The sequence below is a fragment of the Ziziphus jujuba genome, chromosome 4, assembly GCF_031755915.1.
Source record: "Ziziphus jujuba cultivar Dongzao chromosome 4, ASM3175591v1".
NCBI classification, from domain to species: domain Eukaryota; kingdom Viridiplantae; phylum Streptophyta; class Magnoliopsida; order Rosales; family Rhamnaceae; genus Ziziphus; species Ziziphus jujuba.
In genome coordinates this window covers 32,752,752-33,041,109 of record NC_083382.1, presented here as the reverse complement: position 1 = coordinate 33,041,109, position 288,358 = coordinate 32,752,752, and the positions used below count along the sequence as shown (strand labels likewise).

At 32.9% G+C, this 288,358-nt stretch overlaps 16 protein-coding genes, 1 long non-coding RNA gene and 2 other non-coding genes across 26 annotated transcripts; 12 read left to right on the top strand and 7 right to left on the bottom strand.

Annotated features, from left to right (window-relative positions):
• Positions 1-67,041: 67,041 nt before the first annotated feature.
• On the bottom strand, positions 67,042-71,530 carry LOC132803493 (uncharacterized). The gene is made up of 3 exons (XR_009638791.1): positions 71,383-71,530; positions 68,699-68,789; positions 67,042-67,721 (listed from the first exon to the last, which is right to left on the bottom strand). It is a non-coding gene; the product is annotated as an uncharacterized LOC132803493 (long non-coding RNA).
• A 114,103-nt stretch (positions 71,531-185,633) lies between these two features.
• LOC132803624 (uncharacterized) lies at positions 185,634-187,194 on the top strand. The gene is made up of 3 exons (XM_060816888.1): positions 185,634-185,929; positions 186,166-186,337; positions 186,441-187,194. The coding sequence occupies exons 1-3, from the start codon at positions 185,822-185,824 to the stop codon at positions 186,518-186,520; spliced, it is 360 nt and encodes a 119-aa protein (XP_060672871.1). The 5' UTR covers positions 185,634-185,821; the 3' UTR covers positions 186,521-187,194.
• Positions 187,195-201,467: 14,273 nt separating this feature from the next.
• On the top strand, positions 201,468-202,514 carry LOC132803374 (multiple organellar RNA editing factor 1, mitochondrial-like). Its single transcript, XM_060816158.1, has 2 exons — positions 201,468-202,123; positions 202,246-202,514. Exons 1-2 carry the CDS (start codon positions 201,729-201,731, stop codon positions 202,283-202,285), a joined length of 435 nt encoding a protein of 144 aa, XP_060672141.1. The 5' UTR covers positions 201,468-201,728; the 3' UTR covers positions 202,286-202,514.
• Positions 202,358-204,095, top strand: LOC107415164 (multiple organellar RNA editing factor 1, mitochondrial; the record flags this gene model as incomplete). Its single annotated transcript, XM_060816160.1, is given in 5 exon segments — positions 202,358-202,404; positions 202,406-202,431; positions 202,525-202,590; positions 202,716-203,377; positions 203,824-204,095. Coding segments are annotated over 4 exon segments (753 nt in total), but the record flags the coding sequence as incomplete, so codon positions are not given.
• Positions 204,096-204,793: 698 nt separating this feature from the next.
• Positions 204,794-216,578, bottom strand: LOC107415198 (DNA-directed RNA polymerase I subunit 2). Its single transcript, XM_016023484.4, has 27 exons — positions 216,238-216,578; positions 215,974-216,047; positions 215,734-215,853; positions 215,396-215,472; positions 214,968-215,031; positions 214,577-214,647; positions 213,870-213,947; positions 213,726-213,771; positions 212,629-212,809; positions 212,499-212,551; positions 212,309-212,382; positions 212,048-212,165; positions 211,352-211,439; positions 211,022-211,137; positions 210,178-210,305; positions 210,002-210,081; positions 209,059-209,300; positions 208,785-208,949; positions 208,493-208,657; positions 208,310-208,384; positions 208,076-208,179; positions 207,908-207,983; positions 207,040-207,168; positions 206,771-206,911; positions 206,453-206,665; positions 205,695-205,991; positions 204,794-205,422 (listed from the first exon to the last, which is right to left on the bottom strand). The coding sequence occupies exons 1-27, from the start codon at positions 216,401-216,403 to the stop codon at positions 205,018-205,020; spliced, it is 3,546 nt and encodes a 1,181-aa protein (XP_015878970.3). The 5' UTR covers positions 216,404-216,578; the 3' UTR covers positions 204,794-205,017.
• Positions 216,579-218,852: 2,274 nt separating this feature from the next.
• Positions 218,853-224,566, top strand: LOC107415162 (phospholipase D delta). Its single transcript, XM_016023448.4, has 10 exons — positions 218,853-220,352; positions 220,712-220,828; positions 220,988-221,182; positions 221,597-221,866; positions 221,953-222,021; positions 222,352-222,499; positions 222,659-222,807; positions 223,453-223,653; positions 223,784-223,984; positions 224,076-224,566. Exons 1-10 carry the CDS (start codon positions 219,420-219,422, stop codon positions 224,373-224,375), a joined length of 2,583 nt encoding a protein of 860 aa, XP_015878934.3. The 5' UTR covers positions 218,853-219,419; the 3' UTR covers positions 224,376-224,566.
• A 309-nt stretch (positions 224,567-224,875) lies between these two features.
• On the top strand, positions 224,876-224,949 carry TRNAR-UCG (transfer RNA arginine (anticodon UCG)). The gene has a single exon. It is a non-coding gene; the product is annotated as a tRNA-Arg (tRNA).
• Positions 224,950-225,013: 64 nt separating this feature from the next.
• On the top strand, positions 225,014-230,464 carry LOC107415200 (cleavage and polyadenylation specificity factor subunit 3-I). Of its 2 annotated transcripts, none has more exons than XM_016023488.4 (6): positions 225,014-225,283; positions 227,422-227,574; positions 227,677-227,774; positions 227,912-227,957; positions 228,040-228,189; positions 228,629-230,464. In XM_016023488.4, exons 2-6 carry the CDS (start codon positions 227,425-227,427, stop codon positions 230,261-230,263), a joined length of 2,079 nt encoding a protein of 692 aa, XP_015878974.1. In that variant the 5' UTR covers positions 225,014-225,283; positions 227,422-227,424; the 3' UTR covers positions 230,264-230,464. The 2 variants fall into 2 exon arrangements, with proteins under 2 accessions (XP_015878974.1, XP_015878973.1); XM_016023487.4 differs by having other exon boundaries at positions 225,014-225,287.
• Positions 230,465-231,604: 1,140 nt separating this feature from the next.
• Positions 231,605-231,677, top strand: TRNAK-UUU (transfer RNA lysine (anticodon UUU)). Its single transcript has one exon. It is a non-coding gene; the product is annotated as a tRNA-Lys (tRNA).
• A 245-nt stretch (positions 231,678-231,922) lies between these two features.
• LOC107415174 (magnesium transporter MRS2-4) lies at positions 231,923-235,456 on the top strand. Of its 3 annotated transcripts, none has more exons than XM_016023461.4 (4): positions 231,923-232,561; positions 233,366-233,826; positions 234,490-234,834; positions 234,995-235,133. In XM_016023461.4, the coding sequence occupies exons 1-3, from the start codon at positions 232,177-232,179 to the stop codon at positions 234,826-234,828; spliced, it is 1,185 nt and encodes a 394-aa protein (XP_015878947.3). In that variant the 5' UTR covers positions 231,923-232,176; the 3' UTR covers positions 234,829-234,834; positions 234,995-235,133. The 3 variants fall into 3 exon arrangements, with proteins under 3 accessions (XP_015878947.3, XP_015878945.3, XP_015878946.3); XM_016023459.4 differs by having other exon boundaries at positions 231,928-232,561; positions 234,490-234,768; positions 234,995-235,456; XM_016023460.4 differs by having other exon boundaries at positions 231,931-232,561; positions 233,384-233,826; positions 234,490-234,768; positions 234,995-235,456.
• Positions 235,457-237,272: 1,816 nt separating this feature from the next.
• Positions 237,273-241,302, top strand: LOC107415177 (uncharacterized protein At4g06598). 2 transcript variants are annotated; one of them, XM_060816410.1, is made up of 5 exons: positions 237,273-237,520; positions 238,518-239,238; positions 240,085-240,164; positions 240,255-240,377; positions 240,761-241,302. In XM_060816410.1, exons 2-5 carry the CDS (start codon positions 238,520-238,522, stop codon positions 240,958-240,960), a joined length of 1,122 nt encoding a protein of 373 aa, XP_060672393.1. In that variant the 5' UTR covers positions 237,273-237,520; positions 238,518-238,519; the 3' UTR covers positions 240,961-241,302. The 2 variants fall into 2 exon arrangements, with proteins under 2 accessions (XP_060672393.1, XP_060672392.1); XM_060816409.1 differs by having other exon boundaries at positions 237,277-237,520; positions 238,500-239,238.
• Positions 241,303-241,534: 232 nt separating this feature from the next.
• On the bottom strand, positions 241,535-245,132 carry LOC112488775 (COBRA-like protein 6). Of its 2 annotated transcripts, XM_025073077.3 has the most exons (6): positions 244,834-245,132; positions 244,561-244,640; positions 243,251-243,710; positions 242,910-243,063; positions 242,231-242,511; positions 241,535-242,077 (listed from the first exon to the last, which is right to left on the bottom strand). In XM_025073077.3, exons 1-6 carry the CDS (start codon positions 244,883-244,885, stop codon positions 241,794-241,796), a joined length of 1,311 nt encoding a protein of 436 aa, XP_024928845.3. In that variant the 5' UTR covers positions 244,886-245,132; the 3' UTR covers positions 241,535-241,793. The 2 variants fall into 2 exon arrangements, with proteins under 2 accessions (XP_024928845.3, XP_048327570.2); XM_048471613.2 differs by lacking the exons at positions 244,561-244,640; positions 244,834-245,132 and adding an exon at positions 243,888-244,095.
• Positions 245,133-247,448: 2,316 nt separating this feature from the next.
• Positions 247,449-250,458, bottom strand: LOC107415176 (ubiquitin-like domain-containing CTD phosphatase). Its single transcript, XM_016023463.4, has 6 exons — positions 250,082-250,458; positions 249,775-249,919; positions 249,135-249,249; positions 248,992-249,055; positions 248,421-248,586; positions 247,449-248,109 (listed from the first exon to the last, which is right to left on the bottom strand). The coding sequence occupies exons 1-6, from the start codon at positions 250,351-250,353 to the stop codon at positions 247,864-247,866; spliced, it is 1,008 nt and encodes a 335-aa protein (XP_015878949.3). The 5' UTR covers positions 250,354-250,458; the 3' UTR covers positions 247,449-247,863.
• Positions 250,459-254,007: 3,549 nt separating this feature from the next.
• LOC107415181 (MLO-like protein 4) lies at positions 254,008-259,516 on the top strand. 2 transcript variants are annotated; one of them, XM_016023468.4, is made up of 15 exons: positions 254,009-254,503; positions 255,281-255,338; positions 255,447-255,676; positions 255,757-255,873; positions 256,168-256,228; positions 256,426-256,517; positions 256,985-257,059; positions 257,282-257,367; positions 257,450-257,499; positions 257,590-257,630; positions 257,731-257,901; positions 258,016-258,051; positions 258,141-258,211; positions 258,368-258,428; positions 258,549-259,516. In XM_016023468.4, the coding sequence occupies exons 1-15, from the start codon at positions 254,366-254,368 to the stop codon at positions 258,963-258,965; spliced, it is 1,704 nt and encodes a 567-aa protein (XP_015878954.3). In that variant the 5' UTR covers positions 254,009-254,365; the 3' UTR covers positions 258,966-259,516. The 2 variants fall into 2 exon arrangements, with proteins under 2 accessions (XP_060672193.1, XP_015878954.3); XM_060816210.1 differs by lacking the exon at positions 256,985-257,059 and having other exon boundaries at positions 254,008-254,503.
• On the bottom strand, positions 259,503-260,291 carry LOC107415178 (ferredoxin). The gene has a single exon (XM_016023465.4). The coding sequence runs from the start codon at positions 260,182-260,184 to the stop codon at positions 259,744-259,746; it is 441 nt and encodes a 146-aa protein (XP_015878951.1). The 5' UTR covers positions 260,185-260,291; the 3' UTR covers positions 259,503-259,743.
• A 1,075-nt stretch (positions 260,292-261,366) lies between these two features.
• LOC107415197 (transmembrane 9 superfamily member 1) lies at positions 261,367-266,969 on the bottom strand. The gene is made up of 12 exons (XM_016023483.4): positions 266,694-266,969; positions 265,788-265,983; positions 265,606-265,710; positions 265,206-265,223; positions 265,004-265,101; positions 264,756-264,908; positions 264,383-264,517; positions 264,125-264,291; positions 263,710-263,804; positions 263,177-263,550; positions 262,340-262,613; positions 261,367-261,912 (listed from the first exon to the last, which is right to left on the bottom strand). The coding sequence occupies exons 1-12, from the start codon at positions 266,778-266,780 to the stop codon at positions 261,845-261,847; spliced, it is 1,770 nt and encodes a 589-aa protein (XP_015878969.2). The 5' UTR covers positions 266,781-266,969; the 3' UTR covers positions 261,367-261,844.
• A 1,810-nt stretch (positions 266,970-268,779) lies between these two features.
• On the top strand, positions 268,780-272,777 carry LOC107415192 (serine/threonine-protein kinase SRK2A). The gene is made up of 9 exons (XM_016023480.4): positions 268,780-269,325; positions 269,868-269,942; positions 270,028-270,129; positions 270,348-270,401; positions 270,503-270,595; positions 270,687-270,779; positions 271,389-271,493; positions 271,574-271,672; positions 272,176-272,777. The coding sequence occupies exons 1-9, from the start codon at positions 269,206-269,208 to the stop codon at positions 272,497-272,499; spliced, it is 1,065 nt and encodes a 354-aa protein (XP_015878966.1). The 5' UTR covers positions 268,780-269,205; the 3' UTR covers positions 272,500-272,777.
• Positions 272,778-273,571: 794 nt separating this feature from the next.
• Positions 273,572-277,912, bottom strand: LOC107415191 (thiamine biosynthetic bifunctional enzyme TH1, chloroplastic). Its single transcript, XM_016023479.4, has 10 exons — positions 277,757-277,912; positions 276,900-277,139; positions 276,728-276,802; positions 276,519-276,594; positions 276,357-276,432; positions 275,855-275,989; positions 275,706-275,770; positions 275,489-275,616; positions 274,670-274,926; positions 273,572-274,327 (listed from the first exon to the last, which is right to left on the bottom strand). The coding sequence occupies exons 1-10, from the start codon at positions 277,805-277,807 to the stop codon at positions 273,793-273,795; spliced, it is 1,638 nt and encodes a 545-aa protein (XP_015878965.3). The 5' UTR covers positions 277,808-277,912; the 3' UTR covers positions 273,572-273,792.
• Positions 277,913-279,104: 1,192 nt separating this feature from the next.
• LOC107415180 (ATP-dependent DNA helicase Q-like 4A) lies at positions 279,105-287,744 on the top strand. 2 transcript variants are annotated; one of them, XM_016023467.4, is made up of 25 exons: positions 279,105-279,419; positions 279,555-279,710; positions 280,047-280,089; positions 280,241-280,657; positions 280,915-281,085; positions 281,174-281,304; positions 281,446-281,824; positions 281,905-282,036; positions 282,332-282,418; positions 282,530-282,657; positions 283,216-283,336; positions 283,420-283,571; positions 283,667-283,802; positions 283,926-284,049; positions 284,125-284,195; positions 284,356-284,424; positions 284,566-284,694; positions 284,790-284,948; positions 285,104-285,184; positions 285,298-285,459; positions 285,578-285,633; positions 285,923-286,058; positions 286,394-286,488; positions 286,945-287,022; positions 287,096-287,744. In XM_016023467.4, exons 1-25 carry the CDS (start codon positions 279,415-279,417, stop codon positions 287,460-287,462), a joined length of 3,585 nt encoding a protein of 1,194 aa, XP_015878953.3. In that variant the 5' UTR covers positions 279,105-279,414; the 3' UTR covers positions 287,463-287,744. The 2 variants fall into 2 exon arrangements, with proteins under 2 accessions (XP_015878953.3, XP_024928206.3); XM_025072438.3 differs by lacking the exon at positions 279,555-279,710.
• Positions 287,745-288,358: the final 614 nt, after the last annotated feature.

Here is a 288,358-nt window from a genome sequence, read left to right as displayed (position 1 = left end):
TTAAAGAGAGAAACTTGCATATGGCACTTCGACGTCCCGACAGTACCACTGCTGAAACCGTCATCCCGGCCAAGAAGGGGGCGGCTATGTGCACTATAAAATTTGCCTGCCCTCGATCCAATGGCAACTCACGAGAGATACAATAACTTGCGCGCTAACCACATATACACCGGAACACCAATACTGTATGAGTGCGTCTAAAATAATTATTAAATTAATTATTAGCGTACCGATTTTCCAAAATCACCGTGGGAAATATACCAGTTTTCAAATTTACCATCCCACATATTTTCCTTTAACATACCCGGTACGAAACCATCGATAACAATATAAAAATAATTTTTCACGAATCACAAAATCCATCAAATAATATTCCACAGGCATAATTATAAAATTTAAACCACCAATTAAACAAATATTTTTCTTAAAATATTTAAACTAATTATGCCCAAAAATAATATAAAAACCACACACAATTAATTAATGAAAATATCTTGCTCATGCGTAATAAATACAATTAAATCAGAATAAAATAATAATCGAGATTTCTTAATGACCCAAAATTCCGTTTAGCATCAATGGGTAAATATATATATAAAATAATTTTTTTTCCCAATTATATTTAAATTCTACCACATGAGCATAATTCCAGATACCAATTTAACACCAAATAAATATAATTAAATACCCCAAAACATTTTTAAGGGTGGGTCACTCACCTGGAACACGCAATTAACCTAAGATCCTCCATAGGATCGATTCCACAATGCACACGTGTTCCTAGAACATAATTCACACACAGTCAAATAAATTAATATTTTATTCGAATAAATAATACCCGGTACCCGGGGGGTCTAACACAAACGTTAACCAAAATTGACAAATTATATGTCTATGGAAAGCTTGTGAGATGAGGATCACATTACCAATCTCCATTGAGCTCAACTCGACCGGCAGTGGCCGGAATTTGGCCGGAAAGCTTCGGCCGGTCTTGATCTCTTTGTATCTCACGAACCACTTCGAATTTAAACAATTGGAGACCATAATTGAACTCAGAGGACCCAAAATAGGGGGAAAGGGGTGGCAATTTGGACTGGGTTGGCCGAAAACGGCGAGAATTGCCGGAAAAATTCAACCCGCCGCCGTCGACTTCACCGCCCGATCTGGGCACGTCGCCGGCCAGTCGGCAGCCAAATTTGGCTGGTGAGCTCACCGGCGTGTGGTCTTGGACAGTGGCCGGTGCGTGTGGCTTGTGGTGGCCGGAGAAAGATGAACATGGGAGAGAGATAGAGACGGCCGATGGGAAGGAAGAAAGAAGGAAAGAAAGAAGAAGAAGAAGAAGAAGAAGAAGGGGAAGGGGAAGGGGCCCGTGGCCCTTTTTTCCCAGGTGGGGAAAAGAAAAAAAAAAGAAAAAAGAAAAGAAATAAAAATACAATAATTAAATAATATTAAAAATAATATTATTATATAAAATAACAATAATAAAATAATATGGTATTAAGCATGGTTGACATGTGGCATCTCACCATGGTGACACATGGTCACATTTATTAAGTCACACGTGGCACATTGTTACAAGTTTAAAAATAATATTAAAATAGTACAGTATTTGAAAAACTCTACAGGTCCATAACTTTCAAACCACATGTCCAAATCGGACGTGCCGCTAGTCTACGGACTCGTATCGACGAGTACTTCACAACCATGCATGAGTCAAAGCTCAACTTAGCATGAATAAAAAAGTCAACTCCGGCATCCCTTGGACAGTTTGGACCTCAAGTTGTTTTGCTCATAACTTTCAAACCGTAGCTCCGTTTTCGACGTGCTACTAGTCTACGAACTCGTGCCAACGTGTACTTCGTAACGGTGCCTCAATCAACCTAGAATTCCATCCGAGTCAAAAGTCAACTTTTGACCCTTTCGGTCAACGATCAAAGTCAAAGTTAACGGTCAACCTCGATCAAAGATGGAAAATTTTCGGTGTACTTCGGGACGGGGTGTTACATATTTGGTCATCTTGTGTGTAATTGGGTATATGTACATTGAGTGATAATAATATAAACAATTTCATGTATCTTTTTTATTTTTTTTGGGTTTACACAAAGATTCAACCTTCATCCTTCAATAGATATTTTAGAAATTATGCATGTCTTAAAGTATCCATAATTTTTATTGTTTATGCTATAATGTTGGACGTACCCATTTAGGGCTTAAGAAAATTATCAAAAATTCTTTGTCAAATATAAATAGTTATATGTAGGATATTCTAATAAGTAGTACGAGTTGTTGGCTGCTGTTATATTTTTAAATTACTTTGCAACTGGTAACATTCTTTTCTCTACTATCAATTTAAATGTCTTTTTTCTTTATAAGTACTTCATATATAACATGGTGCTATTTTTTGTGTTCTACAAATTTTCAATAAAAAAAAAAATTGTTTATTTTCACTAATTGGTTTATATGAAAAGCGGCCAACATATCCAATTATCCGTACGGAAATGAGACATGAGATTCCTATGGGGCCCAAACAACAAAAATCAAAGATCCAATAAGGAGTTCTTTTCTTTTATGCTAAGAGCCTAAAACCAACTCAAATCAAGGTTGTAATTATTTCATAATGAAAATGCAGTCAAACAGATTAAGGTAGGTCCACAAGTAGAAAAATTATGACCAAATAAATGATGAAGAATCACTTTATCTCCCAAAAAGAGAAAAAAAAAAAACAAAGAAATTTAAAAGCTGTAAACCATCCTGTCAGGATCCGTCCAAAATTCCTCACCGGAACTCTAGACAAGCCCTGATCTCAGGGAAAACCTACCGGACCCTGCAATGGAAAATTCGGCAGAACCTCCCCTAAGGGATGGACTTACCACAAATTACCTGCACTGAAAACACACTTCTATATTCATCCCCTTATTCCTCCCACAATACTACAAATTGATTCCACAAATTTACAGCACTTCAAAGAACAACAGTAATCCAGTGCATAATTAATACACAAGTGTCCAATACAGTATACAGAGCATTATACAAATAAATATGAAATTAATACAATGACTGACAAGGAAGTAATACAGGATGGAGAGGAAAAAGGAAAGGAGATGCTTCTTGGACTTTCGACAATGAACTAAGACATCGAGCTCGTCCCGGATGATCGACGTCACCCAACCTGGACCTAGGGGAACGGAATTTAAAAATATGAAATGCTAATCATCTCAGTGAGTGACTCTATCTACTATACAATTATAATGCTACGATAATTAAGTAGATAAATAATAATTAATTGGAAATAATAATTTCTCTCAAAACCCTTACAATTCTCTCGGTTGGAAAAGTTCCTCTTTTAAAACATTTTCACAAAACCCTTTATTCGTATTCCCCGAAAACCAAGACATCAATTTATTCAACTAAATATCAAATAAAATATAATAAGTCAAGCATCCAAAATTTATAATTAAAAGAAATTAATTTATTGAATAATTAAGTAAAAGGAAAATTAAACCAATTTAAAATCCCCATTCAATTAAATAATAAAAACAGCATTAATCATATTCTTAATTCCAATGCAATTTCAAAATATTTATTTTAAAATTGCAGTTCTGAAAATCACTTGATGCACCCACTATATACCAGTGGCACCAACAGTACCCAGCGTCCCAAGGTACCACCAGACAGGAGATTATAGAGAGAAACCGGCATATGGTCGCGTGGCGTCCCACCGCGCCGCTGCAAACAGGTGTCCCAGCCATGGAGGGGCGGCCTACCCTCATTCGATGGCAAACACAGGACAACCCCACAAAATCACCTGCGCGCTACTCACACCCACCTGCGCGCTAATCACATCCGTGTGCACACTAACCATATCACATATAAACAGAACACCAGTACGTGTATGGTGCATCTAAAAATCATAAAATCCACATATTTATTTTATATCTCAAAATCTCAAATTTTCCATAACATAGCGGGTTTATTCCATCCAATTAAACCCGTAAATTTCCCACAATTCCTTTATAATCATCGTCATAAATTCATCGCATAAATTCCATAATTTTCAAATCCACCAATTTAAATATTCAATTTTCCCAATAGCATAAATATTTTTGAAATATAATAAATTAAATCACATAATATTCCAGGGGCATACTTATAAAAAATTGAAGTCACCAACATAAACAAATATTTTTCTTGAAATATTTGAAAATCAAATCATGCCCAAAATAATGTTAAAACCACAAGAATTTCATATATAATTAAATTCCACAATTCTCAATACCATAAAATAATTTTCACATGGCATAAATTTATATCATGCATATTTTCTTTAATCAAAATAAATCCACCAATAATTTTCACAGTAAATCAATTAAATATTTGACACATAGAATATAAATTTCAAATATTCAATCCACACCAAATATTCACAAATTTAATTCCCAAAATTAATTTGAAGGTCGGTCACTCACCTAGAGCACGCAATTAAACCCCGATCCACCATAGGATCGATTCCACAATTTACATGCGCTCCTAAAACACAATTCACACACAGTCAAATAAAATAATATTTTATTCGGGTAAATAATACTCGGTACCTGGGGGGTTAAAGACAAACGTTAACCAAAGTTGACGAGTAATATACCGAATTAAAGCTTGTGGAACGAGGATCGCATTACCGGTCTCCATTGACCCCAATTTCGCCGGTGGTGGTCGGAATTTGGCCGGAAAGCTTCGGCTGGTCTTGATCTCCTCGTATCTTGCAAACCGCTTCGAATTTTGGAAATTGGAGGCCATATTTGAACTCAGAGGACCCAAAATAGGGGGAGAGGGGTGGCAATTTGGACTGGACTGGCCGGAAAACACAAGAAAAGAGGAGAGAGAAAATTTTCGACCGGCGTCTTCTCTGGCCCGATCTGGGCGCGTCTGGCGGCTGGTGACGGTGAGATTTTACGGCCGAGCTCGCCTGCTCCCTCCACTCATCATGGCCGGCGCGTGTAGCAAGGTGGTGGCCGGAAACGAAGAAACGGCGACGGCCCGAGAGGAAGAAGGAAAGGAAAGGAAGAAGAAGGAGGAAGAAGAAGAAAGAAGAAGAAGAAGAACGGCCCATGGCCCTTTTTTTCCCACATGGGGGAAAAGAAAAAAAAGAAAAAAGAAAAGAAAAAGAAAGAGAAAGAAAATAAAAAGAAAATTAAATTAAATAATTAAATAATATTAAAAATAATATTATTATATAAAATAACAATAAAATAATATGATATTAAACATGGTTGACATATGGCATCTCAACATGGTGACACATGGTCACATTTATTAAGTCACAGGTGGCACATCGTTACACGTTTAAAAATAGTATTAAAATAATACAGTATTTGAAAAATTCTACAGGTCCATAACTTTCAAACCACATGTCCAAATCGGACGTACCGCTAGTCTACGGACTCGTATCAATGAGTACTTCACAACCATGCATGAGTCAAAGCTCAGCTTTGCATGAATAAAAATTCAACTCCGGCACCCCTTGGACATTTTGGACCTCAACTTGTTTTGCTCATATCTTTCAAACCGTAGCTCCGGAACAAAAAGTCAACTTTTGACCCTTTGGGTCAACGGTCAACGATCAAAGTCAACAGTCAACCGACAACCTCGGTCAAAGTTGGAAAATTTCCGTTGTACTTTGGGACGGAGTGTTTCAAATCGAGCTACCACTTCAAGGTAAAAGGTTGTCTTCTTCTAACTCTTTTTCTCTTATATGCTACAATGCAATATAACAAAAGCATGTGAAATATTCAATGCACCAAACTTTTGAACGAAAAGGCTTTAGATAAAAGTGAAAGGCCTTTAGATACACTTTTCAAGTACTATTGTATATATTGTTTAAAGTTTCTTAGTCTCTTAACAGTCAAATGTTATCATTTTGAACATGTCAGTATTTGTTCACCAGTACTTTATATTAAAAAAAAAAAAAAAAAAAGAAGAAGAAGAAGAAGAAGAAAGAAGACATGTTATTTAAATTATATTATATAATATCTTGTGTTCAGAAGAGCAAGAAGAGGGTTATAAGGCTGCAATATATAATTCACGCACATAACAACGCGAACAAATATCAATCCCAACCAGGTCAACTAATAAATTAAATTTGATGACATATATTAGGAACTACCTGCAATTATTATATAAGTAAGCAATAAAAAAATTATATGTTTAAATCTTTTTTTTTTTGGTTTTGGGGGATAAAAAACGTGGAGAATAAATTGTTACCTCTAGATTTAGATTATTATTATTATTAATAATACAGACTAGTCATGTGTAATCAAGACATATTGAATTTGAATAATGTTAGTCATCATTTCCTCAAAACCTTAGAAACTAGTACCGGTTCAATATTATGCGCATAGATATTAGTATTGAGATTGTTTTAACAACTTAATTATGATATGATTTATTCTAAAATACAAAACATAAACTTTATTAAATCTATACAACCTTATTTTCTTATGTGTACACATTAGTTCACTATCTAATTTATTTTATGTTGTTAACTTGGATGACTTATAATTTATAATGAAAACAAAAAAATAGAATTCACTCATGGATATATACTTCATGAAAAAGGCATTGTTAAATTTGTATAAAAATTATTTTAGAAATCGTGATTGATTAGTCAAATCAGCAAGCAGCGAGCAAAATGAATATATTTCAAAATATTTTATGGGCTCAGTACGTCCTGCTCTCTATCATTTTGACATTCACTCGCCGTCTCTGTGATATGCTATGCTGGTATTTCTGATGACTTGATCAGAATGTACCTACCATGTGTAGGTTATCTCACTCTTTTTCTTCTAGTATTATTGTCTTAGTTGGAAAGCTATAATCATACCTGCATACAAGATTTTTGGTGGGACAGCCGGACAAGATCTTCTTTTAAAAAAAAAAATAAAAAAAATGGAATGTTATAGGCCAGGCGTGTTCTGAACACTTGATCAGACTGTCTCCAATGATGTGGACATTATCTCACTCTCTTTTTCTTCTAGTATTGTCTTAATCATGGAGATTCTAGCTGTATAATTGGCTAGAAGACCAATAAAACTGACTAGGAGACCAATAATTATTAAAAAAAATTAATAACTCATCTTTTATAAACTTAAATTTTTGAAAAAAAAGAAAAAAAAAGAAGTTACTTCACCGCCAGCAACTATAATAGAAAATAAAAAAATATTGAAAAAGGTTTTGACAAAATGCATAGTGCTTGCCATCCGTCATATAATAAGTCAAGGACTTATACTTGTAAGAACGCGATTATGCATCCGTACTTATCACTTATTAGTAGGGACAACGAAGTGCATAACAAACGACAAGGCATTTAAATTAATAACGACAAACTAACGGACGGCGATTATGTATCCGTACTTATCACTAGGGACTACTAGAGTGCATAACAAACAAAGAGCACGTGCTTTCCGAAGAATCTTTTAGTTAAATAAAAAACGACAAACCAGTTTTCTTTGCTTTTGGACAGTGGGGAGTTGAGTGGGTCCCACAATTGAATATCTTTCCCGATCTGTCTTTATGTGAATAAAAAATAACGTTTTTTTAATTATTATTGTTTAAAAAGAGAACAAATAAAAGTTCTTCAATCATTTACTTTTACTTGGAAAAATGTAAACTACTTTTACTTCAATCATTAAAACGCTAATTTTCTTATGAGTTTTACTTACTCTTTAATTTGATATATATGATTCAATCAAATTATCAAAATTTGTTAAAAAATGGACTCTAATATAAATTGCCTTATCATAAAAGTTGATTCAAAAAATATGGAGAAACTTATTCCATCAAAAAGTAACTATAAACAAGTATAAAATAAATAAAAAAAAAAAAAAACACAGCCCTTAATTCATGAAATCATATTCTTTACATGTCCTCCGTTTATCATAGAGTTTGTACAGTATCATAAAAATGGAGACCAACTGTCAATAACAACCATACATCTTGGTTTTGATTAATAATGGGTATTTTGTTTTAATTAAAGGCGTTCATTGCAATCATTATTCGTACTTTAGTTTATTGGTTATGCAGTGGTTGGCATTTTAATTTGCAGGAGATAAATGTCTTGTCCTGTAATTTACCTTATCGACTAGCTGGTCTAAAGTATATTAAGATAATTTTGAAATGTTAATTGGAAATATATATATATATATATATATATATATGTATATATTTTTTATTCATGATTGGAACAAATAGCAATATGTTGCCATCATGAAAAAATAATTAAAAACAACATACCATATATTCCCCGCTGTCTTATTTTCAAACTCATCGATATGAAACCATATGTAAACAAATTAAATTACCAGCGTTCAAACTTATATATGTTGAAGATTCGACCATACAGGATAAAATAAAAATAAAATAAATAAAATTATGTTTAAGTTTGCAAGGGTTCAAGCACCTTTGGACTTAAAACTTAGCCAATTCTCAGTTACTATTTATGGGAAACATGTTTTTTTTTTTTTTTTGAATGGAGCAATAAGCATGTAACTTATTCTCACTAGCTACAAAAATAATAATAAAAATAAAAATTAAAAGACCATTAACCATGGATTAAAAAGCCAAATATTTTGGTCAAAAATCATTAACCATGGAGTTATTGGTCACAACAAAGAAACATCATTTATTGTGGCTTAAAATATTTACCCATAAAATTTAGATTTTTAACCACTACATTTATTGTGGCTAATACCTTCTATTTTCATAGTGGCTCCTTCAAATCAAATAATTAGATCCTTGTAGTTCATGTCTATTTCCTGCATTAAATTTAAGATTCGTCACCATTAACTCTGAAATTTAACATATATAAAAGAAGATCATTAAGTTTGCACAATGATCATAAAAATAAATTTACATTTTTGTAAACTCTAGCATCTATATATATAAGTGCAACTAGCATTAACTTGCAACTTTAGTTAATACAAGGCCTATTGACTAGAAGAGCTTATAAAATGCAAGTTACAGCCTATAAAATAGAATAGGCTCAATAGCTATATAAAAAATATAAATGAACTTATATGCAAACGTCATATATACCATTACCAATCACTTGATGCATGGAAAGAGAGTTAGCTTGGCTGGAAAAAGTAATTATAGAAGGACCCCACTATGCGCATTATAGATATAAAATCTAGTGAAAGATATTGTGTGGGAAGTCAAAGGAATTAAGAATTTGTCTAGTTTATAGTAGACAATCAGCAGCAAAATATTGAATTATTGATGGAGAAGATGGATGTTTGAAGAGGATTAATAATAAGTGGTTAAGATAGAAGGTTATTCTCAATCTTGGACCCTACCATGAGGCTTTCTAAAACTCTGGAAAGCCCGACAAAATCAAAGCGGTCTCTCTCTCTTCTGCAGCAATCATTCTGGAATTGAATAGCAGTTTGTGGGGGGTTTGCATGCACGCATCTCTTTTTCTATATAAAGGGAAAGAATTTAAGAATTGGAGCTGTAGGCAAGTAATAGCTAGTAGCAACCACTAAGCATTGCTGAAAATCAAAGGAAGGAACCAAAAAGAAATTAATTTCATGGCAGTTCTTTCTAAGCCACTGACAGCAAGTGACTGCCGCTATAAGTTTGATGTTCCCAAAGATTTTCATCATCTTATAAACGGTTGCTGTGGTGGCGCAGAGCTTAGTGTTAGGGATGCTGACACCAACAAAATGTATATGTTTGTCCTAGCAGTTCGTGAACCGCCATACCAAAAGCCCGTGTTTCAAGCAGCGGGATGGCTTGATTTTGTCAGGAGCAGACATTTGAAAGCTGGGGATATCATCTTTTTCTCTAAAGACGAAAAGAATGCGGGAGGTTTCAGAATCGAAGCTCACTGTTATTTCGAAGTCACCGACCCTCACTATGCTTTCGAAGTCACCGAACCTCTTTCGAAGCGACTGACACCACCTGACTGCAACTCTGCGTTTTCAGTTACTACTGATTTTCTTGCTCTTATAAAGGGTCTTCGTCCCCGTGGTGCAGAGCTTAGTGTTAGGGATGTTCAGACCAATCAAGTGTATAACTTTGTCTTGAAATTTCTTCGTGAAATGGATAACCCTTGGCCGAAGCCTGTGTTTCAGGCCGAGGCATGGCTCGACTTTGTCAACACGACGGGACTGGAAGCTGGGGATGAAATCTATTTCTCCACTGACGAAACCAATGCCGGAGCTTTCACAATCCGACCTTTCTTTGATTTCTTGGGGCGCTCGGACCGCGCCGCCGCCAGCACTTCTATGACCTGATGATCACAGCTACGTGTTTATAAATGTTGGTTTAATATCAAATTATCTGTATTTTCAATATTTGCTTTCCTTCCCAGTTTATTTGCTTTGATTATGTTTGGCTAGTTTGTTAGTCAGCTTGCTTTTTATGTTGTATTTTATTTGTTTGAATATTTCGGTTGTCTCCTGTTGTTTGTTTCTACATTAATATTAAATGTGTTGCTTTTGTTTAGTATACATTTGTAGTCGCGCTTTCAATTATTTCAACTTCTTTTTATTTTATTTTTCTAATTTTTGAAGCTTTGCAATCATTTCAACATAAACCTATAGACAAGCATTTCTTTAATTTTTTACTAAAAACCATGAGTAGCCAATAAAACAACAAAATTAAAAATAAAAATCTCTGAAGGTCAAACTGGGACACGTCTCTTTCTATCAGCATTTATATCATATCTAAATCATTTTTTCTGGACCAGGGTGTTTTTGTTTAAATTAATATCTTTCCCAGTCAGAATAACAAAAAGTGAAAAATAAGATAAAAGTTTAAACCCAACACATCCACATGCTGTACTGTATATATAAATAGACAAGCACTAAGATACTAGATATGGGATTTACCAAAATAAATAAATAAATAAATAGATAAATAATGCTAGATTTGGAGATAACTTACGCTGCACGCATTGTATTCAAACCGCACTTGCTTAATCCAAAGAAACAAAATCAAAAACCAATAGAGAGACAGCTGTATATAATAGTACTACTGATTTCTTTAAATGTTCACAAAATTATACCAACTCTTTCGGGTTTTTCTCTATTCAAACTCTTAATTTAATTTCTCAATCAATTTATCTCATTCAGCATGTATATATACTTTAATATGATAATAGACAATTTAGGAAAGTTATACTTCGGCTCAAAAGCGAAAATGTTTAGCATACCATGCGATTTTCCAATGATTTAACATTTTATTAGTTCATTAATTAGTTATATAAAACACAGAAATTAATAACCTGTATTTTAGTGAGTTTTTATGCTTAACTAGTAATGGACATGACTTAAAATAAAAAAAAATAAAAAAGAAAAAAAGAAAAGCAAAAACTAGTAATGGACGTGATTCCTTTTTTTTTTTTTGGTAAACTAGCAAGTGACATGATTGACAGTAACTAAAAGCAACATCGTCTAAAATAATGTTTTCAGGAAGTCAGTTTAGTCAACTACGGAAATTAAGGCACATGACCGCTGGTTGTTGGCCCTACATTCTTTTTCCTACTTTTAGTACTTGATACTTATAGCAATGTTTTAGTACTTGTATCAGGAGATTAGATATGACAAGAAAAAGGCGGATCAAAGACTCTTTTATCTATTGATAAAACCTTAATTGACCACCCCACGTTGATCAATAATGACTAGGATCCCTTATTTATTCCAAAAAGGTCCAAAAGAATTATGTGACTGACATTCTGTCTCTATATTATTTATTATAAAAGAAAATGAAAAAGAAAGTTATGTTGGCCTTGGATTGGACCCACAATTGAACGATTTCTATATTTATTTCAAACTCACCTATCATCAGGTAATTAGTTTCAAATTTGAAAAAGTCTTCAAGTGCAATATTTTTTTTTACCACAGTACTAATAGTTAAGAATAGATATTTCTATGTTCAATGGAGTTGCGTGGTAGATTATATATCTAGATTCTGTCTAGCTTTTGGAAGAAAATTGAAGTATAATCCACTTTTCATAGCCCTTAGGCGAATTAAAGCATGCCTATACATGTACTTTTAAAAATTACAAATAATAATATAAAAAACTCATAACACGCACTAAGTATATATATATACACATATATTGTCGCTCAATTCTCTTGTTCTATCATTCGGTTTTGATAATTTATCTCATTTTTATATTATTAATCCATCTTGAACTAATATTTTGCAACTAACGTGATTATCCCTATTAGTCAATTTAATATTAATTTCTTGATGTGGATGATGTATTTTCAGTCATACCACTATGACTTGGTCTGTTATGATAGGCATCATTTTCTACCCTGTCTACTTCAGTATAGGCATGACAAATATTAGAACAAAAAGCGATAAAAGTTAAAAAAAAACCAATGCAAATGTAACACCCCCGTTCCGAACCATGTCGAAAATTTTGCACGTTGACTGAGGTTGACTGTTGACCATTGACTTTGACTTTGACACAAAAGGTCAAAAGTTGACTTTTTGACTCGATTGGAATTCTAGGTTGATTGAGGTACCGTTACGAAATACACATTGGCACGAGTTCGTAGACTAGTAGCGCGTTGAAAACAGAGCTACGGTTTGAAAGTTATGAGCAAAACAAGTTGAGGTCCAAACTGTCCAAGGGGTGCCCGAGTTGACTTTTTATTCATGCAAAGTTGAGCTTTGACTTATGCATGGTTGTAAAGTGTTCGTCGATACGAGTCCGTAGACTAGCGGTACGTTCGATTTGGACATGTGGTTTGAAAGTTATGGACCTGTAGAGTTTTTCAAATACCGTATTATTTTAATATTATTTTTGAACGTGTAACGATGTGCCACGTGTGACTTAATGAAGGTGACCATGTGTCACCATGTTGAGAAGCCACATGTCAACCATGTGTAATATCATATTATTTTATTATTATTTTAAATAATAATATTATTTAATTAATTTTAAATTATTTCTTTTTATTTCTTTTTTTCTTTTTCTTTTTCTTTTTCTTTTCTTCTCCCCACATGAAAAAAAAAAGGCCACGGGGCCCGATCCTTCTTCTTCTTCTTCTTCTTCTTCTTTTTTTCTTTCTTTCTTCCTTCCCATCGGCCGTCTCTCTCTCTCCCTGCTGCACATTTTCCGGTCACCGGAACCACTCACGCGCCTGCCGATGTGAAAACCCGTAGCTAGGTGACACTGGCGGCCAAATCTCCGGCCGAATGGCCAGCGGACGCGCCGGGATCGGCCTCCAACGCCGGCGGCTGGTGTGTCGCTGGTTTGCCCATTTTCCGGCAGCCACCGGTCGTGCAACCGGTCCTTTCCCACTAATTTGGATCCTCTGATTCCAATTCTGAGCTCCAATTAACTCAAATCCCGTCGATTTGCAAGATACGAAGGGATCAAAACCGGCCGAATCTTTCCGGCCACCGCCGGTCGAATTGAACTCAATGGAGGTCGGTAATGTGATCCTCATCTCACAAGCTTTCCATAGACATATAATTTGTCAATTTTGGATGACGTTTGTGTTTGACCCCCGGGTACAGGGTATTATTTACCCGAATAAAATATTAATTTATTTGACTGTGTGTGAATTGTGATCTAGGAGCACCGGTGAGTCGTGGAATTGATCCCACGGTGGATCTTAGGTTAATTGCGTGCTCCAGGTGAATGACCCACCTTTAATAAATATTTTGGGATAATTAATTATATTTAATTGCTGTTAAATTGGTATCTGAAATTATGCTCATGTGGTGGAATTTAAATATAGTCGGAAAAAAATATTATTTTATATATATATTTTTACCCATTGATACTAAACGGAATTTTGGGTTACTAAGAATTTCCCGAGTATTATTTTATTGTGGTTTAATTTATTTATTGTGCATGAGCAAAGTATATTTCAGTAATAATCGTACGTGGTTTTAAGTGTTATTTTTTTTGGGCATAATTGGTTTGAATATTTTAAGAAAATTATTTGTTCAAATTGGTGGTTTAATTTTATAAATTATGCCCGCGGTATTTTAATTGTTGAACCTCGTACTACGAGAAAATTATGGTTTTGTTTGTTATCGATGTTTTCGTACCGGTTTGTTAAATAAAAATATGTGGGATGGTAAGTGTGAAAATTTAATATATTTCCCACGGTAATTTTGAAAAACGGTACGGTTGGTTTAATAATTATTTTAGACGCATTCACACAGTATTGGTGTTCTGGTATATGTATATATGGTTCAGCGCGCAAGTATTATTATTTCTCCCGTGAGTTGCCATTGGACCGTGGGCAGGCAAGTCTTATATAGTGCACACAGCCGCCCCCCTCCTTGGCCGGGATGATGGTTTCAGCAGCGGTACTGTCGGGACGCCGAAGTGCCGTTTGCAAGTTTCTCTCTTTAATCTCCCTGCCAGACGGTGCTTAGAACGCTGGGTATCGGAAGGCATCACCGGTATATGGTGTGATGCGTCAAGTGAAATTTTCAAGTAAAGTTTCAAACCCCAAAGGTGTTCAAAAATTATTTATTATAACTTATTACATTTTAATTATATATATTGGGGTATTTATTATTCATTGTCTGTTTACCAAATGTTTGATCCCTTGGTTTTCGGGAAGTACAAATATCGGATTTTGTGAAAATGTTTTAAAATGGAAACATTTCCAACAGAGTGAATAGTGAGAGTTTTGAGAGAAATTGTTACTTCAATTGTTTATTTATTTAATTGTTCGGTATTGATTTATTAAATCTCTTTATCTGGTATGTTATTAATATTAAAGGTGTACAGTAGATAGGGTCACTCACTGAGATGATTAGCATCTCACATTTTAAAATTCCGTTCCCCTAGGTCCAGGTTGGGAGACGTTGATTGTCCGGGGCGAGCCCAACGTCTCAGTTCGTTGCAGAAAGTCCAAAAAGTATTTCTTCCCTTTTTCCTCTCCATCCTGTATTACTTCTTATATGCCATTGTATAAATTCCACATTATCTATATAATACTCTGCATACTGTATTGGACGTGTATTTATTATTTATGTACTGGGTTGCTGCTGTTATTATTTGAAGTGTTGAAATTTGTGGAATCAATTTGTAGTATTGTGGGAGGAATAAGGGATGTTCATAGAAGTGTGTTTTCAGTGCAGGTAATTTTTAGTTAGTCCTACCCTTAGGGGAGGTGCTGCCGGATTTTCCGTTGGAAGGTTCGGTAGTATTTCCCTGGGATCAGGGCTTGTCTAGGATTCCGGAGAGGAATTCTGGACGGGTCCTGACACAAATCTATTACTAAATGAAGACAAACATAACAAGGCCAGTTAGTGAAAAATACTGGATAGATCTAGATATGTTCATGCTCTCACCATCGCTAAATCGTGAAAAAGTACAATAATTCCAATTTGCCAAAAGTAGTGAAAGAACACATGATGAAGAGTTTATAATTGCATTATCAAGTTTGGATAAATAATTTGAATAAAGTCACAACAAATAAAGCAGAAAGTCCACCTAATAAAATATACTCCACTTAAAAGAAGAAAAAGAAATAAATAAAAAGATTGCCAGTCATAGAAAGAAAGAAATATAAAGACAAAAGAATTAAAGAGCTAGCTAGCTGCTTACCTAGCCGTTGAAAGCAGAAAACTTAGCCTACATAAAATTTGAATTTTATCAAATTTTATATAATTTAAATTGTAAAACCCAAAAATAAAAACAAATAAATAATTTGTTAAAGCGACACCTTTGTTTCATTGTTTTTTAGTTTTATAGCGCCGACAATAGATACCCAAGGGGCCCAACAAAAGAAAAGGCGTAGCAAAGCTTTCTTTATCATCTTTGTCTTGGTATTTTATTTTATATATTATTACTATATATATATATTTTTTTGGGCTAAGAAAGGATTTCTTTTTATCATTATATATTATTAGCAAAAAAAATTGACGTTGATAGGATCCGCTTATATATTAGTTACAGAAGGTCCAACAGATTATCTGCATAATCAGCTAACATGCCCTCTCTAGCTGTGAAGCTATTACAAAAATAATAAAAGAACATGGAAAAAGAAAAAAATAAGAGATTGGACTTTGGATATTGTTTGATTTCTAATATATTTTAAATTTCTAATTCTCTTATCATTTGGTGATTTGCAATTTGAGAAGTTTTTCGAGTACATTAATAATATGATTTTATCAATAAATATTTCTCTGTTCAGTAGAGTTAGGTGAGAGATTTTATGTCTAGAATCTGTTGCCATCGAGCTTTGGAAGAAAATCAAAGGACAATGTTGACAACCTTTATTAAAGCATGCTTTATTGCATGTGCTTTTAAAAATACTAACATTATTATATATTGTCGTTCAATTTCTTATTCTATCATTAGCTGTCAATAATTAATCTCACAACACATGATTGATCCATCTTAAAACAAATATTTTCCTAACAATGTCGTTATCCATAATATTAGTCAATATATGACATCTTGATGCACGTGGGTGATGAATTTTCAATCTTTTTTTTTTTTTTGGGTGAATTTTCGATTTTCAAGGCTACCACTATATATAAGTTTGTTATGAATTTAGTAGACGTCTTTTACTTCTCGATCTGTCTATTTCAGTAAAACATGAGAAATTTTAAGCCAGCAAAAAAGAAGAAAAAGTTAGGAGAAAAGAAAAAAGAAAAAATAAAAAATAAAAAAAAGGAGAAAAGCAAGGCAAAGCCATTATTAAGTGAAGACAAACATGATAGGACAGTTAAAAAAAAATATTCGTCAGTTATGTTTGTTTGCACATGTTCCGACCACGCGTAGCTAAATGATGACGTAGTACAATAATTCCAACTTGTCGAAAACAGTGAAAGTAACCTGAAGAATTTAATTTTATAGATATACAAATTAAATTTGCAGACAAATCATTTGATTTGAAAGCAGACAACAAATAAACTAGAACGGAAGTGCATCCAAAAACGTCAGCAAAAAGATCTATCTGCCTAAAAAGGAGAAATAAGAAAAAGATTGTCATAGCAGGCTTTGTATGGCCTATATATATAAATTGGAGGAAGAACTAGAAAAGTACAAAGGTGAGGAGAGGAGAGATATGTTATGGCTTCATTTAAGAAAATCCTTACAGAAAGTGATTTCAACTTCAAAATTTCAGTTCCATGTACATTGGTTCCACATGTGAACAGTGGTAAAGGTGGAGAACTTATGGCCGTGGATGATCACACCGGCAGAGTCTACCAATTTTTCTTATCGTTCTGCCAAGAAAAAATGGACCAAGACGACAAGATAAAGCCTGTGTTGCATTCTCATGGATGGCTTATGTTTGTGGATGACAAAAAATTGCAAGTTGGGGACACCGTCTATTTTTGGCAGGACGAAGAGGGCAATTTCAGAGTTGAAGCATAAAATTTTGGAGAGTAGAAGTAGATTTTTTTGCGTTCTTTCTTCTATATTAATGCACAAAAAATTCGACTTCTTTTGGGAAACATATCCAATCCAATCAAATCCTGGTACCAGAAATTCTGCTTCTTAATTTTGGATGCAAGAAGATGTGGCGTACTTGGTACCAGAAATTCGACTTCTTAATTTTGAGTCTCTGTCAACATACTATTTATCGATCTCAGTTTTTGTACTCTTAACTTTTTGATCAATGAAAATCTTAATTAACTATTGGCGCTATCGAAATTATTATCAGTGGGAGCAGAGAACTGCTATATATATGCGTATATATTTATATAGTTGTCTGTACACATATATATGTATATCCTTAATGTTAACAGAACTCAAGAGAGAAAGTTGACCATGCGTATTTTAAAGAAAATTGCAAGAAATTGTTGTAAAGAGAGAGTTCTCAGAGAAAGGACACGAAAGAACAAGGAGAGCAAAGTTGCATTAACTATTAAAAGAACTTCCAACCTTTGCGCTTTTAAGGAATTAATTAAAGTGTTTCTCTCTATCTTTGAGAGCTGGAAAAAGCCATCAACCAGAAAAAAAAAAAAAAAAAAATGGAGGCCTTTCGATTTCAGAGCTCGAGAGTAATTTTGGTCATAAATGGCTGTTTATTTTTGGGGTATTGGTTATGCTCTGTTTTTGAGCTCATGCGGCCTTGTAAGTCGCAAGTAGTTTTTCTTGTGGGCAAAATTGTAAGTGTGAGTGTTTGTAAAAAACTAGTGCCCCTCTTTTTTTTTTTTTTAATTGCCTGCTTGTTCTCCTAATAGTGATCAATCTCTCCTGAAGAAAAGCCATATTTGATGCTACAGCTTTTGCAATATCACTTTTTCTTAAACTCAATGATATTAATTTTCTTTTTTCTGTCTGCTTTCTTCCCTTTATTGTTATTATTATTATTATTCTATGAAGTATAAACCATGATGCACGTGATCACTTTCATATATAATTTGCTTTCGTCTCTCAGCACAAAGATAAGTAATACTATTTTCATTCTCTCCTTTTGAAATGAACATCGCAAATTATCATTGCATAGTTTGCTTCTAAATTATTATTAGGCAGTCTTAATTTAATATTTAAACTTTTAATTTTAATATGAACATATTTATATATTTATTTAAAAGTAATCCCATCCTTAGTTGTAACGAAAAGACCTATCAACAAATTAAAGTTTAGGTACATATTCAAACTTGTTTTTCTTCTTTCAATTGAATATATATATATATATATATATATTTCTTTTAAGTTTCAGGTGCCTTTACGCCCAAAATTTCTGCCAATGACGTATGTACCATGACACCCTACCTAGAATATCTCAGTTTAACCATTAATATATATATATATATATATATATATATATGTGTGTGTGTGTGTGTGTAAGTTTAGATATCAATTCTTTTACAATGAAAAAAAAAAAAAATTTTAATTTGATTTTTATTAATAAATAGGTGAATAATAGGTGAATAATATCTCCATGATCATCATACACTGCTAGAATCGCATTGATAAATAAAGCAATAAATGCATCGGAAAAAATAAACAACGACGTATTCCAATGAGTTGCCTTACATCCTGTCGCGAAATGCAAAGATATTTAGCGACCCATTATCAGAATTGCCTATACTTCCATTTTTAACGACAATTTATACTTTTAGCGATAGATTATTTGAGTTACCGAATTAGAGTTTTTAGCGACATAGATCGACTTTTAGCGACTCTTTATGAGAGTCTTCTTATTTGGGTTTTTAACGACACATATTTATTTTAGTGATGCATTATATAAGTCACTTATATATGAGTTTTTAGCAACGCATATAAACTTTTAGCGACTCATTATTTCGATTCACTTATAACGACATATTTTCTAACAGCGACTTATAAGTAGAGTCGCCTTTTTAGCGACTATGGAGGATTTTAGCGATATAGTCTTCATTACTTATAGCAACTCTTTATTTATCTTTAGAAAAGTCGCTAAAGATGATATTAGCGACTTTGTTTTAAGCATCACTAGATTTGTTAGTCGCTAAAGATAGGCAAGTAAAGGTCGCCAAATATGTTAGGTGACCTTGTTTCTTGTTGATGCGTCGCCCATTTGTTTTTTTAATTTTTAATTTTGTGAATATTATTAAAATAGTAAAAATATAAAAATAATTAAAATATAAAAAAACTAAAACCAGCTTCATCCAGAATAATTAGAATACAAAAATTTAAAATACATATTTTTTTCATGACAAATTAATTATCAAATAAATTAAATATTAACTCATTGACATATTTTAACATAATTTGTAAACTATTGTATTTTTTTATAATAAATTTAATATTAATTAAACTTCCATAAATGCATACTCAATGAGATGGAAGTTGACGTCCTCTTATTGACTAGATTACACCCTCATACTGCATATGGAAAAATTAAAAAAGTTATTAACACTTATGCAAAATAAATAAAATAATAATCATTATTAAATTTATAATTTAGTAAATGAAATTTTAAAGAATATTACCATCGCTCTTAAGATTTGGCGAGGCGCATTTCTCCTAATTAAAAGTGGAAAACATATAACAAAGCGGATCAAAAAAATAATTAAATGAATAATAATAAATGTTATAAATATTACTTAAAATATAAGTTAATAAATATACATACTAATTTATTTAGAAGATATTGTTTATCCATATCCTCTTACAGTCATTACAAACATAGTTACTCTCACATTCATCCTCATTATCATTTTCATTAATACTTGGCAACTATATGACAAATGGATTGTGAGCTATCGTAGTATCTCCAAGAATATCTTCTTCAACAAAAGTACGATATTGTGGTGAAGTTAAAACAATAGACCATCTCGAATCAAGTTGATCTTCAACATAAAATACTTGTTGAACTTAGCCAAACAATGTCAAGCAATATCACAAACAAAATTTCTATAAAAGTAAGATTAATAAAACCCAACAAACCTAACCTGCGGTTAAAATTAAAAAAAAAAAAAACCCAACCCATCACATGTCTCCGCCAACCACAAAGAAAAAAGAAATTCACCTAAACGATGGAGACGAAGAAAAAAGAAACCCAGAAAATCACGCAACACAGAGAAATCTAGCTTCCCTGCCAATGACAACATAGGCAAATGAAAAATGAAACCCGAAATATCCCACTCTTCAAGTCTTTCTTAGATTACTTCCAAATCTAATATCTATTAGATAGTGTACTTAATGTAGTTTAAAAAAGAAAAAAGATTCAAAAATGCGCGTAAAAATTTTAAAACGTGCCAAAAATTTTCAAAAAATAGCAAAAACGTGCATTTTATCTCAATTTCATTTTTTTTCTTTGATTAATTTTTTAGTTTTCATCTACAAATAAAAACTGAAAATATTTCTTAAAAATGTGAAGCAAAATATCGAAGATTACTGTTTATTTTTCTGTTTTCAAGTACACCTTTATTCTTTATAAAATTTGCATGTCTTTTAAAATTTTTATTTTTTTAATTGAGAGAACAGGCGACGCATTCTCTTCAAGAAGGGTCGCCTGTTCTTGAGTTGTGGGATCAAGCGATGCATTATGATCGAAAAGTGTTGTCTATTCCAATTTTTATATTTTCTTTGTAATCTTTAAATAATTTTTTGATTGTTCATCTATAAATATATTCATGTAACAATCCAATGAATATAAATTCCATTGATCTAAAAACAGAAAATAGTTTTGTCAATACTCTTCTCAATTATTCACATATATGTGTATAAACGAAACATAAAATATCTCAAGACCTAATTTGAGATAGGGTATCGAATATAGAATTTTAATTCAACAAGCATTTATTGACCAATTTCTCTACATAAGTATGTGAAATGAGCTTAGCTTTCATGTGTTTATGGTCAATGATAGCTTCCTTGTTTTTAAAAATTGAAAATCTATTAAATTGTTTTTTCTTAAAAAAAAATTTAAAAAAATTGAAGGAACAAGCGACACAATTCCATTAAAACGCATCACTTATTCCATGTTTTATTATTATTTTTTTAATCTTTAATTAATTTTGTTGATTGCTCATCTACAAATTAAAAAAAAAAGCATATTTGCAATATTAAAAAAATTATTTTTTTTTGATTTTTTTAGTCAATATAATTTTATTTCAACTACAAATAACCAATGAAAATATTAGAGTAACATAACTGAGGTGTTTTTTTTTTTTTTTAAGATTCTGGTAACAGGAGAATCACAGGCTCCATTGTGCGTTGCCTTTTTTTTTTTTTTAATCAATCTAATTTTATTTTAACTACAAATAACAAGTGAAAATATTAAAGCAACATGACTAAGCTGATTTTTTTTATTTTTTTATTATTTTTTTTAGATTTTGGTAACAAGTGACGCACAATGAAGATTGTGCATTACCTGTTCTCTTTTTTTTTTTGGTTCTTTTAGTCAATTTAATTTTATTTCAATTACTAGTGAAAATATTAAAGTAACATAACTGAGCTGGTTTTTTTTAAAAAAAAAAATTTTGTTAACAGGTGACGCACAATGAAGATTGTGCATTGCCTATTCTTTTTCTTTTTTTTTTTTTGGTTTTTTTAGTCAATCTAATTTTATTTCAACTACAAATAACCAGTGAAAATATCATAGCAACATAACTGAGCTTTTTTTTTTTTTTAAATATTTTGTTAACAGGCGACGCACAATGAAGATTCTGAGTCGCCTGTTCTTGTTTTTTTTTTTTTTTTGATCTTTTAGTTAATCTAATTTTATTTCAACTACAAATAACCAGTGAAAATATTAGAGCAACATAACTGAGCTGTTTTTTTTTTTTTTTAATTTTGTTAACAGGCAACACACAATTTTCATTGTGCGTTGCTTGTTCTCCCTTTTTTTGTTTTTTTGTTTTTTTTTTTTATTTTAGTTAATCCAATTTTATTTCAACTACAAATAATTGGTGAAAATATTATAGTAATATAACTGAGCTCCTTTTTTTTTTTTGTTTTAGATATTGGTAACTGGTGACGCACAATGTGTGTCGCCTATTACTAACTGGAGATGCACATTGTGCATCGCCTATTAGCAAAACCTTTAAAAAAAAAAAAACCAACTCATTTATGTTACTCTAATATTTTCACTGATTATTTATAGTTGAAATAAAATTAAATTGATTAAAAGAATAAAAAAAAAATCAGCTCAGTTATGTTGCTCTAATATTTGATGTTGAAATAACATTAGATTGATTAAAAGAACTCAAAAAAAAAAAAGAGAGAACAAGCGACGCATAAAGAAAACTGTGCGTCACCTGTTACCTATATTTATAATAAAAATAAAAAATAAAAACCAATTCAATTATGTTGCTTAAATATTTTCACTGGTTATTTGAAGTTTTCAAGAAAATCAGGTTGATTTAAAAAAAAAAAAAAAGAACACTATTTAAGAGATTTGCAAGAATAAACTGTACATGAAAAATTATATAATTGAACAACAATCCCGTATAATTAAATTTTGTTATTATGCAAACATAGATAAGTTGATGGTTAATCATTTTTCATAAGTCTAGCATTTAAACAATATAATTTAGATAAAATATACGCACAGTATTAAAAGCGACTCTGTTCAGCCGCATATTCAGTGACTCTTAAGAGATGTGTCGCGTGTTATTGTTTTTAGCGGCTGTTTGATATCGACTATTTTGGGATGCATCATTAATTTATTAAATTTTTACTCACGCATTAACCTTAAAGTCACGATTTTATTTTTTCAGACGCATTTGTTTCGTAGCATCGCTAAATGAATGTCATTAGATATCAATTTTTGCATAGTGATGTATTTATAATTTGCTACTTATCTTTTGGCACCAAAAAGTTTATATTAATATCATTGACTAGATTTGTAATTAGCATGACAAATTTTTATTATGCATATTTACTTCTGAATTATAATTACTAGCAGCAATAATATACTATTTAAGCTTTTAAATCTGATTTTTTTTATGTAAATTAATCACATCCTTAGTTAAAAAGAAAACACCTTGTTCAAGAAAATTTAGTTTTTTTTATTTTTTTAAAATTTTTTTTTAACCTGGTAAATATTCAAAACTCTTTTTAAAAAATTTTCCAATAAAAAAAAATATAATACTTTTTTCCCTTAGTTTTAGGTTTCCTTGATAATGGGCCAAAGAAAACTTCATAAGCCATAGTGCCCAACTCAGTAAGGTCCCAAGTCAGTTTAAAACTTTAAATAATACATAAGAAGGTTAGTAGGCTAATTAATATTTTATTTGACTCATGATTAGCCATTTTTTATTTATTTATTTATTTATTTAAGGGAGGGCTACGGCAGCGCTCTTTGAAAAATTAAAATAACCAACTAAAAATCGCATTTCAACCATTAATGTATTAGTCAAGTTTAGACATTAATCTTTTACAATGACATAGTTTTTCTCTAAATTTTTTATCAATAAAAGTCAAAAATAGACAAAAGGAAAAGGCCAAACCGGTTCCAAAGTCCTAAAACATTATGGCCGATCGCAATCAATTTGACCATCTACAATTATTGCACTAAAAGCTACTGTAATACGTGAAGACATGATACGAGGATTTAGAAAGGCCAAAAAAAAAAATAATAATAATAATAATAATGAAGAAGAAAGTTGGTCTCTTTATTATTGTCAAAGTGTTTCAAGCTGCTGTCTATATAGCTATGTCATTTCAAATTTTATCATTAAATTTTTCTTAACATCTTCTTTTAATGTTCCCATTTGCTGTTTCACTATTATAAATCTTGATCAATTAATTAAGAAGGATGTTATCTCGAATAGTTTTGCCTTATTTCTAATTTTGTAAAGACGTTGATTTTTTTATTTTCTTTTTACAACCATTAATGATAGAGAAAAGCATGCATTCTTTTTACTTATTTTAGAAGTCTATATACGAGTCAGGTATAAGATCTTCTCTAGTTTTGACTGAATGCTTATTGATTTGCGGAAAGTTTTTTTTCGTTTTTCTTAATCTCAGTGTGAGTGTGAAAAATTCGCGATAGATCAACTTTACTTCACTTTATAGGATACAGAATTTTAAATCACAGGTGGGGTCATCATAATGTCCGTACAAATTAGTTATGTGCAGTTGCAGGCAGTACAAAGACTAAACCACACGTCTACTTTTCAAAGAATCTTTAATTAAAACAACGACAATTTTTTTTTTTTTTTTTTTTTGGTTGGAATGCGCAGTAGATATAGGGATAGGGCCCGCAATAAGTCAACTGCCTTTCTTCTTTCGTTCTCTTTTGCAGCTCCAAAACTTCGGATGCATGTGCACCGTCACTCACATGCTTCCAATGTATGTAAAGAAGATTTTTGCCTTTTAGAAGACCATATTGAATCTTTTGATGTGTACTTCTCTTTTCTAATTCAAGAACCACTTATCTTAGTTAGCTTTTTAATTAAGAAAAAACAACAATGATTAGCATCGTTCTAGAAACCAAGCATACACAAAAATATCTTAGCCTTTTAGTAAGCTTTATTTAAATGTTAGCATGTCCTTCCAATCAGCCAACCTTTTAAGACTTTAAAAATGAAAGGCAGCATATAATTAAAGGTTTCCAAGATTTAATCAAAAGGAACTTTTATGGGTTTATTGGAATTCATTGGGTACTCAGCATCCATTTCCAATATTTAAAATAATTCATCACTAAAAACATATAAAAATATTTCATGATTAATGGAGGAAGATTTATGGACCATTTTATATACTTTTCATTTTCTCTTGCAACCCCTCAAATTCAACGACCTAGATGAACAAGGAAAATAGAAGCAGAGATCCTCTGGCAGTAGGAAATTAGACAATAAAAGTTCAATCACCATATATACTTGAACGTGACAACAAATACTTTTAATTAACGAAAGTTCTATTTCAATTCAAAAGAGGAATGTGAATGTGGTATCAAGGTATAATGTGTTTAGTTTTATTAGTATTATTATTTCTATTTAAATTGTGTCTAATTTCTTTTTATCTCAAGTGTGTGTTAGTTGATTGTAATTATAATTTGTAAGACATCTTAAATAATTATTTTTTTTTAAAAAAATAAAAGTTAAAAATAAAAAACAATCTGAAATTGTAAAAAACAATCTGAAATTGCGTTCAATTTGGTGTTTATGTCTTTATTTTTCCTACAAATTGCAAACATTTGGATTAAAAAAAATACAAAAAATAAAACCACCCACATTAACCAACCTCACATAAATTTATCATTCAATATTTTTGCTATCTAAGCTAAAGAAACCGTCACATTTTTAATGAAATCCTTCAACTAATTGTATATTCATAACTAAATGACCATAAAAAAAATCATAATACTAACGCAAGGTTCTGACCTCCATCTCTGTACTGATGGCAAACTGGGAATATTTTCTTTCCAAATCAATCATGCTCATGCTTGCTTTGCCTTTGAAAAAGATGTATGCTTCCTTTTTGGACCTCAACTTTGACTTTTGTTAATTTGTCCATGTGCCCATCTTAATTATCATACTCTGCTCATATTTCAGCCCGACAGGAGGATTCACTGTCTTATCATTGAAATGTTTTCATACTCATGAACGGATCATTATAAAAAGGTCTTAATTTAATTTACATATGCAATCAAACCCGAGAATTAAACATGAAATTCTTTATTTCTATCAGAATATATATATATTGAATCCTTTATTGGTCAGATGACAATTTAGTTGGGATTTTTTTTCCTCTAATTTAATGCTTTTTCTTTAAAATGGGTACATTTATGTAAATAAAAAAGAGTTGGTTATGATTTAACCATTTATTAGTTCATTAATTATATAAATAAACTTTTTTTTTTTTTTGGCTCATGAAGATATAAACGCACATGTTAATTAATTAATATCCTCTGTTTTTTATAGTCAGTCAATAATTCTCCTCGAAAAGTCTCTTAGGAGATGACATTGGTTGCGATTAAAGTAACATCATAAATCAATGCGATTAAAGTAACATCATATATACTTGTTTGTTGGTCTGGGAGCGCACCAATGGCCCCCAGAAGGAGAATGTTGGCCCTCGCTCATAGATCCTATTTCTTGCATCCCTATATATATGTAGGAACCGCCATACTCTTTAAGTGTTTTGAAGAATTGGTTCATATAAAAAGCGGCCAACATATTAAATCATATATCCATTAGGAGACGAGACATGAGATATCCGCAAACAGCAAAAAGCAAAAATGAGACAATGATTTATTTATCTTTTTCTATTTTGCTAAGAGTGTGATATCAATATATATATATATATTGTATCTATAATATACAAAAGAATTTATATCCATAGGATTTAATTAGTATAAACTCGTCATGTGCATGTACTTGCTCAAGGATATTTGATAAATTGGTATTATTCTTTTTTGTCATCACTTTGCTTTGATGGGAACATGCGTATATACCATATTTACCAACTTTCTTGTCGTGTTTGTCCAACTCATTTAATAATTAATTTTCCGGTACATAATTTTCTAACTTTTTTTGCCTTGAAGTTTGTCATGTTTGACTGAAGTAGACCGGGAAGAAAAATTTGTCATTATAACAAAACTAAAGTGTGGATGTGACCATTGAAAATACATCACCAACATAAACAATTGAAAATAATCATCAAATTTTATATGATTCTGCATTTTTAATTTGCTCTGCAAACTAAGGAAACCGTGAAATTTTATTATCAAAATAATCACCAACTGGTAACGTTTTTTTTTTTTATTATCAAAAAATTAAAAAAAAAAACTGTCTTTTTCTTTATAACTACTTCATGTATCCTGTGGGGCCCAAACAACAAAAATCAAAGATCCAATATAGATTTCTTTTTCTTTTATGCTAAGAGCCTTAAACCAACTCAAATCAAGGTTGTAATTGTTTCATAATGAAATAAGGTCAAACAGAGTAAGGTAGGTCCACAAGTAGAAAAATTATGACCAACTAAATGACGAAGGTTCACTTTATCTCCCAAAAAAAAAAAAAAAATTAAAAAACTGTAAACCAATCGATCTACCACTTCAAGATAAAAAGCGCTGTCTTCTTCCAACTCTTTTTCTCTTATCTGCTGCAACCCTATCCAACACCAAACTCTTGAAAGAAAAGGCTTTAGATAGAAGTGAAGGCTGTTAGATACACTTTTCAACTACTGTTGTATATATATCGTTTAAAGTTTCTTACTCTCTCGATTATAAAGCTGACAATTGAAACTCTTAATATCAAGAGTCAAATGTTATCATTTTGAATATATCTGAATTTGTTCACTAGCACTTTATATTAAAAAAACAAAAAAAAAAAAAAAAAGAAGAAGAAGAAAAAAAAAAACATGTTATTTAAATTATATTATATAATATCTTGTGTTCAGAAGACTGAAAAGAGAGTTATAAGGCTGCGATATGATTCACGCACATAACGATGCGGACAAGTATCAATTCCAACCAGATCAACTAATAAATTAATTTTGATGATATTAGGAACTACCTGCAAATATTATATAAATAAAAGATATCTAATACAGACTAGATACAGTATATGGCCTAAATCAGGTTCAGATAGAAAATATCCTTTTAATTGATGACTTAGCAATACAACCCAAAATTTAAGGAACGTTTGATTAATAAAAATATTTGATAGAAATAAAGCAAAATATATTCAATATATAGTAAAAAGCAAATAAAAAATTAACAGGATAGCAAAAAAAAAAAAAAGAAAAAAAAAAAAAACCTATGAGCCAAACATATAATAGTCTTAAGTTCAAGTTAGAGAAGTACCAATCACTTGCATAATTGATAAAACATACTTCCAAAACTCAAGTGGTATGAAGAATAAAGGTAGGCCCAAAAAAATCTAAGGGAAAAAACAGAGAGCATAAAGTATAATTGAGACCTCCTTCACTTAATTTTGTCTATTTTTCTCCTTAAGGCAATTAAAAGGAGGCTGTAACTCAAAAGATACCTTTACAGTCAAAATATTACAAGCAGAGACCTCCTTTGCGTTTCTCTTATTCACCAAGTCCAGTACAGGACATCTGAAAATCCTCTGTTTTTTGCTCTGTTTTGGGCTTTCGTCACCCTCACACCAAAGGCAAGGCAAGTAAATTTCAACATATGAGGCCTACACTTAATCTCACACTACATACCGGTTCTTTCTAACATTAGTGCTACTATTACACAAACAATTAAATATGTATCAATTGCAGCACTAGCACCTAAATTTTCATTTTAGTTAATTTGGTGTTGTGCTGCTGCTTCTATATTTTGCTTTCAAAAAACCTTAGGCTCTCTCACCCTCTCAATTTTTTTTTTTTTTTACATGGTTGATTTTTTGATAAAACTAATATTAATTATATTTTAAATTATAATTATAATATTATTTTTTTTTCCCAATAAACTGGTGTAATATACCACTGTTCACATGAGGAACCAGTGTCCATGGAACTGAAAGTTTGTGGTTGAAATCACTTTCTGTCAGGATTTTTCACAAGTGAAGCCATAACAACTCTCTCCTTTTCTCCCCTTTGCACTTTTCTAATTCTCCCCCCGGTTTATATGCATAGGCCAAACAAAGCCTGTCTATGACAATCTTTTTTTATTTTTATTTCTTCTCTTTAGGTAGGTATATCTTTTTGTTGAATTCATTGGATAGACTTTCATTCTACTTTATTTGTTGTCTGCTTTCGAATGAAAGGATTTGTCTGCAAATTTAAGTAATATATATATAAAATTAAATTCTTCAGGTTACTTTCAGTGTTTTGGACAAGTTGGAATTATTATACTGCGTCATCATTTAGCTACCCGCGGTTGGAACATGTGCAAACAAACATAGTCAACGAATAATCTTTTAACTGTCCCATCATGTTTGTCTTCACTTAATGATACTTTTAGATTGCTTTTCTCTCTCTCTCTCTCTCTCTCACTCTCCTAACTTTTTCTTCTTTCTTTGCTGACATAAAATTTCTCATGTTTTACTGAAATACACAGATCGAGAAGTCAAAGGCGTCTATCGAAATTCATAACAAACTTATATATTGGTAGCATTGAAATTTGAAAAATCACCCCCAAAAAAATTGAAAATTCATCACCCACATGCATCAAGAATTCATACATTGACTAATATTATGGATAACGACATTGGTAAGAAAATATTTGTTTAAGATGGATTAATCATGTGCTGTGAGATTAATTATTGAAAGCGAAAGATAGAATAAAAGAATTGAGCGACAATATATAAAAATGTTATATAATGATGTTATTGTTTTTAAATGTACATGTAATAACGCATGCTTTAATTTGCTAAAAGCTATATAACGGTTGTCAACATTGTCCTTTGATTTTCTTCCAAGGCTTGATGGCAACAGATTCTAGACATAAAATCTAGCACCTAACTCTACCGAACAGAGAAATATTTATTAATAATATCATATTAATTAATGCAGTCGAAGAACTTCTCAAATTAAAAATCACCTAATGATAAGAGAAATAGTAATTCAAAATGATATTAAAAATCATAAAATTGTCCGTCCAAAGTCCTATCTTATGCCAACATTACTTCTTCTCTTATATTTTTTTCCATTTTCTTTATTATTTATCTTTGTAATAGTAATAATATATTATAATAAAATAACCAAGATATAGGAGATAAAGAAAGCTTTGCTACGCCTTTTCTTTTGTTTGGCCCCTTTTGTAATCTCATGTCAGATATAATTGTGCAAATTAGTCAAAAACTAGAAAACAAAGAACCAAAGTTGTCGTTTTAACGAGTTATGTATTTGTTTTTATTTTTAATTTTTACAATTGTATATAATATGCTTATTTCAAATTTTATGTAGGCCAAATTGCCTACTTTCAATGGCTAGCTAAGTAGCTAGCTAGTTCCTTACTTTATTTCTTTCTCTGATTGTCAATCTTTTTACTTTTTTTTTCTTCTTTCTTTTGTCTTTATCTTTCTTTCTTTATCTGATTGTCAATCTTTTTACTTTTCTTTTTCTTCTTTCTTTCTTTCCATGACTAGCAATCTTTTTACTTATTTCTTTTTCTTCTTTTAAGTGAATATAGTTTATTAGATGCACTTTCTATTTTATTTGTTCTGACTTTATTCAAATTATTTGTCCAAAACTTGATAATGCAATTATAAACTCTTCATCATGTGTTCTTTCACTAGTTTTGGCAAATTGGAATTATTGTACTTTTTCATCATTTAGCGATGGTGAAATCATGAACATATCTAGATCTAACCAACATTTTTCACTAAGTGGCCCTGTTATGTTTGTCTTCATTTAATAATAGTTTTGCATGGGTTTTTTCCAACCTTTTTGTCGCTTTTTGTTTTAATATTTTATAATAAAGTCATAGTGGTATGAGTGAAAGTACACCATCCATAGCATGGAATTGTTATTAATTTGACTAATGTGGATAGTCACGTTAGGAGCAAAATATTAGTTTAACATGGATTAGTCATGTGTGAATGAGATAAATTATTGAAATCGAATGATAGAGTAAGAGAATTGAGCGACAGTACGTATATATATATATATATACATACTTGATGTTATGAGTTTTTTATTATTATTATTTGTAATTTTTAAAAACAAGAACTAGATAGTCAAATGATAACATATGAGTATTCTTATTGACTTAAATTGATCAATAAATGTGCAGATCATTAAGAGTCTCAATTGTAAGTTTTATGAGTTGAGACTAATTAAAAAAACTTAATTTAAACATTAATAGAAAACTTCTAAAATGTATCAAACTTTTAAATTTTGTTATCTTTCTTTATTCAAACTTTTATTCCTGTTATTATTATTATTATCTTTTTTTACAGGCAGTTTAATAGATTGAATTCAAATATATGCTTTTGCTATTACATTTTCTTAAAAAAAATTATTTATGAGAAAATGTTAAATTCTGGATTGTTGCTGTCCAATATAATGATAGCAAAAGCTTTTCTTTTTCTTTTTCTTTTTTTATTCTATTTGAATGTTAAATTAAACCACGGTTGGAGTTATATGACTGCCACATCAGCTTATGAGTTTTTTATTATTATTTGTAATTTTTAAAAGTACATGTATAGGCATGCTTTAATTCGTCCAAAGGCTATGAAAAGTGAATTATCCTTTAATTTTCTTGTAAAAGCTTGACGGCAGCAAAATCTAGATATAAAATCTAGCACGCAACTCCATTGAACATAGAAATATCATTAGTAATGTTACAAAAAATATTGTACTTGAAAACTTTTCATATTTGAAATTAATCACCTCATGACAGGTGAGATAAAAATTTGAAATAAATATAGAAATCGTTCAATTGTCTGTCCAACCCAAGGCCAACATAACTTCCTTTTTCATTTTATTTTATAATAAATAATGTAGTGACAGCATGGTCATTATTCTTTTGGACCTTAATTATTCTTTTACCAATAGATGAAGAATCTATCTCCAGATACAAGTACTAAAGCATTAAATAAGTACCGAAAGTAATAAAAGTAGGAAAAATAATGTACGGCCAACAACCAGCAATCATGTACCTTAATTTCCGAAAGGAACTAAAACTAACTCCTGAAAACATTATTTTAGATATTGTTGCTTTAGTTACTGTCAATCACGTCCATTACTAGTTTACCAAGAAAGAAAAAAAAAAAAAATCATGATCATTACTGGTTTTTTTTTTTTTTTTTTAAGTCATGCCCATTACTAATTAACTAGAATAATTATTCACTAAAATACAGATTATTAATTTCTGTATTTGATATAACTAATTAATGAACTAATAAATTGTTAAATCATTGAAAAATCACATGGTACGCTCAACACTCTTGCACTTGAGCCGAAATATGATCTTTAACTGTCTATTATCACGTTAAATTTTATATATATATATATATATATGGGGTAACTGAGATAAATTAATTTAAAAATTAAATTAAAAATTTAATTTAATTTAGACAAAAATTGGATAGAAATATCATTAGCAATTAACAATGTTATAAAAAGATATTGTATTTGAAGACTTTTTCAAATTTGAAATTAATTACCTGATGATAGGTGAGATAAAAATTTGAAATAAATATAGAAATAGTTCAATTGTGGGTCCAATCCAAGGCCAACATAACTTTCTTTTTCATTTTCTTTTATAATAAATAATATAGAGACAGACTGTCAGTACATAATTCTTTTGGACCTTTTTAGAATAAAGAAGCGATCCTAATACTTATTGACCAACATGGCATGTTCAATTATTGTTTTATCAATAGATAAAGAGTCTTTGATCTGTCTTTTTCTTGCCATATCTAATCTCTGCATACAAGTACCAAAACATTAAACATGACGGCTGCATGTAAGTACCAACTACTAAAAGTAGGAAAAAGAAAGGGTGTTTGTCGTACCTGAAAAGATTATTTTAGACGTTGTCGCTTTAGTTGCTGGCAATCATGTCCATTACTATTTTGACCCAAAAAAAAAACAAAAAGAAAAAGAAAAAAGAAATCATGTCCATTACTAGTTACCTAAAGAAACTAAGACAATTATCGACTAAAATATAGGTTATTAATTTCTGTGCTTTATATAATGAATTAATAAACTAATAAATTGTTAGATCATTGAAAAATCACATGGTACATTCAGCACTATATCTATTGAGCCAAAGTATAACTTTCTTTAATTATTTATTATCACGTTAAATTATATTTGCATGGTGAATAGGGTAAATTAACATAAAGCTTAAATTAAGAGTTTTCTATATAGGAAAATCCAAAAGAATAGATATAATTTGTGAACATTTAAAAAAATCAACTGTATAACTATATACAGTTGTCTCTTTATTACTTTCTGATTTTGTTTCTTGAGATTAAACATATGTGGCTTTAATACTATGCATGCGAGCAGCGTAGTTTTATCAAAACCTATTATTTTTTTAGAGCATTGACCAAATCTAGTATTACTTATCTATTTATTTATTTGTTCTGGTAAATTCCATATCAAGTATCTTAGTGGTTGTATATATATATATATATATATGGTACATCACGTGGATGTGATAGGTTTAAACTTTTATTTTATTTTTTATTTTTTATTATTCTAACTAAATATATTTATTTAAACAAAAACACATTTATTGTAGAGTTGTTAAATTTTAAACTCAGATATTCTTTTATTGTTAATTTTAATACCAAGTTAAATTATAAATTTTTTCCAAAAAATTTAAAGTTATGGTTAAGGGAGGAGAATTTATGGCAGTGGATGATCACACTGACAAAGTCTTACCAGTTTTTCTTATCGTTTTGCCATTAAAAAATGGACCAGATAAAAAGAAGAAGCCTGTTGTGTGACATCCCGTTCCAAAATATATTGGAATTTTCTTCACGTTGACCAAGGTTAACCGGGTTTGATCGCCATTAATTGAGGAGGGGTAATTTTTTTTTTGACTTTTTATTTCGGGTGGAATTTTAATTTGATTAAGACACTATTGCGAAGTACGTGTCATCCCAAATTCGTAGACTAGTAGCACATTGAAATTAGAGCTACCGTTTGAAAGTTAGGAACAAGAAAAGTTGCGGCCCGAATTGTTCGAGGGTGTCAAGTTTGACTTTTTATTTTTGTGGAATTTTGATTTGACTTTAGTATAGTTGTAAAGTACTCATCGATATGAGTTCATGGACTAGCAGCATGCTTGATTTGGACATTTGGTAGGAAAGTTATGGATCTGCAAAATTTTTCCAATAGCTCATTATTTTATAATATTTTAAATGTATGTTAAACGTGTGAACAGTATATGTCATGTGTCATGTTCTTATCTAGTCCCGTGAGTGCACGGTGGCACCCACGGGTGAGTTTTTTATTGGGTAAATGGGCGTGTGTGGGGTTGAGAGAAGAGAGAGAAGGAGAGAATAGAGAGAGGTGAGAGAAACCACCACCACTAGCCACCATCGTTGACTGTCGTCCGGTCAGCCCCCATCCGCACGTGTCAGACACCCACAACCACCCTTCTATTTTCAGCCAACCTCCAAAATCTCACTGCCACTTGACCGTTGACACACCCAGATCGAAACAATTTTCGGCGAGTGACTGAAATTCTTCCAACCTCGATTTCTCCCAAATCCGACCTCTGTTTGCCTCACCGTCGATCCCACTGATAATATTTTCCATATATTTAAATATATTATATATTGAATGTATGTTAATATGTGTATAATTATTATGTATTTAAAATTAATATTCTATTTAATATAGAAATGTAATATATTATTATTTCTATATTATTATAGAAAATAATTATTACAAAAAACAAAAACTTTTATATTTTATATTTTGTTTTAAAATATTAAATATGACATGTCATGATATGTATAGTAGCGGGGGATTATGGGACAAAATATAAATCCACTTGGTTTCAGACTTGGCGAAACCCAAGGTCATCATTCTCTTTGGTTTGCACAATCAAAAAATTATTCGGAGGATCTACAATTCCTTCGATCTATCACCCCACCAAAATCACGGCCAGTATGCTTTCTTTCCTTTATAATTATTAATATTCTAAAAAGTATAAACCATGATGCACGTGATCGCTTTCATTTATAATTTGCTCCATCTCTCAGCACCAAGGAAATTACTACTATTATCATTCCTCTCATTTTGAAATTAACATCACAAATTATTATTGCATAATTTGCTTCTAAATTATTATTACGTAGTCTTAATTTAATATTTAAATTTTTAAATTTAATATGAACATATATATATATATATATATATGTAAAAATATTTCCATCCTTAGTTGCAAAGAAAACACCCATCAACAAACTAAAGTTTAGGTATATTCAAACTTGTTTTCTTCTTCCATATATATATATATATATATATATATTATATTTCTTTAAGTTTTAGGTGCCTTTATGCCCAAAATTTCTCCCAATGACTTATGTACTATGAACTAAATAAAAAAAAAATCACAAAATAACAATAACATTTGTAATAAGAAGTAAATAGTTTATGTATCTAAAAAGAAAAAAAAAAAAAAAGTTTATGACTGCACAAATTACATCTTTTTTTCTTTTTCTTTTTTCTTTCTTTTTGGGACAATTACACAAAGGGATTCCTGACACCCATTGTCGAATGGAGAAAGTTGCAAACCCATGACACCCTACCTAGAATATCTCAGTTTAACCATTACAATATATATATATATATATATATATATATTATATTCTCTTACAATGAAAAAAAGTTTTAATTTGATTTTTATTAATAAATAGGTAAATGATATTAAGGTATATTAAGAATGATTTGTTCAGAGCTCGGCATTTTTCTAATTAACTTTGTTCCCTACTTTTATTTTTCTGAAATTGTTTCTAATTTCTAAACTAGGATTTTTTTAAAATAAAACCATGACTTAATAAAATAATTAGATTGATAAAAATTAACATATTCAAAATTATATGTCAATATCTTATATTTAGTAGTCATTTACCATCAATAAATTTTTGTTCATATCTTATATTTAGTAGTCATTTACCATCTATAAATTTTTATTTATATATTTTCTTTTCCAATAACCATTTCTCATTTATTATACAGATAACGTAGAGAATGCATTAACACATTATGCACATTTTTGCTCCTTATCTTTTATAAAAAAATCATTGACTAGAGATATTCATGAAAAACTTAATAAAAAAATAAAAATAAAAATAAAAATAAAAAACAGAGTGCATTTTTTGCACAACAAAAAATTTCTACTCAGACTGCATTTCTATTTCAAATTACTTAAAAACCTTTTTATTTTAATAATTTTTCTTTTACTTTATAAATTATTCCCACAAATTAAAATATATATATATATATATATATATTTTTAATAAATAAAGGAAGGAAATAAAATTATAATAAATAATTTTTATATATTTTAAAATTTTTATCTGGCTCAAAATATTTCAAAAGATAAACACTTTTTCAATTTTATTTTTATAAATTATATTAAAAAAATATTTTAAAAATATTTTTTAATTAAAAAAGATTTGTTTTATTAAAGAATATATTTAATAGTATTATTTAGGTTTTTTCTTATTGTTTTTGTAATATTTACAACTATATTAAAATTTCATTTTGATCCTTCACAATAACATAATTTTAGTTGAAAAATTAATTAGTAATTAACAATGTAACAGACAAAATTGATAGCTCCTGTGGTTAAACATAACAACTAACAAATCAGAAAGTTTAGGAAATATTTTTTTTAAAGAAATAATTAAGAAACTAAGTGCCACAAACAAAATAATTTCAAGACTTATGATGTTATTCTCCCTAATATAATTTTTATTCCCTGAGCTACTGGCCCTAAGTTCATGTAATTAGGCCTTAAAGAAAATTTTTGGGGAATTTGGCCCAATATCCTCTTTAGAAGGGCCATGACGATATATACCTTTACACTGGTGAACTTTTTTGTTTTGCCTTTTAATATCCATTACACCCTTAAAAATTTTTTAAAAAACTTGGATGTCCTTTATTTTATATCTAGTACAAGAAAACCTTTTATGGCTCCTCCGATTCGGCTTCTGGATTTTCATCCAAAACCAATAATGAGATTAGAAAGAGGACCAAATCCAAGGACAACAAGTTTGAGTTCGATGAAAGCAATGCTAAGATCTTCAGGCTAATGCTCGACGATGCCCATCTTCAATCTCGCTTTTATTTTTACGAGTATCAGAATGCTTTTACCTTCTTGCTTGTGGTTATTTCTTCTTTGCTGCTTCAGAAATACTTGAATGGTGGATCGGAAGAATCTGGGTCTTTAGCAAATGACGGTTTTGTTCCGATTCTACTAGGATTTATGGGTGTTTTTAAGTTTTTGACATCGCTCGCCAATGTTTCTTTTGAAAAATTTGTATCGAGGAGGTCGGAGAAGCAATTGAATGTTCTCTTTGGGGCTTTGGGAGCCATAGCTGGGAATATGGTTTGCTTCCTAATTAGTCCTTTGGTTTTGGATTTCAATTTTGGTCCACTTGATGGTTTTGGTAGATCTTCAATTGCTGTTTTAATGGCGAGCAGCGTCCTTTGGTTTTGGATTACCGTAGGATCTTCGGTAATTACTGATGAAACCTACGGTAATCAATTTGTAGTTGCTGAAAAAATTATGGTAGGTTTCATTGGTAATTACCGAAACCCCTATGGTTATTACATTTTACCAAGTTTTTGGCCCCCATAAGTCCCCTAATGTTTGTTAAATGCAAAAACATGCAAAATATACATTCTCTAATGATCCTAAGGAGAAAAAACCCAAAACATTTGATTACCATAGGGCCTTCGGAAATTACTGATGAAACCTATGGTAATCAGTTTATACTTACTGGAAAAATTACCGAATGTTTCATTGGTAATTACCGAAGACCCTACGGTAATCAAATTTTTTTGCCAATTTGAGAACTTTTTCAGAAATTTTGGGATTTTTCTCCTTAGGATCATTGAAGAATGTATATTTTGCATGTTTTTGCATTTAACACACATTAGGGGACTTGTCGGGGCCAAAAATTGGTAAAATATGATTACCACAAAGGTTTCGGTAATAACCGATGAAACCTTCGATAATTTTTCCAGCAAGTATAAATTGATTATCGTAGGTTTCATCGGTAATTACTGAAGGCCCTATGGTAATCAAATTTTTGTGCCAATTTGAGAACTTTTTTAGAACTTTTGGAATTTTTTCTCCTTAAGATCATTGAAGAATGTATATTTTGCATGTTTTTGCATTTAACACACATTAAGGGACTTTTGGGGGCAAAAAAATGGGTAAAACGTGATTACCAAAGGCATTTCGATAATTACCGATGAAACCTTCGATAATTTTTCCAGCAAGTATAAATTGATTACCTTAGGTTTCATCGATAATTACCGAAGGCCCTTTGATAATCAATTTTTTGTGCCAATTTGAGAACTTATTCAGAACTTTTAGGGTTTTTTCTCCTTAGGATCATTGAAGAATGTATATTTTTCATGTTGTTGCATTTAACACATATTAGGGGACATGTGGGGGCCAAAAAAATTGTCGAATGTGATTACCATAGGGATTTTAGTAAGTACTGATGATTTCTACGGTAATTGTTCCAGCAAGTATAAATTGATTACCGTAGGTTTCATCGGTAATTACCGAAGGCCCTATGGTAATCAAATTTTTATGCCAATTTGAGAGATATTTTAGAACTTTTGGGGTGTTTTCTCCTTAGGATCATTAAAGAATGTATATGTTGCATGTTGTTGCATTTAACACACATTAGAGGACTTATGGGGGCCAAAAAATTGGTAAAATGTGATTACCACAGGGGTTTCAGTAATTACCAATGAAACCTACGGTAATCAAATATTTTTCCAATTTAGGAACTTTTTCCAAACTTTTGGGGTTTTTTCTGTTTATGGTCATTGATATTTTATCAACACAATATGACAGAAGACTTTTCCAACAAAACAACACATAAAACCAACGTCTATTATGCCAAAACACATGTTATGCGGTTAAGCTACTAATTGCATTTCTTACTACATTGCATAACACACGCATACCACATAACATGTCCCCATTGTCTTAATATAGCATAGAGCGATTTATGGTCCTTCAGTTGAATGGTGCTGTTGGTTGGTAGTGCTATTAAAAGGTATGGTGGCTGATCATGATCTGCTGCTGTGACCAATCTGTTTGCACCCCCCACATCTATATTGATGATACTCCTCTCCTTGAGATTGAATCTTCTTCTTTCTTGGTCTTCCTGACTGTTTGCCAATCTTAGGTGGAAGTACAAGCTGGTTTATAACATCATCTGGAGCATGCCACTGACATTTATTTCTAAGTAGATATATGGTTTCTGAATATGCGTCACGGAGTAAGTCAACTGAGTAATGCGCCGAGCAAAGAATATATGGAGAAATATATTGATGCTTATATGTTGCAATTGCATGGACACAAGGAAAGCCAGGTTTCTCTATACGGCATGTGCATTATCTGTCAAATTTAAATGAATAATATGCTTCAGTGACTACCAAATAAGGGTGCTTATGAAATGAATAATGCAATCTAGAGAAAATCAACTCTAATAAATTGAAAAGTGTGCAAAGAATTTTAGACAGAAATTTTACCAACCTAATCAAGTACACTCCTTATTCCCAACACTATGATAAAGAAAGGTTGTAAACATGTACCCAAAGAAAAAGGTTGTATCCATGTTCCCAAAGAAAAGTTTATCCAAAAAGGTTAGACAACATAAAAGAAAAGCTCTTTAGGTAAACAAATCAAACACGGATAACATACAAAACTACATGGTAATAATTTAGAGAAGGTCATATAAAAGAATAAAGCAAAAGGTCATCAAGTTATTTTCTCTCATGGACATAATAAAATCCATTTCCTCCAAGTCATAGTTAACATAAGAAAGCTGCATTAGGAGGATAAAATGCTTTAATTTTTTTTTTAAAAAAAAAAATTAAACAACCAAGATATAGTAGTGTATCTAGACTTTGAATATATGAAACAACTTACATAATATATTAAACAATATGTGAACAAAACTATGATGCACATTATGTGTGAGTCTACATAAATAAGAATTTTGGGGAGAAAGATATTGCACACTTGATATACATTATGAGCTAATTCACTTAGAATTTTGCTTTAGCTAGTTGATGGAGAATATGTCAATATCACCATTCATATGACCTTGTAACGCGAATAAACAAAATAAAACTTCAAGTCAAATAGAATATACAATTAAGAAACCAAACAAAACATACAATTCTTCCAAAACTTCAATTTCTATTCTCCACAATTCAATCTTCAATCTCCATACTTCTAGCATACAAAAAAACACATAACATATAATTCTTCCAGCATACAAAATCCACATTCCTTAGCATAAAAAATTCATATTCTTCCATACTTCATAAAAAATAAAGACAAAATTAGGGAGAAAAATTTAGGCTATGTACCTTTGAAAATTTATGCCATTGGTCAAATTTAGTCAATCCTTCAATTAACTGGTTCTTCCTTTCTTCATATGTGAGCTTCTTTAGGTTGAACCTGTCAAATAAAGAAAGAGAGCAACTATCGTCATATTCTTTGTTTATAAAAGGAAATACAAACAAAGAAAGTCATTCATGTAACCAAGTAACTAACTTTTTTTTTTTTTCCTAACGTTATATGATCAAACCTAGCTACAAAGAGAAACTAAAGGTAGTTTAATCTCAAATTAGAACAAAATAGAATAGTTATAATATACATAGTATATATAATCACAATTGCATATTATCAGCATAACTCAACATTTAGCATATATAACCAAATTCTCTCTAACATGCTCGTTATCTACATGTTAAGTTATACACAAAATGCATTTATTAAAGATATTGTATTAATTGCAAGTTCACAGATATTGGCACAAAAAAGTAAGTTGGACCTCATTGTTTCTATACCAAAGAAAGAAGAATAAAATGAGGGGGATTAGACCCCCATAATCATTCATCACACCATCAACACATGTAACAAATCTAATATTGATGTTGAACATCACCAGTAACAAAAAAACATGCATGGCATTCTCCATTGGCCTTCCATGCCCATGTTCAATAAGAATTTGAATTTCAAAGGAGACAATTCCATTTCTTTGATCAAGAAACACATATTGTCTCCTATCTATACATACATATATATATATATATATATAAATAAACATGATAGATAAAAATAAGAATATCTAGGATTTGACTGTAAGGCATTTGAAGGTAAGCCTTTTAAGTAGTAATTTTAGTAAAAAGTTCTCTACTTGTCGTATATATTCTACTAGCATCTAAATAACAGTAAATTTCCAAGCACATCAAAGATAGATACACAGCTAATAAAACATGGTTAATGAGATTATGATTAAAACATGGTCAAAGATATTATGATAAGATAATATTAGAATGAGTATCCATTATTGGCATAGAAACTTAATCAAATTGGACAATAGAGTTAATATATACATATATGCCTAGTTACTTCAAGTGTGTGTATAGATATATACGCATATGATATGGTAATCTAATGTAAGAAAATGTATAGTTGAACCAACTCACATGTATAGAATAAAAACAAGGTAATATGTACATGTTTTGTTTTGCCAAGGTTTGAGAGGGAAAAAAAAAATCATAGCTTGTCCTAGCCAGATATAATAGTATATTTTAGCTGAGAGATGAAGCTCTTTACGGAAAGCAAGATGCATTGAACAAGTAACAATTGTAACGTAAACACATTTACTCCTACATACATCTATATATTAATATTTAAAAGATATGTAAGGATGTGGAGCGTGAAAGTTGGACCATACAAGAGTCTCTCATGTCCCATATGCATCTGGTGAGGTTTACATCCTGCACATATCTATATATTATTCTTTTCGCAAAAAGAGAACAAAGATCGATCTAGAAAACTTTGACTATGCAGCTACATGGTAGCTTAACAGACACAAGTAATTTTGACTCACTAGTTCACAATTGATCAAGATATTGGCAAATACCACATACGATCAAGAAAAGGGTACCTCTAATCACATGAAAACCATGAAAACCAGTTGCTACGAAAAAGGTAAAACCATAAATACTATTCGAAATATTGAAGGGTGCTTGATAATATTCCATTCCTTGAAAGCCAGTGAATACTAGAGCCAGTGAAACCGTAGCTACGAAATACCCCAGAAGGGAATTTTGCTCTACTTCCCTCAATCTTCACTTTACACCACGCCGACTCCCCTTTCATCATAAGGCATGGAATAAGACCGGGGGGGATCTCCATGGGAATCCAAAATTGCATCTATCATGGTACAATGAGGATGAGTTTTATCTCCAACAGAAAATCCATGAACTCTATCGTTAAGCTCGATCCAACTGTGCCCAGGACCCTATTTCACTTCTAAGTCTCTCAGTCTCTTCCTCACTTCCATCTTCTCACTCCACTTCCAACATATATGTTAGGCAAAATTAAATATGCAGGTATTTGCTTAGGATTTAAACTAAACATCTTCTCTGCTAGACAGCATTATATAATGTTAAGACATTCAAACACAAGACAAGATAACATTCAATAATTATCAACCTCACAAAAATTTAAACTTTAAGAACACATATATGCTTTAGCAAGAATGAAATAGTAAATGGGATGCTTGTTGTTTATTTTTATCATTTCTCTATTCACTACCATTGTTATGGTTCTTTTAGTCTTTGCTCACAAAAAAAAAAAAAAAAGGAGGGGGGGGGGGGGACTGACATAAAATGGGTCTGCAATCAAAAAATGAAATAGTAATAAAAGATTGAAACAAAAATTGTAAAGCCTTAAGAAAATGTTCCACCAATAAGTGGTGGGTTTTGAATTCTTGATCAAAAAAGTGCAAGGAGGTGTACCATAAACTAGGGCTGGGCAAAACCCGACCCAAACCGACCAACCCGCCCGAACCGAACTATTTGGGTCGGTTTGGGTTGGTTTTTAACTGTTAAACGGGTCGGTTCGGTTACATATGTATTGAACCCGTGGTTTTCGGTTCGGGTTACGGGTGGGTAGAAAATTTACCCAACCCAAACCGAACCGACCCATAATAATCCAAAGGTGAAGGTTTAGTCATGAAATATGCATGAGGTCCAAACTGGCCCAAACCAAAAATACAAAAAATTGGGCTGAAAGTGAAGTTCATCATAAGGCCCAAACCGGCCTAAACCAAAAATAAAAAAATTTGGGCCGAAGCCCATCAGAAAGCCCAACCCAGCCCAACCCGTGAACCCAACCCAAACCGAAAAATATTCATTCGGTTCGGTTCGGTTTGGGTTGAATGTAACGGTCGGTTCGGTTCAGTTTTGTACCCAACCCAAACCGAACCGGTCGGTTCGGTTTAAAAAAGATCACAAAACCGAACCGAACCGAACCGAGCCCACCCCTACCATAAACGTTTATAGTGTCCTGGGGTGGTTCCTTATCAGATTTATTCACTGTGAGATCAGCATAGACGATAGCATAAATTATTTTATGCAATTCTTCAAGGTTATTTGCCTTAATTCCTCTTTCTATGTACTCACCAAAGGATTTCACTAAAAAAAAAAATTAAAAAAAAAAGAGAAACCCAGTAAGAACTTCAAATCTGAATTTGACATATGCATACAAACAAACAATAGGTGGGTTTGAAAAGAGAAATAGAGAAATGATTACCAAAAGAAGAATTAAAAATAGAGAAGGATTACTAGGAGAAGGATCAAAGTTTGTGATAAATAAAAAATGAAGAATGTGAACAAACCCAACAAATAATCTCGAATAAACCTAACCCTTGAACTAAAACCCAAAAATTTCAACAAGATAAAGTTACCAATGATTGAGAGAGAGAGAGACGGAAGCGCACCCAGAGAGAGAGAGAGAGAGAGAACAGATCTTAGAGTTGTTTTGTCTTCCCCTTTTCTTCATAGTTCACTCTGGTTCAAGGGTAAAGTAGACCATTTTCCTTCTATTTTTCTTTTGACATTTGAAAAGAATACTTTAGGAATATTGAAAAATGAGAGGGCAAAAGAAAAAGATTGAGAACCGAGTGGGTAAATTTCCTTAAGAGTCTTCCAATAGGGGTATTGGACCAAATTCCCCAATAGATTTATAGTTTTACCTAAAAACTTTAAGATGGGCAATATGAATGCATCATCAAATGTATAGCCCAACTTATAATAGCCCAAGCGGGAAACAAAGTATGGGCTAGAGGATTATTGGGTTGAGAATTATCAAGCTTTAGATCCAAGTTAGCCCAAGGGAGGCTTTTCGGTTTTAGAGGTTTGTGCGATGGCTGCAGCAGGGTCGGCTACGACATCGTCTTTCTCGGAGGAGGAAACTCACACGGTCACACTCACAGTGAAATGGAGCAGGAAGGAATACATAGTCCGAGTTTGCGGGGACGACTCGGTGGGAGAGTTGAAACGGTGAATCTGCCCACTTACCAACAATATATCGTCCTCTCTTGCCCTATAGCTATGTATAATCACATTGTCAGGATCCCAAACAGTCCAACAAATATAAAGAAAAAGCTCCTTTTGCCAATTGGTATAAGATTGTAAACAAGACAACCAAAAATTAGCAAAAGACAAGAATTGTGTTCTCCTTAACTCCACAGCAAAATCCACTTTTGCCCACATACTCTTAGTATTCTTACACTTCAACAAAGCATGAAGAATAGTTTCATCCCACCCATTACATATAGTACAAATACCAGATTCAAAAACACTCTTTTATGCAACAAAGTGGCACAAGGCAAAGCACGAACACAAGCTCTCCAAATACAAATTTCAATTTTATCTTTAAGAGCTCGAAAAACCAAACAACAAGAACTTAATAAAAAAACTTAATAAAAAAATAAAAAACAGAGTGCATCTTTTTACAAAACAAAAAATTTCTACTCATACTGCATTTCTATGTCAAATTACTTAAAAACCTTTTCATTTTAATACTTTTTTTTTTTTTACTTTATAAATTATTCCCACAAATTAAAATATATATATATATATATATATATATATATTTTAATAAATAAATGAAGGAAATAAAATGAAACTTTACTAAATGACATTTGATTTTAAAAATAAAATTATTAATAAATAATTTTTGTATATTTTAAATTTTTTATCTCTTTCGAAATATTTCAAAAGATAAAACACTTTTTCAATTTTATTTTTATAATTTTTATTAAAAAATATTTTAAATATATTTTTTAATTATTTATTAATAAAAAATATTTGTTTTATTAAAGAATATATTTAATAGTTTTTTATTATTATTCTATTTGTAGTATTTACAACTATATCAAAATTTTATTTTGATCTTTCATGGTAGTGTAATTTTTGTTGAAAAATTAATTAGTAAATAACAATGTAACAGATAAAGTGGATAGTTCCAGTAGTTGAACACTTCTATTTGTGTCTAACAATGTAACAAATCAGCACAAATCAGCACGTTCAGGAAATAATTAAAAAGAAAATTAAGAAACTAAGTTAGGAAACTAAGTGCCACTAACAAAATAATTTCAAGACTTATGATGATATTCTCCCTAATATAATTGTTATTCCCGGAGCAAGGGGCCCCAAGTTTGTGTAATTAGGCCTTACGAAGGTTATTGGAAAATTGCCATCTCCAAAGTGGAACGTGGCGGGAAAGAAAATCTTTTCCTGATGTCATGGATATAGGCCAAGGTGAAGAAGATGATAAGAAACCTTAATGGGATGGATTTGATATTTGGGCCGTTGAGTTACGCCCGTTTTGGATTCATCTCATTTTAAATGTATAGCCTGCTGGACCCACCTATACTAAATGAATGGTTAGTGTCTAGAAATAAATTTTTTTTTTTTTTGGATAAAAAATAAAGCGTTCTTAAATAAATATAATTGCATAAACATGGATACCATGAAAAATTAATAATAAATTTTGAAAAAAATAATAATGCAAAAAAAGTTATTTACTTAAGTAATAATCACTTTATCTTTATAGATGTGTTTGTCAATTTTAGCTATAAATGGTCAACTAATGTTATAAATAATTTAAGCAGTGATAATAATTTCTCTTTATTAAAAATAATTTAAACGCTTTAAATTAAAAATATTAATGGTAACAAGAACATGAACAACAATATATATATATATATATATATATATATAGTATTATATAAATAATGAATCTTACAAAAATAAATTAACGAGCAAATTTAATAATTTGTCATTTAATAAACTTTTCAACTTCTTGTATCTGAAATTTTTAAAATAATTGTTCTGAATAGTAAACATGATAGTTAAATTTTTTTTTTTTTAATTCTTTCAATTATACTAATAATTGATATGGCAATAATATATTCATCTTATATATTATAGATTTATTATTTGCTTGCTATTTTAGAAAGTTTGATCATTATAAATGATGCATTATTAATAGATTTAACATTTTTAAATGGTTTGAATGAAAATTGTTAAATTTTTAATAAAATATAAAATGTTTCTATAATGATATTGAAATTCTTGTGTTATCGATATTTTCATCGATATTTTTATAAAATTGGATCCTCTACATCTTTATTGATATCGACATTTTCTTTTTGAGTGTATCTTTTATTTAGATGCTCAAATCTTTGACATATTAGGTTAAAAAACCCAAAATTTATGGAAAATTTGGATCCAACCTATAAAGCAATTGAACTAAACCCAACACAATCCGCAATTGCCGAATAATTTCAAAAGATTGTGAAATGAAAAAGAGAAGTGTTTAGGTAAGAGCTAATGGTGTCATGCTGCATCATCCAATTCTTGTTAGAATAGAGATGACAATTTACCTTGTATTCCTCGATCTCCGTGGAAATCTACCTTTAACGAGTTAGAGACGGGACAAAACCTCATATTCGGATTGGGTTTAGGGCGGAGACAAGGATTATATTCTCTGCCCCATACCAGCCCATTTATACATATATATTATTAATAAAATATATTTTTTATTTTTTATACTTAAATATAATTATGTTAATAATTGTGAATAAATTCTATGAATGTATAACATAGTTTTAAAAACACTTATAGTTTTTGTTAAAAATATTTTTATTAATTTTTACTTATTTTTTTTTATAATGGGGAAATGGGGAATTGCCGTTTCACCATATTGAAAAAAACTGAGTTATAGGGCAGATATAAGAGTAGTTTTAGGGGGTGGGACAGGACATGGAAATGGCCGCTCCATCCTCAACCAGCCTCGTTGGCATCCCTATGTTAGAACCAATTACGTCATCATCACGTATCATGCAACATCATCCATATCATACAAATATCTCTATTTATTATTTTTATTTTTAGGATTTTTTAGTTTAATTAATGCTCTTTATTTATTTATTTATTTATTTTTATTTTTACTTGAAAGGGGGTGTTATATTAATAATAATAATAATAATAAGGCAATCATACAACAGCATGTTGCCAAAATGATCAAGTTGTAATAAAGGAACTACAATCCTGTTTCATAGTGTTTACAAAAGTTGTCGAGTTTAACAAAGAGGAAATAGGAAGAAAATAGTTACTAGTGGTACCCCATCGCGCAATTAAATGAGCTAGCTGGTTGCAATATCTTCGTATCCAAGCAAAAGAAATAGATTGGAACCGAACCGAGGGCAAAGATCTTAAATCTGGTTGATCTAAATTCTTTAATTTTTAAACAAATTGCTTTCAGCAATATGATAAAAGTTAATGCATTGTCTAGGAACCTCAAAGATTTTTGACTCCGCAATAATATTTTTAACTTTTGTTACATGTTTTTTTTTTTTTTTTTTTTCCCTCCCTCTTTTAATCTCCTTGTGTGTGTGAAAAATTCGCACTAGATCAACTTCACTTTATAGGATATAGAATTTTAAATCATAGGTGGGTCATGATAATGTCCGTACAAATAATTATGTGCAGTTGCACGCAGTACAAAGACTAAACCGCACGTCTGCTCATCAAAGAATCTTTAATTAAAACAACCACAAAATTTTTTCAATTTTCTTTTTGTTTTGGAGTGCGCAGTAGACATAGAGCTGGGGCCCGAAATAATTCAACTGCCTTTCTTGTTTTGTTCTCTTTTGCACCCTTAGAACTTCGGATGCATGTGCACCATCGCTCACATGCTTCGATGCATGTATAGAACAATTTTGCCTTTTAGTAGACCATATTGAATCTTTTGATGCGATTAGAAGTACTTCTCTTTTCTAACTCAGAACTACTTATCTTAATTAGCTTATTAATTAACAAAAAACAACAATGATTATCATGCATACACAAAAATATCTTAGCCTTTTAGTAAGCTGTATTTAAATGTTAGCATGTCCTTCCAATCAGCGAACCTTTTTAGACTTTAAAAAATGAAAGGCATATGATTAAAGGTTTCCAAGATTTAATCAAAAGGAACTTTTATGGGTTCATTGGAATTCATTGGGTACTCAGCATCCATTTCCAACATTTAAAATAATTCATGATTAATGGATGAAGATTTATGGACCATTTTATATACTTTTAATCATTGTTCTTTTATGCCTCCGACAGTTGGATCCATTGTCTTTTAAAAATCACATGGAAAGAATTTCATTTTCTCTTCCAACCCTCAAATTCAACAACCTAGATGAACAAGGAAAAAAGAAGCAGAGATCCTCTGGCTGCATCAAACAAATAATTGTATGCATCAAATCGCGAGAGGATATATTATACATAAAAGTGATCAGCAACAAATAATTTCATTTTACTTTTGCAAACATGAGTAGCAAATAAGACAACAAAAGTTCAATCACCATATATACTTCAATGTGATAACATATACTTTTAATTAACGAAAGTTCTATTTCAGTTCAAAAGAGGAATGTGAATGTGGTATATAGGTATAATGTGGTTAGTTTTATTATTATTATTATTATTACTATTATTATTATTTTTTCTATTTAAATTGTGTCTAATTTTCTTATCTCATGTGTTAGTTGATCATGATTATAATTTGTCGGACATTTTAAACAATTACAAATTTTTAAAGAAAAACAAATATTAAAAATAAAAAACAATTTGAAATTATGTTCAATTTGGTGTTTATGTTTTTATTTTTCCTTCTTAACTTTATAGTTTGCTTTTATAGTCTAAAAAACTTTAACTAATACTTGAAATAAACAAATTACAAACATTTAGAATTAAAAAAAAATAAAACAAAAAATAAAACCAACCACATTAACGAACCTCACATAGATATATCATTCAAATATTCTTGCTATCTAAGCTAAAGAAACCGTCACATTTTTAATGAAGTCCTTCAACTAACTGTATATTCATGACTAAATGACCATATATAAAAAAATTATAATAATAATGCAAGGTTCTGACCTCCATCTCTGCACTGATGGCAAACTGGGAAGATTAATAATTGTTTACTATTTTTTAGCAAAAAAGGATGTTAATTTAAGGGAAAAATGTTTAAAAAAAAAATGTTTTCTTTCCAAATCAGTCATGCTCATGCTTGCTCAGCCTTTGAAAAAGATGTGCTTCCTTTTTGGATCTCAACTTTGACTTTTGTTAATTTGTCCATGTGCCCATCTTAATTATCATACCTCAACTCATATTTCAAGCCCGATAGGAGGATTCACTGTCTAATCATTGAAATTTTTTCATACTCATGAACGGATCATTATAGAAAGGTCTTAATTTAATTTACATATGCAATCAAACCCGAGAATCAAACATGAATTTCTTTGTTTCTATCAGTGTGTATATATATATATATATATAGATGTATATATTGAATCCTTTATTGTTTAGATGACAATTTAGTGGGGATTTTTTTTCCCTCAAATCTAATGCTTTTTCTTTAAAATGGGTACATTTATGTAAATAAAAGAGTTCGTTATGAGTTAACCATTTATTATTCCATTACTTATATAAATAAACATTTTTTTTGGGGCTCATTTTTGAAGTCAGAGTCAATAATTCTCCTTTAAAAGTTTCTTTGGCTTAATTAGGAAATTACATTGATTGCGAATAGAGTAACATCATATATACTCGTTTGTCTGGGAGTCCACAAATTGCTCCCAGAAGGAGAATGTCGGCCTCGCTCATAGATTCTATTTCGTGCAGCCGTACGTAGGACCCGCCGTACCGTTAAGTGTTTTGACAAATTGGTTCATATATAAAGCGGCCAACGTGTCCAATCATATGTATATCCATTAAGAGACGAGACATGAGATATCCGCAAACAAACGAAAAGCAACAATGAGACAATGATTTCTTTTATCTTTTTCTATTTTGCTAAGAGACAAAAGAATTGATATCCGTGGGATTCAATTAGTATAAACTCTTCATGTGCATCTACTTGTTCAAGGTTATTTGACATATTGGTATTATTGTTTTTTGTCATCACTTTGCTTTGATGGGAACATCCGCACATACCATATTACCAACTGTCCTCTCGTGTTTGTCCAACTCATTTAATAATTAATTTTCCGGTACATAACTTTCTAACTAACTTTTTCTGCCTTGTCATGTTTGACCGAAGTAGACCAGGAAGAAAAATTTATCATTATAACAAAACTAAAGTGTGGATGTGATCATCGAAAATTAATCACCAACATAAACAATTGAAAACAATCATCAAATTTTATGTGATTCTGCATTTTTAATTTGCTCTGCAAACTAGGGAAACCGTGAAATTTTTAAGTACTTCAACTTATTCATTTCTAGATGACCATAAAAAATTAACTAACAGCAAATTGTAAATCAACATTACAATTATTTGATTAGAATGTAATGCTCTGCTTGTCCTCGAATTCGTATTATTAATTAAAGATAACTTGGGAATATTAATAATGTTTATTTTCTAAATCTGCAATGCTCCTGCATGACTTTGAGAAAAATCTCAGCTTGCTACAATGGCAAAGATTTGATGCCATGGAGTAGCTAGTAAAAATTTCAAATTCAAAAGTAGAAATTAGTTTGATCCAAATAAATATTGCCTCTTTCATAAACTTAAAAAAAAAAAGTTGTTAATTGAGAAGCCAACAGATAATCTTAAATTATTCATTATTAAGAAACGAAAACATGGGAAGTGATAGTGATTTGAGTCGCTTTTTACTTTTCATTTGGGACATTTGACCAAATTTTACTTTTGCACTTCCATGGCCCATTTTAAGGTCACCCCTGCCATCCTCAGCTCATATTTCAGTCGATAGATAAAGATTTAATAATCATATAAATGAATTTTTGAAAATGTCATAATTTAATGTAATTTTACATTCAAATCCATATATTTCAGTAAATATATTAATTTGATTTGACCATTTATCAGTTCACTAGTTCCATAAACACACACATTAATATCCTTAATTTACATATTTTAGTCTGTAATTGTCTTTAATTTATAGTTGGCATAGTTAATTATATAGTAGCAGTGGGCAACGACAGTAATTAAAGTAACATCGCAGTCTAATAGAACATGAGTGCCCTTTGTTCTTTCCAGAATGGAAGAGAAGGCAGTCCAAAGTACATGTACGAAAGCAACAATCTTGGAAGGTTGTTGGCCTTTGTTTCATTCTTAATCATGTGAAGCCATCATGTCCCCTCAGATTAATATTGTTTTTTGAAGTGTCTTTATCATAGACTTTTCTTCTCCATGTCGGCAGTCTTTCACGCACTCGTTTGGCGACAATTACGGCCCTTAGAATAATATTGCTATTCCCTCATTATGCTATGCGTATGCGATATTGAATCTATAAATATGGATAATCTGTGAAGTGCTCCCTCATTGTCTAAAAACAAGCCGTGTTACCCAAAAAAAGAAAAAAACCTTAGAGAACCAATATGGAGCAAAACCCAATGATAGCTTCCTCATTTGTGAAAGTACTGCAGCCTACTGATATCAACGATAGGTTAAGTTTTCCAGCCAAGTTTTTAAGAGACAATGAGAATGAGCTTCGTGCATATGCTGAGTCTGGTTTACCACTACGTGTTAATGATTTTGACACGGGAAAGGTTCATGAATTTATACTTAGTACTAGACCTGAGGGGAGTCGAAATCTCTCGAAGCCTGTCTTTAACCGCAGGGAATGGGGCGAATTCATCAGGGGCAGGGATCTCCAACCTGGGAACAAGGTACTTTTTTGGAAAAATGCGATGGATGAAAACTTCTACATTCGAGTTGTTGATCCCATTAGAATATTATTTAAAGAAGCCTAATTAAGGCTAGAGGGAGTTATTAATTCCATATATAATATATAAGTTACTTTGGGCATCATATATATTTCTAATTTCGTTATTGCACGCGCCACATGCATGCACAAATAAAGAAATATGTATGAATGTATATATATATATGGCTATATGCTTACAACTCCCTCATCAATCAGTAGTTTTGTTGTTAAAAGGTGTGGCAGTGTGTGCAATAATATGCCGAGCTAGAGGCATGGTCTGTACTCGTCTTCTTATTTAATTTGTTGTGCCTGCTTTGGCTATATATATATATATATATATAGATACAGATATGTATCTGTTTCACTTATGTTTTGGTGGCCTTAGAGCCTGCTCTACTTATGTACTCTTTGTTCCAGTACTATTGTCATGATCTTTATATTAATTAAAATGAAAGTTGCAGCTCCGATGCTTTCCCAAAATATTATGCCCTCTCTCTCTCTCTCTCTCTCTCTCTCTCTCTCTCTCTCTCTCTTTCACTCTCTAATTAATTATTAACCGCTTATAAGGCAAAAATTCATTTATTCATTTGTTCATTTGAGACTAGAAATTATGAGTGTCTTAAAGTATCCATAATTAAGTATCCATAATTTCTATTGTTTATACAATAATGTGGATGTACCCATTTAAGGCTTAAGAAAATTATCAAAAATTCTTTGTCAAATATAAATATATAATATAATATTCTAATAAGTAGTACGGGTTGTTGTTGATTAGTCAAATCAGAAAGCAGCAAGCAAAATGAATATCTTTGAAAATACGTCCTGCTCTCTATCCTTTTGACATTCACTCGCCGACTCTGTGATAGGACATCCAATAATTCAGGGGAACCAACTAGTATAAATAACACTAAGCTACTAAACCATTCAGATGCTTTCCCAAAATCTTATGCTTGCTACTAAACCATTCAGATGCTTTCCCAAAATCTTATGCTTTCTCTCTCTTTTTTCCTCTCTCTAATTAATTATTAACCTATTATAAAGCAAGAATTCATTGGTTCATTTGGGAAGACTCAAATTAGCAATTCACAATCTGTTAATTATAACTTAATATATGTGAGATTTCAAAATCTCTATACTTATTTGGTCATCTTGTGTGTAATTGGTTATATATACATTGAGTGATAATAATATAAAAAACTTCATGTATCTTTTTGTTGTGTGCCTTCGAATGGTTGAGGGACAGACATCTGTTTTGGTGGTGCAAAACAGAGCAAAACAGAGAGGGGAACGACAGAGAGAAAGAGTGGAAGAGATAATTTGCTACTTTTTCCTTACTTACTCACTAGCCTCCTTGGCTACATTTTATAGCCTACAACTGATAACAAATTGACATAAAAATAGGGAAACGTCGCTCCACTCAAATCAAGTGGTAACAATATAAATAACAAATAAAGGAACTAACAAACACATGGGCAATGCAAGAGGGAACGTAACACTTTTGTTTTTATTTTATTTTTTTGTTTGCTAATACAAAGAATCAACCTTCATGCTTCAATAGATACTGTAGAAATTATGCAGGTCTTAAGTATCCATAATAGTTATTGTTTATGGAAGATTGTTTGATGTACCAATTTAAGGATAAAGATAATTATAAAAAATTCTTTGTCAAATATAAATATTTATATATTTAATATTCTAATAAGTAGTACGAGTTGTTGACTGCTGTGATATTATTAAATTAATTTGCAATTGGTAACTTTCTTTTTCCTATTATCAAAAGATTAAAAAAAAAAAAAAAAAAAACATAAGATGGTACAATTTTTTGTGTTCTAAATCCTATGACAAATTTTCAGCCAAAAAAAACAAAAAGGTTAATTTTGACTAATCGGTTTATATGAAAAGCTGCCATATCCAATTATCCATACGGAGATGACAAATGAGATTCCTATGGGGCCCAAATAACAAAATCAAAGATCCAACAAAAATTTCTTTTTCTTTTATGCTAGGTCCACAAGTAGAAAAATTATGACCAAATAAATGATGAAGATTCACTTATCTCCCAAATAAATAAATAAAAGTAATTAAAAAGCTGTAAACCAATCTATCTACCACTTCAAGATTAAAGCATCGTCTTCTTCTAACTCTTTTTCTCTTATATGCTGCAATGCAATTTATTATTACATTCAATTTTCTTTTCTTTTTTTTTTTTTGGGTAAATGCTGCAACGCAATTATATATATTCTTTAATTTATTCCTTTTAATAAAGCAAACAACCATATCTCCATGATCATTATAATGTATAGATAATTTTCTCCTTATATTTCGGCACCAAAAAGCTTATATTAGTATCATTGACTGGATTTGGATTTAGCATGACAATTTTTTATCATGCATAATTTACTTCTCCAATTATAATTACTAGCAGGAATGATTTACAATTTAATCTGAATTTTGAATGTTAATTAATCACATCCTTATTCTATAAAGAAAACACCTTATTCAAGAAAATTTAGTTTTTTTTTAGGTGACCGGTTAAATATTCAAACCTTTTTTTTTTAAATATTCCAGTAAAAAACATAATCCTTTAATTTTAGGTTGGCCAAAGAAAATTTCATAAGAATAATGCCCAACTCAGTAAGGTCCCAAGTTAGTTTAAAACTTAAATAATACATCGGGGTATCAGGCTAATTAATATTTAATTTGGCTCATGATTAGCGAAAATGTTTTTTTTTTTTTCTTTTTCTGAAGGGAGGGCTGCGGCAATGCTCTTCAAAAAATTAATTTAGACAACGTTATAAAAAAGTTTAATTTAATTTAGACAAAAATTGGATAGAAATATCATTAGCAATTAACAACGTTATAAAAAAATATTGTACCTGAAGACTTTTTCAAATTTGAAATTAATTACCTGATGATAGGTGAGATAAAAATTTGAAATAAATATAGAAATAGTTCAATTGTGGGTTCAATCCAAGGCCAACATAACTTTCTTTTTCATTTTCTTTTATAATAAATAATATAGAGACAGACTGTCAGTACATAATTCTTTTGGACCTTTTTAGAATAAAGAAGCGATCCTAATACTTATTGACCAACATGGCATGGTCAATTATTGTTTTATCAATAGATAAAGAATCTTTGATCTGTCTTTTTCTTGCCATATCTAATCTCTGCGTACAAGTACCAAAACATTAAACATGACGGCTGCATGTAAGTACCAACTACTAAAAAAAGTAGGAAAAAGAAAGGGTGTTTGTCGTACCTGAAAAGATTATTTTAGACGTTGTCGCTTTAGTTACTGGCAATCATGTCCATTACTATTTTGACCCAAAAAAAAAAAAGAAAAAAAAAGAAAAAAGAAATCATGTCCATTACTAGTTACCTAAAGAAACTAAGACAATTATCGACTAAAATATAGGTTATTAATTTCTGTGCTTTATATAATTAATTAATAAACTAATAAATTGTTAGATCATTGAAAAATCACATGGTACATTCAGCACTATATCTTTTGAGCCAAAGTATAACTTTCTTTAATTATTTATTATCACGTTAAATTATATTTACATGGTGAATAGGATAAATTAATATAGAGCTTAAATTAAGAGTTTTGTATATAGGAAAATCCAAAAGAATAGATATAATTTTGTGAACATTTAAAAAAATCAGCTGTATAACTATATACAGCTGTCTCTTTATTACTTTCTGATTTTGTTTCTTGAGATTAAACATATGTGGCTTTAATACTATGCATGCGAGCAGCGTAATTTTATCAAAACCTATTATTTTTTTAGAGCGTTGACCAAATCTAGTATTACTTATCTATTTATTTATTTGTTCTGGTAAATTCCATATCAAGTATCTTAGTGGTTGTATATATATATATCTATACTATAAGTCTATACTATAAAGGAGAAGAGAAGTGGTTTTTGGTCACTTTTTTATTGTTTATTTTGGTCCAAAACGGCACTCCTCCCATTTGTGTTTTGCCAACTTGTTTTTGGTTCCTTTTTACTGTTTATTTTTTTCTCATATTGTTATTTATTTTAGTTTAACTTTTTTTTTTTTGGGAGGAATAACTTGTATGGCCCTAGCTTGGTTTCAATGTTTACTCTTACTATTAAATTTGTTTAATTCAGGTCAATAATGCCTATGTCATTTATTTTATTTACAATATTAAACATAATTACAAGTAAGATGATAGTATTGTCTATTTCAAATTTTGTCTAATTTTGTCAAAATAAAAAGAAAGTGTGTAATTTTCACTTTTTGATATATGGAAAGGAATTTGAACTTTAATAACTTAGCAAGTTTTTTAGTTGCACTCAATTAAACACTAATTCATCAAAAGATGTTTAAATCATTATTTTAATATAATAGTGGTGCTAAAATGATAAAAAACAAATAGTTGTGGTAAAATACAGTGGATATGCACATAATATGATAATAGTCATACATAAGAGTTAGACATTATTTCAACATTAATACAAAATTAGATTCAAATATCCATTTTATGGTTTGGGTGAAAAGAGTAATATATAATAGGAGTGTTATTAGTAATGCAAAAAAATAGAAATAAATAAAAAGAGTAAAAACAAATCATTTTTTGTTTTTCAATTATGGTTGAATTAAATTTTCTTCGGGAGGTTGTAACATGTTGTATGGCATGGTATTTTTATATATAAATAAACATAACCTTAGAATAAATAGAAGTCAATACACATCATTTTTTGTTTTTCAACATATTTTTTTATATAAATATTAAATTTATCACTTATAAAAGATTTATTATATTGATGTTTTTACTTGATAAGGTTTTTAGATGTCCATTATATATATATATATGTATTTTTTTTTTCAATACAAAAATGTAACAAAAATTCTCCTGCATATATCTTTTAATTAAAATAACAAGTTAATACCATTTACACAGATTAAAATAATATCATGACTAAAAAAGCATGGTATATTAGATAATATATAATATTAAATTAATCTAATAAAAAAATCAACATGTAAAGAGCTATTGAAAAAAAGGTAAGGACAGCTACAAGTTTACAATATCCCATTAAGAAATATGTTATGGTTTCATGTGTATGCATATAAATTGAATTTTAAAATAAATTAAAAAAATCAAATATTTTTACTAAATATTTTATCAAATATACCAGCATGTATATATATATATATATAATATGATACTGATTTGATCCAATATGTATAAAAAAAATAAATGTAAAATGAAGAAATAATTTATGTTTTGATGTGTATATAAATATGTGCATACAATATATATATATATATGATTTTCAAAGTAAATTAAAAAAAATAAATATTTTTGTTGAATATTTTATCATATGTGAGATGTAGTAAATTTTTTCACTTTAAATATTAAATAAATTTCTGTTAAATGGGCTGGATTTTTTTGTTAATAAATAATGGATTGGACTTACTCCAACTATTGCTTTGTATTAGCCTTTTATCTTTTATCGATTATGTTAATTAAAATCCTTCAATGTTCCATCACATATTTGATCTTCAACAGTTGCCATACAGGTGAGATCCACATTTTATGCTTCTTTTTTTATTTTGTCATATAGGTGTCAAGGGTTGTGGCATGGCATGCATTATGGTTACGATGACTTACAGTATGGTAAGGATAGAGTTGGTGTACTTTATACAAAATTCTGGACTTCATTATTGTACTTCAAAAAGGACTTTGACTTACCATGTAAGTAAAGATTTTGATTTATAATATTTTAAAGCCTATTTCCTTGGTTTTCAGTATTTAAATGTCATTGGCTTTTTTTCTTTTCTATTTTTTTTTTTTTGTTTTCAGCTTTTCTCTCCCCCTACTCTCTTTATCAGTGACGATAAAGAACCTGAGGATTGTGTTATTCACTACAAAATTGGTAACTTTAATTTTTTCCATTCCTTTGTCTTATTACTTAATTTCCTCGTGCATTTCAATTCTTTTGTGAGTTCATGAATTTCATTGTGCATGGATCTTTGCATTTTTCATTGCTTTTGTGTGCACATGCATATGATTTATATTTAAGCTCTTCACCCAATATCACATATTGATATATGAAAAACCAACATGTATTTATGTTAACAAAAGGACTAGCTTGTCTGCGTAAATTATCTCAAACATCCATTTTTTGAGAGCTCTAACAACTGCCAGAGCATCCTTGTTCCTCATTCTATAGTCTTCCCTTATTTCATTATTTGTTTTAGAAATTGCAAAATGAAATGTAGCATATTCAACAACCAACCAAAATCTAAATAAAAAAACTTTTTATGAACACCATGTAAAAAACAACTCAATATAAATTCTAATGCATATATATTACAACTTTCAAAATCAGATATATCTGGAAGTGTTGACAATGCTAAGATAGAGCAAATGAGCAATGAAGATAAAGTCCTAGCTGATTTGGTTTCAAAGCCTACTGCAAGAAACAATGCAACAAAGAAACTAAAGCTGATGATTTCCAAAAGTGCAGGTGAGGCAAATCCAATAGCGCTGAATCTTGAAAGTTCTCATTTAGAATTTGGTGAAGGGAGTAGGAAGCAGTTTGCCGAGCTTAAAGACAATGCTTAATTTATTATCATGGGAACCATCTTTTTGTTAATGTGGATATGATAGATTACTATCAGTTCATAAGTAGATTATTATCAGTCTTTTGTGAACTTATAGCATATTTAGACTATACTATGATAGTAACACTAATATTATTATTTTGTACATTGCAAGATGTAATAGAAAATTGATTTAGGTATAACCTAATACATTTCTATTAAATCTTGTAATTTATCTTAGGAAGATAGCAATGATGCTAAGATAGATTCATCTATGACACAAGTATTTTATGACAACTTTTTGTTTAACGAAAGTAAAATAGTAATTATGAGTTTTTATGATTGTACTTATATTTCCTATAATCATTTTTTATTTTTTGTGTTTCTTTTAGTTAATATATAAATCCATGAATAAATTAAATTTCATGATAATGGACTAGAATCAAAATAAATTGTTTATGTTTTAATTAGTTTTAAAATTAATTTATTCTCACTAAATATCTAAAACATCTCAATATTGATTGGTGTATAAAAAAAAAAATTGAAAGGATGAAGCTAGAATCTAATTACGAACAATAATGGTTTTTGCTTTTTCAGATTTTCTGCTTTTCTAGATTTTCTGTTCATCTAAGAGTTGGTGATGCAAACCCGCCCGAGCTCGCACCATCGACAACTCGCTGGGGTACTGATCCGATACAGATGAAGACTGGACCGATCACTAGGGCTCAAGCTAAAAGGTTTAAGGACAACCTTGCTGCCTTTATCCAGAAAGTAATTCATTCTCAAAAGGGCGTGTCCATACCTGAAGATAAAAGACCTGTTTTAAGTATTCAAGTGGTGGAGGATGATACATCAGACACTCATACATCGGATATTTTATATCGGACACCCATGTCTCGGACATCTGATCTCGGACTTCGGATATCGGAGCCTTGCCTTGGACATCTGATCTCTGACGAGTCTTGCCTCAGACATCGGATGTAACTTAGCTCGGCCAGACACAACTTAGCTCGGACAGACATCAGTTAGTTCGGCCAGACACAACTTAGCTCGGACAGACATCAGTTACCTCAGCCAGACACAACTTAGTTTGGACAAACATCAGTTAGCTCGGCCAAACACAAGTTAGGTCAGACAGACATCAGTTAGCTCGGATAGGCCATAAGTTAGCTCGAACATCAGCAGACATCAACACTATCCTCGGATATTTTATATCGGACACCCATGTCTAGGACATCTGATCTTGGACTTCGGATATCGGAGTCTTGCCTTGGACATCTGATCTCTGACGAGTCTTGCCTCAGACATCGGATGTAACTTAGCTCGGCCAGACACAACTTAGCTCGGACAGACATCAGTTAGTTCGGCCAGACACAACTTAGCTCGGACAGACATCAGTTACCTCAGCCAGACACAACTTAGTTTGGACAAACATCAGTTAGCTCGGCCAAACACAAGTTAGGTCAGACAGACATCAGTTAGCTCGGATAGGCCATAAGTTAGCTCGAACATCAGCAGACATCAACACTATCCTCGGATATTTTATATCGGACACCCATGTCTAGGACATCTGATCTTGGACTTCGGATATCGGAGTCTTGCCTCGGACATCTGATCTCGGACGAGTCTTGCCTCGGACATCGGATGTAACTTAGCTCGGCCAGACACAACTTAGCTCGGACAGACATCAGTTAGTTTGGCCAGACACAACTTAGCTCGGACAGACATCAGTTAAACTTAGCTCGGACAAACATCAGTTAGCTCGGCCAGACACAACTTAGTTCGGACAGACATCAGTTAGCTCGGCCAAACACAAGTTAGCTCAGACAGACATCAGTTAGCTCGGATAGGCCATAAGTTAACTCGGACATCAGGCAGACGTCAACACTATCCTTGGATATTTTATATCGGACACCCATGTCTCGGACATCTGATCTCGGACTTCGGATATCGGAGCCTTGCCTCGGACATCTGATCTCGGACGAGTCTTGCCTCGGACATCGGATGTAACTTAGCTCGGCCAGACACAACTTAGCTCGGACAGATATCAGTTAGTTCGGCCAGACAGAACTTAGCTTGGACAAACATCAGTTACCTCGGCCAGACACAACTTAGTTCGGACAGACATCAATTAGCTCAGCCAAACACAAGTTAGCTCAAACAGACATCAGTTAGCTCAGATAGGCCATAAGTTAGCTGGGACATCAGGCAGACATAAGTTAGCTCGGTTGAAGAAATAATTCCGCCTAAATGTCAAAGTTAACTCGTTACCTAATTTGCGATTGACTTTCTTTCTTTTTGGGTTTTTATTTATTTATTTTCTGGACAAATAACTTTAGGAAGGTTTTTATTTTATTGTAAATTAATTAATTCCTAATTTAAAATAAAGGAATTAATTAATCAAACTTAGATTAGGAAAGGAAGTATAGTTGCGGCCAACTAGGATTCTTTATGTGTGTGGCCGGTTTTACCTAGGGTTTTTAGGGTTTATTTTGTTTCTTTCAAAGCCTATTTAAAGGCTTAGTTATTAGTAAGAGCTAACTTTGATTTGATTGAAAAATACTTGTGAGATTAATTATCTCTTTGTTCTTTGAGAACACCTAAAACACCATTAGAGAATTGGTTGTTTTAGCTTGACTTATCAATAGGTTTTCCATCCCCTATTGTGGCGTCTACATTATACCAAGTTTTCTAACCACAGGTTGGTTAGGGGTTGAGGTCAATTCCATTAGAACTTGAACTTAATTAAGATCCGGGCTAATATAATACAGGTTTAGGAGCAGATCGTCCTAGGTTCGTATCAGTTGGAAGTGTTCTTACTTCAAAATTATATGATGCGATTTGGATATTAAATTTATGAAAAACTTGGGATAAAATGATTAATTTATTTATGTTTGTTAATAATTTAAGATTAAATCCTTCTAAACAAATTGAAAAATGGTAATTAAAAAAACTAATTTAACAACTTTTTAATTCAAACTTTTCCATATTACTTAAAAGCTATTAAACATTCAAATTTTAATCCAAACCAAGTGCATCGCATGTGACCATACCTAGTATATATATATATATGGTACACCACGTGGATGTGATAGGTTTAAACTTTTATTTTTATTTTTTATTTTTTATTATTCTAACTAAATATATTTATTTAAACAAAAACACATTTATTGTAGAGTTGTTAAATTTTAAACTCAGATATTCTTTTATTGTTAATTTTAATACCAAGTTAAATTATCATTTTTTCCAAAAAATTTAAAGTTATGGTTAAGGGAGGAGAGTTTATGGCCGTGGATGATCACACCGACAAAGTCTTACCAGTTTTTCTTATCGTTTTGCCATTAAAAAATGGACCAGATAAAAAGAAGAAGCCTGTTGTGTGACATCCCGCTCCAAAGTATATTGGAATTTTTTTCACGTTGACCAAGGTTAACCGGGTTTGATCGCCATTGATTGAGGAGGGGTAATTTTTTTTTTGACTTTTTGTTTCGGGTGGAATTTTAATTTGATTAAGGCACTATTACGAAGTATGTGTCATCCCAAGTTCGTAGACTAGTAGCACATCAAAATTAGAGCTACCGTTTGAAAGTTAGGAGCAAGAAAAGTTGCGGTCCGAATTGTTCGAGGGTGTCAAGTTTGACTTTTTATTTTTGTGGAATTTTGATTTGACTTTAGTATAGTTGTAAAGTACTCGTCGATACGAGTTCATGGACTAGCAGCATGCTTGATTTGGACATTTGGTAGGAAAATTATGGACCTGCAAAATTTTTCCAATAGCTCATTATTTTATAATATTTTAAATGTGTGTTAAACGTGTGAACAGTATATACCATGTGTCATGTTCTTATCTAGTCCCGTGAGTGCACGGTGGCACCCACGGGTGAGTTTTTTATTGGGTAAATGGGCGTGTGTGGGGTTGAGAGAAGAGAGAGAAGGAGAGAATAGAGAGAGGTGAGAGAAACCACCACCACTAGCCACCATCGTTGACTGTCGTCCGGTCAGCCCCCATCCGCACGTGTCAGACACCCACAACCACCCTTCTATTTTAGGCCAACCCCCAAAATCTCACTGCCACTTGACCGTCGACGCACCCAGATCGAAACAATTTTCGACGAGTGGCTGAAATTCTTCCAACCTCGATTTCTCCCAAATCCGACCTCTGTTTGCCTGACCGCCGATCCCACTGATTATATTTTCCATATATTTAAATATATTATATATTGAATGTATGTTAATATGTGTATAATTATTATGTATTTAAAATTAATATTCTATTTAATATAGAAATGTAATATATTATTATTTCTATATTATTATAGAAAATAATTATTACAAAAAACAAAAACTTTTATATTTTATATTTTGTTTTAAAATATTAAATATGACATGTCATGATATGTATAGTAGCGGGGGATTATGGGACAAAAAATAAATCCACTTGGTTTCAGACTTGGCGAAACCCAAGGTCATCATTCTCTTTGGTTTGCACAATCAAAAAATTATTCGTAGGATCTACAATTCCTTCGATTTATCACCCCATCAAAAATCACGACCAGTATGCTTTCTTTCCTTTATAATTATTAATATTCTACAAAGTATAAACCATGATGCACGTGATCGCTTTCATTTATAATTTGCTCCATCTCTCAGCACCAAGGAAATTACTACTATTATCATTCCTCTCATTTTGAAATTAACATCACAAATTATTATTGCATAATTTGCTTCTAAATTATTATTACGTAGTCTTAATTTAATATTTAAATTTTTAAATTTAATATGAACATATATATATATATATGTAAAAATATTTCCATCCTTTGTAAAGAAAACACCCATCAACAAACTAAAGTTTAGGTGCATATTCAAACTTGTTTTCTTCTTCCAATTATATATATATATATATATTATATTTCTTTAAGTTTTAGGTGCCTTTATGCCCAAAATTTCTCCCAATGACGTATGTACTTACCGTAATTATGAACTAAATAAATAAAAAAAATCACAAAATAACAATAACATTTGTAATAAGAAGTAAATAGTTAATGTATCTAAAAAGAAAAAAAAAAGTTTATGACTGCACAAATTACATCTTTTTTTTCTTTTTCTTTTTTCTTTCTTTTTGGGACAATTACACAAAGGGATTCCTTAATAAGGACCACCATGATGGTTTGGACAAAACTACTAATGGGCCGAAGTAAACATCATAGGCAGTAGAGCCGAACTCAGTAAGCCCCAATTTAGTCCAAACTTCAATGATTGGTCAGAGAATTATTGGACTGTCAATCTAGAACCTTGTTATCGTTTCTGTAGACAATGTGGCCCATTAGCCCAATCGTTGTTCACGCAGAGCTTTCGGCCGGAGTAGGGTCCTTTACGACGAAGCTATTCTCGAAAGAGCACCTGACACCCATTGTCGAATGGAGAAAGTTGCAAAACCATGACACACTACCTAGAATATCTCAGTTTAACCATTACAATATATATATATATATATATATATATATATATATATATATATATATATTATATTCTCTTACAATGAAAAAAAATTTTAATTTGATTTTTATTAATAAATAGGTAAATGATATTAAGGTATATTAAGAATGATTTGTTCAGAGCTCGGCATTTTTCTAATTAACTTTGTTCCCTAGTTTTATTTTTCTGAAATTGTTTCTAATTTCTAAACTAGGATTTTTTTAAAATAAAACCATGACTTAAAAAATAATTAGATTGATAAAAATTAACATATTCAAAATTATATGTCAATATCTTATATTTAGTAGTCATTTGCCATCAATAAATTTTTGTTCATATCTTATATTTAGTAGTCATTTACCATCTATAAATTTTTATTTATATATTTTCTTTCCCAATAACCATTTCTCATTTATTATACAGATAACGTAGAGAATGCATTAACACATTATGCACATTTTTGCTCCTTATCTTTTATAAAAAAATCATTGACTAGAGATATTCATGAAAAACTTAATAAAAATAAAAAACAGAGTGCAGTTTTTGCACAACAAAAAATTTCTACTCAGACTGCATTTCTATTTCAAATTACTTAAAAACCTTTTTATTTTAATACTTTTTCTTTTACTCTATAAATTATTCCCACAAATTAAAAAAAAAAAATATATATATATATATATATTTAATAAATAAAGGAAGGAAATAAAATTATTAATAAATAATTTTTATATATTTTAAAATTTTTATCTGGCTCAAAATATTTCAAAAGATAAACACTTTTTCAATTTTATTTTTATAAATTATATTAAAAAAATATTTTAAAAATATTTTTTAATAAAAAAGATTTGTTTTATTAAAGAATATATTTAATAGTATTATTTAGGTTTTTTCTTATTGTTTTTGTAATATTTACAACTATATTAAAATTTCATTTTGATCCTTCACAATAACGTAATTTTAGTTGAAAAATTAATTAGTAATTAACAATGTAACAGACAAAATTGATAGCTCCTGTGGTTAAACATAACAACTAACAAATCAGAAAGTTTAGAAAATAATTTTTTTAAAGAAATAATTAAGAAACTAAGTGCCACAAACAAAATAATTTCAAGACTTATGATGGTATTCTCCCTAATATAATTTTTATTCCCTGAGCTACTGGCCCTAAGTTCATGTAATTAGGCCTTAAAGAAAATTTTTGGGGAATTTGGCCCAATGTCCTCTTTAGAAGGGCCATGACGATATATACCTTTACACTGGTGAACTTTTTTGTTTTGCCTTTTAATATTCATTACACCTTTAAAAAATTTTTAAAAAACTTGGATGTCCTTTATTTTATATCTAATACAAGAAAACCTTTTATGGCTCCTCCGATTCGGCTTCTGGATTTTCATCCAAAACTAATACTGAGATTAGAAAGAGGACCAAATCCAAGGACAACAAGTTTGAGTTCGATGAAAGCAATGCTCAGATCTTCAGGCTAATGCTCGACGATGCCCATCTTCAATCTCGCTTTTATTTTTACGAGTATCAGAATGCTTTTACCTTCTTGCTTGTGGTTATTTCTTCTTTGCTGCTTCAGAAATACTTGAATGGTGGATCGGAAGAATCTGGGTCTTTAGCAAATGACGATTTTGTTCCGATTCTACTAGGATTTATGGGTGTTTTTAAGTTTTTGACGTTGCTCGCCAATGTTTCTTTTGAAAAATTTGTATCGAGGAGGTCGGAGAAGCAATTGAATGTTCTCTTTGGGGCTTTGGGAGCCATAGCTGGGAATATGGTTTGCTTCCTAATTAGTCCTTTGGTTATGGATTTCAATTTTGGTCCACTTGATGGTTTTGGTAGATCTTCAATTGCTGTTTTAATGGCGAGCAACGTCCTTTGGTTTTGGATTACCGTAGGACCTTCGGTAATTACCGATGAAACCTACGGTAATCAATTTGTAGTTGCTGAAAAAATTATGGTAGGTTTCATTGGTAATTACCGAAACCCCTATGGTTATTACATTTTACCAATTTTTTGGCCCCCATAAGTCCCCTAATGTTTGTTAAATGCAAAAACATGCAAAATATACATTCTCTAATGATCCTAAGGAGAAAAAATCCTAAAAATTTGATTACCATAGGACCTTCGGTAATTACTGATGAAACCTATGGTAATCAGTTTATACTTACTAGAAAAATTACCGAATGTTTCATCGGTAATTACCGAAGGCCCTACGGTAATAAAATATTTTTGCCAATTTGAGAACTTTTTCAGAAATTTTGGGATTTTTCTCCTTAGGATCATTGAAGAATGTATATTTTGCATGTTTTTGCATTTAACACACATTAGGGGACTTGTGGGGGCCAAAAAATTGGTAAAATATGATTACCACAGAGGTTTCGGTAATAACCGATGAAACCTTCGATAATTTTTCCAGCAAGTATAAATTGATTATCGTAGGTTTCATCGGTAATTACTGAAGGCCCTACGGTAATCAAATTTTTGTGCCAATTTGAGAATTTTTTCAGAACTTTTGGAATTTTTTCTCCTTAAGATCATTGAAGAATGTATATTTTGCATGTTTTTGCATTTAACACACATTAAGGGACTTTTGGGGGCCAAAAATGGGTAAAATGTGATTACCAAAGGCATTTCGATAATTACCGATGAAACCTTCGATAATTTTTCCAGCAAGTATAAATTGATTACCGTAGGTTTCATCGATAATTACCGAAGGCCCTACGGTAATCAAATTTTTATGCCAATTTGAGAAAATTTTCAGAACTTTTGGGGTGTTTTCGCCTTAGGATCATTAAAGAATGTATATGTTGCATGTTGTTGCATTTAACACACATTAGAGGACTTATGGGGACCAAAAAATTGGTAAAATGTGATTACCACAGGGGTTTCGGTATATACCAATGAAACCTACGATAATCAAATATTTTTGCCAATTTGGAAACTTTTTCCAAACTTTTGGGGTTTTTTCTGTTTATGGTCATTGATATTTTATCAACACAATATGACAGAAGACTTTTCCAACAAAACAACACATAAAACCAACGTCTATTATGCCAAAACACATGTTATGCGGTTAAGCTACTAATTGCATTTCTTACTACATTGCATAACACACGCATACCACATAACATGTCCCCATTGTCTTAATATAGCATAGAGCGATTTATGGTCCTTCAGTTGAATGGTGCTGTTGGTTGGTAGTGCTATCAAAAGGTATGGTGGCTGAGCATGATTTGCTGCTGTGACCAATCTGTTTGCACCCCCCACATCTATATTGATGATACTCCTCTCCTTGAGATTGAATCTTCTTCTTTCTTGGTCTTCCTGACTGTTTTCCAATCTTAGATGGAAGTACAAGCTGGTTTATAACATCATCTGGAGCATGCCACTGACATTTATTTCTAAGTGGATATATGGTTTCCGAATATGCGTCACGGAGTAAGTCAACTGAGTAATGCACCGAGCAAAGAATATATGGAGAAATATATCGATGCTTATATGCTGCAATTGCATGGACACAAGGAAAGCCAGGTTTCTCTATATGGCATGTGCATTATCTGTCAAATTTAAATGAATAATATGCTTCAGTGACTACCAAATAAGGGTGCTTATGAAATGAATAATGCAATCTAGAGAAAATCAACTCTAATAAATTGAAAAGTGTGCAAAGAATTTTAGACAGAAATTTTACCAGCCTAATCAAGTACACTCCTCATTCCCAACACTATGATAAAGAAAGGTTGTAAACATGTACCCAAAGAAAAAGGTTGTATCCATGTTCCCAAAGAAAAGTTTATCCAAAAAGGTTAGACAACATAAAAGAAAAGCTCTTTAGGTAAACAAATCAAACACGGATAACATACAAAACTACATGGTAATAATTTAGAGAAGGTCATATAAAAGAATAAAGCAAAAGGTCATCAAGTTATTTTCTCTCATGGACATAATAAAATCCATTTCCTCCAAATCATAGTTAACATAAGAAAGCTGCATTAGGAGGATAAAATGCTTTAATTTTTTTTTTTTTAAAAAGTAAACAACCAAGATATAGTAGTGTATTTAGACTTTGAATATATGAAACAACTTACATAATATATTAAACAATATGTGAACAAAACTATGATGCACATTATCTGTGAGTCTACATAAATATGAATTTTGGGGAGAAAGATATTGCACACTTGATATACATTATGAGCTAATTCACTTAGAATTTTGCTTTAGGTAGTTGATGGAGAATATGTCAATGTCACCATTCATATGACCTTGTAATGCAAATAAACAAAATAAAACTTCAAGTCAAATAGAATATACAATTAAGAAACCAAACAAAACATACAATTCTTCCAAAACTTCAATTTCTATTCTCCACAATTCAATCTTCAATCTCCATACTTCTAGCATACAAAAAAACACATAATATATAATTCTTCAAGCATACAAAATCCACATTCCTTAGCATAAAAAATTCATATTCTTCCATACTTCATAAAAAATAAAGACAAAATTAGGGAGAAAAATTTAGGCTATGTACCTTTGAAAATTTATGCCATTGGCCAAATTTAGTCAATCCTTCAATTAACTGGTTCTTCCTTTCTTCCTATGTGAGCTTCTTTAAGTTGAACCTGTCAAATAAAGAAAGAGAGCAACTATCGTCATATTCTTTGTTTATAAAAGGAAATACAAAGAAAGAAAGTCATTCATGTAACCAAGTAACTAACTTTTTTTTTTTTTCCTAACATTATATGATCAAACCTAGCTACAAAGAGAAACTAAAGGTAGTTTAATCTCAAACTAGAACAAAATAGAATAGTTATAATATACATAGTATATATAATCACAATTGCATATTATCAGTATAACTCAACATTTAGCATATATAACCAAATTCTCTCTAACATGCTCGTTATCTACATGTTAAGTTATACACAAAATGCATTTATTAAAGATATTGTATTAATTGCAAGTTCATAGATATTGGCACAAAAAAGTAAGTTGGACCTCATTGTTTCTATACCAAAGAAAGAAGAATAAAATGAGGGGGATTAGACCCCCATAATCATTCATCAAACCATCAACACATGTAACAAATCTAATATTGATGTTGAACTTCACAGTAACAAAAAAACATGCATGGCATTCTCCATTGGCCTTCCATGCCCATGTTCAATAAGAATTTGAATTTCAAAGGAGACAATTCCATTTCTTTGATCAAGAAACACATATTGTCTCCTATCTATGCATACATATATATATATATATATAAATAAACATGACAGATAAAAATAAGAATATCTAGGATTTGACTGTAAGGCATTTGAAGGTAAGCCTTTTAAGTAGTAATTTTAGTAAAAAGTTCTCTACTTGTCGTATATATTCTACTAGCATCTAAATAACAGTAAATTTCCAAGCACATCAAAGATAGATACACAGCTAATAAAACATGGTTAATGAGATTATGATTAAAACATGGTCAAAGAGATTATGATAAGATAATATTAGAATAAGTATCCATTATTGGCATAGAAACTTAATCAGATTGGACAATAGAGTTAATATATACATATATGCCTAGCTACTTCAAGTGTGTGTATAGATATATATGCATATGATATGGTAATCTAATGTAAGAAAATGTATAGTTGAACCAACTCACATGTATAGAATAAAAACAAGGTAATATGTACATGTTTTGTTTTGCCAAGGTTTGAGAGGGAAAAATAAAAATAAAAATCATAGCTTGTCCTAGCCAGACATAACAGTATATTTTAGCTGAGAGATGAAGCTCTTTACGGAAAGCAAGATGCATTGAACAAGCAACAATTGTAACGTAAACACATTTACTCCTACATACATCTATATATTAATATTTAAAAGATATGTAAGGATGTGGAGCGAGAAAGTTTGACCATACAAGAGTCTCTCATATCCCATATGCATTTGGTGAGGTTTACATCCTGCAGATATCTATATATTATTCTTTTCGCAAAAAGAGAACAAAGATCGATCTAGAAAACTTTGACAATGCAGCTACATGGTAGCTTAACAGACACAAGTAATTTTGACTCACTAGTTCACAGTTGATCAAGATATTGGCAAATACCACATACGATCAAGAAAAGAGTACCTCTAATCACATGAAAACCATGAAATCCAGTTGCTACGAAAAAGGTAAAACCATAAATACTAATCGAAATAGTGAAGGGTGCTTGATAATATTCCATTCCTTGAAAGCCAGTGAATACTAGAGCCAGTGAAACCGTAGCTACGAAATACCCCAGAAGGGAATTTTGCTCTACTTCCCTCAATCTTCACTTTACACCACGCCGACTCCCCTTTCATCATAAGGCATGGAATAAGACCGGGGGGGATCTCCATGGGAATCCAAAATTGCATCTATCATGGTACAATGAGGATGAGTTTCATCTCCAACAGAAAATCCATGAACTCTATTGTTAAGCTCGATCCAACTGTGCCCAGGACCCTATTTCACTTCTAAGTCTCTCAGTCTCTTCCTCACTTCCATCTTCTCACTCCACTTCCAACATATATGTTAGGCAAAATTAAATATGCAGGTATTTGCTTAGGATTTAAACTAAATATCTTCTCTGCTAGACAACATTCTTTGCTCACAAAAAAAAAAAAAGGAGGGGGGGGGGGAATGACATAAAATGGGTCTGCAATCAAAAAATGAAATAGTAATAAAAGATTGAAACAAAAATTGTAAAGCCTTAAGAAAATGTTCCACCAATAAGTGGTGGGTTTTGAATTCTTGATCAAAAAAGTGCAAGGAGGTGGACCATAAACATTTATAGTGTCTTGGGGTGGTTCCTTATCAGATTTCTTCACTGTGAGAACAGCACAGACGATAGCATAAATTATTTTATGCAATTCTTCAAGGTTATTTGCCTTAATTCCTCTTTCTATGTACGCACCAAAGGATTTCACTAAAAAATAAAAATAAAAAAAAAGAGAAACCCAGTAAGAACTTCAAATCTGAATTTGACATATGCATACAAACAAACAATAGGTGGGTTTGAAAAGAGAAATAGAGAAATGATTACCAAAAGAAGAATTAAAAATAGAGAAGGATTACTAGGAGAAGGATCAAAGTTTGTGATAAATGAAAAATGAAGAACGTGAACAAACCCAACAAATAATCTCGAATAAACCTAACCCTTGAACTAAAACCCAAAAATTTCAACAAGATAAACTTACCAATGATTGAGAGAGAGAGAGACGGAAGCGCACCCAGAGAGAGAGAGAGAGAAGAGATCTTAGAGTTGTTTTGTCTTCCCCTTTTCTTCATAGTTCATTCTGGTTCAAGGGTAAAGTAGACCATTTTCCTTCTATTTTTCTTTTCATATTTGAAAAGAATACTCTAGGAATATTGAAAAATGAGAGGGCAAAAGAAAAAGATTGAGAACCGAGTGGATAAATTTCCTTAAGAGTCTTCCAATAGGGGTATTGGACCAAATTCCCCAATAGATTTATAGTTTTACCTAAAAACTTTAAGATGGGCAATATGAATGCATCATCAAATGTATAGCCCAACTTATAATAGCCCAAGCGGGAAACAAAGTATGGGCTAGAGGATTATTGGGTTGAGAATTATCAAGCTTTAGATCCAAGTTAGCCCAAGGGAGGCTTTTCGGTTTTAGAGGTTTGTGCAATGGCTGCAGCAGGGTCGGCTACGACATCGTCTTTCTCGGAGGAGGAAACTCACACGGTTACACTCACAGTGAAATGGAGCAGGAAGGAATACATATTCCGAGTTTGCGGGGATGACTCGGTGGGAGAGTTGAAACAGTGAATCTGCCCACATACCAACAATATATCGTCCTCTCTCGCCCTATAGCCATGTATAATCACATTGTCAGGATCCCAAACAGTCCAACAAATATAAAGAAAAAGCTCTTTTTGCCAATTGGTATAAGATTGTAAACAAGACAACCAAAAATTAGCAAAAGACAAGAATTGTGTTCTCCTTAACTCCACAGCAAAATCCACTTTTGCCCACATACTCTTAGTATTCTTACACTTCAACAAAGCATGAAGAATAGTTTCATCCCACCCATTACATATAGTACAAATACCAGATTCAAAAACACTCTTTTATGCAACAAAGTGGCACAAGGCAAAGCACGAACACAAGCTCTCCAAATACAAATTTCAATTTTATCTTTAAGAGCTCGAAAAACCAAACAACAAGAACTTAATAAAAAAACTCAATAAAAAAATAAAAAACAGAGTGCATCTTTTTACACAACAAAAAATTTCTACTCATACTGCATTTCTATGTCAAATTACTTAAAAACCTTTTCATTTTAATACTTTTTTTTTACTTTATAAATTATTCCCACAAATTAAAAAAAATATATATATATATATATATATATATTTTAATAAATAAATGAAGGAAATAAAATGAAACTTTACTAAATGACATTTGATTTTAAAAATAAAATTATTAATAAATAATTTTTATATATTTTAAATTTTTTATCTCTTTCGAAATATTCCAAAAGATAAAACACTTTTTCAATTTTATTTTTATAATTTTTATTAAAAAATATTTTAAATATATTTTTAAATTATTTATTAATAAAAAATATTTGTTTTATTAAAGAATATATTTAATAGTTTTTTTTTATTCTATTTGTAGTATTTACAACTATATCAAAATTTTATTTTGATCTTTCATGGTAGCGTAATTTTTGTTGAAAAATTAATTAGTAAATAACAACGTAACAGATAAAGTGGATAGTTCCAGTAGTTGAACACTTTTATTTGTGTCTAACAATGTAACAAATCAGCACAAATCAGCACGTTCAGGATATAATTAAAAAAAAAATAGGAAACTAAGTGCCACTAACAAAATAATTTCAAGACTTATGATGATATTCTCCCTAATATAATTGTTATTCCCGGAGCAAGGGGCCCCAAGTTTGTGTAATTAGGCCTTACGAAGGTTATTGGAAAATTGCCATCTCCAACGTGGAACGTGGCGGGAAAGAAAATCTTTTCCTGATGTCATGGATATAGGCTAAGGTGAAGAAGATGATAAGAAACCTTAATGGGATGGATTTGATATTTGGGCCGTTGAGTTACGCCCGTTTTGGATTCATCTCATTTTAAATGTATAGCCTGCTAACTCACCTATACTAAATGAATGGTTAGTGTCTAGAAATAAAAGTTTTTTTTTTTTTTTTTTTTGGATAAAAAATAAAGCGTTCTTAAATAAATATAATTGCATAAACATGGATACCATGAAAAATTAATAATAAATTTTGAAAAAAATAATAATGCAAAAAAAGTTATTTACTTAAGTAATAATCACTTTATCTTTATAGATGTGTTTGTCAATTTTAGCTATAAATGGTCAACTAATGTTATAAATAATTTAAGCAGTGATAATAATTTCTCTTTATTAAAAATAATTTAAACGCTTTAAATTAAAAATATTAATGGTAACAAGAACATGAACAACAATATATATATATATATATATATAGTATTATATAAATAATGAATCTTACAAAAATAAATTAACGAGCAAATTTAATAATTTGTCATTTAATAAACTTTTCAACTTCTTGTATCTGAAATTTTTAAAATAATTGTTCTGAATAGTAAACATGATAGTTAAATTTTTTTTTTTAATTCTTTCAATTATACTAATAATTGATATGGCAATAATATATTCATCTTATATATTATAGATTTATTATTTGCTTGCTATTTTAGAAAGTTTGATCATTATAAATGATGCATTATTAATAGATTTAACATTTTTAAATGGTTTGAATGAAAATTGTTAAATTTTTAATAAAATATAAAATGTTTCTATAATGATACTGAAATTCTTGTGTTATCGATATTTTCATCGATATTTTTATAAAATTGGATCCTCTACATCTTTATTGATATCGACATTTTCTTTTTGAGTGTATCTTTTATTTAGATGCTCAAATCTTTGACATATTAGGTTAAAAAACCCAAAATTTATGGAAAATTTGGATCCAACCTATAAAGCAATTGAACTAAACCCAACACAATCCGCAATTGCCGAATAATTTCAAAAGATTGTGAAATGAAAAAGAGAAGTGTTTAGGTAAGAGCTAATGGTGTCATGCTGCATCATCCAATTCTTGTTAGAATAGAGATGACAATTTACCTTGTATTCCTCGATCTCCGTGGAAATCTACCTTTAACGAGTTAGAGACGGGACAAAACCTCATATTCGGATTGGGTTTAGGGCGGAGACAAGGATTATATTCTCTGCCCCATACCAGCCCATTTATACATATATATTATTAATAAAATATATTTTTTATTTTTTATACTTAAATATAATTATGTTAATAATTGTGAATAAATTCTATGAATGTATAACATAGTTTTAAAAACACTTATAGTTTTTGTTAAAAATATTTTTATTAATTTTTACTTATTTTTTTTTATAATGGGGAAATGGGGAATTGCCGTTTCACCATATTGAAAAAAACTGAGTTATAGGGCAGATATAAGAGTAGTTTTAGGGGGTGGGACAGGACATGGAAATGGCCGCTCCATCCTCAACCAGCCTCGTTGGCATCCCTATGTTAGAACCAATTACGTCATCATCACGTATCATGCAACATCATCCATATCATACAAATATCTCTATTTATTATTTTTATTTTTAGGATTTTTTAGTTTAATTAATGCTCTTTATTTATTTATTTATTTATTTTTATTTTTACTTGAAAGGGGGTGTTATATTAATAATAATAATAATAATAAGGCAATCATACAACAGCATGTTGCCAAAATGATCAAGTTGTAATAAAGGAACTACAATCCTGTTTCATAGTGTTTACAAAAGTTGTCGAGTTTAACAAAGAGGAAATAGGAAGAAAATAGTTACTAGTGGTACCCCATCGCGCAATTAAATGAGCTAGCTGGTTGCAATATCTTCGTATCCAAGCAAAAGAAATAGATTGGAACCGAACCGAGGGCAAAGATCTTAAATCTGGTTGATCTAAATTCTTTAATTTTTAAACAAATTGCTTTCAGCAATATGATAAAAGTTAATGCATTGTCTAGGAACCTCAAAGATTTTTGACTCCGCAATAATATTTTTAACTTTTGTTACATGTTTTTTTTTTTTTTTTTTTTTTTCCCTCCCTCTTTTAATCTCCTTGTGTGTGTGAAAAATTCGCACTAGATCAACTTCACTTTATAGGATATAGAATTTTAAATCATAGGTGGGTCATGATAATGTCCGTACAAATAATTATGTGCAGTTGCACGCAGTACAAAGACTAAACCGCACGTCTGCTCATCAAAGAATCTTTAATTAAAACAACCACAAAATTTTTTCAATTTTCTTTTTGTTTTGGAGTGCGCAGTAGACATAGAGCTGGGGCCCGAAATAATTCAACTGCCTTTCTTGTTTTGTTCTCTTTTGCACCCTTAGAACTTCGGATGCATGTGCACCATCGCTCACATGCTTCGATGCATGTATAGAACAATTTTGCCTTTTAGTAGACCATATTGAATCTTTTGATGCGATTAGAAGTACTTCTCTTTTCTAACTCAGAACTACTTATCTTAATTAGCTTATTAATTAACAAAAAACAACAATGATTATCATGCATACACAAAAATATCTTAGCCTTTTAGTAAGCTGTATTTAAATGTTAGCATGTCCTTCCAATCAGCGAACCTTTTTAGACTTTAAAAAATGAAAGGCATATGATTAAAGGTTTCCAAGATTTAATCAAAAGGAACTTTTATGGGTTCATTGGAATTCATTGGGTACTCAGCATCCATTTCCAACATTTAAAATAATTCATGATTAATGGATGAAGATTTATGGACCATTTTATATACTTTTAATCATTGTTCTTTTATGCCTCCGACAGTTGGATCCATTGTCTTTTAAAAATCACATGGAAAGAATTTCATTTTCTCTTCCAACCCTCAAATTCAACAACCTAGATGAACAAGGAAAAAAGAAGCAGAGATCCTCTGGCTGCATCAAACAAATAATTGTATGCATCAAATCGCGAGAGGATATATTATACATAAAAGTGATCAGCAACAAATAATTTCATTTTACTTTTGCAAACATGAGTAGCAAATAAGACAACAAAAGTTCAATCACCATATATACTTCAATGTGATAACATATACTTTTAATTAACGAAAGTTCTATTTCAGTTCAAAAGAGGAATGTGAATGTGGTATATAGGTATAATGTGGTTAGTTTTATTATTATTATTATTATTACTATTATTATTATTTTTTCTATTTAAATTGTGTCTAATTTTCTTATCTCATGTGTTAGTTGATCATGATTATAATTTGTCGGACATTTTAAACAATTACAAATTTTTAAAGAAAAACAAATATTAAAAATAAAAAACAATTTGAAATTATGTTCAATTTGGTGTTTATGTTTTTATTTTTCCTTCTTAACTTTATAGTTTGCTTTTATAGTCTAAAAAACTTTAACTAATACTTGAAATAAACAAATTACAAACATTTAGAATTAAAAAAAAATAAAACAAAAAATAAAACCAACCACATTAACGAACCTCACATAGATATATCATTCAAATATTCTTGCTATCTAAGCTAAAGAAACCGTCACATTTTTAATGAAGTCCTTCAACTAACTGTATATTCATGACTAAATGACCATATATAAAAAAATTATAATAATAATGCAAGGTTCTGACCTCCATCTCTGCACTGATGGCAAACTGGGAAGATTAATAATTGTTTACTATTTTTTAGCAAAAAAGGATGTTAATTTAAGGGAAAAATGTTAAAAAAAAAAATGTTTTCTTTCCAAATCAGTCATGCTCATGCTTGCTCAGCCTTTGAAAAAGATGTGCTTCCTTTTTGGATCTCAACTTTGACTTTTGTTAATTTGTCCATGTGCCCATCTTAATTATCATACCTCAACTCATATTTCAAGCCCGATAGGAGGATTCACTGTCTAATCATTGAAATTTTTTCATACTCATGAACGGATCATTATAGAAAGGTCTTAATTTAATTTACATATGCAATCAAACCCGAGAATCAAACATGAATTTCTTTGTTTCTATCAGTGTGTATATATATATATATATATAGATGTATATATTGAATCCTTTATTGTTTAGATGACAATTTAGTGGGGATTTTTTTTCCCTCAAATCTAATGCTTTTTCTTTAAAATGGGTACATTTATGTAAATAAAAGAGTTCGTTATGAGTTAACCATTTATTATTCCATTACTTATATAAATAAACATTTTTTTTGGGGCTCATTTTTGAAGTCAGAGTCAATAATTCTCCTTTAAAAGTTTCTTTGGCTTAATTAGGAAATTACATTGATTGCGAATAGAGTAACATCATATATACTCGTTTGTCTGGGAGTCCACAAATTGCTCCCAGAAGGAGAATGTCGGCCTCGCTCATAGATTCTATAAAACTAGCAGTAGTGCTTGTATATGTGGATGATTTAATTATCACAGGAGATCATGAAGATGAAATCTCTCAAACAAAGAGAAATTTATCAGTTCGCTTCCAGATGAAGGAACTTGGGGAGCTCAAGCACTTCCTTGGACTCGAAGTTGACCGAACAGAGAAAGGTTTATTTCTTGGTCAACAAAAGTATGCAAAGAATCTATTACAAAAATTTGGAATGTTGGACTGCAAGCCAATATCAACTCCAATGGAGGTGAATGCTAAGCTATCTGCATATGAAGGAAAAGACTTGGAGGATGCTACTATGTACCAACAATTGGTAGGAAGTCTTATCTATTTAACACTGACGCGGCCAGATATTTCATTTGCAGTTGGAGTTGTAAGTCGGTATATGCAAAGTCCAAAGAAACCTCACTTGGAAGCAGTCCGACGAATATTAAGGTACGTTAAAGGCACTATAAACTTGGGGCTTCTATATAAAAGAGGAGAGGAATGCAAGTTGGTTGGTTACTGTGATGCCGACTATGCTGGAGATCATGATACACGACGATCGACTACTGGATATATATTCAGCCTTGGTTCAGGAGCAGTATCTTGGTGCAGTAAAAGACAACCAACTGTGTCTCTGTCAACTACAGAAGCAGAATATAGAGCAGCTGCAATGGCAGGCCAAGAAGGTATGTGGTTAAGACAACTACTTAAAGATTTACATCAACAAGTTGACTATGCAGTTTCTCTCCATTGTGATAACCAATCAGCAATACAATTGGCGGAGAATCCGGTATTTCATGCAAGGACAAAACATGTGGAGATACATTATCATTTTATCAGAGAAAAAGTACTGCTAGAAGAAATTAAAATGCAACACGTTAAAACAGAAGATCAAGCGGCAGACTTATTCACTAAAGCACTCAATATTACCAAGCTTACAAAGTTAAGAGAAATGCTCAACATGGTGAATAGAGAATCAATCAAGAGAGTCGACATTGAGGGGGAGTATTGATAAATATCAATGCCGACTTAGCTCCCTAGAAGAATCTAGAGTTATCTTATTTTCTCTTCCGACTTAGCTCCCTAGAAGAATCTAGAGTTATCTTGTTTTCTCTTTAAAAATGGAGAACAACTAGTGCCTTGGAAGTGGTGAGAAAAATATCTATAATTAAATATTTCTAGAAGTATCTACAACCTACTTTCTCTTCTATAAATAGGTGATGATGTATGAGTTAGGTGTCATGTCCATAGCAATAGAAAAAAGAGAGAGTGTTGTACGTGTGAGTGTGAGTGTGTGTCCTTTGAGTGAGAAAGTGTGAAAAGGTGTTTTGTGTCCTAGTGTAAGTCAAAAATAAAGTGAGTGTGAGTGTGTTAGTGTGTGTTGCTCATTTGTGTGAGTGAGTGTGTTGCTCTCTTTATACGTGAGAGTGTACCAATTGTTTTATATTAATAAAAATCAATTTTCTTGGTTTCTCCTTTAGTCCTCTGTCTCCAACATTTTTGGTATCAGAGCGTGGTTGGTCCAAGTTCGACTTTGTGGGAGCTTCTTGTTCGTGGTCACGCAGTCAAGACTAAGTTTACGTAGTGCTGCGGGAATTTTCAGCAACCATAATGGGAGACCTTCAAGTTGGTGGAGGTATTAAGAAGCTCAATAGTCAGAATTACGGCACGTGGTCAACGTGCATGAAGTCATATTTGAAGGGCCAAGATCTCTGGGAGATCATAGCTGGCAGTGAAGTCGAGCAACCACAGGATGCTGAGGCTTTGAAGAAGTGGAATGTCAAAGCTGGTAAGGCAATGTTTGCCCTTAAATCTACAGTTGAAGAAGAGATGTTGGAGTACATACGGGATACTGAAGTGCCAAAAGAGGCCTGGGACACGTTTGCAAGACTCTTCTCAAGGAAGAACGACACAAGGTTGCAGCTTCTCGAGAGTGAATTACTGTCAACAACACAACACGACATGACAATCCAGAAATATTTCAACAAGGTAAAAACTCTTAGTCGCGAAATTACTGAGTTAGATCCTAGTTCTCCTATTACAGAATCTAGAATGAGGAGAATAATTTTACATGGGTTGAGACCCGAATTTAAAGGATTTATTTCAGCCATTCAAGGTTGGCCAGTCCAACCTTCATTGATTGAATTAGAAAATTTACTTATTGATCAAGAAAATATGATCAAACAAATGGCTGGGGTCTCACTAAAGAGCGATGAAGAAGCGCTCTTTAGCGGCAGAAGAAAAGGCCGACCCAAACAACAAAAATTTAATAAGGTAAATCAACATGGAGAAGATTTTAGAGGAGAACAACGGAATAATAGAAATAGACAACAATTTTTAGAAAATAAAAGAAATAATGGACGATTTTTTGAAAATAAAAGAGATGATGGAAGATGCTTCAACTGTGGAAGAAAAGGACATTATATTAAAAACTGTAGACTAAGGAAGAAATTTACAGAAAGTAATATAGTTATCCCAGAGCCTCAAAATAATATAAGTGAAGATGAATGGGATGTTGAAGCATCTTTGGCTACTGCTGAGCTCATGGATGGCTCAAGTTCAATGCAAGAAAGGGAAACGGCACTCGCAGTGGTTATCCCTAGACGCATTGATTATAAAAATGATTGGATTATAGACTCTGGAAGTTCAAATCATATGACGGGAGATAAAGAGAAGCTGCAAAGCATGACAGAGTATAAAGGAGGGCGTATGGTGGTAACGGCAAATGACTCAAGATTGCCGATAGCTCACGTTGGTAAGGCAGCAATCATGCCTCGTTTTAGTTGCCATCAAGTTCAACTGCAAGATGTCTATCATGTGCCAGGAATGAAGAAGAATTTGCTGTCAGTAGCTCAACTAACATCTTCAGGAAATTATGTATTGTTTGGACCTGAGGATGTTAAGGTGTATCGAGACCTTAAAATCTCTGGTACACCAACAATGAAGGGGCGGCGATTGGAATCTATCTATGTGATGTCAGCAGAGTCTGCCTACGTAAACAAGACAAGAAGGAACGAGACATTAGACCTTTGGCACGCACGGTTAGGACATGTCAGTTACAAAAAGTTGAAGGTGATGATGAAAAAGTCAATGCTCAAGGGTCTTCCCCAACTCGATGTCGGTGTCGACACAATCTGTGCAGGGTGTCAATACGGCAAAGCACATCAACTACCATTTAAAGATTCAAAGTTCCAAGCAAAAGAGCCTCTGCAACTCATTCACTCTGATGTCTTCGGGCGTATCAAGCAGTCATCAGTTGGAGGCATGCATTATATGGTGACATTCATTGACGATTTTTCAAGGTACGTCTGGGTTTTCTTTATGAAAGAAAAATCTGAGACCTTTTCAAAATTTAAGCAATTTAAGGAAAAGGTAGAAAGAGAATTAGGCAAAAGGATACAATGCCTACGCACAGATAATGGGGGAGAATATACCTCAAGAGAATTTATACAATATTTAAGAGAATACAAAATAAGACATCAATTGACGTGTCCAAATACTCCGCAACAAAATGGTATTGCGGAAAGAAAGAACCGACATCTTGCAGAAACATGTCGGAGCATGCTACATGCGAAAAATGTTCCAGGAAGATTTTGGGCTGAGTGCATGAATACAGCAGCTCATGTGATTAATAGGCTCTCTCAAGCAAAGTTAGAATTCCTCTCACCCTTTGAAAAACTGTGGAACATAAAACCCACAGTAAGCCACTTTCGAATCTTTGGCTGTGTTTGCTATGTGTTTGTGCCTTCTCACTTACGCATGAAGTTTGATAAGAAGGCAATAAGATGCATTTTTGTCGGATATGATAGCCAAAGAAAAGGGTGGAGATGTTGTGACCCTAATACTGGACGATGTTATACTTCACGAAATGTGGTGTTCGATGAAGCATCTTCTTGGTGGGCACCTCAAAATACAGAGTTGCCAAATTCAAAGGAAATTGAGGTCAAGCTGCAACAAAATATGGGGGAACAATAATATGAAGCATGCCAGCCAACAAATGAAGGAGAAGACGAGCCGACTGTAGCAGACGAGCCTACGATATCATCTCAAAGTCCCTGGCGGTCTGGTGTACATCAAGGAATGCCAGAGAACATCGGGTCGAATCTTCAACAAAATGACGAAGAGACAACTCCACAACCAAGAAGATCGAGTAGACAACGAAGACCAAATCCCAGGTACGCTAATGTAGTAATAACAGAAATGGAGGATATAAAAGAACCTACATCATATGAAGAAGCATCTAAATATCATGAATGGAGAAAGGCTATGGAAGAAGAAATTTCTGCATTAAATCAAAATCAAACTTGGGATTTGGTGCCTAAACCTAAAACTGTCAAACCCATATCCTGTAAATGGGTTTACAAGATAAAAACTCATCATGATGGATCAATTGAAAGATATAAAGCTCGTTTAGTCGCACGAGGATTCTCACAGTAATATGGACTAGACTATGATGAGACGTTTAGTCCAGTAGCAAAGATCACTACCGTACGTGTTCTACTAGCACTTGCAGCAAGTAAAGACTGGAAGCTGTGGCAGATGGACGTGAAGAATGCCTTCTTGAATGGAGATCTAGACAGAGAAATTTATATGATACAGCCAAAGGGTTTTGAAAGCAAAACTAATCCAGAGTACGTGTGCAAGCTAAGGAAGGCACTTTATGGTCTAAAACAAGCTCCGCGGGCATGGTACGGTAAGATTGCAGAGTTCCTTCTTCAAAGTGGATATATAGTATCTTCTGCAGATTCTAGTTTATTTGTGAAGACTGAAGGAACAAAACTAGCAGTAGTGCTTGTATATGTGGATGATTTAATTATCACAGGAGATCATGAAGATGAAATCTCTCAAACAAAGAGAAATTTATCAGTTCGCTTCCAGATGAAGGAACTTGGGGAGCTCAAGCACTTCCTTGGACTCGAAGTTGACCGAACAGAGAAAGGTTTATTTCTTGGTCAACAAAAGTATGCAAAGAATCTATTACAAAAATTTGGAATGTTGGACTGCAAGCCAATATCAACTCCAATGGAGGTGAATGCTAAGCTATCTGCATATGAAGGAAAAGACTTGGAGGATGCTACTATGTACCAACAATTGGTAGGAAGTCTTATCTATTTAACACTGACGCGGCCAGATATTTCATTTGCAGTTGGAGTTGTAAGTCGGTATATGCAAAGTCCAAAGAAACCTCACTTGGAAGCAGTCCGACGAATATTAAGGTACGTTAAAGGCACTATAAACTTGGGGCTTCTATATAAAAGAGGAGAGGAATGCAAGTTGGTTGGTTACTGTGATGCCGACTATGCTGGAGATCATGATACACGACGATCGACTACTGGATATATATTCAGCCTTGGTTCAGGAGCAGTATCTTGGTGCAGTAAAAGACAACCAACTGTGTCTCTGTCAACTACAGAAGCAGAATATAGAGCAGCTGCAATGGCAGGCCAAGAAGGTATGTGGTTAAGACAACTACTTAAAGATTTACATCAACAAGTTGACTATGCAGTTTCTCTCCATTGTGATAACCAATCAGCAATACAATTGGCGGAGAATCCGGTATTTCATGCAAGGACAAAACATGTGGAGATACATTATCATTTTATCAGAGAAAAAGTACTGCTAGAAGAAATTAAAATGCAACACGTTAAAACAGAAGATCAAGCGGCAGACTTATTCACTAAAGCACTCAATATTACCAAGCTTACAAAGTTAAGAGAAATGCTCAACATGGTGAATAGAGAATCAATCAAGAGAGTCGACATTGAGGGGGAGTATTGATAAATATCAATGCCGACTTAGCTCCCTAGAAGAATCTAGAGTTATCTTATTTTCTCTTCCGACTTAGCTCCCTAGAAGAATCTAGAGTTATCTTGTTTTCTCTTTAAAAATGGAGAACAACTAGTGCCTTGGAAGTGGTGAGAAAAATATCTATAATTAAATATTTCTAGAAGTATCTACAACCTACTTTCTCTTCTATAAATAGGTGATGATGTATGAGTTAGGTGTCATGTCCATAGCAATAGAAAAAAGAGAGAGTGTTGTACGTGTGAGTGTGAGTGTGTGTCCTTTGAGTGAGAAAGTGTGAAAAGGTGTTTTGTGTCCTAGTGTAAGTCAAAAATAAAGTGAGTGTGAGTGTGTTAGTGTGTGTTGCTCATTTGTGTGAGTGAGTGTGTTGCTCTCTTTATACGTGAGAGTGTACCAATTGTTTTATATTAATAAAAATCAATTTTCTTGGTTTCTCCTTTAGTCCTCTGTCTCCAACATTTTTGGTATCAGAGCGTGGTTGGTCCAAGTTCGACTTTGTGGGAGCTTCTTGTTCGTGGTCACGCAGTCAAGACTAAGTTTACGTAGTGCTGCGGGAATTTTCAGCAACCATAATGGGAGACCTTCAAGTTGGTGGAGGTATTAAGAAGCTCAATAGTCAGAATTACGGCACGTGGTCAACGTGCATGAAGTCATATTTGAAGGGCCAAGATCTCTGGGAGATCATAGCTGGCAGTGAAGTCGAGCAACCACAGGATGCTGAGGCTTTGAAGAAGTGGAATGTCAAAGCTGGTAAGGCAATGTTTGCCCTTAAATCTACAGTTGAAGAAGAGATGTTGGAGTACATACGGGATACTGAAGTGCCAAAAGAGGCCTGGGACACGTTTGCAAGACTCTTCTCAAGGAAGAACGACACAAGGTTGCAGCTTCTCGAGAGTGAATTACTGTCAACAACACAACACGACATGACAATCCAGAAATATTTCAACAAGGTAAAAACTCTTAGTCGCGAAATTACTGAGTTAGATCCTAGTTCTCCTATTACAGAATCTAGAATGAGGAGAATAATTTTACATGGGTTGAGACCCGAATTTAAAGGATTTATTTCAGCCATTCAAGGTTGGCCAGTCCAACCTTCATTGATTGAATTAGAAAATTTACTTATTGATCAAGAAAATATGATCAAACAAATGGCTGGGGTCTCACTAAAGAGCGATGAAGAAGCGCTCTTTAGCGGCAGAAGAAAAGGCCGACCCAAACAACAAAAATTTAATAAGGTAAATCAACATGGAGAAGATTTTAGAGGAGAACAACGGAATAATAGAAATAGACAACAATTTTTAGAAAATAAAAGAAATAATGGACGATTTTTTGAAAATAAAAGAGATGATGGAAGATGCTTCAACTGTGGAAGAAAAGGACATTATATTAAAAACTGTAGACTAAGGAAGAAATTTACAGAAAGTAATATAGTTATCCCAGAGCCTCAAAATAATATAAGTGAAGATGAATGGGATGTTGAAGCATCTTTGGCTACTGCTGAGCTCATGGATGGCTCAAGTTCAATGCAAGAAAGGGAAACGGCACTCGCAGTGGTTATCCCTAGACGCATTGATTATAAAAATGATTGGATTATAGACTCTGGAAGTTCAAATCATATGACGGGAGATAAAGAGAAGCTGCAAAGCATGACAGAGTATAAAGGAGGGCGTATGGTGGTAACGGCAAATGACTCAAGATTGCCGATAGCTCACGTTGGTAAGGCAGCAATCATGCCTCGTTTTAGTTGCCATCAAGTTCAACTGCAAGATGTCTATCATGTGCCAGGAATGAAGAAGAATTTGCTGTCAGTAGCTCAACTAACATCTTCAGGAAATTATGTATTGTTTGGACCTGAGGATGTTAAGGTGTATCGAGACCTTAAAATCTCTGGTACACCAACAATGAAGGGGCGGCGATTGGAATCTATCTATGTGATGTCAGCAGAGTCTGCCTACGTAAACAAGACAAGAAGGAACGAGACATTAGACCTTTGGCACGCACGGTTAGGACATGTCAGTTACAAAAAGTTGAAGGTGATGATGAAAAAGTCAATGCTCAAGGGTCTTCCCCAACTCGATGTCGGTGTCGACACAATCTGTGCAGGGTGTCAATACGGCAAAGCACATCAACTACCATTTAAAGATTCAAAGTTCCAAGCAAAAGAGCCTCTGCAACTCATTCACTCTGATGTCTTCGGGCGTATCAAGCAGTCATCAGTTGGAGGCATGCATTATATGGTGACATTCATTGACGATTTTTCAAGGTACGTCTGGGTTTTCTTTATGAAAGAAAAATCTGAGACCTTTTCAAAATTTAAGCAATTTAAGGAAAAGGTAGAAAGAGAATTAGGCAAAAGGATACAATGCCTACGCACAGATAATGGGGGAGAATATACCTCAAGAGAATTTATACAATATTTAAGAGAATACAAAATAAGACATCAATTGACGTGTCCAAATACTCCGCAACAAAATGGTATTGCGGAAAGAAAGAACCGACATCTTGCAGAAACATGTCGGAGCATGCTACATGCGAAAAATGTTCCAGGAAGATTTTGGGCTGAGTGCATGAATACAGCAGCTCATGTGATTAATAGGCTCTCTCAAGCAAAGTTAGAATTCCTCTCACCCTTTGAAAAACTGTGGAACATAAAACCCACAGTAAGCCACTTTCGAATCTTTGGCTGTGTTTGCTATGTGTTTGTGCCTTCTCACTTACGCATGAAGTTTGATAAGAAGGCAATAAGATGCATTTTTGTCGGATATGATAGCCAAAGAAAAGGGTGGAGATGTTGTGACCCTAATACTGGACGATGTTATACTTCACGAAATGTGGTGTTCGATGAAGCATCTTCTTGGTGGGCACCTCAAAATACAGAGTTGCCAAATTCAAAGGAAATTGAGGTCAAGCTGCAACAAAATATGGGGGAACAATAATATGAAGCATGCCAGCCAACAAATGAAGGAGAAGACGAGCCGACTGTAGCAGACGAGCCTACGATATCATCTCAAAGTCCCTGGCGGTCTGGTGTACATCAAGGAATGCCAGAGAACATCGGGTCGAATCTTCAACAAAATGACGAAGAGACAACTCCACAACCAAGAAGATCGAGTAGACAACGAAGACCAAATCCCAGGTACGCTAATGTAGTAATAACAGAAATGGAGGATATAAAAGAACCTACATCATATGAAGAAGCATCTAAATATCATGAATGGAGAAAGGCTATGGAAGAAGAAATTTCTGCATTAAATCAAAATCAAACTTGGGATTTGGTGCCTAAACCTAAAACTGTCAAACCCATATCCTGTAAATGGGTTTACAAGATAAAAACTCATCATGATGGATCAATTGAAAGATATAAAGCTCGTTTAGTCGCACGAGGATTCTCACAGTAATATGGACTAGACTATGATGAGACGTTTAGTCCAGTAGCAAAGATCACTACCGTACGTGTTCTACTAGCACTTGCAGCAAGTAAAGACTGGAAGCTGTGGCAGATGGACGTGAAGAATGCCTTCTTGAATGGAGATCTAGACAGAGAAATTTATATGATACAGCCAAAGGGTTTTGAAAGCAAAACTAATCCAGAGTACGTGTGCAAGCTAAGGAAGGCACTTTATGGTCTAAAACAAGCTCCGCGGGCATGGTACGGTAAGATTGCAGAGTTCCTTCTTCAAAGTGGATATATAGTATCTTCTGCAGATTCTAGTTTATTTGTGAAGACTGAAGGAACAAAACTAGCAGTAGTGCTTGTATATGTGGATGATTTAATTATCACAGGAGATCATGAAGATGAAATCTCTCAAACAAAGAGAAATTTATCAGTTCGCTTCCAGATGAAGGAACTTGGGGAGCTCAAGCACTTCCTTGGACTCGAAGTTGACCGAACAGAGAAAGGTTTATTTCTTGGTCAACAAAAGTATGCAAAGAATCTATTACAAAAATTTGGAATGTTGGACTGCAAGCCAATATCAACTCCAATGGAGGTGAATGCTAAGCTATCTGCATATGAAGGAAAAGACTTGGAGGATGCTACTATGTACCAACAATTGGTAGGAAGTCTTATCTATTTAACACTGACGCGGCCAGATATTTCATTTGCAGTTGGAGTTGTAAGTCGGTATATGCAAAGTCCAAAGAAACCTCACTTGGAAGCAGTCCGACGAATATTAAGGTACGTTAAAGGCACTATAAACTTGGGGCTTCTATATAAAAGAGGAGAGGAATGCAAGTTGGTTGGTTACTGTGATGCCGACTATGCTGGAGATCATGATACACGACGATCGACTACTGGATATATATTCAGCCTTGGTTCAGGAGCAGTATCTTGGTGCAGTAAAAGACAACCAACTGTGTCTCTGTCAACTACAGAAGCAGAATATAGAGCAGCTGCAATGGCAGGCCAAGAAGGTATGTGGTTAAGACAACTACTTAAAGATTTACATCAACAAGTTGACTATGCAGTTTCTCTCCATTGTGATAACCAATCAGCAATACAATTGGCGGAGAATCCGGTATTTCATGCAAGGACAAAACATGTGGAGATACATTATCATTTTATCAGAGAAAAAGTACTGCTAGAAGAAATTAAAATGCAACACGTTAAAACAGAAGATCAAGCGGCAGACTTATTCACTAAAGCACTCAATATTACCAAGCTTACAAAGTTAAGAGAAATGCTCAACATGGTGAATAGAGAATCAATCAAGAGAGTCGACATTGAGGGGGAGTATTGATAAATATCAATGCCGACTTAGCTCCCTAGAAGAATCTAGAGTTATCTTGTTTTCTCTTCCGACTTAGCTCCCTAGAAGAATCTAGAGTTATCTTGTTTTCTCTTTAAAAATGGAGAACAACTAGTGCCTTGGAAGTGGTGAGAAAAATATCTATAATTAAATATTTCTAGAAGTATCTACAACCTACTTTCTCTTCTATAAATAGGTGATGATGTATGAGTTAGGTGTCATGTCCATAGCAATAGAAAAAAGAGAGAGTGTTGTACGTGTGAGTGTGAGTGTGTGTCCTTTGAGTGAGAAGAGTGTGAAAAGGTGTTTTGTGTCCTAGTGTAAGTCAAAAATAAAGTGAGTGTGAGTGTGTTAGTGTGTGTTGCTCATTTGTGTGAGTGAGTGTGTTGCTCTCTTTATACGTGAGAGTGTACCAATTGTTTTATATTAATAAAAATCAATTTTCTTGGTTTCTCCTTTAGTCCTCTGTCTCCAACATTTAGTCCTCTGTCTCCAACAACAACTGATAACAAATTAACATAAAAATAGGGAAATGTCGCTCCACTCAAATCAAGTGGTAACAATATAAATAACAAATAAAGAACTAACAAACACATGGGCAATGCAAGAGGGAACGTAACACTTTTGTTTTTATTTTATTTTTTTGTTAGCTAATACAAAGAATCAACCTTCATGCCTCAATAGATACTGTAGAAATTATGCAGGTCTTAAGTATCCATAATAGTTATTGTTTATGGAAGATTGTTTGATGTACCAATTTAAGGATAAAGATAATTATAAAAAATTCTTTGTCAAATATAAATATTTATATATTTAATATTCTAATAAGTAGTACGAGTTGTTGACTGCTGTGATATTATTAAATTAATTTGCAATTGGTAACTTTCTTTTTCCTATTATCAAAAGATTAAAAAAAAAAAAAAAAAAAACATAAGATGGTACAATTTTTTGTGTTCTAAATCCTATGACAAATTTTCAGCCAAAAAAAACAAAAAGGTTAATTTTGACTAATCGGTTTATATGAAAAGCTGCCATATCCAATTATCCATACGGAGATGACAAATGAGATTCCTATGGGGCCCAAATAACAAAATCAAAGATCCAACAAAAATTTCTTTTTCCTTTATGCTAGGTCCACAAGTAGAAAAATTATGACCAAATAAATGATGAAGATTCACTTATCTCCCAAATAAATAAATAAATAAATAAAAGTAATTAAAAAGCTGTAAACCAATCTATCTACCACTTCAAGATTAAAGCATTGTCTTCTTCTAACTCTTTTTCTCTTATATGCTGCAATGCAATTTATTATTACATTCAATTTTTTTTTTTTGGGTAAATGCTGCAACGCAATTATATATATTCTTTAATTTATTCCTTTTAATAAAGCAAACAACCATATCTCCATGATCATTATAATGTATAGATAATTTTCTCCTTATATTTCGGCACCAAAAAGCTTATATTAGTATCATTGACTGGATTTGGATTTAGCATGACAATTTTTTATCATGCATAATTTACTTCTCCAATTATAATTACTAGCAGGAATGATTTACAATTTAATCTGAATTTTTAATGTAAATTAATCACATCCTTATTCTATTAAGAAAACACCTTATTCAAGAAAATTTAGTTTTTTTTTTTAGGTAACCGGTTAAATGTTCAAACCTTTTTTTTTTTAAATTTTCCAGTAAAAAACATAATCCTTTAATTTTAGGTTGGCCAAAGAAAATTTCATAAGAATAATGCCCAACTCAATAAGGTCCCAAGTTAGTTTAAAACTTAAATAATACATCAGAGGGGTATCAGGCTAATTAATATTTAATTTGGCTCATGATTAGCGAAAATGTTGTTTTTTTTTTCTTTTTTTGAAGGGAGGGCTGCGGCAATGCTCTTCAAAAAATTAAAATGACAACTAGAAAATCACATTTTAAACACCAATGCACTAGTTTAGATATTAATCTTTTACAAAGAAAATATTTTTTCTCTAAATTTTTTATCAATAAAAGTCAAAATAGAGAAAAGGGAAAGGCCAAATTGGTATTTCAAAGTCCTAAACATTACCGTGATTTCGACCATCTACAATTATTGCACTAAAAGAAATTATAATACATGAATACATGTGATGAACAGTGTGGACGAGTGCAGGACATTGGTAGACTATCTGATAACCAATCCCATATATTCTGGGTATAGATCAAGTGATGATTAAAATGTAATAATATTTACTCTCATAACGACGAGGCTTTTTCAGAGCAGTTTGTCACGTCCCGCGAAAAAGGAGTAAAACCCTTGAGGTTTAACCGGAAGGTTCTACACTCTCCTTGAAGATTCATGAGAAGCCCGGAATATTCTAGAGGATTCAAGAGAAACCTAGACTAAAGTAGATGAGAATCTCTCTAGAATACTCCATGTAAATATCTTGTACATAACCCTAGAATAATCTAGAACCCTAACTAGATAGGTGACATGTGTACATATCTAGAATCTTCCTACATGCCAAGCCCTTTATATAAAGGGTTGGACTCTCTCATTTGTAACACATCTAAGAACATCCAAGCATATCCAAGCACATCAAGTATTCTAGCAATACAAGTATTCTCCACATTCTCTCAAACTCTCCTACTTCCTACTCTCTCACTCTTAGCTTCCGCATTTTCATAGCTTGTGGGCAAGGCTTACTTAGCAAGGGAGGTGCTAAGTGCCGCACGGGAGTGTTGGAAAACTTAGGCCCGTGACAGTTGGTATCAGAGCCAATTGCTGCTCAAGCATATCGTTGGTGTAACGTGGAAGTAGGAAGATGGCTAGCTCGGATGTTACCATCAATGTGGAGGGAGCTACAGAAGTGCGAGGTCGTGAAGTGCAACGCAACCCCAATGCGGGGAAGCAGAGGCATAAGTCCAAGTCCAAGGATGTGATGACCGGCGTAGAGTTGCGCTTGGAGGAGCATGCATCCCGAGTACAAGAACGGTTTGAGGCACTGGAGGGTCGCCTAGATGGGCTAGAGTCGGAGGACATTGCCATCAACCAAGCCGTGAGAGGGTTACTCAATGGGCTAGACGATGCCTTAAGGAGGGAGCTCCGTGCGACGCGACCAATGCATGGGGGAGGTAGCGGACCTTCGTGCAATGTTGGAGAGAGAATTGGATGCCATTCGCACCCAAATGGAGGATATGCGGGGTGATTGGGCTCTTTGCAAGAGGGCGGTGGCGTCGGGGACGACCACCATACGCGAGGGGCCACATATCGATGTGCCAAAGCCCAAGTCCTACTCCGGGGCAAGGAATGCGAGGGAGCTCGAGAATTTCCTTTGGGGCTTGGAGCAATACTTTGAAGCAATGGGCATTGCGGACGATGCTTCAAAGATTAGGACTGCCACTCTCTACCTTAGCGACACGGCAATGTTGTGGTGGAGAAGGAGGCATAGCGACATCGAGCGAGGTACGTGCACTTTTCATACTTTTGATGATTTTAAAAAGGATCTCAAAAGACAATTCTATCCGGAGAATGTCGAAGATGAGGCAAGGAGTCGCCTTCGACGACTCAAGCAAGTAGGCCATATCCGGGAATACATCAAGGAGTTCACCAACTTGGTGTTGGAGATCCCGGACCTATCGGATAAAGACTCCCTTTTCTACTTCATGGATGGTCTACAACCTTGGGCCAAGACGGAGTTGAAGAGGCGTGGAGTACAAGATTTGGCTAGTGCCATTGCATATGCCGAGGGCTTCATTGACTACTCCAACCAAAGAGACTCTCCAAAGCCAAAGGAATGGAAAGACAACCATGGAAAAGGTGGGGGAGAACCTAGTAGATCCAAAGAGGATGAAAGGGAAGAAAGTGCACATAAGCCAAAAAGCTCAAGGTGGAGGCCGCCTAGAGAAGGTAAGGATGCTTCCAAACCCAAAAACTCTTGTTTCTTATGTGATGGACCGCATTGGGTTAGGGATTGTCCGAAAAGGAAGGCTTTGAATGCCATGACTGCCCAATACGAGGAGAAGCAAGAGGAAGGAACTAGTATAGGTTCCTTACAATTGCTGAATGCTATCAAGGCTGCTCCTAAGGAGACCAAGAAGAGTGGCCTAATGTTCGTGGAGGCAAAACTCAATGGAGTGCCCACCAAGGCGTTGGTGGACACGGGTGCCTCACATAACTTCCTATCGGTGGAGGAGGCACAAAGGCTTGGGATCGAGGCAACCAAAGAAAGGGGCTTCGTCAAGGCGGTAAATTCTGACGCGAAGCCGCTCCAAGGAGTTGCTCGAGGTGTGAAAACCACCATCGGCGATTGGGAGGGCCAATTGAATCTAACGGTTGTGTCCATGGATGACTACAAGGTTGTCCTTGGCATGGACTTCTTCAACCAAGTAAAGGCTTTCCCACTCCCATTTGCAAACAAGTTATGCATCATGGATGGGGGAATGACGTGCATGGTGCCTATGGAACAAGCTAGCAAGCTGGAGGCTAAAGTCTTGTCGGCACTGCAGGTTGAGAAGGAGGAGCAACTCAACCTGGTTGCTACCCAAAAGCCTAGTGAGGATACCCCAAACCATGTCAAGACACCTCCTAAGGTACAAGATGTGCCAAAGGAGTTGCACCAAGGGAGCTTGCGTGCATTGACTTCAAGTCGTGGAGACGACAAGAGAAAGCACGTAGAGGCTAAGGAAGGGAACTTAGCCAAACCATCACCTCGACAAAATGAGGTGCATGACGGGAAGGCACGACGCTATGAAGAGTCACTTCCCATTGTAAGGAAAGGGGGCACGGAGGCCCTAGCGAAAGGTAAGTCAAAAAGGGCACCCTCAACAATAGTGACTTCACCCGCCAAGAGTGTTGAAGCCACACCTGCGGATCGAGTCGGTCAACATAGAGGCATGCCCAACTACACCAAATACTTGGTGAAGGGGAAGAACCTGTTGGATGGTGAAGTAAGTGGGGAGCACAAAGATACACAACGGCAACTTAAAGATCACATTCGGCGGGCAAGGAAGAAGGCGCGACGAGGGCGTCGCGAGTTTAGGTGGGGGAGAGTGTCACGTCCCGCGAAAAAGGAGTAAAACCCTTGAGGTTTAACCGGAAGGTTCTACACTCTCCTTGAAGATTCATGAGAAGCCCGGAATATTCTAGAGGATTCAAGAGAAACCTAGACTAAAGTAGATGAGAATCTCTCTAGAATACTCCATGTAAATATCTTGTACATAACCCTAGAATAATCTAGAACCCTAACTAGATAGGTGACATGTGTACATATCTAGAATCTTCCTACATGCCAAGCCCTCTATATAAAGGGTTGGACTCTCTCATTTGTAACACATCTAAGAACATCCAAGCATATCCAAGCACATCAAGTATTCTAGCAATACAAGTATTCTCCACATTCTCTCAAATTCTCCTACTTCCTACTCTCTCACTCTTAGCTTCCGCATTTTCATAGCTTGTGGGCAAGGCTTACTTAGCAAGGGAGGTGCTAAGTGCCGCACGGGAGTGTTGGAAAACTTAGGCCCGTGACAAGTTGCCTTCAATATTCGAAAGAATTCCGATTTTAAGTGTGATCAGGCATGATAGGTCCACCTTTGGAGGCAACACGGGACATTGTAACACCCCGATCCAAGAAAACGCTTCGAATTTGAACTTTTGACTAGGGTTGATCGAGTTTGATCAAGTGAATCCTATGGTTGACTTTATACTGCGAGAGAAGGCGGGATATTATAACATCTTGACTCTAGAAAATACTCTAAATTTGAACTTTTGACCAAGATTGACTAGGGTTGACCAAGTGGATTCTATGATTGACTTTTTATTGTGAGAAGAATTTTGCTTTGACTGAGGCACCGTGGTGAAGTACGCAACGAGTTCATAGACTAGTAGTATGCCAAAATATTATATTAGATTAGAAATGCAACACCCCGTCCCAAACCACATCGGAATTCGTGCATGTTGATCGAGGTTGACCGTTGACTGAGTAGGTCGAAAGTTGACTTTTTGTTCCAGTCAAAATTTCTAGTTGACCATGGTACCGTGGCGAAGTGCATGATGCCTCGAGTTCGTAGACTAGTAGCACGTCGAAAACGAAGCTACGGTTTGAAAGTTATGGGCAAAACAAGTCGAGGTGCAAACTGTCCAGAGGTGCCGGGAGTTGAATTTTTATCATTGTATAATTTTGTTTTGACTTTTGTATGGTTGTAAAGTACTCGTTGATACGAGTTCATAGACTAGCGGCACGCTTAAATTAGACATCTGGTTAAAAAGTTATGGACGTGTGAAGTTCGCCGGATACTATAATATTTTATTATATCTAGCTAAGTGCACAGTAACGCCATATGTCGACACTTGATTGGTCCACGTGGGTGAACAGTGTCACCCACGGTGGCTTTTATTTGGTAAAAACGATGGGGAGGAGAGAGAGAGAGAAAGAGAGAGAGGAGAGAGAGAGAAACGACTGGCTACCGGAGTTGTCAAATTTTTCGGCCTCCTCATTCCAGGCCGAACCCCGAAATTTCATGGCTAAGCGACAGGCGACGCTCCCGGATTGAGGCTTTTTCCGGCGGCGGCGCCGAATCCTTCAACCGCCGAGATCTCCACATTCCGGCCTCCGTTCTTGTCACCGCCGGTACCGTTGGAACCCTCTCCCTTCAAGCTTCAAAACCTCCAAAAATCACGATCATCAACCGCCGCACGCGCCGTCGGTGGCGACGGTTGCCGGTGACCGCGACGGCTCGCCGGAGAACTCCCTGTTCCGGCGAGTATCCAGTCCCGTCTCCGGTCCCTTTCTACTAATTCTGACCCCCTGAATCCAAATACGGCGTCCTTTTCCTCCAATTCGTGATGATTTGGAAGAATCAAAGAGTTGAATCCTGAAAGCTTTCGGCGAGATTACGGCCACCTTGGGTCCGATCTCCGGGAAGTGAGACCGGATTTGTAATCCTCGTCACTCAAGCTTTGATTCGGTATATTACTCGTCAATTTTAGTTGTCGTTTGTGTTTGCTTCCCGAGTACCCATTTGGGAGTTATCCGATTAAAATAGTAATATATTTGGTTGGTGTACTGTGGATGTTTTAGGTGCACGTGTGAGTAATGGAGTTGATCCTGTGGAGGATCTTGGCTTATATACGTGCTTAAGGTGAGTGACCCACCTTTAAAAATATTTTGGGATAATTAATTATATTTATTTGGTGTTTAATTGATATCTGCAATTATGCTCATGTGGTGAAATTTAATTATAATTATGGAAAATATTGTTTTACAAGTACGTATATGTTTGTTGTGCTAAACGGAATTTGGGTTATCCAAAAACCCCGATTTTTATTATTGTGATTTAATTTTATTTATTATGCATGAGTAAAGTATTTTCAGTAATAAATCGTATGTGGTTTTAATATTATTTTTGGGCATAATTGGTTTAAATATTTTAAGGAAATTATTTGCTTAAATTGGTGGTTTAAATTTTATAATTATGCCCATGGAATATTATTTGTTGGACCTCGTGTTACGAGAAAAATTATTTTTATATTGTTATCGATGGTTTTGTACCGGGTATGTTAAAGGAAAATATGTGGGATGGTGAAATTGAAAACTAGTACATTTTCCATGGTAATTTTTGGAAAATCGGTACGGTAATAATTAATTTAATAATTATTTTAGATGCACTCATACAGTATTGGTGTTCCGGTGTATATGTGGTTAGCGCACAGGTTATTATATCTCCCGTGAGTTGCCATTGGACCGAAGGCAGGCAAGTTTGATATTGGCCACAGCCGCCCCCCTCCTTGGCCGGGATGAAGGTTTCAGCAGTGGTATTGTCGGGACGCCAAAGTACCGTATGCAAGTTTCTCTCTTTAATCTCCCGCCAGTCGATGCTCGGGACGCTGGGTATCAAAGGGCATCACTGGTATATGGTGTGGTGTGTCAAGTATAAATTTTTGGATGAAAATTTCAAACCCCAAAGTGTTCAAAATTATTGATCATATTTTATTACATTTTATTTATATTTGGGGTATTTATTTATTATTTATTAAATTATTGGATCCCTTGTTTTTTGGGAAATACGAATATCGAGTTTTGTGAAAATGTTTTAAAAATGGAACATTTCCAACGGAGTGAATAGTGAGGGTTTTGAGAGAAATTATTACTTTCAATTGTTTATTATTTATTTATCTATTTAATTGTCGGTATTAAATTAAACTCCCTTATTTGTTATATTATTAATATTCAAAATGTTCAGTAGATAGGATCACTCACTGAGATGATTAGCATCTCACATTTTTAAATTCCATTCCTTTAGGTGCAAGGGGTGGTAGACATTCTTTCGGAGCGAACCAAATCTCCGGCACTATCGTAGTTCGAGAAGTTACCTTTGTCTTCATTTATTTCAATTGTATTACTCTTTCATCCCTGTTGTATTCTATGCTTAATAGTACTTCATGAAACTCTGTATACTGTTCTGGACACTTATGTATTATTTATGCACTGGATTACTGTTATTCCTGTGAAGTGCTGTAAAATTGTGGAATCAATTTGTAGTATGGTGGGAGGAATAAGGGGATGAATATAGAAGTGTGTTTTCAGTACAGGAACTTTGTGGTAAGTCCAACCCTTAGGGGAGGTTCTGCCGGATTTTCCATTGGAGGGTCCGGTAGGGTTTCCCTGGGATCAGGGCTTGTCTAGGGTTCCGGTGAGGAATTTTGGACGGGTCCTGACAAGAAAGTTATGCATTATAATGTATGCTTCAAATTTGAACTTTTGACCAAGTTTGACCAGGATTGATCGGGATTGACCAAATGAGTCTCACGGTTGATTTTTTATTGTGAGGAGAATTTCGTTTTGACCAAGACACCATGGTAAAGTATGCATTGATCTGAATTCATACACTAGTAGTATGCCAAAATCAAAATTAAAATTAGAAAGTTATGGTGATAACAAGGTATTGTTCGAACTGATTGAGGAAGTCTGATGTTGACTTTTTATTTATAAGAATTTATTTTGACTTATGTACCATGTTGTAACACTTCGACACGAGAAAACATTCCGGGTTTAAACTTTTAACCAAATTTGACCTAAGTTGATTAAGGTTGACCAGGTAGATCTCATAGTTAACTTTTAGTTGCGAGGAAATTTATTTATTTATTTTTTTTGACCGAGCCACTGTGCCAAAGTATGCATCGAATCAAGTTTGTAAACTAGTACCATGCCAAAATCAAAGCTAAGATTAGAAAGTTATGGTCATAACAAGATATGCTCCGAATTTAAACTTTTGGTTAAGTTTGGTCAAGGTAAACCAGAGTTAATCAAGTGGATCTCACAGTTGTTTGTTTTGTTGCTAGGAGAATTTTGTTTTGATTGAAACATCATGGTAAAGTATATATCAATCAGAGTTCATAGACTAGCAGTACGTCAAAATCATTGTTAGGACCCGTCCAGAATTCCTCCCCGGAACCCTAGACAAGCCCTGATCCCAGGGAAATACCACCGAACCTTCCAACGGAAAATCCGGCAGCACCTCCCCTAAGGGTAGGACTTACCAAAAATTTACCTGCACTAAAAACACACTTCTATAATCACCCCCTTATTCCTCCCGCAACACTACAAGTTGTTTCACAATTTACAGCACTTCACAACAATAACAGCAGCCTAGTGCATAAATAAAACATAAGTGTCCAAATATTATACAGAGCTTTATGAAGTACTAGTCAACAGAAATACAACAAAGATAAAAGAAATAATACACTGAAATGAATGAGTACAAAGGTACTTCTCGAAACACGATAGCAGCGGAAAATTGGTTCGCTCCAGAAGAACATCTACCACCTCTTGCACCTAAGGGAACGGAACTTAAAAACGTGAGATGCTAATCATCTCAATGAGTGACCCTAACTACTGAACACTTTTAAGTGATAATAATAATAAAAATATAACAATAAGGGAATTGAATTAATACCAACAATTAATAAATAAATAATAACAGTTGGAAATGATAATTTTTCCCTCAAAACTCTCACTAATCACTTCGTTGGAAATGTTCCCTTTTTAAAACAATTTCACAAAACCCAATGTTTGTACTTCCCGAAAACCAAGGGATCAAACCATTTGAGAAACAGTAAATAAATAAATATCCCAATATATAATTAAAATGCAATAAATTATAATAAATAATTTTTGAACACCTTTGGGGTTTGAAACTTTATTTGAAAATTACACTTGACGCATCACACCATATACCGGTGATGCCCTCTGATACCCAGCGTCCTGAGCACCGACTGGCGGGGAGATTAAAGAGAGAAACTTGCAAACGGCACTTCGGCGTCCCGACAGTACCGCTGCTGAACCATCATCCCGGCCAAGGAGGGGGACGGCTGTGGCCAATAACAAACTTGCCTGCCCACGGTCCAATGGCAATTCACGGGTGAAATAATAATACTTGCGCGCTGAACCACATATACACATACCAGAACACCAATACTGTATGAATGCGTCTAAAATAATTATTAAACCAACTTTACCGTTTTCCAAAATCACCGTGGAAAATATACCAAAATTCTCAATCACCATCCCACATATTTTTATTTAACAAACAGTACAGAAATATCAATAACAAATAAACCATAATTTTCTCGTAACACGAGGTTCAACAATTAAAATACCGCGGGCATAATTTATACAATTTAAACAAATATTTTCATAAAATATTTAACCCAATTATCCCCGAAAATAATACTTAAAACCACGTACGATTATTACCGAAATACACTTTGCTCATGCATAAATAATAAATTAAACCATAATAAAATAATAATTAAATCGTACCACATGAGCATGATTCAAATACCAATTAAACATAATTAATTGCCCAAAATATTTTTGAAGGTGGGTCACTCACCTTAAGCGCGTAACTCAGCTAAGATCCTCTGCGGGATCAACTCCACTACTCGTACGCGCACCTAAAAACATCCACAGTATACCAACCAAATATATTAATATTTTAATCGGGTAATTCCCAAATGGGTACCCGGTGAGCGAACACCAAACGACATCTAAAATTTACGAGTTATATACCGAATCGAAGCTCGAGTGATGAGGATCACGGATTCGGTCTTAATTTCCGGTGATCGGACCCGAGGTGGTCGGAATCTCGCCGGAAAGCTTTTGGGTTTCGACTTTGCAATTCTCCCAAACCATCGCGAATTGGTGGAAATGGATGCCGAATTCGGGTTCAGGAGGTTGAACACAGTCGGGAGGGATCGGCAGGGTGACTGGGTACTCGCCGGAACAGTAACTTCCGGCGAGCCGCCGCGGTCACCGGCAACCGTCGCCGGCGGCGGCGCGTGCGGTGGCTGTTGGCTGAGATTTTTTGTAGATTTGTAGATCAAGGGGAGAGGAATCCAACGGGACCGGCAGTGAGGCAAACGGAGGCCGGACGGCGGAGAAATCGGGGTTTGAAGAATTTCGGCCCTTCGCCGAAAAAAGCTCCGATCCCAGCGCGTCGGAGGTCCGGTGGCCGTGAAATTTGGTGGGTAGGCCGGACTTGAGGAGGTGGTGAGGGGTGGCTGGCGTGTGTGGCCGAAAAATGGCCGGAAAGGGGTCAATCGGCGGTGGCCGAAGGTGGAGGGAAAAATCACCGCTGATCTTTGCCGCCTCGATCCGGGCGCGTCCGGCAGCCAACGGCCGTGAAATTTTGGGGTTTTGCCTGAAATGGGGAGAGGATTCCATCTGGCTGGCATGTGTAAGGTGAATCGGCCGGAAAATTTGAAAATTTCGACGGCCGGTAGGTTTCTCTCTCTCTCTCTTTCTCTCTCTTCCCCGAGGTTTTTGTCAAATAAAAGCCACCGTATGACACTGTTCATTCCACGTGGACCAATCAGGTGATGACACGTGGTGTCACTGTGCACTTAAGCCAGATATAATAAAATATTACGGTATCCGGTGAATTTCAAACGTCCATAACTTTTTAACCAAATGTCCGATTTAAGCGTGCCGCTAGTCTATGAACTCATATCGACGAGTACTTTACAACCATACAAGAGTCAAAACAAAATTACACCACAAGAAAAAGTCAACTCACGGCACCGTTTGGACTGTTTGTACCTCAACTTGTTTTGCCTATAACTTTCAAACCGTAGCTCCGTTTTCAACGTGCTACTAGTCTACGAACTCGAGGCATCATGCACTTCGCCACGGTACCCTGGTCAACTGGAAATTCCAACTTGAACAAAAAGTCAACTTTTGACCCGCTCGGTCAACGATCAACCTCAGTCAACGTGCACGGATTCCGGTGCGATTTGGGACGGGGTGTTACAACCTCCCCCCTTATAAAAATTTCGTTCTCGAAATTCTGCATGTCACCGGAACAGATAAGGGTACTGATCATGCATCTGCGCTTCGGGCTCCCACGTTGCTTCCTCGACTAAATGGTTCCGCCATAAGACTTTAACTAGAGGAATAGTCTTGTTGCGTAGCACCCGTTCCTCGCGATCCAAAATCTATTCTGGCTGCTCCACATACGAAAGATCTTTCCTTAATTCTATGTCCGGACTCTCGAGTACGTGCGAAGGGTCTGCAATATACGTCCGTAGCATCGAAACATGAAACACGTTGTGCACTTGGGCTAGCTCTTCCGGTAACGCCAACCTATAAGCCACAGGGCCAATCCTCTCCGTAATCTCGTAAGGCCCAATATAACGAGGACCTAACTTACCTCGTCGACCAAAGCATACCACTCCTTTCCATGGAGACAACTTTAGGAATACCCAATCTCCTACTTTGAATTCCAAATCCTTCCTACGCACATCGGCATAACTCTTTTGTCGATCTTGGGCAACCTTCAATCGGTCCTTAATGATTTTCACCTTGTCCAAAGTCATCCTTAAATACTCAGATCCAACAGCATTATTCGTTGCAAGGAGTTGCTCTTCTCCTACCTCACTCCAACATAAAGGTGTCCGACACTGCCTCCCATATAAAGCTTCATATGGGGACATCCCAATGCTCGCCTGATAACTGTTGTTGTAGACAAATTCTATCAATGGCAATTGTTCATCCTAGCTACCGCGAAATTGCATAATGCAAGACCTTAGCATGTCTTCTAATGTCTGAATTGTGCGCTCAGCTTGTCCATCAGATTGCGGGTGAAAAGCGATGCTGCAGTTAAGTCTTGCTCCTAGTGCATCAGCCAACTTCCGCCATAGTCGTGAAGTAAAGCATGGATCTCGATCGGAGACGATGGATAACGGCACTCCATGAAGACTTACAATGCGTTGCACGAACAATTGGGCTAACTTCTCGGGTAAAAAACGTTCTCGTACCGGTAGGAAGTGTGCCGACTTGGTAAGACGATCGATGATTACCCAAATGCCGTCGTACCTTTTAGGTGTGGGAGGAAGCTTGAATACGAAGTCCATGTTGAGTTCTTCCCACTTCCACACGGGAATCGGTAATGATTGGAGTAGTCCCGAAGGCTTCTGTCTTTCTGCCTTTACTTGTTGACAAATTAAACACCTTGATACAAAATCCGCCACTTCTCTCTTCATGCCAATCCACCAATAATACTTAACAAGTGTTCGGTACATTTTGGTACTTCCAGGATGCATCGCATACATCGAGCTATGCGCCTCTTCTAAAATCTCCTTCTTGAGTTCTGAGATATCAGGAACGCAAAGTCGTCCTTTATACACGAGGGCTCCATCCCTCCTTATGGAAAACTCCGGATCAAGACCTTCTTGTACCTTGCCCTTAATCGTTCTCAATTTAGGATCTTCCATTTGAGTCTCCAATATACGATCCACCAACACCGGTCGCACCTGAAAACTAGCCATAAGAACTCCTGAAGGATGCATATGCATTAACACCCCCATCTTCTTCAACTCCACCATGAGAGGTAGTTGGATGACTTGGATGTGAGCAAGAGATCCAATAGCCTTCCTACTCAAAGCATCTGCCACTACATTCGCCTTGCCTGGGTGATAATCAATCACACAGTCATAATCCTTCAACAACTCCATCCATCTCTTTTGCCTCATATTTAACTCCTTCTGAGTGAAAATGTACTTGAGGCTTTTGTGGTCGGTATAAATTTGGCATGTGGCCCCATACAAGTAGTGTCTCCACTTCTTTAAAGCAAAGACTACCGCCGCCAATTCTAAGTCATGCGTAGGGTAATTCTGTTCGTGCTGCTTCAATTGCCGTGATGTGTACGCTACCACCCTTTGATTCTGCATTAACACGCAACCCAACCCTTGATGGGATGCATCACAATCGACTTCAAAACCTTCATTCCCATCAGGTAAAGTTAAGACAGGCGCGGATGTTAACCTTTGCTTCAGCTTCTGAAAACTCTGTTCACACCTATCCGTCCAACTAAATTCAACATTCTTTCGGGTTAAATTATGAAGCGGCCCAGCGATCTTCAAAAACCCTTCTATAAAACGACGGTAGTATCCCGCTAATCCAAGAAAACTTCATACTTGCCTCACAGTGGTAGGGCACTCCCAACTCAACATTGCCTTCACCTTATCGGGGTCCACATAGATGCCTTCGGCTGACACGATATGTCCGAGAAAACCCACTTGATTCAACCAGAATTCACACTTGTCGAACTTAGCATATAGCTGATGCTGCCTTAGAGTTTGGAGCACTCTCATCAAATTCCTCACGTGCTCTTCTTGGCCCTTGAATAGATCAGGATGTCATCTATAAATACAATGACAAAACGATCTAAGAATGGACGAAACACCCTATTCATCAAATCCATAAAAGCTGCTGGGGCATTGGTGAGTCCGAACGACATCACTAGGAATTCATAATGTCCGTACCTCGTCCTAAAGGCAGTCTTAGGAATGTCCAACTCTCGGATCCTTAACTGATGGTATCCAGATCTCAAGTCAATCTTGGAGAACACTTTGGCACCCTGGAGTTGGTCAAAGAGATCATCTATCCTTGGCAACGGATAGTGATTAGGGATGGTGACCTTATTTAGTTGTCGGTAGTCGATGCACAGTCTTAGACTACCATCCTTCTTCTTTACAAACAAAACTGGAGCTCCCCACGGCGATATACTTGGTCTAATAAACCCTTTATCTACCAAATCTTGCAATTGGACATTTAGCTCCCTTAGCTCCGCTGGAGCCATCCGATACGGCGGTAGAGAAATGGGCACAGTACTCGGAATTAATTCAATGGGAAAGTCAACTTCCCTTTCCGGAGGCAATCCTGGTAATTCCTCAGGAAACACATCCGGAAAATCCCGCACAACGGGCATGTCTTCCAACCTGACCCCACTTACTCGGGTATCTATCACGTGAGACAAATACCCTTGACAACCTTTATTCAATAGCTTCTTAGCGGTGAGAGTAGATATCAACCTCGGTAAAGGCCTTCCAACTTCCCCACGGAATACCACTTCTGGCAACCCTGGCCTCCTAAATGTAACTTCTTTGTTAAAGAAATCTACAGATGCATGGTTCCTTGCCAACCAATCCATGCCCAAGATTACATCAAGTCCGGATAGATCCAACAGGATCAAGTCCGCTTCTATCACTTGATCTTCGATGCAGAAGAAACATTCCTTGATTAACTGGCTAGGCCACAAGGATTCTCCTGCAGAAGTGGCTATTTCTAGCAAACATTCTAAAGGGGTAGGGGTCATACCGACCTGAACGACAAATTCTCTTAAGATAAACGAATGTGTTGCTCCCGGGTCTATACGCACATGTGCATCATTACCAAAAATATTCAAAGTACCTGTGATATCGTCAGGTGTAGTCCTGGCCTCCTGCTGCGTCATAGCAAACACCCGACCTTGACCTGTCTGTTGGGGTTTCCTTCCTCTACCTCGACTCGATCCTGCAGACGGTTGGGCTGATCCCGAAGAAGCTCCTACTGCCTGACTCCCCTGGGAACTCTGATCTGGAAATATACTAATATGCTGTGCTCGCCGACCTGCTCCTAGCACACTGCCACTACCATAAGGGCAATCCCTCCTTATGTGGCCTGGCTGCCTACACTGAAAGCATAAACCATCCATCTGACACTGCCCAGAGTGCTTCCTCCTACAAATTTGGCAAATCCGCGGAGAACCAAAGTGTGACTGTTGATACGAGCTTATATCCCCACTGATCGAATGGCGAGCTGGCTGGGGCATACGATAATTGCCTCTCCTCTGAAATCTGCCTCGTGGGCTTAACCCATCACTATCTGAGCCTGAACTATGGCTTTTCTTAGCTGCCCCCTGTCGAGGTACCCTACTATATGAACCTTCGAATGATCTGCGCCTCGAGGGTCTGCGCATCTCCGCCTATCTCTCTAGCTCGAGCGCTGCATCCCTGGCGGACTGATAATTGGGATGTCCTGATCCAGAAAGGGTGAAGCCGATGTTCTCGTTCAAGCCGTCTATGAACCTCACCTTCTTCGCATGATCATCGGGAATCAGGTGCATGCAGAATTCTGATAGTTCCCGAAATCGTCTCTCGTACTCAGACACTGTCATGTTCCCCTGTCGCATTTCCTGGAACTCTCTCCTTCTTGCTTCATGGTAGGCAGGAGGAATATACTCAGTAGAGAAGGCAACCTTAAACTGATCCCACGTATGCCTTCTGCGAGTCTTTTCTATTTGCCACCATTTCCGGGCGTCTCCTTCTAACATGAAACCAGAAATCCTCACCATGTCCTCGTCGAGGCACTGCATCCCCTCTTCCAAGACTTTCTCCATGTTGGATAGCCACTTCATGGCTCCAGCTGGGCCTTGGCTTCCATCGAAATCCATGGCTCCTAAACATCGAGCCTGATCCATGGATCGATTACTAGAGCTTGAACCTCCTAAGGCTCTAGTTAGTTGAGAGACCAGATTTCTAAGGCTCGATCGACTCCCGGAACTCTCAACTGAGCGTTCCCGAGTTCTACGTGTGTCCCGCCTACTCATCGTAGCAGATTTTGAGGAAACAAACAAGAGTTTAGAAACAGGGACACTTAAGCACGATTGCAAAAGGAAGAATTTACGGATGGGCTGTACAGCAATGCACAGTCCCTTAGGATTACAAGAACCTATGCTCTGATACCAACTGTCAGGACCCGTCCAGAATTCCTCCCCGGAAACCTAGACAAGACCTGATCCCAGGGAAATACCATCGAACCTTCCAACGGATAATCCCGCAGCACCTCCCCTAAGGGTAGGACTTACCAAAAATTTACCTGCAATGAAAACACACTTCTATAATCACCCCCTTATTCCTCCCGCAAAACTACAAGTTGTTCCACAATTTACAGCACTTCAAAACAATAACAGCAGCCCAGTGCATAAATAAAACATAAGTGTCCAAATAGTATACAGAGCTTTATGAAGTGCTAGTAAATAGAAATACAACAAAGATGAAAAAATAATACACTGAAATGAATGAGTATAAAGGTACTTCTTGAAACACGATAGCAGCGGAAAATTGGTTCGCTCCGGAAGAACGTCTACCATCTCTTGCACCTAAGGGAACGGAACTTAAAAACGTGAGATGCTAATCATCTCAATGAGTGACCCTAACTACTGAACACTTTTAAGTGATAATAATAATAAAAATATAACAATAAGGGAATTGAATTAATACCAACAATTAATAAATAAATAATAACAGTTGGAAATGATAATTTTTCCCTCAAAACTCTCACTAATCACTCCGTTGGAAATGTTTCATTTTTTAAAATATTTCACAAAACCCAATGTTCGTACTTCCCGAAAACCAAGGGATCAAACCATTTGAGAAACTGTAAATAAATAAATACCCCAATATATAATTAAAATGTAATAAATTATAATAAATAATTTTTGAACACCTTTGGGGTTTGAAACTTTATTTGAAAATTACACTTGACGCATCACACCATATACCGGTGATGCCCTCCGATACCCAGCGTCCTGAGCACCGACTGGCGGGGAGATTAAAGAGAGAAACTTGCAAATGGCACTTCGGCGTCCCGACAGTACTGCTGCTGAACCATCATCCCGGCCAAGGAGGGGGGCGGCTGTGGCCAATAATAAACTTGCCTGCCCACAGTCCAATGGCAACTCACGGGTGAAATAATAATACTTGCGCGCTGAACCACATATACATATACCAGAACACCAATACTGTATGAATGCGTCTAAAATAATTATTAAACCAACTTTACCGTTTTCCAAAATCACCGTGGGAAATATACCAAAATTCTCAATCACCATCCCACATATTTTTATTTAACAAACGGTACGGAAATATCGATAACAAATAAACCATAATTTTCTCGTAACACGAGGTTCAACAATTAAAATACCGCGGGGATAATTTATACAATTTAAACAAATATTTTCATAAAATATTTAACCCAATTATCCCCGAAAATAATACGTAAAACCACGTACGATTATTACCGAAATACACTTTGCTCATGCATAAATAATAAATTAAACCATAATAAAATAATAATTAAATCGTACCACATGAGCATGATTCAAATACCAATTAAACATAATTAATTGCCCAAAATATTTTTGAAGGTGGGTCACTCACCTTAAGCGCGTAACTCAGCTAAGATCCTCTGCGGGATCAACTCCACTACTCGTACGCGCACCTAAAAACATCCACAGTATACCAACCAAATATATTAATATTTTAATCGGGTAATTCCCAAATGGGTACCCGGTGAGCGAACACCAAACGACATCTAAAATTTACGAGTTATATACCGAATCGAAGCTCGAGTGATGAGGATCACGGATTCGGTCTTAATTTCCGGTGATCGGACCCGAGGTGGCCGGAATCTCGCCGGAAAGCTTTCGGATTTCGACTTCGCAATTCTCCCAAACCATTGTGAATTGGCTGAAACGGATGCCGAATTTGGGTTTAGGAGGTCGAACACAGTCAGGAGGGATCGGCAGGGTGACTGGGTACTCGCCGGAACAGTAACTTCCGGCGAGCCGCCGCGGTCACCGGCAACCGTCGCCGGCGGTTGCGCGTGCGGTGGCCGTTGGCTGAGATTTTTTTCAGATTTGTAGATCGAGGGGAGAGGAATCCAACGGGACTGGCGGTGAGGCAAACGGAGGCCGGACGGAGGAGAAATCGGGGTTTGAAGAATTTCGATCCCTTGCCGGAAAAAGCTCCGATCCCGGCGCGTCGGAGGTCCGGTGGCCGTGAAATTTGGTGGGTAGGCCGGACTTGAGGAGGTGGTGAGGGGTGGCTGGCGTGTGTGGCTGAAAAATGGCCGAAAAGGGGTCAATCGGCGGTGGAGGGAAAAATCGCCACCGATCTTCGCCGCCTCGATCCGGGCACGTCCGGCGGCCAACGGCAGTGAAATTTTGGGATTTTGCCGGAAATGGGGAGAGGATTCCATCTGGCCAGTGCGTGTAAGGTGAATCGGCCGGAAAATTTGAAAATTCCGGCGACCGGTCGGTTTCTCTCTCTCTCTCTCTCTCCTCTCTCTCTTTCTCTCTCTTCCCCGAGATTTTTGTCAAATAAAAGCCACCGTGTGACACTGTTCATTCCACGTGGACCAATCAGGTAATGACACGTGGTGTCACTGTGCACTTAAGTAAGATATAATAAAATATTACGGTATCCAGCAAATTTCAAACGTCCATAACTTTTTAACCAAATGTCCGATTTAAGCGTGCTGCTAGTCTATGAACTCGTATCGACGAGTACTTTGCAACCATATAAGAGTCAAAATAAAATTACACCACAAGAAAAAGTCAACTCTCGGCACCTTTTGGACTATTTGTACCTCAACTTGTTTTGCCCATAACTTTCAAACCGTAGCTCCGTTTTCGACGTGCTACTAGTCTACGAACTCAGGGCATCATGCACTTCGCCACGGTACCCTGGTTAACTGGAAATTCCAACTGGAACAAAAAGTCAACTTTTAACCTAGGTCAACGGTCAACCTTAGTTAACGTGCACGGATTCCGGTGCGATTTGGGACGGGGTGTTACAATCATAGCTAAGATTGAAAAGTTATGGTCATAACAATATATGATTTGGACTGATCGAGTGAGCTTGAAGTTGACTTTCTATTTGTAAGTATTTTGATTTTAATTTATGTACTATGTGATAGTGCTTATTAATATGAGTCTGTAGACAACAGCTTACTTAATTTGGGTCTATTGAAAAGTTATGAACTTGTAAAATTTTAATTATTTTTCTGGAACTGACTTTACAAGATAGTTTTTAGCAAGAGTGTGCAAAGGAATTTGGAAAAAAATCCAAAGGGATACAATGTGTCACCTACCTATGGGTGCCACATGTCATCTTTCTCTCTCTCTCTCCCCCCCCCCCCCCTCTCTTTCCCCTCGGATTGGCTAAAATTGATTAATTTCCTACCACCCCATAGTGATACACTCTGGCTATCGACATAGCCCAGCTACCAGTAAGCTTAGCCACCACATTTCATGGCCGATGATGGGCCAAGATTGGGCATCTAAAACCAGCGGTTATGGTTTCTCTCTCTCTGAGGATTTGGCTATTTTTCAATGAATCTAGCAAGATATACTCCTATCCATCCTATTTTGAACCTTCTAATTCAAAATACGGCCCCTTTTTTTTTTTTTTTTTTTCAAATTCCAAGTTGTTTAAGAGATACAAAGGCTTAAAGTTTTCCTTAAATTTTTCAGCCATTTTTCAATCACTTGCGACAAGTTTGGGTTGTTTAAGCTATGTATCCTCAATCCTTATCTTACAAACTTTCATTTGGTATATGGGTTGCTAATTATGGTTGATTATTTAAAATTTTATCATTTTTTAGCTAATTTAGAAATTGATGTAAAAATTAGACTGTGTTGAAAGCTCCCCCTAAGAAAATTGTTGCATATAGGTTCATAGGAGCTAATAGGAGTTAATGAAATACTTAATTTCATAAAATTGAGTGTAATTAAGAGAAATCCAAATTTCAGGCTATTGGCCAATAGGGTTTACTATATAGTTGGACTCCCTTGGAATCCAACTCTGGGAGTCCGAAGCAATGGGAGTGAATTTTAAATTATTTAATATATTTCAAAACCATTGAAGAACGTATATAATATTTTAAATAATATTTTTGGTAAATGCTAGATATCCGACAAAACTTGTGGTGGACCCTGGATTCGAGCAAAGATGATAAATATCAGCACGGTAAGTGGTATGTTTTTCTAAGTTTTATTTTGAAGTAAAATATAAATATGTATATATATTTGTATATTTATTGATTATTAAATTAGGTTTTAAAAGTGTTATTTAACAAATTATGATTAATTGAGTATCTTATAAAATTCAAAAACATTTTAGATGTTGATATTTAATTAAAATAATTTCATTGAATGAGTTATTGTTTTAATCGCCGATCTACAATTTTGGAAGTTTTAAATTAATGAGTTGGTTGTAAAATTAAAAAGATATTAGTTTATATAGTTTCTCTCAAAATTCTTCCATGCTTTAATTTAGACTATAACCTATATTCGAAGTGCAAAATTGTTTATCGTTAACTTTAATTTTGGTAAAATAATCGTATTAGTAAAACATGTGTATTTATGTGTGTGTGTGTGTGTGTGCATGTGTGTGTATTTATTTGTGTGTGTGTGTGGGCGCACGCGCGCGCATGAGTGTATAAAATTAAGCAAATGTGCATGATTTTGCAAGATTACCTGTTTGCCTATTTATGTATTTATTCATTTATTTATACATTGATTTATAAGTAGAAAAAAACCTAATTCTGTCAATAATTATTTTTGTATTTTAAAAAGATTATTCTTCATTTATGGTTTGTAATAGAAATGGGGAAAACCAGATATTTTATATATCTATAAATGTATATATTTGTACATATTTGTGTTTGTGTATATAATTAAATATATGTGTTTGATTTTGGTAAGATAATTTATTTATTTATTCATGGACTTACTTATTAATTTAAATGTTGATTTTTTTTTAAAAAAGAAACAATAGTTACTAAAGTATTTAATATTAAGATGATTTCAACGTGGTTTGCTTTCTTAAAACATTATATTTAGGTCTTCCAAATTTATTTATTTTTGCTTATTGATTTTTGGGTAATAATTAAATAGTTAGAATTGTGTTTAATTTTATAGAGATTGTAAAATTACTTATTATGTTTAAACCTTATTATTATTATTATTATTATTGTATTTTTATGAGCTGAGGCACCGGCCCTCATTATAATTCTATATCTATGCCAAATTCTTTTTATATATGAATTATAACAAAAACAATTATGCTAAAAATTATTATGTTTTAAATCCTACAGCTAAATCCTTTTGTTTTCTTGTTTTTGTTTTTTGCACTATCTAAAAAATATGAAATAATGGAAGATTATGGATTAATTAATAGTTCTCGCATGTGAGTAATAAGGTACTCTATATGTGAAACTACATGCATGGTAGACCTATAAGAAATAAAGTGGTATCCTTTTTATCATTTTTGGTGCTGAATTAAGAGAATGAATTAAAGTAAGATGGAATTTAAAAGTTGTCTCTTATTTATCATAAGTATATTTATGTATATGTGTATATTAATTGTTTAATCATAAAATTTGTCTTAATCCCAAACTGATCAAAAGGATCACGATACGTCATTGATGACGACTTTTGTATATAAAGGATCAGGACTGATTGTAATAAAGTTAGTCATGATGTTCAACCATAAATTAATTAGTAAGGAGCTTAAAGGTTTCATTTTATCTATCAAAGATTCACAAAAGATATCTAATACTAGACACAGTATATGGTCTAAATCAAGTTCAAATAGTAAATATCATTTTCATTGATGACTAGGCAATACAACCCAAAATTTAAGGAACGTTTGATTAATAAAAAGATTTGGCAGAAATAAAGCAAAACATATTCAATATACACTAAAAAACAAAACAAAAACTAACAGGATAGCAAAAATAAAAAACAAAAATAAAAATAAAAACCTATGAGCCAATCATATAATGGTCTTAAGTTCAAATAAAGACGTCTCAATCACTCGCCCAATTGATAAAGCATACTTCCAAAACTCAGGTGGTATGAAGAATAATGGTATGTCCAAAAAAATTTTAGAAAAAAAAAAGAAAAAAAAAAGCATAAAGTATAATTGAGAGTTACAAGGCTGCGATATAGTTCACGCACATAACAATGCGAACAAGTATCAATCCTAACCAAGCCAACTCATATATTTAATAGTGAACATGGATGGCGACATTTATTTCATTGCATTCACGAATAGACGGAATCTTTGGTTCTTGTTGGGAGATTTTTAATGCTACGCTATTGGCCATGAATTAACCATGTCAACACATAAAATGTATTTCTAGACTTAGCATTTTATACATGTTAAACCTATTTCTTAACAAATTAAATTTTTAAAATTAATGGTAATTTAATCATGAGATCATGGGTTAAAGACAAATCCTCTCCCTTTTAATTTAGGAATTATTGTAATGATAAAAAAAAAAAAAGATGGTTTCATAGTTCAAAATTCAAAGTACTGATATTAAAGTGGCGTTATCAATTATTTAAAAAAAATTACCACTTTCAAGGATCAATTTAATTGTCAAGTGAAATTTGATTTAGATGGTAAACCTCTAAAATTGTGGATCTTAAACATCTGGGGTATTTATTATATTAAAAAAATAATATTAAAAATCAATTTAAATTTTTGAGATCAATAATAATTTAACATGTATAATTCTAAAATAACCTCAAAAAAAAAAAACAATCTAGCAAAAGCATACGAAACATTCAATCTTGAACGAAAAGACTTTACATAGGAGTGAAACTGAAAGGCCTTTAAATAAACTTTTCAAGTAGCATTGTTTATATATTGTTTAAAGTTTCCTACTCTTCAATTACAAAACTGACAATTTAAACGCTTAATTTGCGGTGCTGAGTGATGGGTGGCTGATTGGATCTACTTAATTTGTGGTATATACACATATATATTTAATTAACCACTAGAAGTTATTTTTGGTATGTACGTCAGCTACAGCTTCGTATCCAGTCATTAATTTAATTTCAGATTCATAAAAACATATGATCAAAAGGGACTGCAAAAAAAATAAAAATAAATAAATAAATAAATAATAGCCGAGTGATCCGCCCTTATCATAACTCTATATCTATGTTTGATGAGCCAATAAAGTGAAAAAAAAAGGCCAAATTCTTTTTATATATGAATTATATGTTTTAAATCCTACAGCTAAATCCTTTTGTTTTCTTGTTTTTGCTTTTTGCACCATCCAAAAAAGCTGAAACAATGGAAGATTATGGATTAATTAATAGTTCTTGCATGGGAGCATTAAGATATCCTATGTCACTATAAAAAATTTGGGCAATTGCTACAAAAAGCACAGTGATAAATAAAAGTTTATCAATTTATATAGGTTATTGGTGACTAATATTTTGTTTGTCACATTTAATGATTGGATCATCTAATTAGTGATAAATTCTTACTTTGTCATATATTTTTGTAAATAATTGCCTTTTAAATTTTGAAGGTAATTTTTTTTTTAAAACTTTATTTGGTGTTAACGTTGACAAACATTTTACATATGTAACTAATTTACTAAAATTATATTAGAATTATATTGCTCATCTTAGGGTGACGAAGATATTGTGTCATATATTACCTTCACACTACTGTGACAAAATCACCAGTATCACAAAAAACAATCAAATTACATTTAAAACAATTTTAAAATAATTCCCTACTAAAAACAGTGCCGTTTTGCCGAATGGGCAACTACAACCAATTTGAAAAAATGATGCCCTAAGAATTTCCCATAATTTTCAATCTCACCCTCTCGCTTTCCCTCTCCCTTGATCTCCGACCTTCACTTCCTATTCCGATGGAGTCCAAGATTTCGACTCCGAGAAGATGACCGCTACTGCAAACACACCAGCCACCAATGGATTAGCCATGGACCTTTTCTCTATCCGTTAGATGCCCACCCGCTCTCGTTCAAGCCAACTCTCTTTCTCTCGCATAATTTTGATTCTGAATCCGTCCGAGCTTCGAATTTCTTTTGATTCGATCCCGAGAGTAAATGCGCGCGCCATAACTCAGGGAGAGGATCGAGCGGTTCGGGGGCTTCGGTGGAGTACGAGCTTGGGGCTTTGAAGAATTGTTTGAAATAAAGATCGGAGGCTGCCTCTGCCAGAGAGGCTTCGAAGTTTTGCCCGATACATTTCACGTGGTCTCTAAGGTATGTGTTTGATTTCTCATTTTGATTTTTTGGTCTAAGGTATCCATGATATGTTTCTCATTTCCAAAAACAATGCCCTTTTTGCTCGATACGTTTCATGTGGTCTCTAAGGTATCCATGGATATGTTTTGGTCTAAGATTGCAAAAACGGTGCCATTTTTGCATTTTAAACTGAAACCGTGTGTGTGAAAATAGGAGAGGCTTTCGAGGTTTTCAGAGGAAAACAGTGAGGGCTGCTATGGTTTATAGAATAGGGGCTATATATGTTTGTGTGCTTGTAATTCAAGAGGTATATGTGCACAAGCTCATGATGTCTTTCTCTTTTAATTCTTCATTTTCTATCCATTAACATTTACACCATTTGATTTGCAGGTTATCTCTAAAAAAGATTCAAGCACAATATTGGTACGCCATTGAACAACATGATGAGTGTGCTGTGTGTGCATGCGCCATGACCGGTACATGGGTAGGCCATTATGCAGCGTTGGCAGAGAACTGTGGGTTTGACTTAGTCTTTAGTTGTTGCTATTTTATTTCCTTAGTTGTTTGGCCGGTTGGGCCACTAGTTGATAGGATTAGTGCATCTTAATTTATGCAGTAGTATTTGGGTTTTCTGTTACAAAAGAGGGTATATGTACCTCACTATTTGGCAAATAAAATCATCAGATAATTATCCAACTGTTCTCCCTCTAAATTCTCTGTGATCCAACTTCCTAAATCTCCTACGTATTATTTGGCTCAAAGCTACTTACCACTACTTTCTCTCTCTAGTTTCTCTCTCTAGCTTCCCACCCACTCTATTTTGCTCTGTTCTTATCTACCCGAAACAGAGGAAATTGTTGCTCATCCTCACAAAGGCAAAAATTATCCTAACATTTGGTATCAGAGCCTAGTTGTCTCACTTCCAGATGGATACTCATGGCAAAACAAATGCTGAATTCCAGAATGAGGTAAACGAGGCATTAGCTAGGCATGAAGCAAGTATTACCTAAGTCAATTCTAATGTTGAGCAACTGTTTGAGGTCCTGGAGAATGTCTTATCAGAAATCCAATCTCTCTGAATTTCACCAAAGCCAACCTCTCAGTTCCATAAAGTCAATCTGTTTGGCCTTGGAGAATCTTCCACTGCCAATGAACCCAACCAATGGCCATTAAAACTTTACTTCCCCAAATTCGACGGAGAAGACCCGCAAGGGTGGGTGTACAAGGTAGAACAATACTTTGCCTGCCAAAATGTTCCTTCGGACCAACAGGTACAATTGGCTTCCTTCCATTTGGAAGGTTTGTCACTCCAATGGTATAGATGGTTCATGAAATTTCGAGGACCTATATCTTGGAAAGAGTTTACTAAGGCCATACTCTTACGCTTTGGCCCAACTGATTTTGAAGATCCTTCGGAAGCGTTAACCCATTTGCGCCAAACAACCACGGTGGAAGCATATCAGGAAACCTTTGAGAGGCTTTCGCATTGCATCAATGGTATACCCGAATCATTCCTCATCGGGTGTTTTATTGCAGGCTTACGCAATGATATTCGCTTAGATGTTAAGATCAAACATCCTCTCACATTATCTAATGCCATAGGCGTGGCTCGTTTAATTGAGGAGTGCAACTTACTACAAAAGAAATCCACTCCCCCATACCGCTCACCCTCATTGCCTACAACCACACAAACTCAAGTCAAACCAACTCAAGGAGTCCTAGGGCCAGCACCCCAACGTACCTCGAACCCTCGCACATTCCAGAGCATATCACATCAGGAAGCCCGAGAGCAGTGTGAAAAAGTGCTTTGTTGTTATTGTGATGAAAAGTTTGCTCCGGGACATCGTTGCGTTCATCCCCAATTATTCATGATCGAAGATGAAGCTAAAAATGAAGAGGCCAATCAGTAGAAGGTCATGGAGGAAACCATTGTACCAGAAATTTCCTTCCATGCCATCATCAGAATAGATCACCCTCAAACCATTTGGGTTCTTGGAAAGCTTCAGAATCAGGAGTTAACAATATTAATCGATGGCGACTCCACTCATAACTTTATCGATCAATCTATCGTTACCAAGTTTGGATTCCTTGTAGACAAAAGCAAGCGGTTTACCGTATTGGTAGCCAATAAAGAACGCATAGAATGCTCGGGGAATCTGTCAAGCTCTCACAGTGCAAGTTCAGGGGTACTCAATAACCGCCGATTACTACGTGTTGCCGGTAGGCGCGTGCCCACTTGTTTTGGGCATCCAATGGTTGGCCACGCTTGGGCCCGTGAAAACTGATTATGCCCGCTTGACCATGTCATTCGAGAAGGATGGGAAGGAGTTTATATTCCAAGGAGTTCAGCAAGGAATAGGAATCCTCACGCAAAAAGAATGCCATGTGCTGCAAGGGTCAGTTTCATAGGGAATGGGATTTTTTATCCAACTCATTCCCATGTTTTGCTCCTCACAGCAAAGCAATAACTCTCCAGATATGGATAAGCTCTTATCCAATTTTAAACATATGTTTCGAACTCCAACAACTCTTCCTCCAAAGAGATTGCATGATCACAAAATTCCACTAACACCCAATTGCCCACCTGTGAATGTAAGGCCATACTGTTACCCACACTTCCAGAAAACCGAGATTGAATGGTTGGTCAGAGAGCTCCTTCAATCAGGTCTCATATGCCCAAGCAATAGTCCTTTCTCTTCTCCGGTTGTTCTGGTAAAGAAGGCCAACGGTGAGTGGCGGTTTTGCTTCGATTACCGAGCATTGAATTCAATGACTGTGAAGGATAAGTATCCCATTCCGGTGATCGACGAACTATTGGATGAGCTTCATGGTGCACATTATTTCTCGAAACTGGACTTACGCTCCGGCTACCACAAGATTCGTGTGCACGAACCAGACATTCCGAAAATGGCGTTCCAGACTCACGAAGGGCATTATGAGTTCGTTGTGATGCCATTAGGCTTAACCAATGCCCCAGCCACGTTTCAATGTTTGATGAATGACATCTTTCGGCCATTTATAAGGCATTTCATTTTGGTGTTTTTCGACGACATCCTCATCTACTCGAAATCTTGGGAGGAACACCTACACCATCTCCACACAGTGCTCAACCTTTTAGCCGAACATCACCTCTATGTCAAGGAATCTAAGTGTACATTCGAGGTGACCAAAGTCGAGTATCTTGGGCATGTTATTTCCCATAATGGGGTGGAAGCTGATCCAGTGAAGATACGAACTGTTCAAGAGTGGCCAACTCCCACCACTGCTTGCGGGGTCCGTGGCTTCCTTAGCCTGGCTGGTTATTATTGGAAATTTATTAGGCATTTTGGCAGCATTGCTGCACCTCTCACTAAACTCCTTAGTGCCAAAAGGTTCTATTGGACTTCTGAGATAGAGAAGGCTTTTCAGCAACTGAAAACGGCTCTAACTACGGCACCGGTTTTAGCTTTGCCAGATTTTTCATAGCCCTTCACTATTGAATGTGATGCGAGTGGAACCAAGATCGGCGCCGTCCTCATTCAAAATGGCCGACCATTTACTTATTTCAGTCAAGCAATTCAAGGAGCCATGCTAAGCCTTTCCACCTATGAAAAAGAAATGTTGGCTGTTGTAAAATCGGTTCAAAAATGGAGACCATACTTGCTGGGCAACTCTTTTATAGTGAGAACAGATCAGAAGAGCTTAAAGTACCTTTTGGAGCAATGCATCACCACGGCAGCCCAAGTCAAATGGTTGCCAAAACTCCTTGGTTATGACTATCATGTTGAGTACAAACGTGATTCTGAGAATCAAGCAGCAGATGCTCTGTCACGAGTGGATCTCCATTTTTTATCCATTTTGTGACTCCAAGCTGCCTGGTGGCGCCAATTGCAAGAGGAGTGTGCTCAAGATCTTTTTTATGCACACTTCCGCACAACCCCACACCGTATCCACGGTGATGGTGTATGGTTTGAACATGGGAAGGTTTTCCTTGGTCCTACATCTGCCTTGGTGACAATAATAATGGAGGAATGTCACTCGTCTCCCTCTCGAGGCCATTTTGGTTTTCATAAGACTTTGTCTCGTTTGTGTAACGATTTTAGGTGGCCGGGAATGCGATTATCTATCATGGAATTTATCCACCAATGAGAAGTTTGTTAGCGATGCAAATATGACCACCAATCTCCTGCTGGTTTGTTACAACCCTTGCCCATTCCAGACCGTATTTGGACCGATATATCCATAGACTTCGTGGAAGGGTTGCCTTTTTCAGGCGGATACTCAGTCATTATGGTGGTGGTAGATCGTCTTTCTAAGTATGCACATTTCATACCATTAACCCACCCCTACACAGCTTTCACGGTTGCTCAAGCCTTTATTAGCAATGTGGTGCGACTCCACGGCATGCCTACATCAATAGTGAGTGATCGGGACAAAGTTTTTATCAGTTCATTTTGGTGCACCTTATTCCAATTACACGGCACAAAGCAATGCATGAGTTCAAGTTACCATCCTCAAATGGATGGACAATCCGAGGTTGTTAACCGGACCTTGGAACAGTATTTACGTTGCTTTACGAGAGATCAGCCTCGTCGTTGGAAGGAGTGGTTGCCATGGGCTGAGTATAGCTACAACACTTCTCTACATTCAGCAACTCTTTTGACTCCCTTTGAGACCATGTATGGTGTGACACCACCCTCATTGCTCTCTTACGTTCCTCGCACTTCCCGTGTTGATGCAGTGGACTTCTATCTTCGTGATCATGATTTTATTCTCCCCACACTTCATACTAACTTGTCTCAAGCTCAAAACCGAATGAAGACCCTTGCTGATCGGCACTGTCGAGAGGTGTTTTTAATGTCGGGGACATGGTCTACCTTAAGTTGTAGCCTTATCGACAATCTTCTGTGGCCTTCCTTGCTTCGTTGAAGCTCTCTCTGCGGTTTTATGGGCTGTACCAAGTGTTGGAGCATGTGGGACTAGTGGCTTATAAGCTAGCTTTACCTCCTAATTCCCGTATACACAATGCGTTCCATGTAAACATGTTGCGCAAGCATTTAGGTGTTGTGCCAATCACATCGCCCCAGCTTCCTCCCATCTCAAATGACGCATTAGTCCTACCTTAGCCAAAAGCTGTCTTGGATCGACGGGTTGTACAAAAGGGACGCAATAGGCCGAAAACGGAGGTTTTGATCAAGTGGCACGGCCTTCCCAAAGAAGATGCAACTTGGGAGAATGCTTGGCATTTTTCTCGGACCTATCCTAGCTTTCTCCCTGCAGACAAGGAGTCTTAAGGGGGGAGGACTGATGAGTGTGCTGTGTGTGCATGCGCCATGCACGGTACCTGGGTATACCATTATGTAGGGTTGGCCAAGAGCTGTGGGTTTGACTTAGTCTTTAGTTGTTGCTATTTTATTTCCTTAGTTGTTTGGCTGGTTAGGCCACTAGTTGATAGGATTAGTGCATCTTAATTTATGCAGTAGTATTTGGGTTTTCTGTTACAAAAGAGGGTATATATACCTCACTATTTGGCAAATAAAATCATCAGATAATTATCCAACTGTTCTCCCTCTAAATTCTCTGTGATCCAACTTCCTAAATCTCCTACGTATTATTTGGCTCAAAGCTACTTACCACTACTTTCTCTCTCTAGTTTCTCTCTCTGGCTTCCCACCTACTCTGTTTTGCTCTATTCTCATCTACCCAAAACAGAGGAAATTGTTGCTCATCCTCACAAAGGCAAAAATTATCCTAACACAACATCACAGTTATGTATCAGTTGATATGTTCTCTAACAAATTCAAGGCGTTCGGTTTTGGGAATAAGCTAGACCAACAGGTTATGATTTTTACTTTCAAAATTTTAACTTCATTTTATTTTTCAACTTCTGGATGGAAACAGTGGCGCGAACGTATTGTTTGGCTCAAAGCTACTTACCACTACTTTCTCTCTCTAGTTTCTCTCTCTAGCTTCCCACCTACTCTGTTTTGCTCTATTCTCATCTACCCAAAACAGAGGAAATTGTTGCTCATCCTCACAAAGGCAAAAATTATCCTAACACAACATCACAGTTATGTATCAGTTGATATGTTCTCTAACAAATTCAAGACGTCCAGTTTTGGGAATAAGCTAGACCAACAGGTTATGATTTTTACTTTCAAAATTTTAACTTCATTTTATTTTTCAACTTCTGGATGGAAACAGTGGCGGGAAACACTTCCCCCCCCCCCCCCCCAAATTCATGCACTTGTACCTTCTAAAGGGCATGGAAAATTTCATGCGTGTTCATACTTGTTTATTTTTCAGCTGATGATCATTGCATTAAACACAATGACAGTATTTTGCATACTTAAATGGACATTGATGTTCTTAATGCTAATTCATATACAGGCGCACTGTTCTTTGCTTTGCTATTAGTTCTTGTTGATGGATTTCCTGAGATGTCCATGACTATTGAAAGGCTTGAAACTTTCTACAAACAAAAGGAATTGTGTTTTTTACCCAACTTGGGCATATGCTATTCCTGCCACCCTTTTAAAAGGTCCCTTTTCATTGTTAGAAGCTCTTGTTTGGACTGCGTTTACTTATTATGTTACTGGATTGTCCTTTTTGACAATTCAAAAAGGGTTAGTTGGATTGTCCTTTTTGACAATTTCTTTTGGCTATGGGGGTCTTTTTCTCCAGTGTGTTGCATGCATATTGTCTACAATTGTTTCCGTTCCATAAGAAGTGAGTTGATTTATAATAAGACTGGATTTATAGATTTGAATGCATAAACTTGAATATAGCCATTGGGAATAAGGCAAAGCTTTATGTAATAGCGGCATGTGTTGCCAATGGTTTCAATATGATGAAATATTTTGTACAAGGTGGTGCAAATAGAATTGCAAATTTAATCTCAAACAAACAAATGGAAGTGACAGTTTCAATTTCTGTAATGTTTGTACGTTTGACATCTATTAATGTTTGATAATTTGGTTTTCCTGCATGCTTTTGGAAGGTTAATACTGTTTGGCAGTCAGTCTTGATCATATTCTTTGGTTGCTCTATTCGGGTTTCCTGTTATTTTCACTATATCTTTCCCACTATTGTCTCCTGTTAGAGTTGTTTCTACTTTTAAAGATTGTCTAGCTAGCCTTAAAAAATGAGGGAGAGCAAAGTAAGAAAACTGTAGTTTGTACTCTAGTTCATGATTTTCACTTAGCAAACTAGTATACAAACAATGTGTGACTCTGCCCAGTTCACCTTTGATCCTCACTTGTGCAGATTTATCATATTACAGCTCAGTGTAAATTAAAGTGATTAGCCTAAACTAATTAATTCTGCCTTTATAACAAGTTCTCTTGAATGATGATATAAGAGCATGCAAAATTGTTTCTCATACAGCTGTTGATGGCTAGTGAACCCAATTTCATGCGAATGTTATATTTGCCAACTATATATGAGTTTTCTGTTCATTAATTACCTTTTTGGGGTCAGGTTATTGTATTGTGAAAAAATATGCACCAATTAGGCTTTAATTTTCATATAATGGAACTTAAATTGCAGGTGTTTCATTTGGGAAGGCTGTGGTTCTACAAATATGTGGGGATACTAGTAATTGTCATGTTATGCACATTATAGATTCTATGATTTTATATTCTTCATGCTATTTAATACTGATTGGTTAGATCTTCTTAAAAGTTGAGAACGGATAAATGGTAATTATACCCATCAACAATTTTCTCCATAACCAGACCCATCTACCAATTGGAACAAGGTTGCAATGCAACAAACTTGTGTGAATGCTATCTCTTTTTCTTACCATCCTTGTAGCAGATCTTCTTATTGGGCACAATGGTCTAACTAGTTATTCAAATGTCCCAATGGTCTAACTAGTTATTCAAATGTTCTTTAAGGTAGAAATGGGTTCTAAACCTAAGCTTTTGCTGTAATTGGAGGTTCACATAAAGTATATTCTTGGAATTTGGAATATTAATTGGGCATAATGTTTTTTAGATGGATTCTTGTGTCTAAGTTTACACTCCTGAGTGTATACTTTTAAGTGTTTTCATTGGGTCTAGCAGTGAAAAAGTGTTTCTCTAGCTTTTGAAATGGTAATACCTTAGGTTTTATTTGCAGTGAAAATGTGACAGTTCAGATCACCCGCATGTGATATTGTCCTCTTTGGGTCTGGGAAATCTTCTTACAATCCAGCCCTCAAGGTTTTAAAAGGCCTCGCAAGGGAAAGGTATCCACACCAACTTATATGAAGTGTTTCGTTCCCCTTTCCAACCGATATGGGACTTCACAATCCTCCCCCCTTGGGGCCCAGCGTCCTCGCTGGCACACCGATCCGGGTTCAGCTCTGATACCATCTGTGACAGTCCAGACCACCCGCATGGGATATTGTCCTCTTTGGGCCTGGAGAATCCTCTTACAACCCAGCCCTCAAGGTTTTAAAAGGCCTCGCAAGGGAAAGGTATCCACACCCATTTATATGGAGTGTTTCGTTCCCTTTTCCAACCGATGTGGGACTTCAGCACAGACCACCCGCATGTAGATATTGTCTTCTTTGGGCCTAGGGAATCCTCTTACAATCCAGCCCTCAAGGTTTTGTCAAAATGCGTCTATAAGGGAAAGGTATCCACACGCTTATAAGCCATGCTTCTTTCCCCTTTCCAACCGATGTGAGATCTCACAATCCTCCCCCCTTGGGGCCCAACGTCTTCGCTGGCACACCAATCTGGGTTCAGCTCTGATACCTTCTGTGACAGCCCAGACCACCCACATGCGATATTGTCCTCTTTGGGCCTAGGGAATCCTCTTACAATCCAGCCCTCAAGGTTTTAAAAGGTCTCGCAAGGGAAAGGTATCCACACCCACTTATATGGAATGTTTCGTTCCCCTTGCCAACCGATGTGGGACTTCACAATAAGATGCACTTCCATGAGGAAAGTAAAACCGTGAAGGGTAGGATTGGGCTCACCACCTAGCTTTCAAAGCAGACAATATCTCAGTTGGGCCTGGGAGGCCCGGGTCAGTGGGACTGGCAGGTATGGGTTGGAAGAGGATTCCCCATAACCATTGAGATATGTTTTAAACCCGTGAGGGCTGGGTTGTAAGAGGATTCCCCAGGCCCAAAGTGAACAATATCTACATGCGGGTGGTCTGGGCTGTCACAGAAAAAATATTTCTCTAGCTTTTGAAATGGGAATACCTTAGGTTTTGTTTGCAAAAGAATAATAACTACTTAAATTCTTTTCAATTGCAGCTTTTGAAGTCCATAAAATTAAACTTGGAATTGAGAGGCCGATGTTTTATCAAAAAAGTAGTTAGAGTGTGCTGCCATCGATGCTTTTACTTCATGGTATCTATATGAGGTAATTTTTTATTTTTTTTGGGTTAAGTTAATGGGGCAGAATAATTAGTACATTTTTCTGTAAATATTAATTTGTGTCACCATGATCATTGCCAAATAATGTAATTGTGTCACCATGATCATTACCATTGCAAATGAAACCTAGTTTTTAATTGGAGATTTTTCATCTAAGAAATGTTCTCATTAATTTTGAAAGATTGTTCTCAATATTGATGGCATTTTATACTCTGATAATATGATTATTACTGATTTTCATATAACTATGATTGATAGATTTGGAATTAGTGGTTGGGAAGTAAGGGGAATTGAAGAAGAGCTGGGAATGCTTGGCAGGTAAAGGATTGCCAACTTATAGGAACTTAGAAGTCTTGAGCTTGTTTTTTTCTCTTTGATAGTTAAATTAGATTTCTACTAAATGATTCATTTTTTTTATTATATAGGATCCTTGGAGTATATATTAATGAACTGCATTGGAAGATGGAGATTGTAAAGATTTAGTGGGTATAGGCAACCATCTTGTGTATATATATATATATATATATTTCCCTAGAACTACAAACTGTTTTTTTTTTTTTTAATATAATCTTATTGTATTTGGTATACATTATATTAGTATTAGTTGATGTTTAATGAATTTTGTAGTACAAGATAACCGTTTAATAAAGTATTATTCTTTTATGTTAATTGCATTTTTGAAATGTCATTTTATATTTGAAAATGATAATTAATGATATTATAATTAACCAGTAAGATCTAATAAAAAACAATTTTTATTAAATGATATTGGTTATTGATTTATTATTTTTAGTTACAAAACTATTGTCACCAAATAAAAAGGTAGTTTCAGTGACAAAATAAATAACTTAACCATGGTTTATGTCATATAGTAATAAGTTAGTGATAAAAAGTGGTTTGCTTGTCATTGGAAAGGCTCAATGACAAATTAGATGTGTTAATGATGTTTACAGTGACAAATCAGATGTGACACTGATGATTTAAGTGACAAATAATATTTTATCACCTAACTGTATGCATCGTCACTTATGGATAAATTTGATAAGTTCCTACAACTGTATTGGTGACAATATATATACATACAATGACAAAAAGAGAAGAGAAGGGTTAAGAGTGACAAAAACTAATGTCACAGTAAAGTTTTAATCTACGATGAAGATATTTTTTTTTTATCATAGTTACATACTCTTTCGATGATAAATTATAAAGTTTATCACCAAACTACTTTATGACAGGTCTATCATGACAAATACAAAACACCTAAATGCGATAAGGCAACAAAAATGGCCCTTATGTGACAAATTAGCTTTGTAGTGTGAAACTATATGCATGGTAGACCTATAAGTAATAAAGTGGTATCCTTTTTATCATTTTTGGTGCTGAAATAAGAGAATGAATCAAAGCAGGATGGAATCTAAAAGTTGTCTCTCATTTATCACAATATATATGTATATGTGTATATTAATTGTTTAATCGTAAAATTTGTCTTAATCCCAAAATTATCAAAAGGATCAAGATATGTCATTGATGACGACTTTTGTATATAAAGGATCAGGACAGATTGTAATAAAGCTAGTCATGATGTTAAACCATAAATTAATGAGTAAGGAGCTTAAAGGTTTCATTTTATCTATCAGAGATTCATAAAAGATATCTATTACAGACTAGATACAATATATGGTCTAAAGCAAGTTCAAATAGAAAATTTCCTTTTCATTGATGACTTGGCAATACAACCCAAAATTTAAGGAACGTTTGATTAATAAAAAGATTTGATAGAAATAAAGCAAAATATGTTCAATGTATAGTAAAAAACAAAACAAAAACTAGGAGGATAGCAAAAATAAATAAAAATAAAAATAGAGACCTATGAGCCAATCATATAATGGTCTTAAGTTCAAATAAAGCCGTCCCAATCACTTGCATAATTGATAAGGCATACTTCCAAAACTCAGGTAGGTAGTGAAGAATAAAGGTATGTCCCAAAAAAAATTAAAAAATAGAAAAAAGGCATAAAGTATAATTGAGAGTTATAAGGCTGCGATATATATAATTCACGCACATAACAATGCGAACAAGTATCAATCCGAACCAGGCTAACTAATAAATTGAATTTGATGATATTAGGAACTACCTGCAAATATTATATAAGTAAGCTGTAAAAAAAAATATATGTTTAAATCTTTTTTTTTCCTCCTAGATAAAAGACGTGAGAATAAATTGTTACCTCTAGCTTATTATTATTATAGACTAGTCATGTGTAATTATAGACATTAATGAATTTGAATAATGATAGCCATCATTTCCTCAAAACCTTAGCAAGTGAGTACCAGTTTAATATTATGACAATAATTTAGTATTGAAATTGTTTTGAACAACTTAGTTGTGATATGATTATTCTAAAATACAAAACATATACTTTGTTAAATCTATATGACCTTATTTTCTTATGTGTACACATTAGTTCACTTCATAATTTCTTTTATATTGTTAACTTATATGACTAATAATTTATAATGAAAACAAAAATATAGAATTCACTAAAAGATATAGTTTTCATGAAAAGGTCATTGTTAAATTTGTATAACAATTATTTTAGAAACCGTAATTGATTAGTCAAATCAGTAAGCAACAAGCAAAATGAATATCTTTCAAAATATCCTATGGGTCAGTCCTTTTCTATCTTTCTATCATTCACTCGCCATCTCTATGATAGGACATCCAATAATTCAGTGAAACTAATTAGTATAAATAACAGTAAGTGTAACATCCGGATCTGAGAAAACACTTCGAATTTGAATTTTTGATCAAATTTGATCCAGATTGACCGAGATTAACCAAATGGATTCCATGACTGATTTTTTTTATTACGAAAGAAATTTTATATTGATCGGGGATACCATAGTGAAGTACTCATAAACACGAGTTCATAGATTAGTACTACGCTAAAGTTAGAGTTATGGTTAAAACAAAACGCAACTTGGACGAATTAGTGAGCTCGAAATTGACTTTTTATCTATATGAATTTTGATGTTGATTCATATACCATGTGATAGTGCTCATCAATACAGGTCTGTAGACTGGTAGTACACTTAATTTAGATTGACGGTTGAAAGTTATGGGTCTGTAAAGTCGTGCCTATCTTTTCGAAGACTGACTTTATCGGGTAATGAAATAAAAGGAGTCTCTAACTTGTGTCACGTGACACCAATTGTGTCAGGAACCATCCAAAATTCCTCACCGGAACCCTAGACAAGCTCTGATCCCAGGGAAACCCTACCGGACCCTCCAATGGAAAATCCGGCAGAACCTCCCCTAAGGGTTGGACTTACCACAATTTTCCTACACTGAAAACACACTTCTATATTCATCCCCTTATTCCTCCCATAATACTACAAATTGATTCCACAATTTTATAGCACTTCACAGGAATAACAGTAATCCAGTGCATAAATAATACATAAGTGTCCAGAACAGTATACAGAGTTTCGTGAAGTACTATTAATCATAGAATACAACAGGGATGAAAGAAGTAATACAATTGAAATAAACGAATACAAAGGTACTTCTCGAACTAAGACAGCGACGGAGATTTGGTTCGCTCCGGAAGAACGTCTACCACCCCTTACACCTAAGGGAACGGAATTTAAAAACGTGAGATGCTAATCATCTCAATGAGTAACCCTATCTACTGAACACTTTGAATATTAATAATATAACAAATAAGGGAATTTAATTTAATACCGACAATTAAATAGATAAATAAATAATAAACAATTGAAAGTAATAATTTCTCTCAAAACCCTCACTATTCACTCCGTTGGAAATGTTCCCTTTTTAAAACATTTTCACAAAACCCGATATTTGCATTTCTCGAAAACCAAGGGATCAAATAATTTAATAAACAATAAATAAATATCCCAAATATAAATAAAATGTAATAAGATATAATAAATAATTTTTGAACACTTTGGAGTTTGAAATTTCCATCCAAAAATTTATACTTGACTCACCACACCATATACCAGTGATGCCCTCCGATACCCAGCGTCCCAAGCACCGACTGGCGGGAGATTAAAGAGAGAAACTTGCATACGGCACTTCGGCGTCCCGACAGTACCGCTGCTGAAACCGTCATCCCGGCCAAGGAAGGGGACGGCTGTGGCCAATATCAAACTTGCCTGTCCTCGGTCCAATGGCAACTCACGGGAGACATAATAACTTGCGCGCTAACCACATATACACCGGAACACCAATACTGTATGAGTGCGTCTAAAATAATTACTAAATTAATTATAACCGTACCGATTTTCCAAAATCACTGTGGGAAATATACCAGTTTTCAAATTTACCATCCCACATTTTCCTTTGACATACCCGGTACGAAACCATCGATAACAATATAAAAATAATTTTTCTCGTAACACGAGGTTCAACAAATAATATTCCACGAGCATAATTATAAAATTTAAACCACCAATTAAACAAATAAATTTCCTTAAAATATTTAAACCAATTATGCCCAAAATAATATTAAAATCATATACGATTTATTACTGAAAATACCTTGCTCATGAGTAATAAATAAAATTAAATCACAATAATAAAAATTGGGAGTTTTGGATAACCCAAATTCCGTTTAGCATAACAAACATACACGTACTTATAAAACAATATTTTCCATAATTATAATTAAATTTCACCACATGAGCATAATTCCAAATATCAATTAAACACCAATTAAATATAATTAATTGCCCAAAATAGTTTTAAAGGTGGGTCACTCACCTTAAGCACGTATATCAGCTAAGATCCTCCGTAGGATCAACTCCACTACCCACACGTGCACCTAAAACAACCAAAGTACACCAACCAAATATATTAATATTTTAATAGGGTAACTCCCAAATGGGTACCCAGGGAGCGAACACAAACGACAACTAAAATTAATGAGTAATATACCGAATCGAAGCTTGAGTGACGAGAATTACCAATCCGGTCTCACTTCCCGGAGATCGAACCCGAGGTGGCCGGAATCTCACCGGAAAGCTTTCGGGATTCAGCTCTTCGATTCTCCCAAACCATCGTGAATTGGAGGAAAAGAACGCCGGATTTGGATTTAGGAGGTCGGAATTAGTGGAGAGGGACCGGAGACGGGACTGGGTACTCGCCGGAACAGGGAGTTCTCCGGCGAGCCGTCGCGGTCACCTGCAACCGTCGCCCCCGCCAGCGCGTGCGGCAGTTGATGATCGTGATTTTTGGAGGTTTTATAGCTTGAAGGAAGAGGGTTCCAACGGTACCAGCGGTGACAAGAACGGAGGCCGGAATGTGGAGATCTCTGCGGTTGAAGGATTCGACGCCGCCGCCGGCAAAAGCCTCGATCCGAGCGCGTCGCCAATCGGTTGGCCGTGAAATTTTGGGGTTCAACCAGGAATGAGGAGGCACTCCCATCTGGCTGGCGCGTGTAGCAAGAATCAGCCGGAAAATTTGACAACTCCGGCGGCCGGTCGTTTCTCTCTCTCCCTCTCTCTCTCCTCTCTCTCTTTCTCTTTCCTCCCCATCATTTTTGCTAAATAAAAGCCACCGTGGGTGACACTGTTCACTCACGTGGACTAATCAGGTGATGACACGTGGCGTTACTGAGCACTTAAGCCAGATATAATAAAATATTATGGTATCCGGCAAACTTCACACGTCCATAACTTTTTAATCAGATGTCCAATTTAAGCGTGCCGCTAGTCTATGAACTCGTATCGATGAGTACTTTACAACCATATAAAAGTCAAAACAAAATTATACAACGATAAAAAGTCAACTTCCGGCACCTTTTGGACAGTTTGCATCTCAACTTGTTTTGCCCATAACTTTCAAACCGTAGCTCCGTTTTCGACGTGCTACTAGTATACGAACTCGGTGCATCATGTACTTTGCCATGGTACCATGGTCAACTAGAAATTTCAACTGGAACAAAAAGTCAACTTTTGACCCACTCGGTCAACGGTCAACTTCGGTCAACGTGCACAAATTCCGATGTGGTTTGAGACGGGGTGTTACAAATTGGAAGGTTTCATATGTCATGTTCAGAGAGATGTGTAACTTCTCAACATGAGAAAATACCCTGAATTTGAGTTTCTGATCAAGTTTGACCAAGATTGATCGGGGTTGATCAAATGGGTCCTATAGTTGACTTTTTATTATGAGAGAAATTTTGCATTGATCGAGATATCATGGTAAATTACTCATCGACATGAGTTCGTAGACTAGTAATACGTAAAAATCGGAGTCAAGATAGAAAGTTATAATCAAAAAAAGATGCAACTCGAACTGATTGATGAGCCCGAGTTGACTTTTAATCTTTGTGGATTTTAGTTTGATCTATATACCATGTGACAGTGCTCGCCAATACAAGTCTGTAGAAAAGTTATTGGTCTATAAAATCATGCCAATCTTTCTTGAGACTAACTTTATCGGATAGTAGAAAGTTGCCATGTGTCATGACCAAAGGGGGACATGTGTCATCCTTTTCTTTTTCCTTTTTCCATTCCCTCTCTCTCCTCGCACACATGAAAACACTCTCCCTCTTTCTCTCTCCTCGAGTTGGTCGAAATTGATGAACCTTCGACCACCCATGAGTGACATGTGCTGATTGCTGGCATAGCCCACTCGCCGGTGAGCTTAGTGGCCAAATTTGGTTTCCAACCGACCCGTGACATGCCCAGATCAAGTGATGACTGTTTCTTTTCCTCTGGCGACTCCATCATGCTCTAGCATGCCTAGCTGTACCACCCCCACCTTCTGACAACTTATCATGCCAGCTTCGTCGAGGTGTGTTTCGACCGTCGAGGAAACCGTCAACTCGCTGGAAATTTGTGAAGTCCCACATCGGTTGGAAAGGGGAACGAAGCATGCCATATAAGTGGGTGTAGATATCTTTTCCTTGAGACGGGTTTTGTCAAAACCGTACGGGCTGGGCCCAAAGCAGACAATATCTCATGCAGGTGGTCTGGGCTGTTACAAAAATGGCCATGGAAATCGGTGAGGAGTACACCATCCAACCACCGGATTCCAGCCATCTTGGTCCTTCCCCCCTAATTCGAGCCCTTAAAGCTGATGGTGGCTTTCGTTTGCTCCAATTTGAGCTCGTTTGTGGTGTACAAATGGGGTGAATTGGTAGTTGTTTTTTATGAGAATTCTAGCAACAGTTGGCAATGTTGAGCTCAATGGAGGTTACTATCGTGTTCCTTATACCTCTAGCTTTCCATTGGTACCTTGTTTGTAAATTATGTTGATGTATTTAAAAAATTATCATTTTTGAGTAAATTCTGTACTTCTATACATAATGTGATAATTATGTAAAATTGTGCACATATGTATATATTCATGTATAGATATGCGTATGTATATATGTAAATACGTATTCTAGTGTATATATATATATATATATATGTGTGTGTGTGTGTGTGTGTGTGTGTGTGTGTGTGTTCTCCTTTGGCATTTGTGTAAATGTACATACATATATATAGAGTATATGAATACATATATATATATATATGCTTGTTAAAAGAATTATATGTATATGAATATACATATGTATGTGAACATATGTGATTATATATATGTATATATGAGTGTATATGAATATATACATATACATATATATTTATTTATTTGTATAAATATGTATATGACATGTATATACTTGTTAAAATAATTTTCTTATGTATATAGACGAATATATATACTTGTGTAAATAAAGATGTGTATACATATATATTTTGTGTTATTTAAAATTTAAGAAAATTGTTATTTAATTTTATTGTGTAAAAGTTACGTGGTTTAAATACATTTGTTATATAAAATTTATATTTATGATTGCAAAGAAATTAGTATGTTAATACTTAATTTTATAAAATTGTTGAATTTATGAGGTTGTTTAAAAGGAAATATGAAATTTTATGGGTTTAGTAAAAATGTATAAACTCAGTTGTATTTTATCAAATTTTAGTATTAATAATATTGTAAATTTTATAGTTTTTAGATGCACCATACAGTACTGATGTTCTCTACTGTGTTAGTTATTTAATGCCCAAGTATGTATGATTACCCTGTGGAAGCTATGACAGCCCAGCTCAGACCACCCGCATGTAGATATTGTCCACTTTGGACCTGGGGAATCCTCTTACAACCCAGCCATCACGGGTTTAAAACGCATCTACAAGGGAAAGGTATCCACATGCTTATAAACCATGCTTCGTTCCCCTTTCCAACCGATGTGGGATTTCACAGAAGCCATAAACATAAGTGATGACAAGTATATTGGCACGTCGCGTATCAGCTGGCCCCCTCCTTGGCTGCAAGATGGTTGTTTATTGTATGTTTTAGCATGCAAGTTATATATATGGTCGTTATTTGTGAGCTGTGATGAGAGAGGATAGGAAAATATATTTGCACAGTGAGCATCATTCTTCTTCCTTTGCCTGCAAGATGGTTGATTATCAAAGATTAGCGTACATGTATATATGGCCATCTTGTAGAGACTATGCACCTGAGGATTGATAAGTTTATTTGCGCACTGAGCATCAGCCATCCATTCTCCGGTTGAAAGACGATTGGTTTAGCCATAACAAGTTATTAGCAATCGGTGCCTCGGGCACCAAGGTGACCAATTGGAGGTTTCTTTCTTTAACACCCCTGTCGAGTAGTGCTTGGAACACCAAGTACTGTTTGACATCACTGATATATAATAGGTGCATCAAGTATTTTTTTCATGTATATATATATATTATGTTATGTACGTATGTACCATATCATAAGGTGGCAATGATCCAATTTGATCCATGAATAGCTTAGCCTGATGACTTTGCTGTCTATGAGATTAGTGGATCGGACGGCCACTATAGGCAATCATCATGGACCGTATTAGTAGCAATGTACTTATGGCAGTTGCTATCATGGAACCGTGCATTAGTATGTTATATAGTATATTAGACATATCTCTGCTACGAATGTGCAAATTTCTTAGTATATTTATAAATTTTAAATTTTTATTTTATATATATTAATGATTATGATTTTCTATTATTATCATTAGTTGTTGTTGTAATTGTTATTATTAATTATTATTTGTATTATTATTACTATTTGTTATTGTTGTTATTGTTATTATTATTATTATTTGTTACTATTTTATTATTATTATTATCGTAGTTATTATTATTTATTGTGGTTATTATTAGTATTATTATTATTATTTTATTTTTATTGTTATTATTATTATTATTATTATTATTAGGGTGTTTTTGTTTAAATTAATATCTTTCTCGGTCAAAATAACAAAAAATGAAAAATAAAATAAAAGTTAAACCAACACATCCACGTGGTGTACTGTATATATAAATACACAACCACTAAGACACTAGATATGGGACTTAACAAAATAAATAAATAAATAGATAAATAATGCTTGATTTGCATAAAAAATAAAAGGTTTTGATAAATTAGGCTACACGCACAAATCCAACGAAACAAAATCAGCAACCAAGAGAGAGACAACTGTATATAATAGTACTACTGATTTCTTTGAATATTCACAAAATTATACCAATTCTTTTGTGTTTTCATCTGTACAAACTCTTAATTTAATTTCTACATTAATTCACCATTGTATATAATTTAACTTGATAATAGACAATTAAGAGAAGTTATACTTCAGCTCAAAAGGGAAAGTGGTGAGCGCACCATGCGATTTTCCAATGATTTTAACAATTTATTAATTCATTAATTAGTTATATAAAACACAGAAATTAATAATCTATATTTTAGTGAATAATTTTCTTAGGTTCTATACTTAACTAGTAATGGGCATGATTTTATTTTATTTTGTTTTTTGTTTTGGTAACTAGTAATGGACATGATTGACATTAACTAAAGCAACATAGTCTAAAATAATGTTTTTAGCGAGTGAGTTTAGAAAATTACGGAAATTAAGGTACATGACCGCTGGTTGTTGGCCCTACATTGTTTTTCTTACTTTCAGTGCTTGGTGCTTACTTACAGCCATGTTTTAGTACTCGTATCAGGAGATTAGATATGGCAAGAAAAAGGCGGCTCAAAGATTCTATTTCTATTGATAAAACAATAATTGACCGCCCCACGTTGATCAATAATTACTAGGATCGCCTTTTTTTTTTTTTTTTTTTTTTGGGGGGGGGGGGGGGGAGATATTACTAGGATCACTTCTTTATTCCAAAAAGGTCCGAAAGCATCATGTAACTGATATTCTGTCTCTGTACTATTTATTATAAAAGAAAATGAAAAGGAAAGTTATGTTGGCCTTGGATTGGACCATTTGAACGATTTCTATATTTATTTCAAATCTTTATCTCATCTATCATCAGGTAATTAATTTCATATTTGAAAAAGTCTTCAAGTACAATATGTTTTTTTTATAACATTACCAATGATATTTCTATGTTCAATGGAGTTGCGTGCTAGATTTTACATCTAGATTCTGTTGCCGTGAAGCTTTTGGAAGAAAATTGAAGGATAATCCACTTTTCAAAGCCTTTAGGCGAATTAAAGCATGCCTATACATGTACTTTTAAAAATTACAAATAATAATAATAAAAAACTCATAACACCTATTATATATATATATATTGTCGCTCGAACTCTCTTATTCTATCATTCGGTTTCAATAATTTATTTCGTTTTCACATGATTAATGCATCTTAAATTAATATTTTGCAGCAAACGTGGTTATCCATATTAGTCAAATTATATTAATTTCTTGATGTGGATGGTGTATTCTCAATCGTACCACTATGACTTATACTGTTATGATACACATCATTTTCTTCCCTGTCTACTTCAGTATACGCATGACAAATATTAAAACAAAAAGCGACAAAAAGGTTACTAAATGAAGACAAACATAACAGAGCCAGTTAGTGAAAAATATTGGTTAGATCTGGATATGTTCATGCTCTCACCATGGCTAAATGATGAAAAAAATACAATAATTCCAATTTGCCAAAAATAGTGAAAAAAAAAATGATGAAGAGTTTATAATTACATTATCAACTTTGGACAAATAATTTGAATAAAGTCACAACAAATAAAGTGCACCTAATAAACTATACTTCACGTAAAAGAAGAAAAAGAAATAAGTAAAAAGATTGCCAGTCATGGAAAGAAAGAAAGATAAAAGACAAAAGAAAATAAGGAGCTAGCTGGTTACTTAGCTAGCCGTTGAAAAGCAGGCAATTTGGCCTACATAAAATTTGAAATCAGCATTTTATATATAATTTAGATTGTAAAAACCAAAAATAAAAACAAACAAACAACTCGTTAAAATGACAAATTTGTTTCTTTGTTCCTTTGTTTTTTAGTTTTTGACTAATTTGCACACTTATATCCGACATGAGATTCCCAAAGGGGCCCAACAAAAGAAAAGGCGTAGCAAAGCTTTCTTTATCTTCTTTATCTTGGTGGTTTATTATTATATATTATTACTTTTTTTTTGGCTAAGAAAAGGTTTCTTTTTCTGTTACCAAAAGAATTGACGTTGATAAATAGGATCGCTTAGATATTAGTTCCTGAAGGCCCAACAAATCATATGCATAATCAACTAAACACGCCCTCTCTGGCTATGAAGCTATTACGAAGATAAATAATAAAAGAAAACGGAAAAAGGAAAAAAGAAGAAGTCATGTGAGCATAAGATTGGACTTTGGAGCCACAATTGTCTGATTTTTAATATTATTTTGAGTTTCTATTTCTCTTATCATTAGGTGATTTGCAATTTGAGAAGTTCTTTGAGTACATTAATTAATATGAATTTATAAATAAATATTTCTTTTTTCAGTATAATTAGGTGCTACATTTTACGTCTAGAATCTGTTGCCATCAAGCTTTGGAAGAAAATCAAAGGACAATGTTGACAACCTTTATATAGCTTTTAGCGAATTAAAGCATGCTTTATTACATGTACTTTTAAAAATGCTAACATTATTATATATTGTCCCTCAATTTCTTATCCTATCATTCGCTTTCAAAAATTAATCTCACAACGCATGATTGATCCATCTTAAAACAAATATTTTCTTACCAATGTCGTTATCCATAATATTAGTCAATATATGAATTCTTGATGCAAGTGGATGATGAATTTTCAATCTTTTTTTCTTTTTCTTTTTTTTGCGAATTTTCAAATTTCAATGCTACCACCATATAAGTTTGTTATGAATTTAGGTAGAAGTCTTTTACTTCTCGATCTGTCTATTTCAGTAAAACATGAGAAATTTAAAGCCATCAAAAAAGAAGAAAAAGCAAGACAAAACTATTGTTAAGTGAAGATAAACATGATGGGACAGTTAAAAAAACATTCGTTGGTTATGTTTGTTTGCACGTGTTCCAACTGGAGGTAGCTAAATGATGACGTGGTATAATAATTCCAATTTGTCAAAAACAGTGAAAGTAACCTGAAGAATTTAATTTTATAGATATATAAATTATATCTGCAGACAAATCATTTGATTTGAAAGCAGACAACAAATAAACTAGAATGAAAGTAAATACAATAAAGTAAACAAAAAGAGATCTTATCAAGAAATAAGAAAAAGATTGTCATAGGCAGGCTTTGTTTGGCCTATACATATAAATTGGAGGGAGAATTAGAAAAGTGCAAAGGTGAGGAGAGGAGAGAGCTGTTATGGCTTCATTTAAGAAAATCCTGACAGAAAGTGATCTCAACTGCAAACTTTCAGTTCCATGGACATTGGTTCCTCATGTGAACGGCGGTAAGGGAGGAAAATTTATGGCCGTGGATGATCACACCGGCAGAGTTTACCAATTTTTCTTATCATTCTGCCAAGAAAAAATGAACCAAGACGACAAGAAAAAGCCTGTGTTGCATTCTCATGGATGGCTTATATTTGTGAATGACAAAAAATTGCAAGTTGGGGACACCATCTATTTTTGGCAGGACGAAAGGGGCAATTTCAGAGTTGAAGCATAAAATTTTGGAGAGTAAAAGAATATTTTTTGTGCTTTTTCTTCCATATTAATGCACCAAAAATTCGACTTCTTTTGGGAAACATATCCAATCCAATCAAATCCTGGTACCAGAAATTCAACTTCTTAATTTTGGATGCAAGAAGATGTGGCGTACTTGGTGCACAGAAAGCCGCCAAAGAGCGATTCGAGCATTTGAGTCTCTGTCAATATACCATTCATCGATCTCAGTTTTTGTACTCCTTATTTTTTCATCAATCAAAACCTTGATAAACTATTCGCGCCATGGAAATTATTATCAGTGGAAGCAGAGAACTGCTATATATATATATATATATATATATGTATTTGTGTGTGTGTGTACATATATTTATGTCTATCCTTAATGTTAACAGAACTCAAGAGAGGAACTTGACCATGCGTGTTTGGACAGAAAGAAAATTGCAAGAAATTGTTGTAAATAGAGAGCTCTCATAGAAAGGACACGAAAGAACAAGGAGAGAAAACTTGAATTAATTAATTAAAAGAACTTCCAACCTATGCTCGTTTAAGGAATTAAAACTTGCTTTTTGTTTTCTGAGCTCGAGAGTAATTTTTGGTCATAAATGGCCGGTTGTTTTTGGGATATTGATTATACTCTGTTTTTGAGCTCATGCGGCCTTGTAAGTTGGAAGTAGTTTTTCTTTTTGGCAAAGTTGAAAGTATACTGCTTGTAAAAAACTAGTGCTCTTTTTCTTTTTCTTTTTTTCTCTTTTTTTTTTTTGGCCTTTTTCTTTTTTTTGATTTTTTGTCTTCGTGTTCTCCTAATAGTGATCAATCCCTCCTTAGGAAAGCCATATTTTATGCCAGAGCTTTTGCAACATCACTTTTTCTTAAACTCAATGATATTATTTATTTATTTATTTATTTTCTCTACTTCTGCTTTCTGAAATGCAACTGTCTGCTTTCTTCCCTTTATTATTATTATTATTATTATTATTATATAAAGTATAAAACATGATGCACGTGATCGCTTTCATATAGAATTTGCTCCCATCTCTCAGCACAAAGAAAGGTACTATTATCATTCTCTCATTTTGAAATTAACAGTACAAATTGTCATTGCATAATTTGCTTCTAAATTATTATTAGGTAGCCTTAATTTAATATTTAAACTTTTAAATTTAATATGAACATATATATATTTTTTTGAAAAAATAATCCCATCCTTAAGCAAATGGGTAATGTCCACTCTACCATAATTACAAATTGGAAGCAATTTTTTCAACAATGGGCATGATAGTTTTAGCTTAATGGTTAAAATGCAAAAGCAAAGATGGAGTGATTCTAAAACGAATAACAGTAGAACTGAATACAAAAAGTAGATAAAAAAACTCAAAACAGGTTGAAGCGATTATTGCTCTACGTATACTTTGGAGAGGTCTATGTGTTTGTCGAGAAACCAATTGGAGGAGCGATCATGATCTTCACAACCATGGTCACCTAAGCAAACTATTTCTGACTCAATTAAAATTATCACGGTGGTGGATTGGTTGGATTTGAAAATTTTAAAACGGTGAAGTCTATATGGAATGGTGATGCAAGCGGAAAGAAAAATAATATTTTTTATTAAATTTTTATCACATAAGATAAGAAATAATCTGAACCGTTCGTTTGATAAGTTTTGAATCCAATGACCATTAATTTTTCCATATTTTTGAACCATATTATTGACCGGGTCATAACTGATCGGAGAAAAATTATATATATATGTATCTAAATTTTAGGTGCCCTTGTGCCCAAAATTTCTCCCATTGAAGTATGTACTTACTGTAATTATGAAATAAATAATACGGAAAAAAAGTAAATAGTTAATGACTGCACAAATTGCATCGTTTTCCCTTCTTTTTATTTTTTATTTTTATTTTTTGTGGGTTGGTTGTGTTAGGTGGGGTGCCACAATTACACAAATGGATTCCTTGATAAGGAGCACCAAGCCGATTTGGACTAACTTACTAATGGGGCGGAGTAAACTTCACAAGTACTAGAGCGAAACTTAGCAAGCCCCAATTTAGTCCAAACTTCAATAATGGGTCAGAGAATTGTTGGACTCATTCAATCTAGAACCAAATTATCGTTTCTGTAGACAAGTTGGCCTATTAGCCCAATGGTTGTTCACACCGAGTTTTTTTGCCGGCGTAGGGTCGAAGATCTTCGACGACACTATTCTTGGAAGAGCAGCTGAGACTCATTGTGAATGGAGAGAGTTGCGAAACCATAACACCCTACGTAGGATATCACGGTTTAACCGTTAATATATATATATATATATATGTATGTATATGTAAGTTTAGATATTATTTCTTTTACAATGAATTTTTTTAATTTAATTTTATTAATAAATAGGTGAATGATATTAAAGATATATCAAGAAGGGTTTGTTCAGTTCGGCATTTTTTTAATTAAATTTGTTCCCACTTTCACTTTTTTGCATTTGTTTCTAATTTCTAAACTAGGATTTTTAAAATAAAACCTTGACTTAATAAAATAATTGGATTGATAAAAATTAATAGAGTCAAAATCATATGTCAATATCTTATAATTATAGTTTAAAATAGTGAATTTTCTGTGAAAAAAATCATAAAATTTTTATTTTCCAATATATCGAAAAGAAATTTAGTTTTCAAATGGAAATAGATATAATTTATATAATATCCATTGAAATTTTCAATATTTTTTCATAATTTTTATTAAAATTTCTATCATAATATCCATATCAAATTTTTCATAATTGAATTAAAAAAATCCATCATTTTAATAAACATTTTTTAAATTTTCAAGAAATTTTACAAATATTTATGATTTTTTTTTTGTTGAATGTTTTCATCAAAATTTTTTATAAATATTATTAATGTTTAGTAAAATTTTTTACCAAATTAATATTATTGATAGTTTTTTTATTTTTTAATAGTCTTCCAATAATTAAGCAAATAAAAATTAAAAAAAAATTCACATTTAACAAACAATGTTCAAAATTATATTAAACAACTCTATCTATCATATTATTAGAGAAAATTAGTATTATAAGTTACAAGTTTACTTATCCATTATTATTATTATTTTTTACAATAATAAATTTAATATTTGTATAAATATTATAAAGTAGATAAAAATTAGAATGTAAACAAAAATTAAAGATATGCAAGAAATATAATTTCTACAATCCAATGTTCAAAATTTCGATATCGATAGAACTTCATACACGCAAATTTAACTTTCAAATATTCATATTGATAATATATTAACAATTACATATAAAATTACTAAGGAGATATATCTTTTAATACTTTTTAAAATGAGATTGAGGAAGATATAAGTAATTCTTAACCACCTAAAAGTTTTTTATAACATTAAAATGACATTTATATAATATAATATGATTGTAATAATTATTCTATACATCTTAGTTAATAAATAATTTTATTATATACATATTTTTTGGCTTTTTTATTAATAATAATATATTTTTAACTAGTAACGCCTATTATAAATCAATCGGTTGAGAAAAATATAATATCCATTCAATATTTTTACAAATTTAATAGTTAAGTTGATAATTAATTAATCAAATAAATTAATCGAAAAGTTTCAATAAAAATTCTATTTTTTTAAATAAGATTTCATTATTTTTTCATTCTTTTTTTCATGAATTTTTATCAATATTTGATAATTTTCAATATTTTTATGAATATTTTTTTTATTTTAAATTTTCAATATCTCTATTAATATTGAAATTTTAAATCTTACTTATAATTAGTACTTATTTTACTGTCCATAGAGAAAATTAGTATATGTACTATAGTCCCAAACGCAGCCAGCATCCAGGATGGTGATCGATATGGTCTATGGATCCGGGCCGAAGCGGAAGATAATAGAGTGGTTCAAGAAGCATATGGTCTTCGACAGGTTAACTTCCCCAGCAAAGACACCTACGATTTGCCTTTGCATGATGTGCATCAAGCTGAACAAGACGAAGAGGTGCATCAACCAACCAGGGCAATCAACTCGGTTGAACAGGAATCGGACATGCGAGAGGCGGACAAGTCAACTCGGATTTGGACGAGCTCAAAGGAGGATCATGTCATGCTACAGGGTCAACAACAAGATAATCATCAACATCCAATAGCTATTGATCATGTCGGCTCCTCATCGGTTTCGAGGAAGCAGGGTTCAGACTACTCTGATGCAAACGCACAACCTACACATGCTGGAAAAGCTGTCACAAGGTTTGAATTTGAAAAAAGGGGGGAACCCAGGCCGCTTAGTCCTGAACCTTTTTTACAACAGGGCTCAACCAACTCCCAAAGCCCGAGTACTATCCACCGGCCCATTTCTTTGTTGGAACCCATCAATGAAGCTGGTAAAAGTGACAGGAAACCAGGCAAAAGGAAGAGGGGAGCCCCCAAAGCCCACAAAGCCCAACCAAAAGCTCTAAAGTCCAAACTAATTGTTGCTGAATGCTGTAAAGACACAGATCACTCCACCGGCTCAGGGCTTGTTTCATCCCTCACAGGTACTCGTTCTTTCTCACAGGAAGTCATTCCGCCATCTTTTTGTATGAACGACAGTAATGTTTCACCTTCGAAAGTTAGACTCAAAGATCTGGCAAGGAAGCTTAAGCATAGCAATCGCTCGAAAGAGAAAGCCACCATAGAAGCTGAAGTAGTTGGAGAAGCAAAGGCAGTTACGAAAATGGCCGAGGAGGCGGGCCTAATCAAGCCCCCCCCTTCGCCATGAGTCTACTGTCATGGAACTGTCGAGGCCTTGGAAGAGCCTCGACAATGCGAGGTCTGAAACACCTCGTTAAAAAATCTTCACCTCTAGGCCTTTTTCTCATTGAAACAAAGTCGAGTATTGGAAAAATGGAGAAATTAGCAAAAGGTTTACCTTTCGATAATCACACTGTCGTTGAAGCAGATAACAGAGCAAGTGGCTTGGCCCTTTTTTGGAATTCTGCTCTAGGTTGGACGGTCATGTATAAATCCAAATGGATAATAGGAGTTCGCACCTACCTTCCTAATGGCACTGACTGCAGCAGCTGGTTTTGTTATTGCCCGGCGGAGAAGGCTCTCAGACATTCCTTCTGGACTGAATTATCGGAGGCCATATCTTCAGGGAGTGAAATGTGGATGTGTATGGGGGATTTCAACGATGTTATGGATCAAGAAGAGAAGATTGGAGGTAGAAAAGTCACAAGCAAATCAAACTATTTTTTGAGAAACTTTATCGCTAACATGGGAGCCTTAGATCTGGGTTTTTGTGGCACAATGTATACATGGTGTAATCGACGGGGGGGCACTGCAAATATCAGAGAACGCCTTGACCGAGTCTTAGCTAGCCCAGATTGGAGAATCCTCTTCCCTCAAGCAGGGGTCATACACCTACCCCCAGCAGGCTCAGATCATCTCCCTCTCAAGCTTACTATGACACAAGATCACCCAACCACACCCAGGCCCTTTCGCTTCCTGGAAGTATGGACCCGAGACCCCTCTTGCGAATCAATCATCAAAGAAGCTTGGAGTAGTAGCTCCCATAACCGGCCCAGAACATCTCTCGGGTTTAAACTCTCAAACACTGCTAGAGCCTTAAAGAGGTGGAACAAAGACAACTTTGGTTTCTGTCACACAAAAATCAACGACCTAGAAGCCTCTCTTTCACAGGTGTACAATCGAACCCCGTCTGAGGAGAACTTACGGTTAATGCAATCAATTCAATCGGAGATCGATGAATGGAGGCTTAGACTTGAGTTGGTTTGGAGACAAAAATCTCGGGAGGTTTGGCTTCAAGCAGGTGATAGAAATTCGAAGTTTTTCCATGCCTCTACAATTTCCAATAGGAAACGAAACTTAATTTCAGCGTTAAAAGATGACAATGGCACGTGGCTGGAATCTAGAACCGAAATCAGCAGTTTTCTGATCCGCAAGTTTAATGAGGTATTTCAAACTGAACCTGTAGCCTTTTGTGACTGCCTAGACGATTTCTTTCAGGGTGGTATTACTGCTACTGATAACTGGAGTATGGAAGTTTTACCTACAGCAGAAGAAATCCACAACACAGTCAAGAGCATGCATCCCATTAAAGCCCCTGGGCCCGATGGGATGCGTGCTCTTTTCTTTCAAAAATACTGGAGTACGGTAGGGGAAGATGTTGTCTCTCTGATTCAAAATGCCTTCAGAACCATTATTTTTCCCCCTGCCATAAATAACACTTACATGGTGCTGATTCCAAAGACCAAACAGATTTCCTCTTTTAACCATTTACGACCCATTAGTTTGTGCAACTCAGTCTACAAGGCATTATCCAAGCTCCTGGCAGATCGTATCCATCCTTTCCTAGACAAGATCATCTCCCCCTTCCAAGCGGTGTTTATTCCAGGGAGATGGATTGACGAAAACTTCATTCTGGCCAATGAACTTGTTCACACTTTTAAGCAGAAAAAGAAAGGGCAAGGTTTGGTGGCTTTTAAAATAGACATGCAAAAAGCTTACGACCGAGTTGATTGGGGAGTGTTAACCAGAATCCTATCCAAGCTGGGCTTCTCTCATAAAATTAATGGCCCCATTCTTCGGTGTATATCTACTGAATCTGTGGAGCTTTTTCTCAATGGCAGTGTGTGTGGTAAAGTGAACATGGAGAGAGGTATCCGTCAAGGGGATCCACTATCCCCTTTCCTCTTTATTATATATTCCGAACTCTTGTCAAGAATGCTTCAAAAATTGGAAAGGGAAGGTAAGATCCATGGAGTGAAAATAGGTCGAACCAGTCCGGCGATTTCCCATCTGCTTTTTGCAGACGATATTCTGCTTTTTTGTAGAGCCGATTTACGAGAAGTGCGCGAACTCCAAAAGTGCATAGATCAATACTGCTGCTGGACAGGCCAGCGGGTGAACTTGGCCAAATCGGGATGTTTTTTCTCCAAAAACACTCACAGCAGGATTAAAGTTGGAATTAAGAAGCTGTTTAGGATGAATGAGCTTCCTAAAGATTCAAAATATCTTGGTCACCAGCTTTTTCTTGGCAGAAATCACTCTAAAGCTTACGATGACTTAAGGAAAAAGGTGGAAGCAAGACTTCAAGGTTGGCAGGGCAAGCTTCTATCGCAAGCAGGCAGGTTTACTCTTACCAAATCAGTTATAAGTGCCATTCCTCTCTATGCAATGACTGCATACAAACTCCCTGAGAAATGGTGCCAAGGTATCGAAAGTTTGGCTAGTAGATTTATTTGGAATGGAAAGCAAGATGGTAGGAGATACACCCCAATTGCTTGGTCAAAGTTATGCAAACCAAAATATGCTGGGGGAATTGGCCTTAGACGGCTGAAGCATATGAATCTTGCCATGCTAAGCAAGGTGGGCTGGTGTCTAGCTTCTGATCCAGCCAAACTATGGGTCCAAGCTTTAAAAGGCAAGTATTTTGCAGGGAGTTCTTTCTTGAGATGCAGACGAAAGAAATCTAGCTCTTGGACCTGGTGCAGCATTCTCTCTGCAAGGAACTTACTTTCAAATGGTCTTTGCTATAGAGCTGGTAAAGGGAATCAAATAAACATTTGGGAGGACCCCTGGATTCCTTTGAATCCTCTTTTTAAACCCATCCCCTCCCATGATTCCGCTACCAATGAATGGGGCATGGTGAGCTCCCTTAGATCCTCGGATGGAAACTGGGATTTCGGAAAACTTTCTCGTCTTTTCAACAGAAGCACCGTTGATAATATTTTCAAGATTCCGTATACCAACAGAAATCTAGAGGATAGACTCATCTGGATCGGAAACTCCAACGGTCGTTTCTCTGTTAAGTCAGCCTATAAACTAGAGTTTGAGAAGAACATCCCTGAGTCTCCCTGGTGGAAACATCTTTGGTCCTCCAAGCTTCATGAAAGACTTAAAATTTTTATGTGGAGACTAGCAAATAAGAGCTTGCCAACCGCTTCGAATCTGCTAGATCGCAATATTCAAACTGTTGCTAAGGATTGCATTCATGGCTGTGGGTGCTTAGAAACTGATTGTCACATCTTTTTTCATTGCCAAGTAGCCAAAGCAGTCTGGTTCGCCACCCCCTGGAACATTAAATGGGACACTTTTGAGGCTCACTCTCTTGCCGAGAAACTGATCCTCATTGCCAATCCTACCAATGCTCTCCCAGTTCACTTTGCTGACAAAGAAGATTTCTTTCTGATGGCAGTCATCGTTTTGGACCAGCTCTGGAAGATCAGAAACAGTACCATTTTCGAGAATAAGCTCTTCTCTCTTGTAAGTACCATGGACCTGCTTAAAATTAGGTTCCAAGAAGCAAAATATGCAACCTCCAAAGGTACAACTCCCATGCCTCCCCCTAGACGACAAATGTGGCACAGACCACCCCCCCCCCCCCCCCCCCCATTTTATTAAAATTAACTCAAATGCAGCGATCAGAGATGGACCAAGTATGATTGGGGTGGTTGCCAGGGATCATCTTGGTGAAGTCTTGAAAATTAGGGCGGTTTCTTTTCAATCTGATATTCCTGAACTTGCTGAAGCTTATGGACTTCTTCAAGGTCTGATATTAGCCTCAGAGGAAGGTTGGACCAATCTAGTATGTGAATCTGATGCAAAAAACATCATCTCTGGCTTAATTAATTCAAACTTGCAGCTCATGCACTGGTCAGCAGAAGGAATATTGAACGATATCCTCTTGATGCAAGGCTCTTTCCAGTCTGTGGTTTTTAACTGGGTTCCTAGGCAGTCTAATTTCCTGGCGCATTTTGTTTGTAATTGGTGCATTAGGAATTCCATTTCTGGCACTTTCTCTGTTAGTTTCTTTCCTTCTTTGTTTTCTTATTTTGTTTCCCAGGAGCGTGGCGGTGAAGCCACCTCTTTTGTGTAAGCTACGTGTAACGTTTGCTTCCCTCTGGGACCCTTTTGGTTATAAAACAGTGACTTTTAGCAAAAAAACCTTTTGTCTATGCATTTTTCTTTCCCAATAACCATTTCTAATTTATTATATAGATGAGGTAGAGAATGCATTACCACGTTATTGGCATTTTTCCTCCTATCTTTTGTTGAAGTTGTCTCCTCCAAAACAAACAAACAGGTCTATATGATTCTAAGCAAAAAGAAAAAAGGTCTATATGATGTATAGTGCTGAATGGCTTTGGTTTCCGCACGAAGAATATACCATGTCCATCAAGCTAAGTAGCTAACTGGCTAACTTCATCACCTTTCCTGTCCCACAGCCATTCTTTTATCTCTTTTTTTGGATAATATATATATATTTCCCTTCTTAAACAGAACACAAGTACTTCATGGGGGGTTTTCCTTAAAAGCATATTAAAATGGAGACATTTCCTTAATTGTTATTGGATATATATGCAAAGTTTAATCATATATATAATGATTGATTATGATATTAATTTTAGCGAAAGCCCAGGAAGGAAACTAGTTTCGCTAATTTAAAAATAATGATAATTTATAAGACAAACAATCAATCAAATTAAGCCTGTACAACTTACCTTTCCAGAAGGAAAAAAAACAGATTATCAAAATTTGGTAAATTCGAAAAGTTTTCAGGTATATGTACATCTTAATGCAAGTGGTCAAATTTTGTAAATCTTCAAAAGCACTTCGAAAGGAAAAAAAAAATATAAAAAAAAAAATTGAAATTTACTATGATAAAAATCTAACAAACCATGAAAGCCGCATATCCACATATTCGAAGCAGAAGAATAGAAGATATCTAGTCTAATTGAAGAATGAAAACTATTAAAAGAGAAGGGAAAAAGACAGAGAGAAAACAGAGAGATAAAGTTCGAGAATTTATTGTATTAAACTGAATTCTTGCTTACAAAAGATCTGGTAATCAAAGCTATATATTTATAGCTAAGTTTGATGAAAAACTCTACTTCATGTATTACAATAAACTATATAACGGAAACTTCACAGAATTATTGAAATGTCAGTCTAGTAAACTGACGTGTCTTCAAGTTATAACTCCAACTAATCCGCACCACAGATTAATTTGCTAAGAGAATGCGAGCGAGCTTCAATTGAGAAATTCTCCTCTGCAATATATATAAAAATAAAATAAAATACAAGTGAAAGAAAAGAAAGTGATGTAGAAAGTCTAAAAATTCAAGATGAGCTAAAATGGAAGTATCAGATTCCGTTAGCAAACCCAAACTCATAAAGCTGTAAAATGAAAACAGAGACCATGCGAGAGCTGAATTTTTTTTTTTTTTTTTTTTTGGGTGAAGCAGGAAGGGGAAATTTTTATAAAAACCAAAAAAAGATTTTTTAAAAAAAAAAAATCATTTAAATAAAACGTTGCGTTTAACAAGTTTGAAAATCAAGAGCTAACGGTCAAAAACAAAACAAAACAAAACAAAATTAAACTTGCATCAAAGAAAAATTAAGGTACATAGGAATTCGACAAACCAAAGTGGTGTCAACTCAAATCCTAGTTTACTCCAGGATTTCAACATCTTTGCCTAAAATTGTGATCGTCTTTTTGACAACACGAATATAGTACTGAGCGTGTCCAGTAGCTGGGTCCGTATGGTTGGAGAAGATGACCTTATCACCTTGTTTGAGACTCTTAGCACGAACAAACTCACGCCACTCCTTTGAAGAAATCTCAGGTTTAGGGTGCCTGCCTTTTCTTCGAATTGTGCATCGAAACTTCCATTGCCGCTCGCTCGCATCCCTGGCCTCGAATTCTGCTGCATGGCGACCAGCCTTGAGACTAGGAAAAAGTTGGAGGTATTTGCTGGTTGGGATGGACAATTTCTGTTTTACGTCTGTGGGAGCCAATTTTTTTTTTTAAGGTTTTCACTTCCATGGTCTAACTTTGGACTTGCTCTGTCTGCTATATGTATGTGTAACACACACTTGTACGCTAGCTGCCTATGGATTGTTTCTTGAAGTCTGATGCAGTCTGTGCATCAGTGTCTATTTCTATATCTATATATAGTATAACAATTTTCTTTTCTTTTCTTTTTTTAAAATTTGGTTGAATCTAAGAATTGATAAATGTGTATCATTTATGAATGATTTTATCACTTGACCAAAACGACAAATACTTGGTAAGATATTTTTTGACAAAGCATTTCTTTTACCATTTATTTTAGCCTTAAAGTATTTTTTCTGTTCCAATGATTGTGTCGTTTTTCATGAAAGGGTTCTTAACTTTATAAAAAGTTCTAAACGTGGGCATCTCACACAATCAACAAAGCGATACTGTAGCAAATGCATACATAGTATAGGAGCATTTTGAATTTGACAGTGTGTGGTATATTTGTAGACCATTCATCTAGATTAATATTTTTTAAACTAAAAATAAATAGGATTGGAATTATGTTATATATATGCATATTATGTGTATATAATCAAGGTGCTTTTATATATGTCTTGGGATATCTGTTGAATATTAATATTTGTTGGGTTCTTCAAGCTCCTCTTTTTAGTTAATTTACTACAACTTTAATAGATGAGTTGGATATTCACCCTTAATATTCAAGTTATGCTAATGTGCCAGTCTAATGAATAATTGAATAGTTAATATAAACTAAAAATAGATAAGCGAACTTCAATAAAATATTCCCATATTATTTGTGTCATTCTGAATTTCTGATTTTATCATTGTTATTATTATTTCCACTGCTCTCTTATTTGCTTGCAATATTTGGGAATCTGCCAACGGACTAATATTCTAGAAACAATCCCTGTATTACTTAACCAGCAAGGCTTGGTGGGAGTCTGCAATAATTGGGACCGTAGAAGATACTTTTTATGAGTATTAATATTAATATAATTATTATTAATGACTATTAAGATATCTTTTATACAATTATTAGTAATTTTTGTATTAAGTATGTTATCATTTACAACTTTCTTCCTTATATCTCAAATCTACAATTTCATATGTATAAATATCAAGAATTAATCAATTAAGTTAATCGCATTTATTGTATTTTAAATATGTGAATTTGCATGTTTATATGTGTATATTAACAATTTTTTTTCTGAAATACATTTGACAAATGTTTTTTTTTTTTTTCAGCCATATATTGGTTAAAAAAAATAAAAATGGAAGTTATCACTAGCATTAAACATGTGCCGGGCAGTTTAATGCTGATTGATCTGACTTCTTCTTTATCTTCACTCCAAAAGTGCAAATTGGTCACTTTAATTTTGAGCTCGGCCGACCATAGAAAAAAGTTGGTCTCTTTATATGTTTTAACCGTCACTTTAGTGAAGCATATTAATTACCATCGATATAAATCTATCGATATATATATATATATATATACATTGTCTAAATTGACTTTTTTTAATTAAATTTCTCTTGACATTCATTTCCAAAAGCAAAAATAAAAAAATTAAAAAAAAAAAAGAAAAATATCTTAAACATCATTTTAATCCCATTTAATATTCATATAAAGGTAAATCTATTTTGCAAGAACAACCCAATAGTAAAACACATTTTTTTAGACAATAATTTCTACCACAATATCAGAAAATAAAAAATAAAAATTCTGAAAAAATAAAAATTTAAAAAAAAAATGGAGTGACATATCATGATCAATATGCACCAAGGATAGATATAATCTTTCCTATTTCTAATTTCCTCCTCCGGATGAATTTTCAAAGACGCTGTCACTTGAATGATAAAAAAAGAGGATGTATTCTTTTAATTTTGGAAGGTGTTATATGATTCACCTAAACTCAGCTACAAAATTTTCTTTTCTATTGGGCCACTGCATGCTTGTTGATTCAAGGCAAATCCAAACGGCAGAACAGAACAAATAATTAACCATGTACATGTGTTTGTACCTTTTGAATCCAAATTGGTAAAAGGAGAAATATCTGAACCTATTTCTACATTAAATTAAGTACTAATTAAGACAAAGACTTCAAATATCACCTTTTTTTTTTTTTTTCTTAATTGAGATACTTTAAAATAAATAAAAAGGAAATCTACGATACTTTGAGGTGTGGCGTTATTACGTCCCTTTTTCTGCTTTTCCACCACATCAATTTTCTGCATTATGTTAAAAGTTGTTTATCATTTTTAAAATTAATAGAGGCTCAACTCTCCCCAGCCTCTATGGCTTCAATTATTTTATAAGTATATTGTCATATTTGTGAGTTAGATTTTTGGTAATTGATATATAGAAAACTTCCATTAAAAATACGAAGAGCATTTGAGTGGGAAATATATCTCCACCGAAATCTTAATCGTACATTATTGGTATTGTTAAAGAAACAACCATAAAATAAAAGTTATCAATCTCTCTTTTTTCTTTTTTTTTCCCTAACCATCTGTTACGAGTTTTATATCTTCTTGCACCAAGTGTTTTTCCTATATCAATGTATAATCTGCAAAAAGAAAACCAAGGCTTTTAATCTACAAATTTATTTTTTATTGAATTTGGGGTAATAATAATGAAGAAAATCGAAAAGTGACAAATAAAAGGTTTATAATTGGTACTACATAATGGGCGTGGCAATAACGCTGATCGGGGCGTGCAACAACACTTAAAAGATATCCACTTTACAATGGTGCTATCAGTAACGTCATCTTGTCTGTGGTTAAAAAAATAGGAAAAAAGAAAGTCAGCTTCGTATTCAAGCCATTTGATTGTTGTGTTTGCAAAAATGGCATCAATTACCAGTCCACTTTCCAAGTGATTACTTCTTTGTTAGGTTTTATGCTACAATCTAAAAATTATATTCAAATCCTTCTATTTCACTATCTGTGACTTTATAAATTTTGGGCTAGATAATGCCAAAAACTGTTTGGTAAGTGTGATTTCGAGCTCCAGAGTAAATTGTAAGAAGCCCAACTTAGTACGGCCCAAACGAGTCTAATAATCTAATCTACTTTCCGTTCCCCGACCTATTGTTCTTATAAGCTTGTGTAAGAGGCCTAATTATGATAATTAGGCTAAACTCCAACTTATTTAGGAGCTCCAAGTAGTTTACAAAGGGCGAGTTGAAGCGGCAAAGCCACCAACTCACCCACATGTTCCCCTGAAAGCCCACCGACGACTCGGTCTTTCTCCATCCTCTCTCCCTTTAAAGTCCTCTCTCAAGATGTACCCAGTTTAATTGTAAAGCTCTTGCTTTTTGGTTGTGCTTTGCTTATGATATATTCTGGCATGGTCTTTCCATCAATTTCTTACAACTTCTTAATTAGTGGAATATAATATGGTGATATGGTCTGCAACCAGGTCAGATGTCTATTTGGTAAAAGGAGAGAGAAATTTAATGATACTTGTTTTGGTACTTTTATTTATTTATTTATTTATTTTGCAATAACTTTTTTGGGTAACTTGATATTAATTTTAGGTGAATATGTTCTATACATTTAATATTTGTTTTAGCTCGAAAGTATGCATATGTTCCCAATTTTTGTAACATGCACAAGGGTATCCAAGTAACCTCTTACTGATAATTAGATACCTTATATATACAAGGTGTATAGAATTGTTACAGAATAGGTATCTCGATTTAATATTTGATTTGTACCTGTTATTTATTATTATATTAATTTTTTAACTTGTTATAAAGATATTTTATAATTCATATAATAATTATACTATTATACTGAATATACTTATATGAGTATATGCACTAATTAATATTAATTAGTAATAAATTAATAAAGGATATATAATGTATATATACTAAGATATAATAAAATAAGGATATAATAAGGAGTTTATAATATAAGAGTCTATAGAATAATATATATATATATATATATATGTATATTTAATATATATAAAAAAAAATATTATAAGTCTGTAAAGTATATAATAGACTAAAATATACTAAGTACGTATATAATATAATTAATGTAAATCAAAAGTGTAAATATGTAAATAAAATAAGTAAATAAATGGGCTTATTCATCTTTCTACATGCAATATATATATGATAATTCACTTTTTTATTATGTTCATTATTTATTTTTATTTATGTCCATTATTTATTTTTACTATTCTTCACTTTATTTTTGTTTTTCCCTTTGCAAATAATTCATTATATATATATGGATGATGAGTCCGGCTACCATCCGAACGGTTTGCATGCGGATAAAAAGAAAAGACGATAGTTTTAGAAAAAATCATCGTCAATATACTCGCACAGAGAGAGTATTGACTATACTCGCACAAAGACAATATTGATGACAGTTTTTTTCAAAACTGTCATCTTTTTTCTTGATCTGTATGTGGATCATTCAAATGGTAGAATTATCCTATGAAGGGACACACTATATGGCGTATACTTAAATGGGTTCAACTTCAAGTGATCACGTGACTTTTAAAAGAAAAATTTTAGAACTATATATTATATAACACAATAGAAAAATTACTACGTCGATACAAAAAATTAAAATTAAAATCTCGTTTTATTTTGAAACTGAGAGTAAAAAATATTCCAAATCCAATTCGGTAATTCGCAATGATTGCATGAGTAAGTAGCTAGACAATAACTTGATTACTAGCCTATGCCTTCAAGATAATTAAAATTAAAGTTGTATCTAAGTGAAATAGCCAACTACTTTTTATGAAAACCACCACATAGCCCATTAACATATATATATATATATATATATATTTTTTTTTTTTTGCTTAAATCATAAGCCAATTATCTTGAGTCATATTTTAATTTTCTGTGAAAAAAAAAAAAAAAGATAGTTGTATTTTTTTTTTTTTTTACAAAAAAGTCCGAAATAGTGTAAAAGAAGTGCTTCGAATCATTGCTATTTGACTTAGACCTATTCTGAAAAAATCGAGACATTTCGAATTGATTTGTAGACATGGATAAAGTCAAGGAAAACCTCTGAAATTAAAAAAGAGATAGTTGTATTTTTGTTTTTACAAAAAAAGTTTCTTTTTCATGGAAATTTTTTTATAAAATTTGACGAAGAAAAATCAAGTCACTTTCAAGGAGCTAGATTATATCAAACGCTGTAAACCATACACCTCTAACTAAAACAAGTTCAATTTCATCAATAAATTAGCTTAGATTGAGTTTTCATTGTATATAATGTGTTTAGGATAACACATTTTGATCATATTCGTTGTTAAGTAATAACTATACCTGGCAATTCGGGTTGGTGGGTCGTGTTCGTGTCAACCCGTTTAATAATCGGGTCAAAAATGTCTAACCCGAACACGACCCATTTATTAATCGTGTCAGGTACCTAAAACACTAACCCGACCTGTTTATAAACAGGTCAACACGACACGACCCGTTTAACACGATTATTTTAACGGGTCGTGTTGACCTATTAACCCGTTAACCTGAAATTGACCTATTAACCCGAAAACTAACCTATTAACCCGTTAACCCGAAAATTAACCTATTAACCCGAATTTTTTTTTATTTTTTTTTATTTTTATGTTTTTGTTTTATTAAAGATGTATTTTTTGTTTTTAAAAAATTAGTAATAGAAAATTATTTTTATAAAATTTTTAATTTATAATATTTTTTAGTTATTAAATATTATATTAGTGATAAAATATTAATTTAAAATTAAATTTAAATGGGTTGTAATATGTATATAATCGTGTTAAACAGGTCAACCCGAAAATGACACGATTAATAAATGGGTCGTAACGGGTCAATTTCGAGTTAAACAGGTCAACCCGAAAATGACACGATTAATAATCGTGTTAAACAGGTTGACCCGATTATGACCCGAACCCATTTATAATAAACCCAAACCTATTTATTCCGTGTCGTTTTCGAGTCGTGTCGCCGTGTCATGATCCAAATTGCCAGGTCTAGTAATAACACTCAAGTAAACTGCATCAGAAATATTAAATGAAAATGAAAATTAATCCAATCATTCTACGTCAATATGTTGGATGCATTGATCCAAAACATTGCTTCCAGACATTTTTAGATTTCTTCGGCCAGCATCATGTCTCCATTATTTTATGTTGAAACTATTGATTTTTTTAGATAATAACGACAGTATATTTTATCGGTATTGAAAAAAAGGATGTACTAATTAATATTCGTTCACACACATCCAAATTAAAGAATTAATAATAATAAATTTTTACAGTACCAATTGAGACTAGCTACAGAAATACTTAACAAATATCTGCCTCATCAATTCACAAAAAAAGGCACCGTGACCTATCAAATCAGGTGATAATGCCAGTCGGTAGCTTCACGTATTTGATTAAGAAATTAGAAATAGCTAAGTTTCTTTCTTAATCGTTCCATTGCGGCCTTGCTCAACTCAGGCTGTAATTTATAAGCATATTGTGTCATCGTTTATGATCAGCTTTGCTTTGTTAGCTATGCTGTGTCATTTCATGTTATTTTTTTTTTACCGTGGACATTTCATGTGCTATAAGTTAGTGGACTGGGGGTGAATATATACAATATATATTTCCTATATATATATATAGATATATCGAAGCATGTATACCATTTAGATATACCATTTTGTTCAAAATTATATGACTACAAGGCATGTATATCAGATTCGAAATAGAATTGACATATACATAGGAATTCTTTTTTTTTTTACTGCTAACATATATATATATATATATATATAGACACAGGAACTTCACTGTAGGAGAGAGAGTGGGATCTATAAAAGTTAACCCCCTTTTTTTTTTGTTTTTAACACAATTTTTGACTTAATTATAACTATTTTATTTTAAAAAAATATAAATAATTGGAAATGCAACAAAGAATTTTTAGTTAGTTCTCAAACATGTTTATTATGTGGATCTGAGGTGGACGTAAAGAATTATGGTCTTTACAAATGTCACTCGTATGACTATGTCTACGTGTATTCTGTTAGAAAAAAATATAAATTAAATGAAAATTCACCTTCCATTAGCTTAAACTTTTAGAATAAATGGTATTTCAATATAGTATCAAAGTCAGAGATTCAAAAGATCTTAAATTCGAAACTCAATAATTTCACCCAAAAGAGGCAAGCCTATATTTAAGGAGAAATGTTAAATAAAATCCACTTTCCATTAGCTTTAAACTTTTAAAAAAAATGGTAATTCAACATATTCGTTATACTGAACAATATAGTAGGCATTACATCACGAATCCCAATATAAGGAATACATAGTGCATATATATATATATATATATATATATATATTTTTTTTTTTTTCTTTCCCCTCAAATTAATATCTATTGTTTGCTAAGAATTTCTCATAGCGTATTGTTATTACTTCAATAGCCAATTGTCAAACTCCTCTCTAAGCATGATATTTGTCAATTTAAAGAGGAAATATATATAAGATAGAAAAAGGAAATTCAATACCCATGACAAAGTATATGTTAGATGAACATGTATTTTCAATGTCTTCTACGATTATTTAACAACGTTATCATATATATATATATTTAGAAGAAGGCTACAGGAGGGACTCACACCAATATCGATGCTTTTAAAAAAAAATATCGGTTTTACTGTGTATGTGTATATAGCTGTACATAGCAAAGTCTAAACTTTTTTTAAAAAGCGTCGGTTTTGGTGCGGATCCAAATGTCGACGGACTGTACCATAGCCTTTCAATATATATATATATAAAGATTAAATAAGATTTATTTTGTTTTATTAAATTAAAGTATTTCATGATAATTACTAATTAGATATTTATTTAAAAGATAAATTCTGATCTATTGAAAAAAATCTAATAATCATCAAGATAAACTTTAGATTTTACTTGAAACTAAATTATACATACATACATATATATATATATATATGCATCATTGTTCTTTTCAAGTTGTGCTTTTGTCAATTTGACTATCTTCACAGCGCCAATTCTCACGCTTCTAGGACAAAAAGTTATGATGAAAATTATGTGCTTGAATTGGGGTTCTCTCTCTCTCTCTCTCTCTCTCTCTATATATATATATATATATATACACCCACACACACATATAAGGTCATAAAAAAACCAAAGTGAATGCAAATAATATAATTTCTATCTTGTTTCTTTTACTTTTTTATACATTGTATTTCTATATTTTATATATATATATATATATGTATATAAATATATGCAATTTAAACATGTATTATTATCTTATATATACACATATATGCTAATTGAGTGGAATAAATTTAATATATCTAACGTATTGGCATCAGTTAAAGAGAATTTGAGAACAAATAATTGATTATACAACTTAAAACATATTGAAAACATATACATAAATAAAGATGTTTAAATTTTTTGGGGTATATTAAGACTTCCCATATAGGCTATCTACTTAAGAATTATGTGGTCGATTAATCAAACTTAATTAAAAAAAAAAATCTAATAGTGGACAAATTTTATATTGTTTCATAATTTAAGAAGACATTTGCTTGAAAAAAAAAAATAGCGACAAAATTGAGAGATATCACACAATTTCGCTATGATATATACATCCTTATATGTACTTAAACAATTTCTCTTCATCTTTTTTTTTTTAAATAAAATAAAATTGTCTCTCTATATTTTTTTAGCATATTTTTGGTCGTCGGTTTGTCTATAGGATAGGTACGTTGTACTGCCTTCTTTATTTTGGATTACGGCTAAATATAGATTAATACCTTCTATTTTCACACTTTTTTTAATTTGGGGTCCGTAAGAAAGTTTTGACAAATAATATTTTTTACTATCCAAACCGTTAAAATCAAACGGTTTCTATTAAAAAATTAATCACGTGAATAGCACGTGACAAATAAATCAATTTTTTAATAATTTCATATTATTTTAATAATTTTGTTTATGATATGAGACTTTTTTTTATTCTTTTTAATTTTGAATTTCTTTGGTCTATTGAGGATTTATTTAGTGAAAGCAAAAAAGGAGCCAGATCAATTGCCTACTCTAAGAACCACTCAAATTGTGTTTCTAGTTTGCAATGCTCATTCACTCCATCGACTACGTTTTGGTGCGGAAATAACTTTTTCATTACCTTTTTAAATAATTATAGAATTTAAAAAATATATATATTAATAATAAAATATAGAATCCTATATTACAATAATCTAATTAGAAAATTTTGGAAATAGTATAAAATTTGCATCAGTCATAGCTTAGGTTAATATTTCCCCTTTGCATCAGGCCACACTATACATTGGAATCCCTAAAACAAGTTTCAATAATGGAGATTTCAACTTCTAGCCAAAAAATTTTAGATAGAGATCCAAAATTAATGAAGAAAAAACAAAACTTTATAATACGTTGGTAGAGAGATATCTGTCTTCATTCTTCGCCCACCTTCAGATCAACAGAGTCAAATCCTCCCTCACCGACCAGCTGAAGACCACCACCGACCATGGCGACTTCTCCTGGGCTTCACTCTTTGTTTGTTTTTTTCTAACTTTGAGTTTGGGCTTCCATTAATTGTTGCGAAAAGCTTAAAGAAGCTTGATTAAAAACTAAGTTTAGATAACAAGTGGAGGAAGATGAAAAAGAACTCTCCATCAACATCAACACTCCTACAAAATGTGTGATGATGATTAATCTTGGGGTGGATGGGGTGCTTCTGAATGATCCCATACATAATTGGAGAATGGACAATTTTAAGCCCATTAAAAAAATTATTTAAAAAACATGAAATTATTAAAAAAAATTGATTTATTTGTCATGTAGTACTCACCTGATTAATTTTTTAATAGAAACCATTTGATTTTCACGGTTTCAACAATAGAGAGTATTATCTGTCAAATTATTTTTTACAAATCCCAAACTAAAAAAGTATAAAAGTAGAGGATACTAATCTGCATTTTACTCTTTGAATTATAATTTGAGAGTCAGAGCTTAGACTGCACAACTGAATTTGTATATAGAGAGCAAAGGGGGTGTAGTAATTACTAAAAAAGCAAGTATAAGCTAGTGAGAAAATAAAGAAAAGCAACTGATTATAAAGCATGGCCCTGTTTGAAAAATTACAAACAGGAAAAGAAGTGAAGAGCTTTCAGTTCCTAGTAATTTTCTTGGTCACATAAAGGTTGATGATCATGGAGGAAACCTGCTTAGGGTTATAGATGATCACACGAGAGGAAGTTACGAGTTTATGTTGTCGACTCAGGCAGGGAGGTACAAGAAGCCTGTATTTTAGTCCAAAGGATGGCTTCTATTTGTCAAGGACAAAGGGCTGCGAAGTGGGCACTTCATATTTTTCTAGAAGGATGAGGAAGATGGGCTAATAGGATTCAAGCTTTCTTTGATCTCTGGACATGCCAGATAACTATGATTGATATTAAACTCGATCAACATCTATATCTGTATATATAAGTGATATTTACTATATGTATAGTAGGCTAGTAGCTGCAATTTATTTAATTTTTTTTTCTTGGGGTAAAAATTTGTAGTTCATGTCTATCTTGCTTGCGCGCGCGCACGCGCGCACACACACACACACACATATATATATATATATATATATATGAGTTTTCATATACCGTACAAATTGAAAACCACTAATCTCTATTATCAACTTTTAAATTATTTTAAGAATTAAAATTCAAAATTATTTTAGAAAATTTTACAAAGTTTCTTTTGTCACACTAATAAAGTTGTAGTATTTTAATAAATTTGTATAGTCTATTAATAAAATAATGATATTTATTATGTATTTATATACATTTTCTAATCGATAATATTGTTATGATAAGCAACATACAAGGTTCAAAAAATCGGTATCGATGAAAATATCGAAAATTGAAAATACGGAAAGTTCTATGAAAATATAAAAAAATATCGAATATCGATAAAAAATTATAAAAAATGATGGAAATTTGTTTTAAAAATGGAAATTTTTTTTGAAACTTTAGGATTAGCTTATTTAATCTATCAATTATCAGATTAATTATAAAACTTGCTAAAATATTAAACAGATGTTATATACTTATTAGTGAATTGATTTATAATAAACATTAATGACCATAGATAAATTATTATTATTAACAAAAATATGTCAAAAAATACATATATGATAAAATTATTTATTAACTAAAATATATAAAACAATTATTATAATTACATTGTAGCTCATAAATGTCATCTTAATACCTATAGAACTTCTGGATGGTTGAAAATCATTGGTTTCTTCCTTATTTTGATTTTAAGATGTGAAATGTGAGAAGTGGTTATGAAAATATGTATTTTCCTGATAATTTTGTATATAATTATTAATATGCCAACCATATGGATCTTGTATTATCGGTTAACTATATGCATAACTACTACTTTCTGATGGTTGAGTTTGAGATAATACCCATGAGTTGTTACTTGATGATATTCCATAAATATCCATTGAATAAGGGTTATGAAAATGACTTCCAACTCTCATTGATCCAAAATTCATAGAAATTGAATCTTCTTCTTGTTATGACATCTTATATATATATACATATATATATATATATATATATATATATATATATATATATATATTTCATCATCTATTTATCCACATTTATAAAATAGATATTCCCAACAATAAAATTTTTTGGGTTCAAAAAATATAATCCACAATCTTTGTATTTTTACTTTATCGATATTCAATAAGTAGAACTTATTAATGTTATTCAATTCAATTTATTTTATTTTACTTATATCACTAAATGTTTAAAAGGCAATTAAAGGGTCAAAAAATTATTAATGAAGTTAATTTAATAAATTTTTTTACTAAATCTCAATAATATTTATGAATTTTTTTATAAAAAATTAAAAAATTCAATGGATATTTTTGAAATTGAATGGAAATTTCATGAAAATTTCAGAAATTTCCATGGAAATTTTGGCGAAATTTCAATGGATATTATGGAAATTTTATCCATTTCAATTTGGAACCTAAATTTTATTTCGACTGCTTAAAAAATAGGAATTTCAATGAAATTTCAAATATTTTAAATCATGGCAACATATATAAATTTTGCAACAATCCTGCGGCACAAACTGATATGATCAAGCTTGATTATTCTAACGCATATACTTGAAACTCTTTTTTCCCTTTTTCTTGAAAAAAAAAAATACTAAAGTCTCTAGATTTGAAATAAGCTTTTTTGCTGACCTTTTAAACTAATAAACCAAAATTTTAGACTTTTTGTGTCTATCCCATCCCCTTTGAACAGGGTCCTAATCAAATTTCTAATAAGAATAATATTCGAAACTATAATTATCAAGACCAACTGATAAAAAAAACTTTAATTAGTTGAATCGTTCCAAAAATTTAAAAAAAAAATAAAAAAATCAAACTCGACGGTTAGCAAGCACCCTTTCATTTTTTACTGCACTCATTTACCTCAAGCATCATCTTACGTACAAATGGCTTCGAACCGTATATACACATATAAAACTCATAGATCGAAAATACAAATTTATAATTATTTTACTTCACAAATTATATATAACTTTATAACTGAAACTAATTAAATGGTTATGATCTTGCAGTATTTGATAGAAAAGTGAAAGAAGATGAATTATTCTCCGAGAGCTTCTGCTGATACAGTTTCAACTAAATCTAACAGCTGTACAACATAACACAACTGGAGATAACGATATGCAGCTGGCATTTCTAAGCTGATGTGGCAGTCATATAACTCCAACCGTGGTTTAATTCAAAGTTCAAATATAATTAAAAAAAAAAGAAAAAAAAAAAGAGCTTTTGCTATAAATTATATTTGATAGCTCTACAACCCAGAATTCAACATTTTCTCATAAATAATTTTTTTTAAAAAAAATATAACTAAGAAAAGCATATATTTGAATTCAATCTATTAAACTATCTGTAAAAAGAATAATAGAAATAATAACAAAAATAAAAGTTTGAATCAAGAAAGATAACAAAAAATTGAAAGTTTGATACATTTTAGAAGCTTTCTATTAGTGTTTAAATTAAGTTTCTTAATTAGTCTCAACTCATAAAACTTACAATTGAAACTCTTAATGATCTACACATTTATTGATCATTTTAAGTCAATAAGAATATTCATATGTTATCATTTGACTATCTAGTTTTTGTTGTTTCGTTTTTATGTTGTTGTTGTTGTTGTTTTTTTTTTTTTTTTTTTTTGGGGATCAAGAATTGTCAAAATCATAATCAAATTAGAAATCAGTGAATGTTCTAAAGGTGAAAAAAAAAAAAAATCTTGCAAACCAAGCCAAATCTCTATATTTCTATCTAATAATCACTTCAACTCATAATAATGCTATGAAGTTCAAACTTAAAAGTTTTAGATATAAGAAGCTATCAATTGGATAACATAAACTTGAAAAAAAAAAAATGATTGCTTCTTTTGAGAAATTACTAACCACTATACGAATGTGTATTACCATAAAAAAAAATGATTGCTTCTTTTGAGAAATTACTAACCACTATCCGAATGTGTATTACCATACAGAATTTCTGTCATGAAGTCTTAACACCATGGACCATACAAAATTTTGTCATCAAGTCTTAACACCATGGAATCTACTACTGTTTGACTTTGATACCATCTGTAAAAAGTTTCCAACCTCTGCTGAAGGCCATTTATCCAAACCCAAACAAAATTTCAATCTAAAGTTAATTAATAAAGGATAGAGCAGCCCACTTAAATTATATGATAGATTCTCTTACAATTTCTTACCATTCACCACTTTGTTTGCATTTTCTAACTATAAGTTTATTGCTTGTATGCTTATTTTTATTAATTTGATTGTGTCCTAGCTACTTGTGTCTTTGGTTCGAGTGCTTTTAATGAACCGGTTAACTTAAATGCATTTAGCCAAATAATATGCTCTCTTTTTCTCTCACGGCATGTTTGGATAATGGTAAAATTAATGGGAATCTAATTTTTTTGAAAAAATGATAATTTTTTTTTGTTTGGATATTTATTGTGAGGTGGAAAAATATGGGCCAGGAAATTAGATTCCCACCAATGTAGGAAAATATGTGGAAAAGTTGTTTCCACCTATAAAGGTATCATTTTGAAAATTTAAAAAAAAAATAGTTTTAATTTTTTTTTAATATACATATTTACCTTTAATTTAATATATAATATTAAATTTAATTACTTACAAGTTTCAACTTTCCTATTATTCACCAAACATATCAAGATAAAAATTAATTCTTATGAAATTAAATCCCAGAAAACTAAATTTCAAAAATTAGTTTTTCTCTCAATTTTGACACTTCCCAAATGGGATCTCAATCTATATGCGAGTCTTATTATTATTATTATTATTATTATTATTATTATTATTATTATTATTATTATAGTTCTGTTTCCAGTTTGGTTGTACTAGATATTATTTTTTTACTTAGTCAATTTTACTAAGGTGGTTATGAGGTTTTTTGAAGGTACCAATGAGTGGAAAAAAAAAAAAAAAAAAACTTTGGTATGCCGGGTATAATACACTCTCCTTTCACATTGGATATGGATCCACACCTAAGGTGGATCACATATGGTAAAATCCACACCTAATACTGAATAATCTAATTTTCTTTCCCATTTTTTCTCATTTTATTAGCTTTCTATGATTATTATTAATTTTTTTATCTTGATATTTGTAATGAAAAGACAACCTGGGTATATGTATTGTAATTGGTTACTTTTTCTCTAAATAAAGGTTTTGCTGATCTTTAAAAGCTTTTCTCTAAAGTATTCTAAAAAACAAGGTTTGAACTTTCCTCAACAAAATCTTTTCCTAATTCCTTAATGAAAAAAGCCAATATTGCAAGGGCGGATTAATTTCACCACCACATCGTTTATCTCAGACTTCTTGCAGGCTTTATATATAGAAATCTTTTTTTAAATTAGCAGCTAGCAGATTAGATAGTAAATAAATAAAATTGTCATGTGTCATTATGAAATTTTTTTAAATTTCTTCAAAAATTATTAATAAAAAATTATTTTTTTATTATTTATACCCTCTCAAAATTTTATTAAATGGAGCGGTTATTGTTGGGGTCGGGATTGAAATAATTGATTGAAAATTTGATATGAAGTGAAAGAATTGATTGAAAGAGAATACAATGTTTTACATTTTATTAGCTTAGCTGTATCAAAAATATATTTTTATTATTATTATAATACTATACGTGATATAAAGTATATCTACATATATATGGTTTCCTTAATTAAACGAATTTTAAATTTCTTTACATATACAAACATGATTATATAAAAAATAATAAAAATATCTTTTTATTTAAGCATAAAAAAATTATATAAATAATGTAATTTTATTTTAGTGATGGAAAAAAATTGAGATTTTTTTTTTCAGAATATAGTTACTAAAAATAGCAAAGTAGGAATCATATTTGAAATATATAATTTTATTTTATTTTATTTACCAAATAATCTAAATATATTTTATTATAAATTAATAAGTGACATCTTTCGGTTATTTAAAATTTTATGTTTAATATTTTAGTTATTATTGATTTACACTATTTTATTTTGATTTTTTGATTTTTTTATATTTTTGTTTTGGTTATTAGATTTTTGTTTTTATTGTTTAATTTTAATTTACTTTTTTCATTGGATGGATCCTAATTATAATCATCTGAATCATGAGCATGAACGTAAACTATGCTATGAATTTTTTATTGAAGTTGACGATGCTGAATCAAAATATACTGCAGAAATTGATCCAAAAAAGTAAAAGGTCATCAAATTCCTCATTGATTGTTGATTCATCTTTATGTATCGAATTTTTTAAGATGGAGGACAAAATATGAAAAAGAGAAGACGTAAAAGATTTTCGAAGAATGACTTTAATTCCATCAAACCTAATATTATATTTCAAGCTTTAGAGAAAACAATATCCTATGGTTGTATCATATGTTATGACTATTAATAAAAGCCAACATCAATCTTCTTTGCAAGTCGGACTTTATTTGAAAAATCAGTTTTTAGTCATAGACAGTTATATATTGTAGTCTCTAGAATTACAAACAGAAAATGATTGAAGATATTGATTTGTGATAAAGATGGAGAACCAACCAAATTCAACCAATAATATGGTCTTAAAAAAAAATTTCAAAATTTAAATTAGTTATGTTGAATTGAAAGTTTTAGTTTAATATTGTTTTTATGATACTTTGTATTAGATTTGATTATAGGTCATTTTCATAATTTATGATCAAAATCATGTACAATGAGTATACATGCCGTGCATTCTATATGTCTATAACTAATATATAGATATATATGTTCTTGTAGAATTCCCTCTTAGTGCATGTATATGGTCCAGAAATTTTTGACATATTGATTTATTTATTAAATTAACATTATATACATATAAAACTAGTGTGCTAGATAGCTTTTACAAGAAATAGGATAGACATGTGCTTCCCAGTATCCCATAGTATGAAAAAAGGAGAAATGTTAACATTAATTTTAGATCGAAAAGCTGACAATTGAACTCTTTTTTTGAACCATCCTTTATCAATAATTAAATATTGCTTTTTTTCTTACCATGTAAATAAATAAATGTTTTATCATTAACAAGTCATTTAAAATACTTCATTCTGAGGATGACCAATTAAACTACCTATGTTCTTAAACTATACTCTTTTCACGTTCTTTTATATAAAAAGTTTCGATTGAATCCCCAACACAAAAGGAAAAAAAAAAAAAAAAGTTAAAAGAATATACTTTGCTAATTAAATAAGTTAGTCCTATAATTTTCACTTATCAAATGTAGTTATTCAAGGATTGAAGTGCTAATTGAAAATTTAAGTTGTACAAGTGCCAATTCAATTAAGTATTTTAAATGCTGAAACTTTTATTTTAAAAACCAAAATATTAAAATTTTACAGAAAGTCAAAAGAATTTTCCTTGACCTTTTTTTTTTTTTTTTTTTTTTAAATTCCGGAGAATCGAAAATACCTCTTTTATTGATTTGCATTTCCTTCTGTAATTGTTACTTTTCAATCACTTGTTATTATCTACCTTTCTTAGTCCATATTTATAGATCAAACATAAGTCACCTTATATTTCTATTTGCCTTCCAGTGACAGATTAACATCACATGCATATTCATTAATATCTATATTTTTTTTAGTTCTATTTATTTTTATAAATTCTTTAGAGTTTTAGATTTTAAAACGAAGCATTTACACAAACATTCATGGTGCCAATTGAATATAATTGGTAGCTAAAAAACGATTTTATTCATCATAATTTGGCAAAAAAAAAAAATTGCTTTATTTCAGATTTCGAACAGATGAAAAATGAAGAAGAACCGACAGTGCTACGAATTGCTTTCGGCGCCGCCAACAACTAGCCGCCAAGAGAATAATAATTTTTTAACGAGTTCACTGCAGAGAATGTTGCTGAATCCTACCTATCTTTCCGTACATTAATTAGAATATTCTATACTTTGACTGTTTCAGCATTTAATATATATTCATTTTAATTTTAACTCTGATGGATTTATTATACGAATTTAAATGTCTTCTTTCATAAAATAAGATTGGTTCAGTTAAGCTACTCGAAATGGAAAATATTGTAAATAATCAAAAAAAAAAAAAAGAAGGTATTATTACACATTGTAATAATATATAGAATTCATCAAAAGGTCATAATTTTAGATATCAAAACGATGAACTGGAAAAAATTGTAATTGTGTAAAAAAAAAAAAAATCCTTTCAAGAATATATTTGTTATATATAAATTATATAATAATTTTTTTATAAAAAAATTGTTTTTATACATATATATATTAGTCTCTCTGTTTTTATTTTTGTTTTTTTTCCTTATCATTCCCTCCAACATAAAAAATAAAACGTAAACTAATTTTAATTATTCCCTCCCTGAGCAGAAACTAAACGGTTAATTTATGGTTAAAGATTAAAATAAAATTCTTTAAATCTCATTTTTATATAAGATATAAATTTATATATACGGACACACATACCCAAAAAAAAAGAAAAAAAGAAAAAAGAAAAAGAGCCCCAAAAGAAAAATCTTCAGAAATATTAAAAATGAATAAAAACAGTTACGCTTATAGGACCTATTTTCCAGAGAGGGAAAATTTATCAAAAGTTAAACTAACAAAATTACTCACGCTTCTTTTTTTTTTTTTTTTTTTTTTTTTTTCTTTTAATCATATACCAACCGCAACTCAAAATAATAATAATAATAATAATGAAAAGCATCCACCATCTTGGAATCCCACCATCTTGGAATCCCATAAATTAAGTAGTTTTCCACACCCACCTGGAGTTTGTAGACCACAGATTTGCCATGGGAACGAGCTTGGACTGACACCAACTCAATTAATCTCTCTCCTCCACAAGATCAGGATTAATAAGTATTTAATTATTTTAAGAAACACATATACAAAACAAGAGAAGCAATTCCCATATATATCACTTTCAAACCGAATCAAACCTACTAGTCACCATAAAAAGGTAAAACATAGACTTGGACCAAAAGGAACATATTTATATATAATACTCCAATGGATGTAGTTGGTTTTGGATTAATTTTTATACACATATATATATATATCTGTACCAAACAGTCTATAAGAAGTTGTTTTGATGGCTCGAACTTTGTAATAAGTCCGTCCAGTAGTTGGGTCTGTACCCCTAGAGAATTTGACCTTATCTCCTTTTTGAAGACCTTTAACGCGAACAAAGTTAAGCCAACCCCTAGAATTAATAACAGGCTTCCGGTAGCGGCCTCTTCTCCGAGTGGTACATCTGAAATTCCATGGCCTGTCTCTCTCGTCCCTGGCCTCAAAATCCATTACTTGGCCTCCATTGATGATGAAACTTGGAAAAAGATTGATCAGGTGCTTGCTTGGGATTGACAGCTTCTGCTCCACGTCTGTTGGAGACAGAGTTTTCGTGAAAATTTCGACCGCCATGATAGAACTTTATTAATTTCAGTTTGCATGTGAAATTTGAATATATATATATATATATATATATATTATAACTAGCTAGCTAGCCAGAAATTAGTGCACATGGCAATATGTTGCTGTATGGGTGTTTGCGTCGTATATGGGATAAAAAATGTAAATTAAAGTTGCGCACTTCCACAATTTTCAAGGTGCTTTAGAAAAATAATCTAATTACTTTTGATTTTGATTACTAGTTCTGTGGCTGAGAGCATATGCAAGATTCCAAGCAAAAAAAAAGAAAAAAAAGAAAAAAAGAAAAAAAGAGAATATACGCATGACACTCACTCACTCACACACTGTCTCTGCCCAAAAGTCTAGTATTAATAAACAGTGTATATGCCATTTACTCATTTCAATTCAAAACAGAACAATAATGCAGTACAAGTCTTTTTTATTGATTCCATTTTAGTAGCACGCATGTGAATATAGTGTATGTGCAAAACTGTGGACCCATTAGATTTTATAGATTGATTAACAATTTAAAAAGAATGATGCATATATGGCAGGATATATAAGGACTTGACTCACCTATACAAATTAAACTTCATAACCAAATTAAAGATGGTGATTATCTTTCTTTGAAAAAATTTTAAAGAAAGATAAAGTTAGCTGAAATATATCCTATGGTTCTACAAATTCCATCTGTCGTTTTCAATTACAGTCGGTTGTCTCTCCTAGTTGTGAAAAGCCATAATCTACGAGCTATCTATTGCTAAATTCACTCTTTCTTAACAGAATCTTCACTGATTTTTAAGTTTCTTTTCGTCTAGTAGTTTCTTTAGCTTTTAGTGCAATTATATGTGCACGTGATGATCACTTCAAAATGTTTTTTCCTGGTCGATATATGTCTTGTAGCTCCAAAAAGTTTCTTTTATATCCTATCTTCCAAAATAAAAAATAAAAAATAAAAAATGTATATTTACTTACTATGATTGTTACGGTTTGAAATTAGCAATGTCGCAGATTATCAGGCACAATTGTTACTGACTTGATATATTCCTAAGTAAAAGCTTTTAATATAACACGAATACTTTTGTTACAATTGAACCATATATTCCCAGACTTAGTTACAAAGAAAACACCATATTCAGTAAAATTTACGTACATATATGTATAAACTATTTTTTTTTCCTTCAGCTATTAGTTTTAGGTTCCCATCAAACCCAAAATTTCTCTTCATAAGGTACGACTTCCCATACAATTTGATCTCTTATTTACGGAGTAAGGAAATTCACTTATGAATTTTAACCAGTGAGGAATAAATTTAATTATAAATTGATAGAATAATTTCTTTTTAAATTGAAATTAAGAGTATTTTTTTTTTGGAAAACACAAATAAATTCCTTGCCAAAAGCCAAAATCCAGATCCAGGTATGGGCCAGAGGATTATTGAGCTAACTTATTAAGGCCCCAATTCAGCCCAATGATCATGTCCAAGTTGGCCCAAGGCCAACAACACTGAACGAATAGAAAGAAACCAATAGAAACAGGGAGGGTTTTCGTTTCTAGAGGTCTGTGTGCAGTGGCTGCAGCAGATCGGCTTTTGACTTGGTTGCTAAGACCGCTGGGTTGAAGGAAGTTTGTCTAGGATGGGAGAATATATAATTTATCAGTCGCTTTTACTGATATTTTGAACTTCTTGATATTTCATCCATTTCCATTTTCTTTGACAAAAAATAATAAGAATAAAAATCAACATCTTATAGTCTAGTGCAATATCACATAGACGTGGTGATGACCAAATGGGTGATGGAATGGTTGACTAATAGTGCAATCTGGTTGGTGGCTTCGCATAGGAAAATAGGAATGAAAAACCACCCCAAAAAAAAAAAAAAAAAAAAGTTTACGTCGAATTGTCAAATGCAATTTAGTTACGAGTAACAATATTAAGAATTGTGAAGGTGGTTTCTATCGATCCAAATTGAATATACTTTTGAAAAAGAAAAATACTAAGACTAAATGATGAGGATATTTAAGGAGCGAAATAATATAATTAATAGTGTTTTGTTTTTATTATATTTTTTATTTAATCTAGTTCAGTACATGGTACTATTTTCTCAAGCAATCATAATCCTTTTTCAATTTGAATTTCGACATGAGAATTTTTAATTGCACTACCGTTTGAATTCAATACAGTTTCATTATTAATTTACATTTTTAATCCTATTTAAAATTACTATGAAGGATATTTATTAACTAAATTTATTTAAATAATTTTTTTATACAGTTTCATTCTTTTTCTCAAATAATAGATACGTTACATATATCCATCTAACTTATACTCCAATAAAAATTAGGATTGCAGATACAATAATTATTCACAAATTATAGCAGTCCAAAAATATGAAACATTTAGATATATTTAGCTTTTTCTTCTTCTTCTTCTTCTTCTTTTTTTTTTTTTTTTTTTCCATTTTGTGATGATTGCTTTAGTTTGGATTATTTTTTCTATCATGTACCAATGACAAGGTCGGCTTATATTTCATTCTGATATGTCAAAATTCATCTTTTATTTAGAAGTTTCAAACTGAACTTTTTTATTTGTTCAAAAGTATCCATCCGAATGTTATCAATATGTTCAGTTTTTATCTGTTGAGCATTATAAATATATATATATATATATACAGATATTAAATACCTTACGCCATGAAACATGCCAATTTTTTTTTTAATCATTTATGGTTTATATCTAATTGAATGTAAAAAAATTGCAGGATGAAAAAGATATAAACAATGAAAGTGTTGGATTATATTAATATTTATGTTGACAATATTTTTGTTACCTTTATTGTTGTTATAGTTGTTCATGGTACTAGGATGTTCAATACTGCCAGTTGTTGATAAATGGTTTAAACATTGTTAAATATGTGACCAAGGATGGGAAACACAATATGCTCTCCAAATAAAAACTTTTCAAGGACTTAATTTCAGATGATGTAGTCACTCGTGAGACAATAGATTTAGACAGTTTATAGTTTTGAACAGATTATTTTGCGATTATGACACTAAATACAATTTAAAAATGATCTTTTTGTACTTTTATTTTTGGTGATTGATATAAAGTAGGTCCATTATAGTTTTGCATTTTTATCTCTAAATAAAATTAGGATATTTAATATCTCTAAATTTCATTCGAACATTTACAATTGAACAATTTTAACATGTTCAAGAGTATACAAACAAATTTTTTAATGGTGTACAAAAGTTTACAATTGAACATTGAAAAAGTACCCATGTGGAATTGCATGTTCAAAAGTATACAGCTAAACAAAAGGATAATGTTCAGAAGTTCATAACTGAACATCTTAAATGCGTACAGAAGTTTATAATCGAATGCTGTAAAATAATAAGTTATAATTTTGAAGATGTTCAAAGGTATACAAATGAATATTTTAATCCTGTACAAAATTTTACGACAGAACATTTAAAAATATACCCACGTGGAATTGCATGGTCAGAAGTATACAACTAAACAAAATGATAACGTTCAGAAGTTCACAACCGAATATCTGCAAATTTATAACTGAACGCTCTAAAATAATAAGTTATAATTTTGAAGATATTCAAAAATGAAAATCAACACTAATTTAAACGAGAAAGAAGAAAAAAATATTTTAATAAAATTAATTTTAAAGGGACTGTATATAGTTATTTTAGAATTGTGAAAAAAAATTATTTGTAAAAGATATGTAATTTTGGGATGGTATGAATTAAAAATATTTTAAAAATAAATAATATTATATTAAGTAATTTTATATTTTTTATACATTTAAGTAGTAGTGTATAAAAAATAAAACTGTAAAGAATCATTTTGGAATTGTAAAAAAAATCACTTTTTCGACATTCCCTATTTAATAAGTAATTAAAAAAACAATACAATTACTAATATTTCTTATTTATTGTATGTATATATATTTTGCGTTTACAATTACTAATGTTTCTAAGAAATGAGATGATAGCATACACCCGACAAAATCTGGGCTTGGACCGGTCGCCTTGAATTAAGAAAGGAATCTATTATTATTATTATTTTTTAATAATAAAGAAGGAATCTATTTATTCAGATATAGGGAACACTGTATACAACGTCACTGACATTCAGTAAAAAATAAAATAAAATAAAATAAAATGTCATCTTTCATGGAGCTAATTAAACTGTGCATAATGACTCTTGAGTTATTTGACCAGGTAAAGGTTGTTTGTTTTCCTGGAAAAAAATTTAAAAAAACAAAAAGAGAATTATTACCTCTATAGTAAATCATTGATAGATTTTACATTTGGCTTTCTTAGAATGAATCAAGTCAATTTCTTTCAGGTGTGCTGCAAAAATTCAATTATACGCAAGGAATTTGTATTTCGTATTAAGATATGGGAAATGTAATAACAAAGAGCCTAAAAACTTTGCCATAATTATAAGTGTTTTTCTTAGCGAAAAAATATATATAAGTAAATAAAAGTGGTGTACCACGTGTCAGTATGATTTAGCAACTAATTTGAAAGACATGATTATAAAAAAACAAAAACAAAAGGTGAAAAAGCTAGGTGTACCACACCACACCAGTATGACATACAGACATAGCAACCGGTTTAAAAAACATGATTAAAATAAAAATAATATAATAATAATAAATGTATTAAAAAGGCACAGAAAAGAACAAAACTTTCTATTTCTTGTCGGACGTTGACAGTTACTTGACTATTCATAAGGATTAACTTTTCTGATCAAATTTATCAACTCTTCACACCGACTTCTCAAGCTTGTGGGACAGATGGGCCAAGCGAGAAGGACTCTCCGAAATGCATGTGTTTCATTAGCTAGAAACTTATTAGAAAATAATAATAAATAAATAAAATCAGTGAACATAGATACATAATTAGTTTTGATCAGAAAGTACTTACCATTGACATTTAATTTTATTATTTCGTTTCTTATCAAATATAATGGTACAATTTTATTGGTATGTTAATCATAATAAAGTTGTAAAAAACCTCAAAAAAAAGGGGAAAAAAAAAACTAGTAATCGATTTTTTCTTTTCGTATGTATGTTTGCGTGTATATATGTATACATATATATATTCACGTTCTGGATCTAGATGCAGTTACGTTGGTGTTGATATTTTAATTATAATTTCAAAGTCAGAGCTCAGGGTTAAGGGCATGACTACTGCTGGTTTTTGTATATAAATATATGGCCTTATAAGTATTTAAGCCAAGAAATTGATGGAAGGAGAAGGAATTGATTGAAATAAATGGGATCTTTTGAGAAATTGCTTACAGAAACGGACATCAAGCCCAAACTCTCAGTTCCTTGTGCTTTTATTGGTCATATATATAAATGGTAGAGATGGAGGACAAGTTTTGGTTATGGATGATCAGAGTGGGAGAATATACAGCTTCATCGTATCAACTCGGGCAGGAAAGCACAAGAAACCAGTATTTCAGTCTAAATGATGGCTTAAATTTGTCGAAGATAAAGGCTTGAATTCGAGCTATGTTTAATTTTTGGGCACGCTAGTTTATGATCATCCTATACAATAATTTTTGTTATAAGTTTGTGTCTGTGTGTATTTATCAGGCTTTTTATATGTTTTTGGCGCTAATTATAATTAAGACCCAAATTTTTGTGCTAATGGTGGGAATATATGTAATATAAATATATACTACTGCTATGTATCTTATGTTCTTAACTCTGTTGTTATTGTCCTTCTTCTTCTTCTTGTTTACCCTGTTATCTAAATTTTCTAAATTTTCTTAAAGGAAAGGGGACAATCCAATAAAATTAGTCATCATCATCATTATTATTATTATTATGGGGGGGACAATTATTTTGCCTAAATTTAGAAACTAAAATAAATTCTTTTACATATTTATTTCGTTTAATCTGAATTAATTAGTTGAGTTTCTGGCTAGCTAGAGTGATGTTTGCAATTGGTAATCATGATTTAACCAACTCCTCGTAGAGGTAGAATGGAAGAATCGAATAGCGTTGAATTGAGAATAGAGAAGAGAGAATTCAAGATCGGAAAAAATTCTATTAATTAATTTATTAATCATTTATCATTATTATTATTATTATTATCCAATGCTGTTGAAGTGATTAAACCCCTTTCCTCCATATAAATACAATAATACTACCTGCCATTATCCTTTTTTAAGTGTGCATCAGTGTATATATATATATATATATATATATATAAAGGACCTGATCATCAATATCATGATCAAAAAAATCTGACTTCAATATCAAAAAATCCAATAAATTCATTTATCTTAGATCGATTTTTAATTTTAAAAAGTAAATTAAAATTTTAATTTTGAAATAAATCCAATTAATTAATAACTATTATATCAGTTGAGTAAGTTGTGTTTCATATGTATGCAGCATACTATATTGGTCTTGACTTGTAGTTATTACAACACAAGTATTTAATTAAGAGCAATTGATCATGTGCGCGTTAAGGTAAATCAAGCAATTGTTATAACAATTTTAGAGGGTGTATATTTGTCTTTTTCTTTTTTCTTAAAAAAATACTAACCAATTAATACTGTTTCTTTAGATTTGAAAAACTATATGATATTCTTAAGATACCGAGCTTCTTTTAATAAATAAATACCAGCAATAAGACATGGCAACATTGACTTGCTCTTTTAACAAGGACATATCTTGTTCAAAATGGTTGATGATCAATATGTGAAAATTCGATTAAAAAAACTTATACATAAGAATAGAAAAAATATAATTAAACAAAGAGGATTCATCAACCCTGTTTGATTAATTTTGTATTCAGTGAAGATAAAGATAAGCTTTAAACTTGGAAATTTCAAGGTGGGCGATATATAATGACAGCTTTTTTAATTATATAATTTTCAAAGTTAAAAAAAGAAAAAAAAAAAAAAAGTGCACAGATCAAACTATCTTTGCTTAATTTTGTACTGAGTGAAGATAAAGCCAAGCTTTAAGCTTGAACATTTCAAGGTGGTCGATAATGACAGCCTTTTTTTAATAATGTAATCTGGAAAGTCAAAAAAACATAAAATAAAATAAAAATGTACAGATTAATATGTTTGCTATTATTAGGAGTACGACTCAACTCACAGAAAATAAATTAAGAATGAATGGCATGATTATTAATTGAGAAATTCTGAACTGAAAACTACACGATTCATTATATAGTCAAGATTATTAGTTGGTTGTTTTGGTTAATTTTCTACTGTTATTAGTTATTTATTTTAGTTAGTTTAGTTATAATTAAGGTTATTTCAGTAAGATGTACATTCCCTTGACTAATGTGCTATTCCAAACGACAAACAAGATGTACATGATTAATGTGTTATTCCAAACGACAAATAACTTTTCTCTGTTTTCTTCTTGTACTTTTAAATTGCATCGAGATCGACTGGAAGTACTAAGTAATATGAGACAACAAACATCTAATTAATCCTTTTTGTTTTATTTTTATTATTATTGTTTTTTTTCACTATCTAAAAACCAAAATCTATGTAGTAAAAGCATATGCGTGGTAATAATAAAATGATATCTTTTCCATTTTCTTTCTTGATGCAATGTAAGAGAAAGAATTCAAAGAAAGAATCCGAGTCGGATGAGGTTTTATGTAAGTAAAGGCTCTCTCTCTCTCTCTCTCTCTCTCTCTCTCTCTCTCTCTCTCTCTCTCTCTCTCTCTCTCTCTCTCTCTCTCTCTCTCTCTCTCTCTCTCTCTCTCTCTCTCTCTCTCTCTCTCTCTCTCTCTCTCTCTCTCTCTCTCTCTCTCTCTCTCTCTCTATATATATATATATATATATATATATATATATATAAGTAAAAGCTCTAAATTAGACGCCTAAAAAAATTGATACAGATCATAGTTCGTTATCCTACCAATGTGATCAAAATATATACAGAAATGCTAAAAACTTTTAAAGTTATTTCTTATTCAAAAAAAAATATAAGAATATAAATATATATATATATATATATATATAATCAGTCAATAAAATTTATTTTATCTTATTAAACCAAAATTTATTTAAATAACTATTAAATCACATTAAAAATTAAAATTTAAAATTTAAAAAGTGATCAAATATAAATTTAATAACATATTAAAACTCATGAGAAGCTACTTAAGGTGTCCTCGTAAATTAATTAATTTATTAATCATTTACTTATATATATTTATATATAGAAAAGATATTGTAAAATATGATATTTGATATTTTGTATTGGAATAGGATAATAAATGTTATAATTTTATGTTGTATATTTAATTGTAATATATATTTATCTATTAAATTTTTTATAATCATTTTCATATATATATATATATATATATTTGTTTGCTTTTTAAGTTTGCAATTGCCATTATATATATATATATAGTTGTTTTTTATTGGATAAGCTTTGCAATTATATGCAATTCATGAGATATTTTATACGACCATGAGATATTTCATATGTTAATAGGAAAATATTCCTATGTATATTTATCTCACTAGAATTTTTAATTTGTTGTTATTTTATTTTATTTATTTTTGTTTTTTAATTTTGCAATTAAGTAGTAGACATTTATTTGTATTGCGTAGATTATATGTGCATTTATTTATATATAGTGTTTTTTTTTTTTTTTTTTTGGCAACAAGCTTTAAGTTATATATCTTATAATTTGTATTGAGTAGACTGTACGTGACATTTATTTCAGAAGTAAATTTCAAGATTTTCTTGAAATATATTTATATATAATTTTTCTACGGTTTGTAAATCTTTAAACTTTTTAACTTGCAATGCATCAAGATTACGTAAAAATTGTAATTGGCTCCTCCAAAAAATAACTACAGAAATCTTAAGTATAATATTTTGACCCTTTAAATTTAATGTGTAGCATTTTAAAGTAAATAATTATAGTAAGATAATGTCAAATATGATACATAATTTTTTGTAATGGAATAGTGTTTTTTTTTTTTTTACCTTATTATGTTTCAATTTTTGTTTTTTTTTTTTTAAATCTATTATGTTTGGAAAATAATATTTTAATTTTCATTTGAATTGAAATAAAAATAATGGTTTTATTTTAGGTATTATTTTGTTTTTTATATTCTCAATTTACTTGAAAAAGGAAAATTTAAGTAATGAAATGAAAGCTATCAAAGTCATTATTCCTTGCATTTTTTTAGTATCCTAATGCAAGCCTGCCACCTAAAATAATATGAAAAGCTATTGAATGAATCACATTATAACAGTTTACATTTGCTTTAATGCTTTGCACTGGGTAGTAGACAATTTTATTTAGATATGATAAAATGTAGCCTAATAAAATGAAACTTCATGAATGCCTAATAATAATTAACCTTGCAAACACAACTCTACTCTGTGACATAAACCCAAAAATCTGCTCCTCCTGCCCAAAAACCAACAAGCAAACCATACATTTTACCATAATTAGATTCTTATGATGTTGCAATTTTTTTTTCCGTAAAGATTATGTTGCAAAATTATAATGAGTATCAAAACTTAATTTGTATTACTCTTCATAACCCATAATATAAAAAGGCCCAAAAATAATTATTTTTATTTCAATTTCCAAACTTACTAAACTTTTTGAGAACTGACCCTAAAAAATAAAACATGTCTAAAAAGATAATTATAATAAAAATATTAAAATATTTTATAAATATATGAATACGTTTATTGTTTTATTATATTTATTTTATTGGTAAATAATAAGATTTTATATATGGTAATTAATAATGAGATTATATATTAATATCATTATGGCTTTATCATATTTATTTAATTAAAAAATAATAAACTACCTTATAAGATAAAATATATGTAACCATAAATAAATTACTTCACAAGGTAAAAAATAAATAATAATAATAATAATCATTAATTATAAGAATTTAATATAAAAAAATTAATTGCTTATAAGGAATAAAAAAATAATCAAAATAAAAAACTTAAGAAAATTTATAATCTACATATAAATATTTTTGTTGGTTTGTTATATTTATCTTATTATAAAATAAAAATATGTTATATAAAGTAATTAATAATTAAAGTTTATATACTAATACATATATACACACACACATATATATATATATATATGGATGTGTAATAAATGGAATTTTAATATCATAATATATAGATTTCAATAATTAAATTCATTTTCTTATTTGATCTTTTTAAACTATATGCATGAATAAATAAAGTACTTTATAAAGCAAAAATGTGTTCATAAAATAAATAATAATTATTATTATTATATTATATTATGATGATTTAATATAGAAAAATTAATTATTATAAGGAATCAAAAAATACGTTAGAATTGAATTTGAATTTCATGAATGGGAAAAATTAGATAGGTAAACAATTTTTGAATTTAAATTCCATAATTAAATAGTATTATATATAGAAGTTAAATTTTTAGATGTTAACAAACTTTTATGGTGTATATTGAAAAAAAAAATAAGATCTAAATATATTTAGTAACAATAAAACTTTTAAATAAATTTTCAAATATGACCGAACATATTGATTTTATCAATCAGATCAATACTAATAAGACATAATAAATTTTCAAAATTCAAATCGTAAGACTTTGAAAGGTACCAAACTTTGATGATAAATCAGAAATTAATAGTGTTAAAAATGTTCTAATGGATGGACATGTTTCTTTTTTTTAAATTTTCATTACATATTAATGATATATTTGTTGTTGTTGTTGTTGTTGTTGATATTATTATTATTCTTATTACAATAATTATTATTTATTTCAATATATCTAACCTTTATTTATTCTTAATTTGTTGTTTTAAATTATTTTATACCAAAAAATATATATAATATAATTTAAATTTTTTTATGTAAACATACATATAATATATATTAACAATTATTATTTAATTATTATCCATGATATTTTATATATATATATATATATATACATATTATCAATATCCATATTATATATAAAGTAAGATAGTCAATAAAAAAAATTTTCCACATGTAATCGTTAAATTTAATTATAATTAATTATTTTTGAAATTATCTATTATTGTTATACGTCAGGACCCCGTCCAAGATCTTTCATCGGAATTCTAAACAAGCTCTAATCCCAAGAAAAAACCACTGAACATTCCAATGAAAAATCCGACAATATATCTCTTAAGGGTAGGACTTACCACAAAATTTTCTGCACAGAAAATATATTTCTAATAAAACCCCCTTATTTCTCCAACGTTACTACAATTTAATCCGCAAATTTACAACATTTCAAAATAATAAAAAAGGAATCCGTGCAACATTAAATAATTAAATATCCAAAGCAGTATACAGAATATTATAAAGATATAGGTAAGTATGAAATTTAATACGACAAAAGATAAAAGAAATAATACAAGATAGAGAGGAAAAGAAGGGAAAACTTCTTGGACTTTCAACGACGAACAAAGACGTCGAGCTCGCCTTTGGATGATCAACGTCTACTAACCTGGACCTAGGGGAACAAATTTAAAAATACATGAGATACTAATCATCTCAGTGTGTGATCCAATTTACTGATCGATAATAATAATAATAATGTGATAAACTTGATTAATTAATAACAAATAAATAAATAATTATATAATTATAAATAAGTAAAATTAACATTTTCTCTCAAAACTCTCACCATTACACTCAATTGAAAAAGTTTCCTTTTTAAAATATTTTCACAAACCCCATCATTTTATATCCAAAATCAAGAAAAAATTAATTAAATAAATTAAAAATAATTTAAATATTACAATATAATCTTGAGGATAATTTAATAATAAATAATTGAATTTATAATGAAATATCATAAAATAAAAATAAAATCGTAAATAGACTTGTGGTAGAAAATTTTGGCATAAAACAAAATTAAACTCGATATATATATATATATATATAATTTATAAAATTTATTAATTAAATCAATGAAATAATAAATCATAAGAAATTATTATAATTAATTCAAAATACTTCAAATTTCATAAATAATAAAATACATTAAATTTCATGTTTAAATCCTATATTGAAACAATAATGAAAACATGAATAAATACATTTAAATAATCAATTTTCAATAAGCAAAATAAATCAATTAAATAATAAAAAAATATTCAAATTAATTTAGAATATCCATTTTAAATAAATGGTAAAAATATAACAGAATTTATTTTAAAACACAAAATCAATTTAATTAGTAAAATCAAGATAAAATGCATTTTAAAACATTAATATGAATAGATGGTAAAACATAATAAAGTTCCATAAAATAAATGTTAAAATCACAAACTGAAATAAATAATTAAAACACCATTAATTACATTTTAAATACAATTTTAAAAATATTTTGCTTTTAAAATCATATCGAGAATATCCTGATGTACCATACTATATATCAGTGATGCCCAACAGTGCCCAACGTCCTAAATCACGGCCTGACGAGGAGATAAAAGAAAGAAACATCCATCTAGGCTGCCCTGGTGTCCCAGCAGCGCCAATGTTATAACCCTCAATCTCGGCTATGGAAGGGGGCGGCTATAGCCAATCTCAAACTTGCCTACCTTCGGTCTGATGGTAACCACGGAAGAGTATAAACCTTTGCGCTCATAACAATCCGCCCACAAGTTAATCACATCCATAACTACAGAACACCGATACTGTATGGATGCATCTAAAACTAATAAAATCATATATATATATATATATATATATATCATTTCCAATTTTCATAACACAAGGGCTAACACTCATCAATTCCAATTCGTCAATTAGTCCATCATCTCAAAATCCAACGGTATATATATATATATATATATATATATATATATATATATATATATATATATATATATCTAAAATTTTCCAATACCATAAAATAATTTATGAAATTCATCTCAATGCATAATAAATTTAAAATAAGTAGTTTTCCTTCAAATCCATAAATCCAACCAATGTCCAAAATAATATTAACACGTCATGAATTTCATATATTGTTAAACTCATGCATGTAAATTCATTATGCATCAAAATTTACAAAATTGGTTCCACAATAATTTAATAAAAATTAAATTTGAATTTCCTCGAAATCAAAATATAATTTATATGCATAAATATTTTATGAGCATAATAGTTTAAACCGATATTTCTTTCTCATAAAATCCTCAATAATCAAAATGCCTATAAATACATTTTCAAACACATAATACATCCATAAATGGAATTAACAATAATTTAAAATAAATATTCTTTAAATTCCTCAAAATTCAATATATGAAGAATTGCATTAAAATCGCATAAAATTCCACAACGCATAATTTCATATAAATATATGTTTTTTTATTAAACATAAATATTCTACAATTAAATTCAACAATGAATTAACAAAAATCAAAACTATGATTCCTTCAAAACCCCAAATTTTATTGGCAGTAATGCATATATTAAAGTTCACCAAAAATGCACAATATAAACTCAATTGGGAATTCTCTTAGTTATTAAACACAATTAATATAATTTCCAAAATTTAAATTATCACAAAATATATATAATTTAGCACCCAAAATAAATTTGAAGGTGGATCACTCATCTCAAGTACGCAATTCACTCAAGATCCTACACGGGATAGATTCCACAATTCACACGTGCTCCTCTCAAAGATCGGACCTACGGTAGTCGGAATCTCACCAGAAAGATTTTGGGTTTAATATGCTCAAATCTCTCAATCCATTAAGAATTGGGGGAAAAAGACCTCGAATTTAGATTCAAAGAGGTCAAATTAGTGGGAGAGAGTGGGAGGTGTCATTAGAAACTCACTAGAGGTGGGTTTTCCGATGAGCCGTTGTGGTCACCGAAATCCGCCACTACCGACGGCCGTTGGCCGTTAAAATTGGTAGAGATGTAGATCAGAGGATGGGTGTCTCAACGGGATCGACAATGTCAAAAATGGATGGCTAGATCCCGGCGAATCTGGCGGCAACACCACCGGAAATTTGGCAGATCCCCGCACGTTGCCAGGCTACCGACCATGAAACTTGGCCGGTTGGCTGGTTTCACGGTCATCATCCTTCTAGTCCAGCACGTGCATGCCGACTGTGGTAGGAGCACGGCCAACTAGCAATGGCCAGTTTCTTTCTTTCTCTCTCTCTCTCTCTCTCCTCTTTCTCCGTCTCTCTCTTCCTTTTCTCTCCTCTCTCCCTCTCTCCCCCCTTCTCAGCCAATGAAAACAACTCCCATGGGTCCACTGTGCACTTAAGGTTGTCTGGATTTTTGACATGTGGCACAGTGTCATTGGACATTGTGCACACACAAATTAATGCACGTTAAACAATGTCTCAGAAAAACTTTGCAGGTCCGTAACTTTCTAACCAAATGTCCAAATTATGTGTGCCGCTAATCTATAAACTCGTATCGACAAGTACTTTACAACCATACATAAATCAAAGTTTAATTTTACAAGAATAAAAAGTCAACTCTAGCACCATCGGACAATTCGAACCTCAACTTATTTTGCTCATAACTTTCAAACCGTAGCTCTATTTTTTACGTGCTACTAGTCTACAGACTCGGATAGATGCGTACTTCGCAACGGTGCCTTGGTCAACCTAAAATTATATCCGAATCAAAAAGTCAAAGTTTGATCCCTCTCAATCAATGATGATCATACCCGATCAACTTGAGAAAATTCCGATGTATTTCGAGAGGGGTGTTACATTACAAATACCATACATTGCATGGGATACATGTTATTATATATATAATATTATAATAATAAATATATATATTTTTAGATACAACCAATAAAAAGTAAAATATCTCATATTCTTTTAATCAATTATTTTAATCTGGATCCAAAATAATCCCTCTTATAAAACTGTCCTATTTGATACTGATTAATTTTTTGAGGGCATAAGTAATAAGGAAAAAGGGAGATGAATTTTTTTTATTGATGATTTTGGAGGAAATTTAAAAGAATGTTATAAAACATGTGGTAATTTTTTTTTAATTACTATTAAATTATTGTATATTATGTAGAAGGCTAACAGTAGGGGAGTTTTTGAATTGTTTGAAACCTCTTAAGGTAATTTGAAATAGCAGTAAACCTTAAAAGATCTAAGTGATATTCACCCTAATTTTAATTACATAAGTTTTTTTAAGTAAGTTATATATTTTGCAAATTATTCAACATATTTGAAAAATTATAATATTTTGATAATTACAATATATTTAGTTAAATAAATTTGACAAATTATCACTTAGTTAAAAAATTTTATCAGATTAAAATTATCATATAGTTTTTCTTTTAAAATTGAAAAACCATGACATAGTTTAAAATTTTTTATTAAAAATATAGATTCTTTTAAAAAATTAAAAATATAAATTAACAAAACTTTCAACTTAATTTTTACAAAATCACTAAAAGAAAATATAATTTTTCCCCCCCAAAAAAAAAAGAAAAGAAAAAAGACATGTATTGCCTACAGTTTTTTAAAACTAACATTTTTACGGATATTCGCATAATAAAATAAAATAGACAACCTTACCATAGAAGTACTATATCTATATATATATATATATATATATATATATATATATATATATATATATATATATATATATGTGTGTTAATACTTAACTAAACCTAAGCAAGGAACAGCTTGCGGAATCCAGCGAGAATGGCATCGACGGTGTCGTTTGTATCAGCCGTTTGTCTTGGGCAGCCCGTTTCCTACGACTATTTTTATTATGCCTTTTTTTCTTCTAGCTTTTAGTTTATTGGCTTCCTCTCTCGGTATTATAAGAAGAAGCCAGCGAAAGTAGCTGGGAAGGAGGAATAAAATTTTAGAAAGTTTGTTCTATTTTTTTTATTATTATTTATTTTTTTTTAACAAAATACATTTTGATTTGCATAATAGAAAAGCAAAATCATCTAATTATATATATATATATATACAATTTTTGTTTTCTTTTTTTTTTTTCCCATAAATCAGTATAAGGTTAGGAAAGATGAACTTGCGGGGCTTTTAAGGCAAGCAAAGGCTATGTCTTCCACGGATACGTGGGTTCAGATGGAGAACATAGAGCGTCTGATGAAGGCAAATATTTTGACTTGTATTTTGAGTCTTTTTTTTTTTTTATATGAATTGCATTACTTAAAATTGAATGTAATAATGGGTGTCAGATTAGTTATAGCGAATTCAGTCCGGCGGCTTGGGACGTAATTGCTAATAGTCTTGAGGTGGCAAGAAAGAAGCAATAGTATTTGGATTTGGATGAGCTTCGCACACTGGAGACGGTGTTGAATTAAATTAATATTTGTGGACTTGGCATAATCAATTACTCACTTACAGGGCCTATTTATGCCATTAATGGGGACTGGCTTATTTTATTATTTTGTAATAGGGCCCTTGGTCACACACTCTCTATAAGATTCCAGTTGGCCCATTGGACTGGAGGACCAACTCTCTTTATAAGCCCATTGACTTATCCATATTTTTCCTAGTATAATTATATTATCAAATTATTATTATTTTATGTGTGTCAAAATTAATGGATAAGTCTGACTTGCAGAGACTATTTAAAGGGTCTAGGGCAAGCAAACATGAGATACCATACAGTATTTGGAGATTAGGGTTTTCAGAAATCTGAGAGTGGTTTGAGAGTAGTGTGTCCATAGGCACTACTTTACGTTGTTTCTATTTTGCAGGATTAAATATCTAATTTATCAATGGCTGCGTTTGGAGGTTAGTAATTTATGATTTATGGAATTTATTATGTATATTTAGATCCATAAAAATTTCTAACAATTGGTATCAGAGCCTAGTTAATATACATAATAAATTATTTTTGAAATTTGTTGTTATATTGATATGCGGCCATTGAACTTTCATCATGTATATTGATGACATGATATTTATTTTATAATTATTCCCTCGTCCTTGTGATTCTGCTATTACATGCTTGTTTTCTGAAATCCAATATGTGATATTCATCTGTGTTTGGATCTATTGATTATCTACAGATCCAAATTTTAAGGATGGAATTTTATTGATTAATTTTTCTTCTCTTGTGCAATAACGGGTTTATATTGAGTTTGTGTAAATTATGTGAATTTTTTGTTTTAGTTCGAATTAAGACCTGGGTATGGTGAAAAAAATTCTTCTTTATTGTGTTTTATACTGTTTATTAATTGGATCTGAAAATTCTTTAAAAAAAATAAAAATCAAAATAATAAAAAATCGGCCTGCTTTTGCAAAATTTTGAAGGAAAAAAAAATATGTGTTTTGCATGAATTTTTGTTCTGGGTGTTGTTGCATCTTGTTCTCTAAACCCTTTTGAATTCGGATAAATAAAAAAAAAAATTTTGAGAAATCCAGTTCTAGCCGCACGTATAAGTTCTCTTGGGCATTGATTTTGGATGCTAAAAAATTGAAATTGATTTGTGGAAAACATTGCCCAAGAAAAGAGGAATCAAATGGCACCAAAATTGTAGAAAACGATTGCCGGAAAAGAAATTTCCAGGCGGGTTTGTCAACCGGGTCATGTGACCTGTTAACCAGGAAACTGGGTCGTCCTTGACCCGGCTGAAGGAGGAAGAAGGCTGACGTCAGCAGCCATCTTGCTGACGTCAGCAACCCGAAATTTTAAAAAAAAAAAAATTATTTGTTTTTTTTTTGTTTTGTTTTGTTTATTTATTTGTTGATGATTTATTTATTTATCTATTGTTTATTGTTAATAATTAAAAAAAAACCTTTATTTTATTTTATTTGATATATCTTTATATCATTTTATTACTTATTTATTGTTGATTATTTATTCATCTATTGTTTTATTATTATTTAAAAAAAATGTTATTTCTTTATTTATTTATTTGTTTATTGGTAATTAGTTCATTTTTTTTATTTGTTTAATTATTTTATTCCAAATTTTATTAAATTAAATTAAATATTTGTGATTAGAAAATTGGATTGTGTGAGCTTACCCAAAGAGGCTTTGTGCCTAGTTGGTATAGTAGTGTGGGATTTTAGGTACTCACCTGTTGTGAGACTTATTTTATCTGCATTATGTGTACCAATGTAATATGTGTTGGCATAGTGGATGGGTTATCTTTTATTTACCTATATCATGAAATTGCCAATTTGTTAATTATCTCCCACTTATTAACCAGGGTCTATACGGGTAACTAGGCTACCCTGTCAGTAGTTTTAGTTGCTTTGTATGACGCTTGGAATGGCAGTGGAAGTTAATTAAATGCCATGTATTGCAGGTTTTGAGTTGCCCTGTCGGTGATTCAGTTCAATGCATTTGATTGTGGTTATTTAGTTGACTGTCCCTGGCCCGTGTAAGGGTATCTTTAGTGCTACAAAGACCCTAGCGATATTGATAATTTATGTTTTGTGTTAAGGGGCTGGAAAATAGTTATTGTTTTATATATATTCAATGCTTTATTGTGCTTATTATTTTCACAGTTAGTAGCATCCTGAATGTTCTACCTATGACTGCTGTGATAAAATTGGATGGGATAAATTATCAGAAGTTGAAAAGACCTTGGTTATGAATTTGACATTTATGAAATTGAATTTGGCTTTGGAAATAGATTTACCCAAGATACCAACTAATGATAGTAGTGCAGTAATTAGGAAACTTTATGAGGATTGGAAGCATTCTAATAAGTGCTGCATAATGATGATGGAGAATTACATGAATGAAGCTATATATACTAATATTCCTAAGGTTGATATAACAAAGGAACTTCTTGAGGAGACAAGAAAAAAATTTATCAAGTTTGATATGAATGAGAAGCATTATTATTTAGACCTTTTGAATAATACTATGTATGATGATGCTGATCAGATAGGAGAAAAGAAAGAGTACTTCAATGAAAGGTGTGGCTATTGTAATAAAGTTGGACACAAGATGATAAAGTTGTTGGTTTGAGAACTTTATGTGGCAATTTATATAGACTTGAGTTATTTAATAATGATCTCAATTCTTCTATTAATTCTGTTGTTGCCCCTGTTATTGCTTCTAAACTTCCAAGAGTTAATGATAATTCCTCAATGTTGTGGCATAAGCGTTTGGGACATATTTCTAGGCACAGAATGGAAAGGTTAGTGAAGATTGGGATACTTCCTAATCTTAATTTCTCTGATCTGTTGACTTGTGTTGAATGTGTGAAAGGGAAGTTAACTGCCAAGGTAAGAAAGGATAAGTTAGCTAGGTGTGAAGATGTTTTGGATTTAATCCACACTGACATATGTGGACCTTTTACACCAACTGCTTTGGGTGGTTATAGATATTTTATTACCTTCATTGACGATTACTCTCGTTATGGACATGTTGAGCTTATTCGTGAGAAGTCAGATTCTTTAGTTGCCTTTAAAGAGTTTAAGGTAAAGATGGAGCTTCAAAAGAATAAGAAAATAAAAGCTGTAAGGTCTGATAGAGGTGGTGAGTTTTATGGTAGATATGATGAGACTGGAAGGATATTTGTGGACTTGGCATAATCAATTACTCACTTACAGGGCCTATTTATGCCATTAATGGGACTGGCTTATTTTATTATTTTGTAGTAGGGCCCTTGGTCACACACTCTCTATAAGACTCCAGTTGGCCCATTGGACTGGAGGACCAACTCTCTTTATAAGCCCATTGACTTATCCATATTTTTCCTAGTATAATTATATTATCAAATTATTATTATTTTATGTGTGTCAAAATTAATGGATAAGTCTGACTTGCAGAGACTATTTAAAGGGTCTAGGGCAAGCAAACATGAGATACCATACAGTATTTGGAGATTAGGGTTTTCAGAAATCTGAGAGTGGTTTGAGAGTAGTGTGTCCATAGGCACTACTTTACGTTGTTTCTATTTTGCAGGATCAAAGATCTAATTTATCAATGGCTGCGTTTGGAGGTTAGTAATTTATGATTTATGGAATTTATTATGTATATTTAGATCCATAAAAATTTCTAACAGACGGAGCATCTGATGGAGGCTATACTGATGGAAAGTATTAGTTGTGTTTTTTCAATTGAAGCTGCAAAAGCAAAAGGGGGATAGAGTTGGGATCTGGCTGAAAAACTTGTCTTGGATCGTTTTGGTAGTTTTACTGATTCATTTGTATTTTCCAAGGCTAAGGCTGGTGGTGGCGTCCACGCCTTTAGACCTATGCTAAAGGCCATAGATAAATTCATCAATTGCCACCCACCACCGATACTCAAGTCACAGCAGACCGCACTCGACATACTCGACGTAAATGTAGCAGCCAGCTTAATGGTAAGATCTGGTCTTTAATTTAAATGATTGTGTTTTTTTTTTAATTCCAGATTATCATTCCTAAACCAGTCGCGATATCTTGATTTTATAAAGTTAAAATTAGGATACATTTCACATTATTTCTTTAGATTATAACATCAATAATATTGGTTTTGGTGGTTTAAAATCTGTCAATATCAGTACATGATCAACCTCAATATATTGGTTTAAATTTGTTTTATTCTTGCTTTGTTGAGCATGTGACGCTAGGACCTTCTTTGCAAAGTCTAATTCAACGAGCTATTCAATATAAGAATGAGAATGGTGAGGCAGATGTCGAGGTTAAATATTTGATTCTTGCTTTCGCACAAGATGAACGGTTTGGAAAGAAATTCATGAAAGATTTTCATATACCCCATCCAACTTTGAGTGAGTGCACATGTCTTTTGTCTCCGTTTGTCTTTCGTCTTCCTAAATTCCTTTCCTTCCTGTCGCTGAAACCTGAGACTAAAAGATGGTTCCAAAACTGCAGCATTTTTAAAAACTAAGAAAATAACAGCGGGACCCGACTATGAGATATTTGATTTGGAAGAGATGGAGGAAGAGATTTAGGCCTGCGTGTCTTTCTTAAAGGACAAATATGATGCTCGTAGACTTGCTGATCTTATATACCTTCTTTTAATCAAACAAAAGGCACACATACTAAATGTTTGTTTGCTTTTATAACATTCTTCTTTTGCTCTCATCATAAGTTTATTCTATTAATTAATAGAACAAAATTTATTACGATTTTGATTAAAAAAATAATTACTTAAAAAATTTTCATATGCAGATCCAGATCGAGCAGCAGCAGTTAATGGGGACACACAGTTTAGATAATTATTTTTATAAGCCTTTTTAGTCTTAATATGTTTCCTAAATCTCTAATCTTTTTCTCAACCTATGTTTGAACATATATTTGGCTCTTGCAGATAAAGGAATTTAGGTGGCTTTTCAATGAGCAATATAGTAGGTCTCTTATCATGCCTAGTACAATCTATCCTGCATGTTAGGCTGGAAATTTGTAGTCTAGCTAAAATGCTAACGGTATTTTAGTTGTTATTATTATTATTATTATTATTATTATTATTATTATTATTATTATTATAGTGAATGGAATTTGAACACTAAAACGTTAGTGGATGAATAGTGGAAGACAGTGCTAATGGGATCCTGCAGTAGTTTAAACATTAGCAAAGCATGGTTAACCTCAATAAATATATAGTTATGGCCTAAAACCAAAAGCATAAAAATCAAAGCATCTATAGTTAGTAGGGGAACAATTTACTGGCTTGATAGTGACTCTTCAACCAAACATTATGTATACTTTAGATTTTGTCAATCCCATTATGTACACTTTAGGCTTTGTCAATCCCAGCTCTGACCTGTTCAAAACAAGCAAATTAAATTTTGAGTTAAATTGCTCTAGTGGTCGGAAGGAAGACTGACCACTATTCCAATGAATTCACACTACAAAAAAAAAAAAAATGGCAACATTTATGCAGCATTTTTGTCACTGTATGCTCATTTTTGTAACAGTTTCATGAATAGTAACAATAGTCATGTGTCGCAATGTTGATACAAAAATGTGATACTAATGAGGAATCATTGTCAACTAATATTGTTTGTAATTGAAAGGGTATACATTTGTGACAATAGGTACCTTGTTAGTGTTTTATATCACATTAGCTACAAACTAAATTGTCACTATGTAGGTCATGAAATTGTCATAGTATATGGTATAGTCCCTAATAGTATACCATCTGGTCAAACTTATAGATTTAGTTACATTGTATGTAATTGTGACATTTTGATATTAGACATTAATATTTTACAATTACAGCTACTATCTAGACGTAAAAAATTCAATTATAATTTAAAGTTGACACTATAAGATCTGTGATATTTTTTATGACTTGTCAACAATAATCCATTATTACAATTTATGATCGATACTATGTGATTTGTGACATCATTGCACAGACACTAACATACCCATAGTTAACCATGGTTAACTTATTTAAATTGTCACAGAAACTATCTTTCAATTTAGTGATAGACCTTTTTAATAACAAATGATTGCATCAATTGTTATTTAATAAAATATTTTTATTAGATCCACTAATTAATAATTTTGATTCTAAATTTTTTAGTGATGTAATTTACATACAATGAATAATTTATTATTACCAACAAATATCTTTTAATTGAAATTCCACAACTAAGTACACAAACAAGTGCCTAAATACAATACGCTTATAATAAAATGAGGAGGGGAAAAAAAAAAAAAAAGGATCGCACTTGGCTAAGTCTCTAAAGCATCTTGATGTTGTAATGCTGCAGCATTCTCCTTGAATGCCTTCTATCCTTTGAAAGTACCACATGAGCATAAGGCAAAGAAATTAGATTCCGACATGAGCATTTAAGGCAGATAACCAAAGGGTCAAATTTACAAACCAGGTGGAAGTACTATAGAAAAGCAGCTGATCTTAAACCAAGGACTATGCACTCATCATTCGTCCCACTTATACCAGTGTGTATGTCAGGGAAATCCTACAGGACCCTTCAATGGAAAATCCAGCAGAACCTCCCCTAAGGGTTGAACTTACCATAAAATTATCCTGCACGAAAAACACTTCTAGATACATCATCTTATTCCTCCCACCTTACTACAATATATTTCCACAGATTTGCAGCCCTCCAAGTAAATGACAGGGAATCAATATATGATTCAATAAATATATGTCCAATCAGTATACAGAGCATTATACAATACACTTAAGTACAAAATTTCATACAATAAATGATAAAAAGGAAATAATGCATGATAGAAAGGAAGGAAGGAAAAGCCTCTGGAACTTTCGGCAACAAACCAAGACGTCAAGCTCTCCCCTGGACGATCAACGTCGACTAACCTAAGCCTAGGGGAACGAAATTTAAAAACATAAAATGCTAATCATCTCAGTGAGCAACCCAAGCCACTAATCAATAATGATAATAATAATAATTATTATTATTATTATTATATTATTAGAAAATAACACTTGCACTCAGTTGGAAAAGTTTCCATTTTAAAATATTTTCGCAAAATCCAAACTTTTATGCCATAAAAAAAATCAAGGAATAATTAATTTAATAAAAATTTAAAAATCCAAATACAAATAAAATATAATAAAATAAATTTAGAATACCTGCATTAAAGAAATATAATATAAAAATAAAATTCAATATATAATTCATAAAATTTGATTTAATAAATCAAAATAAACAGTGTCAAAAATATAATTTAAATAATTACAAACAATCCTATAAAATAAGTGGTAGAAAAATACTATAATATTCATTTTGAAATATTCAACTAATCTATATTAGGGGTGGGCTTGGTGCGGTTTGGTTCGGTTTTATAGATTTTTTTAAACCGAACCGACCAATTCGGTTTGGATTGGATACGAACCAAACCAAACCGATCACCATGTTCAACCCGAACCGAACCAAACCGATGATCCTTGGTCGGTTTGGGTTGGGTTAACGGTTTAGATCGATTTGGATCTCGACCCAAAATTTTTTATTTATGCTATTTTGAGACAAAAATTGTACACATTGGGTTCAAAATTGTATAAAGTTTTTTTAGGCCTTTTTAATTATCAATCTTCAATCATATTCATGCATTATATTTTGAATTAAGCATCTTTTTTCAAGCTATTATCTAAATTACATAATATCTAAATTAAATAATTTTAATATACATTCAACTAGCAAAAATACCAAATAAACTAACTATTAACTACAATGCAACATGAAACCATACAACTACAATACAAGTAAGATAATACAAAATAAAATTATATAACTATAATATAAATCTACAACTACAACCTAATTATACAAATACATCATACACCAACAAATAAATTCTATAACAAATCTACAACCATTATTAATTATAAAATAGAATACAATCCATATTTGAAATCTTAAATTTTAAAATGAACTTATAATTAAATAAACTAACAATCCATAAAAATAAAAATTATTTTAAAAAGTCTTCTTCCACACTCTTCAATCTCATTCTCACAATAAAATAAAATAATAGTTTTATTTTATAATTATATACTATATTTATATATAAAAGTAAAATAAAATGTTAGTTTAATTGATGATCGGTTTGGTGCGGGTTGGGTTGGATAAATTTCATCCAACCTACAACCCAAACCGACCGTTTCGGTTTTTTTTATATATTTAACCGAACCAAACCAATTACTAAATTAAAACCAACCCAAACCAAACCAAATATGTCGGTTTGGTCGATTTGATCGGTCCGGTTCGGTTTTTGCCCACCCCTAATCTATATAATATTTATATGGCAAGATGCATTTTAAAAATATTAATTTAAAATAAATGACATAAAATATAAATAAATACATTTTAGAAAATACTAATTGGAAATAGATGATAAAATAAATTAAATACATTTAATTTAAATGCTGCTTTAAAACTTTAGGATTTGAAATTTATATCTGAAAAATAATACTTGATGCACCATACTATATACCAGTGATGCCTTACGATACCCAGCATCCCGAACACCGTCCAGCGGGAGGTTAAAAAAAGAAACTTGTATACGGTCGCTTCGGCGTCCCGACAGCACCGCTGCTTAAACCGTTAACTCGGTCATGGAGGGGGCAGCTTATGGCCAATATCAAACTTGCCTGCCCTCAATTCGATGGCAACTCACGGGAGACATTATAACTTGCACGCTCATCCACATACACAGTACAGAACACCAGTACTGTATGAGTGCATCTAAAACAAATAACCATATTATTTTAAAAATAATAATAATTTTTCCAAAACTTACCGTGGGAATCATACAATTTTTTAAATTTACAATCCCACATTTTTTTTTAATCCCCAGCATAAATCCATCAATAATAATATACAAATAATTTTTTTTTTTTCCAAATCATGAAATCAATCAAATAATATTTCAAGACATAATTATATAATTTGAAAGCACCAAACTTAAATCAATAGTTTTCTTGAAATCTTTAAAATCAAATCATACCAAAAATAATATTAAAACCACATAAAATTCATATATTCTTAAAATAATGTAAACGTACTTATTATGCATCATAAAATCAACATCAAACTCAACAATAATTAATTAAAAACCTTAAACCATAATTCTTTTAAAATCTTAAATATATTTTTGGCAACAACACATATATTAAACCATCATAAATCGGCATTATAAAATTATATGGAAATTCCTTCAAATATTAAACATATATTAAAATTCACATGAGCATTTCTAATTACGCAATATTCCAACAATAAAATTCAACAATTATTAATAAAATCCCATATCCATAAAATTCCTGAAATCAAAATATTTTTTGATGCACAAATATTTATAATTCATTCAATTTTGGCATCAAGATTCCAAATATAAATTTACTAAATAGTCAACACATAAAACATATTTTTCAAATAACCAATTAACACAAAAAATATATATTTTAACATCCCAAAATAATTTTGAAGGTGGGTCACTCACCTCGAGCACGCAATCCAACAAAAATCCTCCATAGGATCAATTCTACGGCTCACATGTACTCCTAAAACAACAATATTACACAGGATATAATAAATTAATATTTTATTCAGATAAATAATACCCGATACCCAGGGGCTAACACAAACGGTATACAAAATTCACAAATAAGATGTCTATAGAAAGCTAGTGAGACGAGGATCACATTACCGACCTCCCTTGACCTCAATTTCGTCGGTGGTGGCCAAAAAATGAACGGAAAGTTCTGGCCAAACACTCCCATCCACGTATCTCACAAACGGCTTGGTATTTGGGCAAATGGAAGTCATTTTTGGAACCAAGGGGTCGAAAACTATTGAAGAGGACCGGTCTCACTGTCGGAAACCGCCGAAAAAGGGGTCAGCTGGAGGACCACCGGTCGCCAGTTTTAGACTGCCGATCCCGGCGCGTTCGCCAGCAAAATGGCCTGAAAATTGGCCACCGACGTCGCCTGACCATGGCCTCTCAAGCCCACCAGCGTGTGTTGCCTTCCAACCATTGAACCGGCCAAAATGACCGATCAAAAAGAGAGGGGGAGAGAGTCAAAGAGGAGAGAAAGAGAGAGAGAGAGAGAGAGAGAGAGAGAGAAGTCACTATGTGTGTTTTGCTGATGTTTGTCGGGCTCGGGGAAGAAGAAGAATGGAAAGAAAGGAAAAGAAAAGAAAAGAAAAGTGTTTTTCGCACGTGGGGAAAAGGAAGGAAAGGAAATAAAAAGACAAAAAGAAAAAGAATAAATAAATAAATATTAAAATAATAAAATAATAATATATAAAATAAAGATAAAATAATATAATATAGTATTTTCTTATTGCTGACATATGTCACTTCTAAAATATTACACATGGTGCATCCCACTTGGTGATACGTGGCACAATTATTTACGTTTTTAAAAATAATATTAAAATAATACCGTATTTGAAAAACTTTGTAGATTCATAATTTTTTAATGAAATGTCCAAATCAGGTGTGCCGCTAGTCTATGGACTCGTATCGATGAGTGCTTCATATCTGTACATGAGTCAAAGCTCATATCCCCAAAAATAAAAAGTCAACTCTGACAACCTTGGACAATTTGGAACTCAACTTGTTTTGCTCATAACTTTCAAACCGTAACTCCGTTTTCGACGTGCTACTAGTCTATGAACTTGTGACAATGCGTACTTCACAGCAGTACTTCGGTCAATGTGAAATTCCACCAGGAGCAAAAAGTCAATATTCGACCCCTTCTTGGTCAATAACGGTCAAACCCGATCAATCTCGATCAAATTTGAGAAATTTTCGGTATACTTCAAGACGGGGTGTTATAGTGTAACCCTCACCGAATGCAGCCATGCAATCACATTGACCATCTAGTTGAATAAAAAGAAAAAAACAAAAGAAAAAAGTGAGGAACATATTCATCCATATTAATCTTTACACAAAAATATATTTTAGGTTAGAAAATTAGTAATTACTAATTAGTTAAGTCACAAAATGTAAGCATTTACCTTAACAAAAGGCTCTCCAATTGACTTCCTTCTTCCAGATTCAGGAAGTAAAGATGGATATGGGGCACTCAACCTTCAAGAAATTCAAGATAGAGCACAGACTAGGACATTAACTCGACATCCATACAAGAAATTTAAAGGAGGATTATTACTAACCAAAAGCAAATAAATTATCATTCACCATAAAAAAATGTCACATCAAAGAAATGAATTTAAAGATATTAAATTGTAGAAAATTATACTGAAAAATTGAAAATCTATAGAGGTCCTAAAATGTTAATTTGCAACAAGGCTGCCATAAATATTGCTCATAAATCTAGTTCAACATGACAGAACTAAACATGTGTGAGTGATTTGTAGCATTTTTCATGATAAAAATGGGAAAGGTATAACTGATTGATATTCTTATAAAAGGACTTCAAGAAACAACATTTGAATTACTAACTAGCAGGTTAGGCATGAAGGACATCTTTGAATTAGCTAACAGGGAGTGTGGGAAATTTCATAGTTTAAGACTCTATTTCATAAATAGAATCATTAATTTAGGAATTAAATTAAATTTTATTTAATCACTAGTATCCTTAAATAGTAAGATAATGCCACATGTTTTCATTTAACAACTATAGCTTAAATATGATGTCTAAATTAGCCACCACACCTCAGAGTATACATTTTATCTTGAGAAGAAAAGAAAAATGTAAAATGAGAACTTTTATGACATTTTGAAATCAGATCCTTCAATTCCTTTCATTTTGTGTCTATGTATAGTGCAATTACGAATAAAAAATTTATTGAAATATCATTGAACCTCAATTGTAACAAAATGAAATGAGTTTAGGATGGAGAAGAAATTACAGCATCACCATTTAAATAGTTCACTCTGTGTACAATACTTGGAGCAGTAGTTATAAGGCTCAAACTGTATTCTCTCCTGAGCCTTTCCTGTTAAATAAACAGATAAGTTATACACCCAGAAGCAAAAAACAAAGAATTTTAGACTATCTTCTACCCAATAAGCTAACAAAACAAGGTTTATTATATTGTCTGTTATTGGTATGCCTACTGTATTAATTAATTACAAGTCCTTTTGAACATCAAAATTTGAAACAAACTTATATCCTTAAAAGTCTTTAAGAATCTGACCTTAAAAGATGTCCAGCCAGCATGAAGCACTATTGTCTTTCCTTTGTTATGTAGATATGTATATAGGTCATTAATGAAAAGCAAAACCAATATATATAGGTAGAAAATTGTTATAATTTTCGATATATATTCTCTGGCTACTAGATCTGGAAAAAAAATATATATATATTAATTGAATACCATAAATAAGTCATATAGATGATCAGAACCCAGAAAAGCAAAGAAACAAATGCATGCATGAATGTTGCATATATGTATCAAATCCAAAAGAGAAATATTGAAGGATCATGGGAGGGAAACATATATATATGTATATATATATATATATATACAGACACATTTATATATATATATATATATATATATTGTTTTTTAGGCAATAATATTGATGGAAGAAAGAAGTTAAAAAAAAAAATGGAAAGCACATATGCATACAACATATGGTACTTTGAATATTAAGTGTGAATTAAGATAGAAGATAGCAACATGGTGGGTTGGCCAGCAGTACTGCTACTGCCTTCATTCTTTGGCCATCAATGCTCATACAGTTTTTTTTTTTTTTTTGGGGGGGGGGGGTGTGGGGTTTCTAACAATTTGATTAGTGTTTGACTAAAAGTTACAAAATTAGAATTTGAGCATTTGGTAAAAAACCTACCTAATTGTTTTAATTGTATATAATGACCAAAATGGATATGAATAAATATTTTCTTATGTATATATATTAGAGTATTTTCTTATGTGTATATAAATATTAGAGTTAATTGTACTTTAGTATCCCCTAACTTTCAGAATTGTGTAATTTGAACCCTAAATTTTAAAACCATGTGGTTTGAACATGTATTTTATTTTTAATGAATTTTTATTTAGACAAGACTCTTTGTGAAATATTAATTTTCTGTTTCTGTCATTTAGTTACTAAATTTAATTTGACCATGTTTTTTATCTTTGTTTGACTTTTAAAACTTTGTAGGACTATGAGTATCTAGTATTAATCTGTAAAATTTCAAATGAATACAAAATTTCATGAAAGAGAAACAGATTTAACATTAAATAAAGGTTTCTAAAAAATCTAATAATTTCAGTATATCTTCATTAACTTTTCAATGAGTTTTGAATAGTTTTTTATTATTTTTTTAATGAAATTATTATAATTACAGTTACTTACGCATGTGTACAGTACCATTATAACATTTTAGACTTAGATGATATCGTTTGAATAATAAATTAAAGTATTGTTTAAAGATTGTTTATGGGTTAATAGGTTTTTATTCCGTTTTTGGGGCTTTGATCTTGTTCTAGGCTTATGATTTTAAGATTTGGGGATTAGGATAATAATTTTGGTATCAACACTCATTCATTTAGGTTGAATTTGAGAGCTTAATTTTAGGATTTATACATAAAATAGTTGTAATATATGATAGTTTTAGTTATAAAAGATTGTTGTACTATTCATAGTTTGTTTATCTTTTGTAAACTTTGCTGATTAAGGTAAATTACTGGACTTTTTTCCTTGAAACCATAATGAATATGTAATTATTTTATGTTATTGATCTATTTATGTTTTTTCTATAACTTTATGTTTAATGAAATATATATATATTGTACAAATAAATTATTGGATTATTGATATATATATATATATATATATATATATTTATGCTCTAGTTGTTGGAATTTAGTAGGTATTTATGTGATATGCTATGATATGTTTTTGGATATTGAAATAAATCATGTAAAGGTATTTCCCTAATGATTTATGGTTTTTTACCTTTGACTTATTGTTTCATGTGAGAGGACTTATGATAATTACAGTAGTGGTACGAGTGTCTGTTTTCATTAAAATTATTATTTCCCACTTGTTACATGCTTCACACGCAAGTTAATATGGATTACCGACGGATAAAATTATATTATGCCAAATCCTATTGAATATTCTATATGTGTTGTTAAAGATTATTTTTGAATATTTATTTGTTATCATTTTAGTTTTTTTTTTTTTTTTGTATTTATCGAAAACTCAATAGCTTGCTGAGTTTTATACTCATTATTTATTATTGTGATTTCGGGTACACTATCATTTCAAAATAGCTAGATTTGGCATAGGATGATGGTGTTTTAGTTGCTATTCATTTGTTATATTAGTTAACTTGGGGGACTTTTTGAGTATTGGAGTTTATTTTGTTCATTTTTTATGGAGATGCTTTTAGATATTATTTATTTGTAATGTTTTAGAGAATTTTTATGTGCCGTATTATAAGTTTGATTAAGTATTACAAGTATGACTTTTATCACATTTTAAGTATATAGAATGTGGGTGTGACATTAAAAACAAACAAACAAATCATCCTATACTTTTATTTTGACACTCATTAACTTTTAATAAACACTCATATCTATCAAGACATAAGATTGAAAAAAAAAAAAATAAGGCACAACCTTAGAGCCATATATATGTTCAAACATAGGCATTGGAAAAAGAAAAAAAAAATGAGAGAGAGAGAGAGAGAAGCTTAAGAATACTCGTAAAAATAATTAATTAAATTGTCATATTAAGATGCTATGTAGTATGTTCCACCATGCGGCTACTGCATGTGGTCTGGTGTGTCTGTATGGTCCACCATCCGGCTACTGCAGGTGTTCTGGTGTATCTGCTGGGCCCGCACAAGAAAATTATTCAAGTACTTTTTTTTTTTTTTTTAATATCAAATTGTATTGAATTATGTTTGATTGATTAATGGAATAAACTTACGCTGAGAATAAAAGAAGAATGCTGATAAAAGCTAACAAACATTTTGATACGCATACCTTTTGTTTCCACAAGTGCTCGAGACAAATTTCATGAACTTGCCAATATTGATAACTTTCCTTTAAGCCATGCAAGGAACGTTGGATCAGATAGTTCGACCAACCGGTATCTATCTCATAATAGTCTCCATCCATGTCTTCATCTTCGTCCTCGTCCGTTTCTTTGTCAGTCTCTTCCACATTTGCCTCACAATTGTCTTCTTCCTTGGCTTTTAAAGATGCTGCAGTTTTGAATCCATCTTTCAGTTCAGAGTAAGGAAATAAAAGAATTTAAGAAAGAAAAAAATTTCATTTAGACCATTCAATTTTATCTCAATTTTAATTAGATCTATTTTTATTAAAAAATATATATTTCCGAATTCATAATTTTTTTTTTTTTTTGCAGTTAATTTTTACAGTTAAAAATCATAAATATAATTTTGTAAAATTAAGGGATTCTATATGAAATTTAAACTTTAATAAGACAATGACAAAGACATGCGCACTCACTCAAAGTTGGATGGGGTATCTGAAAATCCTTCATGAACTTCTGTCCAAATCGTTCATCTTGTGCGAAAGCAAGAAGCAAATATTTAATTTCCACATATTTTTCACCATTCTCATTTTTATATTTAATGGCTCGTTGAATTAGACTTTCCAAATGAGGTCCTTGCATCACACCAACAACAACCTAAGAAGAATATTATGCAAAGCAAAATAATAAAGAATTTAAACTGCTAAAACCAATATTGATAACGATCATATACTTATTATCAAGTAAGTAAATAGCATAAGTAAGTGGCAAGGTAGCAAAGTCATACTTTGTTAACAGTAATTTTTTTCAATTTTTTATTATTTTATTTTCTAATTTCTTATAAATTCTTTTTCTAACTTTTTTTTTTAAAAAAAGAAAACTTAATCTTCAAAAAAAACAAAAAATGATGAAAAATGCTCATGCCTTATGGCATCTAAAGGCGTATTAAGCGATCAATGCAATGCTAAATGTCTTTTTTTTTTAAGCCTTGCCTCAAAGCGGAACATTACGTCCAAGCCACATTGCTTCTTAAAAAACAAAAATTCAAATTAAACACAGACCAAACCAGACCTTACCTTGTTGGGTATGGGTGGTGGGTGGCATTGAATGAATTTATCGATGGCCTCTTTCATAGGGATAAAGGCTGCTCTGACGTTTTCAGCCTTTACCTTGGATAATATAAATGGTTCAGCATAAGGAATCGAATATGCTCTCACTACCCATTTCTTCTCGTCGTCCATTTACAGATATATATCTACGAGCAAGATCAATACTCACCCGCAATATACCCTCCATCTGATGCTCCGTCTCCACTATTTGAATCTGACTCCCACGCTGCTTTTCTTTTGCCACTTGAATACTATTAGCAATTGCATTCCAAGATGGCCCCCAAAAATGATTACAACCCGTGAATTCCGCAAAATTAATCTGCCATGCATTCATAAAAAAATGACTCAAAAACAATAACAACAATTCAAAATACACAAAACGATAAGAATATATATATATATATATAGAGAGAGAGAGAGAGAGAGAGAAACACGTGTCCCTTCCATAGCGTATGCGTGCCCATGATCGGGTAATATGTTGTGGGAAGCTTTCATAACCTTAGGTGCTCTCACTATGGAAAGGATAGAAACATCTTACAGCAAAATTATATACACATATATATATATATATATATATATATTTGCCTTCATCAAATTCTCTATCTCCAACATCTTTTCCAATCCGTCCTTGGTCACCATAGCTGTTGCTTTATGTTCCATGGCCCAGATATCAATTTCATTTAAGGGAGCCTTAACAACCTGATTTATAGAAAATATATAAATAAATATATATATATATATATATATATATATATATATATTTTTTAATAAATAAATAAAAATAATATTTGAGATTGTTTTGGTTTTCATTATACAAATTGAAATTTTATTAAAAAACACACAAATAATAATAATAATAAAACAATCGAACAATTAAACAAAATCCAACATTTTAAATTTTTTAAAAAATATATATTATTTACGCAGTTGGTCCCAAAACTATTTTCGGTTTTACAAGTTGGATTTCAAACTTTTTTTTTTTTAGCATTTTAATCTCTAAACTCGCTTAAAGATATCACCGTTGATCCTTAGTCGTATTTTCCATCTGAAAGACACCTTGAAGCTCAAGTAAGACAGTTGACACACAGTGCCAAGGGTAAAATGTATCTTTTCACATTTGACTCTCGCTAACCTCTCTCTTCCCTATATATGTATCTATACAAAAAATATATATATATATGTATATATATTTATATATAATAATAATAAGTGAGATGGTTTTATGTTTCATTTTACAAATCAAGTTAAATAAATAAAACATATAAAGAAAGGAACAATCAAACAAAATCAAACAAACTTTTTCAATTTTGTAAGCGTATGTAGCTATATATATATATATATATATGTATTTATAATTTACCTATGGAGTTAGAGGCGAATCGGCTTTGCAGGAGACAACAACCTTTTGAAATCTGGGGAAACCATTGGCAAATTCATGGTTTGTGTTCAACCTCAATGACTTGGCCATTAAGGAACCGGGTTTGGAATTGGGCTCCAAACCAAATCTGAGACAGATCTGCGGCCAACAACTTGTATTGCCCCAGTTGTAGAAAACGGGCTGTGCAAGACAAAGAGCTGATGCAAACGCCGTCGCCGAGGGCATTCTCGCTGGATTCCGCAAGCTGTTTCTTGGCTCCGAAGGTAGACGTTGGTCTGAAAAGAAGACAGAACACGCCGCCGCTACTTAGGTTTTTAGTTATATGTACAAGTACAACTAGCGCTTTAATATATGTCTTTTTAAAAAAAATAAAAAAAATAAAAAAAAAAGCTTTTATATATATATATAAAATCAAGATTGAAAAATGAATATGAAACGAAATTTAAAATACTGAAATATTCATGAAAATATTAAAAATTATTAAATATTTGGTAAAAATTTAAAAAAATAATATAAAAAATGAAAATTTATTTTAAGAATTAGAAATTTGTTTTCAAATTTTAAGATTAACTTATTTAATCAATTAATTATTAAGTTAATTAACTATAAAATTGCAAAAATGTTGATAGATTTTATATGTTTCTTACTCATAAATATATTAAAAAAATATGCAAAAAATATTTATTTGATAAAATTATTTATTAATTAAGATATATAAAACAGTTATTATAATTATATTATATTTCATAAAATATCATCTTAAAATGTTACATAGAACTCGTATAGTTGAAAATTGTTGGTTTATTCCTTATTTTCGTTTTTAAATATGAAATATGAAAAGTAATTATTAAAAATTATATCTCATCGTTAATTTTACATATAATTGTAAATATGTTAATCACATGAATTTTTATTAAATGTGGTTGTCGTTATTGGTAATCATTATATTATATTGGTTGACGATATACAAAATTATTTTCTTCAAATTATTCAATTTGAGACAGTATTTATGAATTACTACGTCATGACATTCCATCAATTTATTAACCTATATTTGCAATGAATATATTCTCTATACTTTTTTTTAAAATATTTATCTACTTTATAGTATTTATAATATAATATTTACAATTTATTTCATGAGCATACTTGTATTTTTATCTATATTATAATTTTTATCTATTTTATAATATTTATATAAATATTAAATTTATTATTCTAAAAAAATAATATGAAAGTAGACAGTTAAACATCAATGATATTTATTAATTTTTTATTAAAAAATTAAAAATTTAATTTTTAATATAAATTTTCACATAAATTTCATGGAAATTTAAAAATTTACATGAAAATTATAAATTTTTTAACAAAATTATGAAGAAATTGATCTGGATAAAATTTTCAATGGAAATTTTGAAAATTTTTACCTATTTCTATTTGAGACCAAAATTTTTTATCTACTTTTTAAAAATATGAAAACTTCGTTGAAATTTCTATAAAATTTTGGATTTTGAAAAATCTTGTCAATAATGTATTTATATATAACAAGAAGAAAGGTGTACAGATTGTGATTATTTTTCATCCATTTTTGTTGTTTTTTTTAATTCTCCAAAATGGTGACATTATGGGTTTTGTCAATTCTTTTTCGATTTTTTATTTTTAGAAACGATGTCATCTGCTAATTTAAATGGATTTTCAATGTTATATTCCTCATGTATCCCTACGTTCAAAAGACATGGGAACAAGGATGAAACGGTAAATAGCTTTGAATCCATTTGGTATCGCTTATGTAATTGTGTAATGAATCTTGCTACTTGTCACCACTAGTAAAATTCACCAGCTTACATGGTACATTTTAATTGGCTTTTTAATTTTTTTATGTTTTATTTCAAAAATCTCTGAGTAAACTTTTTAATAATAATAATTTAAATTGCCATTTGCCAATAAGATTGAAACATTAATATCAGTTATATTTGTACAAAACCACATGCACGGCATCCTGGGTTAATTAAACCATCTTTGCGCATCCGAACCCAAATATCCCATAAGAGGATTCATCAACCCTGTTTGATTAATTTTGTATTCAGTGAAGATAAAAATAAGCTTTAAGCTTCGAAATTTCAAGGTGGGCAATAAAGCTGAAATGGAAGGAAACGCACCCCTAAACCCTGAAGCAGAGCCACGCTCTCCTCAGTCCGAGTTACTCTGTAAAACCCTAACTCCGAGTTTCTGCTCCACAAGGCACCAGCTATGGCGCTTAGCTCACTTCGTCTCCGTCGAACCCTAACCACCTTATCTACTCTCCATCGCTCTCTCACCGCAGCTTCTTCATCAGTCTCGGCTCCGCCTGTTCTTCATCTCCACAATTTCATACAATCACCGGTTGCTTCACCAGTTCAGTCTCTTGTCCAGCTCCTTCAATCTCGTACATTCAGGTCGTGTGCGATATCGCTATTGTCCACCCGGTCGGCGTACAATAGCAGTAACAACCAGAGCGGCGAGATTGGGCCCGATACGATACTTTTCGAAGGTTGCGATTATAACCACTGGCTAATCGTCATGGATTTCCCTAAGGATCAAAAGATTCCTCCTGAAGAGATGGTTCGCACGTACGAAGAGACTTGTGCTAAGGGCTTGAACATCAGGTAATAATAAGGAACTTCATTTTTAATGGCTTTTAATTGTCATTTCTATAGTATTTTGTTTACAGTCTGTTATTTTATTAATTTCTCAATGCCAATACCTATATGTTCATGGGGATTTTTAGGTTGGTGTATTTTAGAGTGGCTTTGGGTTTGAAAGGTTAGTGGTTTGCCTTTGTGATTTTTGCCCTGATTATAGATTGTTATTGTCATTTCCATGAAGAGGCAAAAAAGAAAATATATGCTTGTAGCACAATGACTTATGTAGGATTTCAAGCAGTGATGACAAGAAGAGTCAAAAAAGTTTCATGGTAAAACGTTGGTGGCATTTTTAATGTTTTTACTACGAATAAGAATAATATGCGGTAATGATGCACAATTGTTTTACTTTTTGATCTAAACAGAGTTACCTGGGGTAGTTTTCGTACTGCCGGATTCATACATTAACCCGCAGAACAAGGAGTATAGAGGTTTTTTTTTTTTTTTTTTTTTTTTTTTTTTTTTTTTGAAGAACTCTAATTGAAGTTTTCCAAGTTATGGAGTCTATCCTTTGGTATTCAGTTTTAAACTTGGCATTCAATGTTGTAATTCCCAGGGGATAAATACATTAATGGAACAATCATACCAAGACCGCCTCCTGTTCAGTATGGCAGGCAGACAGGAAGATACCCTGATTGCAACAGGTACCCGGACCAACCAAGATATGATCGGCAAGGAGGACCAATGCCAAACTAGCAAGGGAATCTGCCATATGGTAATCAGGGGCCGATGCAAGGAGGTGGAAGGAACTATGGGAATCAATAGAATTATCCGCCTCAACAAAATTATGGTCCGCCAGCACAAGGAGAAAGAAGAGATCCAATGCCTATGAATGCTCCACAGGGACGAGATTCTTACCAGCCAGGTAGAGGAGGTCCCATGCCTTCATATCAGGGCAATTACAACCAAGGGGGCCCAGGAAATTATCAGAACTTCCCACAAGGAGATCAGAGAAACTATGCACCTCCTCTCGGGCAAGGCGGTTATAGAGGAGATAATAGAAATTATTGTTCACCACAAGGTGCTAATTATGGGCAACCAGTAGGTGGATATCAAGGCCAGGGATCACCTGAAGCTTATCGACAAGGAGCAAATTCTGAAAATTTTGGGCAAGGAACATCTTCTGGTCATGGTCAAAATTATCCGAATGGTCAGAAGTTCTCGGAATGAGAGCTGCAGAGGAAATATGCTCCTATGAAACAAACATGATTTGTCTAGGTAAGGCATTCTCCTTTTTTTAGAATAAAATTTGATATTATGAATTGTTAGCATGTGAAAATAATTTTTATTTTGATAGATGTGCTGGCATCTGCATTCCTTTTGAGATTATATATTTATATATTTTTAAAGTTAAATGGGAAATATCGCAATATTTTTGTTGAAAGCAAATTTAGGCTTTTTTGTTTGTGCCTTCAAAATATTTCATTGCTCAAGGATACAAATTATAGCTACTCCAAGTCAGCTCATATTGAGCTAGAATAGATAGCATGACAACATATTATTGTCTCCATAAGAGGTCCATTTTCATGTCTCTTCTATAGACAACTCGTTATTGATTAAATGATTATCGAAGCGCATTTTCATAATATCTTGATGAAATCTCTTGAATGTCATATATGTGCTTATGAGGTGTTAAATGACCATATGGTTGTTGGTTTCTGCAGGGAGGATATGCATAACCTGGCAAATGCATCTTTGACTTTGAGACAGTGATGAGAAGGGATTTGCAATGGAGTTTCGGGCCAAATCTGTTTGCAAACCTTTTGAATTGTAACAAGTAAATAGTCTGATTTTAAATTTTTGTGTCTGCAAACTCTGTTAGGCCACTTAAGTTGGAACACGGGGGTCTTTCTATTTTGAAAGCTTGGGTTTTAATACGTTGGCCATGTGAACTTGATTTACCAGTTATAATTTCGTTAGTTAAATTAATTGTCTATATTAAAAAATTTGCTATGATATCTATTTTTAACCTAAAAAATACAAATCAAACACGGTGTTATGAAAATGTCGTTTAGAATAAAGCAAGAGTGAGATTTTGCCTAAGTTGGAACAACAAGGTTTTTCTATCTTGAAAGCTTGGGTTTTAATACGTTGGCAATGTGAATTTGATTTACCAGTTATAATTTCGTTAGTTAAATTAATTGTCTATATTAAAAAATTTGCTATGATATCTAAATAAGTCTAAAACGATGTTATTTTGCTTTTAATGTTTCTTGAAAGTACAAATTAGGTGATGAAATAAATCTATTTTTAACCTAAAAAATATAAATGAAACACCGTGTCATGAAAATGTCATTTAGAATAAAGCAAGAGTGAGATTTTGCCTATCTTGAACCAAGAACCAATAGAACTAAAGAAACAAAGTACTTTGGTAGGCTTTTTTTTTTTTTGTTTTTTTTGGCTGTGAAAGTACTTGGGTAGTTAATACCCAAGAAAATAATATTTTGAAAGTGATTTTTTAAATACTGGAGACTAAAAAGAACTTTATATTGTTATCTTGTAGTGTTTAATATTTTGATTTCATTATGTAGAATTAGTTTTATTTAACAATGATTATCTTCTATTTAATTTTATACATGTACAAAAATACAAATTAATTTTTAAGTTTCGTAGCTATTTAAAAGTAATCGACACTTGAACAAATTGGATTTTTTTTATTTCTTTTTTTCTTTAGAACACATAAAAACAAAAAACAAAAAAGTACTTGATGCCATTTAAGGTGTAGCTTCCTATTTAAATAAAACAAATTGGCATCAACTACTAAATATGTTTAAATAATGTTACAACAAATGAAGGCAAATTCATCCTGTCCATTTCTCAATAAATGGAGAGGATCTAGATCTCAACCGCTAAAAAAGTTAGGCTCCCGCTCCGTTACTCACTTTGAGGGTCATTTTTATGTTCATGGCTGCTAGTTCTGCAGCCAAATATCTAAAGACATATGGCATTGCAACTGTCTCCATTCCTTTACTTGACTGGCAAAAATGGCAGGTGACCTTCTTAGAACCTCTAGGGGGTAGGCCACCAACGTCACGCGGCTTTTGTGGCCGGACTAACGATGTGGTGAGGATGTTTCCGCAAAGAGTACAAACATCAGCAATATGACGATCAGAACATGTATGAAGCCTATCATGCAGCAAATATGCTGCCCCATGTGCAAGCATGGAGTCCCGCTCCATTTCACCAAATCGAACACCACCACCACGTTTTCTCCCTTTGATGGGTTGTCTAGTGACCTGGTCTACTGTTCCTGTGGATCGAACCTGCATACCAAAATCAAGAACAGGTACTAAAATGAAACTTATGTAAACGAATAAACATGCATGGCAAAACAGAGGAAGATAAACCTTTTAAGACCAAGAAGAATAGTTATTTTCTTAATGAAGCACATGAGAATTACTCATAGCACATCTAACAAAAGAAATGAACAATTCATACAGCTGTAAGACGTGAGCCTCAATCTTAGAAACATGGTTGACCAAAGAAAAAAAGGATCTAAATAACACCAGAAGGAAAGATTAGAAAATATCCTCACCTGAAATTTGTCTGAAACCATGTGTCGTAGTCGTTGATAATAGACGGGCCCCATAAAGATCTCACATTTGAGTTCTGTTCCATAAACCCCACTGTACAACACCTCTACACCGTGGTAATTGAATCCCTTCTGTCTTAACATTTTACCCAATTCATCAACAAGTGAATTGGGATTTGATTCTGTCTCTCCATTGGCTTTGTCGACCGAAGAAGGTTCTGGTACGGTTTCTCCATTAGCTTTCTTAGCTGAACTGGCAAATGGTGTGGCGTCAACATATTTTCCATGTAAGCTGCCACCCTTTGACAAGAAAATGGAAGCATCTTTAATAACTTACTAAACAAATTTAATCAGCAAACATACATGTTAAGAATAACCTATGCAAGTGCTTAAATTTAATCAGCAAAATGTAATTATTTATGTATGTGAACAGGAAGAAACATCTATGGCCAGATTGATACACTTTGATCCACCTTCATGCTCCATTACATCGGTCTTCCTAGCATTTAAGATCACTAAAAATAAGATAAGGTGAGTTCATAAATGGTCTCAAGTCAATGCAACTTCTTAAAACCTGACCTTCAGCATTCTAGAAATCAGACTCTTCAAGTAGTATTTCAGTATTATCTTTAACAGCATATCATGCATGACACGTTCAGGATTTACAATAGATTGAAAATGTCTCAATGTTGATAAAATTATCGTTGCATTTACAATCCAATGAACATAAAAGTATTCAATATTTTACTTTGTCATAATACCTTTGCAGCAATTGATTCCAAAAGCATGGCTATTGTCATCCTCGAAGGAAATGCATGTGGATTTATAATAAGATCTGGACGCATGCCCGTAGCTCCAGAAAATGGCATATCGATATCAGGCCACAACTGGGAGCAAACACCTTTCTGCCCATGTCGGCTGCTAAATTTATCACCAATAACAGGATTTCTAGGTTGTCGAAAGCGTATATTAACCTGTGCAAAAATTGTAAAAGAAAAATAATACATACAAGCATCAGAAGCATATGAAATAGAAGATGATTCTTGTTTTTATTTCACATCAACAGCAGACCATTTTACCTTCTGAATATCAGTTTTGTTTTTTACATCAACAGCAACATAGTCAACAATACCAGGTTCTGAACCCTTTCGTGTGACAGTTCTTATCTTACTTGTTACCTTGTTGTAGATGCTACAATAGGGTTCATCTGGCTTTATCATCTGAAAAATAACAGACCAAAACAATGAACATACTCTCACAAACTTGTTAGTCTAATACGAACTTGCATGCCACGCATAGATGACATTAAAAGTGATAGAACAACTACCAAAATTGTTAAGTGGCTAACCTGGCCAACATAGGGAAGCCCATCTGAATCAATCGAAGAATGCACTGATTTATCCAAAGTACTTCTTCTAAACATCCCTTCACTCCTGTCAGACCTTTTGCTTCCATCAGACAAGTCAATTGTTTCTGTCTGCCAAATATCCAGTTGTTATGCAACCGTGAGTTCAGATGCCAGAATAAAACATAAGTGTCAGTATCAACATCAAACTAAAACAATGGTCAATTATATCTATACTAGCTACAATAATAATAGCATGAAAACAACTATAATACAACTTGTTTAAAAAATCCATAAATTCCAAAAGAACATGTACGTATGATGTCCATATAGACACATGCATGTGCGTTTTGGTTCTCATAACCTATAAATGCATACATATGCAAATATTGATGCAACGTGAACGCAGTAGATACAATCAGTTAAGAAGGTTCTTGAAAGAACAAAGCTTCTTCACGTGTCTAGGACCAACAGTATGAAAATAGATATTAGGCCTATCCATTTGTGTTAGTATATGAAATACATGACATATCATACCAGTGTAATTATTTGACTGAAAGCTTCTAGTATAGTTTACCTTTTATTTGTATATTTTGAACAAAACCATGGAGACAAACAAGGAGGAATTAATCATAGAATTAGAAGGAATCTGGTTCTACATCAAAAACTGGACTTCTGTTGAGAAGGCCATATACATAAACCATGGCATATTAAACTCTACAAAGACCGATAGCTTATGACCAAAAGGCAGTCTAGAACTTAGCTTTTCTAAAGTGCATATATTCTAGTGCACTTTAATATTAGCTTTTCTAAAGCACATAGATTATAGTATAATATTAATAGAGCATCATGTAATATAACAAGAGCAAACCTGATATATTTGACCATGAAACATTCCACGATCCACAGATGACTTGTTCAAAATCATGGCATCTTCCATATCATACCTGGATTTCAAAAAAAAAAAGAAGATAAAATAACAAATGCCACCAGATCAAACAACTAATAATTTACCCCTTCTTAATGCCTACATTCTCACCCGGTATATGCCAATACAGCAACAATTGCATTTGTGCCAGTTGGATATTCATCTATGTTGTACTTTGTATATGCACTTGTGCGTACAATTGGAGATTGAGGAGTCTGAGAATAATAAGAAGTAAGATAATCAGATTACAAGAATCTAGCAATAAATAAATACACAAAAAAGTACAAGGAAAAAAGAAACACTAGATAAAGAAAGAAAAGAAGAAGAAGAATGATATTAATTAACCTGAAGATGGTACAGTTTTTGATCGGCTCGGAAGTGAATTGCTTGTGAAGAGAAAGCCATTGTTTGTTTTGCCATCTAATAGTCCAGAACCAAATAAAGAACATACAAAACCTTAAGCAGATGTCAGGAAAAGATAAGCATGACACTTTATGGAAAAGAGGCCAGAGGGGTGAAAAATGTCACCTGACACTGGTACATATTACGTGGGCTCTGATTGTGATCTGACCAAGGTGTAAGATTAGCAACCACGCTGAGCATTCCAGTTGGATGTATTTCTTCATGAGTTGCGGGAAAAGATTGCCTTCTTCCACCGTCCCCACCATCCGGACATCTTATTTCCATGAAAACCTAATTCAAGACATATAAATCAATTTGCTCGTAATAGTTAGTGCTCTAGTAGCATCTACATGATCACAACATAAAATCTCATTGTAATTACAAAAGTAGGAGATGTACTCTAAAATGCTATATTGACCTGCTCAAATGGCCCAATAAGTTCAATATCTTGGCCATCCATAGAAGGGATTGAAATATTTCTTACTGGACGAACAAGTCTAGCAGGTGATGTGGACAGGTATAAACCAGGATATGCTCCTCCCATGCTCAATGGAACATATCCTACTTCCAGATCATCCGGAATCTGCAAAATATTATTACAATGGCAACATCAGAAATTAAAAAATTTATGGAGAAATAAAATAAGGTGAGAGAGAAAAAAAAAAAAAGAGGAAGAAGACAAAGAAACTAACCCCAGGAGCAGACGAAACTTTCAATCTTCGTAAATGAGCCACAACTTTCTCAATTTCAGAGGAAGATAGATAACCGACAACACGACCATCTAAAAGAACAGAAAGCATTTCAGGAAGACCAGCATGAACTAACTTTGGCAGTGAAGGTGACATTCCAACCTCAATAAGAACACTGAGGATAGACTTTCGTATGTCAAAGAAATCTTTAGTATTTCCTTGTGAATCCAAATAAGAAGTAATTCCTGACACATATGGAATAAGATTATTAGGTTTCACATCCATGATAAGCATGGTTCAAAACAAGAAAAAATCTTGAATATCAGAAGACAGAGTAACAAACAACAGATGACAGCAAAATCTGCATTTAGCATATTTACACAATTAGCCTATTTTATTGTTAAATCACCACTAATGCCAAAAGCTAGAGCTGATATGAAGTGGCCCAACAATGTATATTAAGCATATTTTCCAATACATATGATACAACGTATATAAGTAGCATCTCCTACAGAGTCCCATACGGCAAGACAAGTGTAATCTAAGCCTCATCTGCCACTTGACTAATATTTCCAACATATCAGCCAAACATCGGATGTCATTATTTTGCACTACTACCACATTCTTTCTCTTGGTGGACAGTGTTATACTAACTAAAAACCATAGTACATGCAGAAAAAATATGCACAATTACATATTCAAAGTTTCAAACCCAGAGAGAGAGAGAGAGAGAGAGAGGAAGGGAAGGAAAAAAAAAAAAACTGCAATCGAGAATGGTTGAGAAAGCATGCAAAGACTAAAAGAAAATGATAAGTATAAATATTTCACTATTTTTTATCATTTCTATTTTTATAAGTATTAATGCTTCATTAGTTACAACATACTTTACCAAATTTCGCTGAAATTACCATATTACATTTAAACTTTTTATTAAAAAAAAACTTACGGCAGGTGCAAGTCATATGGTTTAGCAAGCCACATGGATCCCCATCAGGTGTGTGCACAGGACAAAGAAATCCCCAAGATCTGTAAATTAGATATTAGAAAATAAATGAGCCGTTAAGTCATTAATGTAACTATAAAAGAAATTTCTAAATACAAGATAAACTACAGAGCACATACTCAGGTAGCAGCTTCCGCACACTTGTGGTTCGAAGTGCAGCAGCTGAAGCGCCTCGATGAACAGCACGAAAATGAGAAAGAAAACGCAAATAATTAAGCCTCTCCGCTTGAACTGTAAAGCCTGCTCTCTAAGTTTAAAAGAACAAAATCCATAAGCCACAAACTCTAATTTAAACTCAGCAAATTATACATTAAACAGAAGCAAGGATATAAGTGGACAAAATTTCATATTCATTGACAGGGGCGTTTTGGTATATTGCACAAGAACCTCAGGACAAAAGGTCACATGCAATAATACAGCAGACCTGCTTTGGTGAAAGTCTAGCACTTAAAACCCAGAATTGTCATAAGAATTTGTCTACTCATTTTGCTCAACAGAATCATGAAAGTTGCCTACTCAATGGCATGAATTGGAAAAGCTCTTACCAAATGCAGGCAATTTAAAAGTTGTTCAGTTCTTGACTTAGATCAAATTAGCCGTTGCTATGATAAAATTATTTATTGCTACAATCAAGGTTGAACCACCACTTACTATGTGTTTAACATTTTTTTGATCATTAATCCTTATACAACCACCAAAAGGAAAAAGAAAATGGGAAAAAAGTAAAAATAAAAGAAGTTATAGCATCATGTGCTCAATTTATACTTGCATAACATGAACCCTATTTTGTTCATATTAATACTGGAATTGAACCTTGAATTGCAACACAAAATGCTCTAGTGGTGCAAAAAGTACCTGATTGAATCATCAAGACAATACATGTTTAATAAAATTAAAGCAATCAATGCAATAGGGAGCAGTCCATGACAATTTAAAACAGAAGTACCACCAATAAACCAATACCTGCTGGAGATCAAGACCAGATCGAGTAACAATTCTTCCAGTTTTCAACATATTTTCAACAGCTAAACCGATATTCCTTGCAGGATTTTTATCCATAACCTTCTTTACATCAGCTACTGCATTACCAGATGGAAGTGTCAACTCAACTTTCGAAAAAAAATGCACATATGTTAAACCTATTGAAATTTTTCTATAATCAAGAAAAAAAAAAACAAAACTAAGCAAGAGAAAAGGAGAAGGGGATATTGAGAGAGAGAGAGAGAGAGAGAGAGAGAGAGAGAGAGAGAGAGAGAGTAAATGTCTAAGCATAAGTGAAAGGTTAAAACTTACAGCTGCAAAGATCAAAGTTTTTGCTTTTGTCATTGATCTGATCTTGAATAAGGCTTTTGAACTTGTTCAGCCAATCTTCCACTTTTTCCTACAAACCAGAATTAACAATGTGTGAACATATTGCATAACATGCCCACACAAAAACCAACATATCAAATAGCCAATGCTGCATAACAATTTGCTGGGTTCATGGGTCATCCATCAGTAAACACTGATAAAATAAATTATTAAGTAGAAAGAATGTCATTAAATCTTGACAATAAATTGATATCATTGGATGCAAGAATGAAATCATGATTGCATAAAACATACAAATCTGTGAGAAGATGGAGGAAAACCTCTCAACCATGTTGAAAGAAAAAGCTAATAAGAAACAAGATAAGGATTATTTTATAAGCACTGGACAGCTACTGGAAGATTAAAATATATATATATATATAGATTTCTGTATTTAGCAATTTTTGGCATCGACCATTTGATATGAAAAATGCTTATTTATCACAAACTAAAATGAAAACATGTAACTTATATATTAAGCAAGCGTATTAAATACTGAAAAACACATTTATCATAAAATCTTTAATATTCTAGTTATATACACAATGCATTTTATTAACGTCAACACAGCATTTTGTTACAAGGAATTTGGAAGGGTTCACAAGTTGCTATCCCGACAAATCAGTTTCAGATTTCTACCTTTAGATAAATGGTAATCAAGTGACCAGGGAGTAGAACTTCCTGATTTTGCAAGGAATCTGGATTGTCTGGCACGGAAGTCTGATCTATAAGTGAAAATAGTTTCTGCACCATAAAGCTAGAGACACCAAAAACATGGTTAGAAACAATGTGCAGAACTCTCAAAGAAAGAAACAAATTTTACATGTTAAACAATTGAAAGAGGAATCAATGTTATGAATAGAAGCAAAACTATATACAAAATGAGGGACAAAAGCTGACATGAGCAGATTGAACTTGTCATAATTGTTATCAAGGTGAACAAATATGTAGTCCTTAAAAACAGCATCTGCAACCTACGAAAAAAAGAAGAGCGGAAGCAATAAAAAGTGTCAGAAATATACTGTCATAGACCACCACTTTTGCAAAGTAAATTTCCTCACTTTTTTTGAAAGAATAACAGGTGACTTACAGAAGAATAACTTTCATTTTCCAGCCCATCCATAATAGATTGGAAGTGCTCCCCTGAATGATAATAAATGGAATGAATACATATAGTTAATGTTGTAAATTATAAGAATAAATAACTCCATGGTAACTACCAATGTGCTCTAGACATTGACGCTGAGTGAAAAGGGACAAATATCGAGCTTCATCTAGAATAATTTGCGCCCTTTCACCAACAAGTTGAGTGCCAACAGCACCTTTTCCCTTCTCGTACTTATCACTATAGCAGCATGTCAAACTTGCATAAATTTCACGATCGGTAGTGTCGATAAGGGCCTGTTATCAACAGCTTCAGTTAATATCATAAGAGGCAAATTTATACCACCGTGTCTAGACAAACAGGGACAGGAAGAATATAAGCACCAAACTACAGTAGGCCATAAACACAATGATGGATGACTGGTACCTTTATGCAGGAAAGTAAAGATATCCAATGCCATAACAAACATTTAGCAATATAACAATTTGCTTCTTTTGATATTTTAAAGTCAAGACAAGACAAATTATATATATATATATATGTGTGTGTATAATATATATATATATATAAGAGGGGGGTTGGGGAAGGAAAAAAAAAAAAAAAAAAAACAGAAAGAGTAAATGATTATCGTCAACTTATTCTCCTCGACAAATAGACCTCTACATGGCTTGAAAAGTATAAAATGGTGTAGGCTTGCCTCAATTGTGAAACACCACCCCAAATTGGGCTATACATTGAATTCCCTAGAAGGAAGAAGTCAGCTTTTAGGCCCAAGATCTAAATGGATAACCCTTATCCAATCAAAACTGATGCTTGGTGGATTGGCCAGGCTTGATTTTATTGGAAAATTCGATAAGCTTGGATTTGAGTTTTCAAAACCAGAATCAGTGGGCTCCATTGGAATTTGGAGTTGAACTGCCATGGCCCGTGAACACCCTTAATCATACTATGAAATGTGAATTGGACCTCAAGCAACATGCAAACCACAAATTAAGTACAAAAAAAGCGAGATTCAGACCAGAAACTGAGATGCTCCAGAAAATAACAGAAGGCACTTCTCAAGCTCATGCTTTGAAAGTGAAACCATTTCAGTAAAATATAAATAAAAAGATAATATCTACTGTGTACAAAAGAATAAGATAAATGCGTAAAAAGAACAATTTAAAAGGAAAAAAGTTCAAATTATCTAAGCATAACTAGTATGCGTCACACCTTTAAAACAATGCCAACAGGTAGCAAGTACTCCCTTCCCTTTATCCTGCAAAATTGTTTAAATGAATAAATAGTATGAACACTTCATTTGCCCTAAAAATCACAAGCAAAACCCTCTGCTAGAGCCAAACCAGAACTGCTCACCAAAAGCCAAGTCTTGCACTTCCATTATTAAGGTAATACAGTCTAACTGTTACTGAAGATTGATCTTCTCGTACACACCTGAAATGACATAAAAGAGGTTTACACCACAAACTAATTTACTAAGTCAAAAGCAACTGTTGTACCTGAAGTTGAAACTAAAATGAAATAAAATAAAATTAAACTTCAAATTTTGCTAATGCTTCTTCAAAAAGGGGTCAGTAAACCAATGAAAAGGGTAGACTGAAAACTGAATATGTATGGTATATAAATCCTGGATTATATACATTACTTGACTTGTTCCCCAGAAGTTAAAACATTTGGCACATTTATTCATCTGATATAGCATCATAATTAAAAATACATATCAGGTCTTGCACACATGAAAAACGAGATGAGATTATAAGTTTATTAACTTTTATAATGTTTGTATAGTTCCTTTGCAAAAAACAGTAAATTCTCTGGACAAAATTTGAAAGAGATATAAAAACATGATACTCAACTAACAATATACCATGCCTAACTTGGTCACTGAAATTAGCATTTCACAGTTGCAATGATATCTTTCTTAGGCCCAAAAATGAAATAAGATATACTAGTAAATCCTTGGTTTCCCTTCTATGTCTGTCCATAATATTGAATACGAAAAAAAGAACACTTCATCATAGTAACATTTGATATATGTGTATATGGAGATTAAAAGAAAGAACCTTATGGAAACCGCTTTATCAGTATATCCTTCGCGCAGATTAAGATATGTACCCCGAACAAGACTCATTGGCTGGAGTACAAAACACGTATTCAGTAAGAGAATATATATGTGTGTGTATGTGTGTGTGTGTGTGTGTGTGTGTACATCAAAGAAACTACGCCTCTGTCTGTGTGCGCATGCTGCCTCAAAATCTTATTTTGATGGAGCAAATTGCATTAAAGTCGTTCAAGTATAAAGGATAACGTTAGCAAGGAAACGAACTAGCAGTATTGATAAGTTTGCCAAAATTATACCATAAATCTAAGAAGAGGAACCAACCCAAAATTGAAGGGCCCTTCACCACTTGCCTATCTCAAAAAGTATTATATAAGATGAAAGGGTTTACTTACATAGTTCCGCTTTGGAGCTATTACAAGGCGAACAACTCTCTCAAGTCCATTCAAAATGAAGTATCTATTAAAAAAATAATAATAAAGAAAGAAAATAAATAGAAAACAGGAAAAATAACCCAAGAAAAGAAAGAAACTAAAAACAAAAAATGAATGATAATGTGATTAAAAAACTTTAATAATCCAATGGTCACTCCATTTATTGAAAATTAGTAATTTTTGCAATCAAATTTAGATTACAATTATGTAGTAAAACAACATAACAGAATTATATGTGCTTTACAGGTATTTATGCTTGTATTATCACCTTGAAAAATTCCATTATCATTGATTTTATCAAAATAAATAAATGAAATGAAATGCCGTTGTTAAATGTGAGGATATATTACATTGTATAAAGTAACTAAAAACATTATGAGAATACTTACCCACCCATCTCTGATGACTCTTCCCTATAGAAAACCAATTTTTGGGGACTAGCACCTCTCAAGTTGCAAAATTTTGACTGCATTGAACACAAACAAAAGCATAAGTTTCCTGAAACGCCAAGAAAAAAGGCGAACATGGAAGTTTCCACCTTCCAACTAGAAATCACAATACATGTTGAACAAAAGAAGAATGGTTTCGTTCACGCTGCTTTTCATGCAACACCCCTTGAATAATAATAATAATAATAATAATAACAATAACAAGGGTTAAGACTGAGAATAGTTATACAAAGATTAATCAACTTGAGAAACAAAAGCAAATACCATAAAGTACAAACCTTTAGCATTATAGGCAAGGATCCAAGACTGATCTTCTCTCTTATGACAGCCCCCTTATCATACTGAAAGCAAACATCCGCTGTGAACTTGCCGGAATATGAAATTTTAGCCTGCCTACACTGTTTAATAAAAGCAATTCAACCCCATTAACGCATAAAATGGCTATACCAGATACACTATATAATATATATATATATATATATATATATATTAAAAACATATATAAAGAGAAATCTTACTTCGAAAGGAAGCAGAAGGTCGCCCACTCTCGATTCCTTTAGTGGTTGGTGCACCTCAGGATTCTCCAGCGATAGTAAAACACAAGTTAAGAAATCAAATCTATTAATTCAATAACGCAAATTTTAATCACAAAAGAAAAAAAAAAAAAAGTGAACCGTGAAGTTAATTCAACCTTCTGTTTCCATAACATCCTAAGTAATCCAAAATTATACGAAAATAAAATGAAAAAGAAAAAAAAATAGCACAAAGAAAAAAAAGGATATTATTAAGCGTCTTGCCGGTGGAAGAGTCGTAGACCTTGACGGGCTTGACGCGGAGAAGCATGGTTTCCAATCCCTCACTTACCATATGATCGAAGGATTCTATGTGGTGCCTGAACAGTTCCCGAAGGTCCTCGTTTTCCTTCTCCGGCACCGATTTCATCGTCATCTTCTATACACTTCTCCGGTGAAAATTATTAGTCGTCCGGCGGAGCTATGAGTTTCTCCGGCGCTACTTCTTTTCCCTTTCTCTTCTCTTCTCTTCTCGTCCTTGCCCTTCAGCGGAGGCGTATGGTTTTCCCAATTTCGGGGTTTTAACAGGGTTTAGGTTTCGGTTTTGCCAAGCCCAACATTTTCTTTTTTATTATATTTTCTATTATTTTAGTTTTTTTGCTTGGGCCGCAGTTTGACCCGCTACAGCTTTAAGCCAGATGATCCAACGGTTATATTTTTAAAACAAAATAATAATAATAAATAAAAATTGGATGCAATTTGCTTCATGTGCAAAAGTTGCGGAAATCTGGCTTTGCGAATAGCAGTGAATGTTAATATTTATTGATAATAAATAATAATAATGAATAAATAAATAAATGAAAATTGAATGCAATTTTCTTCTTTGTGTGAACTAATACAATTTATTTTTTCTTTTTTTTCTTTTTTAATATGTGAAAATTGTGGAAATCTGGTTTTAAAAATAGTACTGAATGTTCATATTTATTATAAATTGAACATCAATTATGGTGAGGTACCTTTGGATAATCAAGATAAATTATGATTCAACTAGATTTATAACTAAGATTCATCCTGGATTAGCTAATAAGTAAAATAAGGCTACAATTCAATCCAGCTCAATATATTGAAAATAAAAGATAATTAATTGAATAATTTGATTAAATTTTAATTAAAAGACAGAATAATTTTAGACATATTTTAAGAGAGCCTGAATTGAATTTTTTTGTTTATTGTTATTCTTTTTTTGGGGGCAATAAGTTTATTATAATTATTGTTGATAATTGTAATTGATAGCATGTTGATGTACCGCTAAGGTGAGTTTCAGAGTTTTGATCTATGAAACGATTATTAAATAATAATAAATAAATAAAAAGGATCGATTCATTTGAATGGTCCCTGGTTCATGTAATGTATATTAATTTATTTTTGAAGGATCGATTGCTTTAAATTGGCTTTTAGAGTATTCTTGGCTATTTGTTCTTTTGTTTTGGGTTCAATATTAAATATAAATGGATTGTGCCAGATTGGTAATGTGTTCTTTATTATTATTATTATTATTCTACATAATTATGTGTAATTGTTTACCTTAAATAGTTTTTATTCAATAATTTGTTAAACATCTCAATTTTATTAAGAAATTAAAGTGTAAAAAAAATAAAAATAATAAAAGCATAAACGCTAACTAGCTTGAGCATAATTTCAACTGTATTTTTCTTTCCTTAATTTATAGTTATTTAAAAATGTTAAACAAAATATAAATAACACTAATTAATACTAGTAAATATTTGAGATAAGTAAATTACAAAAAATTATTTGAAAAAATAGAAAACAATCCACACCTTATCAAGCCGTTCCTAAAGAACTTTTTTTTTTCCCTAAATTCCTTCGGACTCTTTTGAGAAATGAAAGTAATTTTTAGTCAAAATTTAATTGTTTAAAAAAAAAATGGTAAGGGGAAAGAATCCAAGAATGTAATACTGTAATAGTAAATTACATTTAAATATCCATTTCTTACTTCCTGAATTCATGCATACCGAATGTATATTGTAGAAATAATTACATGAATTAAAAATTTAAAAATACTATTTATCACTATTAGTGAATGATTATCAATGGCATATATGTCAAATAAAAATTTAAATAATTATTATTAAATGATTTATTTTTAAATTTTTAAAATAAAAAAATTTATCGATACATATTGTCACTAACTAAGCAAAGAATATTGTCTAGCTAAGCAAAGAATATTGTCTAAACTCCCATTAGTTTTATGCATGCCTAACTTCTAAATGATTATAAATCAATCCTACAGAAAATAAAATAAAAACAAAAATGGTTATAAATATAAATGTTTTTTTACTTTTTAACAACTTCATTAAACGGATATGTAAAAAGACTTTTTTTGGGTCAAATAATTTGTAAAGAGGTATTTGAGTTGGGTAAAAGTAAGCTATTAAAATTAAATGGATAATCCAACTTAATTGAAAAACAAAAGTAATCAATTAGTCTTTTAATTTAAAAATAAACGATTAAAACAGTACTCAAAATTTTCAAAATATTATCGATCGAAATACATGTTAATTAGAATTATTTAAGTTAAAATTAATTTGATTAAAAAAAATTAATAAAAAATTTTGAGATTTTATTTTATTATTATTATCGGAAGATCCCAAAATAACGTTTGACCATTGAAATAATTAAAACCGTTAGAAAAGGAAGTTAAAGTTTGAACAAGTGACCATTTTGCGTGGTGGAAAGGGAAGTTAGAAGCACACAATTCAATAATTATTGGCTTCCATTCGTTTCCTTACATTTCCCGCCATTTTAGTTTCTTTCTTCTTCTTCTTCTTCGTCTTCTTCGCATTCTTATTCTTCTTCTTCTTCTCTCTCTCTCTCTCTCTCTCTCTCTCTCTCTCTCTCTTTCCTACTTGTTATTGTGTTGTTGTTGTTCGCCATTTCTCTCTCTCTCTCTCTCTCTCTCATAGCAAAACCACAAATGAAGTGTCCAGGTGATCGATCTTATTCTGCCTCATTCTTTTTGAACTTTTTTGAAAAAGAAATAAAACAGAAAGCAAATCCCTTAAAACATTGAATATTTATTTGGTTAAATATTTTTTTATTTTGGTATATTTTCCATGTTCGTTCCGTCGAAACTTTCACTCTGATCTGAACCTTTGATTTTGATGTGGCTCGCATCGTTCTGATTTCGAATCAGGGCATGATATCTCGGATTTCTGGAGAGGGACTGCTGCATTTGAGTATAAGAAACTGCGTTATGCCGGAAAATCCTATTAGGATGAAATTATGATGCTTTACTTGAAGAAGTGGCAAAGGATACATCAATGATGTTTAATTGGTGACAGTGTTTTTTGGGTGGTTTGTATTTTCTTCATTGAAAATGGAAGAAAATCAAATTAATCTATAGTGCTTTGGATACATAAACCAGAATCTCAATGGCTAGCGTTCATAATGATTCCCAGAAAGATGAAAATTCTAAAGAACTTATTTTCTTGCACGGTGAATTGGATTTGTGGATTTTAGAAGCTAAATCTCTTCCCAATATGGATTTAGCTTCGGAGAGAATGAGAAGGTGTTTGACCATGTTTGGAACTTGCTCTTCTCCCTTTGGGAAAAGACCACATCCAGGAAGCCATTCAATCATTACAAGTGACCCTTATGTGTCTGTATGCCTTGCAGGCGCTACTGTGGCTCAAACTAGAGTAATACCCAACTGTGAAAATCCTCTGTGGGATGAGCATTTTTGTGTTCCTGTTGCTCACCCCGTCGCGAAAGTGGAGTTTCATGTCAAAGATGATGACATTCTTGGAGCAGAACATATTGGAGTGGTTGAGATTTCTGCTGATAAGATTGTTTCAGGAAACAAAATCAATGACTGGTTTCCGATCATTGGCCATTATGGAAGTTGTTTGAAACCTTATCCTGAATTACATGTTTCCATTCAGTATATACCAGTTGGAGAAAACTCTCTGTATAAGGATGGTGTTGGCGCTGGGCCAGAGTTTATTGGAGTTCTTAATACTTATTTTCCACTCCGGAAAGGAGGGAATGTGACTCTTTATCAAGACGCTCATGTACCTAATGCTGCACTACCTGACATTGTACTAGATACTGGAGAAGTTTACCAGCACCATCAATGCTGGGAAGACATATGCCATGCCATTTTGGAAGCTCACCACCTGATATACATCGTTGGATGGTCAGTGTACCATCGCGTTAAGCTTGTGAGAGAGCCAACGAGACAATTACCAGCTGGAGGAGAGCTATCTTTTGGAGAATTGTTGAAATACAAATCTCAAGAAGGGGTTCGTGTAATTATGCTGATTTGGGATGACAAAACTTCACATGACAAATTTCTATTGAAAACAGTAAGACATTTTTGCAGGTCCTACATGAGTTTCTCATTTAATATTTATATAATTATGTGTTACAATGATATGGAATGGGGATATTTACGATTCTAAGATACCTAACTAAATTTGTTTCTTTCAACCAATAATTTTTTCAAATAAATAGGACCGAGGACAGGATATAAACTTAGTATAAAGATTATTAGATTTCATGTCTCTTAAAAGGAGTTTCTTGATGCATCTTTAGCATATTATGCAATTATTTGTGAATGCATAAATGTTTATATAGTACTTGTAAGAGAATGAATTGGTGGAGTGATGCATTCAATCTGAATTACATTTGCATTGCACTTTGAATGATTATAGCTTATGTGCAGGAAGGTGTCATGCAGACCCACGATGAGGAAACTAAAAAGTTCTTCAAACATTCTAGTGTTCATTGTGTTCTTTGTCCCCGTTATGCAAGCAATAAGCTTAGCATCTTCAAGCAACAGGTATGGAATTTGTGTTTTGAGTGAAAGCTATCTTTGTTACTTCTGGAATTTGCTTTTCCTAAATGTAGTAGTATACCAACCAATGAGAAATCTGTCATATATTCTGTTTCATGGCAGCTTTTACTTCATTGCTGATTTGAATGGATTCCTCTAGTCCAGGTTGTGGGAACCCTTTTTACACATCATCAGAAGTGTGTGATTCTTGACACTCAAGCTGCTGGAAATAACCGAAAAATAACTGCTTTCATTGGTGGTTTAGATATCTGCGATGGCAGATATGACACTCCTGAGCACAGACTCTTTCATGATCTTGACACTGTCTTCCACAATGACATCCACAATCCTACCTTTTCAGTAAGTGGTTATATTTCGCACACAAAGTTGTACAGCCGACCTTAATGCATGCTCAGATATCATTAATTAATGTGTAACAGTTGCTAGTAACATGATTCATCCCAACTATGATCTTATTGTTAGAATTCGAATTAGATTGTCTATGTGAGTACAAGTTTGAACACTACACAGGGCTCTCAACATAAATTATCTAATCTGATACTTAGCCCTGTCAATCATTTACCGTTCTTTTTCTTGGACATTATTTGACATATAATTTCTGATAATAGCTAATATTTTGTCGCTGGTGATATTAGTGTAGCACATTTCCAAGATTCTTGTTCTCTTTTTTTGAAATGAGATTGACATGAAAAAAGCTGTGTGAAATTTAAGAATATGATGTTTTGACAATTTTATGCCCTCTATCATGTGCAGTCTAATTCCCGTGGCCCAAGGCAACCATGGCATGATTTACATTGTAAAATTGAGGGTCCTGCTGCATACGATATATTAACAAATTTTGAACAAAGATGGAAGAAAGCTAAATGGCGTGACTTCAGACTCAAGAAGGTCACGCCTTGGAATGATGATTCCTTGATAAAACTAGACCGCATTTCATGGATACTCACTCCCTCTCCTGGTCCTGATGGTGATCAAGTTGTACGTGTTAATGATGAAGAAGACTCTCAAAATTGGCATGTGCAGGTTGGGAAGAAAGTCTTACTTACGTGTGCTTAGATTTCTTTAAGATCCTTTATAACCTGTGATTGGTTTTTGTTCTTGTTTGATAGGTATTCAGATCTATTGATTCAGGATCTGTTAAGGGCTTTCCAAAAGGTTTTCAGGAGGCTGCAGCTCAGGTTAGAAACTTAGAACTAAAATTTCCATATAGAAAATAAAATAAAATAACTCAATGACAAATGCATGCACCTGGATGAAATATTTGCTTTGGATATTAGATTTGTGATGCCAGCTTGTTTATTTCTTGGTATCTGTGTTAATCATTGGCTTAACTTGCTATTTCAATTCCTCGGTCTCATAACCAGTTAGCTTTCATCATGCATTCTTATATTTCTCTGTCTTCTCTGCTTTATGTTTACTCAATGTCAACCAACAGATTTAGTTCTATGCGAGAACATGGCGAAGAAATTTGTTAATTCCTCTATTTCTCTGGTTGTCTCTTCTTGTAGAATCTTCTTTGTGGAAAGAATTTGAAAGTAGATAAGAGCATCCATGCTGCATATGTGAAAGCAATAAGATCAGCGCAACATTTCATATACATAGAGAATCAGTATTTTATTGGATCTTCATATGATTGGCCAACATACAAAAATGCAGGTATACAAAGGATGCTTGCCAAAATTTGTCGATAAAAATCTTGGCCAGTAACCATATAACAAAAATGTAGTATTATTGTATTTTTGCTTGACAGCTTCTTTTGCACTTGTCACAACTACGAAGAAATGTCATTGATATGTCAGCTTTATGCATAAACAGGTGCAGATAATGTGGTGCCTATGGAGCTAGCCTTGAAAATTGCTGAAAAAATCAGATTAAGTGAACGTTTCTCTGTTTACATTGTAATTCCCATGTGGCCAGAGGGTGTCCCATCTAGTGCTGCTGTTCAGGAGATTCTATTCTGGCAGGTGAGCTATTTATTACTCAAAGAAACAGAATTTTACTTACAGGGCTCTTTACTTGTATATTTATACACAGCAAAATGATGATTTCATAAGTGTTTGACCTCCCTCCCACTCCATTCTTCTTTCTACGAGTCACCTTGGCATGGCGATGGAGGCTGTGGTTCTCTGAGACTTCCAGAAAGTATATTCACTTATTCTTGGATTAAGGAATATTTTAAGCTTCCCTGAACAACCATGAACTTGATTTACAAAGGATAACTTAGAACTTTGACAACTATAATCTAAATTCAAGACAACAAGTACTCCTGCATACTTGTGAAATTGCTAAACAGCAGGGAAGCATGATTAAACCTTACAACAAGAGGGGGTTATCAGTTATGCCTTCCTCAAGCTATAGATGTGGGAATAACTTCTGGGAGGGTGAGTGGAAAGGAGAGTGATAAGGTTTACTGTTTTGGTTATTACTTAAAAATTACTTCCAATAAATTTTTTTTTTTTATAATTTTTTTTATCTGTTTTTGAAGCTCGTTTATTCTTACGCTGCAACACTATCAGTTATGCAAACTTTCAGATGAGATGCTGAGATTCTAAGCACCTATTTCTGATTATAAAGCTAATTTCAGATGCATGTATAATTACTTCATGCAGTGGCAAACAATGACGATGATGTACAGGATAGTTACACAAGCTCTTGAAAGTGTAGGTCTTTCTGAACAGTACCATCCGAGGGAGTTTTTGAACTTTTACTGCCTTGGGAAGCGTGAAGCTTCATCTGCATCTTCATCTTCATCGTCTTCAGAAATTTCCCCTCGTACAAATCACAATCAGCATACAGAAAACCGTTCGTCGGTATGCTACTTTTTCCTGTAATGGTAAATCATAAAAATAAGCCATATATATATATATATGCATTATACTTTCTAAATAATTCTTGGAAGTGTTTGATTTAAGAAGCACATCAATCTTATTTCTTTAACAGTCATCATCAGCTCGTAAGCATCGTCGTTTTATGATTTACGTCCATGCTAAAGGGATGATAGTTGATGATGAATATGTATTAATGGGATCTGCAAACATTAACCAAAGATCCTTAGATGGTTCAAGAGACACAGAAATTGCAATGGGTGCCTATCAACCAAAATCCACATGGGCTGCAAAAAATACACATCCACATGGACAGGTTTCAAACAACTTTATCCTCCTCTAAATCATATTCATAGAATGCTAAACAGAATAATAAAATCTTATATAATGTTTGGGATTCATTTCAGGTATATGGTTATCGGATGTCTTTGTGGGCAGAGCACCTTGGAGAGCTTGAAGATTGTTTCCAAGAACCAGAGAGTCTCAGATGCATGAAGCGTGTAAACAAGATTGCCAGAAACAACTGGAACGCATTTGTGGCTGGTGAGGAAGGATCAGAGACAATGGTGGGACATTTAATGCAGTACCCAGTTGAGGTTAGCAGGAGTGGGAAAGTTTCTTCATTGAGAGACTGTGAATCATTCCCTGATGTTGGTGGTAAAATTCTTGGATCGCCAAGCACTCTTCCTGATGCTTTAACAACATAACCACAAAATATTTACTTCAATGTAAAAGCTCCAACAACAAGTGGAACAAAGACAAACAATATACTTTTTTAAGTATCAAAACAAAACAAGATTTTACTATAGTCTTATGGTTTTGATGTACAGAGAGATTAATTTTCAAATTATGATTTACGATACGGTTAATGGTTACTATCTGTTTGATACGTTTCCATAAATATATCATGTATGTGCTATGATGTAAATTTATGATCATAATTGCGGTGTACCAGTTGAAAAGCAAGACACAGGAGTGAATTATATAAAATTGGGCAACTTGATTAACCCAATTATTGGACAACACAATCAATTTAGTGAGAATAATTAAGAAAGTCTTACATAATATTGACAAGAATCCTAACTGCTGAGGCCAACCATCTCTTTAATAATAGTTTAGAGAGTGGCATAATAGCACACCTTAAAGGCGCGGTGCAAGCTTTTTTAGCTTTTAGTTTAATATTGAACTTTCCGCGTCCTTTCACATTGACCGCATAGCGCAGTGGATTAGCGCGTCTGACTTCGGATCAGAAGGTCGTGGGTTCGACTCCCACTGTGGTCGCTTTCAGTTTTTTCTTTTTTTTTTAATTGGTCTTTTTTGACCCTCACAATTTACATAATTCTCTCTCACTTTCTCGCATCCCAAAAGCCCTGCTTGTTCGTTGTCGTCACTTTCTCACTTCTCCTCCGATGCCACTTCTGACATTTCGCTTTCTTATTAGAAACAAATAGACAGAAAATGCTTTGGTGAGTTTCGCTTCATTACGGCTTCGGCGAAGAATCCCCCGTGGGAGTGAAAGCTTAGCTGCCGGAACAACCTTAGGATTTCTCGAAACAGGAGCTTGCGAAGAACAGGACACAAAACTTTCGTTCACCGGACACCTGAAACAGATAGAGTTGGTATTTTTGTTCCCTTATTTGGCGGGAATTTCCTTTTTTTAATTTTTATATTTTCTTCATCCCTGACTGATAATTTCAGCAAAATATATCTATATATTAAAAAAGTTCGAGCTTAATAAGCAAACTAGAGTGATATACATTTAAGTTGGTATTCGGATATTTTGTGTTTTAGCTCTCACTTTCTCTCTGAATTTCTTGGAACCCTTCGGACATTGGTTCTCCCCCTAGTTTTCTTCTCTCTGAATTTTTTTTTTTTTTTTTTTTTGATCCGTTTAGCATTTTGTTCTATCTTGCCCTCAATTTTATGTTAAATTTTGCGGTTGTTATATTTATGCACTTTTTTTTTTAATTTTTTTTTATATATGAATGAAAGATTGAGTTGAAATACGATTAAATTAATGGCTGTTTGATTTGTAAGTGTTGCAAGAGTGAATGCTTGTAGTTAGCGCTTTCACTCGGATTGCTGGCTAAAGATTAGGACAATTGGGAACTAAGGAAAAAGAAAATAAAGTGTTTGTTTTTTTTCACTTTTTTAAATTTGGAGTTGAAAGGGAATGGGTTTTTATGTAGACAGAGGTTTGTTTGTTTATACCACTTTTCTTTTTCGTCTTCTATATTTGCTCATCTTTGTGTGTTTAATTTTTTGGGATAAACATTTAATAGAGAGAGGGTGATTCTGCTTTCCCTGTATTTTCATATCTTCAGTGCCAACCAAAGATGTCAAAAGAGCTCGAAAGTTTCTTCCTTAATGAGTAGAAGATGTTGTGAAATGCTGCAGAGTTTCAATACTAAACTCATAAATTTAATTTTGACGCTAAAACCCTTTAAACAACCCATTATATTGGATTCCATTTGATTATAGAATGTTAAGCTAATTTGATATAGTTTGGTGATTTTTTAAACTTTTTTCTTTCTTCCCCGTTTTTTACCATAGTTAAAGAAACAATATGTACTAGCATGGTTCAAAATTGGTCCTGAATTTACGTACCATAGTTCAGAAAACAATATGTATTAGCATGGTTCAAAATTGGTCCTGAATTTACTTCATTTATGAGATCTTGTAGCTTCATTTTTGCTCTAGTATGGCCATTTACTCTAATTTTTAACATTTTCTTAGGGAGTGATAAAATGGATTCCCAGTGGGTTTAAGACCAAAGGAAATTAATCATTTTACCCTTCTATAGCAAACATAGGGCTTTTGTTGTTTTCTTTTGTCTGTAAAAAGTTCCTAGATCAGCACACAATAAATAGACTTGTGAGTGAAATATCAAACAAATTGACTTAGGAAAATAGTAGTTATGTTAATTTGATGGGTTTCTAGGGAATAAGGTTTTTTCATTTTTATTTTCTTAAGTACAAAAAAGATATGAGATTAAGGATTTCCTTTTGTGCATGGTTTTCCTGGTATGTCTTCAAATAATCAGTTGTTAAATACAATCAGTTATTCAAATGCTCCTTCACATATTTCCTATATCAGAGTTTTAGATAAATGTGAGGAATTCAACTTCAGATCATGAGTCAGCCAAGTCTTTAAATCAGATGATGAGCACCATAAGTACCTTCACTGCTGGTTCTATCTCTGTAATTTCATCTCCTATTTCTATTCTACAACACTCTGAATCTACCTTACAGTCACCACCAGAGGTTGGTTTGGGTTAAAAAAATACATAAATAAATAAAGAAAAAAAAGGAAAATTCATTAATTTCTTGAGACACCATATGGGGAAGCTTTATAGAGTGGCATCAATTTCATCTCCTATTCATATTCTACGACACTCTGAATCTACCTTACACTCACCACCAGAGCTTGGTTTGGTTGAAAAAAATAAATAAATAAAGGAAAATTCAATAATTTCTTGAGACACCATAAAGGAAAGCTTTATAGAGTGGTATCAATTGTCCCTGCCTCGTTAAAGTTGTGACATGAAAAGAAACTAAAACTGGTAGATTAGTGACTGTTGTAAACCACTAATCTAGAGGATTATGATTTTATTTTACTTATTTTTAAGTTTTGGCTTTTTATAATCTTAATGCATTAAAGATACAGTTGCATCTGACTCATACTAGTTGCTTACTTAAAACTTAAACTCACTGGACCAATTATTAAATGCATAGTTTGTGGAAATTTCTGTAGAAAATGGCATCAACAGGACAACCACCATCTCTTAAGCGAAGAGATTCATCTGTGACAAGAGAAGAGGATAAACTTGTAGTAACTCCCTTAGGGGCTGGTAATGAAGTTGGCCGTTCTTGTGTGTACATGTCCTACAAAGGAAAAACTGTATTGGTATGCCATCAACACAAGACAATATTATTTTTGGTCATTTATCTTCTTTTTCTTCACAATTTGTGATTTTTAATCTTCTTCTTTTTCTTTTCTGGCTCGTAGTTTGATTGTGGAATTCATCCAGCTTACTCAGGCATGGCTGCTTTGCCATACTTTGATGAGATTGATCCTTCAACAATTGATGTCCTTCTCATCACGCAGTATGTGTTTCTTTTACTATTTAAGGATTGTATTTGGATGTTATATTGTCCTATTGTTCACCTCGTGTGATTATGGTATTTTTTTTTTTTTCCCTAATTTTTCTTTACTAATTATTGACAATGGTTTTTGCTTGCAGTTTTCACTTGGATCATGCTGCATCCTTGCCTTATTTCCTGGAGAAGGTTTTTCACTTGGTGAATAAATGTATTATTGTTTTTCTTTTGAGTTGTTGAAATCTAATTGCATATCACCAACTGTTCACAGACCACATTCAGAGGCCGTGTTTTTATGACTTATGCAACAAAGGCTATCTACAAGTTGCTTTTAACAGATTATGTAAAAGTGAGCAAAGTTTCTGTTGAAGATATGTTGTTTGATGAGCAGGACATAAATCGCTCCATGGATAAGATTGAGGTGTGTGTTCTATTATGTTTTTCATGTTTCAGTTCTCATTTATCTTTCTTCCTAATATATGTTTAAGTAATTTTGCACAATGCCGAATTTTTTTTAAGGGTCCATATTTCAGTTTGTTACAAGTACAATGATATTGGCACATATATTGTTTGACTAATAAGTATATCAGCATTGTTTTGGCATTTACATTTGCCTTGAGGGATTGACATTGCAGGTGTTAATTTCATTTTATCAGCCTGTCAATCTGTAATTTCTTATCGTGCATCATCCATTTTTTATTATTTCACAGTTTTTTTAACCTTTCTGTTCTTGGTTTTGCTCTTTTTATACTCATTTGTTACCTGTATTAGTACATAAAATACTATGGCAAGATCCTCTAAACCTATAAGGATTTGTGATTTTCTTGTGACTATTTTCTTAAAGTTCATATTGATTGTAGGTCATTGATTTTCATCAAACAGTTGAGGTGAATGGCATTCGGTTTTGGTGCTACACTGCTGGTCATGTCCTTGGAGCTGCAATGTTTATGGTTGACATAGCTGGTGTTCGAGTCCTCTACACTGGAGACTATTCACGCGAGGAAGACCGACATCTCCGTGCTGCTGAGACCCCACAGTTCTCTCCTGATGTGTGCATAATTGAATCTACTTATGGAGTCCAGCACCATCAACCTAGGCATATCCGAGAGAAGCGCTTCACTGATGTTATACACTCAACCATTGCTCAAGGGGGTCGTGTCTTAATTCCTGCTTTTGCCCTTGGTCGTGCCCAAGAACTCCTCCTCATTCTTGATGAGTATTGGTCAAACCATCCTGAGCTCCAAAACATTCCCATATACTATGCTTCTCCCCTTGCAAAAAGATGTTTGTCTGTTTATGAGACATACACCCTTTCCATGAATGATAGGATCCGAAATGCAAAGTCAAATCCATTTATCTTCAAGTACATATCTCCATTGAAGAGCATTGAGAATTTCAAAGATGTTGGTCCATCAGTAGTAATGGCAAGTCCGAGTGGGCTTCAAAGTGGGCTGTCAAGGCAACTCTTTGATATGTGGTGCTCTGATAAGAAAAATGCCTGTGTTATTCCCGGTTATGTGGTTGAAGGGACACTGGCAAAAACCATAATTAATGAACCTAAAGAAGTTACCCTCATGAATGGACTCACTGCTGCTCTTAACATGCAGGTCCACTACATCTCATTCTCTGCCCATGCAGACTCTGCACAGACAAGTGCCTTCTTGGAAGAGCTGGGCCCTCCTAACATAATTCTTGTTCATGGAGAAGCTAATGAGATGGGGAGGCTCAAACAGAAGCTCGTGACTCAATTTGCTGATCGTAGTACCAAAATCCTCACTCCGAGGAATTGTCAGTCTGTTGAAATGTATTTCAATTCCCAAAAAATGGCTAAAGCAATTGGAAAGCTGGCTGAGAAGACCCCAGAAGTTGGTGAAGTTGTCAGTGGTTTGCTGGTAAAGAAAGGCTTCAGTTATCAAATAATGGCTCCTGATGACCTCCATGTCTTCTCACAGCTATCAACAGCAAATATTACTCAAAGGATTACTATCCCATACCATACTGCTTTCAGTGTGATAAAGCAACGACTTAAGCAGATATATGAGAGTGTAGAGTCTTCAGCAGATGAGGAGTCTGGTGTTCCAACTGTGAGAGTGCATGATCAGGTCACAGTGAAGCATGAGTCAGATAGTCACATTTCTCTGCATTGGACGTCAGATCCTATAAGTGACATGGTCTCAGACTCCATTGTTGCTCTGGTTTTAAACATCAACAGGGAAGTCCCGAAGGTAGTTGTTGAATCAGAAGATATAAAGACTGAGGAAGAGAATGAGAAAAAGACGGAGAAGGTAATTCATGCACTTCTTGTTTCACTCTTTGGAGATGTGAAGTTCGGAGAAAATGGGAAACTGGTGATTAGTGTTGATGGGAATGTCGCACAGCTTGATAAACAGAGTGGTGATGTTGAAAGTGAAAATGAAGGTCTCAAGGAAAGAGTGAGGACAGCATTCCGCCGAATCCAAAGTGCTATGAAGCCGATCCCTCTTTCCGCATCTTAGCTCCATTGCATACTGATTCCATCTAATTTTTTCTGTTTTTTGGAGTTAGTGTTGAATCTTTATATGCCATGCAGAGTAACAGCAAACTGCAGTTTCCCTAGTTTGTATTTAGGAACTGATTAAGTCATGTAATGGGTACTTTTTTGATACTTGATTTGTTAATCTTTTGAGGTTTATTTCATATTTAGCATTTATATTTTACTTGACACTCCTGGAAATTTGTTGCATTTTCCATGATTAAGTGCTGGTTGAATCTTTATATATGAACTTTTATAACTCAACAATTCTATTAGGTTTATCTGATAAATGGGTAAAGGTACAGCATCTTAGTGGGTGTCAACAAGGGTGTGTATGATAATGTTCAATAACTACCACGTGTGGTAGTATTAAAATTCAACCATTCAAAAGGAGGATAGAGGGTTTTATTTTTTCCTTATTTACAAGTTGATATCTTTTCCTGGAAAAGAAGAGATTCTATATACACTGTTGTGTTGTTTTTTATAGCAGTGGTGCTGTAGTAGTTATTATGCATTTTTTGTGGTTCTTTATGGTGAGCAACTATGAATAATTTGAAGTTTAATTATTCCGCTTTGCAAAGGCAACATTTGGAATACAACACTAGCGGCCTCAGTCGATATGTGGAACAAGTTATTATGAAATATTTGAGGTTCTATTCACATAATGAGCAGTCATGGTCATTAATTTTAAAATTTTCAGCATTTGAGATTGGATAATAGCATAGAGGGAATAATGTTTCATGCAATAGTTGAACACTGTATGTAAAATGATTTGTTTGGTAAAAATATGCTGTTTGACATGAGAAGAAAGTAGCATAATTTTCGTTTTAGCTTGGATGATTTTGGCCTTTCACATCTTGTTCTTGATATTTGCTCTCTTGGGAATGTAGAGGAAATAAAACATGTGCTGCCTGTATAGTATCTGTTTATAATACCTTCGTAGTTACTTAATACAAGAAAATTGCTCTTTATAAAAATGGGTGCGAATTTTTTATTTTTTTTGGATAATAAGTTATAGAAAAATAGTATTTATCAGTGAATAATTACAATATAATCTATATACTAAATGATAGTTTAAATAGTTACTATTTATTAATTTATTTTTAATATTTTAAAATAAAAAATTATAAAATTAAATGTTCAAATTAAATTTTGCTATATAATATAACAAAAAGCAAAACTCTGAGTCATATATTTGGAGATACAAATCAGAGAAGATGGAAAAGTAATTTCTATTATTATAATATAGTTTTCATTTAGTTAAGCAAGACCAAAAACGACTAAATTTTGCATAATTATAATTATTTTCGAAAATTAACATATGGCCGTCTTAGCTCAGCCGGTAGAGCGCGTGGCTTTTAACCACGTGGTCGTGGGTTCGATTCCCACAGACGGCGGATGTAATTTTGGTTTTTATTTTTTTATTTTACTTTTTTTAACCTTAAACGTACGATTTAACCACGTGTCGTGGATCTCATAGACGGCGGGAAATTTTGTAAGTAAAACGCAGCATACGAAAAAATTTGTAAAAGCTTTAACTTTTTTTAAAAAAATAAAATAAAATTTTGTAAAAACTTATTTTTTCAAGGCTGCAAAAACTTATTTAAAAATTGAATTATTAGGGTTGACGGCATCGTTCAATTAGAAAATTAAGAATCTAATTCAATAAATAAATCATTTTTAAAAAAAGAAAAAAAAGAAGAGTGAGAGGTTCCAAAGCCTCGCAGACCTCAAAGCACAACGGCGTTTATGGCAGAAAGGGGAATTGAAGAAGAAGGAGAAGAAGAAAGAACGAAGAAAACCTTGGGGTCGATGCGAGTGTAAAATTCTTTCTTTCTTCAATATCCTCTTTCATTCCTAGAGAGAGAAAGAGAAATACATTGGAAAAAAAAAAATATGGGAAAGGGTCCGTTCTCCTTTCGCCGAACCAGCTTACGACGCCGTTCCAAGAAGACGGTGGAGCGTCCATCGCCGACGCCGCCACCTCCGCGGCAGCAGATCGGATCCCCCACCTCCTCTCCGCCTCTCAACAACAGCAACAACAACAACAATAATAATAATAACAACAGCTTGGTGGCTGGTTCTGGAGGTGTTGGAGCTTTGGCGGTTGGGAAGGGGAAGAAGAAGACAGGTGGATCCAGGCTTTGGATGCGGTTCGATCGGTCAGGACAGTCGGAGCTCGTGGAGTGTGACAAGAGCACCATCATTCGACGCGCTTCCATTCCTGCTCGTGACCTGAGAATTCTTGGACCCGTCTTTTCTCACTCCTCTAATATACTTGGTACTCTTCCATCATTTTCTCTTCTTTTTTTTTTTTTTTTTTTTTTTTCATCTTGAGGGTTTATGTTAATCCTCTATTAATTGGTTATGGTTTTTCAATTCGTTTTCTGTTATGTACAAGTACACGCGCATTTGTATAGGTGTTTGGAATTACAGAATGTTGTTATTAGTTTTAAGAGTTGGAAAGCCAAACCAATTGTGAAGTGATTAATCTAGTTTAGGTGTAATTTAGAAGATTTTGATTCTAGTTTGAGCATCCAAATTTTAAATCGAAAGATTTAGCAAGAAGCAGTTTGGAGCGCTCCCGTTTTCTTAAGTTGTAGACAATTTTCTAGTGGACTTCTAGGGGTATGCTAGGAAAGACAGTTAAGTTAACACTTTATACTTGAATTTTATGCTATTTTTGTTGGGAATTTTACTTAATGCCATTTGAATTTGGCTTAGTGTTTGTATTCTGACACATTTAGATGTCACCTACACCCAGAATTACTGTTTTTGGAATTTGAAATTGCTGCTTATGTTAAAAATGGATTTTCAGATTTTGAGGTCTTTGAAATTTAACATTATTTTCACTACCTGGTTTATAGAGTAGGAAGCCATGGAAATTTATATGATACTATCAATCTGAAAAGCAAAAAGAAGCTTTGCCTTTCATTTGGTTCAGTTGATGTAAATTGTGAAAATGGGGGTGTTTCATGTCGTTTGTTTATTAATTTTCTTGGATGCTGATTTTCTGGGTGGCTTCATTTTATCCAATTGTCTCATTTGTACGTTACTTAGTCAAGGTAATTGACCATGATGGCAGAATTCATTTCCTTTGCAGCCAGGGAGAAAGCCATGGTGGTTAATTTAGAGTTTATCAAGGCAATAGTTACTGCTGAAGAGGTGCTGTTGCTTGATCCTCTTCGTCAGGAGGTTCTTCCATTTGTAGATCAGCTAAGGCAACAACTTCCTCATAAAAGCCCTACCCATGGAGCAGGTACTTTCGATGAACAAGATAATGAGATGCAGGTTTTAACGGGCAGACATTGGTTACCTGTTCCTGAGGCTGTTGAAGGTTTGCAGTGTGAGCTTCCATTCGAGTTCCAGGTTCTGGAGATTGCCTTGGAGGTTGTCTGTACATATTTGGATTCCAATGTGGCAGACCTTGAGAGAGAAGCATACCCTGTGTTGGATGAACTGGCTAGGAATGTTAGCACTAAGAATCTTGAACTTGTGCGGAGTTTGAAAAGCAACCTTACCCGTTTACTTGCTCGTGTACAAAAGGTATAATTGATTCATTTTTATTTTCTTTCCATTGAATACCCATGTCTTTTATGTCTTTTCTTTTCGAAGTTTGCATTATGTGAAATATTTGAATCTCCTCTTAATTAAGATGGAAATTCTGAAGGGAAGAAACAGGAGATGTGTGGAATGCTTGCTTCTTCATCAGTATTTGTTAATTTTGGGGGAGGTGGATAGAGGACAAAACCAGTGTTACTTACATATTCCCAGAATTATATTACAGTTGCACAACTATCAATTGCCATGTGTAATGCTTAGATAAGAGAAAGCTGAGGTGGAGGCTGTATCTCTATCATTGCATTTACCTGCATAAGCATTTATGTACTTGTTTTGCACATCAGGTTGGATATCTGAGCTTCAATATTCTGGTTAGTCAGCATTATGAATATAAATGAATGTGAGGAGAGAACGTTCACTTTAATTGGTTTCATGGTTGACCTGTACATAGATAAGAAAGTATAGAAATCGATATTATTTACAATTGAACAAAAATGCTACAATAGATTTTTTTTGTCTGATTGGTGCTGCATCATAAAATCTATATGTTAAAGAGTCCATTAATGGGGAATATATATATATGTATATATATATATATATATGTATGTATATATATATATATATATTTTTTTTTTTGTCTAACTTAAGGTTCGGGATGAGATTGAACATCTATTGGATGACAATGAAGATATGGCGCATTTATATTTGACAAGGAAGTGGATCCAGAACCAACAATCTGAGGCTTTGTTGGCACTTTCAGCTTCAAATAGCATTAGCAATTCTACTCCTCATCTCCATCGAATCAGTTCAAAAAGAAGTGGGAGTTTGACTAGCAATCTTTTGGATGATAACGATGTAGAGGATCTGGAGATGTTGCTTGAGGCTTATTTTATGCAGCTAGACGGAACACGTAACAAGATCTTGTCTGTAAGTGCTAGCCATTCTCAACCTAGCAATAGCAGATCTTTGTTGAACGGGACTGGATAGTATTAGGTTGGACTATTTCAAATATTATCCAATCAAGTTACCCTGTTTGTTGCAATTTTATTTTCTGCAAATTGTTTTCCTAGGAGCTTGTACTACAAAGTGGCAAATTCTTTTCTTCCAACTTAGTGATTCTCTTGGGTCCTAATGTTATCTGTTGCTTTTGCAGGTTCGAGAATACATTGACGATACAGAAGACTATGTAAACATCCAACTCGACAACCAGCGAAACGAACTCATTCAGCTGCAATTGGTATTGACCATTGCATCATTTGCTGTAGCTGTTGAAACCTTGATAGCCGGGTGGTTTGGCATGAACATTCCCTGTACTCTCTACCAAAAGAATGGGATATTTGAGTTCTTTGTTGGAGGTATAACAGCAGGTTGTATATTGCTTTTCCTGGTTGTTTTAGGATATGCCAAATGGAAAAAGCTGATTGGTTCTTGAATCCACCTTATGATCAACTTGTGCTTTTTATCTATTTATTTTTTAAACGGTTCACTGGATTCACAGATTTTCGACTTTGTGAACCCCCACATTTGTGAAGACCTCGAAGCTTATTGGAATTTTCGGCCAGTGCCATAAATTGCTTGTACATATTGCAGCAAAATGAAAATCTCATATTAGATATGTGTTGCTATTAATATACATTCATTTGTCTTTTAGTTTTTATTATTTTTCACATAAAATAAGATTTATTTATTTTTTTTTTTTTATTTTTTTTTTTGTGGTTGAAAAACATAAAACTATTTTTGAAAATACCCAACAAGGGCTACCCATATATGCATATTAAAAGTTGTGATAAAATATTCCATCAATTACCCAAAAAAAAAAAGAAAAAAAAAAGCATGCTTCTTGTTCTCTATTTGTTTCTATCCAAGGAGCCGGAGACTGAAACAGCGCTGCCCAATTCAGCTCCCCTTGAGGTCTCAATCAAATCGCATAACGAATATATATGTAATCTTTCTTCTAAACAAATAGCGCAAGTTGTTAGCCAAGACAAATAAATAATTTCATTACCAAAACAACAACAATAATAATAATAAAACAGCTAAATACATCCAACAGAAACTCTGTTGGGTTTGTTTGTATTTAATTATACATCGTTTTGTCGTGTCCTGACTGTGTTGTCCACTATCAATCTTTATTTTAAAATAGACCAGCTGCAAATTGATTTTGTTGGAAGAGTTTGGTTGAAGACTTGGTCAAAATGGCCATGTTCAATCTATACCAGCAATTATATTCAATACTTTCATAAAAAACAATTAGATTCAGTGCCATTCTAGATTTGCAAAAATTATTTCATTTTAATTCATTCAATGTTATTTGATAAAGCTTAAATAAAAATCCCTTTTGAAAACACATATGAAAAGAGACTTCTACTCCTTTGGATGATAATTAGATTAGGTTAGGTCCAAACATGCAAATAAAAGGATAGTCGATTTTTTTTTTCCCTTAAAAAAAGTTGTCGATTTTCTTTAGCATAAATTTGCTGTGGAATTTTTACTCCCACCATTTCTCAAAATGGTCCTACCTAATTCATGTGCATATTTCATATGGATTTAATATAATATATTTGAAATTATCAATTATTTATATTATGTGAAATGTGTGAGATTTTTGGGAACATAGTTTTCAAAATCATAATTATTGATTTTTTTAAAATTTTTTATTTGGGTCAAGTAATTGATTTTGTTAGATATATATAGTTATATTAAGAAAATAAAAGAAAAGAGGAAAAACTTGGTGATTATTAATATTCAATTAAATGTCCCAGACAATATAAAGAGAGGGGCTTTTCAAGTGGGGGCAAAATAAAAAATATGAAGATTGAATTCTGTGGACATGTTTGATTTCTTTTGTATGGAATTTGTTGGACCCTTTGACACTTTATGTGTGGAGTTGGTTGTCACCTTATGCACTTTACTAGTTTTATGTGCCCCCCACTCCTCTCCCTCTTTCTGTGCAAATATATATGTATGTATATATATATTTATATATTTGCTAATTATTTTCATTTTTTTAATACCATTATTTTATCACTATGATCAACAACTTACTCCACATTTTTTCCACTTTACTTGTAAATTACAGCTTCATTTCTAAATTTATTGAAAAGGATAATGAGAGGGATAAAAACAAAAAGCGTTTTAAGCAATTATTACATTTTATTAGGTAAAGGCATTTTGTTATGAAACTAAAATTTGTTAGATAAAAACTACTCTCTCCGCCAAAATGATGTAATAAAGTAAAATATTTTTTTAAAATTTGTAGAAATGCCAATGCGATATGTCCACAATATAATTAAAAAAAATGTGGAAAATAAAAAAAGAAGTAAAACAGAGTCTTGTTTGAGATTCGGAAGTTTTTTTTGGGGGGTGAAAGTGTGAATTGCACAAAGCTTATATAAAAATTAAAAGGAAAAAGAGAAAATTAAAAAATAAAAAAATAAAAATAAAAATGAAATGGTTTACTTTTTAGTTTCCAATCCAACGCCATACTTGAACGAGAAGAGAGAGAAAATAGAGAGGGAGAGAGTAGGGAAGGTAAAGGAACGCTAGTTTGAAGAAGAAGAAGAAGAAGAAGGGAAAACAGAGAAAAACAAACCCTAGGAGAGAGAAAGTGTTCCTTCGAATTCCAATCCTCCCCTTTACGCATTGTTATTTAGAGATCTTGATTCTTAATCCCTCAAAGGTACGCCTTTTCCAATTTATAGATTCAGAAACCAAACGAATAAAAGATTAAAAAGGAAAACTTTTTTTTTTTTTTTAATTTTTGGGTTCAGGATTCGAATCTGCTTCTGTTTATGTTTTTCGAAAATTTACCAAGTTGTTGCAACATTCCTTTATTTTTTTATTTTTTATTTTTTTTGAAAATCCAATGATTCGGGTTCCCGGGGAATTTTTTTTTCATTTTTTTTCTTTTTAAATGTTTAATTTTGGAAGCCACTTGATTTCTACGATTTGTTTGTTCCCTTTGGCAATGGTCTTCATCTGTTTGATTACTGAGAAAAATGTAGGGGAGAGAAAATCCAAGTAACGTGTTGAATCTTGGATTTTGTCTGTCATTGTTTTGGAACCTGAGAAAACAGAGAGGCTGGATGTAGTTTAGGAGTAGTACTTGAACGTTCTTATATTCCTTATTGCTTTTAAATGCTTTGGTTTGAAGGGGCTATGTAAATTAATCAGCAGCTGGTGGTGTTTCAGAATTAGTAGTAATTTTGTTGGAAAATTACTGTAGAAATTGTATCTAGAGTGGATAGAAAATAGGGCTGCGTTAGGATCTTAAAGATGGATGGCCTTGTCTAATAGGAGGAGCAGTGCGATGTACCAAGAAAAAGCTGCAGAATACAGCAATTGTCCTGTTTCCTCCACCTATCTGTTACCATATAGCGGGAAGCGGGCACAATGATGTACAGTGTTGTTGTTCTCTGCATACATTTCTATGATTTATAGGATTTTGTTTGTGGTGTAATCATCATTTCGGTTAATATTGCATATTGGGGAGCGTTTTGCCTTTGGTTATGTTTACGTCGATTGGCATGTTAACTGGGGCAATTTTTTTTGTTTTTCTTTTGGCATGTTGTTAGTTTTATCTGTTTAAACTTTTAGCTGCTTTTTTTTTTTTTTTTTTTCCCTCTGTGATTTTAAATTATATTATTATTCTTTGATAGTGACTGGTTGTGCTCTAGCTATGGCGAATTCTAAGGGATCTTCAAACGTTAGAAATTTGATCAGCTCTGGAAAACACGCATTACTTCCTCCAAAAAGTCCATTTCCTATTGTTTCCCCGTCATATGTTGATTATGTCCATAATCCTGCAATTGGATCAAAAGTCATCCAGAAGCCTAAAGAGGGAAATACACACCACCAGCGAACTTCCTCCGAGAGCATTCTTGTAGAGGAGCAGCCTTCGTGGCTTGATGATCTCCTTAATGAGCCAGAGACACCTATACGAAGAGGAGGTCATCGGCGTTCGTCAAGTGACTCTTTTGCATACGTAGATACAATTAATATTTCAAACTTAGATTATGCAGCTCAGGATGATTACAAGTATAAAAATATGATTTCCGGACCCTCTTGGGGATCTCAAGACTTTGATCATCAAAGAGATTTGCGGCATGCTTCAGTCTATGCAGAAATGAACTTGGCAAAGCAAAAGAATAGGACATGGGAGTCTTTGAATGTTGCTATTAGCCCAAGTGGCCTTTCTTCAGTTAAGGATAACATTGTTTGTCAGAGTTCTGGATCTTTTTGCACGCAACTGGAAGCTGATGGGATTTTATCTACAGCAATCGAAAAGCAAGATGTGGTTGAATCCGGTCCACATGATTCGAAAACTTCTTCTGAGAAAAAGGACTGTTCTAATCCTAAACCTTCTGCATCTGAGACAGATACAAAACGAGCTAAACAGTATGTACTTTATTTGGTTGTTTTATGTACGTACATCTTTCTTTTTATTTTATAATGCCATTAGCCTGACACTGCAAATTTTTTCTGGTCATTGATCCGGTGCTGCACTGCTGCTTTGTTTCACATAATGCGTATCTTTTTTCCAGTTTGCATAAGCTACACCTTCATTGTCTCAATAAGTGTCAAAATTGAGTATAAATTGCCATTGATTATTGTACTGCTTATCTAATAATTTTATATTTATCTTTTCCTTCCGACTGCGCCATATATTATTCTTTGACTATTCTCTGAACTAAATGCTAAGGATTTTTGTTGCTGGTTCTAAATGTAAACTATATTTACCTTGTTCATCACAAAATTAGAATGCTTCTGTATCGTAAATTCTAACTTACATGAAATTTAGATTGTTTCCTCTATTTATTGTTTTTCTTTTGATTTATTTGAGCTGCCATCAAACATGATGATTAGTCCAGGTCATACGAAAGGGAAGCAACAATACATTATTCTGTACTCTGGATTTTAAGTCTAGTTTCTTAGAAGTAGGAAAAATGTTAATATGAATTATTAAACCTAGAAAATCCCTTTTCTCATAAGTTTCTGAATTCATGCTTGTTTTGGTTTCAAATATTGGTTATTAGATGAATCTTTTCAATATATTATATAACAAACTTAATCCTCCATGACAAAATGTCTGGCTTGTGTAGCTTCTTCAATCCCTTGATGCTCTTATAGGGGGACTTTTGTAGCATGTAATATACAATTGGTGATTATAATATGTGGAGTATGATGGGTGTATTCTACAATGGTGTATATCAAGTTGACAGAGAGTGGTGTGTATTTTTCCAGGCAATTTGCTCAACGTTCGCGTGTCCGCAAACTTCAATACATTGCTGAGCTGGAGAGGAATGTGCAAGCTTTACAGGCAAGTATCTGCTGTGGCTAGAAATAAAATTAATACTGAATTATGCTTTTTGAAAAATGATTTTATTATTTCTGTACATTTATTCTACAGGCAGAAGGGACTGAAGTTTCAGCAGAGCTTGAATTTCTTAATCAGCAGAATCTTATTCTGAGCATGGAAAACAAAGCCCTAAAGCAACGATTAGAAAGTTTAGCCCAGGAGCATCTTATTAAATACTGTAAGTATCTACTGTTGGCAATTTATATCATGATAATTTGCTGCTTCATTTCTCATGTAAAGCTGAAGGTTGGTCTTAAATACTTTCGATTAGTTGTCTTATAGGAGCTCTTTGAATGGTTTAGGATATTTAGTGGGTTTGGTTAATTTTAATTTTGAAGGAGAAGTCACGAGTGCTGGTGAGATAGTTGTTTCAAGAAAGGTTTTTTATTTTTTTTTATTTTTTATTTTTTTTTTGTGGGGAGGGGGGGAGTGTGTGTGTTGAGGAATTGAGAATCTTTGTCAAAAAGTACAAAAACTAATATAAGGCATGGTATATGTGTTAATAGTATTTATTATTTTGTGAGACACTAATATTTTTGAGGCCATGTTTCCCATGTTCAGTGGAGCATGAAGTTTTGGAGAGGGAGATTGGGAGGCTCAAAGCTTTGTATCAGCAGCAACAGAAACCACAACAGCAACCATCTTCTAGCCATAGACGCACTAACAGCAGAGAACTTGATTCCCAATTTGCAAATCTGTCTTTGAAACACAAGGATGCAAATTCAGGTCGCGACCCTGTGACAGGTCCAGTCCGCATTTAGATGTCTACTAATTTAGCAGGAGGCAGGTTATGCCACTTATTTTCGCTCATTGGCATTCGCTGTGTCTGACCTAATTTGTTGTTTCTCTTCTGTGAGATAAGGCCAAGCTCATCCAGTCTTGGTGTCCTCTCCCTGCCCAATTTGTGCATTTTGATTTTCCCTGTTTTATGCTCGTTAAGTTAAGTTAATATCATCCTGTGCACCTGGTAGTCACAGCCAGAAAACCATTCTATTTCGGGCCAGGGACATACCGGAGGTGATGACTCAAAACAGTGTTTTGGTCTTGTATGTTTATGATGCTCATAATTCATAAAATGTTGTATGCACCATTTTTTTTCCCCATTGAATTTTCCATTTAGTATAAAGATATTTATAGCTGTTTGGACGTGCATTACTTTTCATGGATCATGCTTATAGGAACTTGTAAATCATTTCAATGAAATCCATTGTCTACCTCTTATTTAGTAAAATCTATTGTTCCAAGGATCTTAACTATGCTACTTAACACAAATTATTAATTTTGAGGTGCTGAGATACTGTCGTATTTATGTAACTGGTCACTTAACATCAAATTAACAGAAAAGTCATAGCTCTCAACTTTTCCTTTTTATTTATTTATTTTATTAGACCAAATTGGCAAACAACGATGTCAAGCTGTTAGTAAGCCAAGTAATGTTATATACTTTTTCTTAATCATTTTTTGTCGGAACTTTACAGCTGTCATCATGCTGTCGAATCTCAAAGTCATATTCCTAAAAATATCTGCAAGGCTGCGAGTAGGGCGGGCACTAGAAAACAAACTGTATGCGAAGTATATAACGATTCTTTTAGAATTACAAGAATGCAAATGAAAACAGGGAGAGAAAGAATATTAAAGGTGGGGTTAAGGTGGAAGAATGACCCCTGCTGTTTGGGAGTCTTGGATAGTCATCTGGAAGGGGCATAACACATTCATCAGCATTAAAGGAAATTCTTCTAGGAAAAGCCCATCCTTCTCTGAATGTGAAATGCCCTGGATCTTTGCGTAGTAATATCTCGGATTGAACATTTCCACTACTCCCTGAAACCAGTAACATATCGTTGTAGTACTGAATCCCCCAAAACATCCCAGTGTCATCTGAAGGAAAAACAACATGGAGCTCAATGTCAAAAGTTAGGGAGGGAAAGAAACAAACAAAAAGCCCAAACTCTCTCTCAAAAGGAAGACAAACCATGACAATTTAGAGTATATATATTTTGATTATGCAAATGGGTGTTCGTCAAAACTCACTGATGTTTCCATACTGATGAAGGTCGTGATAGCTGAAGCTGAAAACTTGAGTCAGACTCTGTAAATTGGGATGTTGAACCACCAAGTTCCACTGTGAATAGTTTTTCACAAAATTGAGATTTGTGATGGTGATTTTGACCCTCCAGTACTGTCTATAACTTTGTTTTACATGCCAATGTACCCGTATGGGGCACATGTGATGTGAACACATCACTAAAGGTGGTACTTCTTGTGTCACATGTGTAGGTGGAAGTTCTAAGAGTGAAGGAGTTTCACCAGGCCTGCAAATTTTAATCCCAGACCAAAAATGAAAAATAAAATAAAAAAGGATCAGAAAAATAATATAAAAGATACGGTACTTTAACATTAGCCAGCGAAACAAAAATTCAAAAAGTCACATTTTTCAAGTTCCAATGGGGAAAAGCCTACAAAGTTTCAATGGTGAAAGGCGTTCAATATGTGCTCCATTGTGCTATTACCCCCTCTCTCTAAGCGACATAACTAAGCAGCCAAAATCCATGTCAATTGAATAACTTATTTTTGCAGATCTACCAACTATAACTACAGGAAGTTTTATACAAGGAAGAGGACAAGAATTGCTATAACATTATGGAAGTTTTTAAGGCGCAACAAAGATATAAAATTAAAGAACATTAATAGAAGAATCAGAGGTTTTTACTTTACGCATTTTGTTCCAGGTAGTCCTTGACAATTACAGCTGCATTGTGGACAAGGCACAATAGTATCATTGTAGAAAGAAGATAGTGAAACACAGCATTTGGGTGCAGGTGACGACCGGAATTGGGAGTAGGAACAGGTAACATTCCATGTCTCTACCACCACAAAACAAAAAAAGAACAATGTCAACAACAACAACAACAAATCCAAACAAAAACTGCAGTAGATTTTGTTGCTACAGATTTTTCTGCTGCACTTGTTTTGGCCGAAATGAACCTTTTTTGCAGTGTGGTTTCAAAGAAGGCAAAAAGTGAAGCACAGTGTTCCTTGTTTTATACTCACCGAGAGCTTGTGTAAATCTGCGGCCACCATCATGACTAAATTTGGTGGGAGGGACATGAAAAGGGTCTCCGCAGCTATAACCAGGCAGTCCAAGAGAGAAATTAAAAGGCATATTAATATTAGTAATATTGTTGCTAAATGATCCAATAACCATTCTAAAAGCAGACAAGCTTTTTGAATAATCTTGGACCATAGAAGTTAGTACACCTCCTTTGCAACAATTTGAAACTTGCATATTGTAAGGAGCTCCAGGCATGAGATCAACAATGGTCGGATTTTTCTCACAACAATGAGGAAGTTTTCCTCCACCCCCAATGAATTTTGAACAATTCCCTTGCTCTGTTGCCTCAGCACCCCACATATTCCATATAACTTCGTCTTCTTTCCATGTCCAACCCAGTTTCCATCCAGGCTTTTCTATGTGCCTGAATAGTTGAAAGTTGTGTATTGATACTGTTATCTGAAAGTATGTTAGCTAGCGTTAATTATGCAAAAATATATATATATATATATATATATATATATTTAGTACTGATTCCGAAAAAACACATACCAAAAACTTAAATGTGACATGCGAAATCATAGTTTGAAAATAAATTAAAAAAATAAATGAAAAAGAAAAAGTAGATGGTCATACATTGTTATAGAAGGTTATCAGGATATGTACTGTCTATCCCTTAGACGCTAATAACAGAAAAAACAACATCTTTCAATAGATTATTGAAACATTATCAGGAGAACATTATAAACAATAACCAAGAAAAGAAAATATTAATAATAATAATAATAATAACCGAAGAATCGGAGGTTCCTTTTTCAGATATTGCAGACCTTTTTTTTTTTTTTTTCTGCGTACTTGTAGAAAGGAACGGTGTGGGTGTTACAATGTGGCATAGATCTTGGGGGTATTTTGGTAATTTAAAAAATGTAAAAACCAAAAGTGGGGCCAGTAGAACCGGTGTCACCCATGCACAGCGACTACCGAGTATTGGACCAATCGCACATTAAGTTGGATGGTGTGGCAAAGATAAAGTGGCCAAAGCCAGTGAGATACGTTACAGAAACTCTTAACCTCAGACAAACGCTTATTTGCACCACCTTAAAAAACACAAAAATAAACATTCTGAAACTAAAAATAGCAAATATCCCTAAAAAATATGTGCATTTTTATTGTTTGACTTAAAAAAAAAATGGAATAAGAAAAAAAAAAGAAAATTCAGGAAATGTTCAAGTGCTAAGGCGAGTCTAACTTAATGATTTATAAATAAAAAAATTAATTAAAAAAATGGAAATTTAGTTTAGAGATTTACATCATAGGACGAATCAGTTTTAAGAATGAAATCCCATGTGATCGTGATGTTAGCATGAGGATCTAATGGGTCATATCCATCTGCAATACAATCAATTCATCAAAAATAAAATAAAAATTAAACAAAAAAAAAAAAAGAAAAAATTTCAATTAGTAATAAATTTCATGGAAGAATTCTGATACGAACAATAACGTAAAAATGAGTTGAACATAAAGCACTACTAATAAAGAAGAAAAGAGAAATGAAAGGAAAGCAAAAGAAAGATGTACTTACATGAAGATGAGAGGGAGGTTATGAGAGAAAACAAAGTCAAAATCAAGATCATAGCAAATGATCTTTAATTAACAAATTGGTTTTTTTTGCAAACCCAGAAAGAACAAAAAATTGAATCTTTTCTCTCCTCAACCAAAATGCTTTTACATTTATAGAAAAATAGAAAAAAATGGAAGCTGCATTTATTTATTTGCTCTTTTGTTGTGTTTCATAGAGAGATTATACAAGAAGCTATAAGGGGTTTGTTCTGGTAATCAGTAATGTGTGCAAATGTATCTCTGCGGCGTTTTATTTTCTCTCCGCGTGTATCTAGCATTCACAGGACCGGTTTTTGGGCAAGACCAGGCCCAGCTATATATAAATATATATATATATATATATATATTCCTAATTTAAAAAAATAATATTTGTAAAAAATAATGGGTTATAATACATAACATTTCAAAATATTTTAAAATGTAATTTTATGCATAAATATATTTCTTTTCCATATACCATATAGTTGCGATGAAATAAAATATTTCTTGCCCATTTATGCCGTATAAGAAATACAATTTATATTTCAAAATAAATTACAAATAGTTTTAACCATATATCAAGTCCATTTTTATGTATTTCCCAAAAAAAAAAAATTCCATTTTTATGTACAAATTTAATGACTAAATTGATGAGTCCATTTGTATAAATCATTCCATTTTAAAATAAATTATAGCCATTCATTTGTATTCATGTAGGCCTATATATTAATAACTTCTTCATTTAACCAAATCATTAAATAACATAAATAAATGGAAATAAATGGAAAATAAAATAAACTTTCCGTATTTGAGTTTTTAAAATCCATATTTGGGACTAGAATAAATGGAAATACTAAAAATAAAGAAAAAAGAAAAACACATAAATGGAAATTAAAATTGATATAATAAGGAAAAAGTATCTAAACTTTCTATATTTGGATTTTTTAAAATACATTTTTATATTTGTGTACACATTGTATGTACTATGTACACATGTAGCAGAGCACAAATATCAAAATAAAAATCAGGTTTCTACACCTTACCTAAATGATTTTTATTATTAAATCAATTTAATGGCTACCATTAACCTTCTTTTATTAATTTTTTAATATTAGATAATAAAAATTAAATTAAATACCACAAATTAATATTGCCTTCCATAATTTACCAAATCTATTTTTATCCTAAGAACGACTATTTTCCATGGCTATATGCTGATGAATTGTCGGTGGTATTACAACTAAATATGAGATGATTTGGATTTTATGAATTCCTAGCATATAGTTTTCTGTTTTACGATTTCTATAGTGATGAATTTATACACAGTAGATATCTATTAATGGTATTAATGCATGTCTATGATTATGATCTAATTCACTTCAAGTGTTCGAGTTCAACAATGAAAAAAGAAGTACTGCATGATTCTGCACAACCTCATGTTCACTGTCACAGTTGGAATGAGCCTTCTAGAATGGCTTAATTGTCAACTCATTTTGAGAGTTCATCACCACAAAATTTCTTCGCAGAAAAAAACATATAGGATTTTTTGAACTATAGAAGAACCGAAAGGCACACAAGAAACTACTCTCAGTCAAACTGCAATCATAATGTTATTTTTTGGGGGAAAAAAAAAAAAAGTCCTAATTAACAATGATTATGATTTGCATTGCTGCCAGTAAACCTGCCAAATTAATTGATTAATTTGTATATCATCAAAAAGATAAGACTGATGCATATGTATAGGTCAAACTTTGAACTTGTTATTATATTATATGATAATTTTAGTAATTTATAATAGTTTTGAACTCATCCATTAATTAATCAACGATATAAGACTGATTCATATATATATATATATATATATATAGGTCGAACTGAAATATGAAATGAAAAATCAAAATTTGAAAAAAAAAAAAAAAAAACAAATAAAGGAAAAAAAAAAGAAAAAGGAAAAAAAAGAAGGACAGTAGATGATCTTATGAAAGGTTATTGGTATATATACTGTCTATCCATTGAAAAGCTAATAACAGAATAACAAAACGTCTCAATAGATTTTGATAAGAACAATTTACCCGCTTATGAAGCATAACAAAACAAAATAATAATAACCCATAAATTTTTGATAAATAACTGAAACCATCAAACAGAAGAGATTGTTATTTTCAGATATAATAGACATTTTTGTCAAAAAAAAAATTCATAAGGGTTGTTTTTTCAGATATTATAGACATTTTTTTATATATATATTTTGGAATTTTCAAGCAAGAAAATAATTATAAAATGGGGCAATAGGACTGGTGACATCAATGCAAAGCCCCCTATATTTGGTAAGAAAAGACCGTAAATTATGCATATGCATATGCATACATCGTCATATCATGCCATTTGAATTCGTATAGATTTGACAATTTAAAGTCCTTATTATTATTTTTTTTACATAATAAATTTACCTTCTTTTTTTTTTATATGGAAAACAAAATAAATTTAATTTTTAGTACTTTTAGTCATCAAATTTTGTTGTCCACATCCAAATAGGAATCATCTTCAAATCCCATAGCCCTGATGTATTTAACTTTTTTATTAACGAATAAATTAATATCAAAGTAAATAACAAAAATCATTAACAGATCAAAACTATATATATACACATATAAAAGTCTCTTATCATTTCTCTATGCTAAAAGCTTTAATCACAACCATTGAAAAAGACTATTACCAAAAAACCATTTAGAAAAAGACATGGAAAAAAGTTAAAAAGAAAAGATCATATTCCACGGCTACCATTCTGTTGAAGAATTGTGGAATGTTGGAGACCTAAGAACTTTTAGGTTTTACATGTAAATATGCAAACTCGGATATATGGATATTCCTATAATACACCACACAGTTTTCCCACTGCACAAGAAATTTCAGGGTCAAATTCAATAGGATTTTTACAGAGCCTTTTAAATAATGAATTTGTCCACAGTGGATATCAGGCGACAAATTGGAATCTAAAAGCTGGTAATGGTATTCATGCATGTCTACGTCTCTTCCCATTGTCCTCCGTGAAAGATGACCAGCTGCTATGATCTAACTCACTCAAGTCCTCGAGTTCAGCAATGGAAAGCAAGTAACGGGTGAGCTTCACAAGCTCATGGTCACCATCACGGTTGGAATGAGCCTTCTTGAATGGCTTGATTGTCAACCCATTTTGAGGGTTCATCACAAAATTTCTTCGCAGATCATCAAACATTATAGTATTTTTCGAACTGTAGAACTGAAAGCCACAACACAAAAACCACCAGTCAGTCAAATAAAATGCATAATTTCTTACCCAATGGCATTTAGAAAAGAAGCTGATAGACTTTCATTCATCTCTTCCATAAGATTTGGATGAATGTTATTCTGTAAAAAGGCTAAATTCATTCCAGGAACCCAAGAAGATTGCATGATCTTTTTTACCCCTTTTAGAATATGGCCCTATCCTGATTGAGATTTTCAAAACAGGAGAAATGTTTTAAAACCAAAATAGTTTTGATAGGGTGCAGAAAAAAGAGAGGGTAGTGCAGATAAATAAGAAGTTCGTACTTCAGGAAATTGAGCCCAAATCAAGCCTAGTGGCTTGCAATCAAAGATCCCACGAGATTCTGATTGAACTGTGATCATAGCCAAATGATCAAGAAGAGCTGTGATTTTGTAGTTGGGATTGTCAAGTACTCCAAGCTGTCCCATTTTCAATTCAACCCATTTCATGCTGCACAAGCAAAAATATAGTTTCACACATTAAATTCATGAATAAAATAGCTTCTAATGGTTAATTCCAAAGTATTATCAATTTTCGAGTTAACTATCGCACAACACAAACCATGACACCCTCTCCCCCTCCCTCTCTCTCTGTGGATCATGTACCACATTCTCACTATCAGATAAGAAACAGTCACTCATATATTGCAATTAGATGACAATAGTAGTTATTTGCAAAATAAATTGGTGCATTTCTATCTCAGGAGATTGACCAAGTCAGTTAGTTGATACTTTTTTTTCTCAAAAATCATGCTTATTAAAGGAAACCCATCCCGCTTCTTAACTTGTTCTAAGATTCTATCCTATATATCAATAATGAATTCAAAGGAGGAAATATGACTCATAGCCATCTGACCTTGTCGCAGACCATATCATGATATCATACTCCACATAGGCAGCTGTAAGAAATTCATGAAGATCTACAAAAGACCATGCCAGAATGTAATATCAGCAAAACATTCAAAGAAAAAGCATAAATCTTACAAACAAATGACTTACAAGGCCGCATAAGCTCAAGTGGGTTCTCTGCTGTGGAACGGTGATCAAACAGAGTATAATCAATATCCAAAACAAGCAGTTTCTTTCCTTCACGGCATGGATTCCGGAGTTCAATCTACAATCCAACACAAGAGAAAAGGATAGCATCACTGAGGTGGGCTGAAGAGATGTCAAACAGGGCAAGTTCCATGTCTCAAAATGTAAATATTCAATATCCAGTACATAACAAATACGTCTCATATTAATATAAATGGCCACAGAGCATGTTTTCTTTTTATAAACCACGTTCAGACAAAAATGCAAAATGTGCGACATAACAAATACATAGCGAAATCCATCCCCCCTCTGCAATTCTTATATTAGTCTAACTATGATCCAAAACTATAGTTTCTACAAAATGTCATAGCAGGGATAATCGAATTACAACAGATAAATAATAAACCCCTAGTCAAATGCCTCATAAACCCAAAAGACTTACTGCTTTATTGGAATTCGATACATGCAATACGGCTTTTATAATGCAATAAAATAATGCTTTTGTTTTCCATCCATTGAGAATGTGTTAATGGACAGATAATTACATGTATATGCAACAGATTTTATATATATAAGCAGATACAATTTGAAGTTTCTGCATTACCTTGTATTGATCTATACGCCTCCTCAATTTCAGCTTATTAACTGCTCTATCTTTAATATGAAGAGCTTCATCTTGGCCAATCTCAAAATCATCAACAACCTCCGGAGACTCAACTTGATCCACTATTATCTCGTCTTCAACAGTACTGCAAAATTAAGTTCAAACCCAATAATACCCACCAAAAAATAAATATAAATAAATTAATTTCTTACAACCATAAAGATCGAAAAAAGCCCCAAAAATAAAAAATAAAAAATTATCAAACAGTGACAAAGTTTGGGAGAGTACGAAGGAAAAAGAACCCAACCCAATCATAGTCATCTTGAGAGACGACTTCAGGGGGAGTTGACAGAGCAAGACTGAGTCATCGGCGAGTTTCGAAGCGACGAGTTTTGGGTACAGAAGCTTTTGGCGCTTGGGCAACACGTTGGTGAGTTGGCAGATTCGCCGTTTCAACTCGCCCACCGAGTCATCCCCGCAAAGTCGGACTGTGTATTCCTTCCCGCTCCATTTCACTGTGAGTGTGAGTTCCTCTTCCGAAAACGACGACGTCGCAGCCGACCCTGCTGCTGCAGCCATTGCACACAGACGTCCTCTCTAAGCGAAAATGCCTCCCTTTTGAGTGTTTCTCAGGTGGTTTCTTTCTGTCTTTCAGGGTCGGCCTTGGGGCAACTACCCTGTATGTAAAGCTAGTGTAAACAAACAACTTTAAGCTCCATGGACAAAAATTGGGCTGACATGGACCTAGATTAATTACTTGGGCTTCAAATTCTTAGCCCAATAATCCTCTATCCAATATCTTTGAGACTACGTTGGGCCGTAATAAGCTAGGCTTGCGCTGAAATAGATTTCCCGTGGCCCATTTTAAAGTTATTGGGTAAATCTATTTCGGCATCCTATCGAGGTACAATTTCAATTTTAAAAAATTAATCTACTAATGCTTAATTACTTCTCAGAGCAAGTTTTCCATGCAAATTACTTTCATTTATTGTATTATTATTATTATTATTATTATTTTTTGAACTGCAATGCTCTTCGTGTTGCATGCATGATCAGATCGCAGTGAAAAGTCCAACCAAAAATTGGAGTATTATTTTAATTACATAATGGTCGTTATAACTTCATGATCCCACATTAGTAGGTTGTTCTTTTGGTTGAATATTGGAATCCCCTAACAAAGGAAAAAGAAAAGAGATTGTATTAATCGAATCCCCTAACTATGAAAAACAAAGAAAAGAGGTTGTATTAATCTGTACATATATATTATCAAAAAAACAAATGAACTTTATATCTCAGATCAATTTTAATTATTTTTATGTTTATATTTTTAAAATGCTCTAAAAGTAGGTGATTTTAAATGCTAAACATTAAATTTAAAGGGTCAAATATTATACTTAAGAGTTTTGTAATTATTATTTTGGAGAAGCCAAGTACAATTTTTACCTGTGCAATGCAAGTTAAAAAATTTACTGATCTACAAACCATAAAAAAATTATATAAATATATATATATATATATCAAGAAACTCTTAAAATTTACTCTTGAAATAAACGTCACATACAATCTACGCAATATAAATTATAGAATATATAACTTAAAGCTTCTTTTTTAAAAAAAAAAAAAAAAAACTGATAGTGAAAAAGTCCACATTTTTTTTTTTTGCTTTTTTTTTTTTTTGAAATATACATTGTTTTATTATGCATGTAATTCAAATAGCTTATAATTTTTTCTAAGTAGAACTAACATCAAATATAAATAATTCGTTTTCCTCCTACTTTCCTACCAAAAAAAATGGCAAATGGCGACCATAATATAGGTTTTTTCTTTTCTTAAAAAAAAAAAAATTCAAGGTTTTTTTTTTTTTAGTAAATATAACATTACCTTTCAAATATATTTTTAGTTGAATATATTTACAAATATAACAAAACACTACTTTGCAAATATAATTGTAAGTAAATATAACATTCATTTTTGTAAATTATCCGCAAATATGATTTTACAAAATGTGCATAGTGAAAATATACATTGCACATTAATTGTGTAAATATAACACCACATTATTGCAAATTATATATATTGGTTGATGCAAGAGTTTAGTTTTAGAGCCTCCAAAGGTAGGATATGTGTACCATTTTGGATAATAGCAGTGTTTCTAGTTTAAAATGATGTTTGACCATCTGTCATTTTGGATTCTTAAGGTAAAGGAAAAGCAGAAAATGTTCAAAAAGGCTCAGGTAGAAAATTGGGCATTTTTTAAACTTTTACGAGGATCGGCTCTGGTAATGTAACTTCTATACAATATTTAATCATATGGTGTTGTTTCTATAATTTTTAAAAATTTATACTAATTTTTGTTTGTCTCCACTATTAAATTCTAAATTACCTCTAAATAAATATGGATATGCATAACCTAAACAATAATATTGCAAATATTACAAAAAAAAAAAAGAAAAAAAAAAGAAGCTAATATAAAGCAAATTGGTTGTTAGTAAAAAAAATTATTGATTTTAGGTTCCTTATGTGAATGTATAAAAATAATATACTAAATCTTAATAAGTTGATAATTTTTAAATGTACGATTCTGTAGTTGAGATGATATTTAACTTTGCTTTGATAAAACTCCTATTGTGGTTAGCATTTGCATATGCAGAAAAAACCAATTCTACCAAATAATTTTTCAATATATATATATAAAATATAAATATATGTAAGGAAAATTGGAAATTTCATCTGTATTAGCCATTGGGAAAATCGGAAACATTTATACACAATGGGCACCTAATAATATAGGCCATCCTTGAAATTTCAAAACTATTATTATTATTATTATTATTGTCGTCGTCAAGCTAAACTTGGTTTGCAAGTAACATATTTTTACATTTTACCAGTCTGGCTTTAATAAAATATAAACATATATATATATTATAAAAAAAATAAAAAAATAAAAACACTAGTTTTGCGGGCTGTAAAAGGAAACTTGGGTTGCGAGCACCATATTACAATGGCCCAAAACAGTAAACTGGGGCCCAAAAGTAGCCAAAATCTTTGGGCTGCCATTGTGGGTCTTGTCACATTTGATCCTGCCCCATATAAAACTGCAAAATAATAATAATAGTAAATTTTTTAAAATATTATATAAAACAAAATTAGGTTGTAATCTATAAATAATGACAAGCTTTTTGACCATTTGAACTTCTTACATGGCCTTTTTCTCCATGGTAACGACGAAGGCAATTTCAACAACAATATTACATTTTCTTTATTCCTCCATAACAACAACAAAAACAATTTAATTACCAAGAAAACAACAAAGGCAATTTCAAAATATGATTCAGACAATTTGGTATGATTAAGCCCTTAGCCGGATAGATGTACACGTTTTGATCAGCATAATGTATATTCAGACAGATAGTATCGTTGTAACTTAGTTCGCAACCTTTATACATTAGTTCATTACAGAGAGTAAAACATAATTGCTCAATTAAAAGAAAGTATACCTGCCTCGGTTAAATCTTTCACCAAGGTGGTTTTTATATATATATATATATATATATATATATCTAACACTTTCACCAAGTTATGTTGGAGTTTTTGCAACCTTGTCTCATTTTTGAATTTGATACTGAAAAACCTCATTTTTAGTAATCAAGAAATTCAAAAAATGAGGACTGTATTAAGTTTTTTTTTTTTTTTTTTTTTTTTTTTTTTTTTTTTTTTTTTTTGTATGTCTTCCCTTTCGGCCTAGCTCAAAACAAGATAGTGCCGCCGTTCCTTATTCACAACGAACTTATAACACAGACATTTCATGTTACTTTTTTTATAAACGCTTTTCATGTTACTTGAAAGTTTAAAAATCAGGTGCATTTTGACAAAGGTGTGTGTACAGAATAAAGATGGTATTGTAAATAGAACCTTCTAGTAAACTAGATTTTTAACTAAATCATCACTTTGTTAATTGATTCATAATTTCTTTCTTATGACAATTCAGAAATCATTTTTGTGTAAAATATTCTGTGATGGTTGCCATAACTAATCAACGTAAAAGAAAATCATCCAAGAAATAAAAAAGAATGTCATTACATGATCTTCAAAATTCCCACCAATAGAGAGAAAAGGAGGGAATTTGTTACTGCATGTGAGTAGGTTGGACTTGGCATTGCAGAATCATATTGCATCATGTAAGAGAGAGAGAGAGAGAGAGAGAGAGAGAGAGAGCGGCAACTCCAATGAAATGGAAAGTGGGTTTGTTTAGGGAATAGCAAATACTGACAAAACAAAAGTAGGTTTAATATAATACTCCATGAAAAAACAACCCCATGTTCGAAGAAAGAAGATCCTACTTTCATATTCTACCAAACCATGTTCACCTGCACTTTTTTATACATTATTATATATCTTACATTTATATGAAGCTGCACCATATACGTCTGTATGCCACTTCCCCATTTCCTGGATCATGCTTTTTCACTGGCACTGCTTTCCTCTGCTTATTGGACCTCCATTTTTTTAAGAGAAAGATCCAGTTTTTTTTCCTAACAAAGCTTTGGGTCTACAGTGCGAGAAGTAAACGGTTTGGTTGCTTATTTGAAAAATGGAGGAGGGGAATGGGATGTTGATACAGCAACAAAGGTCATTGGCTGAGACTCCAACCTATTCTGTGGCTTCAGTTGTTACAGTCATGGTCTTCTTGTGCTTTCTGGTGGAAAGGTCAATCTACAGATTTGGAAAGGTAAGCAAGAAGATTTCTATGTTGCATTTCCAGTTTGGTTGCAGAGAAAAAAAAAAAAAAAATTGTGGGAATGGAAAGAAATGTGTTTCCGGACTTGAAGCCTTCCCATTTAGTTTGGAAATGTTCAGAGAAAACTTTATCTGAATGATTGCTCAGAAAGTATAGTGTTTTGATATGCTAGTTTTCTCTTGCGTAAGATTAGCAAACCAGTGAGTAATAATTTTCTGTGTGACTACGAAAATATGAAAGAAGTTACAATTTAAGTATGGTTCCTTATTTATTCTTTTTACTGGGACCAGTGGCATTCAGTTAAATAGCAAGACTAGGAAGACAAACTTTAAAATGTAGAAACCTTAGAAATTTTGTTCCTAATTTACACTTCCCAGTATTTGGGACTACATAACTATATGCCTTTGAGTTATGGAGTTTAGAATATGCTTCTCTGATTGCTCATTTTCACAATTTGGGAATTGGGAATTATGCAACTCTGGAGAGGTAAGAAGAGTACAGCAATAATCTTCGATGTGGTTGATTGGAAAATAAATTACATTATTTTTTAATATGCTTACTCTGTTGCTGATTGGGATCTGAACTATTTGTCTAATTCTAGTATGTTAATCAACTATTTGAACGCATTTGAACTTTATCTGCCAAATTTTCTTACATTCAAGCACTCAAAAGAGAGAGAGAGAGAGAGAGAGAGAGAAATAGATGGGGACTAAAGTCAAAAAAATGACAAAATAGCATCACACCTAATCGTGATTTAACTGTGTGCAGTGGTTGAAGAAGACCAGGAGGAAAGCACTTTTTTCTTCATTGGAGAAAATTAAGGAAGGTGGGTTTGAAAATTAAGGAAGGCAGAAACTGTAATAATGGCCACTGACAGCACTGTGTCTTTTGTTTCTCTTTGTTTATTAACCACTAATTATTTGTCTTTCTGTAGAGCTGATGCTACTTGGCCTTATATCCTTATTTTTGGCACAATGTGCAAGGTGGATCTCTGAGATTTGTGTAGATTCATCTCTTTTCAGCAGTGATCGTTTCTATCTTTGTTCAGAGGATGATTATGGTGTCCATAAGAATATTATACTTGAAAGTACTATCTCTTCTCTCAATGAGACTCGAGTTGCTACAAAAGGAATACATACTCATTCATCTCATCAATGTGGTGAGGTAAATGGTTCACAGTTTTTAAAACTATTGAGAGGATTTATAAATGGATTGCTCTTACTGATGCTAGTGGTTGTTCTCAGGGCCGCGAACCATTTGTTTCTTATGAGGGCCTTGAGCAGCTACATCGTTTTCTGTTCGTTCTCGGGATAACTCATGTTTTGTATAGTTGTGTGGCTGTTGGTCTGGCTATGAGCAAGGTGCAGTCTTCACATCTCTGATACCAACTCCAGGTTTATTTTTTGAGCTTATGTCTTGAACGAACAAATAACAGGAGATATGATACAAACTACTGAACTTAAACTGTTCAGTAGGAGTTTGAACAGCCTCGTGGGGTTGGCTACACATCTAATATTTACTTCTTTTCTTTATGCTAGATCCTTCCCTCAAATTTTATCTTCATCCAATGTCTGCTGTTCTTAGATAGTTGTACAGGTTTCTTTTTCTCATCATTCTTTTCTTTTTTCTTCTTCTTTTTCTTTTTTTCCCTGTAGATTTACAGTTGGAGGAAATGGGAAAATCAGGTTAGCCTGCTGGCTGATGGTAATTTGCAAGGTACGAAATGAAAGTAAAAACTTGAATCATTAGTTAGCTCCACAATTTTGTTATGTACCCGAGTTAGTAACTTATAAATTCCCTGCGTGTAATCCTTCTTGATCTGTTTAAGTATAAAATGAAAAACCATGCCAAGTTTTTATGGTGGATTAGCTTATTGGTTTGAATGGCTTCTTATTTTGCTTTTGGTGTTGCAGCAAAGAAAAACAAGGTGATGAGACGTCAGACCACCTTTGTTTTCCATCACACATCTCATCCATGGAGCAGGAGTCGAGTTCTCATTTGGATGGTGAGTTTTCCACGCTCATAATAAGTTCGATTCTATAAAGCTGGAGAACATTTTTTTTTTTTTTCCTTGATTAGGATTGTTTAATTTGGAAAGCATTAGGTAAATGATGCTTATGAGATGCCTCTTCTAGCAAGAAAAAAGAAGAAGCCAAATTCTACAAGAGAAAAAAAAATTGTCTAGCATCCTCCTAGAAACTGTTTCTGAGGTGCTTGCTTCTTGGATTGGCATGTTCGGTTATTAGAATAATTAGATACGACATATTGAAAAAGCAATGCTTAATTTATATCTTATACTTTTGGAATGGTTAATTTCTTACTTTTCGTGGTGTTGAAAGTGATACTTTATTGAATACTTCATTTGTTGTCATGGTATTTTTTCAACCCTCAATATGTCTGCTTAATCTGTGACTCGTTCATTTTTGAATTCCCACAAGGTAAAGTTTACTCTGCTCATGGTCTGTTATGCAGCTCTGCTTTCTAAGACAATTTAAAAGTTCTATCGAGAAATCAGACTACTTGGCACTGAGATTGGGCTTCATCACAGTGGGTATCTAATTCCTGTTGCCACCCATAATTCACTTTACGATGTTTTCTTGTTCAATATTATTGACAAGCCAACAGATTATCATCAATTTCATTTGCAATTTTGTAGTCACTTTTTACTTGAAGTTCAGTGAATTATTATTATCCATTCTGATTGATTTTCCTTCATACTGTTTTGGTACTGAACTCCTTAGCATTTTAATTTGCTTTCATGATATCCAGAAGCACAAACTGCCACTTTCTTATAATTTTCATAGATACATGGTCCGAAGCATGGAAGACGAATTTCATGGTATCCTTGGAATTAGGTATGCCCTTCATTGTATAAAAGAACTCGACAGTAAGACGGTTTTGAAGTTCAAACTGAAATTTTCCCTTATGATATTGCAGCTGGCCACTTTGGGGTTATGCCATAATCTGCATCTTCATAAATGTGCATGGTAACTTGACCTACAATTAAAATCAAAATGAAGTTACCAATATGTTCTCAGAATTTTGTTTCCTGAAATGCATAGTTTCAATTGCCGCAGGTCTGCATATTTACTTCTGGCTTTCTTTCATCCCCGCTATTGTAAGTATATATGTACCTGCTCTTTTTTTCTGTAATTCAAAATCAAATATTTTTCTTCCTATAACAATTATAATGATCAATGGTTTTCCACTTTCCTAAGCTTGTCATGCTGGTTGGAACAAAACTTCAACATGTAGTGTCTTCTTTAGCACTTGAAATTGTGGAACAAACTGGACCACCTGTTGGTACTCAAGTAAAGCCTCGAGATGATCTGTTTTGGTTTGGAAAACCTGAGATTTTACTACGGTTGATACAATTCATCATCTTTCAGGTTAAATGTGTTTTACTTAACTTTGTGATTTGGTTAGTCTCATTACCATTTTTAATCTAAGAATATCATTCTCCATGATTTTAATATCCTTGTTCTCTTTTCTTTATTATGTAGAACGCCTTTGAGATGGCAACATTTATCTGGTCCTTGGTAAGACCCAGAATCTTTGTCTGCTTCCTATTTAATAATAAAAATTGAATTGATAAAATGGACTTCATTATTTTCCTTTTTATGATTAGTGGGGACTTGATGGTAAGAGATCATGTGTCATGGAAAACGATTATATGATAGTCACTCGATTGGCATCTGGGTATGTTCTTTCTTGTATAATCATATTCATACACACAGACTTGAAAGCTTTATATAAATTAATAAAACTTTTATTCAAACTCATTTCTTCTGTAGTCATTAACAAAAATTGTTAATATAAATCTTAACAAAAATCTTAATTTGTTAAAAATTGCAGAGTAGTTATTCAGTTCTGGTGTAGCTACAGCACAGTGCCTCTGAATGTAATTGTTACACAGGTTTTGCTCAAAACTCTTTTTACTGATTCAAATATAATTCTCGATGATAATCACAATTTCCATAAAAAACCAAAACTCTATAGATGAATTTAAGAGAGCTTTCTTTGCTTAAACTTTCAGATGGGATCTCGGTTTAAGAAAGCTTTGGTTGCTGAAAGTGTGAGAGAGTCACTCCACAGTTGGTGTAAGAGAGTAAAGGAAAGGTCTAAACGTGATTCTCTTCACTCTCATACTACAAGATCAGTTTGTTCCCTTGATACCACAATCGATGAAGGAGATGAAATCACCATTGCCTCTGGTACTCTATCTCGGAGCTCATCTTTGGGCTCACTGAATCAAGTAACTGTAGTACCAACCGAGCAGCCTCAGGCTGCTATCCAAACTTCTCGGGTGGAAGAGTATTTGTCTGAAACTCTAAGCATTAACAATGCATCAGAGCTTCCTTCAAATGGTGAAGAAGAAGAAGAGGACACAGGAAACAATGGGGTGGAGGAACAGAAAGTAAAAACTCTTCTTGAGTTATTTCAGAATACATGAACAAGTCCATTTTTCATTGGTTTAAATTATATCATCAGTTCCAAGCTTCATTTTTACCATGGAAGTGAAAGTAATACCCAACTAAGTGTTAATGACAGCATCTCTTGAAGCACATACCAAGAAATTAGAATACAAAGTTAGCTTGAAGTTGCTAGCTGCTGAGCTACGTATATCAACTAAATGTTCAAAAAAAATGTTTTGAACATGCAACATTTTTTTTACCTTCAATTTTTCTTTTCTTTTCTTTTCATTTTATTTTATATTTTTGTTCTTTTGTTTTTAAAAAATAACGTTCAAACTTCTAGGACCTAAAGGCTCACAATGTATTAAAACTCTCAAGTAATTATGGTATAGCATAATTTATCCCAAAAATATGAGAAATTGTGGACTACCACATAACTGGTCTTGTTCTTCGAGACCATATCTTCAATCTTATTTCTACATAAAGCGTGGACATAATGAACCATATTACAGAGGATTAATATACATATTTATATATATATATAAGAGAGAGAGAGAGAGAGAGAGAGAGAGACAAAGACAGAAACAGAGAGCATTATAGAAAAGCAACGTAAGAAGTTTAACAAGCTATGGTAATTTCAATACTACAAATGAAAGTACAAAAAACATTTGAGAATCACTCACTTCAGAAACAAGGCAAACCTTATCCCTGAAATACACTAAAAGCCAAAGCAATCCAGCGAAAAACAGTGAGAAGAGGAAGAGAAAGCAACAGTGAAATTGGTTGATATATAAAAATATTTCTTATATCAGAAATTTAAGCAGTGAGCTCCTCTTCCTTGTGGGTCTCAATGACAACATCACTCTGTGGATAAGCAACACAGGTGAGGACCCAACCGCTTTCAATCTGTTCATCATCAAGGAAGCTTCCATCAGACTGATCCACACTCCCTTGCACAACCTTTCCAGCACATGAAGAGCAGGAACCAGCCCTGCATGAGTATGGGAGGTCAATACCAATCTCCTCAGCATGGTCTAGAATGTAAACATCATCTGGGCATTCAAACTCCTGTGGACCATCTGGTGTGACAAGCTTGACTTTGTATGATGCCATGGCGGTCACTCTCCCCCCACGGCTGGACTTCAACCCAAAAAGAGCCTGACCCACGTTGGGAAGTGACCGGAGACTGGTCACTGGCTGCCTCCTCATGAAGGAGGTGCTCACCATGGTTCCAGATAGAGCAGCTGCTGTTGCCATTTTTTGGGGGGTTTGGAATAAGTGTGAGGTTGGGAGTGTTTTTCAAAGCGTTTTGGAGTGCTGGAGCTAAAGAAAAATGAGGGAAGGTTGATAAGGTAGATAATGTAGGGAGGGGAGAGGTTGTGGAAATAATGTGGCTAGGATACGAGAGGAAGATGAAGTGGCATGGAATTCTATCTTCCACGTGGCAGCATTTTGTGGCTTGCTTTATCTTGTATTATCACCATAGAAGACCATATGCAATGGAGCTTCACCAATTTTTATTGGTGTCGTGTGGTGGCCACAGTACCTTACCACATGATTTTTGGTTTTATTACACAGCTCTTTCTTCGCCCCAAGAAACAATAACATTAACATTTACCTAATCTTTCTTTTTTATTTTCTTTCCTATTTTTTATTTTTTGGTAAATCTATTTTTGATATCTTCTTGAGCTATTAATTGGGTTAAAAAAAAAAAAAATTACTATTCTGTTATTGCTATGCTAAGAGAAAGTTCTACAATTTTTTCCTTGACATTCTCTTTCTAGTTCTAGAGGTTAGGGATCTTTCACAGCTAATTTCGACACGATTAGAGTGGATGTGACCCTCATAAATTGAACCATCACAAATTTATGCCAGCAATGACCATCAATTGGATCCATTCTTCCACACGAAATCTAAAACGATCCACAAATTAAAGGACTAGCTGTCACAAGTTACACCGCTGGTTTAATGGAGGTCTAAATAACCTTTTTTCTTTTTTTCTTTTTTTTTGTTGGGCAGGTGAAAGAAGCCACTTCCTTCTTGATGGAACAAAAAAGAAGAATGAAATAATACCACCCACAAAAATAACAAATCAAAAATCCATTTCTACCCCAGAAGAGAACTGCATTTTTCCAATGCAAAATATGTTAGTTTCACGTATAAGAATCGCATTTTCCTCCGTTGTATTAAAGAAAATTGGAACAACAAAGAGTTAATGGCAGCCAGAAAGCAACAAAGCGAGAGAGCTATTATGGGATTTATAGCTTTTAAAATACTTTCTTTTCAGTCACTTTCCATGACGTTTCTCAATCCTTTTTTTCCCTTTACGGCAGAAAACAATCCAGCATCAAAGTAATAGGAATTTTTATTCATATATTTAGAACCATTTCCACTCCCCATACATACCATCCACGAAATTAAAAAGCGTGCGCATGGATGAAAAGAATATAAATTCACAAATTTCTTACATCTCGGAATCACAAAATTCATTTCAAGTTATTCCCCTGGTGAGTTCATTCATCCCAAAGAACGACCATATTTCAAAACAAAGAGTATAGGGGAAATACAGTAGCATTCCTTACACAGATAAACCTATATGTAAAAGGTCCAAAAAGAAGATAACAAATGAAGTGTCTAATTTGCTAATTTTTCTTAGATTATAAAACAATCTCTGCGTTCTAAATTAAGGCTTTCACTTACAGCCGGGGAAAAACAAAAAAGAAAAAAAAATAATCTCAGGGCTTCCCCAAGTCCAGAGAAAGAAGAATATATATCTCCATCCTCAAACCCCTGTGATTTCAATCTGACGATATTGCTGCCTCCTCATACATGACCAAGAAACTTCCTCTCAGGATGTATCATCTCAATAGTCAATGTGCTTTGGAAGATCCATCAGGTCTTTTGCATCTGAGAAGTCTTAATCACACTTGATGTTTCTGTAGATCCTCCTTACGAACAAATTAGAGCCCAGGTAACCAACAGCCCCTACACATTCAAACGAAATAACGTTAACCATAAGTGAGAAAAACTTTCTTACTCAAGTCAAAGAGGTAGAAAGTCAATGCAACTCAACTTTCTACTAACAGTAACCTTATATCCTGACTCTTACTAACCACAAACACACAGCAAAATTAAAAGAAACATGGCCAATAGATTCCCAACCTCCCTCGAGAGGTTCAAGTTTAGAGATCAATAGTACCAAACTAATATCAAATTCATTACATTTTGCAATTTTTCATTCAGGTAATAGTATATTAAAGGATTTTATTGTGATGATAAGCACATCAGTAACAGCTGATGAGAATCATCACCAGAATTCCAACAACCAGTTGAGTGGTGAAATTAAAAAATTAAAAATGATAATAATAAATGGGAAAAAAAAAAAAAGTTTGATGATATTGTGAAAACTCACCGCAGAGGATTCCTAACCCCAGGCAAAACATCAGGGTGTATCCAAAGTAAAAGCTGGTCTGGAAGAAGCCAGACATCTTAGTCTTCACGTAGTAGTAATATATAGAATACAGGTATACATAAACAGCTGTTGAGGCGGCAGAAAAGAAAGAAGTCCATTGCCAATGATAGTTCTCCGCATTAAGCAAGAAGTATGTGCCCACAATTGTCACACAAACGGTGACAATAATGAGAATCAGAAAAACAAGCAGCATAAAGCCATAGACATAGTACACCTGTTAAAAACAAAGAGCAAAACAACATTCATCCAGTCTTAATAATGTATCAAACTTTATTATGCAAACGCCCACAGCAAATAATTAGCTTTCAAAAAATGCTAATCCTTGACAAATAATAAAAACAACATTTTTGATCAGGAGACATCATGCAAAGTTAAAAGGTTTTTTCCTAATATACAACCCATTTGTTTTCAAATAGACATCAGTCACTAAATCCATGTCCACACTATTTACTCATTTTTACAATGTCAAATACATGGAATTTCTCATATTTTACTTGTGTCTAGTGATGATTTCATTTTATGTAACATTACACCCGAAAGTAGTATCAGCCACCAATTGCCACACAAAAAGAAATTGCAATGTTTCAATTGCAAAGAACCCTAGACCCCTACCTACAATATCTATCTTCATGCCAGAATTAGATGATTATTGCAATGTTCTCATTTAGGGAACACAAGGAACAACTTCTTTCTTTCCCCAGTATACATTTAACATTCGCCCTAGTTCATTACATTTAACTTCTACATCTATTTTATGCACATAGTTGCTAGATGTACCTTGTAATTCCAGAAGGATGTGAAGACAAAGTACATCTCAATGAATATGCTGCCAAAGGGTAGCAGTCCTCCCATCATTGAGACAACAGATGGTGTCAAATACCATTTCTTCTCAGGAATAGGACGAGGAATGGTTTTCACACGACAAGGATTGTTAGGAGCACCACTCCAGTTTCTTCCAACAACAGTACCAAGAAGTGCTAGGGGAAAAGAAATAAAAGCCCAAATGACAAAGACAACCACCATTGTGCCAAAAGGAATAGCTGCTAGAGACCCATAGAAAATGGCAATTGTGTTCAAGATAAAGCCAATTCCAAAGCACATAAATGGAAAGAGGGATGCTGTAAGAATCATCGACTTGATCCAAGTTTTACCTAAGAAAACAACAATAGAATTATAATTTTAGAAAAATTGGCCAACACAATCACAAAAACCATCTACATAAGACATGCAACAATATAACAGAGAAGCTTCAAAATTTGATATAAAATAATAAACGTAAAGATAAGTTAGCCCAATTGACTACTACTTACCCCCATGGCGTGAATACATCCCACCACTCACATAACCAGAAATAAACGATGTAAGAGCATAACATACTATGAAAGTTGTGACAATTGCTCCTCTCCTGTTGCACCAAATGAATGAGATTAGGTGTAGTACACTAGAAAATCAAGGCAACCACTCCTTTCCTCAGCCACATGAATATCAACGAAGATATATATGAAACAGTTGAGATGATAAGAAACAACATGCAGACATTGATGAGTGATAGTGCTGTTGGGTAAACACACTCCCACTTAATAAATTCGTACACATATGCATGGTTGTCATTCATTATGCAAATACAATGCAAACTGGTCCAAATATCATTATTATCTAACTGGGATGAACCACAGATTCAAAGATAAGTGTACAAAAAGTCCATGTAATAAGTGCCGAACATACCCGACATACAACATTCCAATAATTGCCAGTAAGATGACAAGGAGAACAAGCAATGCTAATTGAGCACCCGTACCAACAACAGCTGACAGAACAACCAAACTCCGAGGAGGCCGAAAAACATCCCCGTGCACAAGTTTCCAGCCAGACTCTTCACTAACATCTCTCTCCTGATAGCCACCACATCACTGTTAGAAGCTAAATATTTTCTACTCTATTTTTATATTAGAAAAATAAAAGCAGAAGTCAAGAGGTCCTCACCAAAGTCTCCAGATCATCATCTTCCCGCGCATATTTTGCATAGTCGTTCCTAAGAGTTCGCATTAATATCATTGATACCAACCCAGTAAGGAAGATAACCATCATAAAGGAATTAAAAATGGAGAACCAATGGATCTGCAAATAGCAAAATGCATATACAAATTTCAATATCAAATCCATACAGTAAAGAATGAAATAATAAAGAAGATTAAAAAAACAAACCAAGAAATTAAAATAAAACAGTGACTAACAAAAAGGAAGGACTTTAGTAGGATGTACTAAACTTGTGGAAGATGGATTTGTAAACCAAGAAATGTGAAACAAGGGGAAGGTGGGGCTGAAGGAAAGAAGAAAGCATGATGATTGAAATTACCTGGTGTTCGAAAAATGGATAGTCCAAGTAAACATCAAACCGACGAGCAAAGGTTACATTTGTTGGAAACCATTTTACAGAATATGTCAGATCCAATGTTCGCCCCGCTTCCAACTGCTTTGGGACTTCTTGGCTGATGTTCACATGAATTATCTACAAAAATATACTTTTAGCTATGATAAAAACAATCAATGACAAGATCCAAAACCTCTTACTAAAACCCACATTGAATTTAAGTGACCACAAACCTGATCTTTGTTGTACGTGACATTTATATTCTTATGTGTGTAAAGAACATGCTTGCCATTGTCACTGTTCTTATCTGGGTGCAACTCACCAACAAAGCCTAAAACATCAATTAAAAAAAAAAAAAAAATAGAGTTAATCACAGGTTGCAACTAACAATGATTATTTCAACTCAACTTATATAAAAATGAATCATCCACATACCCCATAAAGGTAGATCGTCTGAACTTGCATTCAGCACACCGAAGATCAGGGACAATGACATTAAAAAAATGCAAAAGAGTTCATCAGTGAACGATAAAAGCAGAGAATAGAGAGAAAATTACAGCACATAATCAAAGACACAAAACCAAAGCAGCAGCTCCACACATGGATTGAAGAGATTATGCGCAAAACAAAAAATAGGAAAATATATACTATCATCATAGAAAGTTTATTAAACCCATTGAGAAGTTTGAAAAAGGATTCAACTATTCAGAAATCTGGACTTATAACGGTGATTTTGGTATGCATCAAGCAACATACTATCATGAGGAATCTACATTCTATACTAATAAATTTAATCACATTTATCATATTACTCAGAATACAATGCAGAACATACCGATGAAGAATTCAAACCAATAACTATTCTCAATTGCATCCTTGAATTGTTTAACCTTGGCCTCATCAAGTTCAAGCTGACAAATAGTGGCTTTGTCCACATTTTCTGCATCAAAAAAGTGGATAAGTTTAATTGTAAATAAGCAACTGCCATAATCAAGATGCTTTAAGGAAGTTACATACTTCCGAACTTTATGTCGATCTGGCTGTCAATAAGCTCATTTCCCCCCAAGACCTCACCAAGACCACCCCATTTGTGAGCAGAATTTCCAGTTGACGGATGACAAAAAGGAAGACTGTAGTAGTTATATGTTTCTTGTGGATTATTGTAAGGGCCGACTTTATTCACCCAGAGGGTAACTGGATCGTCTTGCTGATACTGCAGAAGAAACCAAAGGAGGGAGTGATGTTAGAGCAAATCTAAAGACTTTGACATTATACACAACTGCCTAAATAAGCTTCCCACCGCAATTAAAGTCAACGTGCAACAAAAAACTGTGCGTAGACATCTTATCAAAACACAATAAACTTAACCAAATTCATCCAAAGAATAATTAAATAAGAAAATGTACGTACAACTTTGACAGGAGTACATGAAATTTGCGGATAGAACAAAATGTATACAACCGCTATAACCAAACCAACCTTAAAATCCCACATAATCCCAACAAGCAAATTGGCAAGGCAATTAGAACAATGGCAGCTTAATGCTCCTACATGCTATCGACAGCGTAAGCAAAAGCAGAAAGTAACACAAGCAAAACCAGAAAAATCCAGCTAAGATCTAACCCTAAAACAGCAGCCCATAACATCATTTCTAATGCATATTACGTTCCTTAGCTGAACAACATTAACCTAACCGATGCTCGAAGAAATCCCGCGCAGTTCGAAAGAAATAAACCAAAAAATAAATCCAACAGACGAATAAAAAAAAATATACGCGCAAGAAGTCGCAGATCCGAATGGAATTCAGAAAGAATTGAAGAAAGGGAAAACGAGATCTAAGAGTTGAAACAACGAGGAACAATTCGGTAAAAGATTCAAATATTAGGTTAGGGCTTTTGGGGGGAGAGAGAGAGAGAGAATTACCTTGTGATCTGACTCGGAGGCGAAAGCTGAGGACAGAAGGAGTAAAGCGAAGGCGAAGAGAGAGATAGATCGGACGGCGGAGGACATGGCTATCGCCGGCGAGGGTCGGATCTGAAAGGTGAGAGATTAATGGGGGTCTCCCTTCTCTGTACTCCGATTTTTTTCTTTCTGTCCACCCCTTACGTTCTTCCTTTTGAGAGTGTGATTGTCGCTATTGAATGAGAGAAAGACCAGCGACTTTGGAACTTTTACCTTATTTTCCTTTTTCCCCTTTTTTTTTTTTTTTTTTTTTAAATTCTATTTTTTTTAATTTTTAAATTGCTTAGGTTCTACCGGCTTCTATGGGTCATTTTTACTTTACGGTTCATGGGCCAAACGTTGAAAAGCCCAACCCATCTAATCCAAAAACGCTGAATAGGCTTGTTAATCTGATCTAGGCTTAGCTTTCAATAAGACCTCTCGGGCCTTCCAAAGCCCACTTCTCAAAATATCTGGGCCCAACCTAATTACTCTCTACACTCTTGTTTAATTCTTCATACACTTTGTTTACTTTTATAAACGACTTTGTCTTTGTTTATTATTTTTAATCATTGATCTAAAATCTACCAAATATTTTGAAAAAAAATATTTTTTAAAAAAAATTATGTGTACATTTATCAATCTTATTTGTATATTTTTTTTATCTTTATGTTAAAAAATAATTATGACGGCCTTAAAATTGAGGCATAAATTAAATACCAAATCCCCACGCATGGGTTTATACGTAAGCGAAAGTCCAACTAAAGTCCACAAAACAACCATGTGGAAGTTTCTGAATCTTTGTTTGATTTTAAATTATGTGGTTCACGAACTATGTCTTGGACTTTGCAATATAATATGTTGCAAATTTAAAGCTTTCCTATGGAATGTTTTAACTTTACCTTCTTTTTTTTCTTTTTTTTTAATAATTTTGTAGGGGAACTATTCTTATAGAATAGACTTCCTTTTCTTTTGTTAACTATGATTGACTTGCTTTGGATTTCAATAGACAAATCCAAAATCGGAAGCCTATGTTCATAAAATGTTGCCACTATCTTTGGAAATACATACCCTTTGACAATGAGGTAATTGAATTTTGTTATTTTCCACAATTAAAATGTGGGGTTTTGAGGTACAAAATGGAGGTTAGTGGGTCTCCAAATTAAGGAAGCAAAGAAAGAAGCTGTTTGGTTGATTGTCCAAAATTTCTGCGTGTCATTCACAAATAAAATAAAAAAGGTAATCAGAATGCAGAAAGACAGAGATTTTGAAGAGGAAAAAACGTGTTCCAAATAGGCGACTGTTATGGAGGCATTATGGGCGAGACAAAGACAGAGACAAAGAGAGATGGTAAGGGACGCAAACAAAATCCCCCAAAACCCCAAGTGCATTTTCTCATTCAGTCATTATTATTGTTTACCTTTTTTGTTTTTATGTGGCTTGCATTCAAAATTTTGTTTTTTTATGAATTAAATAATTACCATGCATTGGTTAAAGTGTATATATATATATATATTTATTTATAAAGTTTCAAATAAATAAATAAATGTGATAATTATTAGATATTTTATAAATTATAAAGTATTAGAAAATTTCATTTATGACCCATATAGAAACAATTATTTATTTATTTATTTATTTTTATAGATTGGATCCTAACATGCCAAATAAAGTAAATTGAATCTATGGAACAAATAAATGTTGTAAAAATGAAAAGCAAAAGGAGAAAAAAGAAAAAACATTGATATGATTTTAGAGAAAAATATCATTCAAGCTTTGAAAAGTTAGCATATCATCATTATTACATTTTATTCCACCTCTACAAAGCATACAAAAACAAAAGGAAATTAAAAAAAGAAAAAGAAAATTATAGGTGAAGTGAGATATTATTCCAAACACATGAAAACACTGTTGAGTTTAATTTAATTTTCTTATTTTATTTTTCTTTATAATATTATATTATTTTAATTATTACAGAAAAATGGAAAACAGTTAAAAAGATTCTCTACCGCTCTCTACTTTCTACTGTCAAATAAAAATTATAAGATTCCTTGCTTTGCTTTCCCTTCAAAACTCTCCAAAATCCTCCACTTTTCTCACTGCTCGAAATCCTTCTCTCTCTCTCTCTCTCTCTCTCTCTTTCCTACAAATAGTAAATCCTTCAATCTTCACCAGATATAGTCCTAATTCCCAAAATCTAATTAGAATCCCAAAATTCCCTCTTTTCACCATTTTTCAATTCACCTCTCTCCTTTCTCTTTGCGGAAAATTCTTGCTTTGTTTTTTCGCTATAAAACTCTGATCTTTGTTTGAATTCAATCACTCTGCATGTTTGTTTGTTTTAGCTTGGAAATCCATGAATTGAGAAAACCCAATTCTTGAACCTGTTAAGGTCCACTCCGATTGCTGTCTTTCACAAGAGGGAAAAAAAAAAAAAAAAAAAAGATAACGTAAAAAGAAAAAAAAAAAAAAAACTTAAAAAATTTTGCTAACAATGGAGAAGTATGAGCTTGTGAAGGATATAGGATCTGGGAATTTCGGTGTGGCAAGGCTTATGAGGAACAAGGAAACCAAAGAGCAAGTCGCCATGAAATATATCGAGCGTGGCCACAAGGTCCGGATTCTTCATTTTATAATTCCATTGCATGCCTAAATATCTCTCACTGTTTTATTTTATTTTTTGTCTTTTGTTTTGTTCTTTTTTTTTTTTTTTTTGGCATGAGTGATTAATTTTTTGAAATTGAAATGATACAAATATGTAGAAGCGCACTGTTGGAGTGGGTAAGTTTCTGTGCTCAGCAAAAAGCTATAGACATTAGACAACCCCCATTTTGATTTGTTAGAAACTCTAAAAAGTTCGCAGAATTGTTTATTGCTTGTGTTGTTTATAAGATCGAATATTATATGTATATATATACATAAAAATATGTATGCATGCATTTTTCCAGTTCATTTGCACTTTTTTAAATAGGTTAGAAAACCCAGGAGCTGAATTATGGTAGCTCAGAAACGCTAGAAACCTTATTTTAATTTTTTCGGCAATTCAAAAAACCACTACTTAGTTATTTCTAATTACACAAATAAGGGCAAATGGTCTGTCTGCTCATATGCATGTGTGTATATATATATATATATATATATTTTGTTTGATCGCAGATTGATGAGAATGTGGCAAGGGAAATCATAAACCACAGATCGCTCCGCCATCCAAACATAATTCGGTTCAAGGAGGTTTGTGCATGCCTGCTTATAGGGGTTTAGATTTTGCTGTATTTTAAAGGATTAACAAAGCTGATATTTTGTTTTGGACTTGCAGGTAGTGTTGACTCCTACACATCTTGCTATCGTCATGGAGTATGCAGCAGGTGGAGAGCTCTTTGAGCGAATTTGCAATGCAGGAAGATTCAGCGAAGACGAGGTTTGGTCACCTTTCTTGTACTAGATTCATGAGCTACTTTGCAATGCTTGTGTTGTAGAAAAAGAGGAAGGATGCAGTGTTTTATACTTTAGCAATACTTATAGCTAAAAGAGGAACAGATATAAAGAATTAGATAAACTATGAATTGAGTTTTTATTTTCTTCCGCTTTCTCATCTGGTAATCATAAAGTTTTTGACTTTTTCTTTAAATTTTGTAGGCTAGATACTTTTTCCAGCAGCTTATCTCAGGAGTCAGCTACTGTCATTCTATGGTAAATCAATATAAATTCAGTATGTTTTTGATGTATAGAATAGATTGCATCTTTTGTTTTCTTCCGATTCTCATTTTCCTGTTGCTTGTCCTATTCTGCAGCAAATATGCCATCGAGATTTAAAGCTGGAGAATACTTTGCTGGATGGAAGCCCTGCTCCACGCCTGAAAATTTGTGATTTTGGTTATTCTAAGGTTTTATTATTATTTCCGCTTAGTATTTGAAGTTTTATTATAATGTGTCAAGGTAGATATGGAAGTTTTATGTTAAGCTTTGTTTGCGTAGTCATCCCTGCTGCATTCAAGACCCAAATCGACTGTCGGAACTCCAGCGTATATTGCACCTGAGGTTCTTTCTCGAAGAGAATATGATGGCAAGGTATTTGAGTTATTTAATGCTGTTACGCTTGTAAGTTGTAGCTAGAGGGTTTCACTTTGATCAAATAACTAGTTTCTTAACTTGATATGTGAAATGTGATGTTGATTTGTAGTCTTAACATGCATATCTGTAAATATAAAATTAAGTTTATTTTATCCTAGAGGGCAATTGAATAGCAATCCATTTTTATGAGCAGAAAAGTTGATATGCATCTTGAGTTTGGTTATTTTTATTTATTGTTTTTGGTGCCACAAAGATGTCTTACAGTGGATGTTGTTTTTTACCACTGTGCTTCGTACAACATTAAATTGATCGTTATGGGGTATGTTTATACTTTTAGTTTGTAATATTTACAGAGAGCCCAAATCTGTAACAGATCTTGACTTGCTGTAACATGGTGAGCTCAAGCGAACCTAAATTGATACTCTTTGTTTGCTTTTTATTCTTTCAATATAGAAAGAAAAGATGATTTTCAGCTACACCAATATTGAGTGTAAGGGATCTCTTATACAGGCCTTTTTGTTTATAATATTTGCTTTTCAAGTCTTATTGTCCAAAACTGTTATTCACTTTGTGGGTTCAATTTAATTTTGATCTGTGCTTGTTCAGTTGGCTGATGTATGGTCATGTGGAGTGACACTTTATGTGATGCTGGTGGGAGCATACCCCTTTGAAGACCAAGAAGACCCAAAGAATTTCAGGAAAACCATTAATGTAAGTTATCTTAAATCTGTCGCTCTTGAAATTAATTATTCCATTGTTCCTAATGTATAATCTCCTTTATTTATCTGTAGCGAATAATGGCAGTCCAGTACAGGATCCCAGATTATGTTCACATATCACAAGATTGTAGGCATCTCATTTCTCGCATATTTGTTGCAAATCCAGCTAAGGTACCTATATGTAAAGTTGCTGAACTTGTTGTTAGAATTGCAATTTCTTGCTTAAACAATGCCTACCTTTTCTCTAACCGAGCCATAAAGGGATTTTGCCATATGGATTTAAAATCAAGTTGAGCCAACTTAGGTCAATTTTGCATTTGTCATAGTAATGATTTAGAGAAAGAGAATCCATGGAACTAGAACACAGAGCTATTAAGTTTGAACTGGTTTATGGTTGTCTAAAATATGTTATAAAAGGAAAAGAAGTTTAATATTTATCCTCTATCTAGGATGATAGGATAGATGTGATATATGATAACAGATGTTTTCTCCTTCATCAGGCTAGAATGTCACATTCTTCCTTTGTACAAGAGATTTAAGTTACCTCTCCAAAATGTTCTATCCTGGTCTTTGATTGTTATTACCTCTTTGATTGTTATTACTCAGGTAGACTTTTTTTCTATTGACATGCTTAGTGGTGATATTCCAATAAACTGCTTTAATTCTTATTTCAGAGGATCACCATTAAAGAAATCAAGATTCACCCATGGTTTTTAAAGAACTTGCCAAGGGAACTGACGGAGCCTTTACAAGCAATGTACTACAGAAAGGAAAACCCGAGCTTTTCCCTCCAAAGTGTAGAAGACATCATGAAGATAGTGGAACAAGCCAAAATTCCTCCCCCAGTTTCCCGATCAATCGGAGGGTTTGGTTGGGGAGGAGAGGAAGAAGACGACACAAAGGATGGTATAGAGGGCAAGGTGGAGGAAGATGAAGAAGACGAGTATGAGAAGAGAGTCAAAGAGGCTCATGCTAGCGGAGAAGTGCATGTCAGCTAAGTAAACAATATTTCTATTCAACCGCGTAAACAAAATTTCTATTCAACCGAGTAATTATTAGGAGGTGAAGAATTTTGGTTTCAGAATGTGCTTGTAGAAAGTGGGTTTGCTATTTAGGGAATGGTGTTGAAATAAAATGTTTGTAAATTGATAGTGCCATGAAGGTAAAGAAGTCAAATGAAGTTGTTTTGACTGTAAGTGCGAATATTATTAGTTATCCTGCTACTGCGACCTTCATTAGGATTTAAAACTATGTTCATGAGTTTTGAGTTTGAGCTTGTTTAGTGATTTTTTTTTTTTTTTTTTTTTTTTTTTGGCCTTGCTGTTAGTTAGCCAATATAAAGGAAGATTTTGTTTTTGTTTAGGTCCTGTCTTAAGAGGTTAAGGAAATTTTACCTCCTTAAGGTGTTCCATGTTGATAACATACGCATATCTACCAAAAAAATTTCAATAACATAGGCATACCTTTTTTTTTTTTTTTGTTCTTTTTGGGGCTGGTCTCTGTATAGAAAAATAAAAATAAAAATGGAATAATATATATATAATGTAATGATATAAAGGAAGATTGAGAGAATATATGAAATAAGGAAGTACGGTATTTTTTATTCTAGGATCAATAGCTTTCTTCCCAGATGGTGATGGATATTCAAGTTTGGTGACAGGGAAAATGACCTTAAAAAGAAAAGGGAAAATGCTACTAGCGGTGAATATAGCAAGTTGAGGAAAAGAAATTGACATTAACATTTTAAATTAAAGGAAAATCAAGTAATCAAGATTCTACTTGGTCTCTTGTTTTTTTTCTTTTTTTTCATTTCTTTTGCATGGTCAAATGAAAGGAAAATGGTAATAAATAATTTTTTAATCCATGACAACGACCATACGAAAACAAAAAGAAATCCAATAAAAATAAAAGTATTCGGAGGATCGTGATGTGGGATATTTTAAGTGTGAGAAAAAAAAATTCTTTTCCTTGCTTTAATTGGTGGGTCTTTTAAATTCTTGTCATGAACTTTCATGGCCCTCAAAATGGGCCATTATAGGAAATAGTTCTCACTCTTTGGCTGAATCTCCATGTATGCAATTTAAATTTCAAACTTCTTAATCAATGACTCTGTCCTAGAAAATGAGATAAGAACTTATTGCAGTGTTTGAAAACTCATTATTTTTATATAATATCAGTTGATATTCAAAGAGAACCATTATAATACCTCTTAACACCAAAATCTTCATTTTCTGATAACAATTCCGCAAAAGCATTGTAGGCAAGGACTGATGGCGCTATTTTTGTTTTTTTCACTTGGCTATTGTTGCTGCCGTCTCCACTAGCACCGCATGCAACTTCCTAGTCTCTGTCAAAACACATTCCTTGTCAAACAAAGCCGATACAACAGCAACACCTTTCAGGTTTGGCATGTCCATTGCCATGACAGGACCAGCATTTGAAATACCAATGCCACCAATGGCAACCACAGGCAACTTTGAAGATGAACAAACAGATTTCAGTCCATCCAACCCTAGGGTGGGATTATTTGCCTTTGTATTAGTTGGATATACACCGCCACAGCCAATGTAATCAGCACCATCAGTCCATGCTTGTTGAGCTTGCTCTGGGGTCTTGCACGATATACCAATGATCTTTTCAGGACCAAGAAGAGTGCGAGCAACATGAGCAGGCATGTCTGACTGGCCAAGATGCACACCATCAGCATCACAGGCAAGTGCAATATCGATGCGATCATTTATAAGTAAAGGCACTCCATGGTGTCTACAAATTTCAAGGCATGATTTGGCAGCTTCAAGAAAATCCCTTGTTTCAATGTCCTTTTCCCTGCAGACAATCTCTACATTCTGTAAGCCTAATTCATAATCAAGGCATTATTCAAAGCTCTTCAAATGAGCACAAAAAGGCGTAGGCCCCACATAACAACCAAGGTGATAAAACACTGTTCATATGAGAGAATAACACCTTCAGGCTTGAGGGCCAGAATGAGTTTTAGTTGAAAATAATACCAGCTATGTACAAGATTAAGGAAAAAGCCATTGCAGGTGCACTTCCTTTGATGATTACTTATGAAAGCAACAACATATGGTAATTGGGAGTTATAAAGCCCGGAGTTTGTAAGAGTTGTAATGTGACAAATAAGGGTAAAGCAAATTGATGGAAACAAACCTCAGTTGAACTATAGTAGCACCTCCTTCTATAGCAGCTTTAACAGCATCTGAAATAGAACGGTCCCACTTTCTGTTCATTCCTGAATCCGTGACGGCATACAAGAACAAGTCATTTGGATTGAATCTATCCTGCCCATAAGACTTGCGAATGTTTCTTTTAAGCCTCAATAAGTGATCAAAGGGACCTTGGGGACCATTTCCAATGACAATGTCTTTGCTGTAGTCCAAGGCAGTCTCAATAAAGCATTTAGCTGCCTGCCAAAATTTTGAAGATTTAGACCTTGGATTTTGACAAGAGATTTGAAATAGCAAGAGGTCATCCATAACACAGTGTTGTAATTATAAATTGCAAGTTGATTAGCTCTAATGTTCAAGGAAAATCCTAAGACCAACACATTACACAAAATTTAAGTGCAGATGTAAAATAACAGACACTGAAGAGATAAAACTTCTACAGAAGAAATCAGAAGATATTAGAATGGTCATATGTGTTACCATCCCTCTCTCCATTGAAAAAAAAAAGAAAAAAAGGAGAGGGGGAATAGAACTATCACCATCTAAACAGAACAGGCAGACAAACTCATATCTAAACCTGAATTAAGATGCCCCATATTTTTCTTAAAAGTTGCTATTCAAGATGCCATCAAAGAAAAGGCAATTTCCTGTCATATAAGCATAGATCTCCCAGATAATGACACCCTATTTACCTATACTAAATGCTAATTCTAGAGCTATCTCCTGTTATTGTTGAGAGGGAACAAAATATCCCCAGAAGAAGAATAATACAGACATTTTGTCATTAATTATATCTAGTTACCTTAACAGCCAGGAGCATTGAAGAACCTTTAGCCAACTCAGCCGCTATACATGATGCCAAAGTGCAACCAGTACCATGAGTATTATGAGTTTTCAACCGAGATGAGCGCAGTTCATAGAAGTCCTCACCTGCAATGGTCAACTTTAAAATTAAGTTCACCATAAACATGGAGCAATAATATTATTAATGCTCAAGGATTTTAAAAACTTGAACTCACCATCAAAGAAGATATCAACAGCATCCAATGAATCAGGAAGGTCACCACCTTTGACAAGAACATTTCTTACAAGCAAAGCACAGTTTGTTTTAGAACACTACAAACAGGAATCTAAAATTAAAGGTCCAAGTATGTCCCCAACAACTAACCTTGGGCCCATATCATGTAACAACTTTGCGGCTGAACGCATGTCAGAAATTGTTTCCACTTTCAGACCACCAAGTAAAGCTGAGGCCTCTTTTAAATTTGGGGTTACGATGTCAGCCATAGGAAGAAGCTCCTCTCTGCAGGCAGGAACCAGAATAAATAATCTAATTACCAAGGAGTACCTGATGTTCTATAAAGAAAAGGGTGGTGGAACTTCTTCCCCATTTAAGGAAGGAAAAAAGACTTTCAATGAGATCTACTGCAATTTGACAAGTAAAAAAAAAAAAAAATAAAAAAAATAAAAAAAAGAGGAAGGAAAAACAGGGAAAAACTTTTAAATATACATCCAGGACTCAAAAGTCTAAACTATGTCTAAGTTAAAGGAACACAAGTGCAAAAGTCCTCAATGGCAGCATAAGCTAAGGAGTCCATATAAAGGATTCAAAAGCCATTGAGATGACTACAAGTTTACTCGACATTTATGCAGAAAAAGTTTAGACTTACCGGAACCCCGTAAGAATGGAAGGACCAGCCAGTACATCTCCACTTGTAGACACCATAACAGGGTCAACCACTAAAGCTGCCTTCAATGAGATTACTAAGTCAATTTATATCCTAGATTTACAAGAAGGAGAAGCATATATTCAATCTTCAAGGACAGCATACCTCGAACTGGAAACTCCCTAAGATTTTGATGAAGAATATTGACTACAGTAACAGAAGGTAGCATGCCTGTTTTCACCTAATTATATATCATGACCCAGTTAAAACATTAGTAGCAATACAAAATAAAACTCTAAGATTACGAAGTAGTACAGGGGAACGGAAAAAAAAAAAAAAAAAAGGAAGACAAGATTGCCTCAAAATCAACTTACGACATCAACTTGCATATCAGATAGCACAGACCTCAATTGTTTTGCTACAAAATCATCAGACACAATGTCTACACCCTGAAAATCACAGTAAATTAAAAAATTGCTGATAAAACTGATCAAATACTTTATTGCCTTTGTCTTGTAAGTCACTGAAACAACACCAAACAACAACCTGAACACCAACTGTGTTTTGTGCGGTAACAGCAGTGATAACTGTGGAACAGTAAACTCCGCGCGCAGCACAAGCCTTGAGATCAGCTTGAATTCCCGCACCAGCTCCTGAGTCAGAACCAGCAACAGACAATACATGTGGAATTTTCATTGTGGAGTGCTCGCTGGAAATTGAATATTTATCTTTATGCATCTCCATGCAAACTTGGGTTTGCTTCTTATGATTGATTCCTGATTCAACCTACACACAGCTCAAACCCTTATACAGACTGGTGGAATGAAAGAGAGTACCCTCTATTCGTTTGCCGAGAAAATGAAAGAAAACCATAAATCACATGTTTTCTTTCTGAACCACAAACAAAAAGTAAAACTTCAAAACTTTGGACTTCTCAACCTTTCTCGATTATTCGTTATTATAATTTTTTTTTTTCTCAGGTCCTAAATAATGCTATATTAATTTTGAAAATCAGCATATAGTTCCTATGCCCTCTCAGCAGCCAAAAACAACTGACAAATAAAAAAAAATAAATAGAAAAACAAAGCTTTAAACTTTAATCCTCAGAGCACTCCCAAAAAACAATCTAAAAAACTAGTCTTTGTATAAACATATAAACCCTTATCGATCCTCGAGTTAAAAAAAAAAAAAACTTTGACTTTCTCAGATATTTGAGTGCTGACAAACTGGATTAATATATGTGAAAAAAAGAATCGAGTCAACGAGTTTAATTTATAACATCTGAGATGGAACTTTTCATTTTCAGATCAATCACTCTGATATCGACATGTTTTTATCTTTTAATTTTCATAGACTTTCTCGGTAGCCAAACAGCTCAAAGATGAAGCATTTAGAAGCTTTACCTGGCTGAAGGAGATGGAATAGATGCCGGAAAGGACCTGAGCGTAGGCCATGAAAAAGTCTTAAGTAGGAAAGGCTCTGTTTACCCTCATTATCTCATATCTCTATCGATTTCCGCTTTCCCACAACTCAATAAAATATTATTAATATTTTTATCAGTTATTTTTTTTCTATTTATTTATATATTATTTAATTCCTTGCATTTTTATCCATGAAAATTACGTTTTTCTAATGAGGGAAAAAAAAAAAAAAAAGTTTTGTTGAATATTGAGTCAAATATGGATCAGATAGAAAATAAAAAAGTAACAAAAAAAACAAAATAAATAAAACGCCATGCGTCAACTTTTTAGAATAAAATATAAAAATAATAAGAATAATAATAACAAAAAAAATAAAAATAAAAACTTTTTATGTTTTATTATCCACACGTGTGGACGTTTGAGGCACAAAATTGCATACTACCCTGGTGCTTCTATCAACGTTCGCAAGGCATAGAACAACTCTTTTTTTTTTATTTTTTGGTAAATAAGGCATAGAACAACTCTTACGTACGAAGAAGGAGCAAGTAAAATATAATACACCAACGATATTGTTGTAATTTTCAATAAATAATAAGCTTTTTATAGTACTGATTTTGACTTTGTATAGTAATTATGTGGGTTAACTATTTCCAGCTCTTTATTTTCTTCCAAATTTTAAAATAAATCCGATGTATATTTTTTTGCAAGATATATTCTTTATTTGGAATTCTCAATTTAAATTTAATTTCAATCCGAGCCGTATATTTTAAATGTTTTTTATTTAGCTTCTTAGTTTTAATTCTAGTTTTGATGTGAATTATGATTAATTAAACTCTATACTAATTCAATCACATCTTATTTTATTTTACTTTTAATTTAATTATATTTGTGGCCCTCTATTTTACCTAAATTCAATATAGAACGTCTATATTCACAAATAAATTTCTTCAACTCTTTATCCACATTGAAAATAATATTAAAACTAAAGGCTTCAATTGAAAATTTTGAAGATGTATAATTTTAACACCATAATTAAAATTGAAGTCCTCTTTAAAAAAGAATGAAAATGCACACTTCTTTTTTAAATTGAAAGCAAAATATATTAAAAGATAAAAAAAAAATAACACTTTTAATTTCAAATTATTTTGTTTATCGTATCTTACCGAACAGAGGAATCAAAGTTTCTCTATTTACATGGGTCATAAATAAATAAATGAAAATGTACTATACACACGTGGAGGCAAATAGTTACAGCTTAGGTGCTACGCACGGTGAATTTATCAACTCTGACGAGGCCCAAAAAACAAAAAAATCCCGCCATATTCCCAAACCGCGCTCTGTTTTGAAGTTCTCGCTCTTTCTGTCTGAGTCTCTCTCTCTTTTGATATCTTCCGGCCGCTCTGTGAGTCTCACCGCTTAACCCAAAAACACGGTCCGGTCGTATCTCCGCCATGATTGTCGATCAGCTAAGTAACGAAGAAAATGGTCCACAGTTTCCTTCGAGAACCAGAAAGCCATTTCTTATTTCAAATCCATCCATTTTAGGGATCTCATTAGGGCGTGTTTGGATCATTTTCAAATTCCAATAATCAGTATTGGTGCATTCTTAGTAAGGATTTCCAATTTCTTATCAACCAGAAATGAGGTAAGAGTGAATGTGTCTGGCAATCTCTGCTATGTGAAAATATCTTTTTGTAATTTTCCTTTTCTTATATGTATGTGTGTGTGTATATATTTGGTTTACTTAGTCTGAGTGATTTTTTTTGAATTTTGATGGTAGTGGAAGCAGTGGGGTTGAAGGTCCTAAAGTTAATTGGTCGGAACATTTTAAAAAACACAATGAATTCTTAAACCAGAACAAGTTTCTTACTTCAAATTTCCTCTACTCCTTACCAACACAAAAACCGAAACCTGAGCGCCATATGGATACCGCAAGGTATACATTTCTTCAATTTTTTTCTCAATTAAAATGTTTCAATTTGACACCAAGTTTTATCTTTAGCATTTTTGTAGTTTGTGCTATATCATTACTATTCTTTTTTTTATTTTTATTTTTTTTATGTTCTTTGAATTTAAAAATTTGTAACTGTTTGGTACAATTTTGTTTTGTTGTTTTTCTGTTTTGGGAATGGAATTTCTTCAATAAATTTTATATCATGGATAAATCATATCTGTGCATCTATTATTAATGTATCAAGGAGGTTTACTTTAGCGTTTATTAGAGTAAGAATTTCCAATTTCTCTGATTAATGCTTTTCTTTTGCTTTTGTAGGTTAATACCCTCTCAAAGATTACAAGGTGCCCAAGTTGAAAAGGTAATATGTTGGTAACGTTAACAAACTCCAATTTTATTTTCTATAAAAAATTTAGTCTCTTCTTCTTCTTTTTTTTTTTTTGTTTTTTTTTTGTTTTTTTTTTTCTCCTTCCCTGATTGGGATTTGCTTCTGGATGGAAAACTTTTTTCAGGCTTGGCACGTTCTTTCCAACCTGCGAATTTCTTGCAGGAATTATGTAAGACCAGGAAAATCTGGACAAGTAAAGGGTGTGAGTGACGAAAATTCTAATGACATTGGAAAAGCTACCTTGCCAAGCTCATCTAACATCCATAGAAGTATAGAGAGTATGCAAAAACAACAATACTTCAATGAAACCAATGTCAGGGTCAGTGAAACTGGAAATTGCACCGGCAATTATTTTCGTCCAACTAGTGTTAGCTCTTCAGAACCAGGAAAAGATTTTGGGGTGCAAAGTCAGATCAGAGCATCAGTCATGAATTCTCACTGTCAGGTTTCAGGTGGATCGTTTGGCAATTGTGGTTTTCATAGCAGCCATGTAAAGGAAAAGGTTTTGGCCTCTAACATGGATGATGACGACATACTTGAGGTAATTGAATATAGCAGTCTCTGATAACTGTGGGTTAAATTCAGACTAGGTAAGCTAAACGTGCTAGTTTTAGATCTCTCATCCTTTAGGCTGGAATATTTTGTTTTGAAACTATATGATGTCAAAATAGCATGGTTTTTCCCCATCCCATTTTGATGTAATCAAAGTAAAACTTGCTAATATACCTAGAAAATTATCTAGATTATTTTATTTTGCTCTATTATATTTTTTATCTCATGCATTTTTTCTGGGTTTAGAATATTGACGTCGACCAAATAGTGGAAAAATACCAATCAACTTGTACGCCTCAACCGTCAATATCAAAGCTTCCTCCTATTACTCCAACTGTTGATAAAGAGAGTTTTGTGAGACATGATGGATTTTCTTTGCCGCCAGAATTGTGCTCAAATTGCTGTCATGGGTTTAAGGTTTGCATTCCTTCTTTATTCTGTTCTTCATGGAGCCATGTTGATGTGCTGTCATGTTCATCTGCCTGATTCCTGAATTTTGATGCAGCTAGGAAATTGTCCAGAAGCTGCAGGTCATTTGCAGGAAATGAAGGATCTGCTAATTACCATATCAAATGAGTTGCTTGACAATTTCAATGACCTCAGTCCAGAGCAAATGGAGAAGCTTCGCCACGATAGGTTTGCATCAATGTTCCTAGTATTTAGTTTGCTACAGCGAAAATTGAATGTGTAAAAGAAACAAGTGAAAGGTGAATGTTCATATCTCCACTCTATTCATATAATCTTTTACTAAGAGATTAGGGTTAATTACATTTGTAGGTCTCAGCTGAATAAGCAAATTCAGCAGCTTGAGAGTCATCTTCGTTCCTATTCAGTGGATGAGGAAAGACAAAAGTCACATTTTTCTGCATCTACAGCAACTCCCAGATCTTTCCAGTATGGAACACCTCAAGCAGCTGCATTGAGGATTGATCCCTGGAGATTTGATGCCCAGATTCATCTACGGAACGAACCTGGAGGATATGAGAACTGCAATTCATCATCAATTTCATTCCCTTCTGTAGATAGGTTAGGTAGCTTCTCAGCTCCTGTGGAAAGGGAACCATACATCCCAAAGTTTGTTGAGGTTAACTATATTGAAGGTTCTACTGACAAGAAGTGGAGCACTGAAAATTTCCCTTGGACAAAGAAACTGGAGGTGCTTAGCCAATATTTTTGTCAATGTTAATACTGTATTACCTGTGATACTGACTTCTGTCTGTCTGCGACCACTTTCAGGCCAATAACAAGAAAGTATTTGGAAACCACTCTTTCCGCCCCAACCAAAGAGAAGTTATTAATGCTACTATGAGTGGCTATGATGTTTTCGTTTTAATGCCAACTGGAGGGGGTAAAAGCTTGACTTATCAGGTAAAAGAATTTTGAAGCATCAGTTCCTTTCTCATATTGGTTTTCCATGTTCATGGAAATTGTTTTTGATTGCATTTTGGCTTCTATGGTTCTGCCATTTCAAGTATGTTCTCTCCAATTATTTGGGCATGCTAAGATCTGCAGGTTCAGTGTCTTGGCTTTGCAGATCAAGAGACTTGCATCTCCATTATCAACTTGTTTTTCCTCTTAGATTTGGTCCCTTCTTGGTTAAAGAAACAAAAGTTTTACAGTTTACATTAAGGACTTTATATTGGTGGATTATGTTGTATTGCAGCTCCCTGCACTTATTTGTCCAGGTATAACACTGGTAATATCTCCTCTAGTATCACTTATTCAAGATCAGATAATGCATTTATTGCAGGTAATCTTCTCTGTACTGGTGACATGTCTCGCCTTTAGTTTCATTTTTAGCATTTATTGCAGCCTATCTAACAACGTTCGTTTGTATCCCCTCCATTTTGGTTCATGTCAGGCTAACATACCGGCTACTTACTTAAGTGCCAACATGGAGTGGGCTGAACAACAGGAGATTCTTAGAGAACTTAATTCTGAATATTGCAAATACAAGCTGTTATATGTCACACCTGAGAAAATTGCTAAGTGAGCATTCTTCATCTCTAGTTCAAGTCTTCAAGAAATATTGATTGCCATACCTTTTAATCCCTTTTAATGCTTCAGCAGCAGCTTTATGTCCATAACTAATACTTGGAAAATGACTATTTTGTTAGAAATTTCTCAAATTTACAATTAGCTATTCCTCAATTTGAATTTAAGAGCATTCTTGGGACAGCCATTTGTTCCTTTACTTGGCATTCTGCACGCATGAAATATTGTTATACTTGATGTGTGTGGTAATGCAGAATGGATCTTCTAATGGAATTTTTTAGGAAAGATTTCGTAATTGTGGTGGCCAATTATTCTTTATTGCACCACGGATCTAGTATATTTTTTTGGTGCCCCTTTATCAACCACTTTTGACTCAGTTGATTGATTGATACTATGACATTTTCTTATAGTCAACCTGGAACTTTTTATCTTCTTGAGTTTATTAGTTCATCTCACCTCAATGATTGATATCCAACCTTGATATTATACATAGCAGATAGAAATTGAACATACATGATACATATTTTCAAAACCTGTCTTCTTTGACTGCAGAAGTGATGTCCTGTTGAGGCACCTGGAGAGTTTACATGTTCGCGAGTTGCTTGCTAGGTTTGTCATTGATGAAGCTCATTGTGTAAGTCAGTGGGGGCATGACTTTAGACCAGATTATCAGGTTATAACCTTTAAACCCATTTTAAGTTCATACCTATGTAATATTACTTATTTTGAAGTAAATCAATTATGTAAAATACCCAGGGTCTTGGCATCTTGAAGCAAAAGTTCCCAAATATTCCAGTTTTAGCATTAACAGCTACTGCAACAGCCAGTGTGAAAGAAGATGTTGTGCAAGCTCTTGGTCTTGTCAACTGTATTGTTTTTCGACAAAGTTTTAACCGTCCAAATTTGTGGTGAGTGTTGAACACAGTTAAATTGACATTCTAAGTTGAAGTCATAAATTTTTTTTTCTCACAAAGTTGAAGACATTTTATTGTGCTCATTGTAGGTATTCTGTTATTCCCAAGACTAAGAAGTGTCTAGATGACATTGACAAGTTCATCAAAGAAAACCATTACGATGAATGTGGAATTATTTATTGTCTTTCTAGAATGGATTGTGAAAAAGTTGCTGAAAGATTACAGGTTTGGCGTTTTAATCATACAATTGTATTGTAGCGCATCTAATAATTTCTTTAACATATAAAGGAACCATTTAATATGGAGGTCAGAGTTATCTTTTTGAGAGTCAGTTCATTTATTTTTTAGGAATGTGGACATAAAGCAGCATTTTACCATGGTAACATGGAAGCCACCCAACGTGCCTTTATCCAGAAGCAGTGGAGCAAAGATGAAATAAACATTATTTGTGCTACTGTGGCATTTGGAATGGGTAATGTTACGGATCCTGATTGCCTTGAATAATCACTAATGTAAATAAACCATAAATATAATATTGGAATTTCAGGTATCAACAAACCAGATGTGCGCTTTGTAATTCATCATTCTCTTCCAAAGTCTATTGAAGGTTACCATCAGGTATGGAATGAAAATGCTATGTTCTATACCTAAAAATGGAGAAACAAAAATGGAAATGCAATATTGAGATTGCTATTTAGAAGTTGAAAATCTTATTGCTTGTCATTATCTAAATTTTAGCTTATTGGTTTTGTTTATTTGTTTCATTATTTTACTTTAGGAGTGTGGTCGAGCTGGTAGAGATGGTCAGCGTTCATCTTGTGTTTTGTATTATAGCTATAGTGACTATGTAAGTTGTGCTGCCAAGGCTAATACAATTTTCTGATTTTTGATGACTTGCACATGGGCATGTGGCTCATATGTATTCAAGTTACTGGTTAAACCAAAAGTAAACAGATACGCATATTTTTTGTGTTCATATATTTTGCAGGTACGAGTGAAGCATATGATTAGCCAAGGTGGTATAGAGCAAAGTCCCTTCTCATCTGGTTACAACCGTACCACTTCAGCTAATTCAGGGAGGATTCTGGAAACAAATACTGAAAATCTTTTGCGAATGGTATTTCCTATTGTAGCCATTGCTCTTTCTTTGTCTTATTAGCATTCCTGTCTGATTCTAATGTGTCCTAAATCACATGGTGCGATCTATTTCAGGTCAGTTACTGTGAAAATGATGTTGATTGTCGACGTTTTCTACAACTTGTTCATTTTGGAGAAAAATTTGACTCTGCAACCTGCAGAAAAACATGTGACAATTGTTTAAAGAACAAAAGTTTCATTGAGAAGGATGTCACCGAGACTGCAAAGCAATTAGTATGAATCCATTATGATTGTTGTGATACTTCTTTTACAAAGATGTTATTTTTCACTTCATATCCTTATTAATGTTGTTATTTTTCAACATACAATATTATTGCATCTCTGGGTGAGTAAAATTTTGTTGTTCTTTTGTGATGTGATGTGCTTAGGTTGAACTAGTGAAGTTAACAGGACAGCAGTTTTCATCTTCTCATACTCTAGAAGTCTACAGGGGTTCCTTAAGCCAACAAGTATGTTTAACTTATGACACAGATTTTTCGTTCAATTTCTTATCATTTAATTTCTTTATTTCTTTGTTTACTTTTATTATTATTATTATTTTTTCTTTCAATGTCAAAATTAGGTCAAGAAGCACAGACATGACACTTTGAGGCTGCATGGAGCTGGAAAACATTTATCCAAGGGAGAAGCCTCACGTGTACTGCATCATCTTGTAACTGAGGACTGCCTTGTGGAGGAAGTTAAGAAAAGTGATTTTTATGGGTCTGTATCATCAGTGCTAAAGGTACTTGTAACCTTTGTTTACTAAAATGCTTGATATCGTATAAGATCACTGCTGGAAATTACTCCTTGCTTTAGTCTTTATCTTAGTTTATTTGCACTAATAATGCATTAGCCTCCAGGTGAATGGATCCAAAGCAAATGATCTCTGCAGTGGAAGGAAGACAATGCTCTTAAGGTTTGGCCTTTAAGTCATACTGTTTATTGCTCAAAATTATGATATGTACTGATTAATTAGTTCTAGGTGAATTCTAGATTTTTATATGGAAAATAGTCTCAAATGCTCATCAACTCTACAACTTTTTATGTCAGCATATGTGCAGTCATGTCCTCTATCTTGAGGCCGGTACTTTTTACTTTGTGCATGGCATGGTTAAATTCTGGAGCCTTCCTGTATATTACTTTTCTTTGCTACTACGTGCCTAATAGCACTATTAATACTGACTTTTGATACTTTACCTTGTCAGATTCCCATCCTCCGTAAAAGCTTCAAAACAGAGCAATTCTGAAGCGATTCCAGTCAAAGGTTCACTGACAAGTGGCAAACTGAGTCCTCCACGAGTTGACACTCCTGCTCAACAACCTCAATCGGAAGTAGACTTGGTACTTATATATATGAGAACAAAAATATATTCAAGGAGCATCTTTAATATATTCAAATAGAGTTCCTCTAGTCCATAATTAGTTGGTCAAAGACTGCTATCTATTCTTAACATAAACACTTTGAAAATGTCTCTTTAACAGTTTACTCTTTAAAGTATGGAGCTTGACTATGAGAATTTGATGGAAATGCTATCATCCTTTTTTTGGTTATTTGTGGGTCTAATATACAAATAATATATATACTTTTTTTTTAAAAAGTTTATTTTAAATTTCTGGCCATAATAAATTAACTTTTTCATTATTTCCTTTTTTCTCTTTGTGGTTATGTCATTAAGAATCTCTCAGCCAAACTATATTCTTCTCTACGGATGCTCCGGACAATTCTTGTTAAAGAAGCTGGGGAAGGGGTTATGGCATACCACATATTTGGGTGAGTTCATCCTTGCAATTTCTTTCTCTGTGCTCTATCCTTGTACAGGAGCTACATACAAACTTAGGACTGGTAGTTGGTGATCATGAAAATTGAGTCAAGAGCTCTTTTTGCATAAATTTATTTCATGATCAATCAGTTGTTTGCATCTAAATTTATCTTTTCATTGTTGTAGAAAGATTATTTATTTATTTATTTATTATTATTGCTTTTATTAGCAATTAACTTCTTTGCATATTAGTCCCAAAAGAAAGTGTCTACAAGGGCATTCAGCCAAATAAATAAATGAAAAAATGAAAAAAAGTCTCCACAAGGATTGAATTTTGTAATACGGAAACAGAAAATGTTGATTCAATCTTGTTTCTGAAATTATGATAAGAAGAATTATTGGAGAAGTTACTCTTCATTTTGGTTCTGAATTATTTGCCTGATAAGTTGCTGATTTTGTTTGTATAGGAATGCTACACTGCAGCAAATAAGCAAAAGGGTTCCCAGAACCAAGGAAGAACTCCTTGAGATAAATGGAATCGGGAAGTAAGTTTCAGGTTTACGTTAAATGTGATTTATTCAACAGAGACAGCTTAATTGACATTTTGATATAATTTAGGGCTAAGATAAGCAAGTATGGAGATCGCTTACTTGAAACCATTGAAGCTACGATAAAGGATTACTACAAGACAGACAAAAGCAGCAGCGGTAGCAATGAAAGTGGTGATTCCATCAAAAGGAGGAGAAATGGGGATGCAAATGCAGATGATATAGAGGAATATGAATTAACCAATAGCACTGATCGATCAAAGAAAAGGGCAACAGACAGGCAGAGTATAAATGCTGCTCGCAACTCTACGGAGCCAGATTATCACAACCAATTTGCATACGATGACATTGATTTTGAGGATGGTGATTTTGAAATTGGTGGCTCTGAAATGAAGACCAGCAAGGATGGTGGTGGGAGAGTTCTACCTACATGGTAAAAGCAGCTTCTTGATAATGTCTTAACTGTCATCCATTTGTAATGTTTCAAAAACATGCCATCAGCGACAAGTTTACTTTCCTGCATGGTAATTTTTGTGCTATATGTATTTTGAAGGGGATTCAAACCCATAATTTTGTCTAAGCAAATAGTGGTTTTAACAGTGGACGGTCCATTTTGGAGAGTAGGCTATCGGACATGGATTAATTGGCCTTTAAAGATTTCTTCGTCAAAATCGTTTTGAACATACATCGAATGGTAAAAATGATGTCAAGTTATTTTATCCAATAGTTATCAAAAAGTTATTTTATCTCATAGAAAGTAACTTTCAATTAAGCACTCTAGTGTTTTCTAAAGGTGAACAAAATTTGCTCCAAAAATATGTAAAAACAAAGTTTTGAAAATCGGCATAAGGCCTGTTCAACTGCAATATAATTGTGATATAATAGAAGGTATGTTAGTTAGACGAGACAGACAAATAAAAACGCTATTTTCTTTGACAATAAATAAAAGAGAAATATTTTAGCCCCAAAAAAAAAAAAAAAAAAAAAAAAAGAGAAATTAATAACTGATTTTGATTTTACTGGTTTTTATTAATTTAAAAGACAATGTATGATATATAAATTATCTTGTAAATCTTAGGTTAATTATTTTCCCTTTTTTGTTTTTTTACCAGGTTTATTTTACTTTTTTTTTTTTTTGATAAATATTTTTCTTATTGTATTAGTAATTTAGGAGTAGACATAAATTATATTCAACAGACCGACCAAACAAATTGATTTGGTTTGCTTCAATTTGGTTAATGTTTAAAATAATTCAAATCGAATTTAACAAGATATAGATACTATATTATAATTTTTTATTATTTTATTATAGTTACTTATTTTTTTATATTTT

Bases quoted from the DNA above. Each gene is read 5' to 3' on its own strand.
- LOC132803624 (XM_060816888.1), top strand. From the start codon at position 185,822: ATGCTAAAGGCCATAGATAAATTCATCAATTGCCACCCACCACCGATA. The intron at 185,930-186,165 runs GTAAGATCTGGT...TGCTTTGTTGAG, and splicing joins ATGTAGCAGCCAGCTTAATG to CATGTGACGCTAGGACCTTC. The intron at 186,338-186,440 runs GTGAGTGCACAT...CCAAAACTGCAG, and splicing joins TATACCCCATCCAACTTTGA to CATTTTTAAAAACTAAGAAA.
- LOC132803374 (XM_060816158.1), top strand. From the start codon at position 201,729: ATGGCGCTTAGCTCACTTCGTCTCCGTCGAACCCTAACCACCTTATCT. The intron at 202,124-202,245 runs GTAATAATAAGG...GGGGATTTTTAG, and splicing joins GCTAAGGGCTTGAACATCAG to GTTGGTGTATTTTAGAGTGG.
- LOC107415198 (XM_016023484.4), bottom strand. From the start codon at position 216,403: ATGACGATGAAATCGGTGCCGGAGAAGGAAAACGAGGACCTTCGGGAA. The intron at 208,385-208,492 runs GTGACATTTTTC...CTGGACTATTAG, and splicing joins GTAATATGTACCAGTGTCAG to ATGGCAAAACAAACAATGGC. The intron at 208,180-208,309 runs GTTAATTAATAT...TATTATTCTCAG, and splicing joins AAAAACTGTACCATCTTCAG to ACTCCTCAATCTCCAATTGT.
- LOC107415162 (XM_016023448.4), top strand. From the start codon at position 219,420: ATGGCTAGCGTTCATAATGATTCCCAGAAAGATGAAAATTCTAAAGAA. The intron at 221,183-221,596 runs GTAAGTGGTTAT...TATCATGTGCAG, and splicing joins TCCACAATCCTACCTTTTCA to TCTAATTCCCGTGGCCCAAG. The intron at 221,867-221,952 runs GTTGGGAAGAAA...CTTGTTTGATAG, and splicing joins CTCAAAATTGGCATGTGCAG to GTATTCAGATCTATTGATTC.
- LOC107415200 (XM_016023488.4), top strand. From the start codon at position 227,425: ATGGCATCAACAGGACAACCACCATCTCTTAAGCGAAGAGATTCATCT. The intron at 227,575-227,676 runs GTATGCCATCAA...TCTGGCTCGTAG, and splicing joins ACAAAGGAAAAACTGTATTG to TTTGATTGTGGAATTCATCC. The intron at 228,190-228,628 runs GTGTGTGTTCTA...TATTGATTGTAG, and splicing joins GCTCCATGGATAAGATTGAG to GTCATTGATTTTCATCAAAC.
- LOC107415174 (XM_016023459.4), top strand. From the start codon at position 232,177: ATGGGAAAGGGTCCGTTCTCCTTTCGCCGAACCAGCTTACGACGCCGT. The intron at 233,827-234,489 runs GTATAATTGATT...GTCTAACTTAAG, and splicing joins TACTTGCTCGTGTACAAAAG to GTTCGGGATGAGATTGAACA. The intron at 234,769-234,994 runs GTAAGTGCTAGC...TTGCTTTTGCAG, and splicing joins CACGTAACAAGATCTTGTCT to GTTCGAGAATACATTGACGA.
- LOC107415177 (XM_060816410.1), top strand. From the start codon at position 238,520: ATGGCGAATTCTAAGGGATCTTCAAACGTTAGAAATTTGATCAGCTCT. The intron at 239,239-240,084 runs GTATGTACTTTA...GTATTTTTCCAG, and splicing joins GATACAAAACGAGCTAAACA to GCAATTTGCTCAACGTTCGC. The intron at 240,378-240,760 runs GTAAGTATCTAC...TCCCATGTTCAG, and splicing joins GGAGCATCTTATTAAATACT to TGGAGCATGAAGTTTTGGAG.
- LOC112488775 (XM_025073077.3), bottom strand. From the start codon at position 244,885: ATGATCTTGATTTTGACTTTGTTTTCTCTCATAACCTCCCTCTCATCT. The intron at 244,641-244,833 runs GTAAGTACATCT...ATTGTATTGCAG, and splicing joins AACCTCCCTCTCATCTTCAT to ATGGATATGACCCATTAGAT. The intron at 242,512-242,909 runs GTAAAAACCTCT...TAAAATTTGCAG, and splicing joins CCTGGAACAAAATGCGTAAA to GCCTGGTGAAACTCCTTCAC.
- LOC107415176 (XM_016023463.4), bottom strand. From the start codon at position 250,353: ATGGCTGCAGCAGCAGGGTCGGCTGCGACGTCGTCGTTTTCGGAAGAG. The intron at 249,920-250,081 runs GTTGGGTTCTTT...TTAATTTTGCAG, and splicing joins CTCAAGATGACTATGATTGG to TACTGTTGAAGACGAGATAA. The intron at 248,587-248,991 runs GTCAGATGGCTA...TTGCTTGTGCAG, and splicing joins ATGATATGGTCTGCGACAAG to CATGAAATGGGTTGAATTGA.
- LOC107415181 (XM_016023468.4), top strand. From the start codon at position 254,366: ATGGAGGAGGGGAATGGGATGTTGATACAGCAACAAAGGTCATTGGCT. The intron at 254,504-255,280 runs GTAAGCAAGAAG...AACTGTGTGCAG, and splicing joins CAATCTACAGATTTGGAAAG to TGGTTGAAGAAGACCAGGAG. The intron at 257,902-258,015 runs GTTAAATGTGTT...TTTATTATGTAG, and splicing joins TACAATTCATCATCTTTCAG to AACGCCTTTGAGATGGCAAC.
- LOC107415178 (XM_016023465.4), bottom strand. From the start codon at position 260,184: ATGGCAACAGCAGCTGCTCTATCTGGAACCATGGTGAGCACCTCCTTC.
- LOC107415197 (XM_016023483.4), bottom strand. From the start codon at position 266,780: ATGTCCTCCGCCGTCCGATCTATCTCTCTCTTCGCCTTCGCTTTACTC. The intron at 264,909-265,003 runs GTTTGTGGTCAC...ATATTTTTGTAG, and splicing joins TCACGTACAACAAAGATCAG to ATAATTCATGTGAACATCAG. The intron at 262,614-263,176 runs GTACATCTAGCA...TGTTTTTAACAG, and splicing joins CATCCTTCTGGAATTACAAG to GTGTACTATGTCTATGGCTT.
- LOC107415192 (XM_016023480.4), top strand. From the start codon at position 269,206: ATGGAGAAGTATGAGCTTGTGAAGGATATAGGATCTGGGAATTTCGGT. The intron at 269,943-270,027 runs GTTTGTGCATGC...TTGGACTTGCAG, and splicing joins ACATAATTCGGTTCAAGGAG to GTAGTGTTGACTCCTACACA. The intron at 270,402-270,502 runs GTAAATCAATAT...CCTATTCTGCAG, and splicing joins TCAGCTACTGTCATTCTATG to CAAATATGCCATCGAGATTT.
- LOC107415191 (XM_016023479.4), bottom strand. From the start codon at position 277,807: ATGGCCTACGCTCAGGTCCTTTCCGGCATCTATTCCATCTCCTTCAGC. The intron at 277,140-277,756 runs GTAAAGCTTCTA...AGCTGTGTGTAG, and splicing joins ATTCCATCTCCTTCAGCCAG to GTTGAATCAGGAATCAATCA. The intron at 275,990-276,356 runs GTAAGTCTAAAC...TCCTGCCTGCAG, and splicing joins TCCATTCTTACGGGGTTCCG to AGAGGAGCTTCTTCCTATGG.
- LOC107415180 (XM_016023467.4), top strand. The intron at 279,711-280,046 runs GTATACATTTCT...TTGCTTTTGTAG, and splicing joins CGCCATATGGATACCGCAAG to GTTAATACCCTCTCAAAGAT. The intron at 283,572-283,666 runs GTGAGTGTTGAA...TGCTCATTGTAG, and splicing joins TTTAACCGTCCAAATTTGTG to GTATTCTGTTATTCCCAAGA.